The sequence below is a fragment of the Rhinatrema bivittatum genome, chromosome 14, assembly GCF_901001135.1.
Source record: "Rhinatrema bivittatum chromosome 14, aRhiBiv1.1, whole genome shotgun sequence".
NCBI classification, from domain to species: domain Eukaryota; kingdom Metazoa; phylum Chordata; class Amphibia; order Gymnophiona; family Rhinatrematidae; genus Rhinatrema; species Rhinatrema bivittatum.
Genome location: NC_042628.1, coordinates 48,587,170 through 48,826,012, shown reverse-complemented (window position 1 = coordinate 48,826,012; position 238,843 = coordinate 48,587,170). Strand labels below are relative to the sequence as shown.

The 238,843-nt window shown below is 44.7% G+C and overlaps 2 protein-coding genes across 5 annotated transcripts; one reads left to right on the top strand and one right to left on the bottom strand.

The window, feature by feature from the left end:
- Positions 1-13,446: 13,446 nt before the first annotated feature.
- Positions 13,447-122,314, bottom strand: LUC7L (LUC7 like). 2 transcript variants are annotated; one of them, XM_029576184.1, is made up of 10 exons: positions 122,158-122,314; positions 121,457-121,551; positions 104,001-104,099; positions 70,376-70,486; positions 61,647-61,790; positions 46,422-46,595; positions 43,547-43,641; positions 34,748-34,786; positions 17,952-18,364; positions 13,447-17,828 (listed from the first exon to the last, which is right to left on the bottom strand). In XM_029576184.1, the coding sequence occupies exons 1-10, from the start codon at positions 122,216-122,218 to the stop codon at positions 17,563-17,565; spliced, it is 1,497 nt and encodes a 498-aa protein (XP_029432044.1). In that variant the 5' UTR covers positions 122,219-122,314; the 3' UTR covers positions 13,447-17,562. The 2 variants fall into 2 exon arrangements, with proteins under 2 accessions (XP_029432044.1, XP_029432043.1); XM_029576183.1 differs by having other exon boundaries at positions 13,447-18,364.
- MRPL28 (mitochondrial ribosomal protein L28) lies at positions 122,282-186,697 on the top strand. Of its 3 annotated transcripts, none has more exons than XM_029576185.1 (6): positions 122,282-122,409; positions 148,332-148,621; positions 166,285-166,437; positions 171,637-171,771; positions 174,797-174,883; positions 186,104-186,697. In XM_029576185.1, the coding sequence occupies exons 2-6, from the start codon at positions 148,334-148,336 to the stop codon at positions 186,200-186,202; spliced, it is 762 nt and encodes a 253-aa protein (XP_029432045.1). In that variant the 5' UTR covers positions 122,282-122,409; positions 148,332-148,333; the 3' UTR covers positions 186,203-186,697. The 3 variants fall into 3 exon arrangements, with proteins under 3 accessions (XP_029432045.1, XP_029432046.1, XP_029432047.1); XM_029576186.1 differs by having other exon boundaries at positions 122,342-122,451; XM_029576187.1 differs by lacking the exon at positions 122,282-122,409 and adding an exon at positions 128,521-128,575.
- The last annotated feature ends 52,146 nt before the right edge of the window (positions 186,698-238,843 follow it).

Genomic DNA, 238,843 nt, shown 5'->3' with positions numbered 1-238,843 from the left:
TGTTCCACTCATGCTGAGTACATTCTCCAAGCACGAACCATGTCACACAACTTCTTACAATGAGTTTATCCGCATAAAATTGTATAAAGAGCTTTCAAACATGCACTTATAATTAATCGTGTTTTATTGTTTGCCTAACCTCCTACTCCCACCGAAGATGTTTTTATATGTGTCATACCCTACTCTGCAGCCAGCTGACAGATTTGTGCTATAATCCATCAAAATTGGTCCTGTTTACATCCACATCCAATGTTCCAGAAACATTTATGGTTTGCCTTTAAGAGGGGTTGAAACCTATGTGACATATTGGTCTCCTCTGATTTACAGAGGCCAGTTCCTGCTATTTCATCTCCTACTAGCAGCCAGGGGCCATGTGGCCGATGTAAAGCTTGTACATATTCTCTTACTGAATTTACAGATCCTCTCAGCGACATTTCCCCCTATGTTTCAATTCTGATTGCTCCCCTTCAGAGCTCAAATATATTATCATGTGCCCTTGTGCACTCCTATATGTAGGCAAGACTTTACGCAAAATCTGCACACACATCTTTGAACATTGTCTTTGCCTTAAAGTTCTCAAGAATGCCCCTTTGGTAAAACATTGGCAAGATTTTCAACACTCCCTTGAGGACTTGCGTTTTACTGTAATAGAGGTTTGTTATCCCTCCCCGCATGGTGGCAATTTGTCCCGGATACTTCTCCAATGGAACAGAAATGGATTTATATGCTCAGTTCTGTCTCTCAATATGATTTGAACATCTGTATCGAATGGTCTGTTTTCTTCTAGATATATTTATATACGCATCTTAGATTTTTCTTCCAACTAATCGAATGGTGCCCCCTTTAAGAAAGAAACTTTTTATTAAGCGCAAAAGAATAAACTCAGTGTATATTTAGTTCTTATGTACACCACACCAAAGTCCACAATCTTATTATACAGAATACCCACCCTCCACTTCTACAGAAAAGAAGACAAGTGTTGATACAACAAGTTCACATTAGATATTAACAATTACCATTCAGGCATTTAAAATATTGCTAGGAATTTGATACAATAGCATTTTGATGTAACTTCCCCAGATGGACAAAAATAGGTTCCTATGTTTGAAAGAAGAATGGGAGAGCATATTGTCCATCTGCATCAGTGTGAAACAATTTCCTCCAGTGCCAAAATGTTGGAGGGTCCTTCCCTCTCAAATGCGAAAGGATGGCCATCTTTCCCACAGCACAAGCCTTCCTGATGAACAGACTATCTCCAGTACCACGAAGTAGAAAAGGTGGAAAACTTTAAAAAAAGCAAAAGTTCAGGAATTAAAGGGATATCAACCTCCAAAACTGACCCCAACTATAAAACCACTTTCATTAAAAGCTGTTTGATAGGAGGACAATACCAAAAAGCAAGAGAAAGTACAAACCACCGAATCACATTTTTCACAATTCTCTGTAAATGCAACATATGCTCAAAAAGCTAGATGGTGAGACACATGCTTGTTGCAAAAATTTATATTGCATTTCCCTGAAACATATTGATAGATCAGAAATATATTTAAAACAGAACTTATCGGTGGCTTCACGGTAAAAATCCCATCTTGATTCCACCTAGAAGTTGAGACTGCCAAGTTATCCCCACATCCAATTTAACCAAAGCTTTATGTAATAGAGATAGAGACAATCTGTTGAGGTCTTCAAACCGAAAATTTCCTTTTCTTTAGGACAGTCAGATGAATCCAACCTCCCTCCCTTGGCTTCCGAATGATAGCATACTGATACTCCTGTGTGCCTATGTGTTACAGGGATTACTGGTATTACTCCGGTCCCTAGGCTGGTGTTATTACATTCTTGTGTGAGGTCAGTGATGCCTGTTGGCAGAGGATTGAAATCGTTATCTGTTTTTAATCAAGTTTTTTGCTAGTCTGTCCACGGTTGCTTTTGAAGAAAATACTGGCAGGCTGATGGCACTGCAGGGGTACATACTGTGACATCAGTTTTCTCAGTCTCCATCTGCTGGTAGAGGTGCACCACTTGTTTTGGATTCATCTGACTGTTCTAAAGAAAAGGAAATTATCAGGTAAGTAGTAACTTCTCATTGCTGTTGCTGGCTTCCACGAACACTGCTAGTGTTCCTCTCCGGGCTTGAATGTGCTGATAGCCCATGCTGGAACGGCAGCAGTGTTTGTTGAAGAATTGCAGTCCATGAACCATGCCTCCATGTCAGCCACTATACATTCACATTGAGATAAGACAATAAAAACCTCAAATACAAAATAAACAAACTATAATAAATAGCTACTAAACTGATCAAATTAAAATTCAATAAAAAAAATGTAAAAACATATCCAAAGTTTCAACATAAATCGAATAAAATGCTAAAATAAGAGCCCAAACTATACAGTCCCTGATTCTAGGCTAGTGCTGGGGTGGGGGGCTCTGACATGCAGGATCTAGGGGAAGAGGACATGCAGATTCTCCCCCCCCCCCCCGAGTTAGTTTCATTATGCATAAGACTTATTTGTTAGGAAAGAGGCTGGGGCCTGGAAAACAAGGGCTTTTTTGGAAAGCCCAGTACCCCAATCCCGCCCTAAGATCAAACAGTGGAGGCCAACCTGGAGCATCTGGCCTTGGTGGTTGCAGAGGGATAATTAGAAACATGCCGGCAGGAAAAGACCCTATGGCCCATCCAGTCGGCCCATCCGTCCAATTAATTTAGCATTATAATTCTCACTTCCCTGTATTTATCCCATGCCTTCTTGAATTTGGATGCTGTTTTTCTCCACCTCTTCCACTGGGAGGTAGTTTCGCACATCCACCACCCTCTCAGTAAAGAAGTATATCCTAAGATTACTCCTGAGTGTACCCCCCTTTCAACCTCGTTCTAGAGCCTCCTTTCCATACAAAAAAAGGCTCACCTCTTGTGCATGGAAATCTTTGAGATGTTTCAGTGTCTCTCTCACATCTCCCCTATCACACCTGTCTTCTAGGGTCTACATGTTTAAGTCCACATATGCTTTAGAATGAAGACCACTACCAGTAGCCACCATCTGGTCAGACTCCATCCTGTTCATATCATTTTGAAGGTGCGGTCTCCAGCCTTGTACACAGTATTCCAAATGAAATCTCACTAAGGATCTTTACAGGGGCAATATCACTTTTATTTGCTAACCACTTCTCTCCCTTTTTCTGCTGACCATTCCATCTTCCTGTGGATTTGCCTACAGATGGGAAGGAGGATGGGAACCCTTTAGATGAGGGGGAATTCCCTGTAGCTGAGGGGGTTGCCCCAAAGCTGGTGCATCTTTTCAAGAGATGAGTTGTCTACACTGTTGACTCAGGCTCTGACAGAATTCAGTATCACAGAAAGCGAGTGGAAACAGAAGAGGAAGGAGAGGATCCCTGTAGGGAGGGGCTTAGGGGCCCACTTAGTAACATAGTAAATGCCAGTAGAAAAAGACCCAAATGGTCCATCCAGGCTGCCTAGCAAGCTTTATTTCTTTTAATTCTGTTAAGCATATTAACTGCTACTCTGTACAGGTTATCCTCATGCCTTCTGATAAGGGCAGGTTACCCCCTTATCTTCATTTCCATCCCTTAGCCACTAGGGAGCCTCTGTGTTTATCCCAAGCTCTTTTGTATTCCATTACAGTTCTCATCTTGACTACCTCTACCACAAGGACATTCCAAGCATCCACAACCCTTTCCCCTAATGAAATATTTCCTGACATTCCTGAGTCTACCCCCTTGGAGCTTCATATGAGGAGGCCTAGTTCTATAGCTTTCCTTCGATTGGAAAAAGGCTCGATTCCCATGCATCATTTATACCCATTCAAGTATTTGAATGTTTGATTCATACCCACACTTACTTCTCTCCTCTGGGATACACATATTTACTTATTTAGGTCTTTCAGTCTCATCTCATATGGATTTTTATGCAGATCCCACCCCATTTTAGTTGCCTTTTGTTGGACCACTTAGGTCCTGTCTCTGTCCATTTTAAGATACAGTCTCCAGCACTAAACTTAGTACTCCAGATGAGGCCTCAGCAGTGACCTGTACAGGGGCAATATAACCTCCTTTTTCCTATTAGATATGCCTCTTGATGCAACCCAGCAAGCTTCTGGCCTTAGCCCCACATTATCATATCACTTTGCTGCTTTCAGATTATGTGACATGATCACCCCACGCTCTCTCTCTCAGTCCATACACATCAGTCTCTTGCCCCCATCACGTATAGCTCCTTTGGATTTCTGTACCCTACTGCCTAATTTTGCACTTCTTAGCATTGGATCCCAGCTGCTAAATGTTTGACCACTCCTCACGCTTTCTTAGATCACTTTTAACTCTCTCCACTCCTTCAGGTGTATCCACACACTGTTGTAGATCTTAGTGTCATCCACAAAAAGACAAATCTTTAACCCTTCTGCTATGTGACTCACAAAGATATTGAATAAAACTGGTCCCAGAACCAACCAATCCTTGAGACACTCCACTTATACTCTTCTCTCCTCAGACTAGGTTCTCGCTGTCATCTGTCAGTCAACCATCTTGTAATCCATTCTAACACCTTGGCAGCCAAGCTTCTCATTTTGTTCATGAGCCTTCTATGTGGGATAGTATTGAAAACATTGTTAAAATCCAGATCACATCAAGTGCTCTTCCATGATCCAATTCTCTAGTTGCCCAATCAAAATAAATCAAAATTTGTTTTACATAACCTTCCTCTGGTAAAACCATGTTGCTATAGAATATGCAGTCCATTGGAGTGTAAATAGTTAACTTCTTTAGGCCTGTTTCATCTGATGACTAAGGCTTTAGTTTTTAAGGAATGGGATACTTCAGATGCTGGCCTAAAGGTAGGAAGAGCCATAACAAATTTGTACCCGCTTCTGGAGGATGCAGTCAAGTTCTTGATGGTGCTCAAAGTTGATGCCTTAGTCTCTACGGTCACTAAGAAGACCACTATCCCAGTCAACGGGTGTGCTGCGCCAAAGGATGCTCAGGATAGGAAGATGGAAGTGCATCTCAAAAGGATTTTTGAGGTTTCTGCTTTGGCCATCCAAGCGACGGTATGCAATAGTTTTATGACTAAAGCCTGCTTGCAGTGGGTCTAGCAGATCCCAGTAGCAGATTCTGACAAGACACTCTCAGAGCAGGATGAGGAATGCATGGAATTGGGTCTGGCCTTTACTGCAGATACTTTGTATCATTTGCTGCGAATGTGCTAGAAACGTGTCTACAGTATTGGTACGAAAATACCCACACACACACACTGTGTACTCCAATACACCACAAATGTAAACAATGTCAATAGAATAATGTACTGGTCTCTTTTTTACATATAGCACTCTGTCGCCAAACTGCTTATGTAAGACCCTCTATTCACGAGTAGGCATATGTTATATCATCTCGTTTACAATAGGGGTCTAAATTACTTTTAATAAATCCTGCAATCCTTTTGCTTAATTTTTTCAAGTTATCTTAAAATATCTATACGAGAATTATAGGGAAACTCCCAATTAATACCGCACAACTGATGAGGAATACTTATCCACGATGAAAAAGTCCCACAAGTCCCGACATGGCCATGTTTCGGACCGCAGTCCTGCTTCAGGGGAAATCACGGATTTCAGGATGCCAGATGTAACACTGCTTCACAGAGGCAGAATCCTATTAAGTCTCAATCCTTGAGATGGTACCCTTGATAGTGTTGGTACCACTTCAGGGAGATATAAGGGATCTCAATAAGACTCATGAGATTCACTCTTTGGCAATACAAATAAGAGGTTGGTTGTCTCTATTTTATAGGAGTGGACCATGATAACTTTGGAGCAGTGGGTTTTTTCCATAATAAGAGATGGTTATGCTTTAGATTTTGTTTGCCTAGTAACTGAGGCTTTCATGGTTCCCTTTGTGCACCCCACTTACAATAGGAGGCCATGCTATCTAGACTAGTCTTCTGTTGGCAGTGACTGTTCCAGTTCCGGAGACAGAACAGGGTCATGGTCTTTATTCTATTTATTTTGTGGTGCCAAAGGAGGAAAATACCTTTCAGCTTTTTCTAGACCTGAAAAAGGTGAATGCATGCTTGTAAGTGACTCACTTTCATATGAAGACTCTCCAGTCTGTCATTGCAACAGTCATATAGGGAAAGTTTCTGGCATCCTTGGATCTCACAGAGGCCTATCTGCACATTCCTATTCAGAAGAACAATAAACAGTTTCTCATGTTTATGGTACTGGGTGGGCATTTCCAGTTTCAAGTGCTAACCTTTTGGCCTGGCAACAGCTCCTTATACATTTTCCAAGGTCATTTCCCTGGCAAAAACCATGGTGCTTCCTTATTTGGATGGTTGGCTGATTTGGGCAAAATCCAAAGGGGAGTATCACCACTCAGTGCACAGAGTAGTCCTTTTGTTGCAGAGGCTCAGCTGGGTGGTCACTTTTACCAAAAGCAATCTGGTTCCTTTCCAAACTGTGGAATATCCAAGTGCTCGCTTCAAGACACAAATTGGGACGGTGTTTCTTACACAGGAAAGAAGTTTGAAGTTTTGAGATCAAGTCCATCGATTGCTACAGATGAAGATTCCCAGGGTTTGGGATTATCTTCAGGTAATGGGATCTATGGCATCCATGCTAGACCTTATCCCTTTGATGGTGCCTCATGAGCCCATGGCATAGGTTTCTGCTCTCCCATTAGAACCCTTAATTATAGGATTACAAGATCAGGTTACTTCCTTGGGGGGGCGGGGACGTTCGGTTCAGTCATCTGGTGGCTCTCACAGGACAGTCTGTCCAAGGTGGTGGACTTAAAAATTTAAGATGCGGTGATAGCAGGGCTGGTGCTAGGTTTTTTTGCTACCCTGTGTGAACAATTACTGTACCCTCCACCCCCGATTTATTCAGTCTCTATCCCAGCCCATCAAATAAAGCCCAGCTCTCTCCTGCAATCTATATTTTTAAATACAGATACGCCCCGCCTCTCCCTCACCTCAGTCACATATGCAGAATACAGACAGAACCTCACCAAATACAGAATGGAAGATCAGAAAATATCAACAGAAACATGCTAAGAACTGAACTGGAACCCACAAAGCGCCAGCCTCTATGTCCAGGGCAACAATGAAAAAACATCAAATAATAAAATCAAGAAATATAAATCAGAACAGTAAAATGATATTCATACAAATATTTCAAATCAGTTAATAAGAGTAAAAATCCAATAATTAAAAAATGTTCTATTCCCCCCCCCCAAATTAAATATTTCAAAAGAGCAGGAACATCAGATTACACCCAATAATTAAAACTAATAAGTATTTTAAAATCTCCTGCTCTTCATACCTGGGATCTTTTGATTTCCAGTCACCCTGAGATCATCATTGATTGGGGGAGGTAGGGCTGTACAAATGTTATCTTCCCTCTCACACACAAGCACAATATAGTAACATAGTAATGAAAGCAGAAAAAGACCAAAATGGTCCATCTAGTCTGCCCAGCAAGCTTCCCAAGGTAGTAACTGCCACTCCGTGCAGGTTACCCCCACATTCTGTAAAGGGTAGTAACTGCCACTCCATGCAGGTTTCCCCCAAGCTTTTTTTATTCCCATCCTCTAGCCTTTAGGAAACCAGTGTTTCTCTCATGCCCCTTTGAAATCCTTTACATTAATTCACTCCTTCACACAGGCTCCTTCTCCCTCACAGATACATTATAATATATATATGTGTGTGTCTGTGAGAGCCTGTGTAACACATAGGCTCTCATAGGTACACAAACATTCACAAACGACACAAGTATACAGGCTCTCACATGTGTTCACATAGACATGTGTGTTCACATAGACACTTGGGGGTTAATTTTTAAAAGTCCATGCATGCATCTATGTGCACGCGGTTCCTGCATGTGTGGGAGACCCGAGACTCTTTGGGGAGGGGGGGGGGGGATTTCATAACCTACGCACAGCAACGCAATCAGTCCCTCCCCCAGTTCCCTCCTAGTCTACTCCAATTAAGGAGTTGTTTGGGAGGGAACTTTCCTATCCCTACATCTTCCCCTCTCCTCCCTGACCCCTACTCTAACCCTACCTATTCCTAATCGTTTTGTTACTTACCGCTCCTCTGAAGCAGAAGTCATCTGCGTGCGCCAGCTGGCTACTGGCATGCTCTGCGCCGGTCAGCCCCTTTTCCCTTAGCCAGCATTTCTGCATGTACTGGAGTTTGAGCGTAGCCAGGCCTTGCGCGCACAGCTCGCATGGCCCAGCCACCCATGTAGCCCTTTGAAAATTTTCTTGATAGGCTCTCATAAAGACACACACACACATGCTCTCACTCACACACACATGCTCTCACTCACACACACACATACCTTGCTTCCTATTGTCTTCAGGCCGTGGTGGGATGAGCTTCATCACAGCTCAACAGCGTTCCTGCTTGGAGAGAGGGGAGTGGCAACTCCTTTATCTGCCGGTGGGTCGAGCTCTGCCAGTGGCTTCTCTCCTTCAGCCACCGGCAACCTGTGGCTTCTCTCCTCACCACCAGTAGGGCTTAACCTCGGTGATGAGGAAGGAGAGAGACCACAAACCAGTGGTAGCTGAAGAAGGAGAGAGGCCGCCAGCAGAGTTCAACCCACTGGCAGCCTTTCTCCTTCTTCAGCTGCCGATGGGTTGAATTCCGCCAGTGGCCCCGCAGCCTCTCCTGCTGCCGCTGGCCCGCTGCCCCCTCAGGTGTGCCACCCCATGTAAAACACACAGTATGCACACTGGGTCGCACCAGGCCTGGGTGAAAGTAACCATAGATGTGGAGCCATCTGTCAAGAGCAGAAATTTCCTAGTCAATCAATCGATTCGAAATGGAAAATCAGGAATGCCGATGTTCTTTCAACCTAAGAACAGAGGCCAGGTGATGAGACTTCTGTCAGACAATGTGACAGCCATTGCTTATATAATCAGGCAAGGAGGAACCAAGAGTCTAGCAGTGCCTTGGAAGCTGGGGTGTTAGCTAAGTGTGTGGAACAAAATTTAAAAGCTCTGTCAGTGTTTCATGTTCCTGGGGTGGAAAATGTGGATATTTTTGAGCAGGCACAAACTGGACCCCAGATCATGAGAGTAGGCAAAGGAAACATCTTTTCACATCAAAGTCTGGTGGGAAATTCCTCAGTTGGATTTGATGGCAACAAGTTTGAATGCCATGGTCCTGAGGTTCTTCAGTAGGAGCCAGAGTCAGAAGGCCTGAATGCCCTGTCTCAACCATGGCCTCAGGTCATTCTGCTTTACATAGTCCCTTCCAAGACCTCTGATAGCTCTGGAGTGGCCCAGGCACCCATGGTTTGTGAATCTGGTATATGCAGGGTATGTGTTTGGTTGTGGCTCAGTCAGGTTCCCAATCTTTTTCAACTGTGTCCCATTTCATTGGGTCAGGATACAAAAACCAAAGGAAGAGATACAGAATTGTAGGTGACAGTCTTCTAGGCACAAAGGAAAAGTGGGATCTGGGGGTGATTGTATCTGATGATCTTAAGGTGGTCAAAGCAACAGCAAAAGCCAGAAAGATGCTTGGCTGCATAGGGAGAAGAATGGCAGCAATGTTGCCCCTTTATAGGTCCCTGATAAGACCGCATTTGGAATATTGTGTACAAATCTGGAGACCGCACCTTCAAAAGGATATAAACAGGATGGAGTCGATCCAGAGGGTGGCTACTAAAATGGTCAGTGCTCTTTGTTCTAAAGCACATGGGGACAGACAAAGATCTAAACATGTATACCCTAGAGGAAATACAAGATAGGAGACATTTAAATATCTCAAAGCTTTTCATGCACAAGAGGTGTGCCTCTTTCAACAGAAAGGAGGCTCTAGAAGAAGGATTCATGAGAGGAGGGTGAAAAAGGGTAGACTCAGGAAATATTTCTTTACAGAGAGGGTAGGCAATGCATGGAACAGCCTTGCAGTGGAGGTGGTTGAGACAAAAGCAGTATCTGAATTTAAGAAAGCATGGGATAAATACAGGGGATATTTAAGGAAGTAATGGGAATTATAAAGCTAAATTAATTGGGCGGAAGGGCACACTAAATGGGTCATAAGGTCTTTTTCTGCCATCATGTTGCTAGGAGGATTCTTAACTTCTTGAAAATACTTTAAGTAATTGAGTAGAAACAAATCTTAGGAAAATTAAGAATACTCAGATTCAAATATATTGCTTAATTCTTCAAGTTCTCCAGTTTGTAGTGTGTAACTGTTTTGTCCTGGATCAAAGTTGTATTAATACTTGCAGAGCTTCCTGTCTCCAGTGCAAGTCTGCTGTCCTATCCCAAGGCTCTGCTGCTGCAACTGGAACGGGACACTAAGAAAATAACAAGGAACCTCAAGTGCTATAAGAGCTAGCTTGACAGCAAAAATCTTTATTACCCTATCACAGGAGGAGAGTTAACTCCCACAGCTGCAGCTTCCTGGAGTGAAAAATACGCTTCATGGTTCACCCCACTAGTTGGGACAAAGGTCACGGATGGGGATCCAGGACCTACTGCAGACACTCCATTCATTTTGGGCACAACCTCCAACTCCTGCGTAATTGGTTCAACAGGAGGTGGCAGTCAATATGTCCAATATATTACTCTACAATACCTCACCCACTCTCAATCTAATAAATTTTAATATGGGACACAATCTGTTGCATGCCTCCACAGCCTTGCTACAGCACTTTTTCAATTGTAATCATGAACCCACCTCCCTCCCACTCTCAATGGAATATTTTATTGAATATTTAATTAATTAATTTTTTAGTAGATTTTTATAAAATCAGTTCTTCCAACATGGCCATGTTTCCAAAAACAAATTTTTCTTCATCAGGGGAGAGTCCTCGTATCTTTCCTTCTCCGTCTGTATTAGGAGATGAAACCCGATAGTGAGGAAGAAAGATACAACAAGGACTCCCCTGATGAAGAAAAAATTTGTTTTGGAAACATGGCCATGTTGGAAGAACTTGACAACTACGTTTATTCGGGACATTTAAAGTTTATAAGAATTTAAGAAGCGTACAGCTGGTTAGCGATACAAGCAAAGGGAGAGTTAAGCGTTCCCTAGGCGTTGTTTGCAAGTAGTGGCTCGCTCAGCAGTTTTAAGAGGGAGACTCAAAGGAGAGACATTGACATTTAAGTGCTTCTGGGATATTTAAAGAGAATTAGAAATGTAAGCGGTGTATATAGTTGAATAGTGAAACATCTAAAGGTCTGTAAAAAACAGAAGCAGTGCTGAGCGTTAAGCCAGTGACATCAAAAGTTGCTTTAGAAATATAACTGATTTTATAAAAATCTACTAAAAAATTAATTTAAAAATATTCAATAAAATCTTCCATTGAGAGTGGGAGGGAGGTAGGTTCATGAATACAATTGAAAAAGTGCTGTAGCAAGACATGGAGGCATGCAACAGATTGTGTATGAAACCTACCTAGTCCCATATTAAAATTTATTAGATTGATAGTGGGTGGGGTATTGTGGAGTAATATTTAAATTTTAGATCTCACCACGAGCGGAGATTTTTTTTTGAAAGTCAATAGGTCCAAGCATCTCCTCCAAATGATGCACCAGCACCAACCCACAAAAAGCTAGTGGAGAGTAAAAACAAAATTTAAAAATACACATATCACACTAAACAACTTCATTAATATATTGAGGCAGCTTCCTTGTTGGGGGGAGCTAAAGGATAGCAATGCCCCAGACTCTTGCTTTTCCCTATTTAAGAAAAACAGTAAACTCAGAAAAGAAGCCAGTCTGAGCTTAGTGGTTCACCTGCACACATATATGCCCTGTTGGAATCCACTTTTCCAATATTTACATGTAATCACTATCAGATGGTCAGCAATATCTCTCCTTTCAGATCCCCAGAGATCTGAATGGAGAGAAACTGCCATCCGTGGAACAATCTCTTCCTTAGCTTGAAATGTGTCTTTCAAAGATAAGCACACACATTCTCATGTAAGGCTGCTGCAGGCTCCCCGCCTCAGCCTTCTGATGTCTTAGAGCTTCTCCATTCACATGGAGCTGTCATTGCTATAATGAAATGCATAGAAAATATATAATACCCTACAAGCTGTTTCTCAAGTAGTAGATGAGTTAGGGGCTGGGGAAGACACCCATTATTCAAATAATTCCAAAGCACTGTTAAGATCCCAAAATAGAACTATCCTCTTGGGGAACTCCTTTATTAAAGGTATTAACTTGGGGACATGTCTATAGTACCTTGGGTTTGTTGTTTTGTTTTTGAGTGATTAACTTGGGGACAAACATGAAAAGGTAACAAAATTGTCAAATGGCTATCAGGATCCTCAGCTAGCAAGAATACAAACTAGGTTCTTTGTGCTATCACTGAAGATTGGAATTATGACACCAATTTATAATCCATTTGAGTACCAATGACCTAGCAATAAATGAAATCCGTAAAGTACAGACAGATTTCAGGGTAACAGGCTCAAGTATTGAGTAATGTCAGTAGTATTTTCAGAAGTATCGCCTTCTCATGGTAAGGGAAATGAAAATGTTGGTGACATGACCAAGCTTAACAGCTGCAGCCCAAGGCAGAAGGGTTATGACTGTATTGTGCTTCCAGAAAGGCATGGGGTAACCTGCAGAGCAACAGTTGAAAGCACAAAGAGGACAAAACAGGATTGGGGGTTGGATTCCATATGGGAATTTGATCTACTTTGGAAAGATGCACATCAAATCATTGCTGGGCAGACTAGATGGACTTCATCAGAATCTCCCTTCACTTTTTCATCCTTACCCGTATCTCTTCCTTTCTCCCCAGCCCTGCTCAGCACCAACTCCCCCCACCCCCCCTTCTTTTGCAGCCCCGCCCAGTATTTTCCACACAATGCATCTCCCTTTGTTCTCACTCCTGCGCAGTATGTTACCATTAGCAACCCCCCTCCCTGTCACCCCATCCATGCCCAACATCCTTCTCTCACCCGTATCTCCCTCCATTCCACCACCCCTCAGCCGGAACATCCCTGTCATTCTCACCCGTATCAACAGCCCCATCTTCTCTCACCTCTGCCCAGCATCTCCCACCCAGCCTAGCACCAGCATGCCCCCCCCCCCTCCTTTCTCTCACCGTCCAACGTGTCCCACTCTCCTCCCCGCAGACTGATTACATTTGTATTAACCCTGCTGCACTGCTCACCCTCCCTCCTTCGACAGTTGTGGCAGGTCCTCCGGTACAGCTTTATCCTGCTCTTTGTTGTTGTCTGACCCCAACTCCTGCACTGCTCTCAGCAGCAGCCAGCCCAGCACAGCTTTCTCCTGCAGTGAATCTGCACTCAGCATCTCCTTACGATTCCCACTCACAAAAAGCACTTTTGCACCTGCCCTTGGCCTCAGGAGGGGAGGGCACTAGCAAATCTAAGCTAATCATGGGTTGACACAGCCATAGCCATATATAGCTTGTGAAACAAAATACAAAAGAAAAGTTTCTGGAATAGTCACATCATTAACTAGACTTTTAATAGCAATGTAAGGAAACAGGCAGTAAAAAAGGTTACATAGAAGTAAAACAGGTTACATCAGAGTGTCCCAGTGAGCATGAAGATTGCCTGCAATCTGTAGGAAAGGCAGGGCCTGAGTGGCAGAATTAGCTGAACAGCACATAGTCTTGTGTCTGTCCTAGTATGCTATGTGTTGCTGTGCTGCTTTAGGTGAATCACAGTACTTCAAAGCTGTGAAGGCAGCAGTGTGACCATAACAATAACTAAAACAAAGCAGTAACCTGGTATTCCACCCAGTCTAGTTCCCAGGACCCTGTCTGATTCTGCAAAGAATCTCTCTCTACTTTATTAGCTCCAGATCTCTTCTTGAAACAAAAGCAGAAGAATGAAAAAGTATTTTCTCCTTAATACTTCTGCTCCTTTGGGAGATGCTAGTTTAACGGAAGGCATAAAAAAAAAACCCCAAAACAGACCTTGGTGCCATAGACTAGAGTGGCCATCAAGTTCAACCTAAATGTTCACCAAAATACTCTGGGCCAGATATACTACAGTTTTTGCCTTTGTTGTGGCTACAGGAAAAATACTTAATACATGCAGCCTTCTATGTGGTAATTTAGAGGAAGGGGAAAAAAAAAAAAAAAAAAAAAGAGACCAGAAAACATTAATGGAGTTGTAACCAATTCTGTAAGCACAATGAAAAATGCTTCTAGACTAAAATATAGCATCTGAAGGTTCCTACTCACTTATATTTTCCAAGATGCTTTTGAAGTTAAGGTCCTCACCAGTCTCAGATGAGAAAGCTGGAGGCATGGTCTGCTCTAGCACAAATTAACATTAGGCTTCTGGTGGCAGATGGGACTCTGCTCATTTTACTTAAGAGTGGGGGAGAGGTTGCTTGACTGTACTGTTTTGTTTTATAATTTGTATACTGACTTGGGCAATCATTTTGATCGGAAAGGAAGAATGGAAATGTTTTTTAATAAATACAATTTTTTATTTTTTTTTTAAGAGCTAGTGTACTAACATTAAGAATTTGGTTTTTCAGATAGTGGTGGAATCTATTTCTCTTTATCCATAACTCCTCCCTTTTGTTTCTGGTATACATGGAGAATAGGTGTGCTGGGAGTAACAACCAGGGGCTACAAAGCGCTTGAAGAGAGTTGTGTATGGTGAGGTTTTATTTATTTAAAATGTTTATAATCTATATCCACCATATTAGCACAGATAAACAGCAGCCGTGGGAATCATTTTTGCTTTTAGAACATGACGTGTAAGAATGCCTGCATTCGCTGCAGAAGGTGGGAGGGTCTCAAGAGCAGCTTTAATCAATTTTTTTGCCATCTTAGGAATGGTACCCTCTGCTCAAAAAAAAAAAAAAAAAAAAAAATTTCAACTTCATTTCTTGTCCTGCGAGCACTAGACTCAACCAGTCACTCTACCAGCGAAGTGAGAGCTCAGGTGTAACCCTTACAGTCACGGAATGTATTCAAATTATTTTTAGGCCATACACCTGACAAATGAACCAACATCAAGTGTACCACTGTGGTCTATACAAAGGAACATGTTCAAACCCTATGAGCCAAACTAGCAAACTGATTTTATAGTCTAGAAAAAAAAACTGCAAAGGTTCAAGCCCTCATTTGCCTTGGTCTCAAGCTCTAAAAAGGAAGTTTTGCCCCTGTAGTGCAGGAGGAGGAAGAATCCAAATAGGAGCAAGACACATCAAAACAATAACGGTCTAGGACAAAGACTCAAGAAGAGACTTGGGAATAAGGTAAGGAAACATTTCTTCACAGAAAAGGTGGTGAATGCATGGAACAGACTCCAAATAAAGATTATAGGCAAAAAAGTTATACTGGAATTTAAAGCATGGGGCAAGAACTGATCTTTAGAAATTAGAAAACAAGGCTAACGAAGATTACGTACTGTGGTTTGCCTAATTTGTATTTTGTTGCAATGTACTCTGAAAGCACATATACAAAACAAAAGTAAAATGGGAGTAGACCCGATGAAGATGGTAGTCTAACATCCATTCTTATGTAAGATGTGAATCAGGCAGAAGGTTTTTCCCCATGAGAAAATGTAGCTTACTGTTAAATCTGGAATGCAGCATTCAGTCTGATGATCAGATATCGAAAAAGGTAAAAGGCACCACCAAGCTGATAAAGGAGATACAAGGCTCACTTATGGATACTGAAAAAGAAAATAACCCCAGCTTAAACAATCTAATTATCTTTATAAAAAATGAAAAATATGATCAATGGCGCCTCACAGGGGATATTTTTTTTTTTTTATAGCTAAAGCAACAAATAAACTAAAGGGACATCCTCTCTGGTTAAAGCGGAAAAGATTACACCAGCACTGTTATTGCAATTATGGTATCTAAGGATCATATTGGAGGAATAGGAATTTCAATACAAACGTTGCAGGGCTCTGGCTAGCTCAGAAGATTACCAGTTACAGATCCTTCCCATCTCAGTTAATGGTTCAAATCTAGCTCTTATTATTAGTAATGATTAAACAACACAATCCAAAAGCCATTTTTGCCTAGGAAAAATGACTGTCTCCAGTCTTGTTGCAAGTAGACAGGGGGGAAGTCCATAAAGCCACTACCATCAGGCAGCACTAATTGCAAACTGTTGGAAAAAGGCAAATTAGAGGTTGCTCAGCTCAATACACAGGTTTAAATTCAATTTTAAACGTTTGCTGCTGGAAGTGCACTTTTTTTTTTTAGAATGTCTAAGCAGTGATATACATTCTAAAATAAACAGCAAGGAGAAATCTACCCAAACAATGCTGCAAAAAGCTCCATAGATAAGTTTTATCTGCACAATTTTGAAACAGCTCAACTTTTGCACAAATGTTACATTGTCTACCAGCCTAGAAAGGCTGCACAAGAAAAAGGGATGAGCTGCATGCACTACAGATCTTTGTCCCAATCCTTACATTTGGCCTTAAGTTCCAAACAAACCCAAACAAAAAATTGGCAAGATAAAAATACAGGAATACAATGATCTCAACAGGCTTGCCAGGCAGACACTTGAGGCATGATGAGCAAGCTAAACAGCCGCTGATCTTGTGACACTGCATGTGAAGATTGGCAGTTCCAGTTACCCAAGGTAAAACAGAATGGGCAAAACCAGACTTCTTGGCTCAGTCAGTACTCTATGGGCTGGAGTGATTTGTTAATCTTGAAGAAGCCAGATTTCTTTTCACAGTTGCAGAGTTTACTGTGCTACAGAATGGGCTATTACCTCACTCTGAATTACCACAAAATCCTTAGGTAACAAAGGCTGGAGTCAAGGGATCTCTGCCTTCAGTCTAAAAACACATGCACCTATGTAGTAAGAAACACTAGAACTGGATATTTACTTAATTTTGTTTTCCCTTTTTTCCATACTCCACACAGCTAGTGGCCCTGCTCCCAAATTGCCTAGTCAGCTTCCCTGAGGACACAGCCTGGATCCAAATAAAACAGTCCTAGTATAAAGCTTCATAAAAGGGGGGGGAAAAAAAACCACAAAAAAAAACTACAGGTAAAATTTTTAAAAATTCAGGAAACAGGAGAAAATGTAGGAGAATTGCAGACACTCTTGTATTTACAGTTTTCTATGGACATATTTATTATAGTTCAAATGACAGGAAGATGCATGTTTTGAGGTTGTAGTCTGAATATAAAGAAGGCAGGGTGCCTAGGGAGAGGAAAAGGAAAGAAGGGGGAACAGAGGGCCTGCTCTCAATCCTCAGTGGAATGTAGCCCCCTTTTTTGGGTTTTCAAAATATTTATTAGTCGCTTAGCATACAATGAGATACAGTAAAAAGAACCAAACTGTTATACACATATAAGTACTGAACGACTAACATACTTTTCTAATTTGATAGATAATCATCACAAACAACAACAAATCTAAGCAAAAGGAGAAAGAGTAACTGCATCAGTGAGCGCAGGAGGAGAAAGACTGCACTTAAGAGTTGTATCTGCCAGCCTTTGATTTAGAAAGACCCAATAATCATACCATTCAGAGAGTTTCGTGGTTCATTGATATATGTCTGAGCCTCACTTGGCAGCACAGTAATAAAGTACTCACATGTTGTAAAGATTTTTTCAATAAACTTGTCTTCCAAAATTCTGGATGTTATTTTGCCCCATTGGGCCTGTATGCTGCCCCATTGGGCCTGTGTGCTGCCCCATTAGGCCTGTGTGTTGCCCCATTGGGCCTGTGTGCTGCAGTGCAAAGCCGGGCCTGTCCCCACCCTTGTATGTGAAACCCTCATTTCTGGGATTGCGCCACTGTGCTCCACCGCGGCTGTTTGCGCCTCTACCACCACCGCGGCTGTTTGCTCCTCTACCGCCACCGCGGCTATTTGCTCCTCTACCGCCACCGCGGCTGTTTGCTCCTCTACCGCCACCGCGGCTGTTTGCTCCTCTACCGCGGCTATTTGCTCCTCTACCGCCACCGCGGCTATTTGCTCCTCCACCGCGGCTGTTTACACCTCCACCGCGGCTGTTTACACCTCCACCGCGGCTGTTTGCTCCTCCACCGCGGTTGTTTACACCTCCACCGCGGTTTACACCTCCACCTCCACCGCGGTTGTTTACACCTCCACTTCCACCGCGGTTGTTTACACCTCCACTTCCACCGCGGTTGTTTACACCTCCACCGCGGTTGTTTACACCTCCACTTCCACCGCGGTTGTTTACACCTCCACTTCCACCTCCACCGCGGTTGTTTACACCTCCACTGTTTACACTTCCACCTCCACCGCGGTTGTTTACATCTCCACCTCCACCGCGGCTGTTTGCATTTCTCCAAGGTTGCCTCTGCCCTCTTCCCCTGCCTCTGGGCTGGGGCCTCGGCTGCTCACGAACTGGTGGTGATCTTTGTCTGCTGTGGCTGGGCTGTGATCTGAGAAGCAATGACAAAAACAATGCTTAGAACATGCCCCTGCTGTGAACTGGTGCACCAAGAACTGAAGGTTATTCAGTTGTATAAGTACAGCTTGGAGGCAGCAGCGAAAAACTTTGCTTCAGTTTTCAGCACGACAGAGAAAATTGGGGGAGCCACTGAAAGTGGGTCATTTATTTACCTGCGGTAATAGACACAAGGCAGTCAGGTTCTATATGCATGCATAAGTAAAGAGAAAATTACTGATAGCTTCTACATTGGCAGGAAGCAAGCCAGGCCAAAGCAGGTCTGTCTTCAGAATCTGTTCTCTAGCAAACATTTTTATAATTAAATAGTGGCCTGGATCTCTGGCTAGAATTTGAATTCTCAGCTCAGAAAAACTGGGAAATCAATTCTCTAAAGATTAGCTGGGAGCCATGTATGTAAAATAAGGCAATGTGTACAAGGTGGCAAAATGCACATAAATCAATTTTCAGCTGTCAAACAATACACATACATGCACAACACACAAATTTTGGCCACTTTAACAGGCATTTGTTGGGGAAGGGTAGAGAAGACATTATGAATCTAGCTGCATGACCAGCATGCCAACATGCATATCTTATGCCAATTTTGACATAAGCAAAGTTCCACATGAACATTTAGCTGCGTAATCACCTCAGATTCTAATGCTATTTACTTAAAATATTGTTTATATTTGAAACTTAAGTACAATGTCACAAATGTACATCAACATAACTGAAAACCAAACAGTCACAGCAAGCTTTGTGCATGCTTAAAGCACACACACATTTTACAGTTAGGTGCATTACTGAAAATCCCTATAAAGTTATAGTGAACAATTAGCAAATGTGTAAAAAAAAGCAGTGTTGCTTACCTGTAACAGGTATTCTCCGAGAGCAGCAGGATGTCAATTCTCATATGAGAGCCCAACCCAGAATTTTTATGTCAAAGTTTCTAGAATTTTGACTATACCACACTGGGCATGCCCGGCATGCCACTATACTTTGTCCACACAAGGACTCCTTCAGTCTTGTTCCTTAGCATTATATAGAGAAGCAAACTCCAAGGGCAGGCGAGTGGGTTTCATGAGGACAGACATCCTGCTGGCATCAGAGAACACCTGTTACAGGCAAGTAACTCTGCTTTCTCAGAGAACCAGCAGGATGGCAACAGACTGTCCTGAACAAAAAAAGTGCCAACAGACAACAAAAGGCTTGTTGCCAACAAATAATAGTTTTCCTTTTTATTTTTTACCTGAGGGGCAGCCTGGAACAAAATCAAGAGGCCCTAGGGGGCAGTGGAGGTGGGTTGTGCGACTCAAATGGATTCCGCAGGACAGACTGGCCAATCCTGTCAAGTCGGGAGTCCCTGTCCGAACAGTAGTAAAATGTGAATGTGTGGAGAAAATTCCACATCGCAGCATTGCCAGGTCTCCTCCATGGAGACTGATCTTAAGTGCGCCACCCATGCTGCCATGGCTCAAACAGAAAGAGCCTTGATATGGCCCATCAGATTCAATCTCACCTGGACAAAACAGGAGGAGATGCAATCTGCTAGCCAAGTAGATTTGGCAATGGCAATCCCCTGTTTGTTGGCACTAAAAAAAAAAAAGTGGATTTTCTATTGACTTCAGTGACTCCAGATAGGCCAAGGCTCTCTTGCAGTGCAAACTGTGCAGTGCTTGTTGGAAGGACAATTGGCTGGTTAAAATGGAATTCTAAAACACCACCTTAGGCAGAAACTGAGGACCAATGCACAGAATTACCCTATCATGATGACAACTTCATATAAGCCTGGAGCTCACTGAGCCTGGAGCTCACTGAGCTTGCACAGTGAAGTGAATGCCAATAAAAATGAAACCTTCCAGGTCAGGCATTTCAGATCACGGGTGTGCAGGGGCTCAAAGGGAGCTTTCATCAGCTGAGTCAGTACTATATTGAAGTCCCAAGAAATAGCAGGACACCTGATGGGAGGTTTCAAACTGAAGCAGACCTCACATGAATCGAACAACCAAAGGCTGTACAGAGATGGGTGTACGTTCAACATGCTGGTGATAGACACAAATTGCACTGAGGTGAACTTTTACAGAATTGGTTTTGAGACCCACATAAATGTAGAAGGTAATCAAGGAGTTTTTGGTGGCGAAGGAGAAAGGATCTAAGGCATTTGGCTGACATCACCAGGCAAACTTCCTCCATTTTAGCTTACAGGACATTCTAGTGTAATCCTTTCTTGAACTTAAAGAAAATGAGATGAGACATTCAGAGAGATCAAGAGGTAAGAGTCAGCCTCTCAACATCCAGGCAGAAAGAGCCAGGGTCCTGACTTTAGGGTGGCATAACCTGCCTCAATCCTGAGTAATGAGATCTGGGGAATTCCCCAGCCCGATTGGTTCCTTGATGGCCATTTCCCTCAGCAATGGGAACCAAAATCTGTCTTGGCCAAAAGGCAGCTACAAGAACCATGGTCCCCTGGTCTTCTACAGTTTCAGAGATTTCGCAACTAATGGCATCGGAAGATATGCATACAGCAGGTCTTTGCCCCAGTTGAAGATAAAAGCGTCTGAGGCTAGTTTGCTCTGTGCCCTTTTCCTGGAAAGAAAGGGTGAATGTTTCCTGTTCTGAGGGAACACAACAGATCCATCATGGGTACACCCCATTTGTAGAATGCCTGGTTTGTTAACTCTTGATCCAAGGATCATTAGTGGGGCTCCAGGATCTAACAAATCTATCCATTAAGATTCTCTACACCTCCCAAATACTTCACCCTAAGAACCATTCCTTAAAAGACGGCACAATCCTATAGCTGGACAGTCTCCTGATAAAGAGGTACAAACCCGTGCCTCCCTGCTTTATGATGTAGAGCATCACAATTTAATTATCCATCTGAATCAGGACAACTGTTGGCCAATCGATCTCAGAAAGCCTTCAAAGCATACTGGACCGCCCTTAGCGCCAAGAAATTTACCTGATGAAGATTTTCTTGAGCTGACCGGAGACCTTGGGTGCACAGCCCAAGCTTGATGCATCCATGACAAGGATAAATTTGTCCGGAGGAATTTGAAAGGCTATATCACTTGTCAGATTGGAATTGCCCTGCTATTAGGACAGAGTCTGAGCAGTTGCATGACATGGATGTTGTCATGAAGATTCTGGGTGGCCTGTAGTCACTGAGATCTGAGGCTCAGTTGGGTTCTCCTTATGTAAAGATGTGCCAATGAGTTTACATGAATAGTTACAGCCATAAGGCCCAGTATTGTCAAAATGTCCCATACTGATGTCTGTTGGCTCTCTTGGATCTGTTCCACTGTGGATATGAAGGTGATAGTTCTCTGTTGTGAATGGAAGGCCCTTGCCTGAGTTGTGTCTAGCAGAGCTCTGAAACTCCAATTTAGATGATGGGCTCAAATGTGTAAATCTGGATGTTGGAGTTACTAAGGTTCAACAACTGTTTTGACACCCACCTGCAATGTGCTCTTCACCAACCAGAAAGGGATATGTATACACCCCCCAGTTTGCCACTGCCACCACAGCAAGACATTTTATGAAGAAACACAAGGCTGATGCTAGGCCAAAAGGCAGCACACAATACTCGAGGTGACTGTCTCCCACTACAAATCTAACATTTCCTATGATGTGGGAATCTATCTATATGGATGTAAGCCTCCAAGCTCAAAAGAGCATAGCCAGTTCTTTTTGCAAAAAAAAGGGATTAAGGTGCCCAGAGAAACATCTTGAACTCTTAAAAAAAAAAAATGTGTTCAAGGCCATTAGGTCTAGGATAGGACAAAATCATCCTGTTTTCTTTAGAATCAGGAAGTATTTGGAGTAGAATCCCCACCCTCTTTCTCCAGTAGAACAGTTCTGACTACATTTATTTAAGTGTTTTTATATACCGGGATACGTTGGGAACATCATCTCGGTTTACAGATAACTAAAAATAGCAACAAGCTTTACAGAGAACAAGTTACAACGTGTAAATTAATAAAGGTAACAATGAATAGTTTGAACAAGTAACAACAGGAACAGTTAAAAATAGTTGAAAATGAATGGTAGCTGGGAATATAGAATTGGGTAAGAAGAGCAGGGTGGACGGGAGTTGGCTGCTGGGAACTAGCTGGAACATGCTGGATAATTCGATGATATCTGAAAGGAGAGGAAAGGTGATAGTAAAGAGATTAAGAGTGGGGATTAGGTGAATGCCTGTTTAAAGAGCCAGGTCTTGAGGTTCTGTTTGAATCTTTTTTGACAGGATTCTAAGCGGAGGTCTGGAGGCATTCTGTTCCAGAGGGTGGGTCCGGCTAGGGAGAGGGCACGTACCCTGGTGGATTTAAGTTTGGACAGCGAGTGTGCATTGTGGCTAGGTGTTGAGCCCTGGTTGGTCTGTTATGGGTGCGGATTCGGAGGTGATCTTTGAACCAGGGCATGTCGTGGTTGTAGGTGGTTTTGTGGATAAGGGTAAGTGTTTTGTAAATAATCCTGGAGTTGATTGGCAGCCAGTGTAGGAGCTTGAGGACGGGGGTGATGTGATCTCCTCGGTGGGCATTGGTGAGTATACGCGCTGCTGAGTTTTGGAGCATCTGAAAGGGCCAGAGGGCACTCTTTGGGAGGCCAAGGAGGATGGCATTATAATAGTCAAGCTTGGCAAGAATGGTAGCTTGCAGGACTGTGCGGAAATCGATGTGGAGCAGGGGTTTCAGTTTTTTGAGTGTGTGGAGCTTGAAGAAACTCTCTCTCAAGAGTTAATGAATTTCTTCAAGTTATGGTGGTTATCAAGGACGACCCCAAGGCTTCGCACTTGTTGAGTGAATGTGGAGGTAGGAAGAGGTGGGTTGAGGGTGGAATAGTGGTTGTTGTGGGGGGGTGAGATGAAAAGGAGCTCCGTTTTGGATGTATTGAGGGCTAAATAATTGTTGGTGAGCAGGGAGCTGATGGCTGCAAGTGCGGCTTCCCAAGTTTTTAGGGCCATGGGTATGATATCGGTTACAGGAATGAGGATCTGAACATCGTCAGCATATATGAAGTGTGGGAGGCAGAGTTCTGATAGCAGTTGGCAGAGGGATAAAAGGTATATATTCAAAATGGTGGAAGAGAGGGCAGAGCCTTGGGGAACATCCTTCAGAAAGAGAGGGCGGAGCCTTGGGGAACACCCTTCAGAAATAGAAGGCGGAGCCTTGGGGAACACCCTTCAGAAAGAGCTCCCCTCTGAAAGAGCTCTTTCTGAATTAATTCCTGAGGAGGAAAGTGTAACCCCAACTGGGGTCCAGACTGTGATTTGGCAGAAGACCCAATAGATGTAATCTGTACGCTCTTATGATGCTTCGGACCAACATAGCCAAAGCTTCACTGGGCCAACGGTTTATAAACACCTCAACCTGCCTCAGACAGGAAGGTCCTCTGGCACAGGTACAGAATGAATGCCATGCTCTATGCAATACAGTTAAAATCCCTTCCCAGGTTTTGACTGGGGTGCCTGCTGTTGCCTTGGGTGGGCATGAGGGGCCTGTTGTGCACAGGACAGAGAGAGTAGAGGTTAATGCCACCTTGGTTAGAAAAAGTACCTCATCTGCTCCATACATTGGGTACCTTCTGGTAGGAGGCAGCTGGTTCCAGAGTGGCCGTGGAGAGCTGTTGAAGCATTGCACAGTGTTTCGAGATCTGTGCCACTGCTTCCTGAAATCTCTCTCTGAAGAGATTATCTCCAGTGCATGGCAAATCTGCAAGTCTTTCCTGGACCTCAGTTAGGAGGTGTGAGGCCCACAGCCAGGCAAGTCTACAAGCACTAATCCCCTCAATGCTGTTTCAAAAACAAAAAGGTTAAGCAAACCATATGTTTTCCACGCTCATTCCCTTTTCCACCAGTGAATGGAGGACGTTTTACTACTTTTGAGGAAGCAGCTTGGCCTCTCCTGCACCTGTTTCAGTAAATCCAATATGTACTGGCTCATAGAAAGAAGAGGCTATGCAGGCATTTAGTGTAGCTCCCTGAAATACTTTCCTCCCAAGAGTATCCAGGGTTCTACAATCCTTCTCAGAGGCACAGAGGAATGGGTCCTAGTCTCCTTGAGAGTGGATTCGTCCACCACAGATGGTGAAATTACTACTTGCCTAATAATTTCTTTTCCTTTAGACAGTCAGACAGGCCAGACCAGTGGGTTATGCATGCCTACCAGCAGATGGAGCCAGATCAGCAGGCTCTCTGATGTCACTGCTTATATATGTGTTGACATCAGCTTGCTAGTATTTCTGTAAAAAAACTAAGAGGTGGCAACATTAACCATATTACCAGATCCCCTCTCTATTATTTTTTTTTTTTTTAATCTGTGGACTTCCAGAAACAGGAAGCAGAAACAAAGGTAATACTTCCAACTAAAAATAGCAGAACAAGAGATAATTCACCTGCAGCAAAGCATAGACATTCACTAGGCCTACCCACTCCACTTAACTGCCAGTCTGTGTTTCAATTCCACCAAACTGCCTGCAAGAAAGCTCCCCTGCAAGGCACAGAGCGTTAACAATAGTTCAAGAATCTTGGCAGCATAAGGAGGGCCCTGGCCTGGTCTGTCTTAAAGGAAAGGAAATTATTAAAGAGTAATAATTTCACCTTCCTATTCATCTAGTCAGACCAGTGGGATGTACCCAAGCTACTCCCCAATAGGGCAAAACGCTGCCTCAGCCCCTTGCACTACCACCAAGACAAAGGAGGTCCCCTCTTGAGCCCAGATATTCAGGTAGTCATCCCTAGAGAGGGTATGTAAGGACGACCATGAGACAGCTTTACTCCACAGAAAGTGCTATAATTATAATACCATGCACCACACAGTAGCCCAAAGGTTGCCTCCTCCTTTTGTGCTCCATATAGGACAAAGATGATCAGATTGCCAAAAAGCACTAGAAATCTTTAGAAATCTCAACAGATATTTCCCTAAGACCAGGAAGTGAAGGTTGCGTAAACCTCAAAATTCTGCCTACCAACTAAAAGAAGGCAAAAGACGGAACAAGTACATAAATCTTCCGAAGAAAGGAGGGAAGCAAATGGATTCCCTAGAAATCAATAAGTAAGGCTCCCCTATAAGAAGGTGCTTGTGACTCAGATACCCTCTGAGCTAACAACTAGTGCCTAGGAAAAAATAAATAGTCTTCACCACAAGCAACCTTAGGAAAATAATCTGAAGATGAACAAACTGTGCCCAAAAACTTCCAATGGTAGTGGAGCCAGTGCAGCCCCAGGAATATTGACGCCCAGAGCACTAATCTTCAAAAACTCTCCAATCCCGCAAATGGGCCAAGGAAGAGGAGAATTTTCTAGCCTTAAATAATGTTGCCACTACACCTTGAGAATAATCATTCTTCATTAAAAATGTCCTCTCAAGGATCCAAGATGGCCACCGGATGAGACACTGTGACTAGAGCGTCCTCGAGTTAACTGCTAAAGATTCTTCTTTTTTCTTGCGAAACATTTACCCAACATGGGAAGGAAGCGCAAACCGAGGACATCTTACCCTGCTGATCCCTCGGTGAGCACTCCCTCCGGCCCGATGGATGCCCATGTCACACGCAGCACTCGAGAAGCGGGAGACCAACCGTTGCAGAGTGGGGGAGGGGAAGTAGAGCTCCCTTCTCTGCTTGGTTCTATGTCACCTTTGAGTCCCGTAGTGAGGACTCCACCGCTAGACCCAGCAGCCGGTAGAGAAGCAGCACAGAATGGGGAGGATACTCTGAACCGGAGTGGTCATGATTTCCTCTCAGCAGGAGCAGGAGTGCTGCCGACGGCTGCCTCAAGCCCAACAAACGATCAGGGGCATGGCGGTGAAGGAGGAGGATTCCTAACTGAGGGAAACGCTATGGCTGCTACAGTTTTTGCCATGAAGGCAATACCAGCAATGGTAAGACCTCAGGTTTTTTCATTTGAGACTTTATGGGAAGCCATTAATGATATGAGGACAAACATACTACAACAACTAACTCCAGCAATGGAGCAACTGAGGAAATTTGAACAAAAGTTGGAGGTGTATGAAAAATCTAATATGGAGGCAGACCAACAATCAGTGACTATCAGGACTGAGATAAAGACGATTCAACAAGTACAAGCAATGATTATAAAAGATAATAAAATTATGGGACAAAAGATCGAGAGTCTAGAGAACTGTGTTAAAAGTAGGAATGTCAGATATATAAATTTCCCACAGTTACCAGTGAGGTCTTCAAGTTAAGTTTTCAATAGATATATGCTTGAAATACTAAAAATCCCACCCGATCAGAGCCCAATGATTTTGAAATCCTTTTACTTACCAAAGCCTAGAACATCGGCAGAAAATCAAGGAAATGGATTAGAGATGGAAACACCAGTGATTGATCAACCTCTGAACATAACAGCATTGCTGGAAACATCGGATACTGAAATGGCGGTACCTGCAACCCTGATTGTGATTTTTGCCTCTGATACAGATAGAGACAGACTTCTGAGACTGAGTATAAAACATAGAAATGAGAGATTTCTTGGTTTAATGGTCCGAGCCTTTCCTGATTTGTCTCGTGAGACACAGAAGAAAAGGAAGGCCTTTCTCCTTTTGCGACCTCAGGTCTTGTTAATTGGGGCTAGATATTTCCTCAAATTTCCATGCAAATGTGTGGTTAAATACTTGCAAAATACTTATGTTTTTTTTGATCCGCCCCAACTAACACAGTTCTTGGTTGGTAAGACCCCAGTGGCCATAGATGATGTACCCTGAAGGATCCTCCATAATTTCTCACAAATAGTGTGGGGTGCTGTAATAATCCGGAATTATCCTTAATTTGGTATGATCCTGTTGTGTTTGATAGGTTTGGTAAAGATCCGCCCTCCCATTAGTGGATCTCTTCAGTGGAACAATAAGTAGAGATATGTCTCTTACCTTTGTTTTTTATTTTCTTGGTTAAAATTAGACGATTCTGATGTTATAAGTACCGACTAAGATTATTGTTTTCCCTGATTCTGTACAAGATTTCTTGAATAATTGTAAAATTGCATAAATAAATAATAAAAAAAAAAATATGTCCTCTCAAGGAGCAAACCGGTCCCTCACAAAGCATCGAGCCCTAGCAAAGCAACTCCCTGAGAATGGAAAGCTGTAGGAAGCTGTTGCACAGCAGATATCAGAGATCTGCACACCACAGCTAGTGAGGCCAGTGCAAAGCAAATAGCAGTTCCACCCCTGAACGCTCATCAAACTTTGTAGAAACCTGCCTATCAAAGGCCAAGGAGAGAAAACGTTTGACATCCTCCCCAAGGGCTCTCTAAATCCAGGTAATGAGCCTGGATGAATGAGTCTTTCTCTTCCGGAAGAAAGACTTTGTAGTTGGTTTAGTTACTATCAGATCCAAACCTGACAGTCCCCCATGTCATGACCAATCTGATCGAAGGCTCTCTGAGAAGGACCCATTCCCCTGTACCTCTGACTTTGCGATGGAAGCAGACTTTGCGACGGTACATTCCTGCTATGTTCAACACGAACCTGAATTGCAATTCCTGCCCGCTCAAGGAAAGAAGTCCCTTTCTATTAACACTTGAGACCTCCAGCTTTCCCATTGACAATCCATGTACACAACCATCATGTCAAAGTCAGACACTACACTGATCACCTGATCCAGTAGCCAAATTGTGAACTTGAGAATCACCCAAATAGTACTGCCTTCAAAATGACTGAAAAACCAGCTTGCTTCCTCAGGAAATCATTGTCCATGAGCAAACATCTCCTGAACTTTACACCTACCAGCCCGACAGACTGTTCTCCGATGTGACTACGGTCCATCATTACAAGTACCTTCTTGATTCCGGCAGTGAATCTCATGGAATTCCACCTGGAAGACAAAGCCTGGAAGCAGACATACATATGTCCTCGCCCATAGAGCTGCATCCAAGGCTGCCATCACAACTCTAAGAGACTAAGTTGCAGCACACCAGATAAAGGTGGGCCATCCTCAGCACTAGAATATGGCTATACCACCTCTGTGCTCTTAGGTCAGGGATGTATAACTGAACAATCTTCATATCAAATTGAGTTGATCTCCCCCACATTCCAGGGTCTTCAAGGATTGAAGATTTCTCTTGGAGAAAAAGGAAATAAACCATTCCAATTCCTGCAACTGAAACACTCACAGAGAAGCCAAATTGCTCTCCTGAGGCTTTTTCTCTTATCAGCCAAGTGTTCAGATAAGGGAGTACCAAAATACCATCCCCTATGCAGCATCGCTACCATCACCTCCAAAAAAAGGTTCTCTAGGCAGGAGCTAGCCTAAAGGTCAGCACCCAAAACTGAAAATGGAAATCTAGAATGCAATCTCAGTGAGCGCTATATTTTTGGATTAAGCTGTGAAAACATGCTTTTGCCAGACCCCAAGAGGTCAAAGATTCTCCGTTCTAAACAGCCCTAATTACTGACCTTAAGGTTTGCAGAAAATAATGGGTTACACCTTAAAGAAGTCATGGACCTGATTCAGGACCAGGATGGAACAAAGTACCCATTTTTCTTTAGGACCGCAAACGAAAGGAATTCTCATCCTAAACCTTCCTGGATCCTTGGTGCTGGAATTAAACAATCATCAAATTGAGAAACCCCTGCAAGGTAGAGTATACATCCCTCTTTCCTTGATTGACGACGAGTAACCATAATGTTGTCAGAAAATGGAATGAGCAAAAAAAAAAGTGCATACATCCATCTTGTTGAGGGTTCCTTCCCCCACACCTTCCCTTCCAGGACCTATTGAACCTTCATAATGTGGTCCATTCCACTTTATCCTTTGCTCCTTTTTTTTTTTTGCTTGAAATACCAGGACTTGAATCCCCTTAAGTCTTGATTCCTTCCATAAGACAATTAACTGCTAGAGAGGACCTTCATGCTATGCCATCCCAGTTTTCCAGGCTGTTGACAAACTAGAGTCAATCCTTAAAGGGCAATTTAGTCAAATTATACTTGAAGATAAAGCTTGCTGAACAATTGCCAAGTCACTGCTAGGAAACCACTGCTATGCTCTAGGCCTGCGCCAAAAACAGAGCAGCATCTGTTTAACACGTAGCTCCCTGATTAAAGAGTAGAGAGCTCACTCATGAAGAGTTCAGAAGAATCTCACAAAAGGCACAGAAACAGGCAGACATCTGAAGAGCCATGCTCATGGCCCCTAAGCCTATTCAAATACTAATGCTGTCTGTCTCTGCACCCTTAAGATCCATCCCACCTTCCACTGGGATGCAGACCATTTGTCATGGACCCAACCAAAGCATCCACCACCAACAAAATAAAAAATGTGAATTTTCCAGGGTGACAAGCAACACTTGCCAAACAGAGTCTCACAATCCACAAACTCAGTCACTGGATGACTACTTTGCAGTCAGAAGTACTGGTGATACCCTGTTGATGAGACCTTTGGACGGTTTCACTGTGCCAGAAGCTAACTTCCCTCTCCCTGAGGCACCAGAACTTGGGGAGTGGATTGTGGGACCAAGCCAATGCAATTCATATAGTTATCCACTCCCCTTCTGGCCAAAATGATACCATGAAAACCTGGAGTAGATCACAGGAACTAACTTCAAGAATATGAACTGAAATTATGAGCACTCTGCCAGGTTTCTAGACTTAGATCCCCAGCAGTGGTTACCATTACGCATTATGGCAGACACTTCAACAAACGAAGACTTCTCCTGATCCCTTCACAAATGTTTTAATAAGGCATGTATGCTGTTGCAACACAGTCATGTTCCCTGAAATGGTCAGAGGAGACATTTGATCAGGGAATTGACCTTACTGGGAAGGAGCTGATCCTGACCCCATATCCACTGCTGCCCCACTGAAGCACAAAACCATAGCTTAGTGTGAGTGAAAAGGAGAAATTGACTCTCTTTCACTCACTTGCAGTCTGTAAAATGGCCACCGCAGTTCACACGGTGAACTGTTCACTGGTGGGAAAAGTACTTCAGAAGTTCCCTCTGAAGGAGGTCCTTTCCTCTACCCTGGAACACCTGAATCATCATTCTGAATGAGTCTCCCAGTATTTTGCACAAATGCAACAAGACTGCATTCTCCAGAGTACAGCTTTCCTTGCCCTCAGGTGCCACTGAGTACTGACAGTTTTCCTGCTATTCTTCCTCTTCAAAACATTCTCTCCATGGAGAAACAAGCACTCACCCCCAAGCTGCTTTCCCCATGGTCCTGCACCAATAAACAGCAGCCACGGAGCACAAGTTTCAGCTATATCACCTTTCCTCTCTCTTTTTATTTTTATTTTTAAACAACTGGAGACAAACACAAGCTCAGCTTCTCTAACTTAAAGATACAGGAGCATAGCAAGAATGAAAAGCAATCAACTGAGGGGTGTAGCAGCAGAGAGGAGGGGAGAAATAGGAAGAGGAGGGAAGAGGAAACTGGGTAAAAAGAAAGTAAAACCCAGATCCTACTACCTAACACTTGGAAGCTACCTGGTCCCGCCATTACTCAACCGGAGGAGGAAGATAACATCTGTCACTGTGCAAGCTGCCAAAACTGTTCAAAAGGACTCATGACCACACAACTGAGGGAGGGATCATTCTACCACCACTTCGGAAGCAATCCCCTAACTTCTTCATTTAGTCCGACTGCAGTCCACAGCATGCGATGCCTGCAATCATCTGCTGGAGAAAGACAATACTGGCAGGCTGATATCAGCACAGAGGTATATAAGGAGTAACATCAGCGAGCCTGTTTGTCTCCATCTACTGGTAGACATGCATAACCCACTGTTCTGGCCTGGTCTGACTGGATAGAGGAATGGTATGGTAGCTGCCTTTTTTCAAATCAGGGACCCTTCTGAATGAGTTAGTCATGTTTGCCTTCTTATTAGCTGCAGCCAAAGAGAAAAGGGATCTCCCACATCCTCATCTGCACCTCCTGAAGGATTTTGTGAACTTCCACTACGTTCTTAGGGGAGCTCCACAGACTGGAGATGTCCAGCTTCTTATTTCTAGTTTCAACCTCTGTCTGTAAAGTAAAGGGGATAGCCTCTGCCATTCTCCAAATAAAGCCAGTAGGAAAGGTCTTCTGGAGGGATTTCCATCTCTCTAGAGAAGAGGGATCAGATGAGAGACCCGATCACTCTTCATAGACATCTCCAAATCTGTAGCTGTACCCTCAGAATTCAGTCAGATCTCAACTGGTATGTGTCAGTGGTGAAAACCCAGATGGTGCCCATCCTGCAGCCAAGCCTCAGAAGGAAGCAAGAATCTGCTGGGGCCTGGAATCCAAGGAACTTCCTCCCCTGATGAACTGGAGATCATTATCAGGGCACCTGCAATAGTCACAGATTCCTCTCTGGGAAAGCGGCATCAGCACAGAAACTGGCACCAATGCTAGGCCACCAGCAGCTGGACTTTAGATCACATTTGCCCCAGTGCCTTAGATGGCAAAGCATAAAAGCCTCACAGTGCTTTGTCAAAAGTCTAAATCTTTTTATGCAGCCCCTCTTCAAAGATAGCAGTTGGCAACACCAACTGGGAGGCAGGAGGGGTGGCCACGTCTTTCTGGGAACGGAGAGGTGTATCAGTGGCTGATACCTGGACCCTCACAGACTGGCATTGCTCCCAGATCTTCAGTGAAGATGAGCTCTCTTCTCCACAGGGCTGCTTCAGGAGGAAAAGGGGGAGGGAAGGAGGGTAGTGTCTCGGCCACAGCCAGACTGTCCATGCTCTGACAGAGACAGATGCTCAATGCCTAGCATCAGAATTTCTCAATGCTGGAGTTGAAGTGGAATCAGACACTTTTTTTCAAGTAGGAAGACGACAGCTTTTCTCTCTGGTCCTAATCACTGCTCAATGTCAAGGGAGTGGCATGCTCCCCTGATGCATCACCAGTGACTAGTACAGCTCCTGGGTCCCTCAATGTTGATGCCTCTGATACTGAAGAGTCAATGTTTCAGCGGTTGTCCAATGATCCAAACAGAACAGTCATCCTTTCAGGGTCATGTTGCACACAAGCAACACCTTAGGACATCATGCAATGCCTCCAGGAACAAATGGAGAAATTACTTACCTGGTAATTTCGTTTTCCTTAGTGTAGACAGATGGACTCAGAACCAATGGGTATAGTGTACTCCTGATAGCAGTTGGAGACTGATCAGATTTCAATCTGACGTCAGCCCTAGTACATATACCCCTGCAGGAAGTGCAGCTCTTCAGTATTCTCCTCGAAAAGCAGTGTGGATATATGTGACTAACTTGATTAACTTCAAAACTTGAATAACTTGATTCAAAACTTGAATAACTTGATACAGTACAGTGCGCTCCGTTGGAGCGCACTGTACTGTATCGGCCCGAATGTCGGCAGGCTCCTAGTCAGATACCTGGAAAGGTCAGAATCCGTACGAAAGACGGACCATCTATTCATCCTCACAGCGGAAAGAAGCAGGGGGAAGCGGCCCTGCGAGCAACCAGAAGTCATTAAGGCGGCCTATGTGGACGCAGGCAAGCCCACCGCCTTTACAAGTCAAGGCCCATTCTGCTAGAGCCTAGGCGGTGTCCTGGGCGGAAACCAAGATGCTGTCACTTGCTGAGATCTGCAGGGTGGCGACATGGTCCTCCATCCACACCTTCTCTAGGTTTTACCGCCTGGATGTTCAGGCTCGGGAGGACACAGCATTTGCAAGGGCAGTTGTAAGTGGGTCACGGGCAGCTTCCCACCCAGTTCGGGAGTAGCTTTTATACATCCCATTGGTCCTGAGTCCATCTGCTACACGCTAGGAAATGGAGAAATTACTTACCTGATAATTTTGTTTCCTTAGTGTAGACAGATGGACTCAGCATCCCACCCACGGCTGCCGTTACTCATGGAATTCTCGGGGGACATCCCCGGGAGCGAATGATTCAAGGGTAAGCCATGCTTTCCTTCATCTAGGACACCCATCCTACCAGGTGTCGACGTTTCCCAGTTGAGGGCACTGGCAGTCTCCAGCTATAGCCAGTTCAACCAGTTCAAATTAATCAAGTTAACCAAATTATAAAGTTAATCAAGTTATTCAAGTTTTGAAGTTAATCAAGTTAGTCACATATATCCACACTGCTTTTCGAGGAGAATACTGAAGAGCTGCACTTCCTGCAGGGGTATATGTACTAGGGCTGACGTCAGATTGAAATCTGATCAGTCTCCAACTGCTATCAGGAGTATACTATACCCATTGGTCCTGAGTCCATCTGCTACACGCTAGGAAATATGTATTTATCATGAGGATCTGTGATAGATGTAACCCTAGTACACTGGAGGTATCTTTGGGAACTGCTGGTTTACTTATCCATGGCTGGAGGGAAAATAAAGGAAGCAAAAGTTTAATTCGATGACCACGAGATGGTTGATGCCCAGTGGTGCATCAGTTGGGCAAGAAAAACTGAAACTTAGAAAAAACAACTGAAAAATCAAAGGTACTAAAAAAGGTGAAAAAAAGACCACTGGGTCCTGCAACAAATAAAATCTGCAATTTTGTTTTAATGAAATGGCTACAGCTGGAGCAGGAGAGTTAGGAAACACAACCAGTGGGCTCCGCAGAAGAGATGAAAAGGTCTCTGCATAGTTGTGTAGGATAGTGACACACTGAGCATGCCCAGTGAGGAACAATCAAAACTTCTAGAAACTTTGACATAAAAGTTCTGGGCCAGGCTATCTGATGATGTAATCCACATGTGAGGACTGACATCCTGCTTGTCCTCGGAGAATCACTATTTCTCTGGGGTTTGGGATGCAGCTGTTGATGGATGCATCTTTTGGCTCACCCCAGTTTTGCAACCAGAAGTCAGACAATGGAAAGGATAGATATAAATTGAGAAATTGTTTGAAGAACTGACCAATTACTGTGTTTCCCACAGCACTAGATGGTTAACAGCACACACACATGCCAATATTATGCACTAAATGTTAACACATGATCTAGGAAAGTGACACAAGTAAAATGCACTTAACCATGCACTAAATCTAGATAAGGCCATGCTCTCGCAAAATAATATGCACACCAGTAAAATAAGAATCCAAAACATCATGCAGCATGTATAAACGGAGAGTGGAGTATGACAAACAACACAGCACAGAAAGAGGCAAAGTGGCAAACACTGAAGGTAAACAGCGCCTGTGTGAGCGAGCCAGAGAGAGAGGGTATGCAAGAGACGGAGACAGAAATAGTATGTGAGAGCCTGAGTAGGTAAGAAAAGATATGAAAAAAAGTGTGTGCATGGGACACAGACTTTGTCCCACTACTCTCTCAGCTAATTTACTCATAAAAGCCCAAATCATTCTGAACATTTTTCAGAAATTAAGAATTTGAAAGCACAGTTTTGGGAATTATGTTATGATTTTTAGAGAACATTAAAAATAAAACAAAAAAAAATCCTCACCCCTGATCTCTGCTTCTGGATCTAGACCGAGACCTAGACCTACAAAAAGAAGAAAATTATATTAGAAAAATAATTAATCTGTTATGCTCTATTCATAAAGCACTGTTATTCTATACTGCACTATACAGTCAGAGCAATGATTTAAGTACGTCATTCGGTGCTCTAGTTACAGAAGAATGAGCCTTTATAAAAGCTGTCAGCATATACAGCACTGTACAGTTACCAAACATAGCATTGTCATATATATACACACACACACACCCCAGTGTACACAATAACAGTCGCAAATCATTTATAGTAGCGTAGTATTGATGGCAGAAAAAGACCAAAAATGGACCATCCAGTCTGACCAGCAAGTTTCTTATAGAAGTAACTGCCACTCTGTGCAGGTTACCCCCATGTTTCTGTTGAGGGTAGTAACTGCCGCTCCGTGCATACAGGGCACTATTCAGTTATAGACTGCTTATATATTGGTGTACACAGCAATAATTTTACACAGTGCGGTCATTAAGCAATAAACATGATTCAGAAAACTGTCATTACTTTGACATCATTTAATTTAGTAAATCTGTCCCCAAAAATTTGAAATAAAAAGGTTAGTGTGCAGCAAGTTTAGTAAAATGAAACAAAGCAATGTGCTGAATGTCACAAAAATGGAGAAATTACTTACCTGATAATTTAATTTTCCTTACTGTAGACAGATGGACTCAGGACCAATGGGTATTGTGCTCTCCTGATAACAGATGGGAGACGGAGTCAGATTTCAAAGCTGACGACACTCTACATATTCCCATGCAGTAAGCTTAGCTCTTCAGTATTCACCTCGAAAAGCCATTGTGGATATATGTTTGCTTAAATAACTTGATTAACTTGAACTGGTTAAACTGATTTTCAAACTGGAGTCCGCTAGTGCATTCAACCAATTAACGCCGACACCAGACAAACTATGGGTGTCTTGAACTAGGGGTAGTCCATGGCTTACCCGTATTTGCTTAATCTTGAGGTTTGTTATTCGCGGTTCTCATTTTCTGGGGCAGCCGTGGGTAGGATGCTGAGTCCATCTGTCTACACTAAGGAAAACAAAATTATCAGGTTATTTCTCCATTTCCTAGCTTATAGCCAGATGGACTCAGGACCAATGGGATGTACAAAAGCTCTCCCGGACAGGGTGGGAAGCTGCCCCTGGTCCACTTAGTACTGCTCTTGCGAAGGCTGTGTCCTCCTGGGCTTGAACATCCAGGCAGTAGAACCTGGAAAAGGTGTGTATGGAAGACAATAATCACTGCTTGACAGATCTCGGCGGACGACAGCAGCTTGGTTTCTGCCCAGGACACCGCCTGGGCCCTCGTAGAATGAGACTTAACTTGAAGAGGTAAGGGCTTTCCTACCTCTATGTAGGCCACCTTAATTACTTCTTTGATCTAGCGGGCTATGGTCGCCCGCGAGGCCGCTTCCCCTTGTTTCTTCTCGCTGTGAAGGATGAACAGGTGCTCTGTTTTGCGCACAGGTTCCGATCTTTCCAGGTATTGTACTAGGAGTCTGCCGACATTTAGATGGCGAAGAAGGCGTGAGTCTTCAGAGTCCATATCTATATCTGGAGATGGTAACGAGATGGTTTGGTTCAAGTGAAACTGGGAAACCACTTTCGGTAAGAAGGAGGGGATAGTGCGCAGTTCCAGGCGTGAACCTAAGGAACGGTTCCCAGCAGGATAGTGCCTGGAGTTCGGAGATGCGACAAGCTGAACATATTTCCAGCAAGAATGCCGTCTTCAATGTTAAGAGACGTAGTGACAGACCGCGAGTTGGTCTGAAGGAAGCTCCCGCTAGGAAGCCTAGCACTAGATTCAGATTCCATAGAGGCACCGGCCACTTCAGGGGTGGTCGGAGTGGATTAACCCCTTTCAGGATGCGGGACACATCTGGATGGGTTGATAGCCTGATACCGTCCACTTCAGCTCTGAAGCAGGCCAGCGCAGCAACTTGGACCTTTAAGGGGTTGTCACTCAACTCCCTCTTCATACAGTCTGCAGAAACTCCAGGATCATGGGAATTCTGGCTCTCCGTGGGAGAGTCTTGCAGTCCTCACACCAGGCTTCTAATATTCTCCAGATCCATATGTAAGACAGGGATGTGGAGAACTTGCACGCTCGGAGCAGGGTGTCAATCACTGCCTTTGAGTATCCACGCTTCTTCAGACTAGTCTTCTCAAGGCGTAAGAGAGAATCGAGCCGGATCTTCGTGGAGGATCAAGCCCTGCTGGAGAAGGTCCCTGTGTGGAGGTAGGCATAGAGGGTCCCCCGCAAGTAGTCTTCGCATATCTGCATACCATGGTCGTCTTGACCAGTCCGGGGCGACTAGTCCCATTCCAGTGGGAACTAGTCACATTCCAGTGGGAGCACTGAGAGGAGAGAATCACCTTGCTGGTGGCTGAAAGGAATCAGTAAGTTTTTTGCTTGGGACATTGTCTTTTTTGAAAGTATTGGGGCAAAGTTAACTATTTGGGAATATTATTTAGTGTGTTTGTGCTTTTAATAGTCAGTAAGGCAGTGAATAAACAAGTTAGACTGTATTTTTTAAATAGTCAGTCAATAAGGCAGCTAGTAAGCAGTAGGTAGTGTGTTTATTTTTTAAAGTCTGTAAGGCAGCTAGTAAGCAGAACTGAGTGTTTGTTTAAAAAAACAACCCCCCCCCCCCCCCACAAAAAGTAGCCAGAAGCTAGAAATAAGCTAGGAGCAGTGTATACCTAAGTAAAAAGGTTGAAAAGTTCAGCTCAGTTACTCACCTTGGAAAGGTGTTGAGGTAGTGTGATTTGGTTTGAATAGGTACCAACATTTGATAATCAAGAGAGCAGTGAGTCGCTCTGGCTGACTAACTGAAGTTAGACTGATCGAGGGGTTAAAGGGGCACTTAGAGAAGATAAGGCCATCGTGGAAAGATTAAATGATTTCTTTGCTTCGGTGTTTACTGAAGAGGATGTTGGGGAGGTACCCGTATTGGAGAAGGTTTTCATGGGCAATGAATCAGATGGACTGAATCAAATCACGGTGAACCTAGAAGATGTGGGGTAGACCTGATTGACAAACTGAAGAGTAGTAAATCACCTGGACCGGATGGTATACACCCCAGAGTTCTGAAGGAACTAAAAAATGAAATTTCAGACCTATTAGTAAAAATTTGTAACCTATCATTAAAATCATCCATTATACCTGAAGACTGAAGGATAGCTAATATAACCCCAATATTTAAAAACGGCTCCAGGGGCAATCCAGGAAACTACAGACCGGTTAGCCTGACTTCAGTGCCAGGAAAAATAGTGGAAAGTGTTCTAAACATCAAAATCACAAAACATATAGAAAGACATGGTTTAATGGAACAAAGTCAGCATGACTTTACTCAGGGCAAGTCTTGCCTCACAAATCTGCTTCACTTTTTTGAAGGAGTTAATAAACATGTGGATAAAGGTGAACCGGTAGATGTAGTATACTTGGATTTACAGAAGGTGTTTGACAAAGTTCCTCATGAGAGGCTTCTAGGAAAAGTAAAAAAAAGTCATGGGATAGGTGGTGATGTCCTCTCGTGGATTGCAAACTGGCTAAAAGACAGGAAACAGAGAGTAGGATTAAATGGACAATTTTTCTCAGTGGAAGGGAGTGGGCAGTGGAGTGCCTCAGGGATCTGTATTGGGACCCTTACTTTTCAATATATTTATAAATGATCTGGAAAGAAATACGACGAGTGAGATAATCAAATTTGCAGATGATACAAAATTGTTCAGAGTAGTTAAATCACAAGCAGATTGTGATAAATTGCAGGAAGACCTTGTTAGACTGGAAAATTGGGCATCCAAATGGCAGATGAAATTTAATGTGGATAAGTGCAAGGTGATGCATATAGGGAAAAATAACCCATGCTATAGTTTCACAATGTTAGGTTCCATATTAGGTGCTACAACCCAAGAAAGAGATCTAGGCGTCATAGTGGATAACACATTGAAATAGTCAGTTCAGTGTGCTGCGGCAGTCAAAAAAGCAAACAGAATGTTGGGAATTATTAGAAAGGGAATGGTGAATAAAACAGAAAATGTCATAATGCCTCTATCGCTCCATGGTGAGACCGCACCTTGAATACTGTGTACAATTCTGGTCGCCGCATCTCAAAAAAGATATAATTGCGATGGAGAAGGTACAGAGGCTACCAACATGATAAGGGGAATGGAACAGCTCCCCTATGAGGAAAAACTAAAGAGGTTAGGACTTTTCAGCTTGGAGAAGAGATGGCTGAGGGGGGATATGATAGAGGTGTTTAAAATCATGAGAGGTCTAGAACGGGTAGATGTGAATCAGTTATTTACTCTTTCGGATAATAGAAAGACTAGGGGGCACTCCATGAAGTTAGTATGTGGCACATTTAAAACTAATCGGATAAAGTTCTTTTTTACTCAACGCACAATTAAACTCTGGAATTTGTTGCCAGAAGATGTGGTTAGTACAGTTAGTATAGCTGTGTTTAAAAAAGGATTGGATAAGTTCTTGGAGAAGAAGTCCATTGCCTGCTATTAATTAAGTTGACTTAGAAAATAGCCACTGCTATTACTAGCAACAGTAACATGGAATAGACTTAGTTTTTGGGTACTTGCCAGGTTCTTATGGCCTGGATTGGCCACTGTTGGAAACAGGATGCTGGGCTTGATGGACCCTTGGTCTGACCCAGAATGGCATGTTCTTATGTTCTTAGTCCCCTGTGATGCTCTATCTTGCAGATGACCCTGCCCAGTAGTGGCCACAGAGGGAAGGCATTCGGTAGATTTTCCTGTAGCCAGGTCTGGACGAGAGCATCGATTCCCGGGGATTGTGATTCTCGTCTGCGGCTGAAGAACCTGGGAACTTGGGCATTGAGATGGGTTGCCAGTAGATCCATGTCTGGGAGGCCCCAGCGATTTGCTATTAGTTGGAAGGCTGTGGTCGACAGCGTCCATTCCCCCGGGTCTAGTATCTCTCTACTGGGGTAGTCTGCTGAGACGTTGTCTTTTCTCACAATGTGGGAGGCTGAGATCCCTTGTAGGTTTATCTCTGCCCATGCCATGAGAGGGTCTATTTATAGAGACACCTGCTGGCTCTTGGTTCCTCCCTGGCAGTTGATGTAAGCAACTGTTGTCGCGTTGTTGGACATTATTCTGATAGACTCGCCCTGGAGACTGTGGCTGAAATGCAGGCACGCTAGTCTGACTGCTCGAGCTTCCAGGCGGTTTATGTTCCATTCCGCCTCTTTCTTGCTCCATTGTCCCTGGGCCATCAGTTCCTGACAGTGGGCTCCCCACCCTCGCAGGCTCGCATCTGTGGTGAGCAAGATCCAGTTTGGTGGGGATAGGCGTACTCCTCTGCTTAGGTGGTGTTCTTATAGCCACCATTGGAGCTGAGCCTGAACCTCTACTGGTAGTTGGAGGTGAATTGAGTAGTCCTGGGACAGTGGGTTCCATCGTGACAGTAGGGAGTGCTGGAGTGGTTGCATATGGGCCCTTGCCCACGGAACGACCTCCAGGGTTGATGCCATGAGGCCGAGGACTTGGGGGCGTGCACTGGTCATCAATTGTCGTAATCGTTCCATCAGTTTTCTTCTCCTCTGAGGGGGAAGGAAGACTTTGTTCTGTTTGATGTTGAACTGGGCCCCCAGGTACTGCAGTGATCAAGAGGATTGTAGACTGCTTCTGCCAGTGTTCACGACCCATCCGAGCTCCTGCAGTAGCTCACCTCCTGCCGGCTCTCCTCCGAAGACTTTGCCCTGATCAACCAATCGTCCAGATAAGCGTGTACCAGAATCCCTTCTTTCCTCAGTGTTGCCACCACGACCACCATAATTTTGGTGAAGGTCCTGGGGGCGGTTGCTAGACTGAAGGGTAGCGCCCGGAACTGGTAATGGGGACCCAGTATCGCAATGTGCAGGACGCACTACTGATCCTGATGGACTGGGATGTGAAGATAGGCTTCGGAAAGGTCCAGGGAGGTTAGGAACTCCCCCGGTTATACTGCCATTATAACGGAGCGCAGGATTTCCTTGCGGAAGTGTGGTACTCGTAGATGACGGTTGACATTCTTGAGATCCAAGATGGGTCTGGATGATCCTTTCTTCTTGGGAACGATAAAATAAATGGAATAGCGCACAGTATTTTGCTGGGGTGTGGGCACCGGAGTTACTGCCTTCAGACTGAGTAACTTTGTTAATGTGGTTTTTACTGCCAGTCTCTTGGAGTGAGAGTGGCAGGGAGATCTCATAAATTTGTCTCGAGGGATGCTGTGGAATTCCATAGAGTATCCTTCTCGAATGATGTTTAGGACCCATTTGTCCGATGTTATTTCGACCCATCTTTGGTAGAAGAGGGTAAGTTGCCCCCTATGGCTTCTTCCTGTGGATGGGCTGGCCTCTTCTCATTGTGGGGTACGGCTGGAGCCTGCCCCCGGTCCTGCTCCTCTTTTGGTGCGTCTGCTCCGAAAGGACTGGAGCCTTCAGGAGGGGCAAGGTGCCTGGAACTGTGGGTTCTTGTAGGGTCTAAAACGCTGCGATCCTCTGACTTTGGTTCTTCTGGGGGAGAAATGTTGTGGTCTTTTATTCCTATCTTTTGGTAGTCGGAGCACTGGAGATTCGCCCCATTTGTTGGCTAACTTCTCCAACTCACTTCCAAACAAGAGATATCCTTTAAAAGGCATTCTCGTGAGATTCGCTTTAGATGTCACGTCCACAGACCAATTTTGTAGCCATAGCTGTCTTCTGGCAGCTATTACAGAGGCAACGCCCCTGGCAGAGGTGCGCACTAGGTCTGAGCTAGTGTGCGTGAGGAAGGATGCTGCCGGTTCCATCGTATTTGTGTCTCTTGAGAGGAGTAAACAGGAGCATGTCACCAGTGCGCAGCAGGAAGCAATCTGCAGTGTCATTGCTGTTGCATCGAAGGCCTGCTTAAGGATGGACTCCAATCGTCTGTCCTGCATGTCCTTCAGTGCCGCTTCTCCCTCAACGGGAATCATTGTTTGCTTTGAGACCGCGCAGACAATGGCGTCCATTTTGGGGAAACGCAGACGCTCCTTGGTCGTAGGTTCCAGAGGATATAGGGCTTTCAAGGCCCAGCCCCCTTTGAAGCTGGCCTCCAGGGCATTCCATTCCAGGTCAATCAGTTCCCGGATGGCTTCCATCATAGGAAAGTAGCATGAGGCCTTACAAAGGGATACCAAGATGGGGGTTGTTCTTTGGTTCCGCCATGGGGTCCGTGCCTGGGATACCCAGCGTCTTTAGAGTCTGGGAAACAAGGGCTGGTAATTCGTCCTTGTTGAAGAAGCGAAGCATGGTTCGGTATGGTTCCATCCCTGGAGGAATTTCTCTTTCTTCCAGGGAGTCACTCTCGTTATCTGAGGTGTCCGGATCCCTATTAGGAAAGTTCTTGGTTAGGTGAGGCATGTCTCGAGGCATCCCAACAGTGCCGGGAGGAACTTGCGCCTCCGGCATGGGTAGAGAGCCTAGTGTGCCATCGGGGCTGGTTGTGCCTGAATGAAGGTTTACAGCCTTTGAAGAATTCTACCCAGGAGAAGGTCCCTGGGTCCATGTTGAGCCCAGGAGGGCTTGGAGTAGGGGGCCCAGAGGTGCCCGCCTGTGGGGAGGCCGAGTCTGAGATACATAGGTCCGGGGAACAATCTTCAGTAGTTCCAGACTCCTCCGACAGTAGGGGCCCGGGCTTCGGTTCCCCCTGAGCCTCTTCGCACTGCGGGCACAAGCAGGACTCAAATTCAGGCTGCGCGGCTCTTATGTGGCAGACAATGCAAAGGAAGTGTCCTTTTGCCTTCTTGGATGGTGGTGCCATTATTTGTGCGCGTGGTAGCTCTCAAAATGTGGCTATGCGTGCAGCTATGCGCATGGCTGCACTAGTTGTGCGCGCCGGGTGCGCTCAGATATGCGCACAGTTGTGCGCGTTGCTGTGCATACAACTCTGCTCATGTCTCTATGGACACTCGCAAGTTAGGTGCCTCGGCTGCCCGGCCTGTCCCTGAGTACCACCTATCAAGGGGGGAATATGACACCAACGATCCCGATCGCAAGATGGCACCCCCGAGGGTCTCCAGGTGTGTGGGTTCTTGCACCAGATCGGGGCCTAGCCAAAGCCGGGCTGCTCAACCCAATCGGTGTCCTTTAAACCTCGTCAGAAGAAGTCGATCAGTACGGCTATTCGAGCCCTGGAATTTAAATTTGAAGATTTCTACTTTACCTGGTCTCGGCGCTTACCGGTCGCATGCTGGGCGGTCTCCAGCTGCGGGGGGAGAGGGAAATACCTTCACCGCCGTGCTCGAATCTGCACCTGCTGCCTTTCAGCCACCCTGGGGGCTAAGTCCATGCCGGAGACCGGCTACCGGACCAAGGCTTACCTTTGAGGGATATTGGAAATCACCTCAGGAATTCTCGACTGGGGGAGGGACCCTTAGGTTTCACCACAGGAGAGCGGGGCTCGATCTTCCTAAAGGTACATTTCTATCTCTTCTCTGTTCTAAATGTTAACACTATTCTATGTGGGATAGTGTCCTCTCCTGCTAAGGAGACGGAGAAATACTGAAGAGCTAAGCTTACTGCACGGGATATGTAGAGTGACATCAGCTTTGAAATCTGACTCTGTCTCCCATCTGCTATCAGGAGAGCACAATACCCACTGGTCTTGAATCCATCTGGCTACATGCTAGGAAATGTGCAATTCTAGAGCCTTAAAGTCCCAAGTCTCCGTATGAAGCACATACACACACGGCTCATCTCATTACTGTGCTCACTAACCGTCTCTTCATTCTCTCATCACGTCCTTGTGTTTGTTCTTGTGCTTTTCTCCTCAAATGTTCCTTGTCTCTCTTCTGTCTTTCCGCCACTGCTTTCTAGATTTGCAAAACAGAAATAGATACTGCATTAAACAGACCTTGGAATGATAAAACTCACAATATGTAAATACATCCTAATCGATGAATACTGAAATGGGAGATCTCAGTATGGCGGGGTGGATATAATATGGCATATAGTTCTACAGACTTAAAAAAAGACTGAAACCTCAGATTTTCTGGTGGTTCAACCACCAGAAAATCTATTCAATCTCTACTCATGAAAACGACTCTGTGCTGTAGCCAACCTTGCAAATCTTTTGAGCTTATCTTCTGGCAAATGTGGCACCTAAGACTCCCCCAAAGCTTTCAGAAACTTCTCAGATCTTCTCCATAAGAGTGTTCCTTTAAAAGGGAAACTTCATCAACTGTGTTTAGACCAAATCAGCCAACCAATTACGAAAGCCACAATAAATGTCTGGCCATAGTCTGGAGCAAACCATAAAAGAAATCTGCTAGAAAGGCTGCTCCTGGTTCCATCTGGGCTAATTCATCCAAGATGGCATCAGTGCCCTCCAAGGAACCTTCCTGCACATGCTGAGATAGACGCAAACCAGCTCTTGCAACAATGCCACTGCTCATAGTCACCTGAAGAGCAAAACTGGTTGCCTTAAACACCTACTTAAGCACAGATTCTATTTTCCAGTTCTGAACATCTTTGAGGGAGGCACCTCTCTCAACTGGATCCTAGTCCTTCTGGTGACAGCACAAACAAGCAAGCAAATCTACTTTGTGTCCTAAGCGCCTCCCTTTCCTGATAGCTTAAAAAGAATAAAGCTTAGCCATAGTCTTACCATCTTTAAAGTTGGCTTCTGGGAAATCACACTCTACTGAAATTAAAGTCCTAATGGACTTAAGCAATGGGAAAGCTTTGGATGGCCTTTTTAAATCCACCATATTAAAGTCTTTTGAATGGTCTGCATCAAACTTCTTCTCTGAAATGTTCAAGACCCTCAAAGACAGAGATTAAGTTCTTCCTTATGAAACAGTCAAACCACAGAGGAATCCCCTTCCTCAGCAGGAGAGTACATCCCTCTTCTGGTTCTTCATCACTGTCCCTGGGACCTTATAAATCCAGCAGAGAAATATCAGATCCCTGGAAGAACCCTAGTCTTCCAAATTTTCCTCCTCTCCCTTTGAGTATCTTTCTGCCAGAAATGGGCTATCCTGCTGTTTAAGCCAAAGGCTGGGAAGGAGGGCAGTTCAAGAAGAAGACTTGCTGCAGTCCTTTTAGAAACTCGGCCAAAAGCCACAACCACAAATGAGAGGGAGTCAATTTCTGGCCTGCAGAGAGGCTCCTAAGCCCCCCAGAGGAACCCATTTCCAAGTCTAATGGAAACAGCACAGGAGGCCCCTAATCCACCATGCTGAAGTCACACATAGCTACTATTCTCATCACAGTGGCAGGCCCACTGGCAGTAGCCTGATCCAATGGCCATATTGAGGTGGCACCCTCTGGAGACACTGCATCTCTCTAATGGTCGTTATCCCTCTCCTCCGCTCAAACCCCACACCTTGGTCCTACCCCCCCCCCCCTGTATTGCATAAGGGGGGCCTTCTTCTCACAGTACCCTTGCATAGTCATGTCTTCATCTGTTGCCCTCAGTCAGCCGGCAGATGAGAAAAAAAAAACCCTACCTAGGACTCCTGCCCAGCCAGGGAGCAATTCCAAAGCAGAAACCACCAATTCTTGTATTTAAAAAAAACAAAACAAAAAAAAACTCTTACTTGGACAGAAGAAGACTGACTAAACTGAGGGAAAAAGAAAATCAATGAGGGAGAGAGGGAGGAAGAACCCAAGGAGCTACAGGAACCAGAAAAACAGATGGGCAACAAATCTTTACTTCCAGAAGGCACCAGCTGCTGAGGTCTGATTGACAGTGTAGTTCCTGCCCTAAGCTCTAAAAACATCAAGAAATGGCCCGCAAGAACAGATCGACAGTGGATGGTCACTGCGGTAGAAGGATTTGATTTATTCTTCAATATTATGGGTTTTTGTTTTGGGTTTTTTTTTTAGTAAATGTATATTAGAAATTTTTACAATTTATAAAACCGTAATTGTATGCATTTGAAAACTCTACTCATCTCTAGTTTATGCACTTTTAACTACTTGGTGCAATAAAAAAAAAAAAAAAAAAAGTCCAAGTACTTTATAACTAGAAACTTTCACAATTCATTGTGTACGTTTAGAAACTTCTTTCAATTGTACCAGTTGATGTATTTTCAACCATCTGGCGCAATACAGCTGACTTGGCTTTTTCTATAAAGCAATATTTGTTTTTATTGTAGGCGTAAAAAGAAAGTTGCTGTTGACAGAGACCATACACAGCGTCATGCTGCTGATGCAGACTCGAAACGCTGATTCAGTGTCAGAATACCAAACAGGTAGTTCCTGCATGTACATAGGGCCACTTTGCTTCTACTGAACCTATGGATCCCTAGACAAGATGTGCAATTAAGATAACAAAAAGGTCTCTAATTATTGAGCACTTCCCTTTTAAATGCAATCACAATTAAAAAAAAAAAAAAATTAAGGTCTCAGAGAAAATGGACACTAAAATCCTGGCAATACTGTTTGGACTTATAAGATCAATTGATCAATGTCCAATTCAAAGCCTCATATGAAAGTCACTTTTGTAGATATAGTTCTTTTTGCCTAGTTTTAGAGTGAATTTTTTTTTTTTGTCTCTTAATTCTGACCATCACATACTGTGCCAAGGTTGCAAATACTATCATGTAGCACAACCTACAATGCAGAAGTACAGCATAATCGTTCTTACCTGTAGCTCTGCCAGTTTGGAACGAATACGAGCATACCCAGTATGCAGTTTGCCTTGATAATGGTCAGTAAGATAGTCATCATCTTGAAAACAAAGGTATGCTGAACAGACTTCACAGACCCGCAACTTTGGTACGCGGAAAGGGAACACCGGCATGGAATTACGATACTCTTCCTATAGGAAAAAAAAAAAAAATCAAATTTTCAACATGAAGGCAGTTTTAAGCAAATTCTAGAAATATCCATCACAATACCACTGTAATAAGAACTAATAGGACAAAAAGAGAACCTTCACATATCAAGAACGCATGAACCCTTACGGTGGTGGAAGTCGAGGTGCTAGAAGAACAGCAGGGAAATCAAACAGGAGGCACCAAACAGGTGTAAGGTTTCCATTAAAACAAACATGGGAGGGGGAGCATAGCAGCAGAAAGATGAAAAGCAGAGAAGTAAAGTATTTGTGGAACATCCTTCCCAAAATGTTACATTAGATAATACACCACCAAAATGGACTTGAAAACTGAATCCTGCTGTAAACTATGAACAAATTGACTGGCATTAAGCTGATGAATTAAACTAGTTGTTTTTAGGATAGAGTGAACATAGGAAGAAGATTGAAATTAACAGGATCTGAGTCTTGGTAATCTATATAAATAAAAATGTAAATGTCCGTTTGTTCAAAATCTTAAATCTCCAAAAGTTCTTCACCAATTGCTTTGAAATTTTGACACAACGTTGCATTCGAATGCGCACGTGTTTTTAGATACCTATATTATATAGATGTCACACCTGTGACAGGTAAAAACATTTTTTCTGGAAAAACAGCGCTATCTGTTGGACGTAAAGGCAACACACGCTATCTACAATATAAATGGGCTCTGACCGACGGACTGCAAATGCACAGTAGAGAGCAGCTCTACCGCGCATGTGCAGACCATAGAGCTCTGCACTACGTGCTGGGGTCACAGAGGGGAGGAGGAAAGGGCAGACGAGTTGCCCTTTCCTCCGCCGCTGGGGAAGGGGGGAGGGAGTAGGGACTGCCGGACAGTTACACACAGGAGGAGGAAAGGGTAGAAGAGTCACCGAGCCAGTCCGTCCACCGCCGGGGAAGGGGGGTAGGGAGTTGGGACGGCCGGAGCAGAGCAAATGCAGTATAAAGCGGCTGTGAAGAGATCATAAGCAGCTGCAGCCAAAGCACAAAGAGCTGAACAGAGAACAGCTTGCTTAAACATATTAGAAACGTGCGCTCTCTCTTTTCTTTCTTTTCCATTAACCAGACTGAGCCACAGCAACGCGTGGCCGGGTACAGTTAGTCTATAAATAATAAATTTACATCTGCTTTCTGCTTCTGTAGCAGCACTCCTTGTAGCATCTTAGAAAAATCAAGACAACGATGAGCAAGCTGATGGGAGTTGGTTACTTTAAGGAGAGGTAAAACTGTTGAGGTGATATAAATGGACACTGTCCTATCCAAAGGATAAAGAAGAGGGTACTTCCCTGTGTCATAGTCTTCTTTTTTTTTGTTTTATATTTTTTATTGGTGAATAACACAACAGTACAATACTGTCGAACTGCAAACAGAACATCACCACAAATTATATAATTAATCCCAAGGTTGAACCCACCCACCCTTTCCAACCATTTAGGGTTATCTGGTGTAAAGTCTTAGATGTTCAATAGTCTCGAACTTCCACACTCCATCCCATAATCTTTAGCCATTTCCAAAAGCACGCCACTCCAAATATGCATCCCATGTTTGGTGAAAGGGTTGTAGATTTTGCCTCTTAGCCACTGTAATTTTGGATAATGTATGTACAATGTACAATCTGCGCAAAACAGCCGAAAACTTGGTCCTCGAGGCATTTTCCATGAGCTGGCGATCTCCATTCACGTGGCTATACAGGCTTGCAGGCTGTATCTTTGCCCTCCTTATTATGTAGTAATGCAAAGTCCATAGATAACTCAATTTTTTCCTCTAGTATGACAGAGACCAAATCTTGCAGATGCATCCACAATGGTAGAATACACGCCCCTGACCACCACATATGTAAGAATGTCCCTACCTCCCCACACCCCCCTCCAACAATTACTGGTCTTATTAACTGACATCTTACACAGTCTCTCAGGGGTATAATACCACCGATAAAGCATCTTGTATCCATTCTCAACTATATTTGAGGAGACAGAGGCTGTGCTAATTTGGAGAAAAATAGTGGACCAGGTCTCTATTTCGAAAGGTAAATCATGTGACCATTGTTTAATAAAGGAAGATTGGGTAGATAGTGGTGCACTGAGTACTTTATATATTTTAGATATCAACTTTTTAGTCACATAAGGGGCGGAGCAGAACCCCTCAAACAGGGTTTTTCCGGAATTCAACATAGTAGATATGTTTAAGCTCCTATAAAAATGAGGCAATTGATTATAGGCCAGGAGTTCACGGTTAGTTAGACCACATTGAGTCTACTCTTTTTCCTCACATTTAGGAACTATGTTTTGTTATACTCTCTCTCCTCACCTTGAGGAACCACGTTTTGTTATCCTGTCTTTTCTCAGCTACCTCTTGTTACCCCCTCTCCCAGTTTTGATTTCCCTGTTAAAATGTAATTTCCAAGCTTAACCCGTTTACTGTAAACCGGCATGATGTCCACAACTAATGCTGGTATATAAAAATTTTAAATAAATAAATAATAATCTCTACACAGATGAAAAAGGGATTAATTTGGTTTCACCCCAAATGTGCTCTAGACAGATCAGTCCACTTTCCACGATGAAAATGACCGCAGAGAGAGGCACGGTACAAAGGTCTTGTGAAAAAGATTAGTGAGATAGAAATATTCCTTTCTACCCACAATTCTCGCCTTCCATCTATTCCAATTCTGCATGGTAATTCTAGTAATGGGTAGCATATTAGGGCAATCCCTCCATGTTTTTCTTGGTTGCCATGGTATTGCAGTTAACGGCATATCCGCCAAATAATGTTGTTCCATTTGGGCCCAGTGTTTAGGTTCTCTCGGATCATGCCACACTACAAGAGGCCTCAATTGGGAAGCTGCATAGTCCCAGTGGAGATTCGGAACCCCAAGCCCACCCACAAGTTTGGATAGATATAATATTTGTCTTTTCACTCTGGGCAGCCTACACTCCCAAATGAAGCTAAAAGTTTTCCCGTTGCCATCGTTGAAGCATGTTATTGGGTAGCATTATAGGAAGAGATTGGAACAAATATAGCAATTTTGGAAGCACATTCATTTTAATAGTGGCTATGCGCCCTAGTCACGACAAAGGCAATCTTGTCCATATATCTAAATCCCGGTAAGGTTTTTGTATCAAAGGTATATAATTCAATTTAAATAAATCTCTAGGGTGACTCAAGAATTGTAAACCCAGATACTTAATTTTTTGAGTGGCCCATCTAAAGGGATGAGCAAGGAGCAAGTATCCACAGTATCTTGGGAGCTTGTAATGTTGAGAATCTCTGATTTCTCCCAGTTCACTTTAAATCCAGATGCATCACTGAATTTCTTGATTTCCTTCTCTATTTCTATTAGTGAAGTGTCTGGAGATCTAATGGTAAACAATGTCGTCAGTGAAGAGACAGTTTATACGATTCTTCTCCCACCCTAAAGCCCTGTAACTGAGTATTCTGGCGAATGCTGATAGCCAATGGTTCCAAAAACAGAGCAGAGAGGGCTGGAGATAACGGACACCCTTGTCGGGTCCCTCTCCCAACAATGAAATGATTGGAGTATCCCCCGTTTATTTTTAAGCAGGCTCTAGGTTGGTCATAGAGGTTAGTAAGCCAACGACAAAATCCCGGCCCAAATCCCATCTTTTTTAATAAACCAAACAGGAACGGCCAATGCACCATATCGAATGCCTTTTCGGCATCGATGGAGAGGAAGAGGGCTTTCAACTTGCTAGAGTACGCCACCCACATCAGATTTAAGAGTTTATGTATATTATCCCCCACTAATCTTCCTGGTATGAACCCTGCTTGGTCCCGATGTATAAGCTGTGTGATATATCTATGCGCCCAGCCAATATTTTTGCCAAAATTTTCAGGTCAAGATTTATTAACGAGATTGGCCGGTACGAGCCGCAGAGAGTGGGGTCCCGTCCAGGTTTTGGTAGTACCGTGATACCTGCTAAATTAGCATCCCCAGCAAGTGAACCTTCCTCTCTCAAGGAGTTATAGAATTTCTGCAGGTGTGCAACCAAATAGGGGCCGAAATGTTTATAAAATTTGGCAGTAAGACCATCGGGTCCCTAGAGATTTCCCCGATTTAAGGGATTTAATAGTATATAAGATTTCCAGTGTCGTGATCTCCGCTTCCAACTCCATTCTCGCCTCTTCGCGTAATGTCGGGACACTGAGTGAGTCCAGATATGCTACAACATTGGTTTCTTGAATGGAGGTGTTAGAGCTATATAATGTGGTGTAAAAGTCTAGAAATCTATTCCTGATATCCGTGTTGTTAGTTAAAATTTTATCTCCAGCCTCTTTAATTTTAGAGAGGGCATTTTGATATTGAATCTTTAATTTATTGGCTAATATTTTCCTGGCTTTATTACCCCCCTCAAAATAGGATTGTTTTGTCATTTGCAGCCAGAGTGCCATATTCGAAGATTCCAACTTCAAGAGGTCTTCCCTCGCCTTAGATAATTGAGCCAGTATCCTGGTCTCACCTGTGGCTTGATGTTTACGCCCCAGGTCAACAATAGTATCCCGTAAAATTTGGGCTTCCCGATTGTTCCTTTTCTTAACAAAGGTTCCCCTTGATATTAGAAGCCCTCTGAGATAAGCTTTGAATGCTTCCCACACCATAGGGGAGGAAATTTCCCCAGTATCGTTCCTAGTGAAAAAATCTTTAATATTAGAGATTAGGGTCTGATTAAATTCTCTATCAGTCAATAGGGATTCGTTAAGTTGCTAGAATCTTATGCCTTTGTTGTAGCTATCAAATATGATATTCAAGCTAACGATTGCATGATCTGACCACGCGATGAGTATTACATCAGCCTTGGTGATCTGATTAAAAAGTCCTCTGTCCACCAGGAAATAATTCATGAGTGGGATTTATGTGCAGCTGAGTAGTAAGTATAGGATCTAGTATGTGGGTAGCGCACCCTCCCCGCATCAAGAAGTTGCCATGAGTCGATTAACCCCTGCAAGCTGATTCTACATGTTTGAGGTGCCGAGACATACCCTTTTGAAGCATCTACATTAGGTGCCCTAACCAAATTAAAGTCTCCCCCGACCAGTAGCAAGCCATTGCTATGTGCCAGAAGTAAACTGGATACTTGATCATAAAATGACCCCTGATCTTTATTGGGGGCATATGTGTTTAGAAGCATGTATGCCTTTCCATCTACCAGAATTCCCAATAGCAAATATCTGCCTGCTGGATCTTTAATACACAGTTTACATTCAAAAACAAAATGAGGGAAATAATATCCCCACTCCTGTATATTTAGCTCCCTTGGAGCATAATATTGGTTATGATAAGATCGAGATGCCATAAGGGCTTCATGTTGTGCCTTTAAATGAGTCTCAGGCATAAAAATTATATCTAATTTTTGGTGGGCTAATTCTTTGAAAAACAGTTGCCTTTTAAATGGTGTATTAAGCCCCTTTACATTAATAGAACCGATACGCATAGATGCCATAATTAACTGTTAACTCCCGCCCCAGCATACATCATAAAAATGAAAAGCACACCCTGTAGTCGCCCTAAATTATCATATACTTGGATGGATGAAGTGTGTGAAATGACTCTGAAAGAATACCAGATTGTCCCAAAAATAAACCAATTAATAATATCCCCCAACCCTGGTTGGTACCATAGCCCTCTGTGTGTATAATCCTCTTTCCCCCTTCCCCTTAAGGATCTGCCAATACCTCCCTGCAGATCCATTCTCCTGACTTTCTGGAAGTAGATTATAGCTATCAGTATACCCCACTATACCCAGTCTTGAATACAATAAACAACACCCACCTTCACATTCAAGATAAATGGTGCATCATAATGTTAATTTTTAACATATTATATTAATTGAAATTTTATCAACTTTGAGAAAGTAATGTTCCACAGAATACAAACCATTAGTATGGAATCGCATTGCTTATAGAGTCATGATTCTGCCGCAGCTCGCGCTTTAGAATCCAAACTTCTCTTAAGTTTGTTTTTGCGAGCTCCGGCTCTCTGCCATTGGGGGTGCTGTTCTTTAATGCTGGATTTTCTAATACCATGCCCTGTGTTATTCATTGGTTTGAATCCCTTGTCCTGCAAAATGGCCACCGCCTCGTGTATGGATCGTATCTGGGCTGAGGCCCTGTCCCACATGAATACGAGCCTGAATGGGTGCATCCATCTATATTTCACATTTTCTTTTCGCAGGAATTGAGTAACTTCGCGAAGTTCTGAGCGATTTTGAAGAGTCGCCTGTGAGAGGTCAGCATATACTGAAACCTCTTGATTTTCCCACATCCAACGGGCCTGCTTTCGGGCTGCATTTGCAATTTTTTCTTTTTGGGCATATTCGTGAAAGCATACGATTATGTCCCGAGATGTATTAGCCCCAGCTGGTCGCAAAGCACGGTGCATCCGATCAATTTTTATATACTGGGTTTGCAGAGGCTCTTCACTCCCCTCAGGGTTCAGTAAGAAGTGACAAAAGCGTCTCACCACATTTTCACAATCAGCATTCTCTGAGCTCTCTTGTAGCCCACGAAACCGGAGGTTTCCCCTCCTGGCCCGGTTTTCTAAATCTGCAAGTTTGGCTCGCATGGCAGCATTCTCTTCCTGGAGCTCGTGGCAGGTATCTTGCAAGCTTTTAGTTAAATCAGCTTGTCCTTCCAATCGATTGTCCATTTCATCTACCCTGTTTCCCATCGTGGCTAATTCTTCATGGAAATTATCTAACATGCCATGAATTTCTTTTTTGTAGCTTTTAAGGTCCTGCCGAAGGGCACAGAACCCGTTTCGAAATTCCGCATGGGTCGGGGCTTCCTCCGCTGAAATATTAAACTCGTCATCGTCCTCTCTCTGGTTCACAATCGAGGTCGGCCTCCGCCGAGGCTCCATCTTCCTTTGGGCCTGACTCAGGCAGTTTGTGATAGGCAAAATGTTGAAAATCCACCGATTTTTTCTTTCCTGCCATCGCTGTGATTGTACTGTGGTCTTAATCTCAGTTTAAAAGTATAAATTGGATCTGGATGAACGTTTTTAAGCTGTATAAAGCTCGGGTAATGAGGGAGCTTGAGAGATAAGCTGCCATCAGCTAAGATGACGTCACTTCCTCCTCCACAGTCTTCTTCTAACCAGAGGTCAGAGGCAGCAAATTCCAGGAGGGAGTGAGGGGTGGGGAGAGGGAACAGCACCAATGGTTTTGCAATTCCCCACAGTAATAGGGTCCAGCTAGTTAAGGGGCAATGGACCCTAAAAGCTCACCCCTTTTTCAACCAGAAGGGGTTATCTGGAAAAACCACAGCACACCTCTGGGAGTCTGTCCATCAAGTTCACCAACTGCAGGCTTGGCACCTCTACCATCTGGTGGAGACGAAGAAATACTGAAAGGCTGCAGCTGGCACAGTCTCTTAAGTAGGCTGCTTCCAGCACAGCTTTCATTCTCTGTCTCCATCTACTGGTAGGGGAGAAAGATTCATGAGTCTGGCTGGTCTGGTAAGGATAAGGAAGAGCACTTTATATTCATTAGGAATGGGGGAACGTTTAGGGATACTGGTTTACCTTCAAGCATCACCACCTACTGCCCTCCCACTTTTCTAACCATGTATCCTGCTAATTTTCCTCAAAGTCCCCTTAGGCTCCCAATCTTGCCTTGGTGCAATTCCATCCTCTATTCTAGTCCTTTACCCTCTGGAAAAACACTCCCTCCTGAGGGTCTCTGTCCATGTTCTGCACCCTCTTAAGAGGCATACTTTTTCCACTTGCCTTCCCCCTTAATTTCTGCAGTTGCCTTCTCCTTATAGTCTATCATAAATCTGTGTTTCAGGCTTATTTTTTTCTGGTTTTACTCGCCTCAGTTATGAATTAGCTCTAGGTGGGGATGCCAAATAAATTAAATCAAGGGGGGGGGGATTAGCCTTTGGATAACCAGAGGTAGTTAGTATGATAATCTTTCAATACCTAAACCCCTTGTGAACACTGTTCAAAAGAGTGAGATGTAAAAACATGAGCTTTGATTTAAAAAATAAATTTTGCATTGTTATAACCAGATCTTCCTCCTTCCCCCTCCACACTTCCCCCACTTCCTACCAGTTTGTTGTTGCCCCCATCCTTGGCTCCTCCCACCATCAAATCTGTTTGAGGGCTTAAGGGTGGCAGAGAGCAGAAAATTCAGGATCAAGCTCTGGGTTGACTGCCAAGTTTCCCCTCTTTGGCTGGTGAGTCTGGGATCCCCACCTGAACCCTCGTGTCTCCTTTATGAAGAACCCTACCAGCTACAGCGAATGCTGGCAACCAGTTAAGCCTTTTGGAAAATGCAGTTCAGGTTACATTTTATTTTTTTTCCATTTAAAGCTTTATTGGTAACCATCAATATCCAGGACAGGCATATAAACACTCAGACAAAAAAAACCCACTGAAACAGAGTATAACAATACCATATTCATACACAAAGACAAAATATCCACTTTTGATATAAACTGTTCCCCCCTCCCTCCATCTCCCAAAGAATCACATCACAGGGATGATATAGATTTCAGAGTCTGAAAAAATGCTCACATAAAAATAAAAAAATAAACCTTCAGCAAACAATATCTCAGTTAAGTGACCCAGGGCCAAAAGAAAAGGATTAGACCAGGCATCTGCAATTACTGATGTCCAAACGGCATAGGGTTGTCAATACAATGAAAGCAGGTCAACGATCTGTTCCGCATAGCTGTTAATTTTCCATATGATAAACTCTCTGAAGCCTTTCCTGGATGGAAACCATGTTAGGGACCTCTGGTGAACACCATTTACACGCTATTTCTCCTTTAGTAGTAAGCAGGATTTGCATTAGGAGTTTATATTCCAATTCAGAGAGTGATTGATTCAGAATGCCCAATAGAAACAATTTAGGGTCCACCCAAAGTCCTTGAATAGATGGACAACCCCACCATAAATGAAAAAAATGTTCCCAATGCCCCACATCCTCTCCAGCAGTCTTCGAAAAAAGGTGGGAAACATCTTATGAAGTTTAGCCGGGGTTAAGTACCACTGATATAGTATCTTATAACCAATCCCCAAAACAGCTGTGGCCATTGAGCTTTTTACAGCTAGAAAACACTGATCCCAATCTGCCACTCCAAGCGGGGCTGGCGAGGGAAATAGCTCTCATGAGTTGTCTTCAGATGAGTGGATCTTACATGAGGTATTCTGAGGAGGCCTTTGTTCGTAGGTTCCCTTTTGGTGCATGGGGTATGATGTGTTTGTTCAGCCATAGATTTTGTTGTCCTGTGATTATTTTGTGAAGGATTGTTAGAACCTTGTATTCTATTCTGTATTTTATTGGGAGCCAGTGTAGACAGATAAGGTTTGGTGTGATATGCTCGTGTTTCTTTGTTCCTGTAAGAATTCTGGCTGCTGTATTCTGTAGTATTTGGAGCGGACAGATGGTAGTAAGAGATAGGCCGAGAAGTAAGGTATTGCAGTAGTCAAGGGTGGAGAATATAAGTAGTTGTAGCACTGTTCTAAAGTCTTCTTGTGTGAGAAAAGGTTTAAGGCGTCTGAGTGTGAGCAATTTGTGGTATCCTCCTTTGATTTTATTTGTTATGTGGGTTTTGTAAGATAGATCTTTGTCTACGGTTATTCCTAGGTTTCAAATGTAGCTGACAGGAGAGATCAGTGCTTTATGATCATCCATTTTCAGCAGCTGCATTGGAGCTTCACTGACTTTTTTGTCTAGAATTATTAATTCGGTTTTTTCAAATGTTCATTATGAGTTTTGTGGAGGATAGGCATTGTTTGATTTCTGCGAGATAGTTGGTTATTCTCTTAAGTTTCTTCAATTGTATTCTGAATTGGGATCAAAATTTGGATGTCATCAGCGTAAAGGAAATGGGTTAGGCCTAGGCAATCCAGTGTGTGGCAGATCGGTAGCAGAGGGGTTGAAAAGTGTTGCAGACAGGGCAGATCCTTGTGGGATTCCTGTACTTAGCTTTACCTTGTTTGATAGGTTATTGTTGAAGATTACTTGGAAACTTCTGTTTGACAGATAAGAGGTAAACCATTTTAGTGTGGTTCCCGTTGCTCCTATTTCAGATAGTCTATTGAGTAAGATAGAGTGGTTGACTGTGTCAAATGCAGCAGATAGATCCAGGAGGATTAATATGTAACTTTTTTCCTTTATCAAATCCTCTAAGTACTGTGTCATTTAATGACAATAGTAGTGATTCAGTGCTTAAATTTTTTCTAAATCCAAATTGCTAGGGGTGAAATATGTTATTCATTTCTATGTGAGATATATTCAAGATCTCAGACTTATCTTCATTCACTTTGAACCCAGATACCAAACTAAAAATATGCATTTCCCCCAACAGAAAACACAAAGATTCTTCAGGTGATTCCAAAGTAAACAAAACATCAGCAGCAAAAAGTGTCATAACTAGAGGTCCCTAGCGAAATAACTTTAATCTCATCTTCCCCCAAATCCTAACAGCGAAAGGTTCCAAAGACAGGGCAACAAAAGTGGGGGTAACAGGCACCCCCCTCTTGGTTCCCCTTTTAACTTCAAAGGTATCAGTAACACCCCCCCCCACCCCCAATCTTCATACAGGCCTTATGATGAAAGTAGTTTCCGTATCCATGTTAGAAAATTCTGCTCCAACTGAAACTTCTCTAAGACCCTAAACAAATATAACCAATTGACATGACTAACAGCACTGCTGGCTTACCCGATTTCCTTCCCCCTGTATCAAATTAAAAACTCTCCACACATTGTCCAAGGCAAGTCTACCCAGGACAAATCCCGATTGATCTTCATGTATCAAAGCTGGAGCTACCAAACCCAGTCCATTGGCCAACACCTTGCGCTTAATATTTAATAAGTGAGATAGGGCGATAGCAGCCACACAGCATGGCATCACAGCCCGCTTTGACCCTCATCGTGATGCCCTCTACATTAGCATGAGATGAGATTGTCCCCCCCCAAAATAGGATAAAATACGGTGTTGCGTCAGTCTGTCTCAGACGGCTTCGACCTCTGTGCCTCACCTTTCTCTCTGCTCTCCCCGCTAGCCTTGGAAAGATGGCTACCGCCGTGTCTGCATGCCGGCTATGGCCATGTTTCTCCTGAGGGCCTCCTAGGGTTCGCGCGTGCACGCCACCCAGATCTTTATCCACGTCATGGCGGGAACCTCGGAGGCGGCCCCTCCGAGTGACGTCACGCCATCCGAGTATTTAGCCTGCCCTTCGTTTACTAACAAATCGAGTTAGCAAGGATTGGAATGCTTCCGGTCTGAGCCACTCTGCCGCTTCCGTGCTGCCACCAGAAGCTCTCTCTGCCCTTCGGGGTAATTCTCTAACCCGAGACCCGCTCCTCGGGGGCCCCTTTGCTTTCTTTCAGGTGCCTATCTGGGATCAGGTACTCACTCCTCGAGGGCCTGCTTTCCCTGGCTCAGTGCCTGCAATCCAACTACTTCTGCCTGCTGGGATCTCCATCTATACAGCTACCAACTTAGTGAGTAATCTAACATTGTCAGTCTGTCTCATCTACGGCTCACACTGGGAACCTGCATCCAGAACTCCCTATACCATCATTGTGAGACGGGTCTCCTCTGCCGAGGGCCCCTGGACTGCTACCACTGGATCACCTCACCACTGCCACCTCTGGTGGTATCACATTCAGCAGTATAATAAAAGACAAATCTCTGTGTTTGCGTGTCTCGAGTCTAGCCTAGTACTGTGGTTCCTCACGGGGCTCCTCCCCGTGGTAGTGGTCATCACCACAGTACCCAAGAATCCACTCCAACACCTCAAAACCATAATACTTGGTTACCAGTGAATCAACTAAGAGAGGCTGAAAGGTTTTATAGAATTTGGTGGTAGACATCAAGTCCAGGCTTTTACCCAGCTTCATATCTTTGATAACTTGCACCACTTCTTCTGCCCTAATATCCCCATTAAGCAAATCTCTGCATTCTGGTGGTAGGACCGGCAAGGCAATATTCTGAAGATACTGTTTCATTCCTTCATCATCCATTGCTCCCTCATTGGAGTACAGTGCTTCATTAAAGCTAGCAAAGTGCATCCCTATACCAGGAGAGTCATATAGATACTTCCCACCTATATCCATGATTTTCATGACATGGTTCTGCATGGTTCTCTCCTTCAATCACTGAGCTAATAGCCTCCTAGATTTATTCCCATATTCAAAAAAAGATCTGCTTGGACAAATCTAATTCATGAGCATACAGGGCGAGATCCAGGGCCCGTAGATCTTGCCTCGCCTGCTCTAATTTCCCCCATGTAAAACAGGTCACGAGCCTTCTTATGCGAAAGTTCCCATTTAGCAATCTTTTGCAATAGAGCCAAACAGGCACCTTCCCTTAACAAATGAGGCTCTCGATATCAATTTACCTCTGACTACAGCCTTTATAAACTCCTATAAGGTAACAGGAGAGCAGTCAGAGATGTCATTCTCTACAAGATATTCCTATATCTCATTAGTTGTTCCACATAAACCACATCATCCAGCAGGCTGTCAATCAGCCACCAAAGTTTTTTGCCCGCACTAGCAGTGGAGAGGCATAAGGAAAACCAAATAGGGGTGTGATCTGACCAGATGATGTTGTCCATCCTCACCACTGCTATCCCTCCAACCAGGGATTTATCAATTAAATTATCCAGTCTAGAATACAACTTATGGGCTTTAGAGAAAAAATGGTAATTGCAATAAGTTGGATGGTTCAAATGCCAAATATCCACTAACCCCCATCTAGCATCAAATGTTTCAAGGCAAGACGAGACACCCTCAAACCTGCAGCCTCCCTCCTGGAATTATCCAGATAGGGATAAAGGGTAAGGTTAAAGTCTCCTCCTCCAATAATTAAATGACAGTTTGCCATCAGCTTGGAAATTTTATGCAAGAATGGACCTTGCACCAAGTTGGGGGCATAGATGTTCAGCAAGGTAAACAAATTATCATGCATGAGCAACTTAATTGCTAAAAATCTCCCTTCATCTTTCAAAGTAGCCTTAACATCAACCACTAAATTTTTGAAAATATCCCCATGCCGCAATATTTATGTCTCACAGATGCAGAGACTAAACATTGTTGTGGAAACTGCGGAGACCGAAGTATCCCTTTATTATGCCTCCAAGGATGTGCCTCTTGGCAAAAAAAAGACCATGGAAGCTTGTAATCTAACCATTTCCTGCGGGAATAGTTTCTCTTACCGGATGAACGGAGCCCCTTAATATTTATAGAAACAATATTCAGTGTACCCATAAGGAGATCCCAAACCGTGTAGGGTCTTAGTAGCAAAATGTTAGATCCCCTGCTTTCCAAACTGAAATCTGTTCAGATCTCTGTATAAATGCCTTCAGAAACAATACAGCCACCCTCATCAATCCCTGGATGACATCCCACCAACCCAACACCCTCCCCCCCACCCCAATCCTTTACTAGCCACCTTTCCTTGTGGTAGCCAAACTCCTCCATAAGGAATGACATCACCTAGGACTGCCACCCCAAGCGCACCCACCCACCCCCCCCACCCGACCACAAAAGTAAGCACTATATGCAACATGCTAAAGAACAGCATCCCCCCTTAAGCATGTAAATAGAAAAAACTACCACCTGTAAAAGTAGGTAACCTATACAGTCCTATTACACATACAGATTAACCTGAAAAAACATTGAGTCCTTCAAGATGGATTATCCTGGGAAGAGGAGGATGAAGAAGGAAAACCATTTGACTGTCTCTTCAGGCTCTTGCCACTAGCTGCCATCTTAATGACATGAGTCCTCCTCGCAGTTGTTTCGCCTCTCGTGGACCGGTTTCTCCCTTGCGATGATCACACCAGCAGCTTTCAGGATCTCTGATGCTTCCGCTATCATGCAAATCCTAGATGTAACTCCCTCAATTGTAAAGCTGAGTGCAAATGGGAACCACCAACGATAATGCAGATTCCATGATCTCAGCTCTGAAATGATGGGCTTAAAAGCCCTCCATTTGCAGATAGTGATGGAAGAGAGGTCTTGAAAGATCTCAATCTTGTGCCCATGCCAGGTGAAGACTCCTTGCTGTCTCGCATTAAGAAATACTTTTTCCTTCATTGGGAACACGTGGAAGCAGGCTATATCATCCCTGGGCAGTGAGCCACGAGGAGACCCCAGAGTCCTGTTAGCCTTTTCCAACTGCACTTTCGGGGAGTCCGAAGCCTGTTCACCCTCAGCAAGAATATACTCACAAATGGTTTCCATAACTTTAAAACTATCTGCATACTCAGCACTTTCAGGGACCCCACTGAATTGGAGGTTAACTCTCTTCATGCGATTCTCCAAGTGCCTCATGAACCTGCGTCAGTTCTGCAGCGTGATCATCTAGCTGAGATTCGGCCTCCTCCACACGCCGCCACAGCTCCAGCAAATCACTCCTAATCTCAGCTACTGAGCCAATGATCTCCTCAATTGCGACCATATCACCCTGCAATTCTTGAAACCATTGCTGGAATTTGTGGCGCGAAGGAGCCTCCCCCAGCGACACTGAAGCCACTTCATCCTCCGCTCCTAACTCCGGTCTGACAGGAAGTGCCGTTTGGTCAGGGCACTCCAACCTGCGTGCTGATATGCCTAAATTCAAAAACCATTTTAAATCAGTTTTCTTTCGCAGGGTCGACAAAAGAGCCTGTCAGCAGTGCTTGCTCCGCAACAGCAACCTGAAAGTGGATGCAAATAAAATCGGGTCGGGAGCTGCTGCTTTAAGCAGCCATCATTTCCTCTCAAGGTTACATTTTAAATTATGCAAATTACATTCTGAATGATTCTTAGTGGATCTAGTACATTCTCCAGTCCACCAACTACTTACCAGAGACTTATTTTACAGTAATAAAGAATCTAAAAAGAAAGCAATTTGAATTTGGCTTAGCTAAACTTTACTACCCCCCAAAACATAACAATTGATAAATCTGCAACCCAGTAAGTTCACACAGCTTATTTTTTTCTCTTCAATATTGACATTAACAAAAGGTTTTAGGAATACTTTGAACCCACATACCTCTGCTACTCTTTTCTTTCCTCGGACCATGTCTAGTATTGCTAGGGTTTTATGCAGCTCCGGAGTATTTCCCTCTGCAGTCACCTTCTGAGCTTTTGCCAATAGTCTCTCAATTTCTACATTCAGCTCATGAACTTTTTCAGCCTAGCAAAATGAAAAAAAAGAAAGGAGTGCTACATTAACACTTTAAAACTCTTCAGGCTTCATACTGTCCAGCACTATGATTCTGTACCGCTCCTGTCAAAACAGATAATTGGCCTAGAAAGTAAACCCCTTCCAGTATATATTTGACCTTCGATGGAGCTGGGGAAAAAAAAAAAAAAAAAAGACTTAAGACACGTGCTTCTCAACCAATGTACTTTCACCCACTACTATGCTATCTCCATCCAAATATTCTTGCATATTTTCAACACTCATGTTCTCTCCTCTCTCCATTCAAACACTCTACTCATCCCCTTTTTATTCCCTCTCCCACCTCCATCTCAACCCACACCTCGGATGCTAGTCCAGCCTCACCTTCGGCTAGTGGGGTTTGGAAACCTCACCATCTATACTGCTGCCTGCGCCAGCAGCTTCAGTGCTTGTTTTCCTTGGTCTGCCTGCCTGCTGCTACTCCCCACCTGTGACAATGTCAGACAGATGGACAAACCGAAAAACATAAGCACTTTTTATTTTATAAAAACATGCTTAAAAAAAAAAAAAAAGTGTGGTGGTGGAGACTGGGCAGCAAACCCCAGGTACCTGCACATGAGGGTCATGGCTCCATAGTCTAAGGCAGGCCATTTCAAATACAGCTGGAAGCGTAAAGGAGCAGGCGGTATGTGCCAAGCCACGAAAATTAGTTATCTTATTGTTTGGGTACAATTTTAAGAATGGCCATTCATTGATGGAATTCAGAAGATTCACTGATTTAATAAGTGCAAGTTCCCAAGAAAAGCAAAAAGTTAACTACAGACTTTTACGGGCAGCCTAATCCATGTACTATTATGGCAACTAGACAGGAGTTTGTAATACAATGGTGCCCAGACAGTAACACGCTAAAACTGCATTATAATCTACTAGCAACTGCTCAGTATTTACTGGCACAAGTGCAGGCAGCATCCCTCTCCCATCATCACCTCAAAACAAGCATGTCTTCACGCCCTCTGCTTCCCGTAGCGCCAGCTTCACAGAAAACACTGCCCAGTTATACTGTGTGTGTCCACAAGTAAGTAACTGGAGAAAACCCAGTATAGACAAAAAGAAACAAATATGCCCAGGAATGCCAACACTGAGCTGGACATTTATCTGGCACTGAAAACACCTCCAGGTAAATGGGCTGTCAGAGCAAAAAGTCTCTTTGCTAGCTTTAAAAAAAAAAAAAAAATCTAGTTTCCAATGCATAACCAAAGGCCATATGCATGAAGCATCTCTTTCCAGCTAAATGTCAGTATTATTAAGTAAGAGCAGTTTTGTGGGTGTTCCAGGGCAGGGATGAATTAGAATTAGAAAGGAAACTTATCTGGCTAACTCTAGCCAGTCCAAGGAGGTCATCCAGGATAACCTTAGACTTAATTGGCTATATTCTTTTGAATATGACCCAAATGCCCAACATTTAATTAAAAAAAAAAAAAAAAATCCAGCCTCACTGCCATGCCCCCCCCCCCCTTTTTTTTATTTTGGTTATTAATATGGCAGGCAGAACTCCGCTCATCTCATACCCAGCTCTCAAACATCAAGTAGTGCCTCTCTATTCGCAGAGCCATTAAGTTTGCTCACATTTACGAAATGGGATGATCAAATTGGCAGATGTTGATCATATTTATTTTTGGCATACGCAACATGAAGGCTCCCAGATGCTGATCACTTCTGGGAGGCTGCAATGTAAGGTACTTAGATTATTTTCAGCCTTGATGAATAGACTTGAGAGGCTGGTAACTGGATGTGCCAGCAAAGCACATTGAATAGGGTGACAAAGGGACACAAGTAGCGAACAAAAGGCAAAAGTTTGCTTACCGTAAATGTTTTCCATAGATAGAAGGATGAATTAGCCATGGTGTCTGGGTGAAGTCAATCAATGGCACACTAGGCAAAGCCTTCTATCCAAGCTTACACAGCTTTTCTCTTCTGGGCACGCATGGCAATTCCTGCACGATTAAGTGTTGTGAGGTCTCATCTTTTTGTATGCTTTATTACAAACTGAGGTCCGTTTTGTAGGGCTATCCAGGGAGGATGATGGGTATATACATGACTGATTCTTCCTGCTATGTATAGAAAACATTTTCAGTAAACAAACTTGCATTTTTCCATCGATAAGCAGGCTGAATGAGCCATGATATATGGGGAGTCCCAAGCTGAGGATTGCAACCCATTCTCCTTTGTGAACCATCATTACTTATCTTTTACATGCTTTAAGATCACTCTACCTACTAAACTATCTGAGGCTGAAAACTGATCAAGGAAGTAATGGGATATGAAAGTATGAACTGACCACCACATTGCTGCTTGTCATATGTCTTCAATTGGTATGTCATGCAGGTACGCTATTGAAGAAGCTATAGTGCGCACCTGCTGTGCCTTGACTAAATATCATAATTGCAATGAAGCAGTTATAGCAGTCTTGTATACAGTTAAGTGATCCAGTTTTGACAACATTCTCTTTGTAATTGCCACACCTAAGGCATTTGGATTATAAGAGACAAACAGCTGTGAGGTTAGAGTTGACGACTTAATCAACAGTCTTTGGACTCTGTTGTTGGGAAAGAAAGCCTTTGATTGAATTGTATTTATTCAGGCTCCTTTAAATTGCAAAATTTGGAGTCGGTGTGAGTACTGACTGCTCATACTTTATCAGAAAGCCTAGTCCTTCCAGGCACTGAATGGTTTCCCTTAGGTCTAACTGCAAGGCATCTGGATTTGGGGAAACTAAGCCAGTCATCTAAATGGTGGAATACGAATATTCCCCTTCGGAGGCGAGAAGCAGTCACCAACAGGCACTTCGTGAGGACTCCCGGGAGGCAGAAGAGAATCCAAAGTGGAGTACCATGTATTGGTAGTGGTTGGATCCTATCTGGAAACAGAGGTAGTGCCAACAAGATTGATGAATTGGAATGTATGAATATGCATCCTTGATCTAGAGAGCACATCCAATTGTTTGGTTACTTGAATAAAAGGCAAAAATTGATTTGAGGGATGTCATTTTGAATTTCTCCTTCCTCAGGTACTTGAGAGATTTAGGTCTTAAGATAGGACGAAGACCCCCTGTCCTTTTGGGAATGAGAAAATACTAAGAACAGTAGCCCATATTGAATCAAGACTCCAGCATTTGAATAGCCTCTTGAGCCAGCAGCTTTTGGACTGCCTGTTTAAGAGAACCAGTTGAGATGGTCTTGTGGAGAAATTACAGGATGGGGAATGGCAGGACAGTTGATGAAATCCAGATGGTATCCCTGTTGTACTATGCTTAATACCCATTTGTCTCTTATTTGGTACCATGCTGAAAAACAGTGATTGATTCTGTGGTTGTGAATCAAAAATTCTGTTGGGACTTCGAAGCAGGTTATTGCTGCTGCTTTTCTGGCCTGCAATCTCTCTGGCGGCCTCTTGGCTGTGTTTGAGTTTGCATTCTAGGTTGCTGGTATGCAGTTGTGCAGTATGGCGGAAACTATCTGTATGGTTTTTGTTGGCAGAATTGACATTTACTGTATATTGGGAGTAATATCACCATCGTGCTCCCTGGTGTTCTAAAGTCATCATTAAAGACTGTACTGTTACATTTTGTTCTTTATTTTGGGAGACTGTCTCCCTAAGTTTGTCCCAAAAAAGGTTGTCGCCCAGTCATGAAAGGTCTGCCAGCTTCTCATGAATATTTTCTCTGATGGACTAGCTCTTAACCAAGTCATTCAGCAGGCGGCAAACGATGCTGCAGAAGTGGAAGCTGTAGTTTCAAAATCCTCAAACCGAATAAATTAGGTGTCTTATACCTTCCTTCAAATCATAGAATGGTTGAGGCATTATCACTTCCCTTTCTTTCCAATCTCAAAAGCGTTTCAATTTCTGCAAACCTTCATACAAATATTGTACCATATAAAATTGCTGCTAGTGTATTCTTCTTGTGAGCATCAAGTTCTGAAACACCTTATGGCCGAAGTCATCCAAGATCTTATGGTATTTTCCAGGAGAAGCATTTGAATGGAGTCTCACTTTCTTAGCTCTTTTCAATGCAGACTCCACCACCACTGAGGCATGAGGTAAATGCACTTAGTCCATAACCTGGGGACTTTTTGAGGTGAAACAAGATCTTTCTAGCCACAAGTAATCCAGAAAAAGGGGACTCCCATGTTTTTAGCAACACTGACTCCAACAGGGATGTGGGCTCCGCTGGTATATTTATAATTTTCAAAATGCCCAATACTTCTGTCAAGCATTTTTCGGATTGCCACGTTCAAGGCAGTTCCCAGCTTCTCCACGAATCTGGAGTATGTAACATCTTCTGGTGGAGAAATGTGTTCTGGAAGTTCCTCTGGGGGATCAGATGGAATTCTGGTTGAACTAGCTGGTGAATAATTAGGTGCGATACCCTGTGGAAGATCAGACTGGGGGAAAAGGAAGCAGAGCTGCTTTCCTCTACTAGATTAGCGGGCTGATTCAGTAAAGTCCGCGGGAGAGCGGGTGAACGCCCACTCTCTCGGCGCACGCACAGGCCACTCGCATGTGTGCGCGATTCTGTATTTAATTGAGGCCCGGCGGTAGAAACTGGCAAAAGAAGGCACTAGGGTCACTAGCGCGTCCCTAGCGCCTCCTTTTGGCCCGGAGCAGCAGCTGTCAGCGGGTTTGACAGCCGATGCTCAATTTTGCCGGCGTCGGTTATCGAGCCCGCTGACAGCCACAGGCTCTGAAACCGGACACTGGCAAAATTGAGCGGCCGGTTTTTGACCCGACAGCCGACTTCAATTTTTTTTATTTATTTATTTTTTACCCTTCGGGACCTCAGACTTAATATCACCATGATATTAATTCGGAGGGTGCACAGAAAAGCAGTTTTTACTGTTTTTCTGTGCACTTTCCCGGTACCCGAAGAAATTTAGCTTCTACCTTTGGGTAGGCGCTAATTTCTGAAAGCAAAATGTGCGGCTTAGCTGCACATTTTGCTTTGTGAATCGCGCGGGAATACCTAATAGGGCCATCAACATGCATTTGCATGTTGAGCGCGCTATTAGGTTCGGTGGGTTGGACGCGTGTTTTCGGCCCCTTACTGAATAAGGGGTAAGGGAAAGCATGCGTCCAATAGCGGGTTAACAGTGCGCTCCGGAACGCACTGTACTGTATCGGCCCGTAGGTAAATTAGGACTTGTTGTGTCGGGTCCTAGACTGCTTCGCCCCGTTTGCCTCACCTTGTTCACGGCTCCTCCCGCTTACCTTGGGAAAATGGCTACCGCCATGTCTGCAAGCCTGCCCTCTCCGGCGTCCCCGGAATGGCTATGGTGCTGCCTCCCACCATGTTCCTCCCAAGGGACTACTAGGGTGCAGGCGCTACCCTCGTCTTTATTCCAGCATTGGCGCGAACCTCGGGGGCATCCCCTTCAAGTGACGTCATGCCATCCGGGTATATAGCCTGTACTTGATTGCTAGCTCACCGAGTTAGCAAAGGATTGGATTTGTCCGGTCTAAGCTACTCTGCCGCTTCCGTGCTGCCGCTGGAAGCTCTCTCTCTGCCCTTTGGGGTATTGACTAACCTGGGTACCCGCTCCTCTGGGCCCTCTGCTTTATTTCAGGTGCCTTACAAGGATCAGGCCTGCTCTCCCTGCCTCGGTGCCCGTACCATCGCATACCTACAGCTACCATCTAGTGAGTAATCTAACTCTCAGTCTGTCTCATCTACAGCATTGCCTTGCTGGGAAACCTACACCAGAATTCCCCTATACCAATGGGGTGAGAAGGGTCCCCTCTGCCGAGGGTCCCGAGATTGCTACATCCAGACTACCTCACTACTGCCACCTCTGGTGGTAGACATCAAGCTGTACAATAAAAGATCTAATTCTGTGTTTGTGCGCCCTTAGTCTAGCCCAGTACTGTGGCTCCCCACGGGGCTCCTCCCCAAGGGCGTGGTCATCTGCCACAGTACCCAAGAATCCACCCAAACACCGCTTATAACAGGACCATGCTCTAATGGTGAAGATTATGTAATGTCAGAGAGCAGAGATGTAGGTTCAGGCATTTAAGAAGACATTCCCTTCCATGAAGGAGATATAGTAATAACTTCCCTCAGGAAAACTGGTGGTTGCACATAAGGGTGCAGAGAAATGTGTTCTATCACCTGGCTGGAACGGGTACCTGGGCTAGTGAGGATGCTCCTTCCAATGGTACTAATTCGTTCGGCATGTCTGGGTGAGGAGACTTGGAGGAAAACTGCCTGTAGCTCCTCAGAGTGAAATGGCTGCCATGCAATTGCGGAAGACAGAAGTTGGAATAGACTAAAACATGATGGCTCTGGCCAGGGATCTGTCTCTTGGGTACAGCTCCTCTTGAAGATAGGAAATTTCACATCTGCGAAACGATTCTAAAACGAGACCCGAGTAGACTTGTTTTCTGTTCTGTGACGAGACCAAAGAGATAGTAGACTGTGGTCGTGATGGTAACGGGCAGGCTTGGTTTGGTAAGGTATCCAGAACCGGTTCTCTCTCAATCAACAGGACAGCTGCTTCAGAGAATCGTTCTTATTCTCCTACTCTCTTAGGGGCCTGTGGACCTGGTTCTGTGTGCTGAGATGGAGATCGCCTTGGGGATTTGAATGTTGTGTGCTCCTCGCTCCATGTACTCAAACACACTGTGCTTATGGATTTTAGAGTTATTTTGACAAACCTGTGTTTGCCTGACTTTGGTATGCGGCGCTTGCTTCAGTGCCTCCATTCTAGGTTTCTTTATGGATTCCTGCATCTTATGCTTTGGTTTTGCGCATACTGTTCAGATGCATGCTTGGAGCTTTGCATCTCTGCGCCTGCTGCGACACATTGTTGCGTCCAGTCTCAGACTGCTTCAACCTCGGTGCCTCACACACCTTTCTTCCTTCTCTCTCCTCAAGCCTTGCGAAGATGGCTGCCGCCCGTGTCTTCATACCACTCTCTCCGGCGTCCCCGGAATGGCAACGGCGTTCACCATGGATTTTCTGAGGTCTGCCTAGGGTGCGCGCGCGCGCACGCCACCCACGTCATAGCCTGGAGAGGAACCTCGGGGGCGTCCCCTCCAAGTGACGTCACGCCATCCGGGTATTTAGCCTGCCCTTCGTTTGCTAACAAACTGAGTTAGCAAGGATTGGATTGGACTGCCTCCGGTCTAAGCTAGTCTGCCGCTTCCTTGCTGCTGCCGGAAGCTCTCTCTGCCCTTCGGGATCTTTCTTCTCTAACCTGGGTACCCACATGCTTTCTTTCAGGTACCTATCTGGGATACCGGGTACTCGCTCCTTGAGGCACCAAGGTAGGCCCGCTCTCCCTACCTTGGTGCCTACAGTTCTACTACTTCTGTCTGCCAGGATCTTCATCAATACAGATATCTACTTCAGTGAGTAATTAACCTTGCACAGCCTACCATCTACCTGAGCATGGGACTGGTCTCCTCTGCTGAGGACCCCTGGACTACTTCTACTGGGTTACCTCACTGCTGCCACCCCTGAGCAGTACCACCAAGCTGTATAATAAATACGAATTCTCTGTGTCTACGTGTATTGAGTCTAGCCTAGTACTACGGTTCCTCACTGGGCTCCTCCCGTGGGAGTGGCCATCTCCGCAGTACCCAAGAATCCACTCCAACACCTCAAAACCATAACACACATGCCTCACAGGATTGTCGATCAGCATGTTGTGCGACGCATGCTTCCAGTGTGTCATGCGTCAGGACTGTCGAAGCGCTCTCCAACACAAGATGCATGAAGTGTTTTGAAATGCTACTCTTCAAAGCAGGAATAGGTGCTGTAGGCTTAGGATCCATGTGTGCCATAGCTTCAGGACCGGCAGAAGCCATTCTTACCTTCTGAGCTTCGCGACCTTTCAGGCCTTTAGCCTTCACCTTTGAAGTCACACTAGGCTTCCCTATAAGGCTGATAGATGTAGCCTGTCTATGTGGGTCCAGATGATGGGCCTGGGGAGGACTATGTTGAACTCCTCAGGGACGGAGCATAACTGCCTGATGCAGATGAGACCATTTCCTCCTCCCTCAGACAGGCAATCTTTTGAGCCATCTGCCTGTGTGCTCATGGTGATATCCGGCTACAGTCACGACAGTTAACCTGGTCATTTTTGGGCCCTAGGTATACGTAGCAGTAATTATGCCCATCTGAGATGGACATAATATGACCACATTGGCAGTATTTGAAGCCCTGAGTCTTCAACATGGTAGCACTTAAAAACGCTGTTGGAGGTTCACTGATGAAACAGAAAATTCTTGTTGAGGAAACAAATCAAGAGAGAAGGTTTTCCACACACGTGTGCAAAGGCATGGAAAAAATGAAACTGAGGAGACCTCAACACTTGTGTGAGAACTGCTGTGCATGCTCAGAAGAGCAAAGCTCTGTAAGCTTGGAGAGAAGGCTCCGCCTAGTGCACATCAGAGGACATCACTCAGACAGCAAGGATAATTCAGCCTGCTTAAAGATGGAAAAAGGACTTGTATAAGATAATAGAAAAGCAGTGCGAGCTTGGTTACAAAACCAAGCAAGACAACAAAATTAAATAGTTTTAATATAGCTCATACAATACCTTTTCAATAACTTCTTCACTGATGTCTTGTTGTGTCTCAGCCAAACGTTGCTTAGCTTGTTCGATTCTGTCATCACACTTGGAAATGAAGGCTATCAGATGGTTCATCACCTGTATGTTTAACAAAGTTATTTTTAAGGTGAATTTTTTTTTGATTGTTTTCCTAAATCAACTCTCTGCACCCCTGGTATAACTCCACCACAGCCTGGCACTATACTAAGTCTTACCATAACACCAGGGTGGTGATGTAGTTGCAGCATCAGTGTCAGCCGGGGGAAGGGGAGAGGGAAGAGTGTGAAGGGAGTTAAAGGATGGGGGAGAGGAGCATACAAACTTGAAGTCTACTCCTGGAGGCATGTCATACGTGAGGTCTCGAACAGTTCAGTGTTGGACCTTGTATATCAGTGACCTAGAGGACGGTACAGACAACATAAGCAAAATTTGCAGAAGATACCAAAACTAGAGTGTATTGTAGAAACACCAGAAAACAGGTTGCCCCATGCAACAAGATCTGAACAGACTAAATAACCTGACAAATAAAAGCTGAGATTCAGTATTGATGTGTGGGGTGATGCACCTAAGAAAAAACAACCTTAAGACAGAATACTAGTAACACCAATGGTGAGAAGACTGTTGAATACAATAATAACTAGATCTATAATCAAACAGAAAAATGTGATGGCAGAAGGGGACCACAAGGCTCATCTGATCTTCCAAATTACTTCCTGTTACAATGCCATCGACCCAGTTGATCTCCAGTTTTACCTTCACAGCTAAGGATTCTCTCTGCTTATCTCTAGTTGTATAAAACTGTTTTTGACTCCACCACCCCTATTGGGAGGCTGTTTCACGCATTCATCACCTTTTCTGAGAAGAAATATTTTATGTTATTCCAGAAACTACTCCTTTTGAATCTCAAGGCCTTCTTTTCCACAAAAAAAAAAAAAAAGTTTGCTTCTTGTGCACTATTTATCTCTCTATCATATCACCCATGCCCCCTACCCCTGGTATATATTTTAAGAGCTTAAGTCACTTTATAGGGCTTTTGGTACAGGCTCCACACCATATTGAAAGCCACCTTCCGGACTACCTCCACTCTTGTCTATATTCCTTTGAAGGTAAAGCCTGCAGAACTCAAGATGAAGTCTCACCAACAACCTGCACAGAAACATTATTAAATCCTTTCCTCTATTGGTAATAGCTCCCATTATGAAACACACTGTCTTGTCATACCATTTTGTACTTTTGAGATGATTAGATCACTTTGAGACTTCTATCCATTTGCGGCATATAAGAATCTCACTTCTGCACCTGCCATGCCCCCCCTCCCCCAGGATTTCTGCACCCCAAATTACAGACTCCATACTTCTTCGCACTGTACCTTAGTTGCCAAGCACTGAACCAATCCTTAAAGTTTCTTAGATTGCTCATTTTATCTACTCCCCCAGGAGTGTCCACTCTGTTACAGATAGGAAAATTGGTTCTTACCTGCTAATTTTTGCTCCTGTAGTACCACAGATCAGTCCAGACTCCTGGGTTTTGCCTCCCTTCCAGCAGATGGAGACAGAGAAAGTTTTGCTGACACTGCCACATAACCCGGAGTGCCACTTGCAGTCCCTCAGTATTGAGAAGTACCCAAGCCAAGATGCAAACTAACACCAACCATACATTAAATTACCTCCAGAATGAGCAGAAGGAAGTGGCTTATTTATAATAAATCTTAGGAACACTTAAAATGTGAGGAACTAGGGGGGGCTGATGACGTCAGCGACTCGAGTGGCTGCCTAACCCGGAGCTCCTGGCTATGCCGGTTTGCATCCATTGAATATCTTAACCATCCTCCTCTTTTTTACAACGAAAAGCATATCTAGACCTTCCCTACAGGCTCTAGATGTCGATTCGGGCTTCAAAACCCGATTTTCATCAGTTTTCCTATAAGAAATTGGATCGGGAAGATTCAGCTGTAAAAAACAAAATGGCCGTCGCAACGGGAGATATGCTGTCGGAGGACACGACTGAGCAGGAGGCGCTCCCTGATTCGGAGGTACCCTCCCGGGGTGAGTTCAAAGCCTGGTTTGGTGCCCTGAGCCGGGATCTCACCTCTTTTAAGACAGAAATTAGAGAAATCGTGGGAGACATGAAAGAGGAGCTGAGTGACATGGGGAGGAGAATTTTTGAATATGAAACACTCACAGAAGCTCACACTGATAAACTGTGCTCTCTCCAACATAATCAGAAGGAAATGGCTACTGAAATCACACAGCTCTCCTCAAAACTGGAAGACTTAGAAAATAGGAGCAGGAGAGCTAATCTTCGTTTTAGGGGTATCCCTGAGTCTCCAGAGTTTGCTGACTGTATGCAAGTCATTACCACGCTTTGCACTGAGTTACTGCACCCAGAGCCTGAAAAGGAGACTGATAGCGCTGGGGCGATCCCCAAGGTAAAGCTGGAAAGGGCCCACAGAGTGCAGGGACAGCGGGCCCTCAATAGATCTAAAGATGTGATAGCCTGCTTCCACGACTTCCCTGTGAAGGAGCAAGTTTTATCTTTGGCAAGAAAGAGGGGGAAGCTGCAGCTGCAGGGGCATGAAGTGCAAGTGTATGCTGACATTTCTCCTATTACAATTAAAAAACGCCTGGACATGAAACCCATTACTAATGTATTGATCAGGGAAAACATCAGATACCGCTGGCTTTTTCCATTTGGCATCAGTTTTTCCCTGCAAGGGAAATCATACAAGGCACAATTGGTGCAGGAAGCAGCTGGAATCCTCAAGGACCTTGGCTATAGCGTAGCGGACCTGCCGTCATCGTCTTCTCCACGTGCCGACCGCAGGGAGGAACCACGTTGGCAGCGGACGGGAAAGGGGGGCAAGAGACTGAGGAGAACCCCTGACCCGGAAATCGTGCAAGGAGCTCCTACTTGATCTGGATCTTCATGTTTCGCAGTCTTGCTTTTTGTTTCTCCTTTTATGCTGATCCAGCAGAACAGGAGGGTTGGTTAAAGGTTGTTTTCTTGTACTATATGGATGCTTCCGGGTGGGATAGCGACTGGAAAGCTGTCATCATTTACCCGTGCTGGGTGGCGGAACCCAAGAGATGATTGTGGTTCCTATAGGGGTGGGGGGAGGGGGGTGGGGTTTATGGGGGATCTCATATCTTTGAGTGTTTTGATTTGGGATATATCGGAAGGGGCTGTAAGGGTTATCTTTAGATTTAAGTGGAGTCTCCGTGTATGCTCTCTGTTCCGGGGACTTTTCCTCATTTACACCTATCTTGATGGCTACCTTTAAGGTTATGTCCTTTAATGTTAAAGGGCTCAACACGCCGCGTAAGCGTAAGTTGCTCTATAAAGATCTAAGAAGAGCTGGCATAGCCATTGCTTTTATACAGGAGACCCACTTAAAGAGGCGTTATGAACATCTAATGCGTTCTGATCTGTATCCGCATCAGTTCTGGGCGCCTAGTTCTAAATTGGCTAAATATGCAGGTGTGGGGATTCTGTTCCAAAAAGATTTTGCATTTGAGCTGCATGAATGTATTGCTGATCCTATGGGTAGATACCTAATGCTTCTCCTTACTATTGCAGGGGAAAAGTATACATTACTTAATCTTTATGCACCTAATGTACACCAAGGTAAATTCTTTGACTCCCTAGCGGAGCTGGTCCAAATGAAACACGAAGGTCAACTAATAGTCATGGGTGATTGTAATTTACCTTTAGATTCTTCCCAAGATACGTCAGGCGGTAGGAGTTCCACCTCAAAAAAAGATCGTACTAGTTTGCTTAAATTCCTCTCACAATTTCAGTTGGTAGATGCGTGGCGATTCCTGCATCCCACGGTAAAGGATTATACCTTTTTTTCGAACCCCCATAATTTATATACAAGGATAGATTATATTTTTGTTGATAAGGGGGTACTACACAAGGTGCGTAAAGGAGTTATCGACCCGATAACGTGGTCTGATCACTCGCCAGTATGGGCTGAGATCTCCTTCCCTAAGTACGACCAGGGCCAACGTTTTTGGAGATTAAATGATAGCCTTCTTGACAGTGAACCTTTTGTAGAGCAGTGCAGACAAGTTCTTGCAGACTATACCACACATAATAAAATGCCAGACCAATCTCCAATACTTTTTTGGGACTGCTTAAAAGCGGTGATTAGGGGGACCTTTATTGCTCGTGCCGCCTTTGTTAAAAAACGTGATACGCGAGAGCGTATCTCCTTAACAACCAAATTATTGGAGTTAGAGCGACAACATAAGAAATCACCTACAGCATCTCTTAAAGTGGCTGTGGATGATTGCAGATCCCAAATTGGGGCATTGGACGCGGCTAAAATTGCCCATGAGTTGGAACAAGCCCAGCAAGTTTTCTTTGAGGGGGGCAATAAAGCTGGGAAACTGCTCGCGAATAAGCTGAGAGCCAAGCGCTTACAAAATCTTATCCCAACAATTACAGATGACCAGGGCGTTATGCTCACCTCTAACGATGCTATTCGTGAGCGTTTCCTTCAATTCTACTCTGGGTTATACTCTCATAACAAAGATATTGACATACGGGATATTCAGGCCTTTTTACAGGGCATCCCCCTACCCACTTTATCAGAGTCAGCTCGTATGGTACTTGATCAAGAAATCTCGGAAGCTGAAGTGCTCTATGCCATTAAGCAGCTTAAAGTTAATAAATCACCAGGGTTAGACGGCTTTACGGCCAGATTTTATCAGTGTTTTGTCACTGATTTAACCGCTCCGCTCACTGATATGTTTAATGCACTCCGATCCGAGGGCACCCTAAATCCCAACTCTAATGTGGCCGGTATCACGGTTATCGCCAAGCCGGGGAGAGACCCCACCAATTGTGGCTCCTATAGGCCTATATCATTGTTGAATATAGACCTCAAGCTCCTAGCCAAAATTTTGGCAAACAGGCTTAATGGCTATATAGCACAGATCATTCACCCGGATCAGGCCGGTTTTATCCCGGGCCGTATGGCATCTGACAATGTCAGGAAGTTATTGGATTCCCTCTGGTGGGTGAGACGTCACAATATCCCTTTTCTGTTTATGGCCATGGACGCAGAAAAAGCTTTTGATTTGGTACATTGGCCCTTTTTATTTCAGGTACTGCGTAACATGGGTTTTGGGAATTTTTTTATTCAATGGATCTGCAAATTATATGATAAGCCGTGGGCTTGTATTAAAGTTAATGGGGGTTATTCCCCGTTCTTTAATGTGGGGCGGGGCACCAGGCAGGGTTGCCCGCTCTCACCACTGCTCTTTGCCCTGTTTATTGAACCATTGGCCCAGAGGATCCGAGACTCCGGGGAGGTTACAGGGGTAAATGTGGGCTCATACTCCTCCAAATTGGCCATGTTTGCCGATGATGTCATCCTGACCTTAACTGACCCTGTGAGATCTTTGCCAGCCGTGGTAGATATCATCAAATCTTACAGCCAAGTGTCCGGGTATTCAATTAATTGGGACAAAACTGAAATTTTAAACATTACTCTACAGGAGGCACATGTCCGAGACCTGAAAGCTCGCTTTGCCTTTAGGTGGGCGAAAGACAAAATTAAATACCTTGGTATCTATATAGGGGCACGCAAGGATATTTTCAGCCTCAATTATCCACCTCTTCTTACAAAATTATATCGGGAGATGGAAGAATGGAACCATTACCATATCTCCTGGTTGGGCCGTATAGCCACCTTCAAAATGAATCTACTGCCTAGGATAAGCTACTTATTCCAAACAATCCCTTGTATGATCCCCGCTGTGACACTCCTGAAGTGGCAGCGCAGGATCATGAAGTTTCTGTGGCAGGGGAAGCAACCGAGAGTGGCTCAAAAGGTTCTGTATCAACCAAAGGTAAAGGGGGGCCTCGCAGTACCCAACCTCACACGATATTATGTGGCTGCTCAACTTCGAGCGGTAGTAGATTGGCACAGAATAAACACACGCAAACCCTGGATTACTTTAGAGCAGGAATTGATGGGGCCCTTTCTGTTGACTAACTTGCTATGGCAACCTAGCTGCCTGTGCCCTAAATTGGAGGGTTTACCTACTCCCATACAATGTACTCTACAACTTTGGCATCAATGGAAGCCTTTGGTCGTGGGGGATAAGACAGGATCTATCCTCTTCTCTCCCTTTTACTCCAGAACTTTTCTGGAGGGAAAGGCTCACCAGGTGTTCCAGTGTTGGCTAGATAAGGGTGTATATACCTATGGTCACCTCTGGGAGAATTCTTCATGGGTGGAGTTTTCAACCTTGCAATCCAGACATGATTTGCCACAGGGTGAAATATATCGCTATCTGCAGTTAACTAGCTATGCCCGAGCCTCCAATATTTCGCCAGACTTGATGAAACCGATCTCTCTATTTGAGAATTTCTGCAGGTCCGCTGATAAAGTTACAAGCTTAATGTCCAAAATTTATAGACTACTCATACAGGGCATGCATACAAAGCCCTCCTTTATTACCTCCTGGGAGATCGATCTTGGGGCTCCCCAGGGTGAGGATTTTTGGGACAACATCTTTGCCTCTGGCAGCAAGGGAGTAATCTCGGCCTCGTTTATGGAAAATAGCTACAAGCTTCTTTATAGATGGCATTATACCCCCTCTAAGCTGCATAAAATCTACCCTACTACTTCCGATAGATGCTGGAGGGCCTGTGGGGAAAGAGGATCTTTTTACCATATGTGGTAGGACTGTGCGGTTATCTCAAAGTTGTGGCAGAGTCTAGAAACTTGGTTATCGGATATTCTACATCAGCCTATCACTCTGACTCCCTCAGTGGCTCTCCTTAATGCAGAGTATGCTCAGGGCGATGCAGAGCTACACCGCTTCATTAGATTGGTGGTCATTTCAGCTCGCTGTGGGATTGCATTTCACTGGAAGGCAGAGGGGGTTCCTACTTAGCTGCAGGTCCAATCCCGGGTATCTAAATTATGTGCCCTTAGCAAGATTACCGCACATAGGCGGAAGCAGATGGGAGTCTATCAGCGTACTTGGACTCCATACTTAATATGGAAACAACAACAGATGCAGTCATGACCCATTTCTCTGGACCTCTTGACATTTTTCCCTTCATTTTGAGATCCCATGTATTGCTGGGGGGAGGGGTGGGAGTGGGGGGGGGGGGGTTAAAAAACGGGAAACGCAGAGACAGATTGAAAGTTTTCATTGTATTTCTTTTATTGTCCATATTCTAATTGTACTTTCAATGCAGATTATTGATGATTTGTATCCTTTGTATTACATTTCTCGAATAAAACTTAAATTTCAAAAAAAAAAAAAAAGTGAGGAACTAAACAAAAAACCTGTGTCACTCTTCAGACTAAACATAATAACCAATCGTGCGAACCTGCCAAACCTCCCCACTTCAACTGGGCGGGACTCTGGACCGATCTGTGGTACTACAGGAATGAAAATTAGCAGGTAAGAACCAATTTTCCTTTCCTTGTATATATTCAGATCAGTCCAGACTGCTGGGATGTACCCAAGCTTCCCTAAAGGTGGGACTGCAAGAGTCCCGTTTGAAGTGCACTATCGCCAAAACCCATGGCCTCTGAGGCCTGGACATCCAAACGATAAGCCTGGTGAATGTGTGCAAGGACTTCCAAGTAACCGCCCAACAAATCATTTGTGGAGACACCTGTTGACATTTGGCTCAGGAGTAGAATGAGCTTTTAACCCCTCTGGGACAGGACGACTGACATATACGTCACACCTATAGCTTCCTTCAATTAACGCACGATTGTAGATTTCGATGCCTTATGACCCTTTTTTGCACCACGCCATAGTACAAAAAGATGGTCTGACAACCTGAAGCTATTAGTGACCCTAAGATAGTGCAAACACATGCTTTACATCCAAAAGTCGCAACTCTTTCACGTGAGGTGCTGTGGCATCCAAATTTGGAAAGGCCAGGAGCTTGACAGATTGGCTTAAATGAAACACCACATTCAGAAGGAGGGAACAGTCAATGAGATTCCCGAACAAAATTCGCAAAAATGAGTCTCTACAGGACAAGACCTGAAGTTCTGAGATTCTTCTCACAGAGCAAACTGCCACCAATAAAACTATCTTCAAAGTGAGGCCCTTCATAGCAGCCCTGAGATTTGAATGGAGCCACACACATACCCCTAAGGACCAACTTAAGGTTCAAAGAGGGATACAACTTCCAAACTGGAGGACGCAAATGCTTTGCTCCCAGGAGAAAGTGTACCACATCCAGACGTACAGCTAAGGCAACCCCCTACATCTTGCCTCGAAGACAGCCTAAGGCTGCCACCTGAACTCTGAGGGAGTTAATGGCCAAACCTTTCACCAATACCTCTCTGCAAAGACAGAATATTTGCTATGGATCCAAGTAGGATCAACCCCTTATTCTGCGCACCAAGTCTCAAAAACTCTCCAGACCCTCACATATGCCAAGGAGGTGGAAATGTTTGTAGCTTGCAAGAGTAGAAATAATATCCTCAGAATATCCTCTCTCCCTTAATCATTTCCTCTCAAAAGCCAAGCCGCGGAACAGAAGTGAACCGCCTGATTGGAAAATATGGGGCCTTGATGCAGAAGCTTTGGCAGATGAGTGAGACTTAACAGTCCGACCACCACTAGATTGATCAGATCTGCAAACCAAAGCTGCCTCGGCTACTCCAGCGTTACTAGAATCACTTCTCCTGGAAGGATTTCTATACATCGTAAAATTTTGTCCACCAGTGGCCAGGCAGAAACACGTACAGAAGAAGGCCCCTCAGCCAAGACAGAACCAAGGCATCGACTCCTCCTGCTCCACACTCCGTTCTGCGACTGACGAAGCACAGGGCTCTGGCATTTCGGTGAGTTGCCATTAAATCCATGTGGTGCCTGTCCCATCTGCGACTGATGAGGCGCACTGCTTCCTCTGACAACTCCCACTCTCCGGGATTCAGCCATTGCCAGATGAGAAAATCTGCTTGTACATCTTCCGTGCTGGCAACATGAGAAGCCGCTAATAGTGCCAGATGCTGCTCCACTCAGTGGATAAATTCCTGGTCTTCCTGAGCCACCGCACGACTCGATACCATCCTGTTGGTCGATGTAAGCCACCATCATCGCATTGTCTGACAAGATCCTCACTTGCTTCCCCCGCAATAGAGGTAGGAATCACACAGCACCAGCAGTACCACTCGTCTCCAAGTGATTGATGGACCACAACGTTTCCTCCACCGACCATTGGCCCTGCACAGACTGGCCCTGGCATGCCACTCCTCACCCGGAGAGACTGGCATTGGCGGTAATCACCACCCAGTTCGGAACCTTCAAGTCCACCCCGTGCCTCAACTGGCCCTGACCAAGCCACCCCAAGAGACTGGACCTGGCTAACTTCATAAGAGGTAGCAGAAGTTGAAACTGTTCTAACGGGTCCCAGCAGGAAAGCAACGCCAACTGTAGAGGTTGCATATGAGTGAACGCCCAAGGACCCAGCTCCAAAGTGGACGCCATGGAACCGAGAACCTGCAAGTAATCCCAAACTCTGGGCACTTGCTTCTCCAAAAATCCATGAACTTCCACCTGCAATTTTGTAATGCGCTCCTCAGTGAGAAAAACCTTCCCCACCTTGGTATCGAAACATGCCCCCAGAAATTCCAAGATCTGAGAAGGAGAAAGATTTACTATCCACCCCAGGGATCTCAAGTGCTGTAACACCAAGTCCACTGCCTGCCTGCAAAGGACCTTTGACTTCACCCGAATCAGCCAGACATCCTTGGTAAAGGTCCTGGGAGCTGAATCCAGACTGAATGGTAGGGCACAAAATTGAAAATGTGTCCCAAGGACCATGAATCGTAGATATCTCTGATGGTCAGGCCGGATCCTTATGTGCAAGAATGCCTTGGTTAAATCCAGGGAAGCTAAGAACTCCCCTTGCGCACCGCCACAGTTACAGAGCACAGGGTCTCTATCCAAAAATGAGGAACCTTGAGAGCCATGTTCTCTCAAGTCCAAAACTGGACGGAACGTTCCCTCCTTTTAGGGAACGACAAAATAAATGGAATAACATCCTGTCCCCCGTGTCTCCAAAGGGATAGGAACAATGAATCCCAGCATCTGTAGGCGGTTGATGGTTTGCTGCACTACCCACCTTTTTCCCTCGTAAGCGCACGGGGAGACCATGAATAAGTTTCTTAGCGGACATACAAGTTCTAAAGTGTAACATGATCTTGGCCCTCTCCTCGAAAGAGAGTCAACTGACCCCCCCTATGACCGGAATAAGGAATGGGCCGGCCTAACTTCATTGGGTGGATCTGACTCTACCATCACCCTGGCCAAAGCTATCTCTGTTCAGCTTTCCACCGCAAAAGGACTGGCTCCAAAGACTACTGCCTCCCTGAGGTCTGCCTCTGGATGCCGCCTGAAGCCCTATTCTGCCAAAAACATCTATTCCCTCTGCAACCAAGAACACGAAGGAAAGAACCCTTTTCCTTCTTTCAGCTTATCTTCAGGCAATTTCTGACCTTTACTCTCCCCCAGATGTTTGATCAGCTCCTCCAAGTCCTGTCCAAAGAGCAGCTTTCCTTTGAAAGGTAACATTGCCAACTGAGACTTGAAGGAAACATCCGCCAACCAGTTTCTCAACCAGAGAGGCCTCCAGGCTGATACCACAGACATCGTTCTAGAAGAAGTCCTAATGAGGAAATATAGCGCATTGAGTTCCTTAGGCAACCACAGCTTCCAGCCGCTCCACTTGCTGTTCGCCTGAGTCAGACATGGATTTGTCCGCCCACAACTGCTGTACCCCATCACAGTCCAGCCCTCAGCATAAAACTGCTGCACACCGCTGCACATATGCCAAGGGCAGACACCTCAAAAATCTTCTTGAAGTGAACTTCAAGCTTCCTATCCTGAAGGTCCTTCAGTGCTGCAGAACCAGCCACAGGAATGGTCATCTTCTTAGTAACAGCCGACATTGAGGCATCCACCTTTGGTATCTTCAGGAGCTCAAGCATGTCCTCAGGCAAAGGATATAATTTATCCATCGCTCTACCAACCTTCAACACAGTCTCAGGAGTATCCCACTCCCTGATCAACTTTTTGACCGACTTATGGAAAGGAAAGGCCTTTGCTGGACCTCTTAGGTCATCCATGTCCTCCTGATCTGACTCCTCTTATGGAACCTTTATCCCCAACTCTGCCAGGAAATGGGGGATATGGGGACCTAACTCCTCCATGTGGAAAAGACAAACCACCTTTGGGTCATCCCCTGCCACAGCCGGGGCTTTCCCCAGCCACTCTTCCACATCCCGTTCCACCACAGCCGGATCCAGGCAGATCCTCGTCCTCTGAATTCTCAGAGAACTCATCCGCTGTGTTTGTCGGTGTGGGCATATCGTAGCCCCAGCTGCCTATGATGGTCTGGACCTCTTCCTGGGCTATGGAGCTACAGACACCCTCTGCTTTGCCCCATGCCACCTCATGGCCTTTCTGACCAAATAAGCCCTGTGCAGCAGTAGGACAAAATCGGAGGAAAAAGTTGTGGAATCTTCAGAAGCCTCCCCTGACTGGTCCCCGAGCCCTACCGTCCTCTCTAGGTTTCATATCAGCCGGGGACAGTGGAGAAGGGAGATCCCCTCCCCCCCTCAGGCAGTGAAGCAGCTGCAAAGGTAGACAAAATGGCCACCGTTCCCACACTAAATCGGGAAGGAGCCCGCTGCTTCCTCCGATGCGCCCGTGAGCCTCCCAGGCCCGCGCTGTCTCAGACTGCAGGTTTTGCGCCTCCACCATCTAACTAGACATTCTGAGGGAATGCAGGTGGCACTCCAGGTTATGTGGCAGTGTCAGCAAAACTCTGTCTCCATCTCCTGGAAGGGAGGCAAAACCCAAGAGTCTGATCTGGGTAAGTACAGGGAACTTAGTATGTCCTGCAAATAGACAAGCCTTTTCTATTAACCCCTTTAAACTATCACTTATGAGATGAAATGGCCCCAGAATTGATCTTTGGGGCATTCGGATTGACAATCCATGCGAGCTGCCAAAAAAAGCAAGCATGATACTCAGATGCATTAAACCAAACAAATAAATTGCCTGAGCCAAACACACACAGTGGTTATACCCTCCTAAAAAGGCACTACTAGTCCAGCCATATTTGGCACATTGCTTGCAGTTTTAGTACCAGACCCCATAAGGGACAAGTCTAGACTATTCTCCCAAGTCGCTTATCTTCCCTAGCAGCTTTTCCCATATCATCTCACATTCCAACCTCTCTATCTCACTTAGCCTTTCCCATAACCTTCTCAGCATTTCCCTCATCCACACCTCACCTGGATACCTTCCCCCATATGATCATTTAAAAAACAACTCGCAAATTAACTGAGGAACATCTCACAGGCTGACTTGCTCTGTGGACATTAGCAGGAGAAAAATAACTATAGCACTGTCAAAACAAAGACATTTTCTTATGAAAGGAACCAAACAGCCCAGGGGCCTAGCTTACAGGTCAATACAGTAAAGTGCGGCCGCGGTTACCCCGCTCCTAACCCGCTTTCTACTCACTTTCCGGCCACGTTAGCCCTTCCTGTGATACACAATCCCCTTTAACCGATTCTTACCGCCTCTTTAAATCACCGGGTAACCCTTTCCGCACGCGGCATGTATATTAAATGTAAACGATCAAATTAGCTATTCCCTCCCATACAGTAACGCGCGCCCTGACTATCGCTATTTTACCCTGCCGTTTTGCCGCGCGTTTAACCTGCTAACTTACCGCCTACCCTTACCCCTGCGTTAGAGGCAGGGGTAAGGGTAGACGGCAAACTTTCCCCCAAAAGGAAACCTCTAAAAACCTAAAATCCCCTCCTCCCGAAGCGACTCGACATTACTTTTTGTTGCTTTCAAATGTCATTTGAAATGACATTACTTTTTGTTGCTTTCAAATGTCATTTGAAATGACAGGTACCAGCGCACCCAGGATACTGTATAGACGCTGTATTAAGCGCCTATACAGTAAAATGGGTTGCGCGGGCCTAACGCTTCGCCTAACGCTTTGCAGACGCGGCTTGCATTTGCAAGCAATTTAAATAGAGTATCGAGCGGTATGTGATCATAACAGTGCGTGGGGCAAACGAGGGTGCGCCCGGCACTGCCGCACGCTTTCTAACGCGTCCTTGCTGTATCGAGCCATTAATAAGGTTTAGCAATCAGTGGGCCTGCTGTGATTGACAGTGGCCCACACGGTGGTGATAAAAAGTTACACACACACATGAGCATACAAAATGGTTTTGGGGGGGGGGGGGGGAGGGGTTTCTTGCTCCATAAATACAGCGTAGTATTATAGAGACCACCAAATGCAAAAAGTTCACACACAAATTAAGTACCTCCTTAAATGGCCCAAAAAGTACCCCCCATATTGTACCATATTAAGTCATTTTATAATTGCTATTTCATAAACCTGGTGTTTCCAGACTTTAATTTAAGGTTTTTCTTCCAAAACAATGTGATGGTGTATCACAGTAACATAGTAAATGGCAGTAAAGACCAAAACAGCCTATCCAGTCCGTCCAATAAGGCGATTAGGATTGTAACTGCTGCTCTATGCAGGTGGCATGTAGAAATTAAGGAATTAACTTCTTAAGTTTTTGACGATGGGGATTTTTTCTTTCCATAGACTTAGAGGGTGGAATACGAGGAGCATCTTAAAACGAATGCCAACAAGAGTGCTCAGCCTCTCCCTTTTTCCAGAAGCCTTGAACAAAGCACCAAGACCACAAATGCAGATGTATACTGTACTCACAATAATTTCTCCCGCCTAATGGAGTAAATACAGGTGACAAGTTTGTAAAACATTTAGGGTATCTATACATTTGAAGTAATAATAACCCAATAAAGCAGTGGTTCTCAACCCTGTCCTGGGGATCCCCCAGCCAGTCGGGTTTTTAGGATATCCACAATGAATATGCATGAGAGAAAATTTGCATGTTATGGAGGCAGTGTATGCATATTTTCTCTCATGCATATTCATTGTGGATATCCTGAAAACCCGACTGGCTGGGGGGGTCCCCAGTACAGGGTTGAGAACCACTGCAATAAAGCATGCTATCCTTTCATAATAACAATTCTTCCAAACAGTAGCCAAGTCCTGCAAATTTAGACTAATCTCATGCCATACACAAATCAGCCTTGAAGGTGGGTTTTTTTTGTTTTGGGGGTTTTTTTTTTGTTTTTTTATCATTGTCGGCCTCCAGAAAGCAATTGTATAAATTTGATGCGATATGAATATCAAATGGCCTAGAAAATAAACCCTTTTCCTTAGGTTTTCTAGGGATCCAACCTCTGCCTCTCTCAATTAAGAGGTATATGCTGTGTATATCCCTAAGAATATGGTATTTGCCCATAACTATCAAAAGCCTCAATAAGTCTTACTCCAAAATAGCCAAATTTTAACTTGGCTTCATACCAGATTCCTAGGTCAGGAGCAAAGCTGTATAGAGAAATGGTCCTATCTCCTGTTAAGATACATCTTTGCCAAGTACATGACATGGTAAATGCATAAGTTTGCAGGGAGCCATCCAGATTTTCATAGTGTGAGCCAAAATAGGGCTGCTCCCGCAAACAGCTCAAACTCCAGATGAATGGTCTCTGCACAGTACAGCACATACCTGCATCTCTTGCCTGATGCTACTCGAGTGAAAAATCAGGCAGTAGGGACAACCTGCCATAAAACTTTAAACAACTCAGTCTGGCTGCCCAGCAGAATAATGTTGGAGGTTCTACAGCGATATCACTTCACAGCGCAGTCAATCCTCAGTAGGATTCCAACTGAAGCTAAGTATAGGTCTAGAAAAACTTAGATGGAAGATAACAAGGGATGTGTTGAAGTAGGCATAGAGAGTGGTTTATCTTTGATAAATGTACTCTCTTTGCCCAAGATACATACAAATTTGTCCAAGCAGATAGATCCTAATTCACCTTTTGAACATGGTGAAGTCTGAATAGATCTTGATACTTTGTGGTAACTCGAACCCCATTCTGAGCTACTCCAAGGTTGGAAGGCAAGGAGGTGCACTAGCTCTAGGACCAACCTGTAAAGTTTCTGATTTAGTAAACCTAACTTTGTATCCAAGCACATGCAGAGCAAACCTGAATAAGAGCAGGAGCAGATTTTTTTTCAGGTTGGTCAGAAACAGCAACATATCAGCATATAAAATCATCTTGTGTTTCACACCCCTGAAAGGAGAATCCAGAGATTAATGATCTCATCCATTCTGCAAAGGGGTCAACTGCCAAATTAAAGAGCAACCCTGCCCCAAGTATTATTTATTCATTGAATGCTTTGCCAACAAAAAAAGCTCAAAGCAAGTTCGAGCACGTTCAACTCTACATCAGCTTTAGATAGTACTATTAGATCATGTATTAGGGAAGCAACTGAAAAAGACTAAGGACATAAGAGAGAAACATTTGGAGAGGCAGTGTGATGTAATGGCATCAGGAAAAACATAGGGATAAAGGGTTTAAGTTCTACTATATATCAAAGTAGTCTTTTTAGATGACAAGAAAGTAAGATGCAAGGTATTTTTCTAGGTGACTGAATTGAAGTAGTCTTAGATGATATCAGTGTAAGGGGTGAGGTAGTTTCTAGATTACCTTGATAAAGGTGAAATAAGTTAGAGATGGGGGGGGAAATAAATCATTGGTAGTACAGCAGTGGAATTTACAGTGGCAGTTCCTACTGCTTATCAAATCAGGAGCTGAGGAGTATCAGGAACAAAGTGGAAGAGAATCCATTAGAAGACTACAAGGTTTGGAACTGCCATATAGAGAGCTTAACCCAATCTATACAATAAAGGCCAAAAACCTTGAAGGTTTGGAATAGACAAGTTCAGAAGTCTATCAAAGACTTTGTCAAATAATCAGCCAGACACCTTTTCTTTATCTGCCAAATGCACCAGGTTAAATAGTCTTCTAGGATTCTTGTCAGAGAATGTCTTCAACAAAGCCCACTTGGTCCAGATCAAGCGACAAGAGGTATAAATCTCAAGCCATAACAGGAGCACTTTGATTAGTATTTTAATGTTATAAGATCATAAAACTTGCCATACTGGGTCAGACCAAAGGTGCATCAAGCCCAGTATGCTGTTTCCAACAGTGGCCAATCCAGGTCACAAAGTACCTGGCAGGATCCCAAGGAGTAGATAAATTCCATGTTGCTTATCCTAAGGACAAGCAATGGATTTCTGCAATTCCAACTTAATAATGGTTTTTGGACTTTTCTTCCAGGAACTTGCCCAAACCTTTTTTTAAACCTATTTACACTAATAGCTTTTACCACATCCTTTGGCAATGAATTCCAGAGTTTAATTATGCATTAAATATTTTCTATTAGTCTTAAATGTACTACCTAGTAACTTCATTGTGTATCCTAGTTTTTGTACTCTTTCAAAGAGTAAACTGATTTGCGTTTATCCATTCCACTCATTTTATAGACCTCTCTCATATCTCCCCTCCAAGCTGAAGAGCACTAACCTCTTTAGCCTTTCCTTATAGGGGGAATTATTCTATTCCCTTGTATAACATTTTGATCGCCCTTCCCTGTACCTTTTCTAATTTCACTATATCTTTTTTGAGATGCAGTGACATGAACTGTACACAATATTTAAGGTGTGGTCTCACCAAGGAGAGATACAAAGAAAAACATTATATTCTCCGTTTTCTTCTCCATTCCTTTCCTAATAATCCCTAGCATTCTATTTGCTTTCTTGGCCGCCGCTGCACGCTGAGCAGAGGATTTCAACGTATTATAGATGATGACCCCTAGATCCTTTTCCTCTGTGGTGACTCCCAATGTGGAACCTTGCATTATGTGGCTATAATTTGGATTCCTCTTCCCTGTGTGCATCACTTTTCACTTGTCCATAATAAATGTCACCTGTCATTTGGATGCCTAGTCTCCTCTTGCAATTTCTCACAATCCTCTTGTGATTCAAAACTTTGAATAATTTTGTATCAGCAAAATTTGTTCACCTCACTTGATGTTCCCATCTCTAGGTCCTTTATAAAAATGTTAAAAAGTAATGGTTCAAGTACAGATCCCTAGGGAACGCCACTATTCATCTTTCTCCATGGGGAAAAAAAGTGACCATTTAGCCCTACTCTGTTTTCTATCTTTTAACCAGTTCTTGATCCACAGTAGAACATTGCTTCCTATCCCATGACTTTTTAATTTCCTCAAATGTTTTGGGTAGTGGTGTATTCCCTGTTTAGTACACTGTTATGACTAAGACTGGCCATAGTTGGTGGCTGTCTTTTTCAACCGAATACCATATGATACCACAGTGCCAATCAAGAACAAGTTCCTCCTGTTCAGCATTTTGCAGTTAAGAGACTAGTTATCATTGGTAGTTTTCCTTTTTGACTGGTGCAGCAATATCACAAGGTGCTCATTCATAAAAATATTGAATATCTTTTTGATTGGCTGGCTTTTATCTATGTGACTCCTTTTGGTGTGTTTTTTGAAAACTTTTTAAGAGTTAAAGGAGCATTAGTACCATTTGTTTGAACTTTGGAAGCCATTTTGTTACATTACAGTTTATTAGGTTTTTGGTTTAAGAAAGGTGGACTGTCATTTTAAATTGGTATTTTTGTATATCATCTGTTGCCTATATAACCTTATTCTATTCTTTAATAATAATTTTCCCCTTTATGTTTATTTTGTAGAGTGATCTGTACTGCTGGATGCATTTTGGGGATCACATCTTGTATGGTATTTGCTCAATTATGGACTTTTTAAAATATTAAAGAATTTTTGTTTTGAATCTAAAAAATGTTTTTTGGACTAATTTTAACACCACACTCCCAATATATTACTTTAGTGTGTGACCATGCTCCATGCTCTTTTGATTTACAAAGAATCAACATCTTTCTGCAAATTTTAATGCAGACTTACTATACAATTGCTGAATTTAACAGGTTGAAAATAAAACAGTGAATATGGCATCTGCAAAAATCTGTACACCCTTCCAGTTGATTCATTACAATTTAAAAAAAAAGCTGTTAATAGGGCCCACAAAGTTGATTGACTTATTAAAACCTTCAGTTAGGCAGGTAAAGATATTTCCACGATATATCAAATACTCTGGTCACAATTGCTGTTCTCCCTACTATTAAAAACCATTAACTCATCCAAGCAGCATCTGCTGAGCATTTGAAAAAGAAGATAATTCACTCTTACAAAGCAAGGAAAAGCTATTAAAAAAAAAAAAACCCACAACAAAACCAACTTAACACACTTCCCAGTTAGCAATTTCAGCTGTCAGAAACATTGTTAAGCAACAGAAGTTCCATGGAACTGTTTAAGTCAAGGCAAGAACTGGAAGACCAAAAAAAATCTGATAGAACTGCCCAAAAACATGTCAAATCTGTCCACAGATCACTGCAAACAACCTGCTGAAAAGTTTAGCTGATTCTAGAGTAGATGTCACAGGTGTACAATATAGCATTGCTTTCACAATTATCAGCATGGAAGACTTAGCAGAACATAAGAAGTTGCCATATTGGGTCAGACCAAGGGTCCATCAAGCCCAGGATCCTGTTTTCAACAGTGACCAATCCAGGTTACAAGTCCCTGGCATGTACCCCACCAGAAGAAAACCTGTCTATGATCTCATTACAAAAGTCACCATTTAAAGCAGGGCTTCACAAATTGTGACCAAATGGAGTCATAAGTGCCTCATATGGAAGCACTCTTCCGGCATCAGCAGCATTTGTAGTAGACGTCCGTGTGGGGCCTGTGAGCCAGCATGTAATCACAAGCTCTGCAGCAGCCCCACCCACACATGAGTTTCTATGGTAACAGCATGCCCTGCATGAGAGGAATCAAGGTAGCTGCTGGGACTGCATGTTGCACTGGCCCCAAGCTGACTGATTTTTAATGCTGCTGCCATCTGCAGATCAGTCAGACTTGTGAGCAACCATGAGGGGAAGGGAGGGCTCACTGTGCACATGCCAGTGGAGATTGCCACTGCTCCTCTTATCCTCTCCCACCACTGAACTACTCAAGAGAAAAATACTACTAGTCATCAGCCTGCCTTCTCTTCCCACCAGTTGTCATCCCAAAGGAAAATATTGCCACTGCCCTAGCTGGGAAATGTTTAGAGGAGGGGCTGTTTAAAGGGATGGACCAGATACAGGAAAGATTTTAGGGCTAGATCAGTTGGAGAGGGACTGGTTGTGGAGGGTGAGAGGAGAAATGTAACAGGACCTCAGTGAATGAGAGGTGATCAGCTGTGGGGGGGGGGGGATATGAAATTGAGAAGGGGATGAGGTGAGGTAGAATATGAGAGAGGCACAGTTGTAATAAGAATGGCTTTAGTAAGAGGATCAGCTGGGGGGAATGTGAAAAGGACTAGGCTGAGGAAGTGATAGGAGTTGTGGAATTTAAGGGGATCAGCTGGAGGGGCAGAAGATGGGGGGGGAGTCTGCTGAAAAAGGTTAAGAAAAGTCGTCTGGAAAGAGTGGAAATAGAGAAAGGATATGGAGTATAAGGAGCCTGCATGGGATGATTGTTGGAGAAGGATCACATCCCTGCTAGTCTATTTTGGTCATTCTTTTGGGTTACAAGTATTTTCAAGTGCTAAAATGGGGGTCACACTGGCTAAATCTTTTGGAAGTACTGACTGTAGAGAGTGTCCAAACTTTTGTACGACATGTTCACTTTTTGATTATTTTCAATCTCTTAAAATCAAACAATTTTGCATTAAAACTGCAAAAAGATGTTATGTTTAACTTTGTTCAATGTGGAGATTGTATCAGCTTCTGTTCATTTCGGGAATCATTTAAATATATATATAGCATAGCCAAGAATTCCTAAACTTTTGCTCACAACTGCTGTGCTTTGATTATTGGTGCAAACCCCAGCGGTAAACGTACCCAGAGTTTTCACCACCGTGCCCAGTTTTGATTATTTCCCCCTGAGTCTCCAGCTACTACCAAACAGGTCGATCCAGTAAAGTGTGCTCCGTCGGAGCGCACTGTCACCCTGCTCTGGACGCGTGTTTTCCCTTACCCCTTATTCAGTAAGGGGAGGAAAACACGCGGCCCGCCCGCGGCACCTAATAGCGCCCTCAACATGCAAATGCATGTTGATGGCCCTATTAGGTATTCCCTAGCGATCCAGTAAGTAAAATGTGCAGCCAAGCCGCACATTTTACTCTATGAAATTAGCGCCGCCCAAAGGTCGGCGCTAATTTCTTCCGGCGCCAGGGAAGTGCACAGAAAAGCAGTAAAAACTGCTTTTCTGTGCACCCTCCGACTTAATATCATAGCGATATTAAGTCGGAGGTCCCCAAAAGTAAAAAAAAGTAAAAAAAAAATAAAAAAATTTTTTGAATTCGGCCCGCGGCTGTCGGGCCGAAAACCGGACGCTCAATTTTGCCGGCGTCCGGTTTCCGAGCCCGTGGCTGTCAGCGGGCTCGAGAACCGACGCCGGCAAAATTGAGCGTCGGCTGTCAAACCCGCTGACAGCCGCCGCTCCAGGCCAAAAGGAGGCGCTAGGGACGCGCTAGTGTCCCTAGCGCCTCCTTTTCCCCGTTTGCACCGCGTCGCCTCATTTAAATACTGGATAGCGCGCACCGGCGAGGGGCCGGTGCGCGCGCCGGGAGAGCGGGCGTTCGTCCGCTCTCCCGCGGACTTTACTGGATCGAGCCGAAAGGTGGCAGCAAAATCAAGAAATGATACGGGGTGATGATGGCCTGAGAAGTAACAGGGTACATTTCCACAGAAGGCTACAGATGCGCAGATGTCCACAGAACAAAAAAAAAATCATCTATATTGCTGTAAATGTTATGCTGGACAGAAAAGAAGGTGTAGTCTTTACAGGTGGGGCAAAATGCTCCCATCACATTTTTAGTGTATTCTTTGAATGGATGCTCCTCCACTGCTACCCACTTATCAAACTGTATGCCTCAGGGATGTGGCCCAGGTCCTCTTATCTTCTCTTTTTGCACACTTTCCCTTGGACCTCTCATCTCCTCCTACAGCTTTGTTCCATATCTAATCCAATGATTCCAACATCTACCTCTCTGAACCAAAGATTTCAAAAGAAAATTGGTTCTTACCTGCTAATTTTCATTCCTGTAGTACCAAGGATCAGTCCAGAGAAGCGGGTTGTGCATCCCTACCAGCAGGTGGAGTCGGAGAACAAAGCGTTGGGCACTGCCATATATACTAGAGTGCCACCTGCAGTCCCTCAGTATTGTCCTGTACCCAAGCCCCGGCTAACAGAACGAAGAAGCAAGAGGTAGCCAATATCAAAACCCCCCACTATCCATCAGCTCTAGACAAAAACTAATTAACTCAACCATGCCTAACTGCTCCATCAATCCGTCCTGCCAGAAAGGAGCTGCAAGAAATACTCTAGGAAACAATAACGGCTAACGATAGCCAACACAGTCTTTCGGAATCTGAAATAAGGGGTGGGCCTCTGGACTGATCCTTGGTACTACAGGAACAAAAATTAGCAGGTAAAAACCAATTTTCTTTTTCCAGTATGTAACAGGAACAGTCCAGAGAAGTGGGATGTACCCAAGCCACCTTAAACTGGGCGGGACCCCGAAAGACCCGCACGCAGCACACGCTCCCCGAAGGCCAACATCTCCGGCGCCTGGACGTCCAAGCGATAATGCCTCGTGAAAGTGTGAATAGAGGACCACACTGCTGCCCTACAGATCCTCCTGAGGCGACAAAAGCTGACACTCTGCCCAGGAAGTAGCCTGGGCTCTTTGGAGTGGGCCCGGAGACCCAAAGGAACCAGCCATCCACGGGCAATGTACGCCGAACTAATGGCCTCCTTAATCCAACTAGCAAGAGTTGCCTTGGATGCTTTCTGTCCTTTCTTTGGACCTCCGAATAGGACGAACAAATGGTCTGACCGACAAAAGTCATTGGTAACTTCCAAATATCGCATTAAAACGCATTAAAGCAATAATATTTGCGAAAATTGATTACTGCAACTCGATTCTTCTAGGCCTCCCATCAGCACATACTAAACCTCTCCAATTTATACAGAACACGGCAGCAAGAATTCTAACAAACAAAAGGAGAAGAGATCACATTACACCAGTCCTCAAAGACCTTCACTGGTTACCAATCCATTATAGAATAATTCATAAGTCCCTCACCACAATCTACAAGAATATCCATGGACTGGCTCCACTCCATCTACAAATAGCTCTCAAAAAACACTCCTCCAACAGACCCATCAGGGAAGCATATAGAGAATATCTACAGGTACCACACAACAATACCACCCAACATATAACATTGAGAGATCGGGCCTTCTCCACAGCAGGCCCCCCACTATGGAACTCAATCCCCTTAGAATTAAGACAGGAACCATTTATTTATTTATTTATTTATTTAACATTTTTATATACCGACCTTCATGAAAGAAAATTCATATCAGATCGGTTTACAGATAACATGAGGGGGATAACAAAGTCAACCATATAACAAGAAATGAAAGTTACATATAACAAGGGGTATTAACCTGGAGGGCTAGGATAGCCGGAGCGATAGAAGGCATAACTGAACAAATTAGATAATACAATAATATGATGAGAAGAGGCATAAGTGTATAGGCTACACTTGTCAGAGAGTTTAGGTTAGGAGACCATGTCTCCTAACCTTCAGAAAGAGACTGAAAACATGGCTGTTCATGAAAGCATTTCCAGACCCTTAAGGATTCACTTCCATCAATTGCAGCAAAATCAAATGCAGCAATACTGAACATTTTTTATCAAATAGAATATTTATTTAATAGAACATTTATTTAATAGAACATTCTCTACTAAACTGAATCAGACACTACCAACCAATCACTACAATGTTTTACTTCTTGTTAAACCTTTTATCTTTCCTTTAACTCTAATCCCAGTTAGAATAACCCCTGTTTTATTGTAACTTTTTTTCTTCCGTGCACCTGTTATACTCCTGTAATGTATACTCTTATGTTTTAGTTATGTACGTTATAATGTATTGATCACCCCTTGTTTTATGTAAACCGACATGATACGAACTCTCGTGAATGCCGGTATAGAAAAACACAAATAAAAAAAAAAAAAAAAACAACTCGGCACACGTCCAAGAGATGAAGATCCCTATCCTGGGGAGAGTCCCGATACCAATGAGGAAACCCAGGAAGTTCCACCGTTTAACATGGAATGAGGAAACCACCTTAGGGACAAAGGACGGGACTGTCCACAAAGACACCCCCTCCGCCGAGATACGTAGAAACTGATCGACACGACAAGAAGCTGTAGCTCAGAAATGCGGCGAGCCAAGCAAATAGCCACCAAAAACACGGTCTTCAAGGTCAGGTCTTTCAGAGAGGATCCGCGAAGAGGCTCGAAGGGGGCACTGCAAAGAACCCGGAAAACTAAATTTAGACTCCAATCCGGACATACCTGGTGGACGGGAGGCCGCAATGCTTAACTCCTTTAAGAAAGCGAGCAATGTCCGGGTGAGCTGCCAAGGAACACTCAAGGGACCTCCCCTGCAAGGCACCCAGAGCTGCCACCTGTACCCGAAGAGAGTTGAACGCTAGTCCCTTAGAAAGCCCCTGTTGAAGACATTCAAGAATTCGAGGAGCCCCCACTGAAAGAGGGTCACGAGTGCGTTGACTGCACCATGTTTCAAAAAGCCTCCAGACTCGCATATAAACCATAGAAGTAGCCGGGCGTTGCGCCTGAAGAAGGGTAGAAATGACCTGCTCGGAATAGCCCCTCAAGCGTAAACGTCTCCTCTCAAAAGTCAAGCCGCGAGAGAGAATCGATCCTCCCGCTCCGAAAATATGGGTCCCTGTCGAAGAAGACACAGTAAATGAGTTAGCTGCAAGGGTCCGTTGATCGCAAGCCGCACCAGATCTGCAAACCACGGATGACGTGGCCACTCCGGTGCCACGAGGACTACCTGACTCGGATGAAGCTCTATGCAACGTAATAGCCGACCTATGAGCGGCCAGGGGGGGGGAAGGCATACAACAGAATTCCCGTGGGCCAGGACATACGAGGGCGTCGATGCCCACCGATCACTGCTCCTTCCTCCAACTGAAGAAATGTTCCGTCTTGGCATTCGTTCGCGTCGCTAGGAGGTCCAATTGGGGCGTGCCCCACCGAGCGCAAATGCGGTTCCACGCCTCTGCGGACAGTTCCCATTCTCCGGGATCGAGTTGCTGCTGCTGAGGAAATCCGCTTGAACATTCTCCACCCCCGCCACATGCGAGGCGGCAATGCCTCCGAGATGACCTTCCGCCCAAGCGAACAGAAGTCGCGCTTCGAGTGCCACCACTGGACTCCGCATCCCGCCTTGGCGGTTGATGTACGCCAGCGTTGTCGCATTGTCAGAGAAGACTCGTACCATTTCGCCCTGAATCCATGGGAGAAAGGCTTGTACGGCTAGACGCACCGCCCTCATCTCGAGTCGATTGATGGACCACGAGCCTTCCTTCGGCGACCATTGACCTTGAGCGGGCCTTCCTGCACATACCGCCCCCCAACCGGACAGACTGGCATCAGTGGAGATTATCAGCCAATTTGGAGGGTCCAACAGTACCCCCCATTCCAGGTTGTTGATTGATAGCCACCATGACAGACTGGCCCGGGACTCCAGAAGTAGGGGGCATTGGCAGCTTGAACTGTTCCGACACCAGACTCCACCGAGTCAGAAGTACCCGTTGCAAGGGGGAAGGTGAGCAATTGCCCAGGGAATTAAAATCCAACGTGGAAGCCATGGATCCCAGGACTTGAAGATGATGCCACACTGTGGGAGCATGCCTTTCAGGAGTGAGTGAATCTGGCCCTGTAACTTCGTTATTCGATCCGTTGTCAGGAAAACCTTCCCTTGGATGGTATCAAATCAGGCTCCGAGATAAGTCAACACCTGCGTGGGTACCAGGTGACTCTTCTGAATATTGATGACCCAGCCCAGGGACTGCAAAGTGAACATTACCCTGTGTACCAATCTCACGCAATCCTCCCGTGATTTTGCGCGGATCAACCAGACGTCCAGGTACGGGTGAACCAATATTCCCTCCTTACGCAGAAACGTCGTCACTACCACCATGACTTTTGTGAACGTTCGAGGAGCCGTTGCAAGACCAAAGGGGAGGGCTTGAAACTGGAAGTGTTATCCCAACACCTTGAAACGCAGAAACCACTGGTGACTGAGCCAGATGGGGATATGAAGATACACTTCTGCGAGATGCAGGGACGCTAGAAATTCCCTGTCCACGCTGCCATCATTACTGTCTGCAATGTTTCCATCGAAAATGAGGGATACGGAGACAACAGTTCACTTTCTGCAGATCGAGAATGGGACGAAACGTGCCCTCCTTCTTTGGCACCACAAAGTAAATCGGGTAGCGGCCCCTGCCTCGCTGTGACTCTGGAACTTGGACAATAGCCTCGAGGTCGAGAAGGCGTTACGAGGCGATCCACGGGTCCTTGCATCTGCTGCGCGAGGTGACTCAGGACTCCACAAATACCTCTGGGACTGGCCATGAGAATTCCAAGGCGTACCCCTCCCTGATGACCTCCAACACTCACTGGTCTGAGGTAATCCATGTAAAAGTTGGTCAATCTACCGCCGACAGTTTTGATGACGGAATGGGTGTTTGTGCCTTCATTGGGAGTATTTGGAGCTTCCCGCACCCAGGTGTACTGAGTCCCTGCCAGGATGTCGACCCCCGCGAAAGGACTGCTGGCGTCCCGCAGCTGGTTTCGACGGGGACAGCATCGAGAATCTACTAGTCCTGTACCGACGCATGTTCTGGAAATGAGACCTGGGGGGAAAGGTCTTTTTGGACGATTTCCTGTCTTCTAGAAACCGATTGCCCTTGGATTCCACCAGCAACTTTACCAATTGATCCAGCTCCTCTCCAAACAGGAGCTTGCCCTTAAAGGGAAGATTGCATAACTGGGATTTAGACGACAAATCCTCCGCCCAGTTCCTCAGCCAGAGGAGACACCAGCTGACAACCATGGTGACCATCCCCCGGCAGAGGTCCTTACCAGATCAGACAGGGCATCCGCCACGTAGGCGATACCTGCTTCCAAGCGCGCGGACTTCAATGCTCCAAAACTGCCAGTACCGGCACCGGTGTCCTGGATCCAACACAAAAACCACCCAATAACCAACGTATTCCGGAAAACCGCAAAAATGCAACACACTCACAAAAACATATAGGTTTCACTGGTCAAATTATTTCATTTATAATATAATCACATGTGCAATAGCCCACATATATTATTTGTAGGACCCACACTCAATGAGTTTGTTTATTTATTTATTTTATTTAACAGCTTTTCTATACCGACATTAAAATACACATCATATCCGTTTACATTGTAACAAAAAAGGTAGAAAATACAATAAACAGGGACGGGGAGGGGGGATAACAAAACAATAGAAAGGCTGCTCTAATGGGGAGCTTGAGAGAGAGAGGAACTACACACAGTGCGGGCAACTAAGGTTAGAGGGAAAGAACTATTTACAATGGTATGGAACTGCGCGAAAAGGCATGGAAGGGGGGGTGGAGGGAGGGGGAGAGGTATAATTGCTCTAGGGGAACCTAGTGGGAATGCCAGGGATTTAGCTGAGGGAAGGGGAGGGGGGTAAGCGGGGAGAGCAAGGGTTGTTAATCTGGAAATGCCTGGTGGAAAAGCCATGTCTTTAGCATTTTCCTGAATTTAAAAGGGCATGGTTCCATGCGGAGGTTGCATGGTAGCGAGTTCCAGGAAGTTGGGCCAGCTATTGAGAGAGCACGGTCTCTTGTTGCTGTGAGTCTGGCCTTCTTGAGGGGAGGGACTTGCAGGGTGTTTGTCAATCAAACTCATATTTAGGGTTAACGGGCCATTTAATTTATTAATTCTTAATTGTTGGACTTATTTTTAAAAAAAATTTGAGATTTTTTGTGTTCTATTTCAAAGTTTTCATAAAGGCTGCTGAACTGAAGCTGACACACTGCAATATTTATCCCAACATGGGTATATCACTGCAAAAGAGTCAATGGAGCAATAAACATCTGAGATACTTTAGAAACAATTCCGTACTCATCACAAACTGGATATAGCAATGTAAATCATGTTGGAAATTATCATAGACCAATCTGTGGAACAATACTCATCTGTACTACTGGAGCAAATAGTCCTGACACGATCGTGTTTCGGACCACCCGGTCCTGCTTCAGGGGAAAGCCACTCTTCAAAAGCCGTACTCCATATCTTGCAGAAACTTCAGTTCTACAACATTCCACCCGCATAACTTGCTTCCGTGGCTAAATAAACATATTTTATTTTGCTCGCAGTCTGAATTCAGTACCGCCGTTTCGCAACAAACATGGCGAACCTTCAGGCTTTTTATCCTAAACACGGAAGTGCATACGTCATCTCTTGTCTTCAACTAGGTCGTAAGTCCAAGGACTCGAAAAACTCATTTCTGATTATTCAAATAACGGACAATATGTTGCACAATGTCTATCTTGTTTATGAAATGAACAAAGAAGCAAAAAAAACTTCTAAATCAATCATACTATCAAAAAGAAGATATATACAAAAGTTAGTCAACCAGGCCGTATGATAAGCTAGAATGCTGGATGCTGATTACGTATTGTATGCAGAAGTTCTCAAAAACGTCCTCTAGTTTACCGACAAAGAAGGTAAACTAGAGGTAAACTACATTGCTATATCCAGTTTGTGATGAGTACGGGATTGTTTCTAAAAACACCTAAAACCAATGCTATACCACCAAGAATTCAGAACAGTACTACAATCCCTAATTTGCACCAGCCTCGACTACTGCAACTCACTCCTGTTAAGTTTACCCAAAGCGACCCTAAAACCACTACAATTGCTGCAGAATGCAGCAACCAGAGTACTGACTGGCAAAAAGAAATCAGATCACATCACCCCTGTCCTCAACAGCCTTCACTGGCTTCCGGTGGAAAAACGAATTGAATTCAAAATACTAACAGTACTACACAGTGCAATATATAACGTAGATAACATGGCACTGGACAATGTCATTCAGATACACAGAGCACAACGGACAACCAAAACAGCAAGTAAAGTAAATCTAGTCATTCCTTGACTCCCAGTCGCCAAATTATCCACAACAAGAAACAGAGCTATATCTATTGCTGGACCAAAATTATGGAACTCTCTACCAGAACACCTGAGCTCTCAAAGCAACTTCAAATCCTTCAAAAAAGAGCTCAAAACATGGTTATTCACGCAAACACGAAAAGATGGCATTGGCTAACATCAATCAACAAATATAATATAATTACATACCTGCATCGGGTATGCAATTTGATATCTTATAGAACTACGAACACGTTAATAGAATCTTGTAGAATACATAAAACACACTGAGCTCTACCCAGATTTGATTCCACCCATTTGCCCCCTATTTACATAATATGTGTAACGAACCTACCCTGGATAATGTGTAATGTTGATCACATCTTTCAATCATATAGAGGAATTTTGTTTAGTCGTTTGAGTTAATGTAAATCTAAAAATTTTTCCATTCTTTTCTTGTGATTTTTCTTTTTCATCAGATCAGATTCTGTTAGATGTTATACTTTGGTGTTATTATTTGTAACAATGAATACGCATGTCTTTTCACGTTTTTTGAGTTCACACACTGTTCTATGTAATGGTTGTTGATGATGTAAACCGGAGTGAAGGCAACTAGCTGTACTTCTGTATAAAAAAAAGCGTAAATAAAATAAGATATTTATTGCTCCATTGACTCTTTTGCAATGATATACCCGCGTTGGGATAAATATTGCAGTGTGTCAGCTTCAGTTCGTCAGCTTTTATGAAAACTGAGACAGAACACAAAAAATCTCAAAAAATAACAAAAAAAAATTAAAAAAATAAGTCAACAATTAAGAATTAATAAATTAAATGGACTGTTAACCCTAAATATGAGTTTGATTGACAAACAAACTCATTGAGTGTGGGTCCTACAAATAATATATGTGGGCTGTTGCACATGTGGTTATATTATAAATGAAATAATTTGACCAATGAAACCTATATGTTTTTGTGAGTGTGTTGCACTGGACCCAACACAGGCATGCTCTCTGCATTAAACTGGCGCATATCGCTGCTTGGAAACCCAGCACCACCACCTCAAACGCCCGTTGCAACTGGATCTCCAGCTTACGGTCCTGCATGTCCTTAAGGGCGGCTGCCCCAGCGACTGGAATAGTAGTCTTCTTAGTGACTGCCGAGACCTCGGCGTCCACCTTGGGGATCTTCAAAAGATCCAAGACGTCCGAAGACAGAGGATATATCTTGGCCATTGCTCTGTCCACATTCAGACGGGCATCCGGAGCTTCCCACTCTCGGGTTACCAGTTTGCGGACCTTCTTTGGCAGCAGAAAAGACGTTGTGGGTCCCCGAATATCATCAAGGATGGGATTAACCCCTTCATTGTCCGACTCCTCCTGAGACACCTTAATGCCCAGGACCTTCAGGACCTGAGGAATAAGGGGGTGTAATTAGTCTCTCGAACAACCGGACCACAGTGGGATTGTCGCCCTCTGTTGGCACTGAATCGGGATCATCGGAGACATCCGTATCCACGTCCGCCTGATCTGAGTCCTTACTGGCCCCCATACCTGCGGGTGGAGCTGACCCAGCACCCGATAATGGCCCCTGAGGCCCCTGAACGCTGACCTTACCCGGTTGTTCCTGAACCCCTGGGCGATGCCCAGGATCAGTGGCTTTATTACATTTTTCCGGCGGATGATCAATGTCCCCCGCAATCCCGGGTCTCTTCGCCCCCATGCGCCTACAAGCCAAAAAGGCCTCGTGCATAAGTAAAACAAACTCCGCTGAGAATCCCTCTGGAGATCCCTCCCCTTCTGGGGAGACCACCGGAGGCCCAGCGCTCGCTCCCGCCGGGAAATCCTCACACCTCTAGGATCCAAAACGGGGGGGGGGGGGGGGGGGTCTTCCTCCGGCAAAATTAGGCTGGGAGGACTGAGACTTCCCCTGAGGCGGAGTCCTCTGCTTTGGACAAGTCCCCCGCCTCCTCGGCACAGTTGGGGCAAAGCCGAGCCGAATCCAACTCCTGCGAGCCACATACGCGACAGGCCGGTGATTTCGATTGCATCGCAGCCATCGCGCCGCCACGTGGCCAAAGGGGAAGGGAGAAAAAATATCACCAAGGCCGCACTACACACGGAGCCTTGGCACGGGAAAAAGGTAGCCAAAACCCCAGCGCGGTCAAAAATTAAAAGCGCGCGCCGACAGGCTGCCGTCACTCAAGCCGGACTCTGAAGAAAAAACGCCACTGCGATATCAAACAGACCTGAGAAAGAAAGGTAACACTCATCCTTTCCCTTCTGCAGCAACCCGGAGCCGAAGGGAAACGCAGCTGACACAGCCTCCTCCAAACTCCTACGAGGGCCTGATCCCCCACACCGACTCCTCACCTCAGAGGCACTCAGACCGGAGCCTTTCTTCCTGTTGTCTGTATTACCTTTTTTTTTTTTTGTAAAACTTTACTAATCAAAAAGCTCTGGCTGGGATCAAGGGAGCAGCTTCAGCTGTGGCCGTGTGGTGTAACCAGGAGCCACTAGCCTGCACATGCGGACCGTAGCGGGCGAAACCCCTGCCAGGGATAACCAATCCCCTGGACCCCCGACTTCCACTGAGGGATGGCCCACGAAGGTGCCTAACACCTCACGAAGCGACTGTCAGGAAAGTAGAAAAAAAACCTATACTGAAAACTAAAAATCAAATTAAAAGACTGCAGGAGTACATTTCTGCCATCTGCTCGAGTCAGAGAAATACTGAGGGACTGCAGGTGGCACTCTAGTATATATAGCAGTGCCCAAAGCTTTGTTCTGACTCCATCTGCTGGTAGGAATGCACAACCCACTTCTCTGGCCTGATCCTGGTACGTACTGGGGAACCAGAATTCAGTCCATGCCTGGTGTTCCAAAAAAAAAAAAAAAAATTATCTTTCCTCCCAAACTCACTTTTTTCCCCCCTTTCCACAGTCTCCCTTCCAGTCCCGCCAGCCCACAAACTTGGGATCATTTTCAACTCTTCTCTCCATTTCTTTGCGCATATGCAAGATACTGGTGAAATGTGCAGTCTCTATTGGGCCAGAGGGTGCACAGAAAAGCAGTTTTTACTGTGCATTTCCCCGGTGCCGGAAGAAATTAACGCCTACCTCTGGGTAGGCACTAATTTCTTAAAGTAAAGTGTGCGGCTTGGCTGCACATTTTACTTACTGTATCACGCGGGAATACCTAATAGGGCCATCAACATGCATTTGCATGTTGCGGGAACTATTAGGTTCGGGGGGGATTGGATGTTGCGGGCACTATTAGGTTTGGGGGGATTGGATGCTTTACCCCTTACTGAATAAGGGGTAAAGCTAGAGCTTCGAAAACGCACGTCCAAGCACGGTCTAACAGTGCGCGCCACCGGAGCGCACTGTACTGGCCTGTATATCACTAAGATATGAGCCTTCCTTTCTGAACACCCTACCAAAACTCTTATCCACTCTCTCATTACTTCCACCTTAGGCTACACCAACCTGCTCCTCACAGGATTCCCACTGAACCACTATCGCCACTAGTTTATATTCAAAATTCATTTGCACCAATTACCTCTCTTTCTGTTATAAGAGGATTATCATGGTTAAAATCAACAAGTCTAAACAGGGAGGGCTGGGGCTTAAGACTGAAAAGCAACCTCAAGAGGGTGAGGTTTTAGGTGGCATCTGAATAAGGCCAGAGAGGGGAGAGGCAACTCCAGGCAAACTATGTAGCAAGGTAGAAAGTGCAGTTGAGATATGGCGATGGAGGAAGAGGGCACCGAGAGGAACATCATGCCTAATGAATGGAATTTAAGTAGAGGTGCATAGGTAGATAATGAGATGCGGAGTGAATGTACTTATAAGGGAGAGAAGCTTGAACTGTATACAGAAGTGAATGGAAAGCTACTGTCATTTGAGAACAAGCGTTATATAAAATATATATATTTATGTCATACGCTTAAGCCTCTTCTTTGTGTGTCTTGACTAGATTATAAACTCCAAAGAACAGGAACTCTCTCACATGTATTTGCACACCAATATGTACATCTTGCAGCACTATATAAATATGTAATAGTACATTAGTAGAAAATGCTTTGGCAGGCAGTCATTCTAATTATATTATGGTTATCATAAAGTTATGTTTCCTTTAAAAGCCAGCCCCCTCAGATCAGAAACAAGTCCATTCAAAAACAACATAAACCAATGGGAATAAAAACCATTACTACTACCACTATTTATCATTTTTAAAGTGAAACTAGACATATACAGCGCTGGACAGACACACATAAGAGGTAGTCCCTGCTTCATGGAACTTACAACCTAATTAGAAAACAAAAGTATCTGAAAGAAGCCTATTTATCATACTGAAGTACTTAGGATTTAAAAACAGCTTCAACAAGATGAATTTTTAAATTACCTTTGTACAGTTTGCTTGCCCCCAACTAAAAAAAAAACAAAAACAAAAAAAACCCCAAACACAGGACATAGAAAAGGTACAGAGAAGGGTGACAAAAATGAGAGTATAGAAAAGCTCCTTTAGAGAAAGGCTAAATGGATTAGGGCTTTTTAACTTGGGAAGGAGACAGACGAAATAGAACTGGTAAATAGAAAAATGAAGCTAGCAACCGGAAGATTTAAAATAAATCCTAGGAAGCATTTTTCACTCTGCACACAATCAAGTTATGGAATCTGTTGCCAGAGGACATAGTCAAGGCAATTAACACAGTGTAGTTAAAAAGAGGACTGGATAAGTTTCTGAAGGAAAAATCCATAAGCAGTTATTAGCCAGGTAGAATCGGGAAAGCCAGCACTTATCCCTGGGAATGAAATGCAAGAAATAGATCAACTACTGGGGATCTGTTGTGTATTTGTAATCAGGGGTGGCCACTACAGAGACAGATGGCTGCGCTTGATGGACCTTGGTCTGACCTTGCATGGCACTTCTCATGTTCATTTGAATAAAGCCATAGATGAAGCATGACAGTCTTTCAGGTATATGGTACAGCAAGGTGAAAAGCACAGAGTAGTGAGTTAGCGGTGTAGGAGAAGGGCACAGATAAGAGCAACATGCCCTATAAACAGAGGGTACAAGGAAGGGTGTATGGAGAAAAAAGAGAAACTGAGGAGCTGCAGAGGGAATGCATTTATAGGCAAGAAAGAGAAGCTTGAACTGTTTGCAGAAATGGACAGGGAGCCAATGTAGCAACCTGAGAAGAGAATGTACATCGGGTCATGCAGCTGTATTTTGAACAGATTACAGTGCAAAAAGACAGTTCAGTAGGAGGCTAGCAATGAGCAAGTTGCAGTAGTCTAAACGGGATAGGAGTGGATGAACATTTTGGTAGCAAGCTCAGAAAGGGACAGATTTTAGCGATGGTATTATAGTTGAAGAATTGACACAATTTAGCAGTTTTGGATATGCATAGAGAGGGAAAAAGAGGCATCAAAGATGACTCCAAAGTTATAGACAAAGATGTGTACCATCCACAGAGACAGAAAATAGTAGTACAGCCGTACTTCCTTACCTCTAGATCAAAACACATGTCCCGTTCTTTACTGGCAATTTCATAATCAGTTCTCAAAGCCATATCGTGAATCCTCTGACAACCTCTCAAGCCCAAGCGCTGTTGGAGAAAGACGCATAGAATAAATACATAGAAGTGATGTGAAAGTGGACACATTTTGAAATTAATAACTGGAAAGATAAAGTATTTCAAAGATGCCCACTCAGGGAAAGTGAACAACAAAAATGTGGGGGTTTTTTTTCCCATAAAATTCATGCTGAGCAATGCATTTCTCTCTTGCATTTTCTAACGTTCCCAGATAGACTTTTCTAGGTAGGTCCAGGATGAAGTCTTCACTGTCACACTGTGGCCAGACAAAGGTGAATTTTCAAGAGTTAACCATGTAAAATACAGTATTTGCACATGTAAAAACAGCAAATACGTGAGTAAATGCCATTTCAAAAATCTCAACATAAACGCATAGATCAGGATTCGTGTGTAAAAACGAGATGGGTCAGGGTTGTTCCAGGGAGGGGGGGCCAACACTTAAGTAAGTTGGTATTTTATAGGCAATTTATGCATGTAATGTGGCATCTTACTTTAGTACATTTACTCCTGCTCAATATCCATTGTGTTTGTAAACATTGTAAAACTGAAAAAAAAAAAACTATTTACTTGGGGGCTGGATGAAATGGGAGGACTTCAGGCTGAAGAGCTAGGAGGGTCTTCATGAGCTGTAGATAGACTGGGAGAACTGGTAGCAAAATTGGTAATTTCCTTGTCATGTGCATGTTAGAAAATCCCCTGACTTATGCTTATAAAAGCAAGTTTGTTCAATGTAAACGGCATTATCTGTAGATAGAGTGAATAAGCCATGCAGATTGGGGGCGAGACGTCCTCCGGTAGCACGGTTCAGAACCTTCTCCTATAGCAGAGGTTTTTGCTCTGCCCATGCGCGGGTGTTCCTGCCCGAGTGCCTCAGTCATCAACGATCTACAGTTGGTATGAGAGACTATGGACTATGTCCAAAGGTTACTAGAGACTGCCAGGGAGGTGGACAGGTTTGCATGGCTCATTCACCCTATTTATGGAAAACACTGTTTACGGTAAGCAAACTCGCTTTTTTCTAGTCAATAAGCAAGTGAAAGAGCCACGCTGATTGGCGAGTTCCAAGCTAAGGGTTGCTGCTTTTGAGGAAGACTCGGACAGAGGATACAGTCAGTGTGTTTATAACTGTAACATGCAAACTGATCACCTAAGTGGCAGGCTCTGGGTACTTTCTACTCCAGTTAACACTGCTCTTCCTACTGAACTGTCCAACTCAAGAGTTTGTCTAGGCAAAAATGCAATGTGAACATATGAGAACCACATTGCGGCTCTGCAGATATCCATTCTAGGTACATCCTTTAGGTGTGCCAGAGAGGTTGCTGTCACTCTTATCTGGTCTGCTTTTACCTTCACAGGAAGAGGTGTGGAAGACACAGCACAGCAGTAATGGATACAGTTAGTCAACCAGTTAGCTAAGATTCTTTTGGAAACTGCCACAACTTTTTTTTTTTGTAAATTTCTTTATTGAGGCAGATATATGATATCACAAACAATGGAAGAATGTAAGTACAAACTCCTCACCCCAAGCTTTTAACAGTTTTCATCCCCATCCCTCCAGTACCCCCCCTTCCCCAGGATCTCTATTGTAATGCTCTATTACTTGGTCTGCCCGCTTCGTCCACCAAACCTCTTCAGATGCTGCAAAACGCAGCGGCTAGGATCCTTACAAACACTCGTCGCAAGGACCATATCACACCAATACTAAAAATTCTACACTGGCTGCCCATCCAATATAGAATACTTTTCAAGGCTCTCACCATCATCCACAAATCAGTCTACCAGCAATCCACTCTCCAACTCACCTTCCCACTTGAATTACATACTTCCGCAAGACCGATCAGAACTGCCTACAAAGGTTCGCTCAAGGCCCCCCCCAACAAATCATCGGTCCACAACACTATTCACAAGCGAGCTCTTTCAACAGCAGGTCCACTACATTGGAATTCACTTCCACAAGACTTAGGCCAAGAACAATGCCATTCAACTTTCAGAAAGAAATTGAAAACCTGGCTTTTCGCAGAAGCCTACCGCTGAAGGATCTCCTCAACCATCACTGACTCTCACTCCCCCACCCCTCCCCAATCCCTTCCCCCCACCCAACCTCACCCTTTCCTTCTCCCTCTGGACATACCAGGCTAATAACTGCCTAGGATAAACCTATGTTTTTGTATCTTACAGTTTTTGTTGATTTATATATTTATCTCTCTCTAATTGTTTCTTAGTTTAAACTCTGTACTGTCTTCCATTGCCCAGGTTTTATGCTCCCTGTTTAATGTAACTTTACTTTCTACCTTGATGTTAATTGGTTTCCCCTCAGTTACATTGTAAACCGGTACGATAAGACCTAGTCTTGAGCATCGGTATAGGAAAAGAAATTAAATAAATAAATAAAATCTCTACAAACATTAGTAGAAGAGCATCATAAAGATGCAAAAAGCTGATACCCCCCTTTGGCATAAATTTAGGGTGTGGTCGTAATAACATCTTGTCATGGAAGAACTGCAGACAATGGTGAGAAGTGGACCAAGGCTTGTAGTTTACTAATTTGTCAGGCGGATGCGATTGCTACCAGGAACACTACTTTCCAAGTAAGGAATTTCAATCCCGCCGTCGCCAGGGGTTCGAAGGGACTGGACATGAGAGCAGTTAGCACTGCATTAATATCCCATGGAATTGGAGGTTTTTGTATCAGTGGACAAATATGCAAGAGGACTTCCATAAAGCAAGATACTAATGGGTGTGTGGAAATGAAATGTCCCTCCACTAGCCAGCGGCAAGCAGCTATTGCACTTAGATGTACTCTCACCGATGAAGTCTGTAGACCTGTCCAAGACAGGTGACAGAGGTAGATGTATAGAAGCTTCGGAGAACAATCGAATGGGTTGACAGATTGTTTGACACCAATTGACATAATGGGACCTTTTGAAAGAATAATTGTGACAAGTGGAGGCTTTTCACGAAGAGAGGAGGAAATCTTGAACAGCAGTTGGAAGGCACAATGGTTCTAAGACTTGGCACTTAATCTTCAAGCCGTGAGGTGGAGTGCTGAGAGTAGGGGGTGTAGTAGGATTCCCCCCTCCTGTGTGAGTAGCGCCGGATGGCAACCCAGCACTCTGGGCTGTTGGACTGACATTTGCATAAGATATACGTACCACAGTTGCTTCGGCCAGGCTGGAGCAATGAGGATCATCTCCGCCCTGTCCTGGATGTTCTTCTGCATCATTCGGGTTAACAGCGGGATTGGTGGGAACACATAGACTAGACTGTTGAATCATGAAAGTAGAAACGCATCTTGGGATGTCCTGACTAGGTAGGGAAGGAGAAAGCAAAACTTCTCCAGTTTCGTGTTGTACTGGGTTGCAAAAAAGTCTATGGAGGATTTGTCTCAATCTGTGAAGATACTGTCGGCCACGGATTGGTCGAGGGACAATATCATTTCTGCCCTTGACCCTGCTTGAGTCCTAGTGGAATGAGCCCTAACCTGACTAGGCAACAGATGCTCAGCAACCACATACTTTGCCGTGACTACCTCCTTAATCCAGTGGGCTATTGCAGCCTGCGACGCCAGTTCTCCCTGTTTATTCCCACCATAGAGAATAAACAGCCGGTCCATCTTTCTGAGAGGTTCAGGGATCTCTAAATATCTCAAGATATGCCTTTTTATAACCAAGGGCCATCACAGGCAAGATTCCTCTGCATCTCTTATCCTGTCCAGAGATGACAGGGAAATAGACTGATTGAAGTGAAAATCAGAGACCACTTTTGGCAAAAAAGGAAGGAACAGTACACAACTATCGCCCTAGAGTCACTCATAGAAACGGCTCCCGGCAAGACAAGGCCTGTAGTTCACTTATTCGATGTGCATAACAAATTGCCACAAGAAACACAGTCTTCAAAGTCAGTAACCTTAAGGAAAGGTTTCATATCTGTCGAAAAGTAGGCCCTGCTAAAAAAATCAAAAACTAGATTAAGATTCCACAAAGACACTGGTAAAGGAGGACAAAGATGCTTTACTCCTTTCAAGAAACGGGCCACATCTGGATGAACCAACAGAGGCCCACCATTCACCTGACCTCAGAAACAGGCAAGAGCCACCACCTGAACCTTTAAGGAACTAAGGGCCAACTCTTTACTCAAGCCATCCTGCATAAAATTCCAAAATGAGCGGGATCTTAACTGAATGAGGAAGAACCCCTCAAACTTCACATCAAGCCTCAAAACACTTGCCAAACCCTCACATAGGCTAAGGAAGTGGAGAACTTTCTTCTCGTGGAAAGGTGGCAATCACAGCAGTAGAATATCCACACTTCGGCATCTGAGCCCCCTCAATGGCCATACCATAAGACAAAATAAGACTTGGAGTTCATGAAGAACAGGTCCGGAAACCAGAGGGGAGAGTCCACTAGGAGTCTTCGCAAGTCTGCAAACCAGGATCTTTTGGGCCAATCTGTTACCACCAGAAGCACCATTCCCCTGTGATTCTAACTCCGAATCATTCTGCCTAACATGGGCCATGGGGGAAAGGCAAACAGCAGCTTGGCCACTCCAGCATGAAGGCATTGATGCCCAAGGGCTTTGGATCTCTTCTGCATCTGAAGAATGGAGAAATCTTCGTATTGTGAGAATTCACCATTAGGTCCTTAAAAGGAAGGCCCCAACAATCCATTATTAGCTGAAATGCTTTGACAATTTCTATTCTCCTAGATCCAGACTGTCTGCTGAGAAAGTCTGCTCTTACATTGTCTTTTCCTGCAATGTACGAGGCCAATATATCCTGAAGATGCACTTCTGTCTATTCCACACTTGCTGGCTCTTGGTTCCTCCCTGCTGACTGATGGATGATTGATCTGTTGTTGCACTGTCTTAACTGCAAGTATGCCAACTGGACCACACAGGCTTCCAGGCGAACTTAAGTTCCAGAGAGACTTCTCTGCACTCCAGCACCGTCAGTTCCTGGCAATGAGCTCCCCAACCTTGGAGACTGAGATCTGTCGTGAGTATTAGACAGTCCGGTGATCTTAGGGAAATCCCCTCTTAGATGATCTACTTGTAACCACAACTGTAGTTAAGAGCAGACCTCCATCGGCAGGAGGAGCCAAATTGAATAGTCCTGAGACTGTGGGCTCCAACGAGACAGCAGATGGTGCTGAAGGGGATGCATATGCACCCTTGCCTATGGCACCACCTTCAGGGATGCCACCATCAATCTGAGCACCTGAAGATAGGACCATACTGTTGGGCATACTGTGTTAGTCAATAAATGTACCTGTGCCATCAGCTTCTGAATACGGCCTTCCGGCAGGAACACCCTACCCTATTTCATGTTGAACTGAACACTGAGATACTCATTGCTCTTGGCGGGATTCACAACCCAACCAAGCTCCCACAACAAGGAGATCACCTTGCACGAGATAGGGAAGCTCTCTTCCAGTCTCTTATTTATTTATTTTTATATACCGACATTCGATCGAGATATCACATCGGTTTTACGGTAAACGGAGCGTTCAAATAAGATGTTTTCTTATTTTTACAGGAAAGCTTAAGAATTTTTTACAAGATAACTTAACTTTTACAATACTTAAAAATAGAGGTTACGCGATGTTGTAACTATACAATGACAAGCATAACTGAGAACTTACAGCATAACTATAAAATTACATAATAAATTAGTTATCGTGTTTATAAAGTGGGGTGGTTGTACACTTGAGGAAATCGCATACGACCTTAGAGATTCATCATTATCGGTGAGTTAAGGTAGAGCATTCTTGGAGGTCCAAGGTGCGCTGTGAAATGTTCTGGATAGTAGATGATGGGTAAGGGTTAAGTCACTGGAGGGAAGACTTTTTGGAAGAGCCATGTTTTCAGATGGGTTTTTTTAAATATTTGGGTCGAGGTTTCAGTTCTGAGATGGGATGGAAAGTTATTCCAGAGGGATGGGCCTGCCACAGATAGGGCGCGTTCCCATACTGTGGACAGGTGCACCGTTTTAGTGGAGGGGATTGGGAGGAGCCCGTGGGAGGGGTATTTGGGTTGATTCTGTAGTATTTATTCTTACTGTGTAGGCTCTGCCTGTGAGGTAGGAGTTAAACCATTTGTGTGTGGTGTCGCATAGTCCTATTTCTTCCAGTCTGTTTAACAATGTTTCGTGGTTGATGGTATCTAATACGGCAGAGATGTCTAGGAGAATCATCCGGTATGATTGACCACTGTAGAGTCCTCAACGGGCCCAAATCAGCCAGTCGTTCAGATGTGGTGTACCAGGTCCCATCTTTTCTCAACTCTGTCACCACCACTATAACCTTGGAAAAGGTTCTGGGCACGGTGGCCAAAACAAAAAGGTAAAGCTCGAAACTGATAATGATGTCCCAAAACTGCGAACTACAAAAATAGTTAATGCTCTAGCCGGATGGGAATATGCAGATACACCTCAGAGAGATACAGAGAAGCCAAGAACTCCCTCGACTGTACTACCATCATCACTGAGCGCAAGGTTCCATGCAAAAACTAGTCTCAGTTGACTCCTTTGAGATTCAGGAAGGGACGAAGAGAGCCCTCCTTGGGCATCATGAAAAATGGAATATCAGTCTGTATTTATTTTGAGAAGTGGGCACTGGAATCACAGCCTGCAGCCTCAGGAGTCTTGCCAGTGTCACCTCCACTGCCTGTCTCTTCTGCAGAGAGTTTCAGGGGACACAGTATGAATATGTTCCGAGGAACACTGCGAAACTCCAGTGCATGGCTATCCCTTATCACCAACACCCACTGATCTGTCATGATCGCAGCCTGCCTCAAATAAATAAAGGGAGGTGACCTATCGCCTGATCCTGGAGGAAGGTTGGCACACCTTAGTTGGAAGGCTACCTGTGCCTGTGACCAATCTGGGCTGCCTGGGAAGAAAGGGTCCAGTCCTCTGAAAAGCTGCTCCTCTGTAGGGTCAAAATGTTTGGATCCTCTAATACGAACTCTCATGCTGAAGGAGTGCGGCATCCGTTTCTTATCCTCTGGCAACTGGGGCTCATCCCATTTATTGGCCATTTTCCCATGCTCACTTCCAAATAAGAGCGAGCCTCTAAAAGGTAACTTCGTAAGGTTAGACTTTGAGGTTGTATCGGCCAACCAATTCCTCAGCCATAGCTAACTCCTAGCCACTATTACCAAAGCCACCCCTCTCACCGAAGTGCGTACCAAATCTCAGCCCGCATCTGCTACAAAGGCGGCTGCTGTTCTATCACTGCCCTGGAATTTACATCTGATTCATCAAGCTCTTGAGAGAGCAGCAAAAGCGAGCCACCAGGGAACAACACGAAGCTACCTGCAAATTCATTGCCATTTCTTCAAAAGCCTACTCAAGGATAGCCAACTAATCAGAAGCCAGCCAATCTTGCTCCAACCGAGCTGTTTCCGCCCCTTATTTTCAGCCCCCTTAAGGACCTAGTATGTGCACTTTTGCCATTCCGATCATCCACAATAGTAGGAGAAATTCTGTAAAAAAGCCTACTTCACCGACCATCCAACAAAAAAGACTCATCTCAATCATGATCTCTCCCCTGAACCAACTGCTGGGCCTCACTTTATTCTCTAACACTTCTCAACGCACAATCCCTCTCGAAAAAAACTCACCTCCTCTATGACTTCCTTATGGATTCCCAACCAGATCTATGTGCCATCACCGAAACATGGTTAAAGCCTGAAGACACAGTGCGAATCAACCAACTCCCTCTACACTCATATGATATCTTCTCCATCCCCAGACCGAGAAAAAGAGGAGGTGGCCTACTTTTAACCGCGAATAAAAGTCTAAATTTGTCGCTTCAGTTCTCATAGGCATCTCCAGCTCTAGAATTTGCAGTCTTTAAATCCACTCACCTTCAAATTGGCCTTACATATGCCCCCCCAGGATGCCTGGAATCTGACCCATCCCCTTTAATCGAACGCAGACACTCCGGCCATTTTATTGGGGGACTTTAACCTCCATGTGGATGTGACGCCGCATTCCGCCAACTGTGACACATTTCTCAACTCGCTTAACTTCATGGGGTTCAAGCAAATCATCAATGAACCAACACACAAAGCAGGACACACGTTGGATCTAATCTTCATCAATGACAGCCTCTCCCCTTCCTCACACAATGTTCTACAATCCCTTGGTCGGATCATAAGCTGATCTCCACTACGTTGAAGAACCACCAACCCATCGACACAAAAAACCACGGTCCAATTCAGAAAACTGTGTAACCCGGACATCATTAGCATTCACCTATCGTCAGAGTTAGACCAGCTCGACCTCGGATGAAGACTCGGCCGCATCCTCTTGGTCCAAAATCACTAAAAAAAATAGCAGACCTAACCTGCCCTTTAACCACTAAAGTCCAACAAGCAAACAAAGACAACAGAAAACCTTGGTACACCCCTGATCTAAAAAACATCAAGCGAGAACTCAGACGCAGAGAACTCGTATGGCGAAAAAACCCATCACCAATAAACCTGACAGCATTCAAATCTCTTATGCATCAATACAGGATCTCCATCCTCCGCACAAAGAAGGATTTCTTTTCTCAGAAAATACACCACTTCATTTTCGACCCAAGAGCTCTATTTTCTCTTGTCTCGTCCCTCACCAAACCATCCCCCACAACCATTCCGGATGAGCAAGCAGCAAACAAAGCCGCGGAACTAGCTACATTCTTCAAGGAAAAAATCTCAAACCTTATCGCACCGCTTAAGGATAAGAAAGACCTTACTCCTACACCCCTCATCACAACCTCTATAAACCTGACTTCAAACATGGAAACCTTCTAGCCTACCTCCTCAGAGGTCGAAAACGTTCTGAAGATCAAACCAGCTTCACACCCATGGGACGCGATCCCCTCCAACCTTCTCATCTCCATCCCTGAAGCTATCGCGAAACCTATTGCAGAGATTATTAACTGCTCCCTATCACAAGGCCAAGTCCCTGACCCCTTTAAACTTGCTATTCTAAAACCTCTTCTGAAAAAACCAAATCTCCAGACAACCCAGCCAATTTCCGCCCTATAGCAAACCTTCCGTTCATCTCCAAAATCTTGGAAAGAATAGTAAACAAACAACTCTCGGAATTCTTGGACTACAACAAAATCCTCTATCCATCACAATTCGGCTTCCGCAAATCCCGTAATACAGAATCCCTCCTAATTTCCTTAACAGACTCCATCCTTCTAAATCTCGACAAAAAACAACCATGTCTTCTAATTCTCCTCAACCTATCAGCGGCATTTGACACAGTGAACCACTCAATACTCTTAGATCGACTATCGGACATCGGCAAAGGTACCGCCCTCAGCTGGTTCAGATCGTTCCTTCAAAACAGATTCTATAAGGTTAAAATCAACAATAAAGAGTCACACCCCATCAGCTCTACCTTGGGAGTCCCACAAGGATGCTCATTATCGCCAACTCTTTTCAACATATACTTGCTCCCGCTTTGCCAGCTCCTTTCCAAACTAAATCTAACTCATTACTTATACGCAGATGACGTCCAAATTCTCATACCGATTACAGACTCACTAGATAATAGGGATGTGAATCGTTTTTTGATTTAAAACAATCGTCAGATATATTTTAAATCGTCAAAAATCGTTAAGAGTCACGATACAATAGAAATTCCCCCAATTTATCGTCAAAAATCATAAATCGGGGGAGGGCGGGGAAAACCGGCACACCAAAAAAGCCCCTAAACCCACCCCGACCCTATAAAACGAATCCCTTACCTTCCCCCACCCTCCCGAACTCCCCCAAAGCTTTTTACGAGTACCTGGTGGTCCAGTGGGGGCCGATCTCCCGCTCTCGGTCCATCAGCGCCATTTTGGCTGCCACTCAAAAATGGTGCCGATGGCCCGATAAAAAAACCCCCATCCGACCCTTTAAAAACGACCCCTTAGCTTCCCCCACCCTCCCAATCCCACCAAAACATTTTAAAATTACCTGGTGGTCTAGTGGTGGTCCCGGGAGCAATCTCCCGTTCTCGGGCCGTCGGCTGCCACTCATAAAGATGGCACCGATGGCCCTTTGCCCTTACCATATGACAGGGTATCCGTACCATTGGCCGGCCCCTGTCACATGGCACGGGCAAAGGGCCATCGGTGCCATCTTTATGAGTGGCAGCCGACGGCCCGAGAACGGGAGATTGCTCCCGGGACCACCACTAGACCACCAGGTAATTTTAAAATGTTTTGGTGGGATTGGGAGGGTGGGGGAAGCTAAGGGGTCGTTTTTAAAGGGTCAGGTGGGTTTTGGTTTTTTTTTTATCGGGCCATCGGCGCCATTTTTGAGTGGCAGCCAAAATGGCGCCGATGGCCCGAGAGCGGGAGACCGGTCCCCGCGCCCCCATTGGACCACCAGGTAATCGTAAAAAGTTTTGGGGGGGTTCGGGAGGGTGGGGGAAGGTAAGGGGTTAATTTTAAAGGGTCGGGCCTCACTAAAAAAACAAAAACAACAATGTGAATCGGAACCAATTCCAATTCACATCACCCACGATCAGATTTTTTCCCCCCTCTAGTCGAACCTGATCGTTAAGACGATCGGGCACACGATTCACATCTCTACTAGATAAAGCACTGGATTTCTGGAACACCTGCCTTCAATCCATAAACAACCTTCTTACAAGCCTCAATTTGATTCTGAATACTAACAAGACGGAAATGACCTAGAGACCAACACACACCCCTCAATTCAACCAGTTTTCTCCCCTCAAGTCAGAAACCTAGGAGTCATCATGGATAACAATCTGAACCTCAAAAGTTTCATCAATAACACCACAAAGAATTGCTTCTTTAAACTTCAAGTCTTAAAACGAATGAGACCTCTCCTCCACTTCCAGGACTTCCGCACGGTTCTCCAGGCAATCATTTTTTCAAAAATCGATTACTGCAATTCACTCCTTCTCGGCCTCCCTTCCAACACCATCAAACCTTTACAGATGCTGCAGAACGCAACGGCAAGGATTCTGACCAAGACCAACAGAAGAGACCATATTACTCCCATCCTGCGGAATCTCCACTGGCTCCCAATCAAATTCAGGATTTTATACAAAACTAACAATCATTCACAAAGCCATTCACAACATCACACCACTGGAACTCAAGATCCCACTTCGACCACGAATACCCTCTAGACCGGTGAGATCAGCGTATATCACCCTCCATGCCCCCCTCATCAAAACATCAATAAGAAAGAGAGCGCTTTCCACATCTGGACCAACTCAATGGAACTCTCTCCCGCCAGATCTCCGGCTCGAAAGATGCACGATTACATTTAAAAAAAAGACTCAAAACCTGGCTGTTCACCCAAGCCTTCTCTTGCTCAGACGAACATTAAAGTCTTTTACACCTCAGAGTAGGTTATGCTGCTCGCCACTAGAAACACATCTCTAGCTTTCTGTTCTTTATGCAGTCGACCTCTTCCAGTTAATCCCCATGTTTAAACCATGTTACTTGATCCAAGTTTGCTCATCCTTGTTTTAATGTAATGCATTCTCTTGCAAAGGTTTTTTTTGTTATAATGTAAACCGAAGTGATTTGTAACTTCTTATAAGAATATCGGTATATAAGAGTCCTAAATAAATAAATATAAAATACGTTTCCTTTCCTGTACATCCTTCAAGGCTGCTCCTCCTTCTGCAGGAATAGTTGTCTGCTTGGTGACAGCACACACAAGTGCATCCATCTTCAGAAAACATAATTGCTCTCTCGCAACTACATCCACGTGGTACAGTCCATCCAAGATTCAATTTCCTTTAAAATTAGCTTCTGGGGCACCCCATTCAAGATGAATTAATCCTTGAATTGCATCCATAATAGGGAAAAAACTTGAGGTTTTTTGCAAATAAATCAAAATAGGAGCTGTCTTTAGCTCAGACATGGATTCAGGCTGGTAACATCTCTATGAAAGAACCTCAATATAGTTCTGTATGGTTCCAATCCTGGAAGAATTTCCCCATCCTCCAGGGAGTAAGGATCGGCCTCATCATCCATGCCATGTGGGTCCCTATCAGGAAGGCCAGCTCCATGTGTACTTCGATGCTTACTGCAGGATTTCACTGCTTGTGACCCTGACTTGTGAAGATTGGCCTGAATGATGGTGTGCAGTCCTTAAAAACAATTCTACCCAAGAAAAGGCAAAAGAATCCATGTCAAAACCAGGGGACAGCGGTTCTGTGCCCAGTGAATTATCTTCCCCTGCTGACAAACCAGTTAGGCGAGCTCCAAACTCAGGTGACCCTTCTGGCAGCTCTTTATCCATTCCTGCATCCAGGTGGGAAGAACCAGGCTTAGTAAATTCAGCAGGAGGTAATTCTCTCTGAGCCTCCAAACAGCACTGAATCTCGAGGGAATGCCAGGTTGAGATGCCCGAATATGACAAGCAATACCTAAGGCAAGGCGCCTATAGCAAAGAAACCTATCAGTATGCTGTAGAGTAAGCATCTGAAGAGTATGTGTAGTGTCTGGTGTGTCCAGCTGTATGTGTGCTGCAAAAAAGCTAAGCGTCCTAAAAGTTAGGCACTAAAAAAAAAAAAAAAAACCAAAAAACTTTGGCACCCAACACCGTGTCTTGGTAGATACCCAAACACTGGGCTCCCACAAGGCTGCTCAGATAGCATGCCCAGTAAGCGCATGCGAATGAACAGACAGACACCCCTAACTGGACGTCCAACCAGGCACTTAACCAAGCTTCAAACTGGGCACCCAAAAACTGGATGCACTCGCATGAACCGACGGAACTGAAGAGGGCAGCTTAATGTGCAGGAAAAGGCACGCAGCGAACTAGCAAAGCCTGAGAGTGGGGCCAAGCCAAAAGGCTGCGCAACCTGCCAGGTTGCCCCCACGCCCAAAACTCCCCCCGGAGGTGGGAACGAACGTCGGATCGTCATGCCAAGCATGGAGACTGGAGAGAGGAGGAATCCCTACAAATGCTGCCTCCCGTTCTGTCTTTTTTTTTTTATTCTCTGAGTTCAGCCTTTTCTGGCCAAGAAGAGACGGCTCCAGCTGCAGAGGGAGAGGACATGTACCTTCATCGCCACACTCAGCTTCCTGCACCTGCTGCCTTTCAGCTTAATCCACACCATCATCTGAGGGAGGGATTCAAGGATATCACCTCAGGAATTCTCAACTAAGGGAGGGACCATAAGATATCACAACAGGAGAGCAAAGCAAATTAAAATTTTCTTCTTTTCTATTTCTAAATTCAAAGCAATCCCCAGTAGGAAAGATGCACATCCACCATCTGCTGAAGACTGAGAATACTGGCAAGCTGATGTCACTGCAGGGATATATATACCGTGTTGTCAAGCTTTGCTTTATCTCCATCTGATAGAGGTGCATAACCCACTGGTTCTGGATTCATCTGTCTGAACACTAAGAAAGTCGATTTAAAGGGAGTGAATGCATCTAAATAATGTGAGTAAAATCTACTTGCGCATTCCTTTAAAATTTAAAGTACAAATACGTGGTTATATCATTTGCGCACACTTAGTTTGGCTAAGTAGTGCCTCTGCTGCTACTTTGACAGACAAATTTGAACAAATCCAGCTATCTTACATACCTGGTTAAGTCCAAAAAGAGCTACTTATATGGACAAGTAGAGCTTTTAAGACTTGTCCAGATAATAGCAGCACTTAGCCAGCTAAGTCCAAACTTGCGCAGCTTAAGGTTTTTACTTAATGCGAACATGTTTCAAATTTCAGGTTTATTAAAATGTATCAGTCGCATTTGCAGGGAGCCATTTCAAGGCGACTTATACTTGATCATTAATATTAGTTGTATGACAAATACAAAACATAATACAAATAAAGCATACAATAATAATCATGGACCAGGAAGGCCTAAAGATGAAATATTTAAGAAGCACCAATCAACTGTACGCCTGTTTGAATAAATAGATTTTTAGGGCCTTTTTAAATTAATTACTGCTGCATATCATCCTGATATTATCAGGTAGAGAGTTCCAAAGGATTAGATTAGACTGACAGGAACTTGCAGGCCTGTAAATTCTGAGTATTGAGCTGGTCCAGCATTTAGAATCATTATGCAATGTCTGTGCTCATATTTTATAAACTCCACATCTCATATCTGCGATTATAAAATACAGCAGTAAATTTTCATGCACCCACATACACAATTAAATGGGTGCACGCAAGCAGTTTTGAGAGTTATCCCCAAAGTTTAGGAGGACTACAATGCATCTGGAATCTATGCCTCTATGCTTGCTGGCAAAGATTAGAAACAAGAATATTTGAGAAAACATATGAATAGATTGAAAATTTGTTTGATAATAATGAGCAGTTACACATGGAATCAGTGGCGATTTTCTGGCTTATCACCAACCTGGAACCTTTCTGCTTACCTTTCCCCATTCTGAAAAAGCAGAAGATGGAGGTCAACACCAGGCCAAATCTGGCGCCTTTATTTATTTATTTTCAAGGAAGATTACTGCTGCACAGAATCTCCCTCAGTGAACAGATAATAAAACAGACCACCACAGATGTCCTGGCTGCCATGCTAGCTATGTTTATAAATATGATTGGACAGAATTTCACTGTATTTGTAGTTGATTCAAACACACAATAAGTCATAAATTGTTCATATCTTTATTTCTCAAGTTATATATGAACTTGGATATACACACACACACACACATACATACATACACATATACATATACACACACAAACAAATGAGTTTCTGTAGACGGTAACCCTTTGGAAATGGTAACAAACATACATGCTGTGATGGTAATGAAACACAAAGATTGAAAAGTTATTAATTACATGTCACTGAGAATGGCAGTCTATGAAATGAGAAGCAATGGCAACTTGAGGCAAGCACAGCACCAAGTATCTTCTGTAGCATAGACAGATCATTACACCACAACCACGCTGTTATTCTATTGATGTTTGAAATCAAAGACAGTTTGGGTCTCCTGATACTAAAAGAGAAAGTGCTAGAAGTAGAAAAATTACAGGCAGCAGTAAATTAAAATTGGAACTACTCATGTGAGAAAAAACCAAGGTGGCTAGGCATATGTAATTTGAACAGAAGAGAACTGAGCGTGAAAAACTACAAGTCCCCAAAGAAAATTGCAAGTATTTTGTAGATACTACAGATTTGTGACAAATTTAAGGTTTGTATAAAAATTCCACCACCAAGTGATAAGCAATAACAAAAAAAAACCTTTGTAAAATTAGCCTGTGCAATTCTGAAACCAAATGTTTTGTCCACAACATAAATTAAAATGTTTAAGGAAGCATTCATGTAGATGTCCAAGATACTTACGACAGGTAAAGGAGTCTCTACAGAGGTTTGGACAATGGTGCTGATGACTGTTTAGGCGGGGATTTGTTTTTGTGTGTTTTAACTGGTTTTATGTAATGTTTGACAGGCGCAGTGTAATCAGTTTCTATGTTTCTTAAATTGTGGATATATACACGTGAAATCTGCTGTTAACTGTGGAACATGCGGAATATAATTAGAAGAAATAAAAAATTTAGCTTAAGGTAAAAATTTGTAAAAAATACTGTACACACTAAAAAAAAAATGCAGAGTAAGTGCTTTGGGACCTTTGACCAATCCTTTAAGTGGTTATGTATTTGTCTATAAATAGGTGAGAAGTTAATATGTGCAAAATCAAACAATCAAGCCGACAATACAGCGTACTCAGCTGAGTACACTGGTTAACCCATGGCTGAATGCATCTTTTGGACACGTGTCCACAGCCCCTTATACCATAAGGGGATTAGTGTCCAAAACGCACATCCAACCACCCCCCGCCCCCCTGAAACTAATAGCGCTCATCACATGCAAATGCATGTTGACGAGGCTATTAGCTATTCTCCCCAGATTCCAAAAAAAAAAAAAAAGTGCACCCAATGCGCACATTTTTACCCTCAGAAACTAACACCTGACAGAGCAGGCGTTAAAAAAAAAATTTAGTATTTAGGATTTTCCAAACAATTGCTTCTATGTACCTTTTTCTGATAACAATACTGCAGTGAGGTACATGGCAAAAGAGAATATAAAGGAGAGCAGACACTTAAAAGGACCAAAAAAGTAGGAAAAAGAAGAAACAGCCCCAAATGGCTGTGCACAGGTGAGGAAAAGGGACACTCATAAAACTGAGTGCCCCTTTTCTTAACCAGCTGACAGCCAACCTCTCCTGGGTGCCCGCTGCCAAGGAGGCACTAGGGGAACATAATTTTTCCTAGCGTCTCCTTCTTACCATGGCAGTTGATTTAAATATTAAATCAGGCCCCGGGAGAAGTTGATCAGCATGCGTTGGGAGAGCGAGTGCTCAATCATTAGCACCCATGCCAATATTGTATCAGCCTGAATATATTTAAAAAATATGGAAGACTATGAAAGAGACAAGAAGAATTTCTCAATTTACAAAAAGAAAAACTTGTATTTGATTTTAATGAAGAGTGACTTGGGGCCTCATTTTCTAAAGTATCGCAGGCCAGTTTCGCACCCAATAGCGCCACCATAGAAGGTGTAGCTATTGGGCGCGAAATAGGACGCGAAAAGGCCCTTACCTTTTTCGTCGTCCGCGGCGTCTGCACGGAGTCGGCCCCGGTGACGCCCCGACTCCTCCTCTTCCGGGGCCGACTCCGCCCCCATCTTGGTATCGCACGGGATAAAGGACTTTTCGCGTGCGATCCGTCTGGTAAATGACCCCCCCTAAGTTATGGAACATTTTATTTATTTATATTCCACTATTCAGGCACTTTCAAAATGGATTACATTCAGGTACAGTAGATATTTCCCTATCCCTGTTTTTTTGTTTATTCTCCCTTTTTAGTCCAGACTCCTCCCATCCTTTCATCCAAACACTCTTCTCCCAACCTTTCTACCCCTCTCATCTTCCTCCTCTCTTCCACAGTTTAGCAATAAGACTACAGCAGCTGCTGATGCAACTTCATCTTCCTAGCCATGATCTTGTCACAGCAAACACCAAGATTTTCTCTCTCTGGCTTTGGTCCCACTAGAAACTTCTGGTTTTTCAGCCTAAGAAGCAGCAGCCACTGCAACTTCCACTTCTTGACTCAGTCCCAACTGGCATCTCTGGCAAACAATTTTATAATATATGAACTAAAATACAGTGCTGTAATATATAGAGTAGAATGTATTGCACAGCCAATCCAGATGCCTGAAGCTGATGGATACAAGCTGTTAGTATAACCATATATAGAATTAAAAGTAATGACCAAATATAAAATTATAAAGCACTACAGCAATTATTCAGTAAATATTAACAGTATGACAATAAGGTACTGAGCAAAGATCAATGACTCAAGTGTGAGCATAAGCAGGATTTTTTTTTTTTTATTATAACGCACTTACTGTTCCAGCCAGAACATCATGAGGACAGCAATTCATAAGATAGCTCTTACAAACACGATCATCGTTAAACTTCACCTTCTCTCTGGTATCGTCCCCTGTAAATCAGTTTAAGGATTCAATAATTCAGATTTTGAACGCAAAATACAGATGTTGAGTATCAGTCCAAGTACACCTCCTATGGGACCAAACTAAGTAAACCCTCCGTGACTTTCAGTAAACAAAGTGCTTGATTTAGTCGATTCAGTCTAAGGGGAGTCTATTCACAACAGTTCAGCTCAAGGGATGCGATAGCATGGCAGAAGTTAGTGCGGGAGCCTAAAGACTTCTCCCCCCTCCCCTCCCCCCCCCCCCACTCCAACCGCTCAGACTAAGGGCCTCTAGTACGCGCACCACAAGAACCGAAGATGGGGGCGACAGGCAGTTCCTGATCCGATGAGGAAACCCTGCCTCCAGGGAGAAGGAAAAGAAACCGATGAAGATGAGTCCCGTACAGAAATGTTACGCTTAAAGGAGCCACAATACGAACGATTTTATGCTCTACCACTCCGACTTCTGTTAAACAAATAAAGAATGCACAGACATACACCGGCAGTTATATAACAGCTCACGCACTGCCGAATTCAGAAAGCTTGGACGACCCGCTTCTTGAAGTTTGGTACAGTAACCGCACAGCATAATACAGTTCGCTTTACACCACTCACCGTCCCGGGCACTGCCCATCAGCTGGTCCAACAAAGCACGCATATGATCCTGGGCCGACATTTCGAAGCTACAGTAGCTGCCAGGCCTCTCTGCGGCGCAAAGGAGGCTGGGAGGGGGCGCGCGGTATGCCGGGAGATGTACTTTTGCCCCAAGGGTTGTCGGGATTTTTCGTGCATGCGTAGTGAGCCTTCACTGATAGCTACCGACCGTGAGCAGCAGTGGGTCTGGGGAAGAGCTCTTGGGGAGAAGCGGTAATTAGCTGGTTTGTAATAAGGATAAAGTGACCTGCGGAGGTTTGCGTTTTTAGTTTCAACTTGAGCAGAAACCGTAGAGATAGGATAGTTGGTCGTTACCAAGCGCATGTTCAGGAACCTAGTGGTTCTGAGATTGAGTACTTGAGAGAATGAAATAACTATGAAAGAAAGTTTAGGCTTGCAATAACAAAACACTGTAATGGATATCTGGGTACCTGGAAATAAGCCGTAAATATGCATGATATTGATTTAAGTATTGCACATTTTAGCAGAGCGCAATATCAGAATCCGATATGGCCCATAAGTATTTTAAAAAACTCTAAACATCACTACTATTGTTAAAATATCTTCTTTATTGACTCCTACCCCAGATGGCATAGTCAAGTAACGCATGTCTTTCCTAGCGTGAAGACAGATGGACTCAGAACCAGTGGGTTATGCACTGTCAGCAGATGGAGACGGAGTAAAATTGATGTCACAGTATGTATACCCCTGCAGTGACAGTCCGCCAGTATTCTCGACTCCAGCAAATGGTGGATGTTCAGATTGCTTCAGATTTTAGAGAATTTTATTAAAAAAACAAAAAGCCCTACTCTCCTGTGATGGTACCAGATGGTCCCTCCCCCAGTTGAGAATTCCTGAGGTGATTTCCGTGGTCCCTTAGATGTGTGCCTTGGTCTGGTAGCTGTTTTTTTCCAGCATGGACTTAGTTGATTGTACAGCTTAAAGGCTGTGGGTGCAGGAAGCCAAGCATGGCAATGACAGCAGATGCCCTCTTCCCCCCACCCCCTGCATCCAGAGACCGTCTCTGTACTCAGCCAGGAAGGGCTGAGCTTAGGTAAATTAAAAAAAAAAAAGTCAGAGACAGTGTAGAGGGGTTTTGTAGGACTTCCAGTCTCCATGCTGGGTATGCTGTTCCGACATTCATTCCCACTTCTATGGGCATTAAAGGTACTGGGCAGCCTGGTGGGTTGAGCAGCCCAGATAGGCCAGGACCTGCTGTTAGGCTTTTTCTTGCACGCCATGTGATAGGCTGCTGCGTTTTCGCGCGCTTCTGTGTGTTTAATGGCCCTCTACAGCAACATCAGTGTGTGCAGTGTGTCCGGCTCTGTGTGCAAATTGTGCACACATTTTTTTAAAGCATATTGGTGGTGTGCCAAGGTTTAGACAATTTTTGTGCATTTGTTTTTTGCGGCGCATAAACTTGGCGCGCCTAACTTTTTTTCGCATAAAATTTGTGTGTCTGAAATTTTTCAGCACGAGCTGGTTGGATGCACATTCTCTGTCAACTGACAAACTTAATGGCACCAGTGAACAAGAAACTAAAGCACCTTTCTCTCTGTGTTGCCTGTCATATTTGAGCATCTCAGCTTCTAACGTGTCAACGCTCTTAGAGACTCAGGGAGAATTATCTTCCTTTGATTTTGCTAAGCCTGGTTCTTCCCAGCCTGATGATGGTCTGGTTAAGGACTTGTCTGGAGGAACACCGGACCTTGGAACTCACTTGACTGTTTCCTCCGCAGGATATGGCAGCTCAGTGGGCTCTGCTCCACACCTTCTGGTTTTGGCCTGGATCCTTCTGCCTTTTCTTGGGTAAAGTTTTTTCAAGGATTGCAATCCTTTCTTCAGGAGCAGTCTGCAGCTTCAACCAATCCTGTCAGGTCAGATCCTCAGGTGATGGCCCCTCCCTCTTCCAATCTTATGTTTAAGCGCCAAAGCACGCCTTGGTAAGCTGCCGATATTCCCAACAGGAACCTGGATGGCACTGATGATGAGACAGACCCTGACTCTATGGAAGATGGGGAAATTCCTCCAGGACAGGAGCCATATCGGACCATGTTGCGGTTCTTTCATAGAGATAAACTGCCTGCCCTGATTTCCTAGACCTTGAAGATGTGGCAGTGCCTGGGGCAGATTCCATGAATAAGTCAAAGAAGAATCCCATTTTGGTTTGAGAACATAAGAACATGCCATACTGGGTCAGACCAAGGGTCCATCAAGCCCAGCATCCTGTTTCCAACAGTGGCCAATCCAGGCCATAAGAACCTGGCAAGTACCCAAAAACTAAGTCTATTCCATGTTACCGTTGCTAGTAATAGCAGTGGCTATTTTCTAAGTCAACGTAATTAATAGCAGGTAATGGACTTCTCCTCCAAGAACTTATCCAATCCTTTTTTAAACACAGCTATACTAACTGCACTAAACACATCCTCTGGTAACAAATTCCAGAGTTTAATTGTGCGTTGAGTAAAAAAGAACTTTCTCCGATTAGTTTTAAATGTGCCACATGCTAACTTCATGGAGTGCCCCCTAGTCTTTCTATTATCCAAAAGAGTAAATAACCAATTCACATCTACCCGTTCTAGACCTTTCATAATTTTAAACACCTCTTTCATATCCCCCCTCAGCCGTCTCTTCTCCAAGCTGAAAAGTCCTAACCTCTTTAGTCTTTCCTCATAGGGGAGCTGTTCCATTCCCCTTATCATTTTGGTAGCCCTTCTCTGTACCTTCTCCATCGCAATTATATCTTTTTTGAGATGCGGCGACCAGAATTGTACACAGTATTCAAGGTGCAGTCTCACCGTGGAACGATACAGAGGCATTATGACATTTTCCATTTTATTCACCATTCCCTTTCTAATAATTCCCAACATTCTGTTTGCTTTTTTGACTGCCGCAGCGCACTGAACCGATGATTTCAATGTGTTATCCACTATGACGCCTAGATCTCTTTCTTGGGTTGTAGCACCTAATATGGAACCTAACATTGTGTAACTATAGCATGGATTATTTTTTCCTATATGCATCACCTTGCACTTATCCACATTAAATTTCATCTGCCATTTTGATGTCCAATTTTCCAGTCTCACAAGGTCTTTCTGCAATTTATCACAGTCTGATTGTGATTTAACTACTCTGAACAATTTTGTATCATCTGCAAATTTGATTATCTCACTACTTGTATTTCTTTCCAGATCATTTATAAATATATTGAAAAGTAAGGGTCCCAATACAGATCCCTGAGGCACTCCACTGCCCACTCCCTTCCACTGAGAAAATTGTCCATTTAATCCTACTCTCTGTTTCCTGACTTTTAGCCAGTTCTCAATCCACGAAAGGACATCGCCACCTATCCCATGACTTTTTACTTTTCCTAGAAGCCTCTCAAGAGGAACTTTGTCAAACGCCTTCTGAAAATCCAAGTATACTACATCTACCAGTTCACCTTTATCCACATGTTTATTAACTCCTTCAAAAAAGTGAAGCAGATTTGTGAGGCAAGACTTGCCCTGGGTAAAGCCATGCTGACTTTGTTCCATTAAACCATGTCTTTCTATATGTTCTGTGATTTTGATGTTTAGAACACTTTCCACTATTTTTCCTGGCACTGAAGTCAGGCTAACCGGTCTGTAGTTTCCCGGATCGCCCCTGGAGCCCTTTTTAAATATTGGGGCTACATTAGCTATCCTCCAGTCTTCAGGTACAATGGATGATTTTAATGATAGGTTACAAATTTTTACTAATAGGTCTGAAATTTCATTTGTTTAGTTCCTTCAGAACTCTGGGGTGTATACCATCCGGTCCAGGTGATTTACTACTGTTCAGTTTGTCAATCAGGTCTACCACATCTTCTAGGTTCACCGTGATTTGATTCAGTCCATCTGAATCATTACCCCTGAAAACCTTCTCCATTACGAGTACCTCCCCAACATCCTCTTCAGTAAACACCGAAGCAAAGAAATCATTTAATCTTTCCGCGATGGCCTTATCTTCTCTAAGTGCCCCTTTAACCCCTCAATCATCTAACAGTCCGACTGACTCCCTCACAGGCTTTCTGCTTCGGATATATTTTAAAAAGATTTCACTGTGACTTTTTGCCTCTACGGCCAACTTCTTTTCAAATTCTCTCTTAGCCTGTCTTATCAATGTCTTACATTTAACTTGCCAACGTTTATGCATTTTCCTATTTTCTTCTGTTGGATCCTTCTTCCAATTTTTGAATGAAGATCTTTTGGCTAAAATAGCTTCTTTCGCCTCCCCTTTTAACCATGCAGGTAATCGTTTTGCCTTCTTTCCACCTTTCTTAATGTGTGAAATACATCTGGACTGTGCTTCTAGAATGGTATTTTTTAACAATGACCACGCCTCTTGCAAACTTTTTATTTTTGTAGCTGCTCCTTTCAGTTTTTTTCTAACAATTTTTCTCATTTTATCAAAGTTTCCCTTTTGAAAGTTTAGCACAAGAGCCGTGGATTTGCATACTGTTCCTCTTCCATTCATTAATTCAAATTTGATCATATTATGGTCACTTTGTGTAAAGCCTCTTGTTTTTTTCCCTGTTATGGAAGCCATTCAAGAATTAATTGATCTGAAATAAGACGCTGTGGAGGTAAATTTCAAAGGGGGTCGGACACTGGAAGGTCTGTACCCCCTGGATCCAGCAAAAGTGGATGCGCTGGTCTACGCTGACTCTAAGTGGACGACTATTCCCATGGAGAGAGGAGCGGCCTTGAAGGATGTGCATGATAGAATTTGAGGCCATCGTCAAACAAGCATTTGAAGCAGTGGCAGCAGACGGATTCTGGATCTAGAAGAATAGAATTGTCAAATGAGGCGTTTTCAGCTAATAGTGGATCACTGGGGCTTTCAATTTCTGGACCTACTGGCGACTTCTCACAATGCAGTGGTTCCTCACCTTTTCAGTTGCAGGAGAGATCCAAAGTCCTTGGGCATTGATGCCCTCGTGCAGGAGTGGCTGGAGGGTAAGCTGCTGTATGCTTTTCTCCCGTGGCCCATGTTGGGCAGAATGATTCAGAAGATCAAGAATCACAGGGGGATGGTGCTTCTGGTGGCACCAGATTGGCCCAAGAGACCATGGGATGCAGATTTGCAAAAGCTCCTGGTGGACTCTCCCCTCGGGTCTAGACTCACAGGGATCTGCTATGGCAGGGACCTGTTCTTCACAAAGATCCAACTCATTTTTATCTTATGGTAAGGCCTTTGAGAGGGCTCACTTGTTGAAGCGTAGATATCCTACTATTGTGATTGCCACCTTGCTAAGAGCAAGAAAGTTCTCCATTTCCTTAGCCTATGTGTGGGTTTGGCGAGTGTTAGGATTAGTGTGAAGATCAAGGGGTTCTTCCTTGGTCTGTTCAGATCCCATTCGTTTTGGGTTTTTTGCAGGATGAATTGAGTAAGTTGTTGGCCCTTAATTCATTAAAGGCGGCTCTTGCCTGTTTGATCATCAGGTGAATGGTGGACCCTTGTCGGTTCATTCAGATGAGGCCCATTTCTTGAAAGGAGTAAAGCATTTTCATCCTCCATCGCGATTACTAGTGCCCTTGTGGAGTCTTAATATAATTTTGGATTTTTTAATTTTGGATTTTTTTGACCGATGCTTTGCCTTTCCTTGAGGTTACTGACCTTGAAGATAGTGCTTCTTGTTCTGTGCATTGAGTATCCGAACTGCAGGCCTTGTCTTGCTGGGAGCCATTTCTATGAGTGACTCTGGGGGCAATACATCTGTGTATTGTTCCTTCCTTTTTGCCAAAAGTGGTCTCAGATTTTCACTTGAATCAGTCCATTTCCCTGCCATCTCTGAACAGGGAAGAGATGCAGCGGAATATTGCCTCTTAAGGCCCTTGGATGTCAAGAGGCATATCTTGAGGTATTTGGAGGTTTCTAAACCTCTCAGGAAGACAGGTCACCTGGTTGTTCTCCACTGGGGGAGTAAACAGGGTGAGCCAGCGTCGCAGGCTACAGTAGCCCACTGGATTAAGGATTAAGTCACAGCCATTGCCTAGTCTAGTTTGGGCTCATTCTAGTGGGGCTCAGGCAGTGTCATGGGCAGAGGTTAGATTGTAGTCTCCTGTCGACATTTGCTGAGCTGCAACGTCCTCCTTACACACCTTTTCCAGGTATTATTGTTTGGATGTGCAGACCTAGGAGGACACAACCTTACCACGGGCAGCCTCCCACCCTGTATGGGAGTAGGTTTAGTATATCCCACTGGTTCTGGATCCACCTGTCTGAATGCTAAGAAAAGAGAAATGACTACTTACCTGATAATTTCCTTTTCTTTAGTACAGACAGGTGGTTCCACCTTCCTGCCCTTGGCTGCCGAATGGTCCTCCTGCGTGGCTGTATTTTCCAGGGAGTACTGGTAAGTGTTAATCCAATCTCTAGACTAATATTGTTGCACTCCTTGTCTAAGCTTAGTAGTTTCCTGTTGGCTGTGTACTGGAATGTTTGTTTGTTTGTTAATAATCAAGTTTTGTTAGTTTGTCCACAGTTGGCTTTTGCAGAGAATACTGTCAGGCTGCTGTCTATGTATGAGTATATATACTGTGATGTCAGCTTTGCTCCATCACCTTCTGCTGGTAGAGGTGCATAATTTTCAGGTAAGTGTCGGATATTCAATCCAAACTAAAACAAAAAATATCTCCCAGCCTAATCGCAGCTGTGGGGAGGACCTGTTAATTTTGAAACATCTCCAACGAGTAACTGTAAATTTCCATTTACCATTGTATAGCCACTATTAGTTATCTACTCAAAAAAATGCAACACTTTATCTTTCATTGTATTTATTAGAGAAAAATTTCTACTTGGCTATGGTACATCCAATCTGAACCCTTATCCATTCGATTTGAACCCCTTAGCCCTCTGGGCTCAATTCTAATATCTTTCATTAACAGGGTATTTCCTGCCTCATTCCCCGATGACAAGAATTCTTACATCACATCATTATTCTTATTGTCACATAACTGGTCCAATCAAAGACTTAATTTAGGATCTGCTGCCAGTCATTTATTGTCCCATTGTAACCAAGTCCGAATACTGAAACCATACCCATTTTTCTTACATACTAAGTATCATTAGTTGTATCATGCTAGGTATCAGTTGCAAAGTCTAATGCAATATTGCACAACCCATCTCTGGAGTCAGCTTGTAGCCCATTCCATATTTTGACTACAAAGTGCCCAAACAAAATCTGACAGTACGTTCACTTCTTGAGATACAGCAACTCAGAACACAATATGCTTGCTGAGCTCTACAGAATCTAAAATGTCTCTGCTGTGCTTTGCCATATAGCCATTCTATCAAATATAGAGACCTTTAAGAACTCAAAAAGAGGTTTTTCTTACTCTAAATTCAACAGTTCCTCCCTTTTTTTAGGTCTCTATATTTAGGGTCGCTATATCCCACAGTGAGCTTAAAGCTTAATTAACCCAGATATAGGCATGCCACAATTTGAACACTAATCCTCTTCATTTCTTTTAACCCCATGTACCCTGATCTCCCTCATGTCAATGTCTTCATTTATTTTGAAAACTACAAAAAATAATGGGAATCCAACTAATCCCACTAAAATAATCAATATCCATCCAACAATTTTTTCCATCCCAACCACCACCACCACCCAAACCACTCTCCTATTTGCAAAGAGAAAAGTTTTTTTCACATATACGATAGTCTTTTTCCTGAACATAATCAGGTCCTTGTCCTACAGGGAGGGATCAAAAACATCATTCAGCTGAAGTTGGCCTGCATGCAAAATTAATCAGTGTCATAGATGCAGGTGGAATTATTGCATTTCGTTCTTGTATTTCTTATTTCCACCCATCTGTAAGTTTTACTGGCGCTGCCTGAAACATAGAAGTTGCCATGAAAAGAGAAGCAGATGTTGATATGTAAGAGCAGATCCAACAATCTGTTAGATTATAAATTTCTGGATAGGCCTTAGTGAGATGCACATAGCCATTATCTTCTGGAATCATTAGTATGCCGGCTACTATCCTGGATAGGAGAGCCAGCATAAGCAGGGAAAACACCCTCATTTTTAATTCAGTTGTTTGAAACAGCCACAGACAGAGACTTTACTTAAGTTTAAAACAAATTCAGACCTCGAAGACAATTCACTTTTGAAACTCCGATGAAGCAGCACCTGACTCCAGGGGGACACCTGGCTGGATCAGGGTACAAGTGAGGACTAGAAGATGCACCAGCTAAATGTCAGCAGGGCCGGCGTGCCTCACCGTTGATGATGTTCTCTACATTTCTGCTGGACTGCAAACAGTACACAAGCCTTATTTGCTTTATACAAGAATGTCTAGGACAAGCACTGTCCCCAAAGGCGCAACCTCACTTGGAGGGCTCTGCACCCGCTTGGCTGTTCACTGGCTTTGTCAACAGTCTCTGTGAACTGCCGCTGGGTCTCGCGTTGATCATAATAAATTGCTGTGGAAAGTTCATAAGCTTTCTTACAATGGCTAATGTGCACCCAATGGTCAAGGCCTTATAATTTTTAATGCAGAATGACTCACCAACAGTACTTGATAAGGTCCCTTTCACCTTGGCCATAAACAGTGCTTTCTTTTAAAAGCTTTGTAGTATACAAAGTCATCTGTTTGGATGTCTGGAAAGTCTGTGTTCAGCTTGCTTGAACTATTTTTCTTTTCTCTGGTGCCCACCAATGATCCAAAAAGTCTTTCATTACGCTCTTCAGTTTTCCAGCGTGAGAAATGGATTGACCCACTCTGGCAAGGAAGGAACAATGGAGATAATGGCAAAAGGGAGTTGATTTGGCCCAAGCCACAGTCCAGTGGAGGGAACAAGTGCATCCCTGGCATTGCCAGGAAAGATGTTCTTTAGTAGCTTCTTTTTGTAATCTGCTAAGATGCCTTTCAGCGATCTGCTGTGGTATCTATAAGGAAAGCAGAGGTGTTATTTCAGAAGGAGGAAAAGAAGATCCTCCTGTCAGCAGCACTTGGTGAGCAACTGCATCTGCCAGTGCATTTCGTTTTGCTTCAGACGAGTCTTCTTTGGAATGTCTAGCACACTTCACTACAGCTGTTTGGGAAGAAATAAAGCCATTCAAAGTTTAACGCAAGAGCCATTTCTAATAAGACTCCCTGAAGAAGTTAAAAACCTTTTTCTTTTTTCCAAAAAACTCCAAAATAATGAATAACCCCATAAACATATTGTGTCTCTGTATAAATAGTGGCCACGAGATCTTTCGCCAAAATACATACGCGCGTTGGTGGTGAGAGGGGCTCGCAGGTCGCCATACCTGAGACCCGGGATATCGAGGGTCCAGCCCCGGAACAACAGGTCCCGACCAGCGAGACCCAGAGTGAGGCTGGTGTGACGTCAGCGGGCGTCCGCTGCTACAAATTGAACAGCGGACGCTGAAATCCCTGGAGCCTGTGTTGGTGGTGAGAGGGGCTCGCAGGTCGCCGCCATACCTGAGACCCGGGATATCGAGGGTCCAGCCCCGGAACAACAGGTCCCGACCAGCGAGACCCAGAGTGAGGCTGGTGTGACATCAGCGGGCGTCCGTTGCTACAAATTGAACAGCGGACGCTGAAATCCCTGGAGCCTGTGTTGGTGGTGAGAGGGGCTCGCAGGTCGCCGCCATACCTGAGACCCGGGATATCGAGGGTCCAGCCCCGGAACAACAGGTCCCGACCAGCGAGACCCAGAGTGAGGCTGGTGTGACGTCAGCGGGCGTCCGCTGCTACAAATTGAACAGCGGACGGTGCACCGTCACCGACGGCGCACCCTAAGCCGCGTGCTCCAAAGGGGCGCGCTCGGCTTGTGCCGGCTTAGGCCGGAGAAGGCTGGGAGGCTGCTACAGATTATGGCTGCGGACCGGGATCTCCCCTGACCTCAACAATCCTGTTTGTCGATCACAGAAGCGTGAGTAAAATAAGGAAAGGGTTTCAGTGTTGTAGTTATACGTAACATTTATGCCCCATACAAAAAGAAAGGGCAGAGTCAGGCAGGATGCCTCTACCCCTACCAGACCGGGCCCTATACAAACCACTTTAACCGGATTCTACTCACCTGCAACAATTTCGACCCTGGAGTGTCCCATTACATCGAGGGATATTGAGCAAATATCCACTATGTCGGGAGAAATAAGTCTAAGTCCCAGGGTCTTAACAACTCCCCCACCACCAATGAGCGCTGCAGAAACCCATAGTCTGGACTCACCTCTTTTGCGGAAGGCGTTTTTAGGGGAGAGTCCGATAGAGGAAGTCTTTGGGAGAAAAGAGGCAACGCAGGGGAAAGAAGGGGAGGTATCCCAAGAATTGGATCAAAGATCTGGGGCAATAGGAGGAAGTGGGGTTACACCCTCCGTTGGATCTGCGCCACAGCAGGAACTTTTGGATATATTAATGAATCCATCTGCCTCAAGTGTTAAGTTTGAAAAAAATCAAAAAGTTTCTTTAGAAATGCTATGGTCTGCAATAATGTTATTACATCATAATGTAGAAAAAATGAGTAGTAATATTAGAGATGTTCAATCTACATTGCAAAATTTAAGTCCTTTAGTGACAAATAATGGTTCAACTCTTAAAAGGGTGGAAACAGATATTATTCAAATAAAAGATGTTCAAACTTCTATAATAAAGGGAGAGAATATCCTATCAAGAAAGGTTGAAAATCTAGAAAATTTGCTACGTTATTCTAACCTCAGGTTTGTCAACTTTCCTAAATGTAGGATGGTCTCCCCTGTGGAACAGTTACGAAATTATTTTAGTGAAGTATTGTCTATAGTTTCAGATAATTTTCCTATGATTAAGACTGCATATTTTTTGAATGTGAGAGAACAAAATCAAAATCTGAACCTGCCATTACAAGAGTCTCCATTGAATGTCACTGATCTGATAGAGTCGTCATTCAGTACCCAGATAGAGATGAGGGGAACTTTAATTGTAAAGTTTGCCCTGACTTTGGATAGGGACAAGATATTAAATAAGTTTATGGAAAAAAGAACCTCTCTCTATCTGGGTCAAAAAATATGGGTCTACCCAGATGTGACAAAAGACACTCAGGCAAGAAGGAAAAAATTTATTGCTTTAGCTGGATTGGCCAGAACATTTGGTATACAAATAAATATAAAATTTCCCTGTAAATGTTTTATGAAGGTAGATGGAACGAAATACGTTTATTATGATCCTCTTGATTTAGAAAGATTCTTGCAGGAACGCAGATCCCAGGATGGGGTACCAGATCCTCAAATTGATGAGAATGTTTGATTTATTCAAGTGTTGCAATACTTCTGTTTATAATGTATAATTAGTAAGACCATGACTGGTAATTATGTGTAAAGGGATTTGCTTAACAGGTTTCCCAACATTTTTGGTCTGTAAGGAAACTGAGCTGTTTTCTGTAGGAATCAGTGCACTTTCAATAACTACAAGATTCATATATGTCCTTTTCTTAATAACTCATTCCCTGTACGTACCAGGATCAGTCCAGGACACCTAGGTTGTGACTCCGCACCAGTAGATGGAGACAGAGCAAAACTGTCGGACTGCGTCACATATGACTCTGTGTCAGTCACAGCCCCTCAGTCTTACTCTGTCTCCAGTAGATGGTGCAGGTGCGGTCACAGCTCCTGCCTGCCCTGGTTCTGGTACTCCGTCACGGTCGGTTCTTTTTTCTTGGTTTTAGGCCAGTTTAGGCTACGGTGGTTTTAATTGGGAATTTTTTGATTTTTAAATTGTCACTGACGTCCCATCCACCCTGCCTCCCAGGGGGGTTGTGAGGTTCTGAGGGAACCATCCCCCCTGGGCGAGGCCGCTGCTAGGGTCGAGGACCCGGCTTTCCCAGTAGCAGCATCAGGGGTGACACCGGGGAGCCCGGTTCACTCACCCCTGCTGGATTAGGGCTCCAGGACCGTGGACAGCTATAGGCGTTTTGTAAAAAAAAAAAAAGTTTTTGTTTTTGTTCCCTGCTCTCTGTTGCTTCGCGTCGCCGCTGGCAGGGGGGGAGGTCGGTCGCTAAGTTTTATTTGTTTTTTGCTGCCGTTGCTCTCCGTTTTCGCGGCGTTTCGTCAGCATGCCTCATGGCTCGTCCTGTCGGGCCTGCGGCTCGGCGCACGCGCGAAAGCCTCTGCGCGGCTTGTATCCCGGGCGGAGAAGGGTCGTCCGGGGCGCCTCGGGGGGCTCATTCTCGGCTTCCTTGATCGCCGCCGCGTGGGGGCTCGGCTGAGAGGCCCCAAGAGCTTTTCCCGCTAAGTGCGGGAGCGGCGGCCATTTTGGCCGCGAAATGGCGCGGGAGATGGCAGAAACTTCGGCCTTGCCTCCCACGCTTTCTCCGCAGCGGATCGCTGCGGGGGGGGGGGGTCCCCTGGGAGTCCCGGTGAAAATTCTTCGGACTCGGGGTCCTTTTCAGAGGACTTTGCGCTTTTGCTGCGCAAGATCCTGAAGTATAAGAGAAGCAAGCGTGGCCGGGGTGGAACCCGCAAGGCTCCCCCAGAGAAAAAGTCAAGAAGGCCAAGGGGGGTCCCGGAGGTGCCCCAGGGTGCTTCGCGAGGCAAGCAGCTTCCACGTGGCGTCCCACAGGAGGCGGACTCCGATTCCTCCTCTGGGGCGGACACTGATTTCCCGGAGGAGCCCCTGAAGGGGGCCGACGAGGTGGTGGCGGACGGATCCGCTCAGTCCGGCACAGGAAAAGGATCACAGGCCGTGGAAGGAGACGATCCCAAGGTAGTCTGGCTATTCCGCAGGGAGGAGCTTCCATCACTAATCCCGGCCATTCTCCAGGAGCTGGGAATAGAGGCGCCCCCGGTGGTGGTCCGTAAGGAAGCGAACATGGATCCGGTCCTGTTAGGTCTCACGGGTCCAGCAGTTGCTTTCCCGTTTCATTTCTCTTCTACGGACATCCTGTTCCGGGAATGGGACACCCTGGAGTTGGGTTTGAAGGTCAGCAAGGCCATGGACAAGCTTTACCCGCTGCCGGAGGATGCGCTGGACCTTCTCAAGCTTCCCAAGGTGGATTCAGCGGTTTCCGCGGTAACAAAGAGATCTACCATCCCGGTCACGGGAGCGACAGCCCTCAAGGAGCTCCAGGACAGGAAGCTGGAAGTGCAGCTTAAGAAGATTTTCGAGGTTTCCGCGCTGGGAGTACGGGCCGCCATCTGCACGAATTTCGCTATGCGGGCTAGCCTGCGCTGGGCCCAGGTTCTTCAAGCCAATGCGGAGCTTTCCGCAGACGAGGCATCGCAGGCGGATAGGTTGGAAGCGGCAATAGCGTATGGGGCAGATGCGCTGCACGATCTGCTGCGCACGTCGGCTAGGTCCATGGTAGCTGCTGTCTCAGCGCGTCGACTTCTGTGGCTGCGCAACTGGGCGGCGGATGGTTCTTCCAAGGCTCATCTCGGGCCGCTACCATTCAAAGGGAAATTACTGTTTGGCAAGGAATTGGATGATTTAATGATTTCCCTGGGGGAAAACAGGGCTTTCAAGCTGCCGGAGGACAGATCCAGGGCGCGGTCTTCGTTTTCGGCCAGGTCCCGCTTCCGTGGTCCCAGGAAGTCGCGTCCTCAGAGGTCGTCCGGGCACTCGTATAGGTCTTCCTCCTCCCGTACCCCGCAGTGGCAGCAGCAGTCCTTTCGGGGGAAGCGCTTCGGAAGACAAGGGGGAGCCCCTGCGAGCGCAGGGGCCAAGGCTTCGCAATGAAAGGTGGTCGGCCCATCTCTCACTGCAGCCCCAGCATGCCGTTCCCAACGTCGGGGCGCGGTTGATGTTATTTTTCGAGAGATGGGCCGGCATAACGTCAGACCAGTGGGTCCTCAACGTGATAAGTCACGGCTACGTGTTAGATTTTGCTCGCACGCCAGCGGACAAGTTCCTGGTCTCACCTTGCAAGGCTCCAGGGAAGACGGCAGCGGTGCTAGACACCATCTGGCGCTTGGAATGCTTGGGAGCCATTTCCCCCGTCCTGGTCAACCAGCACGGCAAGGGCCGTTACTCCATTTACTTCATCGTCCCAAAGAAAGACGGCACGTCAAGACCGATTCTGGATCTCAAAGGGGTGAACCGATGCCTGCGCGTTCCTCACTTCAAAATGGAGACGATTCGGTCTGTAATCGCCGCGGTACGGCCAGGTGAGTATCTGGCCTCCCTAGATCTCACGGAGGCGTATCTTCACATAGGCATTCAGCTGTCGTTCCAGCGCTTCCTCAGGTTCTGCATTCTAGGACGGCATTACCAGTTTCGAGCGCTCCCGTTTGGTCTCGCGACGGCCCCCCGTACATTCACGAAGGTGATGGTCGTGGTGGCGGCGCAACTGCGCCGGGAAGGTCTCCTGAAGTCCGAGGATCAGTGTCGGGGGGCAGTGGCCAGGGTCCTCCAACTTTTGCAGTCCCTAGGATGGGTGGTCAACTTCAACAAGAGTCATCTGACACCCACGCAGACCTTGGAATATCTGGGAGCCGTTTTCGACACAAAGCAGGGCAAGGTGTTCCTGTCGCACGAACGGATATGCAAGCTGCAAGCTCAAGTAAGGCGCTTATTGTCTCTCCGACGACCGTGGGTCTGCGATTACCTTACGGTCCTAGGTTCTATGGCTTCCACGCTGGCGCTGGTTCCCTGGGCGTTCGCTCATCTGCGTCCATTACAGTCGTCCTTACTGTCCCGCTGGAAGCCGGTTTCAGAGGAGTTCCACTTACCGCTTCCACTAGCGGGACACGCGAGGTCCAGCCTACGCTGGTGGCTGGATTCCAGTCATCTGTCCTCTGGAGTGTCTCTTCTGGTGCCCAATTGGACGGTGGTGACCACGGATGCCAGCCTCTCCGGTTGAGGAGCAGTCTGCCTAGGGAGCTCAGTCCAAGGCCTATGGTCAGTGTCGCAAGCCCAGTGGTCTATCAACAGACTAGAGACCAGAGCGGTCCGTCTGGCTCTGCAAGCCTTCCTACCGTTAGTGCGGGGAAAGGCGGTCCGAGTGTTTGTCGGACAACGCGACCACAGTGGCCTACATCAACCGCCAAGGCGGGACAAGGAGCCCACAGGTGGCGGAGGATGCTCAGCGCTTGATGGCCTGGTCAGAGCTACATCTCAGCAACGTAGCAGCCTCTCACATTGCAGGAGTCGACAACGTTCAGGCGGATTTTCTCAGCCGTCATCGTCTGGATCCCGGAGAGTGGGAGCTGGCGGACGAAGCGTTTCTTCTCATTTGCGAAACGTGGGGAGTGCCCCACATGGATCTGATGGCCACGTGGCACAACGCGAAGGCTCTGCGATTTTTCAGTCGACGTCGAGAACGGGGGGCAGAAGGCGTCGATGCGTTGGTGCTTCCCTGGCCGACGGATGTGCTGCTGTACGTGTTTCCCCCGTGGCCGATGATTGGCAAGATTCTGCGGCGCATAGAGTTGCACCCGGCCAACGTAATCCTGGTAGCTCCGGAGTGGCCACGCCGGCCGTGGTTCGCAGACCTCGTCCAGCTTGCAGTAACGGCACCCCTTCGGCTCCAGGGAATGGCGGGTCTACTCCATCAGGGCCCCGTCTGTTTGGAGGATGCGGATCACTTCTGTCTCGCGGCATGGCTTTTGAGAGGAATCGGCTGAAGAGGAAAGGTTACTCAGATGCGGTGGTAGCCACGTTGCTATGTTCCAGGAAGCAGTCGACGTCCCTGGCTTATGTCCGTGTCTGGGTGGTTTTTGAGGAATGGTGCGAGCAACGTGGGGTGGACCCCACTTCGGCTTCCGTCTCCGACATTCTGGCATTCCTCCAGGCAGGTCTGGCCAAAGGTCTGGCGTGCAGTTCTCTACGGGTCCAAGTGGCGGCGCTTGGTTGTTTGCGGGGTAAGGTCCGTGGTACATCCCTGGCTCTTCACCCGGATATAGCTCGTTTCCTTCGGGGAGCTAAGCACCTTCGTCCTCCATTGCGTCTCCCCTGTCCGGCTTGGAATCTCAATTGGGTTCTCTCCGCTTTATGCGAGGCGCCGTTTGAGCCCTTGAAACGCACAACTACTAAAGATCTCACGTTGAAGACGGTGTTCTTGGTGGCGATTGCCTCGGCACGGCGTGTTTCGGAGTTACAGGCCTTGTCCTGTAGGGAACCCTTCTTGCGTATTTCCGATTCCGGAGTTTCCTTGCGGACGGTTCCTTCCTTTCTGCTGAAAGTGGTGTCGTCTTTCCACGTAAATCAGTCGGTTGAGCTGCCCGCTTTCGCGGTCGGGGAGTCCTCTGATCTAGACGCGAGGGAATTACGGAAGCTTGACGTGCGGAGATCCCTCCTTCGCTATCTGGAGGTCACTAATCCATTTCGGGTCACAGATCATCTGTTTGTTTTGTTCTCTGGTCCAAAGAAAGGGGCCGCAACGTCCCGCACGACGATCGCCCGTTGGCTCAAGGAGGCCATTGGTTCGGCGTACTTGGTGCGGGGAAAACCGCTTCCCGTGGGTCTTCGGGCTCACTCGACTCGATCTCAAGCTGCGTCTTGGGCGGAAGCTTCTCAGGTGTCGCCTCAAGAGATTTGCAGGGCGGCTACCTGGAAGTCGTTGCATACCTTTATCAGGCATTACCGGTTGGATGTCCGGGCTACCGATTCCGGGGGTTTTGGAGAGAGGGTACTCCGAGCGGGACTCTCTGCTTCCCACCCTCGGTAACTTAGCTCTGGTACATCCCAGATGTCCTGGACTGATCCTGGTACGTACAGGGAAAGGAAAATTAGTTTCTTACCTGATAATTTTCGTTCCTGTAGTACCAAGGATCAGTCCAGGATCCCGCCCGCAGTGCTGCGCTGAAGTAACGGAGAGTCCGCTCATTGTTCTGGGTTAATCTGGTCCGCTTGTTTAGCTCTCTCGGTTGGAGAGTCAGTTTCCGGCAGGGGTGTTTATTTCCCCGTTCTAATTAGCGGTTTATAGCTAGTTTTAGTTCTGTGGTTGTGTTTCTACTTTGACATTACGTATGACTGAGGGGCTGTGACTGACACAGAGTCATATGTGACGCAGTCCGACAGTTTTGCTCTGTCTCCATCTACTGGTGCGGAGTCACAACCCAGGTGTCCTGGACTGATCCTTGGTACTACAGGAACGAAAATTATCAGGTAAGAAACTAATTTTCCTTTATTTCATTAATGTTAACATTAATGAAATAATGAACAGGTCTACATCAGCTATGCCACAGATCATTTACCAAGGCCTTCTGTTCAGTGCACGCCATCTCAGACATTATCATTGATTTGTTATAGTTACCGAGTTACCTCTCTACTTCTGGCTTCTTCATATTCCGAGTTCCATTACCCTTGTTTTATTGTAAATTTTTGCCTCTTCTTCTATGTTAAGGTTAATGTTATAACCCCTGTTCCTTGTAAACCGATATGATCTGTATCATGAATGTCGGTATAAAAATGTACTAAATAAATAAATTTCTATCAGTTTTTGAAAAAAAATAGATCACAAAAGACAGTTTTTATGAAGAAATGTATGAATCCAGGAATAAAAAAAAATGTCATCTTCATGCCTGTTCCTCAAAACAAATCTTCCATGGTTGTTAAGCATACTCTGTGTCAGGGTTCCTTTTTTTTTGCTGCAACAAGGAATCAATTCCTAAGGGTGGGGCTATTTTCTATTCAGACTCATGGAAGCCAAAAGCATATTTCTAAACAACTGAAAATAAATATTTTTCCAAATGCATGAATTTCAACTGTTATTTAAAAGTAGGGATTTAAACTTAAACAAATCTTCAGAACATGAAATGGATCATAAATATTTGCCAAGGAGGAATATGATAATCCTGCGCAGACACTATCATACTCCGTTTCTTGTTCTGGGAAGAACTTGAAATAAAATATATTCTGATTCACGTATAATCTCTTCCTATGCAAGGTTATTGGATAGTCTGAACATTTTATACTTCAGTGTTTAATATATGACTGAACATTTATTCTTGTAGTGATTTAATTGTTAATAGATAATTCTGTCTTAATTCAAAAACAAGGAAAAATAAGATACATTTATTATTTTCTTATAAAGGTTCCGTAACAAATTAAGCTATACTTATAGCACTAAATTCCTGGGGGAATGGGAAGAGAGAAACGTTCTAGCTTTTAGACGCCATTTTACTTATTGTATTTATTATTCAGTTTTTCTTCCTAAGGCTAAACAAGACAGATAATAAAATAAATGATTTAGCTTTTCTTAAAGATAGCTATAATTATGAACAGATGGATATATTTTGAATTAACCCCCAACCAAATGCATTTAGCAATTTCAATTCGGCGGCATACACCGAGCAAGTCAACTACCTTGATAGGGAAAGGACAGAAAAAAATATTTCTGTTCGCGTCTTATTACGTTTCTATAGTGCAGGAGGTACGATTGTACATAGTATTCGAAATAAAAACAGTAAAAACAAACTTTCCTTATGTTTTTTCTAAAATCTTTATAGTGTAGTATTTTAAATAAAACTGGATGTTCATTCATAGACAATATTTCTTTTTTTTAGGCTTGGAAAAGATAAGAACCTTAAAAAAGAATTTAATATATATAAATCATCACAGCTAAAATTCTGGATACTAAAAATCAAGCCATAAGCTTTCTTTTGCAATAAAGCAGTACAGAAGATTAGTTTTCAGGATACCTGCATAGAATTATTAAATTTATTTATTTATTTATTTAAAGCGTCTTATATACCGACGTTAGCCGAAACATCACATCGGTTTACATCAAACCATCGAAAGGGAGGAAATTACAAAAAACAGGGAGGGGGGGAATGGATACATTGAACCAAAAGGAAAGCAAGAAGGCATAGGAACAAATCAACAGGTTAACTAGAGAGTCATGAGTACAGGATCAAAAAACACAGAGTCAGTTCAACTCAGCGTCAATCCAAAAACAATATAAATATATTGTTTTTCTAAGCCTTATTAGCTAATGAAAGCTACATCTACTAAAATAAGAAATTTAATAATAAAGTACACGGAGCATAAATCTATAATTGTAAAATAGGTAGATTCAGGGGAATGTGTGACGGTGTAAGGATTAGGTATGATTAGACTGATAGGAAGTACTATGGCAATTACATATCTTAAATCTTATACAAACCTCTTATCTGAGAGAGGTTTTAATATTGGCAAAATTGGAAAATTACATGGAATAGCTGCTTCAGTTAGTAATTTAATTATAACACCTTGTAACAAATCTTTAATTACTAGATCAATTTGTAAATGACCAACATCATAATTATCTACAGACCACAAGTACTCAGGAATATCTGAAAAATCAAAATCCATTTCTGCAGTTTGCATACAGCCTATGGCAGCAGTTTCAGGAAAAGCAAAAATTTCACAAGCAGAAATCTCTGCTGTGTTTAGAGCAGCTTGCACATCACATAATCTCTGTTCTGGTTGAGAGAAAAAACTGCATTAGGGGCCAGATTTTAAAAGGGATACGCGCATAAGTTATGCGCGTAACCCTTAAAAAACACACCTGCACGCGCCGAGCAAGCCCTGGGACGCGCGTAAGTCCCAGGGCTTGCAAAAAGGGGCGGTCGGGGGCGTGGTGTTGGCTTGGGGGCATGGCCGAGTGCCCCGACACAGCGGCCTGTGTCAGGGCCTGCCGCGCCAGCAGACAGGCGGCACGCGTAAGTTAAGACTGCCCGGAGGCAGGCGTAACTTCGCGGATAAAGGTTAGTAGGAGGATTTAGGTAGGGCTGGGGGGTGGGTTAGATAGGGGAAGGGAGGGGAATGTGGGGGGAGGCAGGAGGGAACGGGCAGCACGCGCAGGGCTCGGCACGTGCAAGTTGCACAAATGTGCACCCCCTTGCGCGCACCGACCCCGGATTTTATAAGATACGCGCGGCTACGCACGTATCTTATAAAATCCGGCGTACTTTTGTTTGCGCCTGGTGCATGAACAAAAGTACGCTCGTGCGCTGTTTTTAAAATGTACCCCAAGGTGCACAAAATATAGTGCAATGCATAATTAATCATGTCCTAACAATTCATAGGAAAGGATGCTGAAAGCAGAAAAGCATGCAATGTAAGCAAGGGACCTAATTGCACTGGTACAGTGTCAGAAAAACAATACAGGATACATAATTGGTAACCAGAAAAACTGTACAGAAATCAGGATATCACAACAATTTTCCTATCCCCTTAACTCCCCCCCCCCCCCCCCTTTTGACCATGCAACATAATTATAAATGATAAAAATAAAGAAGGAAAAATATTAACCCCCCTCCCCATTAGGTGCAACTCAATGTAGTTTAGTGTCCACCCGTAGCCTCATTAGGGGGGTAATTTTCATAAGGATTTACATGTGTAAATGTAACTGCTATTGTAGCAATTTTCAAAAGCCATTTACTTGAGTAAAGGACACTTACGCGAGCAAATCCTATGGACAATTCATGGCATATATTGTAGCAATTTTCAAAAGCCCACTTATACGAGTAAAGTGCATTTACTCGAGTAAAATCCAGTTTTAAGTGAGTAAATGCTTTTAAAAATCAGGCCCTATGTAAGGATGCCATATTTTGTAAAATTTATCTAGATTATCCTGATGAATCGCAGTCAGTTTCCCAAGATAATACAGTTTAAACAAAGCATTCAAGGCCCTTAGATCAGTCAGGAAGAGACCCCATGGTTCACACAGTCCGGACCCCCTTCTAGGGGCTGGGAAGTGGGCTAAGCCTGTCCAGGCACCGGATCTTGCCGAGGGGCCCCGGCCTTTCAGATTGCGGACCCTGCAAGGAGATCCGGATTCTTCTTCGGATACAGATGAGCCGGAGGAACAGCAGGGGGACCAGGACCTCCCGTCTCAACCCCCGAGGTGGGGTTGAAGGGGACGGAGACCAGTTGTCCGGTAGTCTGAGAGATACCCATGGGACAGATGGGGATGACCCGAAAGTAGTCCGTCTCTTTCAATGGGACGAGCTGGGGCCCCTCATCCCGGAAATTCTCGGAGAATTAGGGATACAATTGCTGCAGGAAGAATCCAGGCTTGGTGCTACGGACCCGGTAGTCTTGGGACTGAGGGGTCTTCCTTCCGCTTTCCCGTTTCATTTTTCAGCGTCTGATTTACTTTTCAAGGAATGGGATACCCCTGATTTGGGCCTCAAGGTGGCTAAAGCAATGGATAAGCTCTACCCTCTGCCCGAGAAGGCATTGGATGTTGAGGATTCCTAAGATAGATTCGGCTGTGGCGGCGGTCACAAAGAAGACCACCATCCCGGTTACCGGGGGGACGGCTCTTAAAAATTTACAGGAACGTAAGCTGGAGATACAGCTTAAAAAGATCTTCGAGGTCTCTGCACTAGGTATTCGTGCAGCTATCTGCAGTATTTTCTCCTTGCGAGCAGGTCTTCTGTGGGTGCAACAGCTACTGGCCAACGACTCGCTTTCCACAGAGGAAGCACATCAGGCGGGGCATCTAGAAGCGGTGATTGCCTATAGTGAGGATGCCTTTTATGATTTGCTTCGCACATCGGCCAGATCCATGGTTTTGGCTGTTTCAGCGCGATGCTTGTTGCGGCTCCGCCACTGGGCAGCGGATGTGTCATCTAAAGCCTGGCTGGGGTCGTTGCCGTTTAAGGGCAAGTTGTTATTTGGCAAGGAATTGGAGGATCTGATTGAGAACAAGGTGCATTGCTTATCAGAGGACAGACCAAGGTCAAAAGGGGCTCCTTCTTCCCGTTCTCGATTTCGAGGAGGTCGGAGGCCTCGGACTTCTCAGGGGTCGGTTTCCTCTTTTCGCCATAGTGCCAACAGGCAGCAGACGTACTCTCAGTCCTTTCGCAGACGCCGCTTCAGCTGGCCGGGGGCCGGTCAGAATGTGCAGAGTGGAAAGCCTGCACAATGATGTGCAGCCGGTCCATTCCTCGGTGCCAGTGGTCGGGGGCAGATTGTCTCGGTTTTACGAGGAGTGGACCAGAATCACATCGGATCAGTGGGTCCTAGATGTGATAAGATACGGTTACGTGTTAGATTTTGTACGTCAGCCTTGCCAGTGCTTCCTGGTATCGCCCTGCGGTTTTACAGACAAGCGCCAGGTGGTAAGAGAGAAGCTGAGACGTCTTCGCGACCTCGGCGCGATTGTTCCGGTTCCGCCGTATGAACTCCGCAGGGGCCGTTATTCCATTTACTTCGTGGTACCAAAAACAGAAGGAACCTTTCGTCCTATTCTCGACCTGAAGAGTCAACAGATGTCTGCGAATATCTCATTTTCGTATGGAGACCCTGCGGTCCGTGATTGCTTCAGTGAGGCAGGGGGAATTTCTAGCATCCCTGGACCTCACAGAAGTGTATCTTCACATCGGAATCTGGGCGGAGCACCAGTGATTCCTAAGGTTCGCCGTGCTGGGTCAGCATTACCAGTTTCAGGCGCTGCCGTTCGGCCTTGCTACCGCGCCTCAAACTTTCACCAAGATTGTGGTGGTGGTAGCAGCGCATCTTCGCAGGGAAGGTTTTCTGGTACACCCGTACTTGGACGATTGGCTGATTCGTGCCAAGTCGGAGTTGCTCTGTCAGGAAGCAGTTCAACGGGTGCTTCAATTATTGCAAACTCTCGGCTGGGTGGTCAATGCATCAAAAATCCTGCTGGTGCCTTCTCAATCTCTGGAGATTTTGGGAGCCTTGTTCGACACTCGTCGGGGAACGGTGTCTCTCACACGGGAATGCATGTTCAAGTTACAGGGTCAGGCCCTACACTTGTTATCCAAGCCAGTCCCAATAGTCTGGGATTATCTTCAGGTGTTGGGGTCAATGACTTCGATGTTGGAATTGGTTCCCTGGGCCTTCGCTCATATGCGGCCCTTACAGTCAGCGTTGCTTTCCCGATGGAACCCAGTGTCAGAACAATTTCATCTGCCATTACCACTCACGCAGTCAGCTCGGTCCAGCATGGATTGGTGGTTGTGTCAGAGCAACTTGAGCTGCGGAGTACCGTTGGTAGTTCCATCCTGGACAGTGGTCACCACGGATGCCAGCTTGTCCGGTTCGGGAGCAGTTTGCCTGCGAAAGTCAGTGCAGGGGCAATGGTCCCCGCAGGAAGCTTGTTGGTCCATCAATCATCTAGAGACCAGAGCGGTTAGCTTGGCACTGCAGGCCTTCCTTCTGCTGGTCCACGGCAAGTCAGTCAGGGTTCTATCAGACAATGCGACCACTGTGGCTTACTTCAATCGACAGGGGGGAACCAAGAGTCAACCAGTGGCGTCCGAAGCCCGTCAATTGATCGCGTGGGCGGAGCAGCATTTGTACAGCATAGCAGCCTCTCACATTGCCGGGGTAGAGAACGTTCAGGCAAATTTTCTCAGTCGCAATCATCTAGACCCCGGAGAGTGGGAACTCGCGGAGGCCACATTTCGACTCATTTGTGCACAGTGGGGGACTCCCGCCCTGGACCTGATGGCGACGTTCAAGAATGCCAAAGCTCCTCGTTTCTTCACTCGTCGCAGGGAGACAGGAGCGGAGAGCGTGGACGCACTGGTACTGCCTTGGCCAACGGATGTTCTACTGTATGTGTTCCCTCCGTGGCCCCTCATCGGCAGGATTCTGCAACGCATAGAGTTGCACCCAACAGAAGTGGTGCTCGTAGCTCCCGATTGGCCACGACGTCCTTGGTTTGCGGATCTGGTAAATCTGGCCTTAGAGGAACATATTCGATTTCAGTATGTGCCGGATCTTCTACATCAGGGACCCATTTGTTTCGACCAGGTCGAACGCTTTTGTCTAGCGGCATGGCTTTTGAGAGGCAAAGGCTGAAATCCAGAGGGTATTCGGATGCTGTAGTAACCACTCTCCTAAGGTCCCGCAAAGTTTCTACGTCATTATCTTATGTGCGGGTTTGGAAGGTATTTGAGACATGGTGCCTTGATCGGGAGATGGTGCCTACTCGTGCGACCGTTCCGGATGTTTTGCATTTTCTTCAGGATGGTTTGGCAAAGAGTCTCTCATGTAGTTCCTTGCATGTTCAGGTGGCGGCACCGGGGTTTTTGCGCAGTCAGATCCACAGTGCGCCTTTGGCGTCTCACCCAGATGTGGTTCGATTCCTTAAAGGGGCAAAACATTTATGCCCGCTGTTTTGACGGCCTTGTCCTTCCTGGAATCTGAATGTGGTACTTAAGGCTTTGTGCGGCGCACCCTTTGAGCCTATCTGCAAGGTCACCTTGAAGGATCTAACTCTGAATATGGTGTTTTTAGTGGCTATTGCCTCTGCAAGGCGGTTATCCGAACTTCAAGCCCTGTCTTGTTGGGAGCCCTTTTTGCGGATCTCGGAGTCTGGAGTGTCGCTGCGCACAGTTTTTTCTTCCTTTCATTTAAATCAGACAGTAGAACTCCCATCGTTTTCGGATTTGGACAGCTCAGATCCTTTGTCTAAGGACTTTCGAAAATTGGATGTCCGGACGTTGTTGCGTTACCTGGAAGTTACCAACGCTTTCCAGGTATCGGACCACCTCTTCGTGCTTTGGAGTGGGCCTAGAAGAGGTAATGCTGCTTCCAAGACTACCATTGCTCGCTGGTTGAAGTAGACCATAAGCTCTGCGTATCTATTGCAGGGAAGGTCCCTGCCGGTGGGACTACGCGCTCATTCTACATGATCTCAGACCGCATCCTGGGCAGAATGCCAACAAATATCTCCAGAGGAGATTTGTAGGGTGGCTACATGGAAGCCCTTACATACTTTTGCCAGACATTATCATCTGGATGTTAAGGCTCCAGGAAACGCTGGATTTGGAGAAGGGGTGCTCTGAGCGGGCCTCTCCGGATCTCAACCCATTTAATGACAGCTCTGGTACATCCCAGGAGTCTGGACTGATCCGGGTACGTACAGGGAAAAGAAAATTGGTTCTTACCTGATAATTTTCGTTCCTGTAGTACCAAGGATGAGTCCAGAGTCCCGCCCATTAGTTCTGACAAGGAAAGGGAGAGTCCGTACTGTGCGTTTCCTTTCAATTCACAGGTCAATTCGGTAGGTACAGTTATCGATAGCACGGATTCTGTTCCCATTTGGGAGTTTATTGAGCCGGTTGAAGTTGTTAGGTTACTGTATATAGTTAGTTTGGGTGTTTTGTGATCCATTCTGCTTTGATATTAAGTAATACTGCCGGACTGTAGGTGGCACCAGCCTAGATAAGGCGGAGTTTTGTTTGTAAAATTCTGTCTCCATCTGCTAGAGGGGGGGCAAAACCCAGGAGTCTGGACTGATCCGTGGTATTACAGGAACGAAAATTATCAGGTAAGAACCAATTTTCTTTTTAATTTTATTTTTCTTTGCTTCTAATGTTTCTTTTAAATATAACAGTTTTTCCATATTAAATGTCCCCGCTAATGGAAACTGTAATTTACGCTTATCTTCAATCAAGCCATGCCATTGCTTTACGTACATTTTATCTATTTGCTGATGATTAGACAAACAATTTACCTCTGTGCTATGTGGAGAGCTTTGTGAAAATATACTCCCCATATTTTAGAAATTAAATCATCACACATGTCAGTTTCGTATCTCATAGTCTTTCATAACCCACACTAATCCAGTAAAACTTGTTTTAGTAAAAAAAAAATTTTTCTCATATCTTCTCCACTACTGTCCATCTTTAAAATCAACCACTCGAGATTTTACAGGAAATTGCCTTTTACCAAATGCTTCTGTACCGTCAGTGTACACATAATTGTAAATCACATTTACAGTCAACTCTCAGAAAGACTTGATACTCTGGTCATTTATATTCCTAGCACCTTCTAGGAATAAAATCAGTGTACAATTTGATGGCACATCAGGAAGACTCTATACTCCTGTCATACATTTATTTCTAGTTCTCTCTCGAAAGGAACATAAAACAAAAGCCGGCTTTTTTCTGGTGTTCCCCTTGCACCATAGCAATCAACAACAAAGGGCTGGAGACTTCATACTCCTCTCCCACTGATGCAGCTAATTTCTTCGTGGATTGTTGTAGCAGAACATGAGATTTTTATTGGGAAGTAACCTTTATTTAAAGATTCTCCTGGAGAGAGCTCTGTCCTCAACTCAGGAGCAATCATAAGAACATGCATTTGTTCTGCATCCCAAAAATGGGAAGAGGTGTCGCATCTTTGTTACTAAATGTTTTGGATACAGTGCTTAAATACACTTCTGAAGACTTTGTGTACAGATTATTCATTTTTGTGTTTTCCCTGCTTCTTTCTCAGCTATGCCATTGCATAAGTACCCTCCTGCAATCTGGGAGACTCTGAAGCTGAAAGAAGGGATTTACTCCCGCTTACCAGCCCACTATCTGCGATCTATACAGGAGACTAAGACGCCTACTGCAGTTCATTGGCAACCTCTCGGGGTCAAATATACACTAAACCCAAAGACAGGACAGCGGGAGCGGGTGCAAGATGTCCCCATCAAGCCCTACTTCCCCCCTGAAGCTGATCGGGGACTGTGGGGCGGCGAAGGCTGGATCAGTGGGTTCAGATATGCCAGAAACGACAAGGTAAGTTGAGCGAACTCATGCTCATAGCTTTTCTTTTATATGTTAAAGAGAGAAAGAAATATATAAAGATTGAAAATGTGGGTTTCTTAGCATCCAGACAGTTGAATTCAGAACCAGTGGGTTATGTACTTCTACAAGCAGGTGGAGATTGAGCAAAGCTGACATCACAGTATATATATCTACAGTGACAACAGCTTGCCAGTATTCTCCGTCTCCAGCAGATGGTGGACATGTATCTCCCTACTGGGGATTGCTTTAGTTGTAGAAAGAAAGGGAAATTTATTCGCCCTGCTCTCCTGCGGAGCTACCAAATAGTCCCTCCCCCAGTTGAGAATTTCTGAGGTGATTTCCGTGGTCCCTTAGATGAGTGCCTTGGTCCGGTACTGGCATGGACTTAGATGTTGAAACAGCTTAAAGGCAGCGGATTAAGGAAGCCGAGCGCGGCGGGGACAGTATATGCCCTCTCCTCCAGCTGCTGGAGACTGCCTCTGTTCAACTGGGACAGGCTGAGCTCAGGTAAAGCTAAAAAGAAAAGGAGGGGTTTTTGTAGGGCTTCCATATTCCCTGTACGTACCAGGATCAGTCCAGACGGTGGGTTATTCCCCCTTCCAGCAGAGGGAGTCAGACCAAAATTTCTGGGGAAGGTGCTACATAAGCCCATAACCCTGGTCTCCTTGCTCAGTATCTTTCTGACTCCAGCAGAAGGAGCAGGGGACCTTCAGTTCCCCATTATAGTAGCTTAGTGGGTTTGGTTTGGCTCAGCTAGGCTGCTATTCTTTCTTATTATTGTGGGATCAAGTGTTAAAAAAAAAAAAAAGGGAATAGGGGGCTGGCTTGAGTTTGGAGGAGTCACCTCTGTTGACTCCCCCCCCCCCCCCCCCCCCCCCCGGTACTTGCTGACAGGCCTGTTTCTGTTCCCTTTTTTCTTCTCACTGTTTCCTTTTATTACATTGGGTAAGTGCATATTTCATTTTCCTTGCAGGCTTGTCTTTTATTCACGCCGGACCACCAGGGTGCAAGTTAGAGGCTCTAACCTCTTCCCCCCGCCAACCGTGTGTCGACCCGCGGCCCCGTGACATATCATTCCCCGGGGCCGCCGTCCGCCGGGAGGTCCCATTCCCCGGCGGCCTTCGGAGTGTTCCCGGGTCGGTGGGGTGTTCGGGGCGGTCCTTTGGCTTGGGTCATCTTCCAGGTGCCGAGGAGTGATTGTTCCGCGCTCCCTCCCCCGACCCGGCATGCCGAGAGCGGCGGTCTGTAAAGCGTGTGGCTGGCTCGGGGGTCAGCTTTCGAGGGAGGGGCTTTGTACGAGCTACCTCCCCCGTAGGGAGGGTGGCTCGCAGCAGGGGGTGATGCAGGACTTCGCGGACAGGACCGCGAGGGAGGACAGCGCCAGGTCGCGTTCCCGCTGAGCGTGGGAACGGCGGCCATTTTGCAGCAAGAGACGTCTGATGCCGGGACCTCCGAGGAGGAGACAGAGCGTTCCCGGCGCTGCCACCAGTTTTGGCCCCTGTCCACGAGTCTGAGCTTTCCATCGGGGGAGCCTCTGGTTGGGCCCCACTCGGGGGTCCCAGCTTTTTCTCTGGAGTTTGTGGTTTTGATGCACAATGCTTTATACAAAGAATGTCTCAGCTGCTGGATTTCATCCCGGGACCTCCACCTCACAAGCTGGCACGAATGGGGGGGGCCCTCCCCAGGGCTGTTACACACTGGAAAGAGAGATGACGGGTGCATCCCGGGACCCCCCTGGACCACCCAGAGGCTATCCTTCACCACGGGGGGGGGGGGCCCGGTTCCAGATCCGGTCGGGGACAACCCTTTATTGGCGGCCCAGATGGAGGGGGACGACCCCTGGGTACTCCGCATTTTTCAACGGGATGAGCTGGATAATCTGATTCCGCACATCCTGCAGGAGCTGGATATCGATACCCCCCAGGAGCCGCCAGGACCCGATCCCAAGGCAAAAAAGGGGGACCCTGTTCTGGCTGGGCTCCGGCCGCCGGCCAGGGCTTTCCCTACCCATCCCACGTTTCTATAGTTACTTTCCAGAGAATGGGATTCGCCCGAGGCCACCCTGAAGGTCAGCAGGGCCATGGAAGCTATATGCCCTACCGGAGGAGTTTCTGGACCTACTCAAGGTTCTGACAGTGGATTCTGTGGTCTCTGCGGTCACAAAACATACTACCATCCCGGTCACGGGGGGCACGGCGCTGCGGGACCTTCAAGACAGGAAGTTAGAGGTTTACCTCGAGAGTTTTTGAGGTATCAGCGCTCGGGGTGCGAGCGGCCATCTGCAGCTCACTGGCGCAAAGGCAGGTCTCCGCTGGGTCCAACAACTTCTCACCTCCCAGAATCTGCCTACAGAGGAGGCCCACCAGGCAGACAGATTGGAGGCCGTGATTGCCTATGGAGCGGACGCTTTATATGATCTTTTACGGGTCCTGGCCCGGTCTGTGGTGGCTGCGGTCTCAGTCCGCTGCCTTTTATGACTCCGCAACTGGTCGGCTGATTCCTCCTCGAAGACTCGTCTGGGGGTCCCCCCCTTTCAAGGGAAAGTTCCTTTTCGGGGAAGATCTGGATCAGATCATCAAATCCCTAGGCGAAAATGCAGTGCATAGACTCCCGGAGGATCAACCACGTTCCACAAGATCCTTCAGTTCCTCGAAGTCATTTTCACACGCAATGCCGGTTTCATAATACGAGGCAACAGACACACACACACACACACACACACCCCCCCCCTACACGGACACCGTCCTCCTGCTCTCATTCCTGGAACCGGCCCTTTCAAGGGCGAGGGCCTGGCAAGGACGGACCGGGCCAAGGCGCATCCTCAAAACCAGCCCAATGATGCCAAGCCAACCCACACGTCGACCCCCAGGATAGGGGGTTTGATTTCGCTCTTCTACGAAGAGTTGGTCCGAATCACATCGGATCAGTGGGTCCTACATATTCTAAAGCACGGCTACGCATTGGATTTTGTACGCGCCCCCAGAGACAGGTTCATTTTCTCTCCATGCGGTCCTCTCCACAAGCAACTTGTCGTTCACCAGACTCTGGACCGGCTCCTCGCGCTGGGGGCAATAGTGCCAGTACCCGCCTCCGAATTGGGCCGAGGCCACTATTCCATCTACTTCGTGGTTCCCAAGAAAGAAGGCGCCTTCCGTCCCATTCTGGACCTCAAGTCGGTAAACAAATCCCTCAAGGTACCACGTTTCAGGATGAAGACCCTCCGCTCAGTACTGGTGGCAGTACATCAGGGAGAATTCCTGGCTTCGCTGGACTTCACAGAGGCGTATCTACATATTCCGATCTTCGGGGTGCATCAACGATTCCTCAGTTTCAAGATATAGGGACAGCATTTTCAATTCCAGGCCCTTCCCTTCAGGTTGGCGATGGCCCCACGCGTCTTTACAAAGGTTATGGTGGTGGTGGCGGCGGCCGCCCTATGCCGGGAGGGGATTCTGGTACACCCTTTCCTAGACGATTGGCTCTTATGGGCGAAATCCCTGAACCAGGGTTATCGAGCGGTTATCGACAGAGTGGTGCAACTGCTTCAATCCCTTGAGTGGATCATCAACTATACCAAGAGCCACCTCATCCCGTCACAGTCATTGGACTTCCTGGGAGCGCGGTTCGACACGAAGTCAGACATGGTGTTTCTATGACCGGAGCGAGCCCAAGCTTTGCGGGACCAGATACAACTTTTCTCTGCGCTCTCTTGGCCCACAGCTTGGGATTATCTACAGGTCCTGGGATCCATGGCATCCATTATCAATCTGGTTCCCTGGGCTTTTGTGCATTGCGCCCTCTCTACAGGGCCCTACTATCCCGCTGGAAGCCGGTGTCTCGGGACTTTCAGGCTATTCTCCCGATACCTCGAACCGCCGAAGAGAGCTTCCTCTGGTGGATGGACACCAACCACTTGGTACGGGGGGTATCTCTGGAAGTTCCAGACTGGGTAGTAGTCACCATGGATGCCAGCCTCTCGGGCTGGAGAGCGGTATGTCAGTCGAGATCTCTGCAGGGACTGTGGACGAAAGCTCAAGCATGATGGCCGATCAACCAGCTAGAGACCAGAGTGGTCCAATTAGCACTGCAGGACTTCCTTCCCCTGGTCCGCCAGCGGGCGGTCAGAATCGACAGCCGTGTTTCGCAGACCTACTCAACCTGGCGGAGTACGGACCCTTACGCCTTGGTCATCCTCCACGCCTGCTCCAGCAAGGGCCAATATTTTTCGATGAGGCATCTTGCTTCTGTCTTGCGGCTTGGCTTTTGAGAGGCACAGGTTGAGGCGCGTAGTTATCCGGAGGCTGGGATTTCGACATTGCTCAAGGCACGTAAGACGTCCACTTCCGTCGCCTATGTCCGAGTGTGGAAAGTCTTTGAGACATGTTGCACGTTGCATACCATACATCCGACCCACGCTTCGGTTGCACAGATCCTATCATTCTTATAGGCAGGCCTGGAGAAGGGTCTAGCTTACAATTCTCTGCGGGTCCAGGTTGCTGCTTTGGGAGCTTTGCTCCGCCGCGCTCTCCCCTCATCCGAATGTAGTCCATTTCCTTTAGGGGGTGAAACACTTGAAGCCACCACTGCAGGCTCCTTGCCCTTCTTGGAGTCTCAACATCGTGCTTCGTATTCTCGCCGGACCTCCTTTCGAGCCTCTACGTAACTCTACCCTCAAGGATCTCACCCTCAAGATGACCTTCTTGGTGGCGATTAGTTCGGCACGTTGCATTTTGGAGCTGCAGGCCTTATCTTGTAGGAAACCGTATCTCAGATTCACCGACACGGGTGTCATTTTGCGTACGGTACCCTCCTTTCTACCCAAGGTGGTTTTGACCTTTCACTTTAATCAGACAGTGGAATTACCTTCCTTTTCTTCGGATGTCTCTCGGGACCTAAACAAGCTTGATGTTAAGGGCTGTCTGATGCGTTACCTGGAGGTCACCAATGAGTTCCGTCTCTCGGACCACCTGTTTGTCCTTTGGTCGGGACCTAAGAAAGGATGTATGGCCTCTAAGACTACAATCACTCGCTGGCTGAAAGACGTGATTGCCGCAGCATACATTGGCGCAGGGCAAAAGCCTCCTATGGGAGTCAAGACCCACTCGCTTCGATCTCAATCTACGTCTTGGGCGGAAAGTCTTTCGGTTTCCTCGCAGGAGATCTGCAGAGCAGCCACTTGGAAGTCTCTCCATACATTTGCTCGACACTATCGTCTGGATGTCCGGGCGTCGAACTTTGGTTACTTTGGCAACAGAGTCATTCGAGCAGGGCTATCTACGGCCCACCCTTAGGGAAGCTTTGGTACATCCCACCGTCTGGACTGATCCTGATACGTACAGGGAAAAGAAAATTATTCCTTACCTGCTAATTTTCGTTCCTGTAGTACCAAGGATCAGTCCAGACGCCCTCCCTATCTCTTGGGGGTCTGTCAGGGAAGCCTCTGCTCGACTTTAGTTCGGTTTTATTGCTGAACTCCCTGTGGCTACGGGGAGGTATCTTCTTACAGTTCTGTTCGCAAGTTGCAGTTGGGACACTAGTTTTTCCCGATTTGGTTCGAATTTATGATAGGTTTATTCAAGTTTGTTCACTTGATCCCTCCGTCTCTTCTCTTTTTGGCTTTGTTAATCTAGTTACTGAGCAAGGAGACCAGGGATATGGGCTTATGTAGCACCTTCCCCAGAAGTTTTGGTCTGACTCCCTCTGCTAGACGGGGGACATAACCCACCGTCTGGATTGATCATAAGAACATAAGAAAATGCCATACTGGGTCAGACCAAGGGTCCATCAAGCCCAGCATCCTGTTTCCAACAGTGGCCAATCCAGGCCATAAGAACCTGGCAAGTACCCAAAAACTAAGTCTATTCCATGTTACCATTGCTAATGGCAGTGGCTATTCTCTAAGTGAACTTAATAGCAGGTAATGGACTTCTCCTCCAAGAACTTATCCAATCCTTTTTTAAACACAGCTATACTAACTGCACGAACCACATTCTCTGGCAACAAATTCCAGAGTTTAATTGTGCGTTGAGTAAAAAAGAACTTTCTCCGATTAGTTTTAAATGTGCCCCATGCTAACTTCATGGAGTGTCCCCTAGTCTTTCTACTATCCGAAAGTGTAAATAACCGATTCACATCTATCTGTTCTAGACCTCTCATGATTTTAAACACCTCTATCATATCCCCCCCTCAGTCGTCTCTTCTCCAAGCTGAAAAGATCCTTGGTACTACAGGAACGAAAATTAGCAGGTAAGGAATAATTTTCTTTTCCTCTCATCTCTGTGCTCGGTGCACCCAGCCAACATTTATTCCCCGTCTCCAAGGCAGTTTAAGGACATGGGCAGCCTAGTGGGTTGAGCAGTCTTTCTTGGACAAGGCCTTGCTCTCAGGCTTTTCCCTATGCATTGCATGGTAGGCTGCAGTAGTGTTTTCGCACATTTTGCTGCGTGTTAGGCTGTCCTCTTCAGAACACTCGGTTTGTGCTAGTGCATCCAGTTTTTGGACGCTTGGTTGGATGCCTGCTTGGATGTTCAGTTGGTAGAAGCATCTAATTTAGGCGCTCGCTTTTTCTGATCATACAATCTGGGTGGCATTGAGGGCACTCCTCAAAGGCACAAGGTTATATATTTAAATTTTGGATGCTTAGATTTTGGGTGCCTATTTTTTACAGCGCAAATTCAGCTGGACGCACACCTTCAGTCGCCTGATAAGTATACTGACGTTCTGATGGCGCCTATAGCTAAGAAACCTAAGCGCCTTACCCTCTGTGCTGCTTGTCATATTTGGGCATCTCAGCCTGGCGTTCCCTCTAACTTGTGCCAGCACTGCTTAGAGGCTCAGGGACAATTGCCTTTGTCTGATTTTACTAAGCCCAGATCTTCCCAGCCTAATGAGGGCCTGGGTAAAGTCATGTCAGAAGGGGCACCTGACCTCATACCTCCCTTAACTTGGTTCTTCAGTGGGTTAAGTTAGTTCAGTGGGAGGTGGAAGACTCCATGCCAAAACCAGGAGACACCTGTCCTGTGCCCACTGAACTAACTTAACATAAAAGAATAATACAGCATGGGCTGTGTTATTCTTTTACGTTTCCACTTCAATAAAGGATTTGAAAAAGACCGAGGCATCTATTCTCTTTGTATTTCCTAACGGCTTTTATAGATCGCCTATCTTTGTGCTTCTTGGGACTATCCTTTCTTCAGACACAGTCTTCAGCCACGACCAATCTTGAGAGATCAGAGTCGCAGGTGGTAACCTCCCACACTCCTGGTACTGCAGCTGGTCTTCCTGTTGGGGATCCGGATGGCACGGATGATGAAGCCAATCCTTACTCCCTGGAAGATGGGGAAATTCCACTGGGATTGGACCAGTATAGAACTATTGCGGTTCTTTCATACAGAAGAGTTACCGGCTCTGATTTCACAGACATTAAAGATGCTGGGAGTCCCTGGGGCTGAATCCATGTCTGAGCCAAAGAAGAATCCCATTTTGATTTCTTTGCGTAAAGCTGCTTCTTTTTCCCTGTTGCGGAGGCCATTCAAGAATTGATTGATCTTGAGTGGGGCACCCCAGAGGTTAATTTCAAAGGGGGACGAATCTTGGAAGGCCTGAACCCCCTGGATGCAGTGGCAAGAGAACGGTTGCGTTTTCCGAAAATGACCGCACTGGTGTGTACTGTCTCAAAGTGGACGACTATCCCCATGGAGGGAGGAGCGGCCTTGAAGGATGCGCACGATACAAAGATTGAGGCCATCCTTAAGTAAGCTTTTGAAGCAGTGGCAATGACTTTGCAGATAATTTCTTGTTGTCCCCTAGTGACTCACTCCTGTTTGCTTCTCTCTCAGGAGGTCGATGAATCTGGTGTGAATTCCCAGGCGGTAATGGAGCCAGCAGGTGTTTTTTTGGCGGATACGGGCTGCAGTTTGGTCTGCACCTCAGCCAGTGTGGTGACTTCAGTAATAGCAGCCAGGTGTCTGTTATGGATGAGAAATTGGTAGACTGATGCGACCTCCAAGGCTAACCATAAGAAGTTGCCCTTTAAAGCTTGCACTTGTTTGGGAGCGAGTTGGAGAAAATGGCCAATAAGTGGTTGCAGGAAGATAAGAAGCAGATGCTGTGCCCCTTTAGCATGAGAGGTTGTGCTAGGGAATCTAAGCATTTTTGATCCTACAGAGGAGCAGCCTTTCAGAGAACTCAACCTTTCATTAGGTCTCAATCCTTTTCATCCCAGGCAGCCCAGACAAGGCACAAGCTCGGGTAGTGGAACCCCCAAAGCCTCCCAATGAATGTGTGCCAACCCACACCCGGGAACAAGAGATAGGGGGGTTGCCTCTCTCTCTTTTATCAGAGATGGATCGCGATCATGTCAGACCGGTGGTTCTTGGAGGTGATACGAGATGGATATGCGCTGGAGTTTCACAGTGTTCCTTGAAACATATTCATGGTGTCTCCTTGCCACTCCCCTCAGAAGAGGCAGGCAGTGGAGTGTACATTTATTTTGTTGTGCCCAAGAAGGAGAGGATCTGTTCAATAGATCCCTAGAAACGGGAGTGGTGCCGAGTGATTGGAGAAGAGCGGTGGTGGTCCCGCTTCACAAGAGTGGGAACAGAGAGGAGGCTGGTAACTACAGACCGGTTAGCCTCACTTCAGTGGTGGGAAAAGTAATGGAGTCACTGTTGAAAGAGAGAATAGTGAACTATCTACAGTCGGGAGAATTGATGGACCAGAGGCAGCATGGATTCACCAGAGGAAGATCCTGTCAGACAAATCTGATTGACTTTTTTGACTGGGTAACCAAGGAATTGGATAGAGGAAGAGCACTCGATATCATATACTTGGATTTCAGCAAAGCTTTTGATACGGTTCCGCACAGGAGACTGGTGAATAAAACGAGAAGCTTGGGAGTGAGTGCCGAGGTGGTGACCTGGATTGTAAATTGGTTGACAGACAGAAGACAATGTGTGATGGTAAATGGAACCTTCTCTGAAGAGAGAGCGGTTTTAAGTGGTGTACCGCAAGGATCGGTGTTGGGACCGGTCCTGTTCAATATCATTGTGAGCGACATTGCGGACGAGATAGAAGGTAAGGTTTGTCTTTTTGCGGATGACACTAAGATCTGCAACAGAGTGGACACGCCGGAAGGAGTGGAGAGAATGAGACGGGATCTAAGGAAACTGGAAGAGTGGTCGAAGATATGGCAGCTGAGATTCAATGCCAAGAAGTGCAAAGTCATGCATATGGGGAGTGGAAATCCGAATGAACTGTATTCGATGGGGGGGGAAAGGCTGATGTGCACGGAGCAGGAGAGGGACCTTGGGGTGATGGTGTCTAATGATCTGAAGTCGGCGAAACAATGCGACAAGGCGATAGCTAAAGCCAGAAGAATGCTGGGCTGCATAGAGAGAGGAATATCGAGTAAGAAAAGGGAAGTGATTATTCCCTTGTACAGGTCCTTGGTGAGACCTCACCTGGAGTACTGTGTTCAGTTCTGGAGACCGTACCTTCAAAAAGACAAAGACAAGATGGAGGCGGTACAGAGAAGGGCGACCAGGAAGGTGGAGGATCTTCATCGGATGACGTACGAGGAGAGATTGAAGAATCTAAATATGTACACCCTGGAGGAAAGGAGGAGCAGAGGTGATATGATACAGACTTTCAGATACTTGAAAGTCTGATCAAAAGACAACGACAAACCTTTTCCGAAGGAAAAAAAACAGCAGAACCAGGGGTCACGATTTGAAGCTCCAGGGAGGAAGATTCAGAACCAATGTCAGGAAGTATTTCTTCACGGAGAGGGTGGTGGATGCCTGGAATGCCCTTCCGGAGGATGTGGTGAAGACCAAAACTGTGAAGGACTTCAAAGGGGCGTGGGATAAACACTGTGGATCCATAAAGTCAAGAGGCTGCCAATGAAGAGTGGGTGACTCGCCAGAATGATGGCTACTGCCTGGAGTCAATACCCTTATTAAATAAACATACACAGGCTTACTGTGACTCCAACATCGCTCTAAGCTTCAACAGCAAGAGGAAATGTGGAAAAAAGGATTCACACTCACAAAGAGGGGAGTAGCTGGCTTGTTACGGCGGTTACTACCCCAAATCAAATAAGCCTGATACTTCACTTTCGATGCATATACAGCATAGTTCTCTGATTCAACGGCAGGGGAGAAGAAAAACTGATACTTCACACATCCAGCAGAGCTCTCTGCTTCAACGGCAGGGGAGAAGAAAAGAGGGTTCGCACTCACAAAGCGGGGAGTAGCTGGCTTGTTACGGCGGTTACTACCCCAAACCAAATGTGCCTGATACTTCACTTTCGATGCACATCCAGCATGGCTCTCTGCTTCAACGGCATGGGAGAAGACTTATACGTCACGCATATCCAGCATAGCTCCCTGCTTCAACGGCAGGGGAGAAGGAAAAACAACCAATAAGGGCTGTATAACATAGTCTGGGTAAAACAAATAAGCATGGGTGCAGCTTGCTTATTGCGGCGGCTTCTACCCCTAACTAATCAAGCTAGATATTTCACTTGGATACAGCTCCATCACTGCTCTCTACATTAAAGGTGGGGGTGGAAGGGAAATGGAACCAAGAGCTAAGAGAAACAGATAAGTATGAGAGAAAAAATGTGTGAAGCTTGCTGGGCAGACTAGATGGGCCATTTGGTCTTCTTCTGCCGTCATTTCTATGTTTCTATTTTCGTCCCATCCTAGATTTCAGAGGGGTCAACCATCATTTGTGGGTGACTCATTTTCAAATGGAGACTTTGCGCTCAGTGATAATGGTTGTGCAGTCGGGAGAGTTTCTGACCTTGGATCTGTCTGAAACGTACCTGCATATTCTCATCCAGCTAGGCACCAATGTTTTCTGCGTTTTGTGGTTTTGGGATGTTGTTATCAGTTTTGAATGCTACCTTTGGTCTAGCCACCTCACCCAAGTTTATAGTGTTGGTGGTGGTGGCAGAAGTGAGAGAGGATGGTATTCTGGTACACCCGCATTTTGATGACTGACTGATTCGAGCTAAGACTGTAGAAGAGAGCCTCCTGGTGTCGCGCAAGATGATCTCCTTTTTGCGGGAGCTCGGTTGGGTGGTGAACCTGGCTAAGAGCAATCTTAAGTCATTCAGTCACTGGAGTATCTCGATGTTTGGTTTGAAGAAGGGCAGGGTTTTTCCTGCCGGAGGTCGTATTCAGAAGTTGTTGGTGCAGTTGCGTCTGTTAATGACCATAATATGCCTGACAGTGTGATCCTATCTACAAGTGCTCGGATTAATGGCAGTGTTATTGTTTGTAAGGATTTGGGTGAACTCCTGGACTCTGTGGCTGCTGACCCACGCCCACGGGGGGAAGCAGCCTGACCTGTGGCCCCCCATGAGGGGCCACAGGTCAGGCTCAGCTTTAGGACACACACACAGTTAGATCTTTTATTAAACAGTATTGATGAGCCACCAGAGGTGGCGGTAGTGAGCAGGAATGTAGCCTGGCTGGGCTTGTAGTCCCTCAGGCTCTGGAACAGCAATCCCACAATTGCTGTGCTGTATTGGAGAGAAACTGAGATCGTGAGTACAAGCAATACATGCAGGGTTCAGGAATAGAGCCTCGTTGGTGTAGTACTCACACAGCGGTCTCTCGGTATGGAGCACAGGAGCTGAAGTAAAGGCAGGCCCTCTAGGAGCGAGTATCTGGTTCCAGGGAACAGCTCTGAGAGAAGTAGATGGTAACTCATTGATTGTATAGGCAATGGGGTCTTCCAGGCAGAAGAGAAGTACAGGAAGCGAGTCCAGGAACATGGGCCCTCGAGGAGCGACCTGAAAGAGAAGAGAGAGAGGCCCCCGAGTAGCAGGTACCCCAAATAGAGTAGTCCAGTAGTGGAGGCAGAGTAGCTATGTACAGAGAGCGAATCCCATCCGTTAAGAAACCTTTGCTAACTCGACAGCTAGCAATCGCATAGGCTATTTGTATCCGGGATGTGTGACGTCATCACAGGGGGATGCCCCTGAGGTTCGTGCCAAAGAAGGTACTTGAAGCAGGGTCGCACAGCGCACGCGCCCTAAGGCAACTGGACAGCATGGCAGGAGACAGCGCCCAAGCCAGACCGGGGACGCCGAAGAGGATGGCAGGCAGATGCCACGGCAGCCAAACGTCCATCAACCGCAGGAGGAGTCACCAGAGTGGTAAGAAGGACGGAGTGGAGACGTTGGGCAGCGACAGTCATAACAGGCAGCAACCCTGGAAGTGCTCCCTGCTGTCTCGTTGGAACCCATCGTCTCAGGACTATTCGATTCGGCTCCACCTGCTGATGTGGAGGTCTACTCTCAACTACAGTGGTGGTTACAAGCAGATCATCTAAGAAAAGAGGTTCCCCTAAAATCACCGCACTGGATAGTACTTACAACAGTTGCGAGCCTCCAGGGTTGGGGAGCTCACTGTCAGGAACTGACAGCACAAATGCGCTGGAGTGCGGAAGTGTCTCTCTGTAACATCAGTCGAATCGGAAGCCCGGGCAGTCCAGTTGGCATGCTTGCAGTTCAGTGACAGGCTGCAGGGTTGAGCGGTCAGGATGATGTTAGACAATGCGAAAACAATGGCCTACATCAGTCAGCAGGGAGGAACCAAGAGCCATCAAGTGTAGCAGGAAATAGACCAACTTATGGAATGGGCAGAAGTACATCTTCAGGAGATCTCAGTCTCGCACATTGCAGAAAAAGACAATGTAAGAACAGACTTTCTCAACTGGCAGAGCCTGGACCTAGGAGAATGGGTATTGTCAGACTAGGTGTTTCAGCTGATATTGGATCCCTGGGGCCTTCCGTTTCTAGACTTGCTGGTGACTACTCGCAATGCAAAGGTTCCTCGATTCTTCAGTTGCAGGAGAGACCCAAAGTCATTGGGTCTCGATGCACTCATGCAAGAATGGATGGAGGACAAGCTGCTGTATACCTTTCCCCCGTGGACTATGTTGGGCAGAATGGTTCGGAGGGTTAAGAATCGCAGAGATTTGGTGCTTCTGGTGGCACCAGATTGTCCCAGGAGGTCATGTATGCGGATCTGCGAAGACTTCTGGTAGACTCCCCCTCCGATTACTGGTGCACGGGTATCTGTTGCGGCAGGGGCCTGTTCTTCAAGAAGATCCAACTTTATTTTGTCTTACTGTATGGCCCTTCAGAGGGCTCGCTTGCTGAAGTGTAGATATTCTACTGCGGTGATTGCCACCTTGCTACGAGCAAGAAAGTGCTCCACTTCCTTAGCCTATATGTGGGTTTGGAGAGTGAGGCTTGGTGTGAACATCGCGGGGTGCTTCCTCATTCGGTTAAGATCCTGCTCATTTTGGAATTTTTGCAGGATGGATTGAATAAAGGGTTGACTCTTAATTCCTTGAAGGTACAGGTAGCAGCTCTTGTCTGTTTCAGGGATCAGGAGAATGGTGGACTCTTGTTGGCTCAAAAAACAAAACGGAAGTCAGTCTAAGGTGGCCACAGTTGTGAAAAGAAAAAAAAACCAAGACTGATGCCTTGGAAAGTAAATTTATTATATTGGATTCAGTTTAGAAATTGTAGTTCCTGACTCTAGGCCCTAGGATCCAGCACACTGCAGGAAGCTCTGCCAGAAGCACTTGAGATAAGGGACATTACAGTGAGATTCTATGACTGGAGAATCAGACTCCCTTTCACCTATGGATCACAAAATGTGGCAAACATAGTGCAACTGGAGATGTAAATTGGTACCTGATAATGTAGTTTAACATCTTTCCGATTTATTTATCGCATTTCATGACTTGCCTTGCAGAGAAGCATGAAGTCCTTGATGTCACCCGAAGGGTACCTCCCTATTCCTCACTTCAATATCCAGATAATATAGTGATTAATACCAGCCCCTGATGCAGCCGAAAAAGCAAAACTCGGCCAGAGTTGGGCACTATGATTTCTAAACTGAATCCAATATAATAAATTTACTTTCCAAAGCATCTGTCTTTGTTTTTTCGTTCCCTTGTTGGCTCATCCATATGTGCCCCGTTTCTTGAAAGGAGTGAAGCATCTTCATCCTCCCTTGTGGTTACTGGAGCTCTTGTGGAGTGTTAATGTGGTTTTGGATTTCTTAGTGGGCCCTATGTTTCAACTGAGGCGTAACCTTTCCTTGCAGTTGCTGACATTGAAAACGGTGCTTCTTATGGTGATTTGTTCTGTGCATAGAATATCCGAGCTGCAGGCCTAGTCTTGCCAGGATTCATTCCTTCGAGTGACTCCAGGGATGATACAGCTGCGTACTGTTCTTCCTTTTTGCCAAAAGTGGTCTCAGATATTTCCCTGCCATCTTTAGATAGGGAAAGAGATGCGGAGGAATATCTCCTGTTTCAACCCTTGGATGTCGAGACTTATCGTGAGGTATCTGAAGGTTGCTAAACCTTTCCGGAAGATGGATCGTTTGTCCTCCATGGTGGAGGTAAACAGGGCGAGCTGGTTTTGTGGGCTCAGTAGCTTGCTGGATTAAGGAGGTAGTCACAGCCGTGTATGTGGATGCTGAACAGCCGTTACCTAGTCAGGATAGGGCTCATTCCACTAGGGCTCAGGCAGTGTCGTGGGCGGTAGTTAGATTATTGTCTCCTGTCGACATTTGCCAAGCTGTGATGTGGTCCTCCTTACACACCTTTTCCAGATATTATTGTCTGGTTGTGCAGGCCCGGGAGGACACAGCCTTTGTAAGTGCGGTTTTGAGAAGATCACGGGCAGCCTCCTGCCCTATTTGGGAGTAGTTTGGGTACATCCTACAGGTTCAGAATTCTTCTATCTGGACACTAAGAAACGAGAAATGACTTCTTACCTGATAACTTCCTTTTCTTTAGACCAGACAGATAAATTCAGCTTCCCACCTTTGGTTGCCATATGATTGTGCTACGGTCATCCTGAGTGGCTACATGTTCCAGGGGTTACTGGTAAGTGTTAGTCCAGTCCCTTGACTAGTATTGATACTTTTTTTTTGTCTAAGCTCAGTGTTTCCTGTTGGCTGAGTACTGAAATAGTTATCTGTTATTAATCACGTTTTTGCTAGCCTGTTCACAGTTGGCTTTTGAGGAGAATACTGGCAGGCTGATGTCACTGCAGGGATATATATACTGCAATGTCAGCTTTGCTCTGTCTTCATCTGCTGGTAGAGATGCATAACCCACTGGTTCTGAATTCATCTGTCTGGTCTAAAGAAAAGGAAATTATCAGGTAAGTAGTAATTTCTCATTAGCAGTCATAATTTGGGACAAGGAGTCAGTTCTTGTCTGCATTATTAACTGAGTAACCTTGACTAAGTCACAGTAGCAATAGTCCATGAGCAGGAAGAATCTCTCTTGTCTATCGGTGGCTAGGTAACGTTACCTGCGTTACCAGGCCCAGATAGGAAACCCCTCTTTCTTCATCTGCCTCCCCCTTCCCCTACCAAGAAAACACCTGTATTACTGAGTGCTCCACCCCTCCCTGCTTCCAAGGGCCATAAAAGCCAAAGTCTGCGTTACTTGGAAAAATAAAAAGGAGTCTCTCCTTTTCCAGCTGGAGTTGATATAATACTATGCCTATATCACAGAGCCGGGTGGGAGGAATTCTTAAGAACATAAGAACATAAGAAAATGCCATACTGGGTCAGACCAAGGGTCCATCAAGCCCAGCATCCTGTTTCCAACAGTGGCCAATCCAGGCCATAAGAACCTGGCAAGTACTTATGTTCTTACTTGGTATCCTCACTATCTTGGGACCAGGTTAGTGACTGGATATAAGAGAGAGAGACTGACAACAGAAAAGGAGACATATATCTGCAGGGGTTGGGATGAAGTCTTAGGTGGGGGGAAAGATAACTATGCAAAGTAGGAGTGAAGCAGAAGAGAAGATGTCTTATTATCTTGACGTCTTGTGTGTGTTGAGGTAGAAAAATTGTACAGAGTAGGTTGGAATGAGCAAGTTTGTGAGAGAAGAGACATGTCATCATCTGAAAATGCATGGCAGGATCTGTGTGAGTCAGTGTGCCAAGGTGAAACCTCAGCATTGACCAAAAGTGAAAATAATGGACTGGCGGGAGAGAGTTATCATGAACAACATGAGCTGAAGAAACAGAAGAGTTAAGCAGCAGGACAATTTGGAAAAAGCAGAGTAGAAATGAGACAAAGACAGAACAGTAGAATATAAAATCAAGTTGATAGTGGGATGGCAGTAGAGGAGGATCCACCAGAGGAAACACTAAAAGTATAATGGGAAAGAAGATGAGAACCAAAATAGAACAAAGTACTGTCCAAGGGAGAAAAAAGTGTCAAGGAATAGGTGGTGATCAACAATGTCAAAAGCAACAGATAGGTCTAGGAAGATAAAGGGACTGAGTAAAGGCTAATCAGGTCATTGAAGATTTTGGCAAGGGCTGTTTCTATGGAATATAGAGGGTGAAAGCCAGACTGGAGTGGATCAAGAATCACTTGAGACGAAAGAAAATCAAGCAATGGCACTGAACAGCACATCAAGTAGTTTGGAGACGAAAAGACGGAGATGAGGATGATAGTTGGCAGGGCAGGTAGGGTCCAGTGAGGGGTTTTAAAGGAGTGGTAAGATCACAGCATGTTTGAAGGCAGCAGGAACAGTAGCAGTGAATAGACTGAGGATGTGACAGATGGAAGGGATGACTGCAGTGGAAAATGAGCTGAGGAACTGGTTGGACATGGAGTCAGAGGAACAAGTAATGAATTTGGAGGAGAAGAGAAGACGGGCAATTTTTCTCTACTTTGTCTTCAGAAAAGGAGGAAAGAAGTAGCACAAGGTAGGGGAGAGGGAATTAGAGGTGATCTGTTGGGAACTCAAGACAAATTTTGTGAATCTTGCCATGGAAGTAGTCAGCCATAGCATGGGCAAAGAGTGAAAGGGGTGGGGGAGGGAGGCAAAGGAAGACTTAAGGAGGGAATTGAGTGTAGCAAGAGATGGTGAGGGCTAGATGCGAGAGAGTTTGTCAGATGGGTATAGCACTTTTGCTTGGCAAGTGCAATAGCAGACTGGAAGGAGGTCAGCATGAATTTAAAATGTATGAAGTTGGCATGGGTACGGTATTTTAGCCAGAAATGTTCCCCAGAACGGGCACAGGAACATAGGAAGTGAATTCTAAGGGTCAGCCAAGGCTGAGTTTTGGTGCGCCTTACAGGGTGGGCAAGGGGAGGGGCGAGAATGTCTATAGCAGAGGAGAGTGTAGTTTTGTAAGAAGAAAGTGCTTCATCATCTGACTCAGGTAATGTAGTAGAGGAAAGGAGAGAGTAAGCAGTAGTGAAGAGCAGTCGTGAAGGAGGGTCGTCAGCCTGGAGATTCTGAAGGTGTTGGTGACGAGACAAGTTTGTGGGGAACGTTATCAGATGAAGAACTGAGGTGGAGAAATCTAAGACAGCAGTTGGGAAAGGAGTAGGTCAAAGCAGCAGAAAAGTCAAGTAGAATGAGTATAGTAAAGGAGCAGACGGGCAGCCATATGATGCTGAATGAACAAGGGAAGAGCAGATTCAGTAAATAAGCTATTCTGAAATCAGAATGAAAAGGATCCACTGGACCTGCGTTGGGGGACTGGAGGTTAGGCCTAAACTAATTGCTGCAGGAATTACTGGGCAGGCGAAAATGATTACTGATTACTGAACCTTTTTTTTTTTTTTTTTATTAGCTGTCAACCAGACTGAGAAAGACGTGGAAACCACAGCTATTTGATCGGGAATTACATAGTGAGATTCTCAATAAGAAATTCACTATTACAGTCACCATGAGGACGCTGGATCTCATTGACGCAGCTTATGGATTTGATTTCTACATCCTCAAGGCAAGATCTGTTTTCCTTTGGTACATGGATTTCCCCTTTTCCTCCTCACCCTGGGCTTCCCAGCATAATCAAGTCGATTTAAAAAAAAAAAAAAAAAAAAAACTTTAACAAAGTGAACATTTTTGATCTAGCAATCAGAGAGAATTTCCAGGGGCAATTAGTTTTACCAGCAGAAAGTGCTGCATAAATGAAAAGCTCTTTCAGCTGCGCAGGACAGCATGCGCTGACTGGTTGCAAGCTGTGGCAGAGAGAGAGATCTATAGTGGTGCTTCCCAACCTTTTCATGTTGCAGCATATGTGGCACAGAGACAGACAATCACTTTCCTTCCATCTCCCACCCCTTTGCCTCGCCATCGTGTGTTCCCTCTATCCTCCCCACCCACTGGCATTACCTTCTCTCCTACTCACTCCACTGACCTCACCATTTTCTTCAATACGTAAAAAAATAACCTGCATAGTAAAAAAGATCAACATCCACAAAAGATCTGTCTATAAAATCCTCAGCTAGACAAATTATAATCTGAATAAATGACCTTCATTAAGTGCCTTGAAGGACTGCACCAGTATTTCCTCCCTGTACGTACCCAGTTCAGTCCAGACTCCTGGGTTTTGTTCCCCTGCCGGCAGATGGAGACAGATAAAGTTTTATTGAAGCTGCTCTGTTACATAGTGTGTCACCTGCAGTTCATCAGTATTTTTCTCTCTCCGGCAGAGGGCAGATAGTGAAAAACCTGCAGTCTGAAACAAAAAAAAAAAAAAAAAGAAAATTGAAGGAGAAGAATTAGATTTCAAAGGGAGCCTCTCAGGGAGTTGTGAGGTCCTGGTAAGGCTATCCTCCCTGATCAAGGGGGCTGGTAACCCTTCCATTAACTTGCTGCAAATACCATGGAGCTGACACCTGGTGGTCCAGATCCCTCAGCTCACACGAGGCAGTGTTGTGACCTGCTGGTGTTCCTGTTCACTACACCACGGAGCAAGGAAGTATTTCAGTTATTTGTCTTCTCTTATTGTGATTAGTTTGGCAAAGTTTAAAAAAAAAAAAAAGGTAGTTCTTTATATCCTTTCTTTGCTGAATTGCTGTTTAGATTGGAAACCCTGGACAGGTGGCCGAGGAGTTGCAGTGCAATGGACAGGTCTCACGGCGCTGGTACTGGAGGGGAGACCTTCCTGCCCTAATCGCGCGTTCAGAGCCATGCCGTGTGCTTCGCTCTGCTGGGCCTGCGGGAAAGTCACGTTCGTGGTTCAACAAGCAAAATGTATGCACTGGTGGGGAGGTGCATCATCATGGCCTTCCCCTCGTGATAGCTTATCATCTTCAGTGCGCTGCACCAGAACTGCTCCCAGGGCCTCTCTCCCCGTCATGAGGGAGACAACAGCCATTTTGGATACTGTCAAGCGGTCGGTAACACACTCTCCTGTGGCTTCAGGGAGCCCAAGCTTTCTCCACTGTGCCTGTCCCCAGCTGCGACTGGTCCTAGGATAGATCAGGACAATTCTGATGGGGAAAATTTCCCTCTGGATGCACAACCCATGGGAGTTGGATCCTTTCAGGATCAGGATTCTGATGACTCTTGGGTTTTTTTCTTCTGAATTTGTTCTTCTGATGCACAAAGCCTTTCTGGCCAGGAAAACGTCAGGGGGCATGGTGACTCACAGCCTCGATCCCTGGGGGTATTCAAAGCACGGGTAAAATTTAGTCCTCCTAAGCGAAAGCACGCCGAGGGAATTCAGCATGTCTTGGGCCTGGCTTCAGGTTCTGGTGATCCACATGGTGATACGGATGATTCGGAGGATCTGCAGGAGGTCCCTAAGGAGGATCAGCTGCAGGACGCACCAGATTTGATTGAGAATCCACAGGAGGTTCCGGGGGATGATCCCAATGTGGTTTGTCTTTTTCTTAGTGAGGAGCTGTGGCCGTTGATTCCACAGGTTCTCCAGGATCTTGGAAGCAAGGTGCCGCAGGAAGAGTCAGACTTGGAGGGCATACATCTGCTTTTGGATGGACTAAGAGGGCCGGCTAAGGTGTTTCCCTTTCACAAATCAGTGAAGAAACTGGTGATCAGAGAGTGGGATACTCCTGAATTGTACTGAGAGTCAGAAGAGCTATGGCTAGCTCTATCCTTTACCAGAGGACACTTTGGAGTTGTTGCCTCTGCCCAAAGTGAATACTTCAGTGTTGGCCATAACCAAGAAAACTACTATTCCGCTAGCAGGCTCAGCCGCATTGAGGGATGTGCAGGATCAAAAGTTGGAGTTCCATCTCGAGGATATTTGAGGTTTGGGCTCTCGCCATAAGAGCTGCGGTGTGCAGCAGTCTGGTGGAGAGCGCAAGTCTCCAGTGGGTCCAGCAGTTGCAGGAGTCTCATCCTGTGGGGACAGCGGAGGCACAACTGGCAGACTGGAAGTGGCAATGGCTTAGGGAGCTGATGCCATTTATGATCTTATCAGGACTTCTTCACGGATTATGATGTCGGCAGAGTCCACTAGGCATCTGCTATTGTTGTGAAATTGCTCAGCGTATGTTTGGTCCAAGTTGCAGCTTGGGGCACTTCCTTTTAAAGGAAAACTGTATTTGGAGAAGACTTGGAACAAATAATGAATCATCTGGGTGAATCCAAGTTGCACAAGTTGCCGGAGGACATGCCTAAGGGTAGAAAGTTGGTACTAGCACAAGCTAGGTTTCAGGACAACAGAAGGTTTTGTCAGTCCAAGAGGTCTGGAAGTCCGCAGCAGCATCTGTCTGCTAGAGCTTTGTCCTGGGGGCAGTTCTTTTGAGGACATAGAAGGCCCACCCAGGATAATTATAGTACCAGTTCAGGAAGCACAAAGCTCTCGCAATGATGTGAGGCTGGCCCATTCTTTGGTTCCACTGTTGGAGGGTGTTTATCTCTTTTTTGAGGAGTAGGTCAAGATTACCATAGACCAGTGGGTCCTTGAGGTGGTAAGAGACAGCTATGCTTTATATTTTGCTCTTCCTATCAAGGATGACTTTGTCATTTCCCATTGCGGTCTACTCACAAAGCAGTTGGCAGTCTGAGAAACTGTGGATCAGTTGAAGCTTCTGGGGGCTGTAATGCCAGTTCTTGTAGAGAAACAGAGAACAGAGAGGTATTCCATCTATTTCTTGGTGTCAAAGAAGGAAGGCTCCTTCTGGCCCATCCTGGATTTAAAGAGAGTAAATTCAGCCCTCAGAGTTCCACAGTTTCGCATGGAAACTTTAAGGTCAGTTATCGCAGCGGTGTGTGGAGGAGAGTACTTGGCATCTGTAGACCTGACAGAGGCTTATTTGCAAAGAGACATCAGGCAGGGCAATCAAAGGTTTCTGCGGTTCATAATTCTTCAGTTTTGAGCACTTCCCTTTGGGCTGGCACTGCATACATTCACCAAGGTGATGGTGCTGGCGGTGACGGCGATGTTAAGAAGGGAAGGAGTGCTAGTGCATCCATATCTGGATGATTGCTTCATCAGGGCAAAGTTGGAGGACCTCTGTCAGCAGTCGGTGCAGAAGGTGCTAGATTGGTTGCAGCCACTAGGCTGGATGGTGAATGTTCCAAAGAGCCAGCCCGTTCCCTTTCAGTCCCTGAAGTATTTAAGGGCGCGGTTCAACACACAAGAGGGGAGAGTGTGCCTCACGGAGGAAAGGATCTGGAAGCTTCAGAAACAGATTCATCGTTTGCCGAGGCTTTAGACGCCCAGGGTTTGGGACTATTTGCAGGTCCTGGGTTCCATGGCTTCAACCTTAGAGTTGGTCCCTTGGGTATTTGCACATATGCATCCTCACCAGAGGGCTCTTCTTTCCCGATAGAAAGGCTGAAGAAAGAGACTTCTTGGTCTTTCAATCAGTTAGAGATGAGAGCGGTCAATTCACACTGTTTGCCTTTCTTCCAAGATTACGAGATTGGTGAGAGTCCTTTGGGACAACACAACAACGGTGGCTTATATCAACCGCCAGGGTGGCTCAGGGAGGCGCAAGAGTTGGTCCTCTGGGGACCTGCACGTGGAACAGGGAGCATATCAGAGAATGCTATCCTGGAGGTTCTGGATTTCTGCTTTCTACCTAAATTTGGCTTCCAGAACCTCCCTCCCACATTTTCCTATGTTGGTGGTCACATGTACCACAACAGCCGGCTCCTCCCCAGCACTGTCTAAAATCCTATCTAGGTGATGCGTGAGGTCCACCAACTTTGCACCTGGCAGGCAAGTTACCAGACAATCCTCATGTCCACCAGCCAACCAGCACCAACTATGACAGTCCACCTAACCCTTCCATCCTTGGTGCAAGAGGACAATGCATCACATGGAGAGCAGGTCCTTGCTACAGGACCTGCTCTCCATGTGATCCTTGCTGCACCAGGATGATGTTCCCTGACAAGGAGACCTTCCTCCTCCAAGGCAGCACCAGGCCTGCCAGATTAGAGTTGGGATTTGGCTACTATGTCCCTGAAGGTCTCATCTATATACCTGTTATTGACGTCAGTGAGTCAGTTTTCTCCATCTGCTGGTAGGAGTGCATAACCCACTGGTGTGGATTGGCCTGCTTTCCTTAGAGGAAAGGAAATTCAGGTAAGAGAGAATTTTCCCCTTGCACTGTAAAAATAAATACAGACTGCATTCTTAAAATAATCATAATTTTCAGGATCTGAGAAGTCCTAAAACATGTCTGATCATTCTAACCAGAAAGCACCACTTTGGGGTATGTTTAAAACTACAAGATGTGATTAAAATGTTATTTCATAATGCAGAGTTCTTGCAGCTTTATTAGTCCTGGAGTATCGTTTTAAAAGCATTCCAGACTACACAGGACCTATATATGGATGTGAGTGCGAGTCAGGATCTGTATGATCTTGAAAGCCCATATACTACAAAAACATTTTTCTGATGATGTGGGGATTCACATACGCTTGTGTGAAAGGAAAGAGTTGGGTGGGGGATTCAGATAAGACTGCGCAAGGGTAAGAAGGCATCTGGGATAAGGTTGTGCAGAGAGAAGTGGTCTGAGGAAGAATTCAGATAAAGCAGTGAGGGAGAGAAGGTATCTGGGGAAATACATGGATAAGACTGGGACTTCTGAAACATTTTCTGTTTTCTCATTTTAAAAAATTTCTGAAACATGAATAATAAGGGAGAGTAGTGTCTTGGTGTATCTCCTTGTATAAAAATTAATGTGCTGTTTAACTATTTATCAAATTGTATATTTAGACTCCTAAAGAGGATCTGAATTCCAAGTTGGGGATGGATCTAAAAAGAGCTATGCTTCTACGTCTTGCTTCCAGAGATCCTGATCTGCACCCCAATGATATAACAAAGACAGAGGCCATTTATGACAAATACAAAGTGGGTATTCCTAGTATTATGCATGTGTTTTGTATTTGTTTATATTTTGGTTTTGCAAATCCATTCTGATTAACATTTTTTAAAAATGTTCTAAATGCGAATATTGCTGGCTGTTTAGATTATTACAGAGCTTTATGGTTGGATGTGGGAGAGTTGGGTGCTAGGGAGGGAACTATGTGGGGATTTTGTATCTCTTCTATCCAGTATAGTAGAGTACAAAGAAGGAACTTGGAAAACAAAAAAAGACTGTTCTGGATAAGGTGTGATATCTTGCAAGCGGTCATGCTCTGTTGCTGTAGACTGGAATAACCGGGCAGACTGATGATCCTGTTGGTCTTTTTTTTTTTTTACCATAATCTAGTATGTTGTTTTCTTAATGTGGAACTTGGGAGCTATCAAAGGGCACAATATCATTCTCATCAAGAATTAGGACTGAATTAGCTATGACACGTGGATGATGTCATCCAACGGTGCCAAATGGACTCGTCTCTCTTAGCTCATAGAGCTTTCTGCGACCACTATTGTGGCTTAATAAATCTTCCTGTCGGTTTGTGAGCCCTGTGGGACAGAGAAGTACCTACAGTACCTGAATGTAATCTGCTTTTAAGTGGCTGTTCAGCCAATGATATTGGGCACCATAAACTGGCTGCTGGCTTACCCAACAGATTTTTCAAATTTGCACAAATTGTTGTAATGTTGGATAAAGCAAGTATTTTTCAAATTTTATACAAAGGAGGATTCACCACTGATCTCTGTATGGTTTACATACAAATTTGATTTGATGCAGTTGGAAAGACTTGATGCCAAATATAAGCAGCTGCTGCTTAATAAGGAATACCAAAAGCCTGAAATGTATTGTGTGATAGTCACATATAAAAAATAAGAATACATGATATCTGTATTATGATGGAAATGGTTTACAATATGCTTTAGGTGTGTATGGGAGTGAGAGCAACTCTTTTTATAACTGGTCAGCTGTTTATAACTGGTAACTCTTTATAACTGGTCAGCTGTTTTGAGGTTTAGAACAAAAAGATGTCTCTGGCATGGTTGGTTGTACATGTTTTATGGATTACTGCTGATTATATGCACTGAGCTGCATCATTTAAATAAAGGTTTGTGAAAAAATAGATTTGGTCATTCTTTTTTTCACTGCTCCTTTGCAGCTCCTTGGCGTTCTCGCTAGCAGCTTTTGTTCAGGACAGAGTTGCAGCCGACCTGACAGAAAGTGACCAATTCATGCCATGTTAGATTGTTTGTGGCTCATAAGTTCACATACCCCTGCCAGAATTTGTAAGATGGATAGCATTTTAAGTAAACATGAGTGATCAGACAAAACACATCTTGTTATTTTTAATTTTTCCAATTAAACTATTTTATGCATCACAGAATAGCACATTTTGAAACCCGGATCTATGTTTATACCGAAATGTAGGTAGATCAGCATGAGCTGAACCATTAGGTGTTTGCCAGGTATGAGGTCTCGCAGGTTTCTTTATGAATTAAAAAATATATTGTGGGTTTCGGATTGACTTGTAAGGTATTTTTGTTTGTAATTTTTCTCTGATTTGTGGACTGGTGTTGTGGTATTTACATAAGAGGCATATAAATGTCTGTTGTAATTGTAAAGGATGATTATTGTCAGTGAGGAGCTTGTGAGCTTCCATGTATTTCATGTGATGATATATCAAAAGAAAATACCATCCACCCCCTAGAACAGATATTTCCTAGTTAGTTTCTGGGAGAGCGTCGCCAGAAGCCCACAAGAGAGATGTATTACTGTTAATATAAACCATTTACAAAAGAGATTGGTTATTTTGTTTTCAGTAACTTAGAATGCCGTAATGATGACAGATTGCCAAAGCAAATTATACAAAACTAGCTAGTGGTCCTCATATGGGGGGAGCAGGGAATGTGGGATGGATCGGGCTTGGAGGGGAGGATAATTAAATGTTTGGTTTGACATAATGTAAAATATCCCTAAATTTTAACACTTTTTTATTTGGGGTAGGAAGTGAGGGAAATAAAAATCAAATAAAGGCAGTGTAACTTAAAAAGTTTGAGAACCACTGTCCTTAATCACTAATACTTAATGTTGGAGCTCTCTGAGTATGTTCTGCCTGATTTTCAGTTCTGAATATAGGGTGCCTCGTACCTCGCCTAGTGCAGCCAAAACAGGACTGTTCTGACCAAGCAACTGTGTGGGGAAAATGATTTCAGTTTCTTTTCTACAGACTTAATCGTGACCTGTCTCAGCCTTTTCATTAGAATGGAGAAGGTGAGGGGTGCTAAAATATTAGTCCTGGGGGAATTCTGCACTGCCATGGAATGCTGACAAATCTATTGATAAAATATGGGAGCAGAGTTTGATTGGGATATAAGTAACATTTGTAATGGGCCTTGGAACATATGTTGTTAGTTTTTGGGGGGGGGGGGGGGGGGGTTTCCTCTGAATCTTTTCCTTTTATGCTTCATTAGATGAGGACTTGTATTTGATGCATATAGTTCATTTATTTCTTTTCTTGCTTTACTTTATTGTACATTGTTTGCTGTATGCACAATATTTTTTATTTTTTCATGTACAAAGTGAAAATTCAATTAAAAAAAAAAATAGATGGGTTTTGTCTGATCACTCATGTTTTCTTAAAATGCTACCCATCTTACAAATTCCTCCAAGGGTATGTAAACTTATGAGCACAACTGAAGGTGCTGTGATCCAAACGGATCCAGTGGTGAAATCATTTGTTTAGTTTTAGATTTTATATTCTGCTTTTCGGCACGTCAAAGTACATCATTTGTTGTTTTGCTAGTATGGCTACTCGCAGAGATGTGGGGCAGCTGCTTACAGCCACCTTCTAAAATACAGCTGCAATGTTTGAAGACTAGAATTAGGCAGGAATATTTATGTGCCGAAGAAGTTTCCTGTTAATGTTTTGTAATATTTCTGCACCTGTCATATCTTCCTGCATAGCATGACCATATTTATTTCTTTGATCCCATGTTTGTGCTCTGTTTGCTTACCTAGGAGTTTGTGATCCCACGAGAGGAAGCCGAGTGGGTGGGGCTGAGTTTAGAAGAAGCTGTGGAGAAGCAGAGGCTCCTGGAGAAGAAGGTTAGTGCTGGACATCTTCAGCGTTCCCCGCCAATTACTGGATCCCTGGCAACCTTTATTTTGTTTCCATTTTGTTGTAGGAGCCACAATAACATATTTGTCTGCCCACCAAAGTGTTTAAGGTTGTAACTGCTGCAATGTGCAGATTACCTTATTTTTATTTTTTAAGTTATTTATTTGTATGCCGCCTAAACCATGGCCCTAGATGGTGGACAAGCAAACATGCACAAAGTGAAAAAATATAAAACAAGAGAAAACACAAACATAGAAGCTCACATAACCTGGAGTTCAGTCAAATGTTCTGGAAGCAGAATTCAGTAGTTTATACAAAAAAAAAAAAAAATGCCTTCCTAAAGAAAATGCTCTTTGCCATCTTTATGAATTTATTTGTGGCTCCTGGGGCAAAGTGTTCCAAAGAGTCAGGGCAGCAACTGAAAAGGCCCGCTCTCTAGTGTCTGCAGGTCTGGCCGTCATGCTGTCCAGGAGTCCTCTCTGTGAGGGGCATGGTGCTCTACTAGGATTATAAATCCAAAGCAAGGCATTAGTCCAGGGTAGAGCATCCAGAGCTATGAATTTTATACTCTATCCACCTCTGGACTGGTGAAACATGAGGGTAAAGAGGCCCCATCTCAGCCATGAAAGCAGGTGATAGCCAGACGTTCCCCTCCCAACTTTATTAATTCTTAATTCTTGGCGGTGCACAGAGGGTCTGCTCAGCTGTAGAAGCACAAAAGCCATCTGCCCTTGCCCTACTGCCATCATGAATGAACTTGATCAAACCTTGTTGAATGTAACGGCCAGATATTTAAACCATTGGTTAGCTGTCAGAGATGCTTAGATGACTGAGGCTGCTTGGGTGTATGGTGGAATTATTGAATGTTGCTGCATTTTTACATATTTGAACATTGTATCAATTTCCTAGCGTGTAGCAAATGGATTCAGGACCAATGGGTATAGTGTACTCCTGATAGCAGTTGGAGACGGATCAGATTTCAATCTGACGTCAGCCCTAGTACATATATCCCTGCAGGAAGTGCAGCTCTTCAGTATTTTCCGTCTCCATAGCAGTTAGGGACTACCTACACGCTCTCACAGCGTTAGAACAAATTCAACGGAGAAAACCCAAATTTAGAAGAGAACTTACCTCTACAGACGAGCCCCGCTTTCCTGCGGTGACACCCTCGGGTCCCTCCCCCAGTTGAGAATTCCAGAGGTGATTTCCGTGGTCCCTCGGAGGTAAGCCTTGGTCCAGCGGCTGATTCGTGGCGAGGACCTAGCCCCTGAATTCGGGCACGGCTGAGAGGCAGCGGGTGCATCCTCGAGCGCGGCGGTGAAGGTATTTGCCCTCTCCCCCCGCAGCCGTAGACCGCCCAGGACGAAACCGGGAAGCGACGAAGACAAGGTAAGGTAGAAATCTTCTTCAAAGACTCCGGTCTCCGAGGTTCGAGGAGTCACACAGGTCGCCGGCCGGGACCAGTGCCACCAGGTTGATCGCCCCTAACAGGGCTAGGCCCCAGTCAGATCCAAGGGTCCTCCCACGTGGAGACCCTCCGAGGTGGTCGCCATATTACCCGTGTGGTCGCTGTCGCCATTTTGTCCCTATTCGCCGCTCTGTTCGCTGTCTCGATCCGGGCGCACAAGGCTAGCCAGGCGCACAAAATTACATGTGCGCATAAATTTACACGCACAAGTACCGTGCGTACAAGATACGTGCATATCATGTGCTTACTGGGCCGGGCGCATAACTGCAACTTGTGTGCACACCTGCGCGCACACACAACCCGCACGCACATTTTAGACGCACCGGAGCGCATAAAAATTTACGCGCCTATATCCATGGCACCACCGGAAACGGAGCTCAAGGCTCAAGGCCTCTGCCCAGCATGCCACATCAGAGCCGCACAACACAAAGAGGCCGACGCCCTGTGTGTCCAGTGCGAGGAGGCCCTGGGAGATCCAGCCCAGGCCCAGTCCCACCCAGGACCGAGCACTAGCTCCTCAATGAGTACCCCGGATCTAGCAAATTCCAGCGGGACACTCACTCAAACGGAAACCCCCAGGGACACAGCGCCCCCTAGCATGGATCCAGCATCTATCTCATGGGTGGAATTCTTCAAAGGCCTACACACCTTCGTTCACATGCAGACGGAGCCACAGCCTCCACCAGAAGACCTTTACACCCTAGGCCCCTCTAGGCACAGACTAATGAATCCATCGCCCAGAAGTCCCACCTACGGGGACACGGACAACTCGGAGAAGGAATCAGAGCCCCTGGAGGAGGGGGAACTCCCCCTGGGGACACTCACTGGACCAAGAGACGCTTCTTCACCAAGGACAAGCTCCAAGACCTGGTCACCCACAGCCTGAAGGAGCTTGCTATCCCGGACACAAGTGCTTCGGGGGAGCCTAAGACGAATCCCCTGCTAGAGGGACTCCGCCAGACCTCCCGCCATTTCCCTCTGTTACAAGCCGTCCAGCATCTAATTGACCTGGAATGGAGTGCTCCAGAGTCTACATTCAAAGGGGGAAGGTCTATGGCAGCCATGTACCCTCTGGACCCGGCGACCAAAGACCTTCTGACATGCCCAAAAGTGGATGCCATGGTCTGCGCGGTCTCGAAGCACACTACTATCCCAGTGGAGGGAGGTGCAGCACTCAAAGATGCTCACGACAGACATCTGGAATCTATCCTTAAACAGTCCTTTGACGTTGCCGCTATGTCCCTACAAATAGCGGCCTCCTGCACTGTGGTGACACGTGCCTGCTTATCACAGACCAGGAGCAACACCTTTGGGGAAGCCATGGAACCAGCAGAATCATTCCTTGCGGATGCTGCTTCCGATCTGGTGCGCACAGCGGCCAGAGGTGTGTCATTAGCTGTGGCAGTCAGGAGGCAATCTGGCTCCAAAGCTGGTCGGCCGACGCATCTTCCAAAACGAGGCTCACAAGGATGCCCTTCAAAGGATCCCTCTGTTCGGCAGCGAACTAGAGAAACTGGCTAACAAATGGGGCGAGTCCCCATTGCTGCGGCTACTGGAGAACAGGAATAAAACTGAGTCTGATCACAAACACTATAGCCAAACCTTTAGCAGACATCATTAACTGCTCTCTCACCCAAGGACATGTCCCGAACCAACTCAAGTTAGCCATGCTCAAACCGCTCCTCAAAAAACCCAACTTACCTACATCAGACCCAGCTAACTTCAGACCCATAGCAAACCTCCCTATGATAGCCAAAGTTATGGAGAAAGTTGTCAACAAACAACTTACAGAATTTCTTGACGAAAATAATATCCTCACTTCAAACCAATTTGGCTTTCGTAAGACTATGAATACCGAATCGTTACTAACATCTTTATCAGACACTATCATCTTCAACCTTGAAAAGGGCCAACCTTGCCTCCTCGCTCTCCTGGATCTCTCATCAGCGTTTGATACCGTAAACCACACGTACCTCCTGCAATGATTAATAGACATCGGCAAGTCAGGAGCAGCTTTTAACTGGTTCAAATCGTTTTTGGAGAACAGATCATACAAGGTCAAGATAAATAACAAAGAGTCCCACACCATCGAATCCAAGAGGGGGGTACCGCAAGGATCATCCCTCTCTCCGACACTTTTCAATATTTATCTGCTCCCGCTATGTCAACTACTCACTAACCTTAAGCTAAGACATTACCTATACGCGGATGATATTCAAATCCTCATCCCTATAGAAGACTCCCTACACAAAGCCATATCATACTGGAATAAATGTCTGTCTGCTATCAACAATCTACTCACCAGCCTCAACTTGGTCCTAAACAAAAACAAAACCGAAATCCTCATTATAGCACCGGAAAACTATACCCCCCCTTCACATTCTAACACTAATCAACATCTGGACACCACCGGGCACTTCATCACGCAACAAAGTTAAAGACCTGGGGGGAGTCATAGACAGCAGACTCAATCTCAACAAATTCGTCAACAACACAACAAAAGAATGTTTCTTTAAACTTCAAACATTAAAGAAACTTAAACCACTCCTCCTATACAGGTACTTCCGCATGGTTTTACAAGCCATCATACTCCCAAAATTAGACTACTGTAACTCTCTCCTCCTAGGCCTTCCAGCATGCACCACCAAACCACTTCAGATGGTCCTGAACGCCTCAGCAAGAATTCTCTCAAATGCCAAGAAAAGAGATCATATCACCCCAATCCTCCACTACCTCCACTGGCTTCCAATTAAATACAGGATCCAATTCAAGTCTCTAACGATGATACATAAGGCCTTATACAACATCGCGCCTCTCAACTTAACATTTCAAATTCAACTACACACATCCGTAAAACCTACCAGAAGCGCTTATCAGAACAGACTAATCACACAACCGGCGAAATCCGCTCTAAGGAAACGTGCAGTCGACAGCGGGCCCTTCACTTTGGAACTCGCTCCCTCCAGACCTGCGTCTGGAACCATGCCACACTACATTTAAAAAGAAACTTAAGACTTGGTTGTTCAAACTAGCTTTCCCCTAGAACCAAGAACAGGAAAATAGTCTTTTCACTCCCACAATGATATTTTCAGATCTATCTTATTCTTCCTTATTCAATTAGAGATTCACATATTCATGCTGTCTACATACAGTCTACATACATATACTCATGTGGACTTACATATCTCCATGTTATTTATTGATTTATTAACCGCATGTTTATTAACGGTTTAATAGTATTTACTATTTGCTTACTTCTATTAATTTGTTTCAAAGTAAAAACTTGTTTACTTCGTTTGTTTCAATGTAAAAACTTGTTTACGTCTTTTGCTCAATGTAAAACTTCGTTGTTTAATCCTGTTCTATGTAAACCGCTAAATGTAGCGATTGTTACTGTTCTATGTAAACCGGGGTGATATGTATATTATACAGGAACCTCCGGTATATAAATTATTTAAATAAATAAATAAGAAAAACCAGCGACCCTTCCCCCAATCTTCCAGGGGCAGATGTTCACAGCGCTTCAATCCATATAGAAACACTTATCATTTTGGTAGCCCTTCTCTGTATCTTCTCCATCGCAATTATATCTTTTTTGAGATGCGGCGACCAGAATTGTACACAGTATTCAAGTTGCGGTCTCACCATGGAGCGATACAGAGGCATTATGACATTTTCCGTTTTATTCACCATTCCCTTTCTAATAATTCCCAACATTCTGTTTGCTTTTTTGGCTGCCGCAGCACACTGAACCAACGATTTCAATGTGTTATCCACTATGACGCCTAGATCTCTTTCTTGGGTTGCAGCACCTAATATGGAGCCCAACATTGTGTAATTATAGCATGGGTTATTTTTCCCTATATGCATCACCTTGCACTTATCCACATTAAATTTCATCTGCCATTTGGATGCCCAATTTTCCAGTCTCACAAGGTCTTCCTGCAATTTATCACAATCTGCTTGTGATTTAACTACTCTGAACAATTTTGTGTCAGCTGCAAATTTGATTCTCACTCGTCGTATTTCTTTCCAGATCATTTATAAATATATTGAAAAGTAAGGGTCCCAATACAGATCCCTGAGGTACTCCACAGTCCATGCCCTTCCACTGAGAAAATTGTCCATTTAATCCTACTCTGTTTCCTGTCTTTTAGCCAGTTTGCAATCCATGAAAGGACATCGCCACCTATCCCATGACTTTTTACTTTTCCTAGAAGCCTCTCATGAGGAACTTTGTCAAACGCCTTCTGAAAATCCAAGTATACTATATCTACCGGTTCACCTTTATCCACATGTTTATTAACGCCTTCAAAAAAGTGAAGCAGATTTGTGAGGCAAGACTTGCCCTGGGTAAAGCCATGCTGACTTTGTTCCATTAAACCATGTCTTTCTATATGTTCTGTGATTTTGATGTTTAGAACACTTTCCACTATTTTTCCTGGCACTGAAGTCAGGCTAACCGGTCTGTAGTTTCCCAGATCACCCCTGGAGCCCTTTTTAAATATTGGGGTTACATTTGCTATCCTCCAGTCTTCAAGTACAATGGAGGATTTTAATGATAGGTTACAAATTTTTACTAATAGGTCTGAAATTTCATTTTTTAGTTCCTTCAGTACTCTGGGGTGTATACCATCCGGTCCAAGTGATTTACTACTTTTCAGTTTGTCAATCAGGCCTACCACATCTTCTAGGTTCACCGTGATTTGATTCAGTCCATCTGAATCATTACCCATGAAAACCTTCCCCATTACTGGTACCTCCCCAACATCCTCTTCAGTAAACACTGAAGCAAAGAAATCATTTAATCTTTCCACGATGGCCTTATCTTCTCTAAGTGCCCCTTTAACCCCTCGATCATCTAACGGTCCAACCGACTCCCTCACAGGCTTTCTGCTTCCGATATATTTTTAAAAGTTTTTACTGTGAGTTTTTGCCTCTACAGCCAACTTCTTTTCAAATTCTCTCTTAGCCTGTCTTATCAATGTCTTACATTTAACTTGCCTATGTTTATGCTTTATCCTATTTTCTTCTGTTGGATCCTTCTTCCAATTTTTGAATGAAGATCTTTTGGCTAAAATAGCTTCTTTCACCTCCCCTTTTAACCATGCCGGTAATCGTTTTGCCTTCTTTCCACCTTTCTTAATGTGTGGAATACATCTGGACTGTGCTTCTAGAATGGTATTTTTTAACAATGACCACGCCTCTTGGACATTTTTTACTTTTGTAGCTGCTCCTTTCAGTTTTTTTCCAACAATTTTTCTCATTTTATCAAAGTTTCCCTTTTGAAAGTTTAGCACAAGAGCCTTGGATTTGCATGCTGTTCCTCTTCCAGTCATTACATCAAATTTGATCATATTATGATCACTATTGCCAAGCGGCCCCACCACCGTTACCTCTCTCACCAAGTCCTGTGCTCCACTGAGAATTAGATCTAAAATTGCTCCTTCTCTCGTTGGTTCCTGAACCAATTGCTCCATAAAGTTATAATTTATTCCATCCAGGAATGTTATCTCTCTAGCGTGTCCCGATGATACATTTAACCAGTCAATATTGGGGTAATTGAAGTCTCCCATTATTACCGCACTACCAATTTGGTTAGCTTCCCTATTTTCTCTTAGAATTTCACTGTCTGTCTCACCATCTTGACCAGGTGGAAAGTAGTATACCCCTATCACTATAGTCTTCCCCCGACACACAAGGGATTTCTACCCATAAAGATTCAATTTTGTATTTAGTCTCATGCAGGATGTTTATCCTGTTGGACTCTATGCCATCCCAGACATAAAGCGCCACAACTCCTCCCGGGTGCTCCTCTCTGTCATTGCGATATAATTTGTACTCCGGTATAGCACTGTCCCATTGATTATCCTCTTTCCACCATGTCTCTGAGATGCCAATTAAGTCTATGTCATCATTCACTGCTATACATTCTAATTCTCCCATCTTACTTCTTAGACTTCTGGCATTAGCATACAAACATTTCAAAGTTTGTTTTTTGTTTGTATTTTCATTCTGCTTTTTAATTGATAGGGATAAGTTAGAATGTTTTAGCTCAGGTGAATTTTTAGTTACAGGCACTTGGACTATTTTTCTAATTATTGGAATCTCACTGTCGGGATGCCCTAATTCTAATGCATCATTAGTATCCTTTGAAGATACCTCTCTCCGAACCATGCGCTGCTGAGCGACTTTCGGCTTTCCCCTTTGTTCCAGTTTAAAAGCTGCTCTATCTCCTTTTTAAAGGTTAGCGCCAGCAGTCTGGTTCCACCTTAGTTAAGGTGGAGCCCATCCCTTCGGAAGAGACTCCCCCTTCCCCAAAAGGTTCCCCAGTTCCTAACAAAACTGAATCCCTCTTCCTTGCACCATCGTCTCATCCACGCATTGAGACTCCGGAGCTCTGCCTGCCTCTGGTGACCTGCGCGTGGAACAGGGAGCATTTCAGAGACTGCTATCCTGGAGGTTCTGGATTTAAGCTTTCTACCTAAGAGCCTAAATTTGGCTTCCAGAACCTCCCTCCCACATTTTCCTATGTCTTTGGTGCCCACATGTACCACAACAGCCGGCTCCTCCCCAGCACGGTCTAAAATCCTATCTAGGTGACGCGTGAGGTCCGCCACCTTCGCACCAGGTAGGCATGTTACCAGGCGATCCTCACGTCCACCAGCCACCCAGCTATCCACATTCCTAATAATCGAATCACCAACTATGACCACCGACCTAACCCTTCCCTCCTGGCCAGTAGGCCTTGGGGAGATATCCTCAGTGCAAAAGGACAATGCATCCCCTGGAGAGCAGGTCCTTGCTACAGGATCCTTTCCTGCTGCACCTGGTTGGTGCTCTCCCATCATGAGACCTTCTTCCTCCAAGGCAGCACCAGGGCTGCCAGTCTGAAGTTGAGACTTGACTACTATGTCCCTGAAGGTCTCATCTATATACCTCTCTGTCTGCCTCAGCTCCTCCAGGTCTGCCACTCTAGCCTCCAGAGATCGGACTCATTCTCTGAGAGCCAGGAGCTCTTTGCATCGCATGCACATGTACAACTTCTCACCAGTGGGTAAAAAATCATACATGTGAAACTCTATGCAAAAGACTGGGAAGCCCCCCTCTTGCTGCTGGATTGCTGCCTTCATCTCAATTTTGATCAGTTCCTACTTAAGTTTAAGGTTGCTATGGGAGTAGGAATGTGTCTAATGTCCTTTAAATGTATTAGTGAATTCACTGTGTGTCTGGTAGTGGCCTACCGGGGTCTGATCGAATTCTCAATAAAGTTTTTGTTGATGGGTTGTGTTTTGTTTTTTTTTGTTTTTTTGTGAAAGTGGCACCTGCCTATAAATCTAGGGGTGGGTGGGTGGGTTGGGAAATACAAACAGTCTAACTTCAGTTTGCCTGAGTGACTCACTGCTCTCTTGATTAACAAATGTTGGTCCCTATTCAAACCCAATCACACTACCTCAACACCTTTCCAAGGTGAGTAACTGAGCTGAACTATTCAACTTTTTTACTTAGGTATACACTGCTCCTAGCTTATTTCTAGCTTCTGGCTACTTTTTGGGTTTGTTTTTTTTTCAATACAAACACTCAGTTTGTATTAAATACAAACACTCAGTTCTTTAAAAGTCTGCAGAACACTCAGTTCTGCAGACTTTTAAAAATACACTACCTACTGCTTACTAGCTACCTTATTGACTATTTAAAAATACAAACAGTCTAACTTGTTTATTCACTGCCTTTCTGACTATTAAGTCTGATCTAGAATTATCATTTCGCTTATGTAAATAAACAAACGCTAATCTTGCTCACTAGTCATCATGAGGTTCGGCCCCCTGCCTCCCTCCCATATTCCTTTGTATATAGTAATTTATTGTATATAGTAATTATCTTCGTTCTCCCCCTCTTTTTTCCTCCTCCCAGTTAAGGCAACCTTGTTATAATGTAACTTTTATGCTCCTTCAAATTGTCACTTGTTGAATGGTTGGTTATAGTTCTGCTTAGTTCGATGTAAACCGAGTTGATTTGATCTGTATCAAGAAAGTCGGTATATAAAAGCCATAAATAAATAAATAAATATTAAAGGCACAAACACACTAAATAATATTCCCAAATAGTTAACTTTGCCCCAATACTTTTAAAAAAGACAATGTCCCAGGCAAAAACTTACTGATTCCTTTCAGCCACCAGCAAGGTGATCCTCTCCTCTCAGTGTTCCCACTGGAATGTGGGTTACTGAGCTCTTCCCTTCTAATTTATAATGTGCTTCTAAGGTAAATTAGTACAAAACAGTCCCTTTAGAGATTTACACTTCAGTTAACTCTCTTAATCCCAGCGTAGCAGGCTTTAAAAATAATTTTGGACAAGTTCCTATAGGCGAAGTCAGTAAACTGTTATTAACCAAGTTGACTTAAGAAATAGTCAGCAATAGCAGCATGGGATCTATTTAATGTTTAGGATCTTGTCAGGAGCCTGTGACCTGAATTGGCCACTGTTGAACAAAGGATACTGGGCTAGATGGACCCTTGGTCTCAGCCAGTATGGCAAATTAATTCCTCTCTGTGCCTTTTCCATGTTAACAATTCCTCAGCTGTAGAAATGTACATATTTGATTCAGCCAGAAAAGCTACCCAACAGGGTAAGCACCAATTTTTGGTTTACCCAAATAACCCCTAATTATCTGGAAAATAAACACTTAAATTTACAATTTATAAACACCTAAAGTCATAAGTCCTAATATTAGTTTATTGATTGCTTGTACTTGGTATATGCCTGGAAAAATATGTAATTTTTCTTCAGTAAAAACAAGTATTCTATAGAAATTACGATAAGATTGGAAAAAAGTGGCAACTTTAGTTAAATTTGACAGATCATGGATCCTTGGTGTTTAGGGTGAGGAGGCTGCATTTTCCCCTTTTCTTTTGTGTGGTTCCACTGGTCAAGTCGACCTCTTACCCCATATAGAAGGTACAGAGAATTGTGTTTTTACACAGGTCACTGTCGTCTTCCTTTTATTTCTTGTTTTGGTGAATTTTTGGGAAAAATGTGTTAGATACATAAATAACAAGTCTAGGACGTTATATAAACAGATGCATTAAATGTAACTCAGTTCTATTTGTTGTAATTCACGTATGCTTTAAGCTTTATAATCCTGTTTGCTGTTAATAAAAATGTTTGAAATAAGAACTAGGTAAAGCTGCCAGGCAGGGAGGCAGGAAAATGGAGCTTGTGCACAGGTGTGGTGAGCGCGCTCCAGTTGCTCATTTCTGTGATAGGACTGGCACTGCTCTATGCAGTCAGCACTGCCAACACCCTGTGAGAAATGATTATCATCTGGGGAAGGGATGGCAGGAGGTCATAATACTTAATGTATCTGAATGTGACTTAACCATGAAAAAGCGGGAGCTAAATATACAGTAAATAAATAAATCTTCTTTAACATACACAAAGTCCTCTTAAGTGTTGGTCATCAAACCCCTTTCTCCAGTCACCACATTCCTAGACATCTGCTGGCTCCACCTGCTGATGTATCTGTACTCTTAATAACACCACATGCACCCCTTTAAACCCGCTTCCTTGTTATCACCCACCCCCCCCCCCCCCCCCCCCCCCGAACACATACATATTCTCTGCAAGGGCAAAGTTTGAATCTGCCTAGGGTAGCAAAAAAAAAAAAAACACTTTTGTGGTGGCCTTTGCACAGCTATTCTGCATCTTTCAAATTAGCTCATTTGTATTTGTCTTTCAGGATCCCATTCCTCTCTTTAAAGTCTGTGCAGAGGAACTTGTTCAGCAGCTGGCAGCACAGAAGCTTACAGAGCCAATGCTGGTACAGAAAAAACAATAACCAGACTCCAGTATCTGATGTAGTAACAGGTAACTCCAGGAACCTCTGGTGCCAGCCCTCTGCTACAGAAACCACCAGTGCCAGTCTACTGTTGGTGTCAGATGGCTCTCCAGGAACCACTGGTGAGCGGGCCTCTGGCATCAGTCCCACATGGTAACATCCAGTATCTGAAGCAGTTGCATGGAGGATACCCTCACTTCACAGAGACATGAAATCTGACATGAAGAATGAACCTCTGAAATCTTACAAATGTTATCACGTGTTCTGGAGCTTAGTAAGAAGAGGAGCCAATAGTATGAGCCTTAGCTGTGCTTCTGCCCTGTACACAGCAATGTACAGGGCAGAAGCTTGAGCTAGGATGTAAGGACAGAAGGTGTCCCAGGATCACCTGACTAATGCAACACCAATAGCTAATGCCATGTTTAAAAATGAACTTCAGCTGTAATGTATCAAATATGGTAATAAAGATCATTTAAGTATTTGTTGTGTATCTGCCTTGAGTTGTTTCCACAGACTGAAAATCCTTAGTACTATGCTAAAAATTAATGTTGCCTTTTGCCTCCCACTGTACTCCCATGAAGGTAGAATGGCTCTGGCTTAATTGTGTTTCCAAAACCAGCAAACATTGCCACTGTGTGAGCAACCGTGTTGAACACTGCTGAAGTCTGGGAGGAGAAAGGACGAAGGCTTCTTTCTTTCTAACATTGGCAGAAATGCTATTGACAATAAATTCACTTAGGGCCGGATTTTATAAAGTTGCGAGAGCACGTACTTTTGTTCGCGCACCAGGCGCGAACAAAAGTACGCTGGATTTTATAAGATACGCACGTAGCCATGCGTATCTTATAAAATCCGGGGTCGGCACGCGCAAGGGGGTGCACATTTGTGCAACTTGCGCGCGCCGAGCCCAGCGCACGCTGCCTGCTCCCTCCGAGGTCGCTCCGAAATCAAAGCGGCCTCGGAGGGAACTTTCTTTCCACCCCCCCGCACCTTCCCCTACCTAACCCACCCCCCCGGCCCTATCTAAACCCCCTCCCCTACCTTTGTTGGCAGATTTACGCCTGCTAGCGGGCTGCTGGCGCACCATCACCTGACCCAGGGGCTGGTCCGGAGGCCTCGACCATGCCCCCGGGCCGGCGCCACGCCCCGGTCCTGCCCAGAACCGCCCCCGGACACGCCCTCTCCCGCCCCTTTTACGAAGCCCCAGGACTTACGTGCGTCCCGGGGCTTGTGCACGCCGCCGAGCCTATGCAAAATAGACTCGGTGCACGCAGGGGGGGGTTGGGGTAGGTTTTCGGGGGGTACGCGCGTATCCCTTTGAAAATCTACCCCTTAATGTCATGCCTTACTAACAACAGAATATAAAATGTTAACAAAAGGAAGCCTAGGGCAAAAGGAATGGAGCCACATACCCCAAGCAGGGACTTGGAGAACTTATTCAGTTACTCAGCAAGCTCTTTTTTTTTTAAAATTTTTTATTTATTCATCTTTTAATAATATACAAAATAAACTTTTGCATTGAAATACAGAGAATTAATTAGTAACATATTTACTCTCAACATAGAGAGATTATAATTGACAAATCTGGAAACTTCTCTTGTTACATAGGAAACAATAGGGGGGGGTTGAAACAGTACTAAGGAGATTAAAGGAAATTATTTTAAATCATTCTTTAGCATCCTTAACCTTACCCTTAATACACATACTCCTTTCATGATACACTAGGTTGTCTCCTCCCATCCAAAAAGGCCCTAAATTGGTCAGGTAAAAAGAAAATATAAGTATTTCTGATCAGCTTAATTATGTACTTACAAGGATAGCGCAGTACAAAACTGGCTCCTAGTGCTTGAGTTTCAGACCTCATTAACAAAAAAGCCTTTCTACGCTGCTGTGTAGCTTTAGCTAAATCTGGGTAAACACGTACAGGTCCACCACAATATAATTCATTCATATTTTTAAAGTAATTTTTCATTATCTTTGAAACACTTGCTTCATCATAAAAGGTAACAAAAAGTACAGCCCTGTCCACAATTTCAAGAGTTGAGTTTTCTAGGTAATCGGTTAGATTTTGTAAATCCAACCTTTGAACATTTAAAGTCCCAGAGACAGAGTTGTTTCTTTTCGGTAGAAAAAATAATTTTTTAACGGCAGGAATCTCATCTAACGGAATCTTTAAAGTCTCCATTAGGTATTTCTTGAAGGTCAATAAGGGAATCTCACCCATAACAATCGGAAAATTTAATAACCTTATATTTAGATGCCTCATATAATTCTCTATAGATTCCAGTCTCCTCGACATGCTCGCCCTTTCAGATAATATAGTGGCATTTATACATTGGAGACTTTTTATTTCTTCATTAACTTTCTTTAAAGATTCTTCATGCTCCTGAAATTTCTGCAGATTTTCCCGTTCCTGTGTCCCAGTTTTAGCTACAATCTCGTCCAATTTTAAGGCCTGGTTGTCTAGTTGGTTTGACATCCTCACCATGAAATCCCAGATTGTATCCAGAGTAACAACTGCTGGTTTAGTACATTGCTGTGAGAATGATTTCCTTACCCCACTTTCAGCAGTCCCGCTACTTTCTCCCGATGTTGAAGGGGTAATAGCTCCTGCTTCCTGTACTTCACCTCTCAGCGAAGCAGACTCTTGGGTTTTCGGATCATCTCCAAGCAAGCCGGCGTCTTCTGGGCCACCCGGTGACATCATCGGGTAGAGCCTTGGCTCCTCCAACGCTGACTTGCGGCAAAGCTCTCAGCGGTGTTTTTGGAGTTGGAGGGCTCAACGAAAGCTCCCCAGGAGAGTAAAGTGCTCCTCTCGCCTCCTCTCCAGCGGGGGTTGAGACACTCAATATGGGTAAGGATGAGGCGAACTCCGATATTAAACGCTGTCCTGTTGAAAGGTCCGAGTCTGGTGGATATACTCGGACCTTGCCTTTCCTCTTATGAGGCATTTTTAAACGCAGAAATATTACCGAAGCTCACTGTAGAATCTCGGTAAGACAGAGCAGGAAAGGTTGCAGCCTCTCAGGATGCCATCTTGGTTCCGCCCCCCCTCAGCAAGCTCTTTGATTGACTTGTGCACAACCAAAGTTTTATGCTACAGCAGAACATAGCCTTCACCAAAATTGGGGTGGATACATGGTAATACCAAGAACACGAGGCTACTACACAACAGTTCCATTACATTCTTCCCATGTCTTTGCCCCACCTGTTTTCTTTCTTGCTTGTTAAATCATCACTTTCTCCTCTGTAATATTGCATCCACTCTCTCGGTAAGAACCCTAATCTATACTCTTGTCACCCTAGATTAACCTCAGCCCTTCAGTATTTCTCAGTCTCCAGCAGATGGTGGACATACCTCTCCTTATGGGGATTGCTGTACTTTTTGGAAGGAGATATTCTACATTTAAATTGGAGAAAAAATTGAGCCCTGCTCTCCTGCGGTGATACCTAAAGGTCCCTCCCCCAGTTGAGAATTCCTGAGTCGATTTCCAAAATCCCTTAGAGATGTGCCTTGGTCTGGTAGCCAGTTCCCAATGTGAACTTTGCTGCTTAAGCAACTGAAACGCAGCGGGTGCAGGAAGCCAAGTGCGGCAGTGACAGCCAAAGCCCTCCCCCCCCCACCCCCCCCGCCGCAGCTGGAGATCATCTCTGTACTCAGCCAGTATGCGCTGAGCCCAGGTAAGTGTAAAAAAAGAGAAGAAGATTTACCTTCCAATTCAGAGACATTTGGAGGGATTTTGGTAAGACTTCCTCTGGTCTCCTTGCTCGGAACGCCGTACCGATGTCATTCCTGATCCCGTTGGGGCAAGGGAAAGTGGACTTCCGAGCAGTTTGACCAGCCCCCTGGTGGGCTAGGCCCCACTTTATGCTTGGTTGGCACACCACATGGTAGACCGCGGCGGTGCCATCTTGCACACACTGTCTTTGTGCATGCCATATTGCCCTCCATAGAACGTCAGTACGTGCAGTATGTATATCGTTTATGTGTACATATGCACGCAGCCTACTAAGCACAGAATACAAGTAAAGCTGGGCGCACAGGCTGTGCATGTGCCTCGCCGCATCCCGTCTAGGCGCCCAAAATCTATGCGCATAAAATTTTAAGCGTGAGCCGATGGAACACACAGTTACCGCTGCCAGTGGCTCCGGCAGCCAAGAAACATATGCACCGTTCTCTCTGCGCTGCTTGTCATATTAGGGCTTCACAGTCTGACCTGGATTCCAACTTATGTCGGCACTGTGAGGAAACCCAGGGAGAGTTGGCCTCCCCAGACTTTGCTAAGCCCGGCTCCTCACATTCAGAGGATGGGTTAGCCACAGCCTTAACTGGAAGTACCCTGGGTCTGGGTCATCCATGGGAGAGAGAAATTCATTGGCACCTACCTCTACCTCCTGGGCTAGGCATGGACCCACTGCGTTCTCTTGGATGGAATTTTTCCAGGGTCTTCAAGCTTTCATGCAGGTGCAGTCTGCTACCTCAGCCAGTAAACCCTCCCAGTCCTATCAACAGACCTCGAGCCATGCCTCGCCTCACCAAGGGTATCCCTGACAGGGACCCAGACGGCACAGATGAAGAGGAGGATAGAGATTCCTTGGAAGATGGGGGAAATTCCCCCTGGTTTAGAACCATATTGGACCATGTTATGGTTTTTCCATAGAGATGAATTGCCGGCCCTGGTTTCCCAGACCCTGAAGATGCTGGAGTTCCTGGGGCGGACTCTATGACAGAACCAAAGGAGAACCCCATTTTGATTTCCATATGGAAAGTCTCTTGCTACTTTCTAGTACTGGAAGCCATCCAGGAGTTGATTGACCTGGAATGGGATGCCCCAAAAGTAAATTTTAAAGGGGGACGAGCGTTAGAAGCTCTATACCCACTGGATCTGGCAGTGAGAGAGCGTTTGTGTTTCCCTAAAGTGGATCAGCTGGTCTGTGCCTCTCTAAGCGAACAACTATCCCAGTGGCGGGAGGAGCAGCCTTAAAATATGCACATGATAGACAGATGTCTATCCTTAAACAGGCCTTTGACACAGTAGCAATGACCTTACAGATTGCTTCTTGTTGTGCCTTGGTAGCTCGTTCATACCTACTCTTCTCTCAGGAGGGTGGATGACTCAGGGGTGAATTCCAGAGTGGTTCTGGAACCCGCCACTGCCTTTTTAGCTAACTCAGGCTCAGATCTAGTCCATACTTCAGCTAGAGGAGTGGCTTCAGTGATGGCAGCCAGAAGACAGCTATGGCTGTGGAATTGGTCACCAGACACAATATCCAAAGCAAATCTTACAAAGATGCCCTTTTAGAGGATCACTTCTTTTCGGAAGCGAATTGGAAAAGCTGGCCACTAAATGGGGAAAGTCTCTAGTTCCCCACTACCAGACGATAAGAGAAAGCAGTTACAGCACCCCCTCACCTATGAGAGGTCGATCCAAGGGCTCCCAATACTTTTGCCCCTAAAGAAACTCGACATTTCAGAGGTCTCAGCCCTTTGGGAGGTCTCAGTCCTTTCGTAGTCGACAGCCCAAGAGATGGGCAGGCTCTGGTTTAGGTTCGTCCCGAAACCCCCAATGAAAATTTGACAACTCGTCCTCGGAACGAGTAGATAAGGGGGGTCGACTGTCCCTCTTCTACCACTGGTGGGTCGAGATCACTTTGGACAAATGGATACAGGAGGTCATACGAGAAGGATATGCATTAGAATGTCACAGCACTCCTCAGGACATATTCATGATGTCTCCTTGCCACTCCCAGCACAGGAAGCAGGCAGTGAAGACTACTCTTTTAAGGCTCCTCAGGCTATAATCCCAGTACCTGTGCCCCAGGAAACTATGGGGCATTATTCCATCTATTTCATCGTATCCAAGAAGGAAGGTTCCTTTCGCCCCAACCTGGACCTCAAGAGCATCAACTGACATCTACAAGTGAATCATTTCCGCATGGAAACCCTCGTTCCATGATAATGGCCGTACAATCAGGAGAGTTCTTAACCTCGAACCTATCAGAGGCCTACCTACATATTCCAATCCATCAAGAACACCAATGTTTCTTACACTTTGCAGTACTGGGTCACCATTATCAATTCCGGGCACTGCCCTTTGGCCTGGCCACCACCCCCAGAACATTTTCAAAGATCATGGTGGTCATAGCAGCAGCATTGAGAAAAGAGGAAATCCTGGTGCCCCATACTTGGATGACTGGTTGATCCGGGCCAAGTCCGTGGAAGAAAGTCTCTGGATGGACCAACAGGGTGAACTCCCTGCTTCAGGAATTCTGGTCGTAAACCTGGACAAAATCAGCCTCAAGCCCTCCCAGTCCTTGGAATATCTGGGAGACCAGTTCGACACCAAGCAGGGCAAGGTCTTCCTTCTGACCATGTGGATAAGGAAGTTGATGTCCCAAGTGCATCGGTTGATGAGCACGATATGCCCGATGGTGTGGAGCTTTCTCCAAGTTCTCTGTTTGTTGGCGGCAACCCTGGAGGTAGTGCCATGGGTGAGGGCACACATGTGACCACTTCAACGTTCACATGTTGGAATCCGCAGTCTCAAGACTATTCAATTCACCTCCACTTGCCAATGGGAGTATGCTCTCAGCTCCAGTGGTGGCTTCAGGAAGCGAGTCTCCGGGGCTGGGGAGCTCACTTTTAAGAACTGACAGCCCAGGGACATTGGATCGAGGAAGAGGCCCTCTGGAACATCAACCTCCTGGAAACCCGGACAGTCAGATTGGTATGTCTACAATTCAGTCACAGACTCCAGGGTCAAGTGGTCTGTGTAGTGTCAGACAGCGCAATGATGATAGTCTACATCAATCGCCAGGGTGTAACCAAGAGCCAGCAAGTGTCACAGGAGATAGATCTCCTTATGGAATGGGCGGAAATACATCTACAGATTATCCTAGCCTCCCATGTCACAGGAAAAGATGTCAGAGCAGACTTTCTAAACAGGGAGAGTCTGGATCCAGGAGAGTGGGTGTTGTCGGCCAAAGCCTTTCAGCTGATAGATCGCTGGGGTCTCCCATTCATTGACCTGCTAGCCACATCTCACAAGTGAAGGTTCCCCGATTCTTCAGTCGCAGAAGAGAATCAGTGGTCCCTGGGGATCAATGCTCTTGTTCAGATGTGGCCAGAAGAAGAATTACTTTATGTCTTCCCTCCATGGCCCCTGCTGGGCAGGGTCATTCGCAGAATCGAGCACCACAGGGGATTAGTCCTGCTAGCAGCTCCAGATTGGCCCAGGCATCCATGGTATTCGGACATGTGGAGACTCCTGGTGGAGAACCCTCATGCCTCCCACTGCTCAGGGACCTGCTACAGCAGGGACCAATCCTTCACGAGGATCCAACTCGATTCTGTCTTACGGGACTGGCCCTTGAGAGGGCTTGCCTGATGAAGTGAGGATATTCTTTGGCAGTAATTGCCACCTTACTCCACGCTCGGAAGTTTTCTACATCCCTAGCATATGTGCGGGTCTGGGGAGCATTTGAGGCCTGGTGTGAGGAACGTGGTTTTCCCCCCTCGAGCAGTCAAAATCCCACTAATTCTGGAATTTTTGCAGGATGGCTTGAATAGAGGTTTGACCCTTAGCTCCTTGAAGGTCCAGATAGCGGCTCTCTCCTGTATCAGGGGTGAGGTGAACAGAACATGCTTGTCGGCTCATCCGGACATGACCCGTTTTCTGAACCTTAATCCAGTATTAGAATTTTTGGCATGACTCTCCTTTCAGCCTCTGCGCAGTCTTTCCTTGCGTTTATTAACCTTGAAAATGGTGTTCCTGGTGGCTATATGCTTGGCACGTCGCATCTATATGCATCTATATGCTTGGCACGTCGCATCTATATGCATCTATATGCTTGGCACGTCGCATCTATATGCATCTATATGCTTGGCACGTCGTGTGAAGATGACCCGCTCATCTTCACACGCTCTGACCGGCCCACCAGAACTGTCAATAAAGGTATCCTTACCATACCCTCCCTTAAAAAAGCCCACCTCTCTTCTACAAGAGATAGAGCAATCTCCATCGCAGGCCCCAGGCACTGGAACTCCCTTCCGACCCCCCTTAGACTCGAATCATGCTACGCAAAATTTAGAAAGAAACTAAAGACCTGGCTCTTCCGAATAGCCTACCTCGAATAGACCTCTCTTTCCCGCTCCACCCTGCCCCCCCTGTCCTCTTGACTAACACAATTGATCCACAGCCCTGTATATAATGTATTTATAATGTATTTATAGTTATACTCCATACTGTACATAGTTCATCACAGTTTACTGTCCGCTTCCTTGCCTTTATCTCCTCTGCAGCCTATGCTATGCCCCCTCCCAATACCCCTGTTCATTGTATTTCCTTTCCTCCTTTTTAGTTCCAATGTAAACCGGCATGATGTTTGCATACTAATGCCGGTATATAAAAACCTTAAATAAATAAAATAAATAAATCTCTGAACTACAGGCATTGTCGTGTCAAGAACTGTTCCTCCAGATGACTCCAGCTTCATACCATTCCATCCTTCTTGCACAAGGTAGTCTCAGAGTTTCATTTGAATCAGTCCATTTTGCTGCCATCCCTAGATATGCACAAGCACACAGAAGAATACCTCCTCCTCCGTCATTTGAATGTCAGTAGACTTTTAGTGCGGTATCTAGAAGTTTCAGAACCTGTCCAAAAGACAGACTGCCTGTTTGTCCTTCATGGTGGAAGGAAGCAGGGCGAACCATTTTTGTGGGCTTCCATAGCTCGCTAGATTAAGGAGGTGGTCACAGGAGCCTATGTGGAGGTAGGAAAGCCATTGCCTTCTCTGGTTAAAGCTCATTCCACTATTGCTCAGGCAGTCTCATAGGATGAAGCTAGACTGCTGTCTCCCATCGATATGTAAACACAAACAATAGATGCCTGATCTTTTTCCAAATGTTTATTAAGCAGAGACGTGTTAAAAAATCGCCCTTTGCAAGGGAGGTGTTAACCGGACCGTGGGCAGCCTCCCACCCCAATCAGGAGTAGCTTTTGTGCATCCCATTGGTCCTGAGTCCATCAGGCTACACGCTAGGAAATGGAGAAATTACTTACCTGATAATTTCATTTTCCTTAGTGTAGACAGATGGACTCAGCATCCCACCCACTGCTGCCCAAGAACGGTGCAAAGGATTCGCCTATGGAGTGGATATCGATTCGAAGGGATTACAGGTAAGACATCATCCAGTCCCTAGATCAGGGCATTTATATTCTTACTGGGATTCAGTGTTTATGATTGGAGTACAGTTACGGTTATCCATTTTTAATCATCTTTTAATCATATATAAATCAAGTTTTTTCAATAGTATGTCCACAGTGGCTTTTGAAGAGAATACTGAAGGGCTGAGGAAAATGCAGTGGTGTATCTAGGGTGACGTCAGCTTTGAAGTCTGACTCCATCTCCATCTGCTGGCAGGGGAGCATAACCCATGGTTCCTGAGACCATCTGTCTACACTAAGGAAAACAAAATTATCAGGTAAGTAATTTCTCCATTTTGTTTGTTTTTTAATTGTGTATGGCACATAGAACGTACAACAAGTAGTCCAAAGTGATGGAGAGAATTCAAATAGAAACAGAACAAATGGCACATGAACCAAGGTTAAGGTCTATAGAACTCCCACAAGAGGCATCCTATTTTCTCTCATCAGTTAGTGTTATTTCAAAAGATATATGCAATTCTGTCAACCAAGTCTATGATCTCCAAGTAGCAACCTGTTGGGTAGATTTTAAAAGGGCTGCGCATGCGCCCATAAACGCATGCAAAGATACATGCTGTTTTATAAAGTATGTGCATAGGTTTTAAAATATTCTTCATGTGCGTATGTCTGCAGCATTTACACACATATCTTACATGTGAAGAGAGAGAGAGGAAACGCCTCTTTATAAGGCTCAGCCTGACACTCAATAAATGCACCATTGTAAGGGGGCACTTTGATTCGGGGTGAGTTTTCAGGAGGTGGTTTGGGGGTGGAGATACAGAAACATTCAGGGTATTCATTGTAAAATTGACATCAAAGAATAAGCGATGAAAAGGATTTGATTTGTACAATGCAGCTAGCAGAGACTGCAGTGTACAAGTCAATTCTTGTTAGAATTGTCATCACTGCATAGTTTCTGGATGGCCCACTTACGCATATATATGGCCGTTTTTGCGCGCACAAGACTTTTAAAATCTACCTCTTAGGTTTTTTGCTTCCTTAGTGAATCTATAACATAATAATCTGCATTGGTCAATTATGAGGTTAGTGTTTTAATAGCACCTGAAGTTGATATATTGTCCCAAATTGCAAGCATACTTCAGGTAAAATGATAGAGGCAGACAGTTATTTTCATCATTTCAGCTGCTGCTGTTTGCCAGGACTCCTGAATAAGTGGGAATGACCAACATGTCTTGGAAAGTTCACCTAAATCTGTACCTTCTGCAACTGACAGCTAGACTGTGGATCCGTTCTGGTGAAAAATTAAAAAAAAACAAACAAAAAACCAGGAACTTATATCTATGATGTAATAGTCTGATAAATACTCCTGGCCATCTGCAACAGATGGAGACTTTATGTGATTGTGTCCAAATAGCATATTGATTCTATTCTATGCTTTAAGCTGAATTCCAGCTATCAATTTTAATTGGTATAGGGTGATTATCATTGGTTTTTATCAAGATACCTTATAAAACTGAAATATATTTAACATCTTTCTGTTGAATTCACATTAAGTTGTAAATAGGCTTAATTTCTCTGGGAGCTCTGCATAGAGTCAAGGAACTTTCTAAAACAGACCTTAGTTGAAAATACAAGTATCTTGTGTGGCAAGGTATTTATATTTTGAGCAGGGCTGTTGCAAGATTATTAAGTACCTTAGACAAGCCTTTAGCCTTGCATGCCCCCTCTTCCCATCCCCAATGATCTTTCCGGCCAATAGGTTATGCCCTCTCTCCCCATCCATGATTTTGATAAACAATTATGATGACCCTCCCATCGACACCCCTCCCAGAATAATCCTGTAAAAACACATATCTGAACATGGGGCAATTTTCAAGTCATTTATTTGAGTAACTACTGATTTACCTGGGCGAAAGGGCTTTTTGAAAATTGTCCATCCTAAAAGTGCCTAGAACTACCCATGGTTGAAAGGGAAAGGTTGCTCCTACTTTCCATTTTAAAACTGATGCAAAGCGCATTGGGTAAAAGTATCAATGGACTTTGCACCAAAACATACAGTTCTGAAGATTGCCCTCAGTTCTTGGATTGGTTCTTTTTAACATTTTCTTAAGTAATATTGTGGAAGGACTCTTGACAAAGGTTTGTCTATTTGTGGATGAATCCAAACAGAGTAGACAACCCAGGAGGGTGCGGTAAATATGAGGAAGGATCCAATGAAGCCTGAGGAATGATCTAGAAACTGGGGACTAAGATTTACCGCTAAAAAAACAGTCATGAATTTGGGCAGCAGAGCCCCAAGGGAGCAATACAGTTTAGAGAAAAGGTGGGATAGGGGAGATATGATAACTTGGAGGTATTTAAATATCTTTAGCCTTTCCCCTATGAGGAAAGGCTAAGGAAGTTAGGGCTGTTCAGTTTGGCGAAGAGATGACTGAGGGGGGATATGATAGAGGTCTACAAAATCATGAAAGGACTTGAACAGGATTAAATCGGTTATTTACTCTCTCAGATAATAGGAATAGGGGGCATTCCATGAAGTAGCAAGTAGGTCATTTAAAACAAATCAAAGAAAATTCTTTTTCACTCAGCGCATAGTTAAGCTCTGGAATTCATTGCTAGAGGATGTGGTTACTGCAGTTATTGTAACTGAGTTTAAAAAAGGTTTAGATAAGAGAGAGAGGAATATCGAGCAAGAAAAGGGAAGTGATTATCCCCTTGTACAGGTCCTTGGTGAGGCCTCACCTGGAGTACTGTGCTCAGTTCTGGACACCGTATCTCCGAAGGGACAGAGACAGGATGGAAGCGGTCCAGAGAAGGGCGACCAAAAAGGTGGAGGGTCTTCACCTAATGACTTACGAGGAGAGATTGAAGAATCTAAATATGTACACCCTGGAGGAAAGGAGGAGCAGAGGTGATATGGTACAGACTTTCAGATACTTGAAAGGTTTTAATGATCTAAAGAAAATGACAAACCTTTTCCACTGGAAAAAAATCAGCAGAACCAGGGGTCACGATTTGAAACTCCAGGGAGGAAGACTCAGAAGCAATGTCAGGAAGCATTTCTTTACGGAGAGGGTGGTGGATGCCTGGAACGCCCTTCTGGAGGAAGTGGTGACCAAAACTGTGAAGGACTTCAAAGGGGCGTGGGATAAATACTGTGGATCCATAAAGTCTAAAGGATGTGAATGAAGAGAAGAGGCATGGGGTTAGCTTGTGGGAATTTCGGCTACTACCTGGAGATTAATACCCTTATTCAATAAACACACTCACTGTCAATGCATCTCCAGCATTGCTCTATGCTTCAACAGCAAGAGGAAATGTGGAAAAAAAAGGATTTGCATTCACAAAAAACAGGGACTAGCTTGCTTGTTGCGGCGGTTACTACCCCAAACCAAATAAGTCTGATACTTCAATGCATATCCAGCATAGCTCTCTGCTTCAACGGCAGGGGGGGGGGGAAGAGGAAAAGAGGATTTATATTCAGGCAACAACCAACAAAGAATGAATTACATAGTCTGGGCAAACAAATAAATATGGGAGTAGCTTGCTTGTTACAGCGGTTACTACCCTGAATCAATTAAGCCGGATACTTCACTGGGAATACATATCCAGTGCAACACACTGCTTCAACGGCAGGGGGAATAAAGAAAAGAGGAATTATATTCAGACAACTAACAAGAACTGAATGGCACAGGCTGGGTAAACAAGTAAGCGTGGGAGTAACTTGCTTTTTGCAGCAGTTACTACCCCTGACCAATTGAGCTGGATGCTTCGCTTGGATGCAGCTCCAGTGCTGCTCTCTACATCGATGGCGGGGGTGGAGGGAAACTGAAACCAGGGAGTTATTGATGGGGGCCAAGAGTAACAGATAAGTATGAGGGGGGGAAAAAAAAGTGTGAAAGCTTGCTGGACAGACTGGATGGGCCATTTGGTCTTCTTCTGCCGTCATTTCTATGATTCTATCTATATAAGTTCCTAAAGGAAAAATCCATAAACTGATATTAATCAGTAAGGAATAGTAGCTTGAGATCTATTTAATGTTTGGGTACTTGCCAGGTACTTGTGACTTGGATTGGCCACTGTTGGAAACAGGATGCTGGGCTTGATGGACCCTTGGTCTGACCCATTATGGCATATCTTATGTTCTTATGTAACAGGTTCATGGACAAGAAGCCAAGATCTCTTGCCTATACTTATGTAATTGGTTGTGGCCCTCCAAGATGGGTTATTATATATACATATACACATGAAGGGTATTCACCAGGCAGCTACACTGCCAGTCAGTGGCTCAAAGCCGTTATTTTGTTTTTCTTCAAGTTGCTAAAAAGAGTAATCTTGCACATACACAGGCACAGAGGGGCAGACACCCTGTACCCAGGCAGGCACAGAAACAAAAACCTCATACCCAGACAAACACACTACACCCAGACCGACAGAGAGCAAAACAGATACCCAGACAGACAGACACAAATGCCCCATACTCACACAGTCACCGAGAGATATAGATGTCCATAATGCAGATACAAACACCCCACAGAGAAACAGAAACCCAACACCCAGACAGGAACAGTGATGCAGACAATACCACACATAGACAAAAAAAAACAGACACACAACTACCAGACAGAAGACACACACACAACACACCCAGAAAGGCAAATGTGCCACAACCAAACACAGAGTGAGACAAAGGCAGACAGAAAACACCGAGACCAAAGCACACCAGGCAAACACTGAGATACACATTTCACATCACACCTAGGCTACACACTACAATGGTAATGGCTGGAACATTTTTCAAAAAATACTATATTTTCTGGGTTTCCTCTGTATTTTTGTATTTTTCTTAGTTTGCTCATCTTTTTTATTTTCTCAGATTTTCAAATGATATTTAACTTACTAATTCTCCCATCTTACATTTTAGATGTCTGGCATTAGCATACAGACATTTAAAAGTGTGATTTTGTTGGTATTAACAATCTGCTTATCACTTTTATGGTATTTTGGAATCTTTTAACTCAAGTGGCTCTTTAGTTATAGGCACGTGGGCTACTTTTGCTTTTATGCCCTAATTCCTCTAATATTTTAGTATCATTTGAAGATATCTCCCTCTGAACCATGCAGTGTTGAGTGATTGTAGGCTTCCCCCATGATCTAATTAAAAGATGCTCTATCTCCTTTTTGAAGATGAGCACCATGAGATTTATTCTACCCTAGTTAAGGTGGAGCTCATCTATTTGGAATAGATTCCCCCTTCCCCCAAAATGTTGCTCAATTCCTAAGAAAACTAAAGCCCTCTTTCCTGCACCATCATCTCATCCACACATTTGAGACTCTGGAGCTCTGTCTGCCTCTGGAGTCCTGTGTATGGAATGGAGCATTTCACACTAGAGGTTCTGGATTTCATCTTTCTACCTAAAAGCCTAAATTTGGCTTCCAGAACCGCCCTCCTATACCTTCCTATGTTGACATTGCACACATGGACCATGACAGCCAGCTTCATCCCAGAACTGTTTAAAATACTATCTATGTGACAAGTGAGGTCCACACCAGGCAAGCAAGTTACCAAGCAATCCTCATATCCACCAGCCACCCATATATCTACATTCCAAATAATCAAATCAGCAACTATGATGACTTACCTAACCTTTCCCTTTTGGTCACTAGCACTTGGAGACTCATCCTTGGTGCATCACCTGGAGAGAGTCCTTGTTACAGGATCACTTCCTGCTACTCCAGGGTGATGCATTCCTGGCAGGCAACCTTGCTTCTCCAAAGCAGTACAGGTGCTGGAGTTGGGACTTGGCTATTAGGTCCCTCCAGATCTGCCACTTTAGCCTTCAGAGATTGGACTCATTCTCTGAGAACCAGGAGCTCTTTGCACTGGGTGCACTCATACAACCTCTCACCATGTGGCAGATAATCCTACATGTGGCACTTGGTGCAAAAGACAGGAAGGCTCCCCTCTTGCTGCTGGACTGCTGTCAGCATCTTAATATTTGTGAGTTCCTAGTTGATTTATGTTGCTATGGAAGTGGAATGTGTAAATCAGAGTCCTTTAGATTTATGTAATGTATTTAATGTTAATTTGGCAATGACTTGCAAGGGGCCCATTAATCTAATTGATAAGAGCTAGGTCACCCCTTTGTTCTAGAAAAAATCTAGATAAATGCAGCACAGTACACCTCAGTGAAGATTTGATATCATTTGGAGTGAGGAAATTCTCACAAAGATGACATTTTGTACTATGTTCTCTCATCCTAGCTTGATGGGTACCCTGTTTTAGAGTCTTATCAAGCTAGGGCGAGAGAACATAGTAGAAATGTCATCTTTGTGAGAATTTCCTCACTCCAAATGTTATCAAATCTTCACCGAGGTGTACTGTGCTGTTAGTATGTCTCACTCTACATGAAAAACTGGCCCCTAAACCACCACCAACACCACCTCGAGCTATTAGATGGCCCTCCTATAGAGATATAAATACTTTACTACTATGAAGGCCTTGTAGATAGGCTGTCTTTCTCAATATGCAGCGGGGCGAGTAATTCTAAAATTACCCTAAACACGCTCCTTTTTCTTATCGTGGGCATTATCTATGCATTAATAATGCATTTTGATGTATCTAGGGGTTAGCCGGGTAAGCACTACTTAGATGCAGTGCTTTCAGACTTAACTGGCTAAGTAGTGGTTTTGCCACTATTTAGCGGGATAAATCCGAACTTGTGCAGCAGGTGTTTTTTACATATGCAAGCATTTTTGCACACATATGTTCTTGTATTTTATAACTTGTGCATATTGTATCCTCACAGGTTATAAAATACTATAGCAAATTTATGTGCACCCTTTTTACATGCTTATAGGGGCGTACATGCACAGCTTTGAAAGTTATCCTCCATGGTGTTTGCTGTCCAAATGCATGACCATGCATTTTTTAGCATTAAATCATGGCTTGTCTCAGGCCCTATATTTATAAATTATGCTAAAGTTCAAAAGTGGTGGGTCCAAAACACCTATTTATAGCAAACCTTAGAGTCAATGGAGCTTCTAACTTGAACTCTTGCACACAAAAGTCTGTTGAAAAGGAAACACTGACAACAACAGTTGGGGTTTTCTAACACCCACCTGCATGCATTCTACAGGACAGAAAGACCAGATTTCACAGCAATGGGAGCTGGTGAACCCATGACAGGGGAAACCATCTCATGTTGATGGGGCTTGGTTGGCAACACTGATAGAGGCGACTTGTACAATTTCCTTTCTCTGCAGATGGCTACAGTTATCCATTTTCATTGTAATGTTGGCTAGGTCTCACTGTATCCTTGAAAGCTGGGAACTTCCAGCAATGGGAGATTCCAGGCTATATATATCAAATTTTTGTCTGATAGTAAGGGTCCATGTAGCACAAGGTGGGCCAATAGTCCAAATCTAGAAAGGTTGACTCCATAAGTCACTAAGGGGGGACCGCTGATGAAAAGAAAAAGGAAAAGACAGCAAGGGCTCTGGCTCTCCTAGCTACAGGAAGGGGGTTTTGCCTTCCTAGCTGAGAGAAGTGCTCACTCTCTGGAGGAATTCCAGGAGGAGTCCTCTGCAGTGCTCTGGAGGGCATTTGTTCCTAGGTCTCGGGGGCAGCACAGTTTGTCTGAAACGCTGAAGACACTAACCAGGTCTTTGGACATTCATTCCCAATCAGAGAGGAGGATTCTCAAGGGTTTGAAGGAGAAAGTTACCCCACTGGGAACACAATGAGGACCACGTTTCCTACTAATTGACTCAAGTGGCTTGAGAAACTGTTTTCTTTATTTTATGGGCTATAGACTTGAAATTCTACCAATTGTCTTTTCCTGCTTTTGTACTATTGAAACACTTTAGTCTTCGGTAAAGTATATTTTGTTGTGTTTGGAACTACACCCAGTTGTGAACATTTTGTTTTTGAGAGACTATGTGAGTGATCTCCTTGGGCCTTGTGGCTTTCATATCTACTCTGGAAGAATTGTGATCCAGAGCTGCAGCCAGGTTTTTCTCAACCTTGCAATAACTGAAGGTGATCCCTTGCCTGTTTCAGAGAGTGACCTGAGAAAGGAGGTTTCATCTTGACCTCAGCCTTATGATTGATGCTCCAAAACAATTATTGAAGTCGTGGTCCTCCCTGTGCCGCCTTCAATGCCAGTCACTCTGACATCTCTTTCAATGCCTTATGAGAATTTGGGACTGTTGGCAGCTAAGTCGAAAGACCCTTCTTTCATATTTTGTCAAGCAGGACATAATGAAATTATCAAAATGCTTGAAACATCTGAAACAGGCGGTAAGGATTAGTAATGTAAAAAAAATGAAGAGACTGGAAGAATTAGCAGCTGGGTCTGTCTGGCAGGCTACAGGCTCCTTGTGTTCACCAGGTCAGTGTGGTGGGTCGCGGTGGCAGGGCACAGTCCGGTAAAGCTTCTGGGATCTGGGAGGCTGGATGTTTGGGAAACAGCCATGTTAGACTTAAGAATTGTTGGATTATTGTGGGATCTTCTAGCTGTACAAAGGAGAGGGAGGGGTGCTGGGTATGAACTAACAAGGGGTTCAGCTACTCAGAAGTGTGGAGTCAAATGGAGAAAGACAACAAAATTGTCTTGGATAAGCAGCGATACCCTACAGACAGTAGGCAGCTGAAAAGTATTCTTGGCAGAGTGGACAGAAGGTGCTGGACAGACTGGATAGGCCAATTGGTGTTTTTTTTTTTTGGGGGGGGGGGGTTCCTATCATCTACTGTATTACTAATTTGGTATGTTATGCAGCTGGTATTTCCCCTTTAAAGCCAAAGAAACAGAAAATTACAGCAGATAAGGCCCATACAGCCATCTAGTCTTCCAGTTCCTGATGAAATGAGCCTGCTCAATATCAATCTCTAACCTTGCACCTAAGGATCCTCCAGGCTTTCTTAGATCTGTTACTGTTTGGACCTCCACCATCTTCATTAGGAGGTTATTCCATGCTTCCATCGCCATTTCTATGAAGAAAAATTTCCAAAATTTATCCTGAATCTTATCCCTTTGATCCTCATCATTACTTCTAGAGCATTCTTTCCTCTGTAAAAAAAAAAAAAAAAAAAAAAAGCTAGATGCTTTTGCATCATATCCCTGCTCTTTCTCATCTTGGGTATTACATGGTTGGGTCCTTAAGCCACCGGACATTATCTTCTTTTCCCAGACCAGACAGAACATCCCTAAATGACTGTAACCTAGTGACCAAATAAAGCCTTTGGAGCCAATGTCTATGCCGAGAAGCTGACCAGAAGATCACCGTGTGTGTTGCTGAGGTCGTTGTAGGCCAAAGGTTCCTGGAGACACATTTTTTTAAATCCTGTGGGAAGGCAATCCATTTGTATTATGCAGAACTTGCAATACCTCCATGGGAAGAGGATTAAACAGTTTAAGGTAGCAGAGGACATTCAGGAAAAATTATTAGTTGATTGCATAATTTGTACAAATAAGACTGGCGTTTGCTGATTCTGAATACATGAAGTGGCTAATCACTGAAAGATTTAGCTGCTGGTGTGACATTACTCTGGCACCTGAAGAAAACTAGTATTTATCAGACCAGCACCCATCTGTGAATGTTTGCACAGCAATTATAAGTAAATCGGTGGCACCCGAGGGCTTGTTACCATAGTTATGATAGGATTCTAAGGACTGTCATCTGGTCCTGGCCTCAGCCAATCATGAGGAGGAGCCAAAGCTGCCATACAAAGTACTAATTTCCATCTTCCTGCACCGCTGCGCACCAAAGGACCGAAGGAGGCTGAGCATTGCTGGGCAGTGTTCCGACCAGCAGGAGAGTGGCTGAGCCTCATCATGGCGGACGGCGAAGAGCCAAGCTGGAGGCAGGCGCAGCAGGAGAGGCCGGTGAGCAAAACATCAAACTCTGCGGCTAGCCCATGCTTTATTTTATCTATTGTTCGCAGAAGTAGTCCTTGCTCTTCCTCAAAACCCCCTAACATCCGACTCTTCAAAACAAAAAAAAAAAATGAAAAAGAAAAACCAGAGAAAATAATGGAGGCTGCATGATTAAATTTGCAACCTCGCTCTCGAGCGACGCGTTCACAGTATTTGAAATTGTCACCGTAGGCCTTTCAAATCACATTTTTCAAACGCAATCATCAAAGCCTTCCAGCTGGGCTCTCCCTGTGCTGATGATGGCTCTTTTTTTTTTTTTTTTTGTTCCTCCTCAGGTCTTGGACGCTGTGATAATTCAGTGAAAAGTCTGTTTGGCTTAACGTGCGCATTAAAAAGTCTGGGATGGGGAGGGGGATGTGGGAAGAGAGGTGGCTAAATTGATCAGAGTATTTCAAATCTCATTATTTGGAACATCTGAGAGAAGCTGTTTTCAATGGGCTTCTATTAGGGAGTTGTAAATAGAGTTCTTTATGGGATTGAAGTCCGGAGCGAGAGAGTGAGAGCGCCGGCATGGCTTGTGTTCTGTGGTTCTGGTGTGCGGAGGCCAGCAGGTTGCAGAGATGGACAGTGAGACAGCAGCAGGATAGCAGGTGGCCCGCTGCAGATCTGTGTCTCTCCGAGCGCTCCCGCTGAGTGGCCCATGTCACTACCGATGCTGCCAGCATGATGTCATTCTCACAGCCAGGCGGAAGAGAGCTAAACCAGGATTCTGAGAGTTCTTTCTTTCATTGCGATGAGAAAAAATTAATAACCTTGTGGGAGGAAAAGAGTTTCGCTATACCAAACTGGACTTGAGAAGTTTAAATGGAGGAGATTTCGAGCAGCTGCTTCAATGGTGGGGGCAAAAGGCAAAAAGGGGAATTGGATTCAGATGGCAGCCAATGCTGGACCCCGTTTTACAGTCTGGGGTACTGATATGTAGACATTAGGGAAAAAGCACAGGACGGCGTCTATGGCCAAATCCAAAAGCAAAGCACGTTCAAGCAGCACTGTCTGAATTATCAAGAAGGCTGCTCACCCCGTAAAAATGTTGCTAGCAGTAATTTTGTTACGGGCTCAACAGTTGTTTGGTTTTAATTTTAAATATTACTACCCTTAACAGAAACATGGGGCTAACCTGCATGGAGCGATGGTTACTACCTTTAAGATAAAGCATGGGGGTAACCTGCACGGAGCGACGGTTACTACCCTTAACGTAAGGCATGGGGGTAACCTGCACAGAGCAACAATTACTACCCTTAATATAAGGCATTGGGTTAACCTGCACGGAGCGACGGTTACTACCCTTAACGTAAGGCATGGGGGTAACCTGCACGGAATGACAATTACTACCCTTAATATAAGGCATTGGGTTAACCTGCACGGAGCAACAATTACTACCCTTAACAGAAACATGGGAGTAACCTGCACAGAGCGCCAGTTACTACCCTTAACATAAGGCATGGGGGTAACCTGCATGGAGCGGCAGTTACTACCCTTAACATAAAGCATGGGGGTAACCTGCATGGAGCGACGGTTACTACCCTTAACATAAAGCATGGGGGTAACCTGCATGGAGCGACGGTTACTATTCTTAACATAAGGCATTGGGTTAACCTGCACGGAACGACAATTACTACCCTTAAAATAAGGTATTGGGTTAACCTGCATGGAACAACAATTACTACCCTTAACATAAACCATGGGGGTAACCTGCATGGAGCGGCAGTTACTACCATAAGAAACTTGCTGGACAGACTGGAAGGACCATTTGGTCTTTTTCTGCCATCATTCTGGGCTGGAATTTTAAAAGGTTACAGGCGCCGGGCCTATTTTAAAAAGGCCCAGCGACACACATAAAGCCCCGGGACGCGTGTAAGTCCCTGGGCTTTACTAAAGGGGCGGGGAAGGGCGGGGCCAGAGGCCTCCGACACAACGGACATTGCCGCTGTGTCGAAGGATCGTGTGCCAGCAGGCTGCCCGGAGGCAGGCGCAAAAGGTAAAATTAAAATTTTGGAGGGGGGTTAGAGTAGGGCTAGGGGGAGGAAAGGTTAGGGGAAGGGGTGGGAAGGTCAGGTTAGGGGGAAGGGAAGTTCCCTTCCAGGCTGCTCCGATTTCAGAGCGGCCCGGGAGGGAATGGGGAAGGCAGCGTGGCTCGGCGCACACAAGGTGCACAATTGTGCACCTCCTTGCGTGCACCGACCCCTGATTTTATAACTTGCGCGGGCAAGTTATAAAATCGGGAGTACATGCGAGCGCGCACTGGGTAGCACGCGCACATGCACGCCCGCGCGCACCTTTTTAAAATCTACCCCTATGTTACTATGTACCTTTGCAGTGCACATGGGCAAGTTTAGTCTGCCTACACTGCAGTCAGTTTCAAAGGGAAACAATACACGTTTTTCCCCTTTTGAAAATGTGCAGCCACAAAGTCTGTGCATTAAAAGTGCCTGCATGCTTTGCACCCATTATTTGGAGGGATGGCCGAGAGGGGTAAAATAGCATGATTACTTTTGAATCTGTCAAGTCGCCTCTGGTTTGAGAGGCAGGAGGCAGGGGGATCATGGTCCTTGCTTAAGGATGACACCTAGTGGCCGGATTCAGGGCCCATGATTGATGGCTCTGGAAGGAGCCCTGCTGCACGGCCCCTGGCCCTGAGCCATCACCATAATGACCAGACTAGATCTGTTGTATGTGGGGAAGGGGAAGAACTATAAAATAGGGGGGAAATCCCTCGGGTACTTGTGAATGAAGGCTCATGGCACCAGATCCCAACCCTCTTTCTGATTGAACTGGAAGTTCAAAAGAGCACTGGGAAATCTGCTGGTTCAAAAAAAAAAAGATATCCAGTATGTGAATTGTTTTACTCCCCATCTCGTTTCAGCCTAGTGGTAAGTATGCGCGCTGTGAAAGCCAGCACTTCCTGATAGCTGGGCGGAAGAGAGCATTTCCAGACAAAGCCATTTTAGCTGCACGGATTGCTTTGAAAATCAAGTCCATTGGCACGAGGTGCAGAATGAGAAAGCGAGCAGGTGTCTCCTCCCTGCGCATGGACCTGCGCCCTGCTGTCAGAGACTTGGGGAACCCAGCCGGCAGTACAGGTATGGGCCTGGGAGCCCTGCCTGCACGGTGGGATGGCCCGGGGGGGGGGGGGGGGGGGCAGCTTGCCTGCTCCGACTGTATACTGCATGACTTTGCCTCCTTGGTTTAAGTAGCAAAAATAAGTAGCAAAAGCTCCATGCCAAAAAGTAGATTAAGCCTTTGCAGATGGTGAAATAACAGAGACCTGTTGGTTTTCAGAGGGCTGCTCTCTGCCCATTAATAATAATAATAAAAAAAAAAAATTGGCTAAACTCTGAGGAACTAATCTTTTAATCCACTGTGGCTAATCCAGTCTTTCTTTGTTGGCCTTGGCATATTCAACAGCAACAAAGAGAAGTCTATGGGAGGAACATGGTATGTTGTGTCTATAAGTCCTTTCAAGAGAGCAAAAAAAGACATTTTTAAGTTGTCTAAGGATAGTGCAGGCTTCCCTGCTCCCTTTGCCAGGCCTCTAACAACTCCAGTTTTCTGTTCATAATCACTGAGGGAAGAGTTATACAGTTTTTATGGGACTGAGACATATCCAATTGTACACACTAACAGTTTTATCCTGGTGTTAAAAGTACTTAGGTACATATCAAACAACAAAACCTGGCGAAAACAAACAGTTTTTTAGTCATGAAATACTGCAGACTGACATGACGGAGCACGATCCTTCCTGCGGCTTCTTGTATTGAAAGGTAGACGCTAGGCGTGACAAGGCGACACGAAAGAGTGCTTCTCTCATTCCTTCCCCTCTTCCTTCTCTCTTGGGCTTCTTTTATTCTTGCATGGCTATTGAGCTTTTCTTTCTTAGTATGTGGGTAAAAGCGGTATTGTTTAAGGCATTCAGTTTTAAAGCCATACAGGGAGTCATTTTCAGTCTCTCTCTACCCGCGGGCCTGCAAGCAAATCTTCAAAGCGAAATGTCCTGTGGAGTCATGCAGGCAGGGGATGCAACTCACATCATCCTCAGAGGGGGAGCACCAGTTGAGAATGGGTGTGCTTGCCTCCTCAACTCTTATAGCCTGTGCTAGGGCCATCTAGTGGAACCCCAGGGGGGGTCTCCACATACATTCATATATATATTTATATTATATTACATATTTATTACATATTACATTACATATTTACAGATGACGTCCATTACATATTTACAGATGCATATTTACATATGCAGATGACATCCAGATAGTCATCCCCGTCAAAGAATCCTACACCAAAACTAGAATTTTGGGAAACTTGTCTTCAAAAAATTGATGGACTCCTCTCAAACCTTAATCTAATGCTAAACTCTTCAAAAAGCGAACTCCTCTTAATTTCATCTGAAAATAGCAACATCGACACAAATCCTCCACCCAATTTACAAACCCCACAAGTAAGAAACTTGGGAGCTATCATGGATAACAGGTTAAACCTAAAAGCATTCATAAATCAAACTACTAAGGACTGCTTCTATAAACTCCAAGTCTTAAAAAGAATAAGACCACTCTTCCATTTTCATGACTACAGAACTATTCTACAATCAATAATATTTGCTAAACTAGATTACTGCAACTCTTTGCTATTAGGACTTCCTTCATCTCACACTAAACCCCTTCAGATGGTCCAAAACACGGCTGCGAGAATATTAACTAACACACGGAGAAGAGACCACATATCACCAATCCTCAAAGACCTGCATTGGCTGCCAGTTCACTATAGAATCATATATAAGTCCATAACCACTATTTACAAAGCTATACATCAACACTCCCAGCTCAACCTTCAAATTCCTCTCATAAAATTCACGTCCAAAAGACCAATCAGAGAGTCCTATAGAGAAACACTACAAGTACCACACTCCAAATCTATGACGCACATAACCGCCAGAGACAGGGCTTTCTCCACTGCAGGACCAACTCTGTGGAACTCCATCCCACCAGACTTGCGACAGGAACCCTGCCTTCCTACATTTAGGAAAAGACTTAAAACGTGGCTATTCATGAAAGCCTTCCCTGAAATAAACTGAACCTATTCCATTATTAACTAGTCGCTCAGACCCTACCTTAGTCATGGTAATTAATAGCCCTACCTCATAAGGACAATTCATCAATGCTATAAGCACATTATCTGGCATATTTGTTCTCTAGATTTAAACCCCTGCTTCTTTTCTCTGATCCAAGTTATGACTCCCTTGTTTTATTGTAACTGCATTCCTTAGCCTTCTCTTGTTTTAATGTTTTTTACTGTTTTTTACTACTACTATTATTATTATTATTATTAATACTAAGATCAATGTTATTTTTTGCCTATTGTTCCCTATCCACTTGTTAATTGTAAACCGACATGATGCGATATTCATCGCGAATGCCGGTATAGAAAAACTTAAAATAAATAAATAAAATATTTAAAAATATGGAAGTCAATATTCAGGCGCTAGATAGCTGGATAACTAGGACATCTGACTATCTAGCAGCTGCTGAATATCCGTTATATTCAGTGGCCACTAGATAGTTGGATAAGTGACTTATCTGACTATCGGGCCGATACAGTAAAAGTCGCGGGAGAGCGGGCGAGCGCACAGGCCATTCTCCTGTGCACACGCTTCAGGGAGGAAGAATATGCTAATGAGGGCCCATGGTAAAAAGAGGCGCTAGGGACACTAGCGCGTCCCTAGCGCCTCTTTTTTGACAGGAGCAGCGGCTGTCAGCAAGTTTGACAGCCAACGCTCAATTTTTCTGGCGTTGGTTTTCAAACCCGCTGATAGCCACGGGCTCGGAAAACGGACGCCGGCATAATTGAGCATCCATCTTCTAACTCGCAGGCCGTAAGCCGATTTTAAATTTATTTTAAATTTTTTTTATTTTTGGGGCCTCCGACTTAATATCGCTATGATATTAAATCGGAGGGTGTACAGAAAAGCAGTTTTTTCTGCTTTTCTGTACACTTCCCTGGCACCGGCAGAAATTAACGCCAGCTTTTGGGTAGGCATTAATTTTTGAAAGTAAAATGTACGGCTTGGCTGCACATTTTGCTTTCTGGATCGCGCGGAAATAACTAATAGGGTCATCAACATGCATTTGCATGTTGCGGGCGCTATTAGTTTCGGGGGGGGGGGGTTTGGATGCGTGTTTTCGATGCGCTATTACCCCTTACTGTATAAGGGGTAAAGTTAGAGCGTCAAAAACACGTGTCCAAATGCGGGCTGTACTGTATCGGCCCGTATCTGGTTAGCTGGATAAGTTGTGGGTGGATAATGGGCAGATCGGGGCAGCGCTACTTATCCAGCTGAGTTAGACTGCTCAATAGCAGATCTAAACGTAGACAGGTAAGACTTACCTGCCTAAGCAGAATTTACTAAGGGAATATTCAGCAGTGTAGCCATGCTGCTGAATATCCCATCTAAGGGGGTCATTAATCAAAATGCGGTAAGGCGTTTTCGCATGCGTTAAGGGCTTATCGCATGCGAAAAGCCCCGTTAACGCATGCGATAGGCCTTTAACGCATGTGAAAACGTGTTCACCGCAAGCAATCGCACCATATCATATGGTGCGATGCAAATTCCAAAAATAGGAGGAGTTAGGGGCGGAGAGTGGGCTGGGTTAGCCTGCCTGCGAAGAGCCATTGCACAGCCATAACGCCGATTTTAACAACACCTCTTTCAAATGCGTTAGCTGCCGTCACATTTCATTGCCATGTCTTCCATAAGTCTGATTTCAGCTGAATTGACAGCTTCAGAGCTTGGGGGGGAGAGAGAGAGAGACTGGCCATAATATCATGGCCCATAGGTAGGTATTTGTATCCCTATGGTAGGCCCACCTAGTAACTCGAGGTGGGGTTTAGATAAGAGTGTAGGTGGTTAGGGGCTACTTTGACATTCTACGTGACACCTACGAACAGAACAGTGGTCTCTTGTGAAGATTTGCTGGCCTTCGGAGTGAGGAAACTCACTCCAAGATGAGATTTGGGCAAGGTTCTCTCAACCTAGCTTGATGTTACCCAGGTAGAGAGTCCATCAAGCTATCGCAATTTGCACTAACTTAGCTCTTCGCACAGGTAATTAGCACAAATTGTGATAAATACTATATTAGAATAAAACACGCCCCTTTTGCTATCGCATGCTGTACTTACCGCATTTTGATAAATCCAGGCCTCAGTTAGCCAGATAGGTCTATCTGGCTAACTTAGGTTAACGGGTAGGTTTTGAATGTCTACCCCACGATGTCCAGTTATGTGTTTTTGCAGGATCGTTCTGGGTGAGTGGTGGTGGGATAATTTATTATACAGTTTAATTATCAAATTCCTGGGGGAAGGAGGCCTATGGGCCTGACAATTGGGGGGGGGGGGGGGACACAAGACTGAAAAGAGTGCTGGGGAGGAGCCAGATGTCGTGGTACATGTAGGTAACAATGACATAAGGTGCAGGAGGGAAGCTCTGGAGGCTAAATGTATGGGAACTGAACTCCATTTCTCCATGCATAGGACCTCAGAGGCGGGCTAAGCTCCAGAGTCTCAATGTATGGATGAGGCAATGGTGCAAGGAAGAGGGTTTTAGATTTGTTGGGAAGGGGGGGGGATCCTGTTCCAACAGGATGGGCTCCACCTTAGTGAGAATGGAAGCAGGCTGCTAGCGCTAACTTTTAAATAGGAGATGGAGCCATCTTGTAACGCAGAACGTGGGGGAAAGCTCTCAGCACTGCATGGTTCTCCAGAGATATGTGCAGAGGATACTGGCAAACCAAATAAGTTAGAATGTCCCTATAGAGAGGGGGATGTAAAAGATGAAAAAGGCTTGGGTGCATTTAAATACAGAGCACACAGATAAAAATGACTCCACACTGCCTGTACCATCTGATAATAATCAGGTCGTGGGTACTTATAAAAATAGAAATACAAATAAACCTACATTAAAATGTCTGTGTTGAAAGCCAGAAGTCTTAAAAGTAAGACTGGAGAGTTAAAATGTATAGCACTAGAGAAAGATATAGACATAATAGGCATTTTGGTGGAAAGAGGATAACCAATGGGGCACTGTGATACCAGGATATAAATTATACAGACATAACAGGGGAAATAAAATTAATCTCCATTAGTTTTATCTGCCCTGTCATGTTGGTGGCAATATAGATTATATTAAGGATGGCATAGAGTCAAGCAGGATAAAAGTTTTGCAGGAAATAAACTTCACTCTGGAATACTTATTGTAATGAAGCTGACTGGACCCACTCTAGCCTCCGCCTTGAAGGCTGCACAGTGCAGTACGGCCAGCACTATAAAACCCTCCCTCACAAGTTATTCCCCACCTCAGCATGGAGTCTCTTCTCTGCCTTTGGCCCCTTGTCTTTGTAGTCTTGACTTAATATCCTTGTTCTGGTTCCTTGCCTTGCTCTTGCTCTGTTTAGGCCTCCCAGTGGCCTTTCTAGACTGTACTTCTTAAGAACATAAGAAATTGCCATGCTGGGTCAGACCAAGGGTCCATCAAGCCCAGCATCCTGTTTCCAACAGAGGCCAAACCAGGCCATAAGAACCCGGCAAGTTCCCAAACACCAAGAAGATCCCATGCTACTGATGCAAGTAATAGCAGTGGCTATTCCCTTGCAATGCCCTTGTCCTGTCTAGGCCCCTCAGTGGCCTCCCTTGCTTGTACTAGCCTTGCCCCTATCTTGTCTGAGCCTGCCGGTGGCCTCTCACTAGTCTTTCTTGTCTGTCTTTTCCTTGTCTTGTCCCTGTCTTGCTTAGGCCTCTCTGGGTGCTTTTCTTGCTTTTGTGTTCCTTACCTGGTTCCTTACACTTGAGGCCTTCCTGTGGCCCTTCCATGTTTGTATGTTCCTAGCCCTGCTCTTGCATTGGCTGGGCCTTCTTGTGGCCCTTCCTACCAGTGTATTTTTAGCTTGCCCCGTCCAGTGCTAGGCTTTTCTGCGGCCCCTTGTCTGTCTGGTTCTCCAGTTCTGTCTTTGCTGCTCCACGCCTTGTCTAGCCCCGTGTTTGTCTGTGGACCCCTGTTGCCTTGTATTTACTTGTCTGCCCCTGTCCTGCTAGTGCACTCCCTGTTTGTGTTCAGTGCATCCAGGGCACCCTCTTATCCCTTGCCTTTTGCTGTCTGACAGTCTCTGTGGGTGTTCTGTCCCTGATCCTGTGCATCGTCCAACATGAAACGTTATTCCAAAAAATGGAAAGCAGATCCAAATGAGGAAAATAGGAAGAGCCTAAGCACTGGCAAGTTAGATGTAAAAAAAATAATTAAGCAGGCTAAGAGAGAATTTGAAAAGAGGCTTGCCTTAAAGGTAAAAATAAGGAGGTCCGTTTTAAGGAAAGAAAATGTATCCCTCTTGCTTGTTATCTCTCAAGAAACATCAGAAAAAAAACTGTATTTTATTGCCACAAAAAGAAAAATCCTTATTCTGACAATACTTGTGGAAAACAGTATTTCTATCCTTTTCTAAGCTGAAAATAACAATTAAAGTAGCTCTGGTAGGGTCCAAATCAAGAGAAGCTTCTAAAAGAGTTGATATATTAGGAATTTCTTACCCAGGAGATGGTGAAACTCCTTCTCTATTCACCCCTCTCTGCCTGGACAGATAATTTATATTTGAAACACAGGGAATTTGATCCTCCAAAAAACCTAAGATCTCCAGAAGATATTTTCTAAACATTTCAAAAGATGACATCAATCTCGTAATGGGAAAATAAAAAAAAAAAAAAAACCTCAAATTCTTTGACCACACATGTTATAAAATAGCTGCGTCCATGTGCACACGCCGGGAACTGCGCGCACATGGACGTCCATGCGGTTCTTTTAAAATTGATCCCTAAGTCTATATATTCAGTGGCAGGGCCACACCACTGAATATATCTGGCTAAGCTAAAGTTAGCCGAAAAACATTATGGGCTAACTTTAGGACAGATCTACAGGATGACCAGACTTAGCCAGATAACTTATCTGGCTAACTCTGATTATTGGAAATTGTGCAATTGGTCTGTGCCACTATAATAACTTCAGAAAATACCAGAGAAATTAACTAGGAGATTGTGGTGGACAGGGCACATTGTTCACCAGGCCAAATACAATCTAATAAAACAAGAGATATTGTGGCATGTTTAACTGCTACATGGTAAAAGAAGAGGTTATGAGGAAAGCTCATGCCATGGCTCCATCACCTGGCGTGGTGATGATATTACCATCTTTAAGGATTTGTTTCCATTGATGCTGCAAAAGAGAAGGGACTTAAAACCGGTTACTGATGCTCTTAGAGCTGAAAATATTTTGATATTGCTTGATTTATGTATTTGGCCTGGCATTTACAATCAATGGTAAGACTTCAAGGTTTCTCACTATTGATGAGGCCAACTCTGTATTGGCAGGGGCTGGTATTACTACCTGCCAGCCTGTCCTAGAGCCCAAGCTGAAGCAAAGAAGGGAAACATTGAGATGGTTGGAAAAGGTGGCAGAAGGCTGAGAAGAAATTCAGATGGAGATATTCCTCCTCGAGGACCACTTCGCTGGTTAAACACCATTCTGCAGCCCAGGCTTGTGCTAGTCATTGTGTTTGTTACAGGGAGTCAAAGAAACGTTCCCTTATTAAGGGTTTTCATTTGGAACCACTGAGCTCTGGAACTTGCATTATGACCTCATCATATTGCACCCTGTGCTCTTATTACAACTGTTCTCAATTATAGAGAGTGGAACATGAATTGACATTTGCTTTCAAAAGATATAAGCTATGTTGGCTATAAGAGGCGGCAGGGAGAGGTGTGCAGGAGGGAAAGTTGTTGAGGGAGGGCGGTGTGTTTGGGAAGGGAATGAGTATACTTGTTGAGTTACATGACTGCTTAGGCATTTGTATTGCATTGTGCTGTACTGTTTTACCTGGGGTGTCGTACATAAAGCTTTTGGTTAGATGTTTTGCTTTAATTAAATTGTCTTTGTATGTTTGGGGTTTTTTTTTTTTCTTTTTTAAGAGATAGCGCTGATGGGACTTGTTGATACCCTTTATCGTGATGTCTCTTAAATTGGTATCAATGAATGTTAAAGGATAAAATTCTCTATTTAAAAGGAACATGATGTTTAAAGAAGCTGAAAGGATGAGTGCTGACATTTTGTTTATATAAAATAATACACATCTTTGTAAGAAAGATGAGAGGCTGTTAAGATCTAAAGGGTTTCCTAATATTTACTTAGCATCTAGCTCTGTCAAAAATAAATATGGGGGAGTAGAGATTTTAATCTGTACAAATGTGTGTGCTGATGTTTTGGAACTATGTACGGTAACGATAATGAGGGAAAATACAGTACATCATGCCTAAAATAGTAATTGCTGCTGAAACATTTACTCTTCTGAACAGTTATAATCCCAGTTCTGAACGAGGTACTTTCTTTCAAACCTTATAGCAAAAGCTGAGGGGCAAGTGATTATAGGGGGTGACCTCAATATGACCTTGAATCTGTTTTTAGACAACTCAGCAGGATCAAGATTGGCATCTAAGAAACACCTCATTAGTCTTAAAACATTGATCAGTAGATTGGGAGTTATAGAAATTTGGAGAGCCTTACATGCTACTGAGCATGATTATACTTTTTTCTCCAGACTCATTATACTTCCTTGACTTATTTCTGGTGGATAAGCTCTTAAGACCTGATTTTCAAGCCCCTCCCTCCCCCCCCCATTCCGTGCATAAAAAAACAGGGGTTACGCACGCGGACGGGCCTTGTGCGTGCATTTTAGAAGAGACCCGGCTGCGCACGTAACTCCTGTTACATGCACAAGAGCCAGGCCTCTATGAAGGGGTGGTCCAGGGGGGCGGGGCGGAGCTGGAGGCCGCCGGTACAGCGAGCTGGTGTAAGTTCCGAAATAAAAGAAGCAAAGGTAGGACCTTCAAAGGGGTCGGGGAGGAAAGGGGAAGAGGGAGGGAGGGTAGGTACGGGGGGAGGAAAGTTCCTTCCCAGTCCGCTCCTTAATTGGAGCGGACTGACGGAGGCCCGATCTCACTGCCATACGTAAACTAGGGAAATCTACCTGCCCTGCGTGCGCCGGCCCAGATTTTATAACATGGGTGCGCCGGGTAGCACACGCAATGGATGTGTGCATGTTTTGGTTTTTTTTTTTTTTTTTTAAATCTACCCGTTAGTTTCTAGAGTACAGGAATCTATTATAGTTTCTATTACGTGATCAGATCATGCCCCCATATTGTTTACTCTTTTCTTAAATAAAAATGACATTATTATGAGATTCTGGAATTTTTTATGATGCTTTATTGAATGACAAGGACTTATGTAAAAATTAACAACAATCACAGATCAATACACACAGATAAAAGATAATGGTGCTGTAATGGTATGGGATGATCTTAAGGCTGTTATTTGAAGAAGCTTTCCTGGTGCAACTATGAGAAAAAGGAGAAAATGAAATAAAGATCAGAATTAGAACATACCGTGCATACTTTAAAGATAACACACACATTTAAACTATATACAAAAAGTCTTAAGAGTGTTGGAGAAAGCTAAAGCTGAGTTTAAATTGCTTAGTTATTTAATTATTTATCTCCACAATTTCTATTTCGCTGATCCACCAATCTCAACAGATTATAGTCAACATACACAGTAAAGCATATCAAAACCTTACGCAACACAAAACATAAACATGCCAAAACAACTAAAAAGCAACATTGCTGTATATCTCTTGGAAAAACAAAAAAATATAGCCTAACAAGCTTTAGCAATACTCAGTCTGGGAAGGCTAGAGAAAAGAAAGATTTATTTCTTTACAGATATTTTTATACCACCTACAGCAGAAAACTGTGGTAAGCGGTGGACAATAAATAAGAGTCCAATACATTAGCAATTTAAAACTCAGCAACACAATAAAGAAGATATGTCTTTAAGTTCTTCCTAAACTGAGAAAGATCACTCTCTGCTCTAATAGCTGCAGGAAGGCAAGGCCTGCGATACAAAAGATCCACTTGCGAGAGGTTGCTAATCGGGCAAGGGAGAATGATGGAATCTCAATCAAATGATGTGAAGAGGAGCAAAAAGTGGAGGCAGTGGGTGGAGCGGTGTCTGCTCATAGAAGACACAATGGCTGAAGGGGCCAAACCGTGGAGAGCTTTAAACATCAAAAGGAAGACTTTAAACTTCACCTGTCAGGTTATCAGAAGCCAGTGAAGGCTAACTAGAGATGGAGAAATATGGTCATGCATTCTGGTATCTGAGATGAGACGCACTGCAAGATTCTGTAAAAGTTGGAGAACCTGTAAATAGGTATTGGGGAGCCCCAAGAATATAGCATTGCAGGAGACCAGTGAAAACAGAATAAATGATTGAGTTACAGTACGAAAATCTGAGTGAGATAAGGAGGGCTTTAGAGAATGCAGTAGCTGCAGCTTGTAGTAAGATGACTAGGTTAAAGAATCAATATGGGATTGCATGGAAAGAGAGGAGCCTATTGATACTCCCAGGTCACGAGCCTTTGATCGAAGAGTATAACATGCCCATCAAACAGAAACTCTACAGGGGCAGAGGAGATTATTCACCAATTGAATATTACTGGGAAAAATTATTTCAAATTTTGAAACAAAGCTGGAAAGGTATTAGCACAAAAAACTCAAAAAGCCCAAGAATACATTCTAAAAACGAAAGACAAAATGGGAATTAATTTTTTGATTCACTTTTAATAAAGGGATAGATTTACGCAGTTTTATGGGAAATTATACCAATCGGACTACTCTATTCAATTATCAGAGGTGGCTTGGTACATGGCTGAAGTTGATTTGCCATGCTTGGTAGAAGATCATTAACAGTATCTTAATATTTATTTATTTAAATGTTTTATGTACCATCATTACGTGTGAGAATCACTAGTTCATAACGGTTTACAGGAAAAACATTCATAAATAAAACTAGTGTTACAATGTGGATAGACATTCATAGAAACAGAAGTAATACAATGGTAGATTTCTAACATAGGGACAGAACTAGATTAAAGGGGTTAGCAGGGGGGGTTATTGTGTAAGAAAATAATAAGGTTATCTGAGTCATGTGGAACTGGATGATTCAGTCAACTAGAAGGCATTTTTGAAAGTCAAGTTTTTAAGCTGCTTTGAATTTGTTTTTATCTGTTTAATGTTCAAAGTTCTTCAGGCGTGGAATTCCATAATTTTGGGCCAGCAATTGAGATTACTCTATCTCTGGTTAGTGATAGATGAGTCTTTTAAGTTCAGAATTTCTAGGAGGCCTTTGTTCTGTGATCTGAGAGTTTGCAGGGGGATGTGAGGTTTAAATGTTATTCCTAGTAGATTAATGTTGTTGAATATTATAGTTAGAACTTTATAATGCATTCTTGATGTCAAATTTTCTTGCTCCAGACAATAGTGGCAGTGGCGTTTTGAAGTAGCTGCAAGGGTTTTAAGTGACTAGACGGGAGACCTTGAAATAATGAATTACAGTAATCGAGGTTTGAGAAAATTAGATTGTAAAACTGTTCTGAAATCCGATGTGCTTAGTAGAGGTTTCGGTCGGCTCAAAATCCACAGCTTGTGGAAATCAGATCTAATCAGTTTGCTTATGAATGAGACGGGATTTAAGGAAGCTGGAAGAGTGGTCAAATATATGGCAGCTGAGATTCAATGCCAAGAAGTGCAGTCATGCATATGGGGTGTGGAAATCCAAAAGAACTGTATTTGATGGGGGGTGAAGGGCTGATGTGCACGGAGCAGGAGAGAGACCTTGGGGTGATAGTGTCAAACATCTGAAGTCGGGGAAACAATGTGCCAAGGCGATAGCTAAAGCCAGAAGAATGCTGGGCTGCATAGAGAGAGGAATATAGAGTAAGAAAAAGGAAGTGATTATCCCCTTGTACAGGTCCTTGGTGAGGCCTCACCTGGAGTACTGTACTTAGTTCTGGAGACCGTATCTCCGAAGGGACAGAGACAGGATGGAGGCGGTCCAGAGAAGGGCGACCAAAAAGGTGGAGGGTCTTCATCGAATGACTTATGAGGAGAGATTGAAGAATCTAAATATGTACACCCTGGAGGAAAGGAGGCACAGAGGTGATATGATACAGACTTTCAGATACTTGAAAGGTTTTAATGATCCGAAGACAACGACAAACCTTTTCTGTTGGAAAAAATCAGCAGAACCAGGGGTCACGATTTGAAGCTCCAAGGAGGAAGATTCAGAACCAATGTCAGGAAGTATTTTTTCACGGAGAGGGTGGTGGATGCCTGGAACGCCCTTCCGGAGGAAGTGGTGAAGACCAAAACTGTGAAGGACTTCAAAGGGGCGTGGGATAAGCACTGTGAATCCATAAAGTCGAGAGGATGTGAATGAAGAGAGGGTTGCTTGCGGGAAAGACAGCTAATACCTGGAGATAATACCCTTAAGAACATAAGAACATAAGAAATTGCCATGCTGGGTCAGACCAAGGGTCCATCAAGCCCAGCATCCTGTTTCCAACAGAGGCCAAAAACCAGGCCACAAGAACCTGGCAATTACCCAAACACTAAGAAGAACCCATGCTACTGATGCAATTAATAGCAGTGGCTATTCCCTAAGTATAATTGATTAATAGCCATTAATGGACTTCTCCTCCAAGAACTTATCCAAACCTTTTTTGAACCCAGCTACACTAACTGCACTAACTACCTTCTCTGGCAACAAATTCCAGAGCTTTATTGTGCGTTGAGTGAAAAAGAATTTTCTCCGATTAGTCTTAAATGTGTTACTTGCTAACTTCATGGAATGCCCCCTAGTCCTTCTATTATTCGAAAGTGTAAATAACCGAGTCACATCTACTCGTTCAAGACCTCTCATGATCTTAAAGACCTCTATCATATCCCCCCTCAGCCGTCTCTTCTCCAAGCTGAACAGCCCTAACCTCTTCAGCCTTTCCTCATAGGGGAGCTGTTCCATCCCCTTTATCATTTTGGTTGCCCTTCTCTGTATCTTCTCCATCGCAACTATATCTTTTTTGAGATGCGGCGACCAGAATTGTACACAGTATTCAAGGTATGGTCTCACCATGGAGCGATATAGAGGCATTATGACATTTTCCATTCTATTAACCATTCCCTTCCTAATAATTCCTAACATTCTATTTGCTTTTTTGACTGCTGCAGCACACTGAGCCGACGATTTTAAAGTATTATCCACTATGATGCCTAGATCTTTTTCCTGGGTGGTAGCTCCTAACATGGAACCTAACATCGTGTAACTACAGCAAGGGTTATTTTTCCCTATGTGCATCACCTTGCACTTGTCCACATTAAATTTCATCTGCCTCCACATTAAATTTCATCTGCCTCCACATTAAATTTCCCTTATTCAATAAACATACACACAGTTAATGTGAGTCTGACAGTGCTCTATGCTTCAGTGGCAAGAGGAAATGTGGAAAAAGGATTTGCATTCACAAAAAAGCAGGGAGTAGCTTGCTTGTTACAGTGGTTACTACCCCAAACCAAACAAGCCTGATACTTTACTTTCAATGCATATCCAGTGTAGTTCTCTGTTTCAACGCCAGTGGGGGGGGAATGAAGAAAAGATGATTTTATATTCAGACAACAACCAACAAGGACTGAATTGCACAGGCTGGGTAAACAAATAAGCATGGGAATAGCTTGCTTATTGCGGCAGTTACTACCCCTAACCAATTAAGCTAGATACTTCACTTAGAAGCAGTTCCAGCACTGCTCTCTACATTAATGGTGGGGATGGAAGGGAAATAGAACCAAAGGTTACATTAATGGAGGGGGTGGAAGGGAAATAGAACCAAAAGGTTACTAAAAGCCAAGAGTAACAGATAAGTATGAGATAAAAAAGTGTGAAAGCTTGATAGGCAGACTGGATGGGCCATTTGGTCTTCTTCTGCCGTCATTTCTATGTTTCTGTGTGGGCTTTCATTATTAAATTTTCATCGATTTGGACCCCTAGATCTCTCACTTGGGTTGCATGGGTTATTTGGCAACTTCCAAGATCTATGCCTGTGGGGTATAGTTTTTTATGGGTTGCGGCTTAACCAAATTATAATGAAATCTTGAGCATTGAAGTCTCTCAAGAGATCAGAAGCCTAAAAATGGGGAAAGCCCCAGGTATTGATGGGTACTCTACTAAATTTTAAGAAGGTTTTGAATCAGTTTTATTTGGTCCAATAACAGACATGTTTAATTCTCTATTGAGCAACGGTAAATTATCTGTTGCTTCTAATATAACTGAAATAACTGTATTAGAGGAACCAGGAAAAGATGCTACTCTATGTGGGCTGTATCATTCGATATCCTTATTAAATATAGACCTCAAATTATTGGTGAAAATATTGGCTAATAGATTGAGTCCCTTATTTCCAATTTTAGTTAATAAAGATCAATTGGGATTCATTCCAGGCAGGATGGCTGCTGGGCAAGCGGGAATTTGTTGTTTTTTTTTTGTTACCTCTTTATTTAAAGACACAAAAGAGAAAAAACAAGAAGATATTGAAAAGCAAATCATAGAACTTGTGAGCATACAGTAAACCTAATCAAGAGCAAAAAAAATTAAAAAAAAAACCCTAGAACACTATTAACCAACTATACATCCATACAATATGACTCTATTTGGGGATTTTATTGGAAATGGAGACAAGATTCTTGCAAGGGAGGGTTTGAAGTATTTGAAAGTATATATGTGTGGACCCGAATGGTTTATTTCATCTGAATTATCCTCTATTGGCAGGGCCAATGCAAGGGTATTAGGTGCTATAGGCAAGCCTTCTGCCTTGCTCCTGCCCCCACCCCCCCCAATCGTGCCACCCATATGGTCTTGGCTCCAGATCCTACTGCACTGGAGCCTGCTATGCTTCTTTGGGCTGTGAGCAGGATGGGCACTGCTCGCAGCCCGCCGAATCTCTGCTCCTCTGCCATGAGTGGGATAGGCTCCACTCATTGACCCACATGTCTGCTCTTTGGCACCCCCTAAAGGTGAGTGCTCAAGGCAACTGCCTAATTCACCTAATAAGACATGCCAGCCCTGTCCATTAGTATCCAATATCTCCCAAGATCTAAATGTGTGGGAAAAATATAATTTTTCTTGGCTAGGGAGGTTTTCTACAATTAAAATGAATGTTATCCCTAGATTGACATATCTTTTCCAAACTCTGCCTGTTTCCTTACTGATGCTTTCCTCAAAAAATTGCAATAGTGTGTCTTCAGTTTTATCTGGAAGTGGAGACCTCCGAGAATAGGTCAAAGAGTACCACCAAAAATTGCAGGTGACCTAGGGGTACCTAACTTTAAAAAATATTTTGTAACAGCTCAACTTAAAGCGTTACTTTTATTTTATTTATTTAAAAGTTTTTATATACCGCACACTTGGGCATTTACATGTCCATCTAGGCAGTTTACAAATATACATACATAATAAAACAAACTTAACAATCTTAACAAGATATTAGATCAAAGAGTTAGGGTTAAATAGCAGTACAAGATAGGTATCAGTTATTGAGTTTGTAGGCATCGTTAAACAGGTAAGTTTTTAGCATTTTTTTTAAATTCTTTGCGGTTAGATGTCATTCGGATAAAATCGGGGATGGAGTTCCACAGAGTCATAAGAACATAAGAACATAAGAAAATGCCATCTGGGTCAGACCAAGGGTCCATCAAGCCCAGCATCCTGTTTCCAACAGTGGCCAATCCAGGCCATAAGAACCTGGCAAGTACCCAAAACCTAAGTCTATTCCATGTAACCATTGCTAATGGCAGTGGCTATTCTCTAAGTGAACTTAATAGCAGGTAATGGACTTCTCCTCCAAGAACTTATCCAATCCTTTTTTGAACCCAGCTATACTAACTGCACAAACCACATTCTCTGGCAACAAATTCCAGAGTTTAATTGTGCGTTGAGTAAAAAAGAACTTTCTCCGATTAGTTTTAAATGTGCCCCATGCTAACTTCATGGAGTGCCCCCTAGTCTTTCTACTATCCGAAAGAGTAAATAACCGATTCACATCTACCCGTTCTAGACCTCTCATGATTTTAAACACCTCTATCATATCCCCCCTTAGTCGTCTTTTCTCCAAGCTGAAAAGTCCTAACCTCTTTAGTCTTTCCTCATAGGGGAGTTGTTCCATTCCCCTTATCATTTTGGTAGCCCTTCTCTGTACCTTCTCCATCGCAATTATATCTTTTTTGAGAAGCGGCGACCAGAATTGTACACAGTATTCAAGGTGCGGTCTCACCATGGAGCGATACAGAGGCATTATGACATTTTCCGTTTTATTCATCATTCCTTTTCTAATAATTCCCAACATTCTGTTTGCTTTTTTGACTGCCGCAGCACACTGCACCGACGATTTCAATGTGTTATCCACTATGACACCTAGATCTCTTTCTTGGGTTGTAGCACCTAATATGGAACCCAACATTGTGTAATTATAGCATGGGTTATTTTTCCCTATATGCATCACCTTGCACTTATCCACATTAAATTTCATCTGCCATTTGGATGCCCAATTTTCCAGTCTCACAAGGTCTTCCTGCAATTTATCACAATCTGCTTGTGATTTAACTACTCTGAACAATTTTGTGTCATCTGCAAATTTGATTATCTCACTCGTCGTATTTCTTTCCAGATCATTTATAAATATATTCAACAGTAAGGGTCCCAATACAGATCCCTGAGGCACTCCACTGTCCCACTCCCTTCCACTGAGAAAATTGCCCATTTAATCCTACTCTCTGTTTCCTGTCTTTTAGCCAGTTTGCAATCCACGAAAGGACATCGCCACCTATCCCATGACTTTTTACTTTTCCTAGAAGCCTCTCATGAGGAACTTTGTCAAACGCCTTCTGAAAATCCAAGTATACTATATCTACCGGTTCACCTTTATCCACATGTTTATTAACTCCTTCAAAAAAGTGAAGCAGATTTGTGAGGCAAGACTTGCCCTGGGTAAAGCCATGCTGACTTTGTTCCATTAAACCATGTCTTTCTATATGTTCTGTGATTTTGATGTTTAGAACACTTTCCACTATTTTTCCTGGCACTGAAGTCAGGCTAACCGGTCTGTAGTTTCCCGGATCGCCCCTGGAGCCCTTTTTAAATATTGGGGTTACATTTGCTACCCTCCAGTCTTCAGGTACAATGGATGACTTTAATGATAAGTTACAAATTTTTACTAATAGGTCTGAAATTTCATTTTTTAGTTCCTTCAGAACTCTGGGGTGTATACCATCCGGTCCAGGTGATTTACTACTCTTCAGTTTGTCAATCAGGCCTACCACATCTTCTAGGTTCACCGTGATTTGATTCAGTCCATCTGAATCATTACCCATGAAAACCTTCTCCATTACGGGTACCTCCCCAACATCCTCTTCAGTAAACACCGAAGCAAAGAAATCATTTAATCTTTCCGTGATGGCCTTATCTTCTCTAAGTACCCCTTTAACCCCTCGATCATCTAACGGTCCAACTGACTCCCTCACAGGCTTTCTGCTTCGGATATATTTTTAAAAGTTTTTACTGTGAGTTTTTGCCTCTACAGCCAACTTCTTTTCAAATTCTCTCTTAGCCTGTCTTATCAATGTCTTACATTTAACTTGCCAATGTTTATGCTTTATCCTATTTTCTTCTGTTGGATCCTTCTTCCAATTTTTGAATGAAGATCTTTTGGCTAAAATAGCTTCTTTCACCTCCCCTTTTAACCATGCCGGTAATCGTTTTGCCTTCTTTCCACCTTTCTTAATGTGTGGAATACATCTGGACTGTACTTCTAGAATGGTATTTTTTAACAATGACCACGCCTCTTGGACATTTTTTACTTTTGTAGCTGCTCCTTATGACCGAAAAGGCCCTTTTCCTTTATTGACTTTAAAGACAGGCTCGACACAGTGGACAGCTGTGGAATAAGCAATTGTGGGTAATGTCTCAATATGCTCTCAGTTTTGATTACCAAGAAAGTTCAGACTACTTCCAGCAATCATTTTCCCACATACTTAACTTACATTGAAGATATGGGATACATGGAAAGAATCCATAATAGGTCATAGAGATGTTTTCCTTAAAACGCCTTTGAAGCATAGAGCAAAGATGGAGTTGCATCATTAGTATGAAGGCTTATTGGTTAAGGGTAGTAACCGCCACACCAGCAAGTTACTCCCATGCCTCTTACTTCATTTCCCTCCTCTAGCCTTTAGGGATCCACAGTGTTTATCCCATTCTCTTTTGAAATCTTTCACCGGTTTTGTCTTCACCACCTTCTCCAGAAGGGCATTCCAGGCATCCACCACTGTCTCTGTGAAGAAATATTTCCTGATGTTGGTTCTGAGACATCCTCCCTGGAGTTTCATCTCTTGGCCCCTATTTCTATTGATCTCCTTCCTATGGAAAAGGTTTGTTGTTGATTGTGCATCATTAAAATCTTTCAGGTATCTGAAGATCTGCATCATATCTCCCCTGCTCCTCCTCTCCTCCAGTGTATACATATTTAGGCCCTTCAACCTCTCCTAATAAATAATTTGATGGAGACCTTACACCATTTTGGTTCTCCTTCTCTGGACCGCCTCCATCCTGCTCCGTCCCTTTTGAGATATGGTCTCCAGAACTGATCCCAGGACTCCAGGTGAGGCCTCACCAAGGACCTGTACAATGGGATTATCACTAGCTATTCCTCTCTTTATGCAGCCCAGCATTCTTCTGGCCTTAGCTATCACCTTGTCACATTGCTTCGCGATCTTCAGATCGCTAGACACTATCACCCCAAGGCCTTTCTCCTGCTCTGTGCACAGCAGCCCTTCACCCCCCATCACATACAATTCCTTCAGATTACCGCACCTCAGATGAATGACTCTGCACTTCTTGGCATTAAATCCCAGTTGCCATATCTTCAATCACTCTTCAAGCTTCCATAAATCTCGTCTCATTCTCTCCACTCCTTCCGGCGTGTTCACTCTGTTGTAGATCTTAGTATCATACGCAAATAGACAAACTTTACCTTCTATCCCTTCTGCAATGTTGCTCACAAAGACGTTGAACAGAATCGGTCCCAACACCGATCTCTGTGGCACTCCACTTACCACAGTTCTTTCTTCAGAGTAGGTTCCATTTACCATCACATACTGTCTTCTATCCATCAACCAGTTAGTAATCCAAGCCACAATCTTGGCACCCACTCCCAAGCATCTCATTTTGTTCATGTTCTATGTGGGACTGTATCAAAGACTTTACTAAAATTCAAGTAAATCACATCAATCGCTCCTCCCTGATCCAATTCTCTAGTCATCCAATCAATCAGATTCGTCTGACAGGACCTTCCTCTGGTGAATCCATGCTGTCTTGGATCGAGCAACCCACCAGATTGTAGGAAGTTCACTATCCTTTCTTTTAGCAGAGTCTCCATTAACTTTCCCTCCACAGAGGCGAAGCTAACCGGCCTGTAATTTCCAGCCTCCTCTCTGCTCACACTCTTGTGAAGTAGCACCACCACCGCTCTTCTCTAGTCTCTCAGCACCACTCCCATTTCCAGGGATTTATTGAACAGGTCACTAAGCAGACTCACCAGCACATCCCTGAGCTCCCTCAGTATCCTAGGATGAATCTCATCAGGCCCCATGCTTTATCCACTTTTCCTAGCTCTTCCCATACATTCTCTTCTGTAAACGGGGTTCATCTACTCCATCCCCATCCACAGCCTTGTTAACTAGTGACGGTCCTTCTTCAGGGTCTTCCTTAGTGAACACCAAACTGAAGTATTTGTTTAATATCTCCGCCTTTTCTTTGTCTCCTTCACACATTGTTCCTTCTCACTTTTCAGTTTCATTATACTATGTCTTTCCTTTCTCTGATGTATCTAAAAAATGTTTTGTCACCTCTCTTTACCTCTTTGGCTCATAGGGAGGAACAGTCGGATTTGAAAAGATCATATCGTCTGCTATTAGCTAAAGGCTGCATACAGGCACTGAAATATATATTGACCAGATAGTACGGGAGGGTCCCACTTTGTTAACTTTGAGAGATGCGATGATGGAGAAAAAGTCCTTAGATAATGATGTGTTTCAGCGTACGAGGACGCATAGTGAAGTATGGGGGAACTTTCTGTCCGTCTTGCCTAAAGAATTAAAAGAGAGGTTATTTTAGCTCAATAGCCATTGATGTTTCTTATAGTTTACAAGACAATTTTTGTTCTGTATGTTTTGTTGGAAAGTGGTATTGTGGGGATGAGGGTGGGGGGAGGTAAAAGGAATATTGATGGGAGATGGAGGTATGCAAATTGGAAATATTATGTTAGATTCCTTTCATCTGTTTCTGGATGTTCAATTTTAAGAGAAATGTGATTTTCATTTATGTCTATTGTAAAATCCTAATAAAGATACTTAAAAAAAATATTGGGATCCAGAAAGTTTTTGGCCAGAAGAGTATTTGTTCAGTTTGGCAAATAAAAGATAACTGCACCCTATGTTAACAAATCACAGCTGAGGTGCTCTGTGTCTGTCAGAAATCCTCACATCCCAAAGGAAACCTTTCCATGGAATTTTAGATTAACCCAGGCTCTACATTGCATCATGCATTATCAGCCTCATTAAAATATGCATGACTCTGTTATTCTTTTCCTGATGTGCAGAGTTGTTCACCAACACCTGGAACTGAGCGGAAGAAGTTCAAGAGCATGCTCCAATTGTGATGTGAGCTTGAACTAAGGGCAAAAAGCCAAAAAGATGTCTGCCTACACTTCAGTCACTTCATTGCCTCATGGGTTGCACAATTTTCAAAATAATTTACACAGGTAGATAATGATTTATGCTCGAAAATTGGCTTTCTGAAAATTGCCCTTCCTCAATACGGCTAACTTACACAACTTTGTTCCACAATGCTCATTCTTTTAGATGTATTTAAGGGAGGCATTCATGGGGATGCGGTTTGGGCAGGATCAGAAAACAACCCACGCAGATTGCATTTTCAAGCTTAGGCATGTTATTTTCCTTAGGAAGTAAACCCACTCAAAAAAAGGTAGGGAGTCACATGATGCACAGCTAGTGAGAGGGTGAAGATGGGCTGGGCTCTCCTGATCCTCAGAGGAAATCCTGTATAAAATCAGTCTAAGGTGTCCAAAATCAGTAAGGACAGTCAGAGGAAATCCGTACCAGCCCTATGGGCAGAGAAAGCGGCTAAACCACAGCGGGCTCCGCAGAGACCAGAAGCTGACAAAACAGATCCAGAGGAGGACTCCATTTCTGATGAGGAATAAACTACACCCTCTATGCCACTGGACATAACAAAAACTCTCCAGAGAATGTCAGAGTCATTCTCCAAAAAACTTACTTCCAGCATCAATGCCAAATTGGGGGTTGTAGTGGAGAAGGTAACAACTCTGATAACACGACATGCTTAAAAGAGACAGCTGGCCACAAGATAGATCTAGAAATTTCCTTAACGGAGGCCTGAAAGAAAATTGATATCCTTGAGCGAAAATTAGCTTCCACTGAGGGAAAAATTGATGATACGGAGAATTGTGGACTGTGGAAAAAAATCTTCAAATTGTTGGATTTCTGGCGTGGGCAGAGGGACCAAATGCCATGGCCTTCTTCTCAAAATGGCTGCTCGAAGCACAGGCCTGGAAGTGAAGAAGGGCTGTTTTAAACTTGAACGGGCACACTGGACCCTGGTCCCATCATCCGTGGAAGGAGGCAAGCCTTGAGCAGTAATTCTCAAGTTCCACATCTATGGAGATTGCGAGAGAGTGTTGGACAAAGTCAGGCAGTTATGGGAAGTGCATTACAAACATCAATGCATCTTTTTGTTTCCACAAACGCCAATGTGCTTCACAGAGATCAAAAAGAGTTTGAGGCAGCAGGGAATCCCCTACACGATGCTTTAACCAGCATGGCTGAAGCTCACAGTGGATAATAAACAGTTTTTTTTAATAAGTTGTGCAGCGGTTTCTCAACAGTGCAGGAATACAGTGTCCACCGGCACCGAGCATTGAGTGATGAGTTCCAGAGAACGGTAATTTTCATGGTGATTTGATGTCCTGATCTCATTGATAAAAGTTCCTTTACAGATTGTTGACCCTTTTTCTGCCTGGATCGGGAGAGGCCAGAGATCCTGATCTCACCTATATTCTGATGTATGGCCAGCAACAGGGAAAGAACTTTTATTTATTTTTATTTTTTTTTGTTATTGCCTTTCAATGTGAGAGACCTGGGTGTCTTCTTATTTCTCTGAAATGAATAGTGTTATCACTTTTAGGAATCACCTTTACTTTGCATGTGTGCTTTACATTTCAACTCCCCTACAGTACCAGAAGCGGCACGTGTTAGATTTTCTCATGGACTGACAGACATGAGGCTAGCTAATATCTGCGCATTCCTTTTTTGAGCTGCTGCTGGATTTATTTTTTCAAAGTTTCAGCAGTCCTACATACTAGCTATGGCCTGGGTGGTCCCACATATTGTTGGAAGATGAATATGCTTATTTCTTGTGGGATTTGGACATTTTGAGGCCAACATTTATTTATTTATTTATTTATTTATTTATCGAGTTTTATATACCGTCGTTCAGTTTCGCTATCACAACGGTTTACAAAGTTTCGATGTTTAACAGAGTTTCCAAAAGATTCATGTGATTGTTAACAGAGATAGTGTATACTTTATAAACGTGGATCGGATGTCAAACTATATAGTTTAAAGCTATCTGGCTTTGTAAGTTAGTCGGATAAGACTTATCCGGCTAACTTACATGGGATATTCAACAGCATGTCAAACCTGCTGAATATACCCAATAAGTATTAAAGCTAGTCAGATTAGTTTATCTGGCTAACTTTAGACTTGCTATGGGCTACGCCTAACTTATGTAATTTACTTAACCATATAAGGCTGAATATTGCTACTTATCCTGCTTTACTGGGTCATTTATCATTTCACGTTAGGGCCTTATCGTATGCATTAGGGCCCCAACGCACGCGATAATGCCATAATGCTCGCGATAAATTCTGCATCACAAAATGCATATGCAAATTTAAAATTAGTATTCGAATGGGAGGAGTTTGGGCAGAGTAAATGGAAATTAGGGTCTGCTAGCACGGCGTGTGATCGAGTAATGTACACTATCGCGGGATTTAATGCCGGAGATAACTACACCTATTTTTTTGTTGCGGTGTGGTGAAAAAAGTATTTATTGCAGGCGAGATCGCGGGTATTATTGCAGCGATTATCGTACGCGATAAAAAGAGGAATAACAGACACACCTACCACGCCTTCCTGCGCCAATAAAAACACCTGTTCTTTCCTGCCAAGCTTTCTAAAGCTATAGGGGTAGATTTTAAAAGAAGCGCGCGTGGCCTACATATGCTCGCGCTACCCGGCCCCCCAGCCCTACTCTAACCCCCCCCCGTCCTTTGTCTTACCTTTTGCGCCCGCTGATACGCTGCCGACACGTGATCCTCCGACACAGTGGCAATGGCCGCTCTGTCTGAGGCCTCTGGCCCCGCCCCCGGACCGCTCCTTTTGTAAAGCCCTGGGACTTACACGTGTCCTTGGGCTTTACACGCGTCGCTGGGCCTTTTTAAAATAGGCCCGGCACACGTAAGTCAGGTTACATGCGTAAATCCTCCATAATCTGGCCCATAATGTTTGTGGCAAGTTTAATTGTTGGGGGATACTGGATGCTTCGGGAGGCTCGCCGCAGTTAACAACAAGCGGAACAGCGACAACCTCAAGAACAGGCAAGGACAGTCCCAAGCCCTTCTAGGGAAGTACCTGCACCGCAGGCCGAGCCACAGGCCCCACAGGGTCGGGACCCAGGGCATGTAGGTTTGGAAGAGGGAAATAACTTGCTTACATGGACTTAAAAAAAAAAAATGCATGCCCCCCCACCTCACCTTGTCTGCCTGCATAAATAAGTACAAAGTACACAGGTGCTTTTAGTGCATGTAATTTATGCCACCTAATTTTCAAAGACTACTAATGTACTTTCTAGGGGTTAGAGCAGTGGACTGAGAACCAAGGAAGCCACAGTTGAAATCCCTCTGATGTGCCTTATGACTTCATTCTCCACTGTCTCAGGCACAAACTTTCTAAGCATTTTTCCCATCAACACAGAATGGGGAAAAAAGCCTTGATAAATCAGACCCTTAGACGGTGAGCCCCCTGGGAACGGGGAAATAATTACAGTACCTGCATGTAATCCGCTTTGGAGCAGCTGACTAGTCACGAAAAGTAGAATATAAATAAAACAAATTAAATTTACACTCAGTACACATGCTAAAAGTGTCTCCATACTTTGCAACTATCCAGGCTATTTGAAAACTTCAACTTCCTTGTAGCCATGTGACATTTCATGCTTTGGTTCTCTCTTGGCGTTTCCATGTGGGAAATCTGAGTTTAATGACCGAGCCTGGCATCCATTCCTTGGGCAGACCAGGGCTGGGCAGGTGCAAAGGCAACATTCACCATGCCTGAGAAAGGGCGTCTCTGCCATAGCTCAGTGGCAACACCTAAGAGACCAGAATGAAGATACACATGTACTAGGTTCTAAAGGCAGCTGTGCTCTGTAGTCCCAGGCCAAGGACTGTTGCAATGCCTGGGCTAGATGAGAGGGTAAGTGTGAATGAAGATGCTTGGTGCCATAGACCACAGAGGTAGTCTTCAACTGAGCTGGAAGTCCAAAGGAACAGGAGGAGACTACCAGACCACATCCCCCCCCCCCCCCAACCCACACACACACACACAACATTTAGGGGCAGATTTTCAAAGGGGTACGCGCGTACCCCCCAAAAACCTGCCTCAAGCTCCCCCTGCGCACCGCCGAGTCTATGTTGAATAGGCTCGGCGGTGCACACAAGCCCCGGGACACGCGTAAGACCCAGGGCTTTCCTGGGGGGGGGGCATGTCAGGGGCGTGTTGCGGCGGCGTATCATCCGAGGGTGGGGCCGTGGGCGTGGTTCCGGCCCGGGGGCGTGGCCGAAGCCTCTGAAACTGCTCCTGGGCCGGGGAATCGCGCGCTGGCGGCCAGGCCTGCCTCGGGCATGCGTAACTTTTCAAACAAAGATAGGGGGAGTGGAGGGAACAGAGGCAGGCTGCGCAGCCTTGCGCGTGCCGACCCCGGATTTTAAAAGATACATGCAGCTACGTGCGTATCTATTAAAATCCGGTGTACTGTTGTTTGCGCCGGTTGCGCAAACAAAAGTATGCGCGGGCGTACTTTTTAAAAATCTGCCCCTCTGTATGCATACTTGTGTCAGTGATTTTCTGTTTGATGCTATAGAGTTCATGCTGGTATAGAAACAAATCCATTAATGTTACAGTGTGATATTTGTTAGTGATAGCTGATGGAGAAATATGTTTGAAAGCAACACTATTGCAGCACTTAATATGGTTGTGAATGTAAAACATGGTTGAGAAAGGGTTTTTTTGGGTGATTGTATTGTTTCACGATACTGTAAGTGTAGGTGGTGGTGATTGTATTTAGTTAAAGTCTCAAGGAAGCATATGTCCTGTACGTTTTCCAGTATTTATCAATATGTGAGATGTTGCTGTGACATTATGGGCTTGCATGCACATTGAAAGTCATTTGGGATTTGAATGAATGAGCAGGTTGTGGTATGTGTGAGAGAGAGGGAGTGGAAATATAAATGGTGTGCAATTTGTAGATGAGAGTCCAGATTTTAAGGCTGGGCAAAATTGTGATATTTTTAGACTAAGGATGACAATAAGAAAATAAGAATTGCCATACTGGGTCAGACCGAGAGTCCATCAAGCCCAGTATCCTGTTTCTAAGAGTGGCCAATCCAGGTCACAAGTACCTGGTAGGATCTCCATTGGGAAAAGTGACATTGACCCTTTAAACGTGGCTTTTCCATGGAAATCTTTTGCCAGTGTGTAAAATAGGGGAAACTTACTAATTTATTTTAGATATTATTTAATAGAGTAAAAGAAGAGTTTCTATTGCAATTAACTTTTCTATTCTTCATAAATCACACAAAAACTTTTGAAGGGATACATTTTCTTCTATAGACATTAATTGAAACTGCATACATCTACCACTTATAGCAGGAGTAATCATATTTGGATCTGAGGCCTCCAGGAAATGAATAAAAAGCACACATGTACATATTCATGTATGTGGTTGTGGACAAAGCTGTGGGTGATGCAGGGAGCATAAATGGAGCATCTTGTTATGGTTGAGCGGTGTTTGGGTGGATCCTTGGGTACTGTGAAAGATGACCACGCCCATGGGAGGAGCCCCGTGAGGAGCCACAGTACTAGGCTAGACTCAGAATACACAAACACAGTTAGATCTTTATTATACAGCTTGAAGAGTACCACCAGAGGAGGCAGTCTGGTAGTTGCAGTCTCAGGGACCTCGGCAGAGGGATCCCTTCTCACCCCGTTGGTATTGGAAGGTTCAGAAGCAGGTTTCCCAGCAAGGAAGTACTGTGGATGAGATAGACTGAGAGAGTACTCACTAGGTGTTTGCTGTAGGTATGCGATTCCACCAGGTTGTAGAAGAAAGTGCAGGCACCGAGGCAGGGAGAGCAGGCCCTCGAGGAGCGAGTACCTGTTCCCTGTAAGGCACCTGAAATAAAGCAGAGGGCCTCCTAGGAGCAGGTACCCAGGTTAGCAGTTACCCCGAAGGGCAGAGAGAGAGCTTCCAGCGGCAGCATGGAAGCGGCAGAGTAGTGTAGACAGGAATGGATACGAGTCCAGATTCAAGTCCTTGCTAACTCAACGAGCTAGCAAATTAGAGTAGGTTGTATACCCAGATGGTGTGACGTCAGCAAAGGAGAACACCCCCGAGGTTCGCGCCAAGGTTAGAATAAAGACGTGGGTGGCGCGTATGCGCGCACCCTAGTAGGTACCTGGGAGGAGCATGGCGGGAGGCTGCACCATAGCCGTTCCGGGGACGCCGGAGAGGTCGGCTTATAGACGCGGCGGTAGCCATCTTTCCTAGGTAAGCGGGAGGATCCGTGAATAAGGTGAGGCAAACGGGGTGAAGTCGTCTAGCACCGACGGACACAACACATCTATAATGGCTCCTCTTTGAATGCCTTCTGATATTTTCTTTTACTGAATATCTCTCAAATATCTGCTTTTACAACAGTTGCTGTTTGTTTCTTTTCTGATATTTGACCTCCAGAAATGCCAAACAGGTGCATTTTAAAAGTAGTTACACATGTAACAATTTTCGAAAGCTCACTTACATGGGTAAAGTGTGTTTACATGTGTAAAATCCAGTTTTACACATGTAAATGCTTTTGAAAATCAGGCCCAAAGGTTTTAGGTAATTTTAACATCATGCTAAGATGTACAATATGCACATTTTTTAGTGCTACCAAAGCCATTTATGTTCTAAACAGAACAGGAAAAAAAAAAAGGAAAAGTTTAGCTGCAATGGTTAAGAGTTTACATCAGGTGTGGTCATTGTTTAAATGTACCATCTTGGAAGCCCAGTCCAGATATATTCCACGCATTAAAAAAGGTGGAAGTGGAGGGGCCCTGTGAGAGAAGGAGAAGGAGCAAACAGCCATCCTGGTCTGGAGCACTGTGCCACTGAGAGAGAGCCAGCTGAGTCCCCTTTAGGTGAGAGAGAGGAGAGAACGGAGGTGGGACTGATTTGCAACAAGCTGTGCCTGTGCTCCTGACATCATCGACCAGGGACCGGGTCTTTAAATCCCGGGGAACATCGGCATATCGAGGGGCCCTGTGAGAGAAGGGGAAGGAGCAAACAGCCGTCCTGGTTCGGAGCACTGTGCCGCTGCGAGAGAGCCAGCTGAGTCCCCTTCGGGTGAGAGAGAAGAGAGAATGGAGGTGGGACTGATTTGTAACAAGCTGTGCCTATGCTCCTGATGTCATTAACCAGGGACCGGTCTTTAAATCCCGGGGAACGTCGGCGTGCAGTGCCGTCAGCGCGCTGCTTAAGCCACGCATGCCGAAGGGGCACGCAGCTTAGATTGGCTTTGACTGCGATTGAGTGGGAAAGAGAGGAAACCTCCCTGATCTCTTATATAAACGATCTATGGACCGGAAAAGAAAAGCAAGGTTTGCTGCTTCTTCTCCTTCAACAGTAAAGATTGGACCCATGGATGCCCACATAAATTGGCAGGGAATGCCACAGTTGGACTCTTCACGAGGCATTTCGGATGCCTCACTAAGTCCAGACAATCGGCCTATTCCTCCACAACCAAAAGGAGCCGCGAGAGACGAGAAATCTATTGAAGCTACCACAGGAAATGTGAGTGCTCAAAAAATGCAGTCTCCATTGACTGAAGTAGAATCAATACCCTGTCCTGACTTACATTCATCAGAGGCAGAGGATGGTAATGTTGTGGTTTCCATAGACTGCTCCCAGATTGTTTCTGTGGATCCGGCAAAGGTGACTCTTGGGGACTTGTGGAGGGTACTGATGAAACTAGATTCTAACTTAACTCAAGTTAATACCTCCTTATCTTCATTAGTGAATGTTAACAAGTTGTCTATAATAGATCAAGGAAAAAGGCTGAACGAAGTGGAATCAACATTAAAATCCGTGGTAGTGAAAATTCAGAATTTTCAAGAGACAGAGAGTATGACTATTATAGATTGTACTTCATTACATGCAGAGTTAGAAAATGTGGAAAACTTAATGAGAATTAAGAATTTAAGATTTGTCAATTTCCCGATTACTAGATTATTATCTCCTAGTGAAATGTATGTGAAATTTCTGAAAGAAAATTTAGCATTCAATAAGAAGGATATTTATTTATTTATTTATTTAATGTTTTTGTAGACAGACATTCGTTGGGAAACATCATATCGGTTTACATCGAACATAAAACAACAGCGAGTAGGCTTTATAGTGTAACAGAGTAGAGAACAATAGTGAGGGGGGGGGATATACCATTAATATCAAAAATATATTATTTTCCTGTACGGTTAAATAATATTAATGGGTTAATTGAAGAGAACAGTCCTGGTATCTCAAACATTTTAGAAGAATCCACTAATATTATAAGTAGAAGGGCAACACTATTCGTATCCTTCTCTTTGGAGAAGGACAAGGAGTATGTGTTGGGAAAATGAACAAGAATCTACAATTTTGTGGCCAAAACGTTTATGTGTCCCCCAGATGTTTCCAGACCTACTCAGGTCCGTAGGAGACAATTTTTGGCTTTAAAGAATAAAACCCTGGAAATTGGGGCTACCTTTTATTTGAAATTTCCTTCAAAGTGTTTTGTTAATTACCAGGGTAAAATGTTTGGGGCGGATTTTAAAAGGGTTACGCGCCCCCTTTTAAACCTCTCCTGCACGCGCCGAGCCTATTTTGCATAGGCTCGGTGACGCGCACAAGCCCCAGGTCATGCGTATGTCCCGGGGCTTGAAAAAAGGGGCGGGGGCATGGCCAGAGGCCTCTGAAGGCCCGCTAGGCCGGGGGATCGCGCGTGCTGGCACTTGGCTGGCGCGCGCAACCTACGCCTGCCCAGAGGCAGGCGCAACTTAAATAATAAAGATGGGGGGGGGGATTTAGGTAGGGCTGGGGGGACGGGTTAGATAGGGGAAGGGAGGGGAAGGTGGGCGGGGCAAAAGGAAAGTTCGATTTCAGACCAGCCTTGGAGGGAATGGGGAAAGCCATTGGGGCTTCCCTAGGGCTCAGCGCATGCAAGGTGCACAAGTGTGCACCCCCTTGCGTGCGCTGACCCCGGATTTTATAACATGCGCGCGGCTGCGCGCGCATGTTATAAAATCGGGCATAGATTCGAAAATCTGGCCCTTTACTTTTAATGATCCACCCCACCTTGAAAATTTCTTGAGGGATAAAGCTAGTTTAAGGGCGAATCAAAATGCAGCAGAAATAATGGCCTTAGAGAATCATTTAGAGACTGCTCCTACTCTGGGTTAAAGAATTATGTTTATGTACTTTTCCTATAAAGGACCCCCCCCCCCACATTATAAGGTCAAATGAGTGAATTAAAAATAAGTAAAGAGATTGAATTGTTATTGGGTTGCGTATGTATTCACTCAAATGATTTCCTCATTATGTGTTGAAACATATTTTATGTTTATGTAATATTGAAAATTCAATAAAGAATAAATTATAAAAAAAAAAATAAAAAAAGTGGAAGTGAGGGAGGAACAAGCTGGCAGCATGAAACATCTGCACTCTGTAGCGCTGTGATTTTCTCCTCACAACTTTTGCTTTCTATTAAATTATTATGCCAGCCAAAAGGAAAGAGAAGATCAGGAATTTTCCCTCGGAGTTCTTACCTTCTTGCAATAGTGCATTACTGATGAGTTTGTGGCTCCTGCTTCAACACTGGAGGAGAATACTCATATTGTCGGCTTCAACAGAGGGGTGTTGGAACCGGCTCTGGATGAAGCTTTGCTTAACCTCCTTAATGTCTGCCTGACCTCACAAAGCTACATTCCCGCTGCCTCGGCATCTCAGACAGGTGACATCATTGAGAGCACCGAGTTCAAGGTAATTGCAGGAGAAGCGGTAGCTGCTGGCGTTTGTTCTATGGTTTGGGAGCCATCTGAAACCTCAGTGTTTGTCACTG

Excerpts from the sequence above, each read along its gene's own strand:
- LUC7L (XM_029576183.1), bottom strand. The coding sequence starts at position 122,218 with ATGTCGGCCCAGGATCATATGCGTGCTTTGTTGGACCAGCTGATGGGC. Across the intron at positions 104,100-121,456 it reads ATGATGTTCTGGCTGGAACA|CGCTTGGGCTTGAGAGGTTG; the intron begins GTAAGTGCGTTA and ends TTTCTCCAACAG. Across the intron at positions 70,487-104,000 it reads ACATGTGTTTTGATCTAGAG|GTGATGAACCATCTGATAGC; the intron begins GTAAGGAAGTAC and ends TTAAACATACAG.
- MRPL28 (XM_029576185.1), top strand. The coding sequence starts at position 148,334 with ATGCCATTGCATAAGTACCCTCCTGCAATCTGGGAGACTCTGAAGCTG. Across the intron at positions 171,772-174,796 it reads CCATTTATGACAAATACAAA|GAGTTTGTGATCCCACGAGA; the intron begins GTGGGTATTCCT and ends TTGCTTACCTAG. Across the intron at positions 174,884-186,103 it reads AGAGGCTCCTGGAGAAGAAG|GATCCCATTCCTCTCTTTAA; the intron begins GTTAGTGCTGGA and ends TTTGTCTTTCAG.